The 271,688-nt window shown below is 40.1% G+C and overlaps 21 protein-coding genes, 1 long non-coding RNA gene and 4 other non-coding genes across 31 annotated transcripts; 12 read left to right on the plus strand and 14 right to left on the minus strand.

The window, feature by feature from the left end:
• The first annotated feature begins 16,011 nt into the window (after window positions 1-16,011).
• On the plus strand, window positions 16,012-22,898 carry LOC111668067 (aquaporin-3-like). Its single transcript, XM_023424005.2, has 5 exons — window positions 16,012-16,138; window positions 17,597-17,734; window positions 19,602-19,720; window positions 21,469-21,686; window positions 22,362-22,898. Exons 1-5 carry the CDS (start codon window positions 16,012-16,014, stop codon window positions 22,546-22,548), a joined length of 789 nt encoding a protein of 262 aa, XP_023279773.2. The 3' UTR covers window positions 22,549-22,898.
• Window positions 22,899-36,153: 13,255 nt separating this feature from the next.
• Window positions 36,154-40,163, plus strand: arid6 (AT-rich interaction domain 6). Its single transcript, XM_023424011.2, has 6 exons — window positions 36,154-36,271; window positions 36,941-37,097; window positions 37,487-37,539; window positions 37,860-37,957; window positions 38,053-38,209; window positions 38,526-40,163. Exons 1-6 carry the CDS (start codon window positions 36,257-36,259, stop codon window positions 39,870-39,872), a joined length of 1,827 nt encoding a protein of 608 aa, XP_023279779.1. The 5' UTR covers window positions 36,154-36,256; the 3' UTR covers window positions 39,873-40,163.
• Window positions 40,037-55,238, minus strand: LOC111668072 (rhotekin-like). The gene is made up of 12 exons (XM_023424012.2): window positions 55,047-55,238; window positions 54,560-54,606; window positions 54,436-54,489; window positions 54,156-54,273; window positions 53,743-53,988; window positions 53,548-53,642; window positions 53,151-53,257; window positions 52,932-53,060; window positions 51,244-51,409; window positions 47,105-47,203; window positions 45,916-46,003; window positions 40,037-43,027 (listed from the first exon to the last, which is right to left on the minus strand). Exons 1-12 carry the CDS (start codon window positions 55,205-55,207, stop codon window positions 43,021-43,023), a joined length of 1,317 nt encoding a protein of 438 aa, XP_023279780.2. The 5' UTR covers window positions 55,208-55,238; the 3' UTR covers window positions 40,037-43,020.
• Window positions 55,239-57,502: 2,264 nt separating this feature from the next.
• LOC111668070 (uncharacterized) lies at window positions 57,503-72,373 on the minus strand. Of its 3 annotated transcripts, none has more exons than XM_023424009.2 (29): window positions 72,146-72,373; window positions 70,542-70,750; window positions 69,806-70,454; window positions 69,560-69,663; window positions 69,332-69,397; window positions 68,998-69,159; window positions 68,659-68,792; window positions 68,445-68,539; window positions 68,260-68,314; window positions 68,022-68,156; window positions 67,655-67,897; window positions 67,427-67,490; window positions 67,130-67,331; window positions 66,944-67,053; window positions 66,386-66,779; window positions 66,073-66,207; window positions 65,576-65,612; window positions 65,359-65,472; window positions 61,932-65,256; window positions 61,655-61,776; window positions 61,288-61,544; window positions 60,741-60,804; window positions 60,491-60,644; window positions 60,260-60,395; window positions 60,133-60,166; window positions 59,934-60,032; window positions 59,557-59,842; window positions 58,848-59,127; window positions 57,503-58,733 (listed from the first exon to the last, which is right to left on the minus strand). In XM_023424009.2, the coding sequence occupies exons 2-29, from the start codon at window positions 70,742-70,744 to the stop codon at window positions 58,620-58,622; spliced, it is 7,773 nt and encodes a 2,590-aa protein (XP_023279777.1). In that variant the 5' UTR covers window positions 70,745-70,750; window positions 72,146-72,373; the 3' UTR covers window positions 57,503-58,619. The 3 variants fall into 3 exon arrangements, with proteins under 3 accessions (XP_023279777.1, XP_023279776.1, XP_023279778.1); XM_023424008.2 differs by having other exon boundaries at window positions 60,260-60,398; XM_023424010.2 differs by lacking the exon at window positions 66,073-66,207 and having other exon boundaries at window positions 60,260-60,398.
• Window positions 72,374-74,986: 2,613 nt separating this feature from the next.
• On the minus strand, window positions 74,987-79,203 carry dtwd2 (DTW motif tRNA-uridine aminocarboxypropyltransferase 2). The gene is made up of 6 exons (XM_023423974.1): window positions 78,993-79,203; window positions 78,681-78,771; window positions 77,564-77,658; window positions 77,268-77,466; window positions 76,554-76,682; window positions 74,987-75,444 (listed from the first exon to the last, which is right to left on the minus strand). The coding sequence occupies exons 1-6, from the start codon at window positions 79,154-79,156 to the stop codon at window positions 75,265-75,267; spliced, it is 858 nt and encodes a 285-aa protein (XP_023279742.1). The 5' UTR covers window positions 79,157-79,203; the 3' UTR covers window positions 74,987-75,264.
• Window positions 79,204-80,553: 1,350 nt separating this feature from the next.
• Window positions 80,554-86,391, minus strand: LOC111668056 (uncharacterized). Its single transcript, XM_023423990.2, has 2 exons — window positions 85,697-86,391; window positions 80,554-83,614 (listed from the first exon to the last, which is right to left on the minus strand). The coding sequence occupies exons 1-2, from the start codon at window positions 85,819-85,821 to the stop codon at window positions 81,340-81,342; spliced, it is 2,400 nt and encodes a 799-aa protein (XP_023279758.1). The 5' UTR covers window positions 85,822-86,391; the 3' UTR covers window positions 80,554-81,339.
• Window positions 86,392-89,264: 2,873 nt separating this feature from the next.
• Window positions 89,265-101,252, minus strand: miga2 (mitoguardin 2). Its single transcript, XM_023423999.2, has 16 exons — window positions 101,156-101,252; window positions 100,036-100,315; window positions 99,685-99,895; window positions 99,447-99,562; window positions 99,214-99,334; window positions 98,444-98,571; window positions 98,100-98,217; window positions 97,865-97,971; window positions 97,547-97,659; window positions 97,106-97,178; window positions 95,804-95,890; window positions 95,554-95,652; window positions 94,988-95,122; window positions 94,832-94,885; window positions 94,624-94,740; window positions 89,265-93,593 (listed from the first exon to the last, which is right to left on the minus strand). The coding sequence occupies exons 2-16, from the start codon at window positions 100,129-100,131 to the stop codon at window positions 93,393-93,395; spliced, it is 1,776 nt and encodes a 591-aa protein (XP_023279767.1). The 5' UTR covers window positions 100,132-100,315; window positions 101,156-101,252; the 3' UTR covers window positions 89,265-93,392.
• Window positions 101,253-102,258: 1,006 nt separating this feature from the next.
• Window positions 102,259-106,435, plus strand: st6galnac4 (ST6 (alpha-N-acetyl-neuraminyl-2,3-beta-galactosyl-1,3)-N-acetylgalactosaminide alpha-2,6-sialyltransferase 4). Its single transcript, XM_023423941.2, has 5 exons — window positions 102,259-102,677; window positions 102,790-102,936; window positions 103,409-103,818; window positions 104,207-104,314; window positions 104,440-106,435. The coding sequence occupies exons 1-5, from the start codon at window positions 102,666-102,668 to the stop codon at window positions 104,624-104,626; spliced, it is 864 nt and encodes a 287-aa protein (XP_023279709.1). The 5' UTR covers window positions 102,259-102,665; the 3' UTR covers window positions 104,627-106,435.
• Window positions 106,436-107,394: 959 nt separating this feature from the next.
• st6galnac6 (ST6 (alpha-N-acetyl-neuraminyl-2,3-beta-galactosyl-1,3)-N-acetylgalactosaminide alpha-2,6-sialyltransferase 6) lies at window positions 107,395-111,783 on the plus strand. 3 transcript variants are annotated; one of them, XM_023423994.2, is made up of 6 exons: window positions 107,395-107,477; window positions 107,899-107,977; window positions 108,786-108,980; window positions 109,664-110,076; window positions 110,213-110,320; window positions 110,417-111,783. In XM_023423994.2, the coding sequence occupies exons 2-6, from the start codon at window positions 107,954-107,956 to the stop codon at window positions 110,610-110,612; spliced, it is 936 nt and encodes a 311-aa protein (XP_023279762.1). In that variant the 5' UTR covers window positions 107,395-107,477; window positions 107,899-107,953; the 3' UTR covers window positions 110,613-111,783. The 3 variants fall into 3 exon arrangements, with proteins under 3 accessions (XP_023279762.1, XP_023279761.1, XP_023279763.1); XM_023423993.2 differs by having other exon boundaries at window positions 107,408-107,620; XM_023423995.2 differs by having other exon boundaries at window positions 107,408-107,589.
• A 1,299-nt stretch (window positions 111,784-113,082) lies between these two features.
• Window positions 113,083-117,282, minus strand: spout1 (SPOUT domain containing methyltransferase 1). Its single transcript, XM_023423991.2, has 12 exons — window positions 117,199-117,282; window positions 117,075-117,114; window positions 116,299-116,412; window positions 116,061-116,220; window positions 115,863-115,952; window positions 115,731-115,780; window positions 115,062-115,192; window positions 114,637-114,709; window positions 114,410-114,508; window positions 114,151-114,253; window positions 113,613-113,760; window positions 113,083-113,447 (listed from the first exon to the last, which is right to left on the minus strand). The coding sequence occupies exons 1-12, from the start codon at window positions 117,244-117,246 to the stop codon at window positions 113,361-113,363; spliced, it is 1,143 nt and encodes a 380-aa protein (XP_023279759.1). The 5' UTR covers window positions 117,247-117,282; the 3' UTR covers window positions 113,083-113,360.
• Window positions 117,283-117,574: 292 nt separating this feature from the next.
• LOC111668051 (kynurenine--oxoglutarate transaminase 1-like) lies at window positions 117,575-122,078 on the minus strand. The gene is given in 12 exon segments (XM_087178696.1): window positions 117,575-118,041; window positions 118,136-118,222; window positions 118,395-118,471; window positions 119,180-119,345; window positions 119,348-119,368; window positions 119,736-119,825; window positions 119,922-120,194; window positions 120,419-120,541; window positions 120,663-120,749; window positions 121,040-121,189; window positions 121,392-121,539; window positions 121,987-122,078. Coding segments are annotated over 12 exon segments (1,356 nt in total). The 5' UTR covers window positions 122,061-122,078; the 3' UTR covers window positions 117,575-117,981.
• A 722-nt stretch (window positions 122,079-122,800) lies between these two features.
• kyat1 (kynurenine aminotransferase 1) lies at window positions 122,801-127,187 on the minus strand. Its single transcript, XM_023424013.2, has 13 exons — window positions 126,889-127,187; window positions 126,747-126,805; window positions 126,046-126,193; window positions 125,734-125,883; window positions 125,352-125,438; window positions 125,100-125,222; window positions 124,762-124,882; window positions 124,583-124,659; window positions 124,410-124,499; window positions 123,818-124,004; window positions 123,622-123,698; window positions 123,372-123,458; window positions 122,801-123,266 (listed from the first exon to the last, which is right to left on the minus strand). The coding sequence occupies exons 1-13, from the start codon at window positions 126,958-126,960 to the stop codon at window positions 123,207-123,209; spliced, it is 1,338 nt and encodes a 445-aa protein (XP_023279781.1). The 5' UTR covers window positions 126,961-127,187; the 3' UTR covers window positions 122,801-123,206.
• An 834-nt stretch (window positions 127,188-128,021) lies between these two features.
• surf6 (surfeit 6) lies at window positions 128,022-130,694 on the minus strand. Its single transcript, XM_023423979.2, has 4 exons — window positions 130,464-130,694; window positions 129,756-129,968; window positions 129,556-129,638; window positions 128,022-128,903 (listed from the first exon to the last, which is right to left on the minus strand). Exons 1-4 carry the CDS (start codon window positions 130,552-130,554, stop codon window positions 128,208-128,210), a joined length of 1,083 nt encoding a protein of 360 aa, XP_023279747.1. The 5' UTR covers window positions 130,555-130,694; the 3' UTR covers window positions 128,022-128,207.
• Window positions 130,695-131,172: 478 nt separating this feature from the next.
• surf1 (SURF1 cytochrome c oxidase assembly factor) lies at window positions 131,173-134,422 on the plus strand. Its single transcript, XM_023423981.2, has 9 exons — window positions 131,173-131,346; window positions 131,475-131,541; window positions 132,225-132,352; window positions 132,459-132,541; window positions 133,127-133,318; window positions 133,432-133,504; window positions 133,697-133,859; window positions 133,989-134,070; window positions 134,176-134,422. Exons 1-9 carry the CDS (start codon window positions 131,284-131,286, stop codon window positions 134,240-134,242), a joined length of 918 nt encoding a protein of 305 aa, XP_023279749.1. The 5' UTR covers window positions 131,173-131,283; the 3' UTR covers window positions 134,243-134,422.
• A 602-nt stretch (window positions 134,423-135,024) lies between these two features.
• Window positions 135,025-139,659, minus strand: rpl7a (ribosomal protein L7a). Its single transcript, XM_087178694.1, has 9 exons — window positions 139,522-139,659; window positions 138,335-138,361; window positions 137,215-137,335; window positions 136,877-137,026; window positions 136,478-136,618; window positions 136,093-136,172; window positions 135,682-135,812; window positions 135,274-135,343; window positions 135,025-135,162 (listed from the first exon to the last, which is right to left on the minus strand). The coding sequence occupies exons 1-9, from the start codon at window positions 139,657-139,659 to the stop codon at window positions 135,058-135,060; spliced, it is 963 nt and encodes a 320-aa protein (XP_087034820.1). The 3' UTR covers window positions 135,025-135,057.
• LOC111668075 (small nucleolar RNA SNORD36) lies at window positions 135,953-136,028 on the minus strand. Its single transcript, XR_002761706.1, has one exon. It is a non-coding gene; the product is annotated as a small nucleolar RNA SNORD36 (small nucleolar RNA).
• Window positions 136,249-136,321, minus strand: LOC111668076 (small nucleolar RNA SNORD36). Its single transcript, XR_002761707.1, has one exon. It is a non-coding gene; the product is annotated as a small nucleolar RNA SNORD36 (small nucleolar RNA).
• LOC111668078 (small nucleolar RNA SNORD24) lies at window positions 136,707-136,777 on the minus strand. The gene has a single exon (XR_002761709.1). It is a non-coding gene; the product is annotated as a small nucleolar RNA SNORD24 (small nucleolar RNA).
• LOC111668077 (small nucleolar RNA SNORD24) lies at window positions 137,096-137,166 on the minus strand. The gene has a single exon (XR_002761708.1). It is a non-coding gene; the product is annotated as a small nucleolar RNA SNORD24 (small nucleolar RNA).
• On the plus strand, window positions 139,384-157,428 carry usp20 (ubiquitin specific peptidase 20). 2 transcript variants are annotated; one of them, XM_087178697.1, is made up of 24 exons: window positions 139,384-140,155; window positions 140,504-140,557; window positions 140,919-140,981; window positions 141,172-141,312; window positions 141,495-141,597; window positions 141,996-142,065; window positions 142,195-142,308; window positions 142,452-142,551; window positions 143,930-144,443; window positions 144,530-144,679; window positions 145,113-145,225; window positions 145,625-145,797; window positions 147,118-147,212; window positions 147,329-147,362; window positions 147,461-147,506; window positions 147,622-147,802; window positions 147,926-148,052; window positions 148,132-148,301; window positions 149,640-149,721; window positions 150,493-150,601; window positions 150,707-150,809; window positions 150,896-150,964; window positions 151,047-151,215; window positions 151,629-157,428. In XM_087178697.1, exons 1-23 carry the CDS (start codon window positions 140,078-140,080, stop codon window positions 151,202-151,204), a joined length of 2,847 nt encoding a protein of 948 aa, XP_087034823.1. In that variant the 5' UTR covers window positions 139,384-140,077; the 3' UTR covers window positions 151,205-151,215; window positions 151,629-157,428. The 2 variants fall into 2 exon arrangements, with proteins under 2 accessions (XP_087034823.1, XP_087034824.1); XM_087178698.1 differs by having other exon boundaries at window positions 142,452-142,530.
• A 701-nt stretch (window positions 157,429-158,129) lies between these two features.
• Window positions 158,130-161,431, plus strand: LOC147818092 (uncharacterized). Its single transcript, XR_015438329.1, has 2 exons — window positions 158,130-158,237; window positions 161,130-161,431. It is a non-coding gene; the product is annotated as an uncharacterized LOC147818092 (long non-coding RNA).
• Window positions 161,432-163,239: 1,808 nt separating this feature from the next.
• On the plus strand, window positions 163,240-166,364 carry ptges (prostaglandin E synthase). The gene is made up of 3 exons (XM_023423978.2): window positions 163,240-163,479; window positions 163,578-163,660; window positions 165,224-166,364. The coding sequence occupies exons 1-3, from the start codon at window positions 163,363-163,365 to the stop codon at window positions 165,471-165,473; spliced, it is 450 nt and encodes a 149-aa protein (XP_023279746.1). The 5' UTR covers window positions 163,240-163,362; the 3' UTR covers window positions 165,474-166,364.
• An 11,761-nt stretch (window positions 166,365-178,125) lies between these two features.
• Window positions 178,126-198,907, plus strand: map1b (microtubule-associated protein 1B). Its single transcript, XM_023423983.2, has 7 exons — window positions 178,126-178,564; window positions 180,810-180,911; window positions 188,951-189,033; window positions 189,912-190,052; window positions 190,425-195,609; window positions 195,712-195,950; window positions 196,577-198,907. Exons 1-7 carry the CDS (start codon window positions 178,381-178,383, stop codon window positions 196,730-196,732), a joined length of 6,090 nt encoding a protein of 2,029 aa, XP_023279751.1. The 5' UTR covers window positions 178,126-178,380; the 3' UTR covers window positions 196,733-198,907.
• Window positions 198,908-202,401: 3,494 nt separating this feature from the next.
• Window positions 202,402-205,595, plus strand: ptcd2 (pentatricopeptide repeat domain 2). Its single transcript, XM_023424002.2, has 10 exons — window positions 202,402-202,546; window positions 203,167-203,259; window positions 203,375-203,504; window positions 203,693-203,810; window positions 203,908-203,986; window positions 204,070-204,161; window positions 204,272-204,385; window positions 204,485-204,559; window positions 204,649-204,762; window positions 205,083-205,595. Exons 1-10 carry the CDS (start codon window positions 202,417-202,419, stop codon window positions 205,302-205,304), a joined length of 1,167 nt encoding a protein of 388 aa, XP_023279770.2. The 5' UTR covers window positions 202,402-202,416; the 3' UTR covers window positions 205,305-205,595.
• Window positions 205,596-206,428: 833 nt separating this feature from the next.
• cacfd1 (calcium channel flower domain containing 1) lies at window positions 206,429-214,126 on the plus strand. Its single transcript, XM_023423996.2, has 5 exons — window positions 206,429-207,042; window positions 209,162-209,234; window positions 210,537-210,662; window positions 210,892-210,999; window positions 211,474-214,126. Exons 1-5 carry the CDS (start codon window positions 206,934-206,936, stop codon window positions 211,562-211,564), a joined length of 507 nt encoding a protein of 168 aa, XP_023279764.1. The 5' UTR covers window positions 206,429-206,933; the 3' UTR covers window positions 211,565-214,126.
• A 4,165-nt stretch (window positions 214,127-218,291) lies between these two features.
• Window positions 218,292-266,382, plus strand: LOC111668033 (carboxyl-terminal PDZ ligand of neuronal nitric oxide synthase protein). The gene is made up of 11 exons (XM_023423943.2): window positions 218,292-218,816; window positions 219,853-219,924; window positions 241,265-241,357; window positions 241,530-241,588; window positions 243,006-243,114; window positions 244,455-244,596; window positions 246,558-246,730; window positions 250,113-250,274; window positions 251,471-251,675; window positions 253,343-253,664; window positions 264,175-266,382. Exons 1-11 carry the CDS (start codon window positions 218,712-218,714, stop codon window positions 264,737-264,739), a joined length of 2,007 nt encoding a protein of 668 aa, XP_023279711.1. The 5' UTR covers window positions 218,292-218,711; the 3' UTR covers window positions 264,740-266,382.
• The last annotated feature ends 5,306 nt before the right edge of the window (window positions 266,383-271,688 follow it).

A 271,688-nucleotide genomic window follows, 5' to 3' on the forward strand; every position in this document is an offset into this window, starting at 1 on the left:
CTCTCTCTCTCTCTCTCTCTCTCTCTCTCTCTCTCTCTCTCTCTCTCTCTCTCTCTCTCTCCAGTGTCAGAGCTGAAAGCTCTATTACACCCTGCTGGGCCTTATAATGTAATTTCTCACAAGGCAAAAGCTTATAATGTATCCTCATATTCGCTGAGGTCAGTTTAACACAATAGAGTTTTTCATTTGCACCCTTCTTCTGTTTGGTCGCAGTAATAGCTTCTGAAACTGTTCATGATGGAGCCACAGTGAAAGTATTTAATGCACAGGCATTGACTCTGGGTTATGGTCTTTATTCCAAATGCCAGATGAGGTTATGAAAGGTTATTCATAGCTTTTCTCCATTTTGATAAACAGACTACCCATAATTTACTTTTATCGATTGCTATTCACAAATATGATATTGTGATATTAAATGTCTTAAACACAAATGTATGGTATTTTTTTCAATTTATTATAATTTTGTTTTTCATTTTTGAAAATATATTGTTTTCATTTAGATTATTTCTTCCCCCCTTTTTAAATTTTTTTTTTCGTTTTCTAAATCTAGTGGAATCTTTCACTCTATTGTGTGCCTTTACTGAGACTCATTAAAGTCAACACCCAGATGTTGTTTTATATTATGGTAATAATGGCAATGTACTTGACTAACTGATTATTTCATTCAACCTCACCCTCTCCAACATTAACTTAAATCTTAACTTTAGCCGTAATTAAGTATTTTATTTGAAGCCTGTGCACTCTTTGATCTCCAGATATGCACATCATAAAACACAATTATATTCAAATACTATAGGCATTAACCTTTTGTGGGTTGGGTACAACATCCAAATAAATGTAGTTGGGGATGAACTCGTACTGTAATTTCAATCTGAGCTAAATTTGGGAAGTGCTGCTCCCAACACATTTTTGTTTCCATACTGTTTTCTATCATCTGCCCTGGGCATAAGCCTGCGACAGCGATGGCTGACAGTGATGGATTGACATGGACAGATTAAACACCAGCTGTCAGACAGTCTCCTTCCTCTGCAGAAGAGCATCTATCCGGTGTTCTGCCTCTCTGCCTCACTCGATTCCACAGGTTAGAAAGAATCAAACCTCTAAGTGACTTCAGTTAGTGCGCAGCCATGTTCAGACAGTGTTTGATCATTAGAAGGCAGACAGGGCTCTGACACTCAGAGACTTAGTAGTCTGGTAAAATTATTCAAATGGGGTTCAGAAACAGGTCACTCTCAGGCACCATGCCATTGGCGAAGAGTTGGACGTTCAAAGAGGAATCATGCGCTCAGTTCACCTACTGCACTTTCCCTATGCAAAAGTACTGGGTGAATGTTCTAGTAGCATAACATACAGACTGGAGTAGTGTGTGGTGCGCCCAAAGGGTTGTCTAAAGATAGGAGGCTATTAGAATTTAATCCACGACAAGCTGTGCTGTTATCAAAAAATAATGCACCATGCCAGGGCAGGGTTTGCATCCATTGTGTCATTTGAACCTTCTTTTTATCAGAAAAAACATAATCTATATTTTATTCCAGAATTTACGTTTACGATGAAAATGGAACTATTTAATGATGAATAAATACTGCGCTACTTGCTCAATGTGCAGACACAGTCTTTGTGAAATATTCCCAAGAAAATTCTAAAAGAATACAACAACCAATCCTCCAACCTGAACAACTATATAGGTCATTTTTTTCTGATACAACCCATAGGAGTTGTCTCTTGAAATAGCCCCCCTACAGCAGCAGGCGTACCAGACCTAAGCTGTCGGTTGGCCACTAGATGTTGATAACAAACATAACAGAACTATGGGTCATCATAACTTGCTGCACAAAACAAAACAAAAAAGATTGTTCTCTTAGAGACCAAATTTTTTCATGATTTTTTTTTTTTTTTGTATATCATTCAACCCTATTTTAGAGTTAGATGAGATGATTGATACAACTCTCTGTGATGAATATGAAGCTACAGCCACAAGTCGGCTATTTTAACTTAGCAAGAAGACTGAAAATAGGGGGAAACAGCTAGCCTAGGTCTGTCAAAAAAAAAGCACCTCAAAAAAAACACCTCACTAATTAACATGTCATACCTTCTTTGTTTTGTCCATTAAAAAAAGTCACTCAAAAACTTCTGCTAACTTGTAATTTTGTAAACCATCACATTATCTCCTATTATTTAAATAAGCTGGTTTCTGAAATGTGCGAGTTAGTTGTGATATGATTCAGAACTCAAGCACAATGTGTACGTACTGTGTATATTGTTCATGTTTCTCTGACGGTGGCCTTTTGTGGCAGTTTCCACTCGACCTAAAGACTTGACAATATCATCAGTAAAGTGTTGCACACCAGCCTATGAGGCATCGAAACCACAATCTCCCACAGAGAAAATGATAATACATGGCTTCAAGGCAGACTGGAGCAAATTCTGAAGATAATTCGTGATGCCTGCCAAGCAGCAAAACAATATGGCGGGACACTGCTAAGCATCACAATGACAGTGAGCCTTGCAAACAGCCAAACATTATTATATACAGTAGCTTCTCGACAGCTTAAAGAATGCTAAGCAATAAGCATTGTCTGCCAGGAGGCAAAGCTGCTGTGCAAGTGGCAGTCAGACAAGTGGTTCTTGATCCTTTTAGGCAGCAAAGTGGCTTGACGTGTCATTTTGTTGCCCAGTGCACTGCCCCAGCATGCTTTGCAGCCTGGAAATGTCGTGGCCATTATCTGGTTTTCTTTAAGCTGTGCAGAAGCTGTCTGCAGTTACACAGATCTCTGTGCAGCTGCAACAGTGACTTTCAGGGGCACAGGGTTTCTAGGAATTTTTAATGGTAGTATGATGATGTTAATCATAACAATTTTGTATAGTTTTTATTTTTAGAAAAACAAGACACTGTAAAATGTGTTTGTTGACTTACAGTAACACTGTTATGCCTCTCTTGCCCCTGCTCCTACTTCTTTATTCCATAGCTCTAATGGATTTAAATTCCAATCCAATTAATATCAATGTATTCATCCCCTCAGGGGTGATTAATAGGTAGACAAAGTTAAACATAAAAAGAATAGATGACTTTCTGCAGACAGAAAGGTTTATTGCAATTTGGGAAAAACATAAACCTTTAACATCACATCAGGATTAGCAACATGCTCAAAGTGATGCATATCCCGCATGTAGTGAATGGCCTCTGGTGTGATGTTTGACTGGAAGCAGTGGCGGCACCAGAGTATTTTTTCTGGTTAAATGACAGTGGGGCTAACCCATACATCGGTGAGGCTCAAATCAATGTCATAATTTCAATGTGAATGCATAGCCGATATAATAGCACCCCACCCCACAGCTAGAAACACACACACAGCGACAGACAGAGCCAGAGAGCATGAGACCAATAAAAGATCAGAATGGACCAATAAGGCAAACTTTGATAAACAGATCACCCAATTCAACCCCACACATTTCTCTAAGTTGTTCTGAAACTACATGTTGTCTACCCACACCACAACAGCCACAACAGAGTCAACACTATAGACCGTAAATAAAGATTGACGTTGCCTCTGTGACTTCACTCAGAGGTTTCTGAAGAGCAGTTTTGAAGCTCAGAGTGAACAATTTAAAGGAGTGAGTTCTATAAAAATTCACCCTAGAGTTGTCATGAAGGACGAAATTAGCCATAGGGACCAAAACTGTTTGGTACCAGGCTGTAAACATGGTCATTTCTTTTGTTTAGTTGGGCATTTTAACATGGGCGTCTATGGGGATTGTCTTAATTTTGGAGCCGGCCTCAAGCGGCCATTAGAGGAAGTGCAGTTTTTGGTACATCAATGTTAGCTTCATTTTTCAAACTGGAGGTTGCCTTGGTCAACACATCACCAACAAAACAAATATGCAAATTAAGCAAACAAGACCTCAGCGAGAGAGAGCGACAGAGAGAGAGAGAGAGAGAGAGAGAGAGACAACACACAAAACGCAATAACAAAGCCAGCACAGTTTCCATAAGTAATAAAAACTATATTCACTCACCATTGAAGTTTTCAAAGGAGTACAATCTGCCGGTTGTTGTTACTGGAGGCAAAAGTGTCAATGATGGGCTGGACATCCGAAGCCTTTATCTTCCGTTTGTTGATGGCCAACAGGGCCAAGTTGCAGTTTCGGGCATTACCGTTGCTGCTCCGTGGAAACTTCTTCATGCGACGGAAGCAGGAGAAACTGGCTTCCACGAAGCAGAGGTCCTAGGCAGGGTCAATGAAATACAGATGAGTCGGTATAAATCCATAAAAGCATCCCCGTACGATCTCATTAAAGCGATAAATGCACCCAAACATGTCGGCAAGCGAAACAAAAAGCTGCATCCATCTCAACCGAATATTCAAGCCAGCTGTATGTGTCAAACCAGGCAGCATTAAAAGATCCCTGCTGGTTACCTATTAGCCGTGAATGGTAATTTTTCCCGATTGGGCGCCGAGGTCCATCTCCAGATCGTTGGCTAATGTCAGTGGTAGCATTAGCATCATGGCTAGTGCCCGAGTTTACTGGCGGTGGCTGGCAGTGCTAGTTCCTTCCCTGCTCCTCCTGCTGCTGCTCCGTCTCCTCTTCCCCTGGCTTTTCCTCGTCTTCCTCCGCCTGAGCCAGGCAGGCGGGAAAAGCGGGGCCCGGGCGTTCCTCTTTCCCCGCCGGTGTCAATGACGTGTCGGACTCGGTAGTGACCGTGACTTTGTCCAAACGTCCACCAGTCGCGGCCGCTACCGGCATCTCTTCTTCCGTCCGATGGCGTTTGAAAATAAATTTATCCATGATACAATTTCAAAGCATGGTAACGCTAACTGAATACGACTATAGGCTAGCTCACTTGCTACAACAGCCAGATAGCTTCTAGCCTCTAGCGTACTCGTAAAGCGCGTCACAAGAGTGACGTACGAACGTCACGCATGACAGGTTCCCCACTGTCACTGATCCCAGGACAGTGACGGCCTACGTTGATTAATAATGGGGATGCTGGAGGTGAACCTAATGAACCATAGACGGAGCGAGGGGGCGACTTATGGGGCTCCAGCCCTGGATGTTTTCTCACTGGACCAGCAAATCAATGGAGCTCTATTAGTACTGTACTGGGGAATTAACCATTTATTTTATCATTTATTTTTTTACACTTTCATAGAATTGATTAAAACTGAGTGACACACATTGATATTGTGGACAATGGCAAACTGAGAAATAGAATTATTGAGCACAGAATATAGTTTAGTTTGCTCATGTTACGTTATTATTTGCTCAAAAATATTTTTTCTTCAAAATATAATTTCTGTGTTTGCAAAATGTATTTGTCTGTGCACAAAAAGTCCCACTGTGCACTCAGAAATGAGGCACCAAAATAACTCAACACTTTTACAATAATTACGATAAATGTATGCTTAGAATATAAACTACAATCATGGTTTCCCTTTACTGATATTCAGTTTGTGATATGCAAACGTTTGTGTTTGCCTATTTTACATTCAGGTCAGTAAATGTGACACTTTTCACATCAAGAAAGGAACATTTTCTAACCACCAAAGTAAATTCAAAGCCTCAGACGCTGACGAACTTACCTCCGGTACCAGGCAGTTGATTTCTTCGTGTAGACAGCATCTACAGCCTGGTGGACGCTTCAGCGTGTTTTGACCTCGGACTGTTCTCAGAGCCAGACATGGGCCAACTGCGACCTTCTTGCTTTTCCTCTTCCGTATTTAAAGCAAAGTTGGCGCCTTTCGGCCGAAATGCCCCTATATGCGCAGTCCATTAAAGCAGGCAGATGTGCGCACCTGTCACAGGTACGAAAGGTTTCTGCGTTTGTTTGTTCCCCAGTCTACTTTTCTGATGCTGTTATTCATATTACTCTGGCGAAGACTCGGCCCAGGTCTGGGCCCAGAGATCCGGCTGAAGTGCGGTCCGACTGGTTTGAGTCCAACAACCCACAACCAGGCCTGAAGCACGCCAAACGTGCCGGGCGGCAATTACTCTTCTGGCGGTGGGCCTCAAAGGCGTTTGTTAATTTCCTACTATATTCCCCACGCCAGCCCTTCCCTTAGATGCAGCATGGAATCAGACTACATAACATGTTGTTTAATTAAAAGACTCATTTACACAACACAAGAACTCCCATTCTCATGGACACAGAGTAAACCAGCATTAAGTCCACGAGCAGCGGCAAAAATCAATAAACAGGAGTGGTAAGTAAAGGTAAAATGCAAGTATAAGTCCAACAGCAGCTGTGCACGAAGTTCAAGCTATTAATAAATAATAATCACAATGTTTTTAAGCAAACAGTTCATTAATATGAAAGTAGTTTTGACTAGATGAAAGGCTTAAATGTCATATGTTATTCCTGGGCACAAGGAGAGTTAAGTCTGAATTATCTGTCCTAGAGCTAGAAATTGGAGAGAATCCATAGATTAACAGAAGGGGCACTGACTATGTGAAGAATCAACATATGTGTATTCCAGTAAAATATTGATTAAATATCAGAAGAAAAAATTTGAAACACTCATTTTAGTGTAAGAAATTACACAAATATTTTAAGGCCTCACAGCATCAGAGCCCCATTCATTGTTGCAGAGCAAACAGGGATGATATTGCACATTTAAAGGTTCTCCCTTCGTTTCTTACATTAGAGGAGAGTGCAGCGTGTTCACAAATATTCACCACAGGAATAATGTGAATCCTTAAAAAGGGTTGGATTCTCCTTTAAACACACAATCCATGATTATGATATAGTGCTCCATCCTCAAAGCATCTGGAAAAATAACAGGCTATAATTATGAATATTAAAGTCATTATAGAAGCCTATTTGGGACCATTAAGATGATCATGTAAACTTGAAAATGAAAATGTGATTCCATGGTAGCAATGTAATTTTTCACACGTGTTCTAGGATTATACTGGACTTTACTTGATGAATATGAGCAAAGCAGCAGAAGCAGTCAGCAGGACATTTCCTGGGACAGATGAGATGAGAGATTGAAAGAAGAAGAAAAGAGGAGGGAATGAGAACAGACTGATCAGGAGTAGATCAAATAAAATATTGTCTGATAATATTACAGTACATGTCCTTGTTGTTTATCCTATGATGCTATTCTTTAAAGAAATTTAATATCATTACAGTAAATGTTCTTCTGTTGGCTTAATATTCAGTTCAGAGTTGTGAAGACATTCACTTGGCCTTGTTGTGGTTCCATGTCTGCTCAGTTAGCACAGCACATATTATTATGGACTGGATTTAAATGTAGATTTGTCTTCTAAACATTAAATCCGCAAACTCTCCTCCAGCATAGTGTGACAAAAATAGGTGTCAAGATTAGTGATGCTGTCTATGCCAAGTTCATTCCCCACCTATGTCATGTAAATTCAAAATAGTCACATCAGACAATCTTTGCCTCTTTTTATGTGAAAATTGTCAAAATCTGTTGTGTTGTGGTTTCAGAATGATGGAGACAGAGAACAATTAGATTCAAAATATGATGCAGGCTCTGGATGATTTTTTTTCCAGGGCAACTTTTATGTTTTTCCCAAATGATGTAAAAATGGCTTGATACAGTAAACAGTGCATGTAGCTGCTGTGAATAGGGAAAAAAATCCCTGGGGGGAGCATGTCCCCTAAATATAGACTTAAGTTGGGGCTAAGCCCTGAAAGTTAACAATGTCTGGCTCCGCCCATGAACCCAGATCAGTGTAGTGTGATTCTGACAGTTGTCACTCCCTCATGCTGTTGCAACGTGGAGGTGCTGTTGGACGCCATACATTTCATGGTTGTTTTTCAGTGGGGCTAAGACAACTCAAGGTGGGGCTATAGCTCAACAAAGCCATACCCTGGCGCCACCCATGACTGGAAGTATTTGTTTGTTTATCCTTTTAGCCTTGTGGTTGTGGATGGTGACCAAATATGTCTTATTCATTTGTTTTTTGATCACATTCTGGGGGTTCCTATTATTCTGAACAAAACAAATACAATACAAGCTGTATGTAAAAGTTGTGATGATTCAGGAGCTTCTCTGAGTTCACGCTGCTCTGTATTCCTGCAAAGCAAAGCTGTGCTACTGCAGCATGTTTAAAATGCTACATGAATGTTTTTGTTTTATTACATGGACCATAATAAATCTGCTCCCATATAACTCTAACACGCTGAACAGGCTTTATATTTGTATGGCATATACGTCTTAGAGTTAATTATTTGTTTGCATTGCATTCAGCTGAATTGCAAATGATTATCTGCATGTTACATAAATAATATGCAGCATAAGGGAAAGTTGTAGGAATTAGTTGGTCACTTACTGCAGCACATGCTCTATATAAACTGGAGTTTTGTTTTATATGAGCCATGATAAAACACCAACACTAACCTTCATGTTCATTCCAAACATCATTACCTCTGACTGTTTCTGCCAGGCACCTATTAGTTAAATAAAAGAATACATAGTCATTATGTCTGACAGGCTGAAAGGATGACTGGGGAGTCTGTGAATGTGCTGCTTTCTTATCTTGCCTTTACATAAAACACTTAAATGAAATATTATTGTTGGTCCATTTAGAGCTTCATTATGAAGACTCTAGAAAGGCCAGGAAAGTGTTGATCACAAACCGCACTGAAGCACTGCGGAGTGAAATATAACTTCACTTCACAGAGAGAGTATAGACGACTCTCTGGTGGTTTTATTAGTCCATGCTGAAAGCTCAGGGAGTTTACGGCTCTGTATATGCATTACGTCTCAGCATTCATGTTTCTGCATACAGAATCAGCTGAGGAGGGTTTTTTTTCCCCTCCAGTTTTATTGCCTTTTGCTTCACAGTTTCCCTCACTGTCATATGAAAAACATGCATCTCCAAAACACCAACTTTTTTCATGGGCTAAGAAGTTTTTAGCTGTTAAAAAAGCAAGAGAATTCCACTTTAAAATTCATGGTTTCCTTGGATGGCAACTGCATTTCTTTCCTGTCTCTGTGGACCCTTTCTCCATTAACAAGATGGCAGCAAAGTTTAGAACGTGGTGAATGACAACTGCAAATTGCCACATCGTAGAGTTTAGACATCAGCTTTTCTCCATAAATGGTTTGTCAGCTAACCAACTGAAATCAAATTAACTGCAGATATGAATTCTTTTACAACAAAGGTTAAGTGCTGGCAAAAAAATAAACCAAATCTGGACCCATTTCTAGCTAATTGTATTGTATTGTTAAGTGTTTCAGTTTAACTATTTGTCTGCTCGTTTTTGCTGTTGTTTCTTTTTAGACCGTACATCTGTATATTCTTAGCTAATTATATGATGTTATCGATTGTTTTATTTGTTTTATTTTTGCTGTTGTTGTTGTTGTTGTTGTCTCTTCTTAGACTATACATCACAATCATTTTTTTCTGTATCGTACTACACTTTCATACATTTTTCTTTCTATTGTTTTTTTTGTTTTTTTGCCTGGCTATTTTATTTTAATTTTTATTTTATTTTATTTTATTTTTTTTTATAGACAACTCCCGAGAGGCAATTGATTTTGTTTTCTTTGGCCAGGTTCATTTTTCTAAAGTTTAGTTTTTTTATAAACCACTCCAGAGAGGCGAGTGATTCTTTTTTCCTGGGAAGAAATTAAAAAAAAAATGTATTAAAAAAGTTTTTTTGTTAACTATTATTGATTTACTTAACTTCTTTTTAGTTTTTCTTTATTTCTATTTCAAACCTTTCATTTTTTAAAAAAAATCTAAAAACAAACCTTGAGAGGCAAGTGAAAAAATATGATCCCATGAACCCATGATAAAAAAAAATTTTTTAAAAATCACATGCCTCTCAGGGCTTGTTTTCACAGATGAAAAAACAAAAACTTAGAAAAAGGAAAACGCTAAATAAATAAACGAAAACTAAAAAAAGTGAACTTGTCCTACTGGTCCTGTAACCACAGTCATACCTGCACCACATGTTGCTGGAGCTCTCATATGATAACACTAGAAGATACCTAACCATTGTCCCACTCACCACAGTAGAGATAATGCGCACTCTCGTTACAGTCCATCACCTTTTCCAGCCTTTTGCTCGATCATATTTTACCCTTGTGGGCTGCAGAGTTGCATTTTCTTTTCTTTTTTTCTTTCTTTTTTTTTTTTGAAATTCCATTAGAGTGTGACTGCAGCCTATATAGACATGGCTGATTGGTGATATTACCAGATACCTCTGTGTTTGAGATTCTGAGTGCCACACTAATATGACAGTAGGAATACTGATTAGCTCGATTCAGGGATGTAAGCTTGACATTGATGTTATGCTAATGCAGTGCCACTCTCCTGACCGTGTCCACACACACTGAGCACCTTCCAGCATTAGCCGTGAATTTTCATACGATCCACCGATAATGGAAACTCATTTTATTCAGAGGAAGCTGTGGAGTGCACGAGGCATAATCATGGCTATGTAAATAATAAGCTTATACCCATTCATCTTCGTCTCTTACCTTTTGTCTACTCTAACTCAACCACATAAACACGTAGCTGTCCCACTGAAGCACATTACATGTTCTTTTATAAATAACAATATACAACCTTTGATTTTTCAACACAGAACACAACATAATGCAATTTGAATCCAGCTCAGGAATATGAAATATAAAGCAGGAGTATGTGTGTTTAATTTTTGAAGTGCGAAGACGGGATTAACCCTGCACTGGCTGTGGTTGACAGTGGTGGGTCACTGGGGTAAGCGGAGCGAGCGTCTGTGTGATTTTTTATTTTCAAAATCAGTTTATCTTTCACGCATAAAGCTTGGGCTAAACAAACCCAGTGTTTTAGCGGAGGTGGCAGCCTGCTGGTTGGAGCATGCTGTGTCTTACATGTCCTGACGGAAGAAGGCGTGCATGTGTTTCTGTGTGTTTGTGAGTGAGCTGCAGCAAGAATTACACTTTTTTTTATATTTGATGTGAGAATGCAATTACTTTTAATGACTAGAACTATGTTATATATATTTGTTTGAGTTGTGTACTTTCTGAATGTGTGTGTGTGTGTGTGAGAACTTTGAGAAATCTGAGAAATTTTATTTATTGACTTTTTATTTTCTTATATTTAATTTTAAGCCACATACACTTTTTACACCTTGGTTGTTTTCAACTTTATATTTTAATCAAAGGCCCTTCCATGACGCCTCGTGTCCACTGTAGCGTCGACCAAATACTGACTTTAAACGTGAAACTGCTTTTTTTAGTGTTTTTAACGGTTTGATTTCCTGAATGACAGACACTGAAAAAATCCAAACTGAGAGAAGCTTACAGGAAAGACAACAACTCCCATGATCCCATGCTATTTCGTAATGTCACCCAACGCTGTCTTTGGTTCTTGTTTTGATTGAGAGACCCCCTAGTAGCAGAAGTTACATTCTGTGTGATTAAGGTGTATTTTTCATAATAAAAACACAACAATACCAAACATATTTAGATCTCATTATAATTGAATATCATCTTCTCCAACATATACTGCAGGTGTTGTGGCTCACTGAACTTCACCCAGGATATCATTTTGCTTTGATTCTTGTACCCTTGCACCTTTCTTCCTCAGCAAGGTGAGTCGACAACACAAAAATACACAAACAGCAAAAATAAAGGCAGCGGCCTCATGAGAGAATATTGTGAAAACAGTGGTGGAAAAAAAAAAGTCAGATAAATACTTAGATCAGTAAATTAAGCAGTATTTGAATGAATATGTTAATTGGGGTTATCACGGGGGGGTGTTTTCTGCATTGTGCCGAAACAGCAAGTCAGACCAATTTGAACAAATATCAGAGATAAACCATCACAGCCGTCTCCTCCGTCCGTTCCCATCGCACTAATACGCTGAACAAAGCAGGAGATGTGAGCGTCTTAATTACTCTCAGAGAATGATAACAGTTGCATTAGCCTGCTCGAAGAGTAGTATACACACACACACACACACACACACACACACCTTTGAGTAAACGCCTCTTTGTGTTTTTTTCTTGCTTCCCTCATAGATTGACACTCACAAGGTGATTTAGTAACTGAAGGTTCAACACTTCAGTTAAATTTAAACAAGTTAGTTGCAAGCTCAAGCTCTTCATCACTGGTCCACAGATAATCGGGATAGTGGCCGCTGGGTTAGTTTGTTTGTGGAAATTTGATTATGCACACTTTTATTCAGGAATATGTGAGCTCAACATAACCTACAATCATTAAAAGGACACTTAGCTTTGCACATTTTCGATGCATCAGCTGCAGCAGCAGCAGATGTATTGTCGTTTTTATTCCTCACATTCCTCCTGGCATCTACATTACAGAGTTTCTCTAATTATCACTACTGGTGCACAGTATTCAAACAGTAATCATATCTGGAAGAGACAGAATAGCTGTATCCTGTATACTTGAAAGTGAAACTCTATGGCTCAGCCTCATCGTGGCGCCTGTAACCTCATCCCATTGATCCGGAAGATTTGTGGAGGCTTAACTAAATTAAAGATTGTCCTAAACTGGCTACAGGCTTGTGTCAGTGGACTATAAAACACACAGTCACGCTCCACTGGCCCTGATGGATGCACACGTGTCACAGGATGGAGTAAAGATCCTACAAGGTTTTTTTTTGCAAACATTAGTTTGGCCACATGAAGCTTAGCTAAACCTCAGTCTGGAAGTCTGCCTTTCTAAGTCACAAGCATGTTTCTTCCTCTCGTCTTCATCCAATCACAACCTGACACGCTGGCCTTTAGCCAATCACCAAGCTGTCAAACTTGTTCTCTCTCTCTCTCTCTCTCTCTCTCTCTCTCTCTCTGCCGTCATTTCAGCACTGCAAAGAATCTGTGACCCACCTCAGTCGTGGATGCCTGACCATCTCTAATCAAACCATCCGATCAGAAGTTTCCCTCTCATGAAGTCTTATTCCTCTTGTTCACAATAAATTTCTCACACACTTTTGTTCTTCGTATTAGTCTCTCCTGGTTGAAATAACCTTTCTTATATTTCTCTTGCATGTTTTCATGTTGACTTTGGACAACAATAAAAAAAAATTAAAAAAACATTACTCTTTTTCAAAATGTATTCAATTTATTGGAATTCAGTCATGTTTTGAGGATGTTTTGCTGTCTAGTGTTTTGCACACTGTCAGACATGACAGACAAGCTGAAGGACACGAGGACACACAGCACCGTGAGATGCTCCCCTCAAAATAACAACACAATGTTGAACCCACACCGACTCTTAGTCTCTCAGTTAAGAGCCAACGTGGATCTGAACATTGTTAGGTAGCGAGGAATTAGTGCGTTTACACTGAAACACCACACAATAGCTCCAACAGTTGGACGAGCACAGGATCTATCAGTATCCATGGCGACTAGCTCTTCCCACTTACGGTGGAGGGTATTGTGTGCATCCCACAGTTTACCTGTTTATTTATACATGACCCCTTAATGTGGAGAGCCCTCCACAGCTGTGAGTGTGAAGTGCTGGTGAAGAGAGATCAATCTGGGAGAAAGCCTTTTGTCATCTCATGTCCCTCAGGATCAACTGCTTTGCTTGATAAATCTGCACGACTGTTTCTAAAAAGACTTACATTTTAATTGGGGTTGGGTATCATTTAAAAGTGGGGAAAGGGAGCTTGAAGCCCTGAGAGAAGAGGTTCCTAACCTGCGGGCCGGAGCCCACTGGTGGGCCGCAAAGGTATTGCAAGTGGGCCGACAAATCGTATGCAAAACAGTATAATTTCAGTGAAAAGATCTAATTATATTTTTTAAAAAAAATGAAAATTGAAGAAATGAAATGAATAATTTTAAATGTTTTACAGTGAAATGATCTCTGAAAGAGTCAAGAGACAGATGGTGACTCCCCCCTCATCAAACAAAAAAGAAAAATTGAGCCTCCTCTGCTTTCAGTTCAGTCCTGAATGTTCAATCTGTATCTTTATAATGAAAAGGCTCTGAGGAGGTATTATCTGGCCTCCATAATGTTATGAAGTTGGATGTGTGCCGCCAACAGAGGTTAGGAACCACTGTTCTGGAGCAAATGTGCAACTTCATAGCTTTATTTTCATATTTGGCAGTAGTGTGGAGAGATAAATGCTGAAAGTAAGTCAAATCAGAAGTTCAGAAGCCACAAAAACTCTGAGGCAGAGATGGGGCAGGCGGTCTGAAGGAGATCTTTTTTTTCTCACTAAGGGAGGGATCCTCAGGAGACCCCTAAAAGCTGATGCACAGCCCCCTGACACACATTCGTTATTAGACCACAGAGCCTACCTCAAGATAATCTTATTATAACAGCATCATGGGGAAACAAAAAGACATTTTGGAGAAGCTGGCAGGGATCTTTCAGATCCGACATGTGCTCCTCCGCCAGGCCCTGGCTGAATGCCTGGGAACCCTCATTCTGGTGGTGAGTACAGAGTATGTTTGCATTCATCTTGCAGGATGCTGAGAGGATCAGGTTGTTGGTGTAAAACAGAGAAAAGGCCAAATTACTGAATGTTTATTATGCTCAGAATAAAGTAGTTAGAATTTAATGCAGAGGATTACCTTCTGATTATTCAGATTATCCTCTGCTACCGTTAAATAATTGGAATGTATGCTGTGCTAGTGGATTATTTAGTTAATGGAGGAAATTAAATATTAACTAGTCATGTGAAATATTAATGAAAAGTGGGTTTTAGAAACCTGTATAATCTACACTTGAATCTACACCGAGAGCTGTGATTGGCTTGTTCTTGGTAGCCTATCAATGAAAGTTATCTAATTCACGTAGAACATACATACAATATGAAGCATATAGAGATATGATCAAAAGGAAATTGAAGTAGCACTGCTGAATGTGCCTGAGATAAATTAATTTATCCATCAATTAAAGATGATAGATGGTGAGCAATATAATTATTGTCTACAATTTATCGGCACATCATGATAAACGGCTAACGAGATGCAAGAGGTAATTTTCCCCACCAAGAACATATTCTAAAGTCTTTTCTGTTCAACATGAGTAAAGAGTAAAAGATCTTTTGAAAATGCCTCCAGGGATTCTGCATCCTCCTTGTCTAACATGTTTGTGTAGAGGAAGAGGTGAGGATGTTATCGTGTCTAGCAGAAGTTTTAGTCGTCTGATGACAAAGTAGGGAATAATTTGGGTTTTCTGTAAGGTTCTCTGGGTCTCCTCTTTAAGACTGATTTGATGTTCAAAGGCTGCTTTTACATTATGCTAAAAGGTAAAGAAACTTTAACTGCTGCTCCCCTCACATTAAATTTCTGCTCTCATAGATGAAACGCTGAATAATTTTAACTTTATCCGTAAGAGCTTTAAAGCTGAAGCCTCCTCCATCAATTATCCCCTGCATTCATTTTCTCCTAAATTACACACAGAGAGCCCTATTGTTTTATATCCATATTCTAATGATAGACTTCATACAATGTCTGTAGTCCCCACTGAAACCTGTTTCCACACATGAGGAAGCCACAAGATTCTCTCAAAATATTTTTAGCCAGTGCAAAACAACTTGGAATCCCTCTGTTTCTCATGGTGACCCACGGGCAACAAAAATATCAGGAGAGGTCGCCGACGGTGAAGCGCCAGGCCATTTGTTGTGCAGCTCCCCGGGTGTGACTGATCTGTTAATTCCGCAATACCTTTTGCTCCGCTGGCGGCCGGGCCCCCTCGGCGGTCAGAGCCGGCCTGCTGTGGAGGAGGGCTCCGCGGGTGGAGTCAGATTGCTGTCTGCATCAATAGTCCCACACAAAGCCCACCCATAACATACGCATGACCTCTGAGGTCACAGAGACACACCCTGGATAAGACAAAAAGCAAGACTCAGCTGGACACCTGACTCCAGGTCAGGCCACTGCAGGGCTTTATTATTCTCTTTGAAGTTTTTCTACCACTGTCTGTCCACAAAAATAACTTCATCTCCAGGTTGTTTCTTCAGTTGACAACATATTGTCAAGTCTGTGTTCAAAAGGCAGATGTAAAAAAGGTATATGTGGTCATTAAATGACTCCAGATTGTTTGTCTGAATTGATTTCTCTCTTCTATCCAGATGTTTGGTTGTGGTGCAGTGGCACAGCTGGTGCTAAGCCGAGGATCCCATGGCACATTCCTCTCTGTTAACTTTGCTTTTGGATTTGCTGCAACATTGGGCATCCTTGTGAGTGGACAGGTCTCAGGTGAGGATGTATTACTGTATATCAGTTTTCTTTAAAAAAAAATAATCTTTTCTTCTCTTTAACAGCTAATAAAACAAGCTGAATGTTGTTGTTTTTTTTTGTTTTTTTTACTAATTTTATGAGAATTGCATATAAACATGAAAATGTCACTGTGCATTTTACACAGCACTATCCCAAATCCATAGAGTGTAAATAAAGGATGGACGTAGCCTTTGTGGCGTCACCCATAAGTTTCTTACAAGCGGGTTTGAAGCTCAGAGTGAGCTGCTCTGCCGTCGCCATCTTGGCAGTGCCTGACTCTGCCTAACTACCGGCTAATCCAGCTGTGTGAAGCCAAAACTTTGGTGCATGACAGTTTGTGGCAAGCATACGCTCACCCGCCTGTCGTTCAAAGCAGCCACACCCTCAACTATGCATAATTTTTAATTTTAAGCCTTAATAAAATTTAAACGGGTAAGTTTAAATTCACCCCCGTACAATTGTCATGGAGAATGAAATTAGCTGTAGAGACCAAAACTGGGGTTTCTTTGTACCAGGCTGTAAAGTTTTTGTCAACAAAACATATCAGTTAACTTTGGAAAAGAAAGGAAACTCTTATTTTAATCAAGATAACCACAGTCATTTGCATCACTGGCACTTAGTGTTTCCGAAAGACTCAGCATTTTGACATCAGCTTTCAAAGGCAAAACGAGGTGTCATTATGACTGATAGCTTGAACTAAAGGTAAACTGGCAGTTATCTGAAGTGCAGTATTTACCACCGCCGCTGTGTTAGCCATAACGAATGACAGCTCGAGGCAGCAGGGATGCAGAAGAGGAAGCGATGGCCAAAAGAATGCAAAGTTGAAAGGAGACGCACACACACACACTCACAGCCACAGAAGGAGGGGACACTCACCCCTTAACTTGAAAACGACGTGGTCTGTAATTGAAAGGAAAGTGAGCGAGTCAATCCTCAATGCCGGTATCTTCTGTCAAAAGCAGCAACACTACAAAGGGTTCTGTAGTTCGCTCCTGCTCACTTCTTTATAATGAGGCTGTCCCCCCTCTAATACACATTGCAGCTGAGAAAATAAGCTCTTATAATTAGATAGCTCCTATCCTGACACGATTAAGATATGAATGCAAGTGCGACACCCACATGAGTGTGCCATCAGAGCAGCTCCTTCCCCCTTCAAGGTTAGAAAAAAAAGAATACTTTTCTGAATCTTTTCATCTTTCCAATTTAATTTGTGTCACAGAGACACTCCATCCTTATAGGACTTTACCGAGGCCGCAATTACTGAATAGCCTATATGGTACGCTCAGAACTCTGTCTACCTGAGAAAAAGGGGGCCCTACTGTACGCAGTGGAGATTAAACAGCCTCCATCTGTTTGGTTTCTCACTGTGAATAAGAAAGGATCTGATACATGTACAAAAAAAAGGACCATGGTTTCTATATTTTTTCTCATCTTCAGGTGGTCATCTGAACCCGGCGGTCACCTTCACACTGTGCTTACTGGGGAGAGAGCCTTGGAGGAAGTTCCCGTTGTTCTTCCTCTTCCAGACGCTCGGGGCCTTCCTGGGTGCAGCGATCGTATTTGGCATGTATTCCGGTACGTGAAACTGAAGAGGGAGTGTTAGTCTTTAACCAGCTGTGCGCCTCTTGTCCTTAAACAAATCAAAATTGTTGACAGGTGTCAGCGCACTCAGTAGTTTTATGCGGGGTCGTGGGATGGGACAAAAGCTGGATGGACCCCCGGGGAGCCAGAATACAGAACTGAACTTTCAAGAATACAGTAGCTTGATGGTGACATTTAAAGATTTACTTCATGTTGTAACTTCCTGCTTGACAGTTTGAACAAAGCCAAATGGTTGTTTGCTCTGAGCAAACACATCAGGGAACAAAGGAGCAACAAAAAAAAGCTTAAACTTAAACTTAAAAAAAACACCACAAGTCTCTGCTTTTTAGGAAAAGCAGAGGAACAAGACTGAGAGTCTACAGCCATGATAACAGCTCCGTGAGACGCATATCACAGACATACATCCTCTGGAAATTTGAAGATATAAGTTTATGACATGTATGAAATACACATAATGTATGTATATATGGTAAAATAAATACCTATGTGATGAATTTTTATACACTATATAATATCAACATTTACTCACAGGCTTTAAGGAAGGGTTTGGGATATATATTTATGTAACATATGTCTACAATGTGAGCACACATACATAAACATACATATTTGTACGGGCTAGACGTATGTCAATATATGAAATTGTTCAAATCTTTTTAATTTTATATGTAGATATATTACAGCAGTGCTCACTGTAGCTAAATGCTAATAACAGGATGCTAACACGCTCACAATTACAATGCTAACATTTGAACAGATACACTGTGTATTGTGTTAAACATTTTAGTTCAGCGTGTTACAGGGATTGACATCTTTCCATGAATGTCTGTACCAAGTTTCATGGCACCCTGTGAGTCCGAGGACATTTCAATCAGAACAACAAAATGTCAACCTCATGGTGGCGCTAGAGGAAAAACAAAAGATCGTCAAAGTCATTAGGATGCATCATCTGGGAACCATGAATGTTTCTACAAAATTTTATGTCCTTCCATCCAACAGTTGTTGAGATACTTCAGTCTCAAAGAGGGAGACCGACCTACAGAGCCATCCTTACCGCCATGCAGCTAGCATGGCTTCAAATCGACTGTGGTTATACCTTTATCAAGTTGTTCAGATTTTATTCTGAAAAACAACAGTGGAAGCCCATTGAGCTTATATAAGACTCCAGGTCCCATTTGCTTTTTTAGAAAGAGGGAAAAATACACTGTGAATCACATGACGACTGAAGAAAGTCGGGACTCATAGTGAAGCATATCTTTGGCTCTCTTTGGGGCATTGGGTTCATACATGAATTCATGGATTCCTGTTCGTATTGTGTCATGTGTGCAGTACTGTGCAGCTGTGTTATTTGTGTGACAAGCTAAGTATCACAGTTTGTACATGTTGTTTTGACCTCTGTATGCAGGAGCTGCCTGCATGCCTGTATAGCCATACCTCTCTATATGTTTGTGCATCCTTGGCTCCCATTCAGTGCTGACAGCAACTATGTGACCGAGCAGAGAGGAAGAAGAAGAAACGGAAACACTTAGTTTATTACTGTTTGCAGTAGCTGTCAAAAATAAACTTTATTAAAAGTTAAGAATATTTTTTGGGGCGTCGTGTAGCGCAGTGGTTTAAGCAGGCGCCCCATGTGTAGAGGCTACAGTCCTCGCTGCAGTTGGCCCCGGTTCGAATCCCGCATCGGACGGCCTTTCGCTGCATGTCATTCCCCCTCTCTCTGCCTCCCTGTTTCCTGTCACTCTCCACTGTGCTGTCCATTAAAGGCATAAAAGCCCAAAAAAATATACTTTAAAAAAAAAGTTAAGAATATTTTTTGATGATTTGCACAATGTTTCACCAGATGCATTATGGGACTTTGGCAAGGGGGAGTTGATTGTGGTGGGGAAGAATGCCACAGCTGGAATTTTTGCCACATATCCTTCCAAACACCTCACCCTGCTTAATGGAGTCTTTGATCAGGTAACAATGACTTGATTTTCTTTTTTAAGTATTTCACCTCTAAGAAGTGAAAATTTTTCTCTACACATCTAAAGCTTTCTGATTTCTTTAGACATCTAAACCTGAGCTTTAAACAAAAAAAGCAATCATAGACTTGAATTGATACTTGAGGTCACAATGGTGCACGTCAGGTTGAGCTGAACTGACTGCAGCACTGACTCAAGTAAAAGTTTAGTTTTCAAGCGGTGGATGAATGAAGAGCTTAGTCACGTCCTCTGAAGACAAAGTGCACTCAGACATCAGTGTGGAGGACTTTGCATTGCTTCACTCCTGGAGACCAAAGGTCTTATCAGTCAGAAGTACTCTGTGGAAAATCTGGCAATTCAGTAATGGTCTAATAGCCAATCACATCACTTCAGCTCCTCTCATCCTCTTTAACCTGTTAAAAGCAGCCGTTAAGTGTAATGAGCAGGTCAGTGCCACTATTCAAATGATCTCATCGCCTAAACTCTCAATCCCGTGGAGCAGCGTCGTGAGTGGGAACAAAAAGGAAGTTCAATGGTGTGTCGGAAGATAACGCGCATAATCCTGCTGCTGCAGCTGCTGCTGGCGACACATATGTATCTCAGAGAGAACTTACGTTTCTAAGACAGGCATGAGTGACATTTTTATTTCAGAGCCCACGAGGCAGGAAGTTGTTTGATAGGTGGTTTGAGCAGACAGAAGCAAAAGCCAGGGTGTTGATATTCCACATTGTCAGCTTGTACTGTGAGGGGCCTTTTGCCTGTGCAATTTGCCTGTATTTGTTACCGGCGCTACACCTGAGGGAAATCTGGACCGGCGGCAAGTGGAACAGAAGCTGAGGAACGCACCGTGAAGTCAACATACCAACTGTGTATGGGTAGAGAAAGCATGTTGCCCAGGCCAGAGCGTGTTCATTTCTGTACACAGTTTCATCTTAATACTAATTTACATCAAATAAAGAACACACTAACCAAACTTACAAAAGAATATTAGAATAGTTTCAGTTTTCAACAGGATGTCAAACTTCAAATTGTACTCTGGCAACAACCGTTAGCAGGTATACATTAACCGTGCTTAACGATCATCGGAAAACTCACTTACTAAACAGCTTATCTTCTCCTGACTGGTTTTGTTTTTCACTTTATCTTTGAGGAAAATTTCCAAGACCCCTGTTGTCACTGAAATGGGACTTCCTTTGTGCTGGTGTCGGCCATGCGGTCTCTCTCTTCTTGCAGCTCTGTTACATTATTTAGCAGTGCTGCCCCTGCTGGCTACTAGCTGCTGCAGCACTCGTATAGATCCTTGACATGTCGCAGCATGTGCAGTAATCTATAACATATCCATCCATATGCTGTGAAAGCTGACTGTTCAGCCGGGCTCTCCTTGAGCTGCCTCCGCTGTCCACTGATGCCGGGATACTTCAGTGGACAGTGGAAGTTATATGAAGTTCTAAGTTGTCTAAGATGTTTCTCAGTCTTTCTCAGTCTCAGAGTCTGTCAACTGTTTTAGAATAATTCCACTCTGAATATCACAAATTAAAAAAAAAGAAAAAAAGAAAAGGTGATTAAACCACACAGGAATCACAAGACAAATAAATGTGCAATATTGACGTGTGTGTGAGTATTTAACATCTTTTGATTGCTCATGCAACAGCAGAACTATTTTGTCTCTGATGAAAGAAATTAAGGATCATATCGAACTATTTAAAGTATGAATCGATTCACTGCACCTGCTCTCTGTCTCAGATTATTGGAACAGCTGCATTGATCGTGTGCATCCTGGCCATAGTTGATCCACACAACAACCCAGTCCCTCGAGGTCTGGAGGCCTTCACTGTCGGCTTTTTGGTGTTGGTCATCGGCCTGTCAATGGGCTTCAACTCCGGGTATGCTGTCAACCCAGCCAGGGACCTGGGACCGCGCATCTTCACGGCTCTTGCAGGCTGGGGTGGAGAGGTTTTCACGTGAGTAAAGCAATATTTTAGTCTGTTAAGGGATGTAATAAAGCTTGGATGTGATGATTTTTAGCATTTACCACCCTTCACCTGTCAGTTACCAGAGCCAATAATTCAAATGTGCTCAAAGTGGAGGGAGTCTGGGTGGAGCAGAGGAGGAGCTGGCTAACAGCAAGCCACCGTGGCTACGTTTGATGGGCTGAGACACGTCGATGAAAATAACCAGAACTTTTCTTTATGCCACAAAAATCTGTTTTCTCACAATTCCTACCAAACACCACATAAGAAATTAATGGTTTGAAAATTTTAAATAAAACCCAAAGCAAATATTACTGTATTACAAAATAGAATTACACATTTAGATATATTTTTGTCCTTCACAAACACAGCTCCCTCCAGAGCCGCAGAAGACATTATTTAACAGTTTTTAAAGGCTGATTAGCCTTGAAATGTTTCTTTAAACACGTTAAACCATATCATGATTTACATATTAGTATGTCACCTGCATTACTGACATGACTCACATGCTGTCAGACCTACAACACGGCATCTTTGCCACTTCTGACACGCACACAAATACTTTATTCAAGTCTGTAGTCAGTCAGTAAAATACATTGAATAGAGATTCTGAAACAACATCTTGCACCTTGTTTTTGTTTTTTTTCTTCAATTCTTCTCTTATAGTGCAAACAGCTACTGGTTCTTCGTGCCCATCTGTGCCCCCTTCTTGGGCGCAGTGGTGGGTGTGCTGATGTACCAGCTAATGATTGGACACCATTTAGAAGGAGAAGTGCAAGAGAAGCAGAAGGAAGAGGAGGAGGAGGAGGAAAGGTTCAAACTTTCCAACATGACAACCAATGAAGATGCATGAGCTCATCTCTTTTTTTAACAACGATGTTGCAGTTGGTAACATTCCTGCCTAACACCTATATCTTCTGACGTTTAGGATGTTTCACATATCGCTTTAATTAACATCACTTTTTGGAAAACACACATCAGCGATCACAGAGGCATCTCTGATGGCACCTCGTCATAGGCAGGAACTGTTTCTGAGGAAATGATGACACCTGCTTTTGAACTCATTTTCACTTAACTCTTGTGAGTTCTCTCATTTCTGCGTGAAGCACAAAACATTTTCTTTCATGTTTCGTTTCTGACAAAAGAATATCAGCTCAGAGAGGGAAAAAAAAAACACAGCTAAACAAAAAGGCAGTTTAAGTTGAAGAGGTATTTGAAAGGGGGACTTGTTTATTTCTGTCTAAGGCGGAGGAAACTTTCAAATCACCATCAAATCAAAAAGCATTCACATTCATTTTTATCCAGTCGAATTTCTTTCCATTTAAAAAGAAGCGTGAATGGCACTTTGGCAGGGCCCCTCAGCCGGACGCACACTTTTCTTCTTGCACAAACCCAAATACAGACGCATGTTGTAAATCAATAAAAGCATTGTTAAAGACGCTGTCGATAATGGCTGCATAAAAACTCAGATATTTGTGTCACATTCTTCAAAGTGTTGCAGCTTGTCTTCTTGTGTGCTCCCGTCACTTATAAACCCTGTTACAAGTATTGCTTGGTGTTTGCCCAATTAAAAAATTGGTTTGTAAAAAATGAATGTCTGCAGAAGTGTCTAATACTGTGACTTACAGTGAGCTTTGGCAATAATCACATGCATTTCTTTTTTATAGGGGAAACTGTTGCACAAAATCTACACAGATTCAGCACTATGCATACGCTACACAGAATTAATGCAAGGTAAATACAGTATAATGATTTAACCATAGGTTATGTCCTGAATAAAATTAAATATGTGCATCAAGTGCATCAAGCTTCATCAAGCTTAAAATCCCGCTCCTGAATTTTATTCCAGGACATTTTCAGATTCCCAGACCTGAAAGTGATGATTCAACAGTTCAGGAAAATATGCTTAGTCGTTATTTTGCCGAGACTTAGGCGAGAAGATCAATACCACTCCCATATCTGTTCATTAAATATGAAGCTGGAGCCAGGAGACTGTTAGCTTAGCCTAGCATTCAGACTCGAACCGGGGGGGTGGCGGGGGGCCCACCTATCAGAACCTGTCAAGCTCGTTCATTAACAATGTCGATCCTAGACGCTAGGGGGCTCCCAGTAAAGAAGCCCATTGTAGAAAACCTCATGCTACAATTTACAGATGTTCCCTGAATGCCTTACATGCATCTGATGGGTAGATGCTAGCTCTTACAGGGGTTTTGGGGGCAGCAGCAGTGCACTGTTTAATGTCTGTATGGGAGGTTTAAGGGGATTTATAGTTGTCATTGCAAAATGCGCCAATATGAGGGGCCATGGGGGGGGGGGGCTTTTCCCCTTAGGTCCCCGAGCATTTGCCTTGTTTGCGTCCCCTGACAGTGCGCCTCTGCTCATTAACACGTTGCATGTCGTTTGTTTAATGCAAACAAAAACCGAAGAGCAGAAACGACAGATTGTGTGTTTGGTTTATGTGTCGGACCGTTTATAGCAGCGCAGTGACTTCCTTGTTGTCACATTGAGTTTGCCAGGCAGCAGAGACTAAACAAGGATTAAACACATGCAAACACAGAATTACTGGTAAGTTGATTTCTTTAGTTTAGGACAGAGCTGGGTGTTTCCCCCCTGTTTCAAGTCTTTATGTTATGCTAAGCTAAGCTAACCTAAGCTAAGCTAACTATCTCCTTGCTCCAGCTTTGTATTTATCATATCTGCTCTACTGTCACCATTTCACCGCATCATGCCGTAATTGTTACAGAGCGAACTTTTCATGATCTTCACTATGTGTGGAAAATATGTAAATGTCCTACTTTGGCGCCCCTCGGTGGCGACATCAAAGAGGACACTGTGGCAGACGGCCTCGCCCCGCTCCCTCTCTCTCTTTCCCTCTGAGACACCCAGAATAAAAACAACACACCAGGACTTTCTTTTCATTTTACTACCTTCAGAAACTCTTTTTTACAGACAAAGATTTTAAAATAAAATCAATCTTTTTGATTTGGAACTTCAACAGTGCATACCTCTTCCAAACCCATTTGCTTCTCTAGTTTCCCAGCATGCTCCTGGCACACAAATGTTGCATGCTCTCTCTGGACCTAATTTAAAGATTGTTTCAGCTTGCAGATGGCATCTACTTACCTGTGTTTAATCATTTGTATCTTAAGGATGACTGTATCACTTCAATCAGACACGTCCTTAGAGAAAATGTTACAAAAATATGAAAAAGGTTGTTGCGTGTTCAAATGAAAAAACCTCAAGAATGTAGTTTTATTGGTTTGGTTTGTGAGCAGTAGCTTTCCTTAGAGAATCACTGACATGCAAATAGTGACATTTGCTACATTACATCCTCCAAACTGTTAATATGCCCCTTCTGGTTTTTAGAGCCTCAGGTGGTTATCGCTGTTTGAGATTCGATCTTGGTTTGAAAGGGCACTAAGGACAAAAAAAGGTCAGGGGTGTTTGCGCAAAATAACGCTCCCAGTACAATTTACAGAACAAAGCACAAACTCACACGTGCGCATCAGGATCATATCACTGAAGCAGTGTCTTTCACAGATGACCGTCAGTGCACAATTAGCATTATCGGAGAAGCAAAAGTATATTCTGCATCAAAATATCAGTAATGACATTTTTCGAGTCTGGAACAGAATATCAATCCGTCAGATCTTACAAAGGCTTAAACTTCAGAGACGGGTGTTTGACATTTGGAGTCTCTCTTTGGCATGACCTTTGCAAGCAGTTCACCAAACATATCTAGTGTCAATCTAACCATTTGCCTCTGAAATTATAATTTACCTTCCTGTTGACTTCCACAAGAGAAGCAGAGGAAGCAGCAGCAGCAGTTAAAGATGTCACAGCAAAAAAACAACAAAAACGAGATTCAACCATGTTTTCACAAGAAAAAGTTTACAAGGCATAACAAGGTCTGTTGATTTGAAACAGCAGCATAACTGCTTAGTTAAGCCAGATATGCTCTTCCATTTCCTATGCACTGGAGTCGGATGCTGGGGCAGGAAAAAAAGATGACAGAAATCCAAAATGTTATCTATGACCAGAAAATAAAATCAGCAACATGAACTGCCAGAGTAATAAGAACCCTCTCTATGGTTGACACGTTTGTTTGTTGCCTACCTCAGATAACTACCAACATATACAGGGCGCACTATGAAATATAAAGACAAACATGCACACGAACCGGTGGCAGGTTTTCAATTAAGATTAAACATGTGGAATATTATATGTCACATCCAGCCCTAATCTTAAATGTCATGTCTCACAGGCGTGTCAGTGCAGCAGAGAATGAGCAACATGAAAGCTTTAGCCACAGCTCCACCGTGTGGTGAAGTGATGAACTTGTGTTGTGTTTTTCTACGTCTCTCTTGACTAATTCAGTGCATGTGCTCAATTAAAACTAAACTGATATTTAGTCATGGTTTAACCAGTGTGTGGGACAAAGTTTATTTAAGTAAATTCTAATGAATTTGCCTGGCTCGAAGTTTAATTCATGTTCAGTCATGAGTAACGACAAAGTTATGCACACCCCCTCAGATATATCACTATCTAAACAAAAATCTGTCCTTCACTGTTACTTACCCTTGGAACAAATCACATTACAATCCGGGGCAACAGGTTCATCCAGCAACTGTCTGCACAGGTGTATACACAGACTTAATGACAAAAATGTGAAAATGAAAAGAAAATTTAAACAAAAAAGGGCTGATTGTCTTCACCTCACTGTAATTTCCCAGGTGCACTAAATGCCACCATCTCCACTGTCTTGCAATGCAACAGGGTTATCATGTTGCACGGACGGTGAAGGTTTCAATGTGAAGTGCTACACTATGGTTCTGTACTGAGATACTGCCACAGTAAACACATTAAATGCTCCAGGAAGCTTTGAGTTAAATGCATTCTAGGTGATTACCCTGATTATCACCTGCTGTGGTGGCGGTTTATGTGTAAGTCACAAGTCACTCTCAGCTGGTCAGTCTCTTCCTTTCTAAAAATGTCTAAAATCCACAAGTGCCACAGCCCGACACTGGCAGTATTACTGACAACATTACTAATGCTATCGGGTAAAAAAAACTCAGCAACATGTAGGTCCACATCTCAGTTCTCCATCCTTTACATCTCATCTTTATATCACAAGAATCTTTAAGTAGAAGATAAAAAGGTTCTTGGAGATTTTTTTTTTTGATGTTTTTGTTGTTTTGTTCTTCCTGTTAATTTATTTAAATTGTTCCGATTATTTTCATTTTCTTTTCAAGGCTGGACAAAGGAGGGAGAAGACCACACATGAGTTATAACTTAAAAATAAGTTAATTGCACACAACTGGAAAGGAAATTAATCTAAAGACGAACAAAACAAAGTGGATGCCAGAGTGGAGAGAGAGAGAGCCTGGCTGACTGCCAACAGTTTATATAGTGCAGCCAAACCAGGTGAGCTGAATCTCCCCGACGACCGGACTCCACCCATCAGGCTCCTGCAGCAAGAGGCCTGCTCACACGGGGTCATCGTCGTTTTGACATCATTTCATTGTCAGCGTTTTAATACCGACCCCAGGAAAAGTAGCTGTTGCCAAGTTTCCTATTTACTACTACTATTAGTAATATGGAGCAATGCTTGTAAAGGAGCGTCCGGATTTAGTTTTTCCTCATGCACCTGGGGATACACACGTTACACATATTTGTGCAATCAGAGTCATCGCAGGAGGGGTGCGAGGTCCTGTGCAAACTTTGAATGGGACGCTCTTATCATCCCTTTTACTGAGGCGTTGTCATTCTAGTTCAAGGTCAACTGTGGAGCACAATTTAGTAGATATGTATCGTGCAGAAATTTTTGCTGCATATCAGTGATTTATTACAAAACAACAGGTATAAGAGCACAAGTAACACAGTTTTTTTACAATTATGTTTTCAATTAGTGTGGTAGCAAAATGAGAAAATGTGTTCGCTTCAAATATTTTTATCATCTATAATTACAGGAAGCGTTTCAAAAATAAGTTTTTAGATGAATGAACTTGAAATTGAAGTTTAATTTACACCACTGACATTTATTCATTAGTAAAATCTTGTTTTTATTTGTGGATCATCATGCATTTGTGGCCTGTTCAGAGACTCATTCCTCTCCACAGAAATTCCCCTGTTGCATACTGCGTGTGCACCAGTGCCAAGACACTGTCACAACTATCCTTTGTCAACATCAGTCGCTCGTTCTTTGTTTTCATAAACCACTGAAACAACAGCCTCTTTGCAGGCCTGTTACACATATATCTGATTCTGTAAATGGCGCATGTGAATACCAATACCAACATAACATACCACACAGTGTTGTTCTATTTCTGTAGATTATATGGTACACTACACTCCTCTATCTGATAATGATGTCACCATGCTTGACTGTGGTTACGCTCCATTGTCCTGTCTGTACCCCACCCACACATGCAAGCCTGTCATTTTCTTCAGCCAGCGAAAAAGAACAAAACAATAAAAGACTGATTAGTAAGTGTGCAGCAGTAGTCCTTGTAAATGCTATGAATCTTTTCATAAACAAACAAGTCACAATAGTGAAATTGTGAATGTGAAAAATGTTTAATTGGCTCTATACTTGCATATTTGATAATAAAGTTTGAGCCTAACTAAAGCAGTGATTTGATTAATTCTCAAATTCCCTCAGACTATAAATAAAGTAATTAATCTACTGTTGGGACACGTGTTGCAGCTGATGATACTGATATTCTCATAAAGTGAGCTTAATTTTTGGCATGTTGTTTAAGGGTACAAAAAAAAAAAATCTAAAAAACCATTAGCTGAATTTTAATTTCTGTTTCAGCATATAAAGATGATTACGCTACATAAATGTATAATTGTTGTGACATGTTTCATTTGCATTGTTGGCCAGACTCCACCAACAGTCAGCTAAACAGGTAAAGCAAGCTTGCTATCAAGTGGTGAGATAGCCACGGCTAACGTTGCTAAAATTTATCCTCTATTTGTTGAATGTAATTGAAATAAAAAAAAAACCAAACAGCCATTTTGTGAATCAACTGTTATTCTATATAACTAAAAGAGGCTAGTTGCTAAATCCACTATGCTAGTGCTAATTAGCTTAGCAGAGTAGCAGTAACCACCATCGCAGCTTTTACAAATAGAGGAATTCATGTGATACATTGTCATTAAACTATATTTTAACGTATAAAATTGTAATTCATAATGGTTTCAATCTGAATATTGATAGTAGACGGACAGACACTAACAAAACAACTGTAAATGATCTAAATACTAGCTAGTCAAATGGAAAGGAAAGCTAAAAGAGCACATTTCATAACCATTAGCCAAAGGCAGAGTGCAGCACATTTTCAAGGTATGTCGGCTCTATGGCAATGATTTTTTGGAGGTAACATATTCAGCCTTAAAAAAGGGATGAAATGGAAATCCTTACAACCTCTCTATCTGAAAACTTAAAACACTTTTTTTTTTTTTTCAACTTCCCCCGCCTCTGTAGTGAAGGACAGTTATGTTGAGGAGAGATGAAAAGGAACTATTCCCACAGCTCGAAATATTAAAAGCACAGGATTTTAAGACGCCTGCATGTGAACATTATTAAAGCTGTCCAGATACATAATTATGTAATTTCTCTTTCCCTTCATGTGACAAATCCCAAAACTACTGTTCAGAAACACTGTGCTCCCCAATCGCAGTACAAAACATAATCAAAATAATTAAACAACGAGGCCCACGTCTGCTGAGGGACACTTACACCTTTTTTTTTTTTTTGTCCTGGTCACTGAAGCTTGTCATGGAGTTTCAGTGTATTGCAGAAGGAGCAGAAAGGAAGACCACACCCTTGGGTGAATCTCAAATCTTCCATTATGGGAGCAGCTCAGTTTCGTAGGCATCTGAATACGTGATCAGCAATCTGATGCATGAAAGGCAGAAATATATTTAAACACTTATAATACGTTTGAGCTGACAAACAAGGCAAGTAGGTCTATTTCAACACGTAATGCTAATTTGATTATGTTGCAGGACAAGGCGTACATCAATATAAAAGGACAGAAAGAGAAAACATGAATTTTGTTTTCATACAAAACAGTGATCCCTTTATTTACCTTTTTATTTTCCTTCAAAATCTCAAATGAAAAGTATTGCGAAAAAGGTCATAAGATTTTTTTTCCCACAAAGTAATTCCAAATGTCTATTTTGTTTGAAGTTGCCTTTTTCATCAGGAAATAAGAGTGTCATCAACAAATACCATTTGTCATTTATCAGCTGCACGATCTATGTGCTTTCGATCGCTCAGCACTGAACAAGCCTTCATTGTTCAACAGGTTCAACCGTGGAGAAAGAGCAAAGTTGAGGAACAGGAAGACAGTTACTGAGAGTTAGAGGAAAGCACTGAGAACATTAATCAGATAACATTTTAAAGACAAAGAAAAAAGTAATATAAGGCAAATTGTTTCTTATGTCTGAGGAAAAATGGCCCGTTGATGTGTGATACAAATCAAAAGTTATGAGCATATTGTCTCATTCAGTGAACATCGTTGTGTGAAGCTGATTTAAACCTAAAGATCCCTGTGTGCAGATGCATTCAGGCACACAATCACTGGCTATAGGACCAAAAAGGTGCAGTGGTATCCCTGAAAAAGGCTGTATAAGTCTATTTGACTTACTTACCACACGTGGCAACTCGGGGGTTCAAACCTTGTTGAACTCAACAGAAGGAAGCAGGTCAATCGCCCTGTACTGAAGCCGCGAGCAGCAAAAGGAAACAATAAAAGATTGGTAGGGGAACGTCACACCTCAAATAGTTTGTTTGGTATGTGAAACCACATATTGTGGGGTTGGGACACACATTTCCTGTTCCAGTTTATTTTGGATTAGGGAGCTTTGTATTCATAAAACATTGCGTATGGCTGAAAGCAAAAGTGTTTTCAGAGCTTTGAATAAAAAAAAGGAACGTTCAAGAGAGTCGAATGCTTTAACAAAATACGGAGACAAGACAAGACCATCATGAAGGACCATCAGCGAGGACTACTCACGTCTGATTGCCTTTAATCAAAGCTGACTGGTATTCCCCAATAATATCAAAGGCTCATGTTGGTGAATTTACACTCAGACATGGGAAGAATTTTTCTCACATGTATTCAAAAATATGTATTGCAATTACTTTTCAGCATTATTTATTTGTCAAAACTCACTTTAAATCGTTGATACTTCAGAGAACAGTAGTTGTGTATGGATGTTAACAAAACTTGGTGTGATACATCGAGGAGTTTGAGTGATCCTGCTAAAGCCCACTATTTGACATGGTGTTGATTGATGGCAGCCATGTTTTTGGACTGAACTTGCCCATTTGTAGTAAAATTGTGTAGTTCAGTCCCACGAGGCTGTGGGGGGGGGACACAGCAGAAACACCACGGGGTAAAAGCAGGTGCCCTAACAGTGTATTTCACATCATGCAAAGTAGCTTAAAACCCATTATGGTGGTCTATATTACCCGCGAGGCTTTGTGTTATTGAGTCGTAGATGTGAGTTGAATTTGGGGTCAATAAAGTTTCTCAGGATCTTGTGATCCTCCCACATCTGTCTCCCACAGGACAACTGAACTGATGCAACTCTGTGGTATGAAGACAGGTGTGCATGTGCATGTAACAGCTGTTTACATGATAGGATATTTGAATGTCAGCAATTACTTTCGTTACATTACCTGTCATAGCATGATAAAGATGCAGTCAATAAGCAACCTGCTCATTACCCAGTCTGCGTTAGCAGCTGTAAAACTACATTCTTCTCAGGGATGCTGTCGCCTTTTTGTGAGGCAGCTACTTCTGTGTTCCTGCAATAAGAACAATGCGGGAACTGTGTGATGAAGAGACGCCTCATGAGAAGTGATGAACTGCTCTTTCTAAAAATAATGCGCAAAGTTCACTTTCTGCTGTGTGATTCATCTGTTTTAGGATGAGATGTCTGTGTTTTTTATTATTTTTATTAATATTATTATTACATTTTTATCACAGCTGACTTCAGTGTTGTGTTTTTGTGTTTTATCACTGTGTGAAGAAAGAAAAAATATTAAGTGTAAACCTCCACTGAGCACCTGTGAAGCTAAATCTTAAAATAAATGTACCTAGGCTCACTCACATGTAATATTTATTCCAGTGATTCATGCACAGTTAAATAAACAGATTTCTGAACTCGATCCATGTGATTTAGACTTATCAGTGTTTGATCTCTTATGCACTCTTACAGGATTAAATTGCTGTTATTTGTTTTCTTTTTCTACTACTAATGCCAAGCTGAAATATGACATCAGAGTCTATTTTTTTCTCCTCTGGATCTTTATAAATAAACTCCTTATAAAACCAACTGCAACTATTATTCTCATACATTCCTTTGATGTCACAGACACACCTTCCCATCTAAAGTGTTTTGCATATGATCCCAGTATTAATTAAACAACAAAGAAAGCCATAATTGACATCATTACTGATAATTCATACCATTTCCATTCACTGTAAATTCTCACTGTAGACATGTGTCACAGCTGGAGAAGCACAGGTGCAACTAATATAATCAGTAGATGGATACATTGAACTCAGGTGTGTCAGCTGCAGGGATGCCATCACTAATGTAATTAGGTACACCTCTTCTTCTCCTGCTGTGACATGACAAGATGTCTCCACAATGGATGTAGTTTAACCTGGATTAATAATATTTATATATTAATTACTGGTTGGCTGCAGTACAGCATATTTTATTACACTTAAAGAAATGATTTAATGTATTTACACATTATGTGCATACATATCTCCCCGCTATACACATGTTAGCATCAGATAGAGATGGGGCAAATAGCAGAGCTTTCAATGTTGTTTCAATGAGCTTTATGTTTTTACAACAAAACAAATACATACCTATTTATAAATTTGTCGTGATTCTTTTGTTTCATCTGATAAGAAGTGTCATCTTACTCCCAGAAATTCCTCTTCAGCGAGTAAACCTGAAGGGTCATACTTGTGATTGCACAATGCACGTGATGACTCGGTGAGGAGATGAGGTATTGTAGTATCAAATTTTCGATTTTAGAAGGATTTAGCTGTCTCGTTTCAACGGACCGTGTGTATCATAGACACTGATGAAGAGAAATCCTGTCGGTTTCCACACAGCGCATGTGGATTTCATATCATGGTGGAAATATCACTGTTACTACATGATGTTAAAGGCCTGTTTTTTACTCAGCAAACTTACTCGAATTGAGGAACACAATTCAAGGACACATCTTCCTTTGCACTTGCTGCCAAGTAAATGTGTGTATTGTGATTCTGAAACAGACAGCAACCTCCCTTCCCTTTACTTTTGTATCTTATAGTCACAGAAAATGGCGGGTTTTTTTCGGCTGTCACTTGTAAGGATCTGACCGTGGCTGGATGTCTCTGTTGTGTTTTGGAGATGACCTCGGATTTTTCAATCAGAGAGAAACAATGCATAAATACGATGATGGTTTTCTTCAGACCAACCAGCAGCAGATATTTTCATAAATAACATATTTTACGATGAGGAAATAAAGTGGATTCCAACAATACTGTTGTTTGTCTTGTGTGTGGCCCAGTCAGAAGTGGTGTTCATCTGGTATGAAGAGGCTGTTCCAACTCTATGAAATGTGTGTGTTATGCTGCTCATACCCTCTGAATTACACTCCTTTGCTGAGGTCCGTCCTCTGACTGGCAGGTGTTTTACCTGCCAGGAGTGAGGTACTTCAGAGGAACTACTGCAGCATGTTACATCTGGTGTTTTTACCTGGGTGGGGCTGCAGGTGCAGAGGGTATATCTGCTCACATAATGTTGTTGTCAAGCTTTGGGCCAGAGGACTGATGCATTTACTCAGTAAACTGAATCAGAAAAGAAAAACACAGTTCATCTTGGTTATTTAATCTGACTGTCTCTTTTGTCACCAAGCAACAAAAATCTCTAAAACACAAAATCAACCTTGGATTTAAATGAACAAAAAACATTTCACCATAAATACTAACTATATAATCTTTTTATAAACATAATAAAATACTGTCTCAACCTGGTGTCATATTCTGTTTTTCTGCTTAATGTTTAAAAACCTTCTGCTTCAACACAATAAGGCATAAAGAAAAGTAGCAGCAGCCAATAATAATCTAGTACTGTATTTCTTCAAAGGGAGCAATAGACTGGCTAAAAGTCTCTGCTTCTCTAACAAAAAGATACAGTTATTTACAGCGCGAGAAATAAACAAGCACAGCTTCCCTGGTGTGATGTGTTAACCGCCATTTTTACACCCTTTTACCTGCATTAGCTGGAGGTGGGATCAACATTAGTGTGTGGCACGGCTGGGACGGCGGGAAAGAGAATTAAAAATAGTCTTATTTTGTGGTTAATTTGGCAGACAGTATGTTGTACGTCAAAGGTCCAGGTATTTCTAGGTGGGACTGTGACGATGGGCCATACCTCAGCACTGCCTGTACGGCTACAGCCTGACGAGCTGCATAATTAATGGGTGGAATTGAAGGTAATGACCAATAAAAACAGCCCTGTCATACACTGGACTTGCACCAGTGCCAAAAACATGTAAAGTAACTTCATCATATACTGCACAGGGCGGGGCTCAGTACATTGTGTATTCAAGGAAGGGTTCACAGCAGTTCACACAAAGGTTCAGGTGCCCATATGAACATGCTTGATGTCATCTTTCCTTGTGTTCATACGAAGAGATCTATACATTGTATTTCAAAAGACACGTCCACGGCAGTCAGGTGCCTATATCAAGATGACAACAGGTTTAACTTGCTGTAATCTTTCCTCCTCCTCATAGGGGCCTGGGTTTATCTGAAGATAATATGAGGCTTTCGCAATATGAATTCAACAAATCAAGCGAATATCTTCCAAAGCTTCTGCTTATCCAGGTCTGTTTCTTCTTTTACTTCTTCTCCCCACCTATAGTCTATTTTTTTTCTATAGGTCGGAATCCATTCATCTCTTCTCCCTTTATCTTCTGGACCTCTTTACCTTGACAGCAGCGACTCATGGAGCAGTTTCTTCCAAGCAGAAAGTCAAAACCAAACCACTTTTGAGTTCCTGTACATGCATCAGGATTCAACTTCTACCATATATTCATATTTTACGTATTATCCATGGGGAAATTACTGCGTTGCTGTGCTGTTTCAGTATGTGTACTGTTTGTAGGTGAAATCAAATTAGACAAATCTGAAAAACATCCATCATCACCACAGGAGCATTTCACAACATAATAATGCCAGTAATCCCGAGAGGAAGAGGATTAATTGACTTTTAAATTTCACCAACTCTCTTCCAACTGCCATGCCAGGTTTCTATATTTGTGCCCTTGTAACTTTAATACACTGAATACACAAACATCGCGTTGTGTTTTGATAAGGGCCCCGCCACACCCAGAGAACTACATCTGAACAATGCTGTCTGTCAGAGGAGAGACTTCAGGCTTCATCGTAGACAGGTGTCATATTCCTACAAAAACACACGCTTTGGCATCCAAGAATTCCTTCTCAGTGACCACATTCACTATTCAACAATAATTCAGCAGCAGTTCCTGTTTGGTATTAATTCTTTTCTGGTAGTGTTATAAAGCACCACCCTTGTTTATTTATTCTAATTTTTTTTTTACTTTAAACTGTTCTTTGTGTGACGCAGATTATTTGTTTTGAAAGATGCATTCAAACTAAAAGAATTAACTGGCTCTTATGCAATGTGTCCCAACCGCAAGGTCCAACGGGTGGATAGTGATCGAAAATCTCACATTCATGAGATGCACCTCTCTCGAGAGGCTAGAACCAACAAGTAGTTCCTGATAAGTGATGACTGAAAAAAATATTTTACATTTCAGAAAATGTTTTCTTTTCTTTTTTTTTAACACCAATACAACTGTAAATAAATGTTTGTAAAATAAAATCTGGACTACGTGGAAACTTGTTTTTCATCACTGATAATTTCCAAACCACAATTACCAAAAATGATGGGCCCTACCTTTGCATGGCATGTGCGACAGCATTATGATACAGAATCATAACACCCACACTCACATTTTCTATGCTGTTGTGTTTGCAGTGAAAAAAAATCTGCTGTTCATATTTGAAATCCATCTATTTATGAATGAACAGAGACTGATTCTATTCTATTGACCCTCATTCGTCCTTGTTTGTAAACCCCTAAACTATTCAAACAGACTTCCTGTTACTCGACACACAGTCCCACCGGTTTCCTTGTAATTCTGCCAATATCGTGTGGACCTTGTCAGTGCATCGCTTTTCTTTTCTCTCTCTTTTTTTTTTTTAAGGAACATGCTTGAGAGCAGGTCGAACTGGTTTGATGAATCTCAGCAGGAAGACGTTAGAGTGAACACCCCCCACCCCCACCCCACCTGTGTCAGGTGTGGGACTGACACGACGTTGATGACTGGCAGCAGTGATTCCTAGTCAGTCGTACTTCACTGGAGGGAACAGCAACGTACACAACAGAGTAGCTTGTTCTCTGATCACCAGGGCAATGAGATAATATGATCCATCCTTCTCTCAATGGAAACAACACAGGTGAGGAACCGTGTTTCTGATACGATCCAGAACATGGTGACATTTCCTTAAGTAGAATTTAAAGAAAAAATAACTATGGTGCCAGGATTCACTAGTCTCTGGTCACTTGCTGCTGTCGCTAGTTATTTTTGGGTAACATGCAGTTGACCTGCAGTAACTCTCTTGTAACTCTTATTGTTTTAATACGCACAAAAAGTAATAGCATAAAAATCAGGGAAGTGTTTGCTTAATGTCCTTATTAATATCATATTCACATCATTATAATCACGTGTTTAAAAAGCATGAATATGATTTATAATATAATATGATAAATGTATATATTCTAAGTCTAAGTGAGCATGTGTTTGTTGACATGTTACAGGGAGTATAAGATAATATAATACATTGACACCATCTCTGAGTCTCATATCAATGGGACATTGTCTTGTATAAACATGTGTATAATTTGATATATGGACGAAACCTGGACATGTTTGATGATCATCAGTCACGATGATGCATGGGACCTCAAAACAGTGAGGCATTGTTCCCGGAGCAGCTCAGGTTTAGAGTGTGTGTGTGTGTGTGTGTGTGTGTGTGTGTGTGTGTGTGTGTGTGTGTGTGTTTTGTGCAAGTGGGTCGTGTTATCACAGTTCTGTTACATGTGAACCTTCCCCGTCTGTCAACCAGGCACACGCGGACATGGCGCACGGAGAGACCCGAGAGGAGAGGGGCAAAGAGCTGGCAGAGGACGTCACGGAGGACCAGTTCCTTAAAGATCTCTACCTTTTCATGAGGAAGAGAGACACACCGATAGAGAGGATCCCGCACCTGGGCTTCAAACAAAGTACTTCTACTAAACAGTATTCATTTTTTATCACGTTTTAAAACACGAGTTCTGAGGTCGAACTGGTCTGAAGAAACACACACATAGCAAAAGATGTCATTCAGCATTCTTTACTAATAGACTTCAGTATTTAAGTCAAATAATTAATTAGTTCATTGACATTAAATAAATGCACATGCTATCTAATAATCAATTTGTCATTTAAATATTTTTAAATCCAAATTTTCTCTAATGGCAGATTTTCAAATGTGAGGATTTGTTGTGTTTCTTGTAAACTAAATATTCTTTGGCCTCAGTAATCGTGAAACCAGCAGATCCAAAGTTCCACTAACCCTAAATTCAACTTTTGAAGTGTATTTGATTGTGTGTATTTTTCCACTATTTTTCAGTTGATTTATTTGTGATGTTCAAGACCGTCAGAGACTTGGGTGGATACCACCAGGTAATCAAACATTTCGGATTTAAGTTTTACTATTACTATATTTATAACTTAACTTACTTATTAATTTATTTGTTTAATAAGTTATTATTTATAAGTAAGAGTGAACACTTCTTATATTTACATTTAATCACGTTTATACAAAGGTGACGTAGTGACGTGCATTGCAAATTAGCTTCGGCTGTAAATGCTGTGGGATTTGACATTGGTCCATGCTATGTATTTATTCCTGTACCAATAAACATGGAATAAAATAAATAATTGTCTTATAAATAATTCATAATTATGCAATTATAAGTAAATCATGTGCTGCACTCCTCCAGGTGACTGCTCAGCAGATGTGGAAGCAAGTTTACAACAGGCTTGGAGGAAACCCTCGAAGCACGAGCGCAGCCACGTGCACCCGCAGACACTACGAGAAGTGAGTTTTAACGATACGTTTTACATTAGTCAGGGCGAGACTGGACGGTTTGTTTCCTTAACGGTTTTAATTTCATCTATGCGTTACTCTTGCAGGCTGCTGCTGCCGTATGAATGCAATATGAAAGGCATATTAATGAGTGCCGTACCTCAACATCAGTCAAAGCACTTCCTCTACGCCGACTACAACAAAGAGGACAATGACGGCCAGAGACCAGCCAAACGCAAACTGTTATCGATACGGATGCACCAGGTTGGTTTTACTTTATACACAAGAAAAGCTGCACAGCACTTCTGCAGAAACACAAATGTGATTACAATTAAATAATAATAGATTTTTCAAATCTAGATTTATTTTTCTGAGCAACTTATTCTTGTAGAGTGCACTGAACAATAGATTTGCTTTCATGTCAAGAATTAGATAAGAAGATCAACGCTGCTCTCATGTCTGAATGGTAAACATGTAGCTGAAGCAGCAGCTTGTTAGCTTAGCAACAAAGCAAAGAGTTATTTGCCAAAATGTCAAACTATTCCTTCAGCCTCTGACCGAACACTCATCTTTCCAACAGAGCCCCAACAACCTCCAGTCAGATCCACATGGGAGCATCTTCCCTCAACCGCTCCACTACCCTCCCTACTACCCCCTGAGCCACAAAGTCCTGCCCCCGTACATCCCCGTCTCCTCCTCAGTGCTGACATCCCCCAGGCTTTCTGCCCCCGAGTCCAATTTCACTTTCCATACGCCTAACCTGAGCCCAACGGACAGGGTTAAGGAGCCGCTGGAGCACCTGCGCCACCTGGCAGAACAATACAAGACCTCATCTGGATTGGCGGAGCCCCTGAACCTTAGCGTTAAAGCACCAAGTCAGGAGACCAACAGAAGCCCCGTGTCATCCTTCGCTCCACCTTCATCCAGCAAGAACCCAAAGTTTTTGAACAAACCCTTCCCTCTGTACACCCCTCGTCGCCCAGAGGTGGTGAGAAGTGAAGGATGTGAGACGCAGGACGGTGAGGCAGACGCTGGAGTCACAGCGTATCCATATCCTGCGAAAGCAAGGGAGGCATATGTCATTGATGTCAAAGCCATAACAGCCTCAAGCAGCCCTGAGTATGACTCTGCTCCCACGCCGAGGACAGATGAAGGCGCCACAGCGACGGCACAAAAACCCAGCTCTCCAAAAACAGACTTTACAATCTGGCCAAAAGAGGAGAGGGAGGGCAGTCCAGAGGGAAGGGGGTTCAATCTCAGTCACATTCTGCCCAGCCTCCCTCAAGCCAACGGAGGCAAGATGGAAATCCAGATACCACTGTCCGTGCTTCACAGCTGGCTCAAGCTTTATGGGTCCTCAGCCACGATGCACGGAGCTAAGCAGCTACATGCCCTCCCTACTGAGGAAGAACAGTCTGGACAGAGGAACTGCTCCGACCCCACCAACCGGTCGATCCACACCAGTCCCCAACACTGGAGCCCGGCCGCTGAGGACCTACGGCTGAGGCACAGGGACGCGCCGAGCCCCACAGCAACCATCCAGACCAGTGGTAATCACCGCGACACGAGCCAAAATCATTTCACCAGCTACAAGCCTTCAGGTGGCATTCTGAAAAACGCATCCAGCCGGGACGTCTGTCCAGTTGACCAGCAGGATTTTATTAGGAATTACAGCTGCAAACCCCAAAGCTACTGGGATGCCTACGACACAGTGGCCCATGTGAAAACTGACTCTAGTCCCCTCACACTTCAGCAAGACTTTACAGCCACTAAGTCCTACTGTGAAGATGCACCCAGGGGAGGGAAGGAGAGGTCAGAGGTCGGACCCTCCTCTGTGCTAATGGTGAATTCCAGCTCCACGTCTCTGTTGCAGCTCACCACTGAAGAGGTGATGAAGCTGAAGAAAATCATCTCCAGCTCGTCGTGAAAGATCAGTTCATGAACACTGATGCTCCAACACCACATTAAAGCTTTTTCCTGTCCCACATCTTCTCTAAGTTCTGTAATATGTATATAATCAAAATGACAATGTATCAAATTAACAAGAAAATTATAATTTAATTGATAATAATAATCCACCAGAAGCAGAGCTTGATTTAAGTACAATGTGCCTTTTTATTACTTTTGTACAGAAATGTCTTAACTGTATATGTTAATGTACATTTTAAAGTTTTTATGCTAATTATAATGTAAATCTAAATAAATTCACATAAACAAATGAATGTTTCACGACTCTTTTGTCATCCTGTTGGCCTCACGTTATTACTACGTTATTACTACGTTATTACTAAGTGTTTTAACATGAATCCATTCAAACAGTTTATTACTTTTTGCCAAACTTTAAAAATTCATACATAGACGTGTCTCAAGCGTAACTGCCATTGCTTCATTTTCATGCCTTGAAACCAGTTGGTGGCCTGAAGCTATAATCAGTAAGAGGTGTGGTAAAGATTGTCAGAATGGCATCGTTATTTTATTAACACCACAATCTTCCAGTATAATTTTTGATAGGCTGTGCACACCTGTCTGTCAAGTTGCACCGGTTTGTTTTTTTTCCACTGGTTAAATAGCCAGTAAAAAATATTATATAACACTAGTAGTTTCCTCCATGCGGTAAATCACTGGCAAATATTCAGTCTCCTGAGGGAAGGGAGTGTGTGTTGTTTGTCTTAATAAGCACAGAGAATCCTTGGTTCTGAACGCTCAAATTCAAACCTGGTATCTGCCGCTTCTGGCCTTTATCATTTCATAGACTCACTGTGTGAAAGCACCGGAAAGTGTGTTAATTTGAAAAAAGACGACACGTCCATTGTGCTTCAGTAATCTTTGTGTTTTATTTGTTTTGTCATACCTGCGTGTGTGGAGCTTACATAAGCAGGCTGCTTTTATGTTGTTGTTGCTGTTATTGCTGTAATTAGCACTCGCAGATTCTCACAGATGTGTAATGTGAGGAATTTTTAGGTGTGACAAAAAACTTGGAGAACCGACACGCCCATTACTGTAACTGAAGACAGTGATTAGCTATTGGATGAAAAATTTAGTTATTAACAACACAAAGGAGTGATATCTCTTATGTTTAACCATTCTAAAAATATATTTAATTTGAATAGAACTTTAAACCAGAAGGACGATACTGACTAAACCATCAGCTTAGAAACTGATTCCACCGTCCCTTTGTTGTTTGCTTTGTTCACCTTGATACCGACTTTTTATTGCATTAGATGCATCATTGAAGTTTAAAAATGCTTGGGAAAAAAAATTGATACTGAAGATTTGAGAAATCCAGTATGAACATGTTAAGGCAAGAATTTTGCTGCTGTTCTGTGGCCAAGTTTCCTGATTCCCTGAGCTTTTGGTTTTCAACAGCAAGAAATACTTTTGTTTTGAGTTCCACAAGTCACAGAGACAGCTCAGTATATGCACCAGACCTTACACAATATGGCGCTTGCACGTTGTAGACCTACACATTTCCGAGCAAAGGTTGAATAGTCGGACATTGTTCTCATTTCATTGGCTCAAATTTAAGAATAATAATCAGAAAATTTAAGAAGCACTTGACACAGTATACAGTGGTGTGTGTGTTTATGGAGTTATCAGTCATTTTAAATAAATAAGACAATAAAAATGAGTACATAGTATTTTGAAAGTGTTCAAATCCCTTCAACTATTCCAGATTTATGATGTAAAAGATTAAAAAATGTTTCAATTTATTTGTTTTTTGCCATCAGTTTACACACGATAACTGAACCCAGGCAGCGTGTCGCTATTGGACTGAATCTGAACGAGCTGAAGATTCAGAAAATTAATCGAAACGAACCACCTTTGTTGTTAAAAGTCACTTATTGACTTTTAATTGCTCCGCCTTCCTTTATATTGCTGAGAGGTAGCTGTTTGTGTCAGGTAAAACTACAGGAAGCTACATATGATGTATGAAGTTGAAAGGCGTGGCTACAAGGTCCGTGCCCATCATTGTGTCGGGGGCGAACCCACTGCTGGATCCTGTGACGGGTGCTGCCAGTCTAAAGACTCAGCCAAAAGATACAAAGCAGGCCAAACTGCTTCTGTGGGTTCAGTGTCAGTATGACTGCCTGGCTGTCAAACTAAAAATTCATTAAAAATGCATTACCACACTATTAATTTGAATAAACCTTAAATAGCATCAGGAAACATTAAATACAAATGATATATAGCATTAGTCCCTGTATTGAATGACCTGCCAATCAATCTGAGAGTGATAGCAGGTTGATTCCCTGTGTGTGTGTATGTGTGTGTGTGTGTGTCTCATCATGGCACAATGTGGAGAAATCTACTGTAGCGGGAAGTACCACAGAGGTGGTTTTGGCACTTTGGCAGGTGCTTTTATCTGTCTCTTTCTCTTTCTGTCTGTCTCTCTGACTTTCTGTCTGTCTGTCTGTGGAAAGACTTTTGTTGCAATGACAGCGACTCAACAGAGCAAGATGCAGTCACCAAACTGTGCAGGTGTGTACTTGATGATGTTGATAGGTGAGGTCTGACCTATGGGCGCTGAGTATTCATGTAATCATCTAATAATAGTATAGTAACAAATGTGGGTTGGACAATCAACATGATGACGGGCGTCAATGGGCGTTGGGTGTCAATGTGTTGATTCGTTTCGGTTTGATTCGGTTTGATTATACACTTGAGACCAGAGGTGTGTTTGAAATTTTGTGAAAAATGTCCACATCAATGTACAGAATCATTATCATTGGTCACTTGGTAGATGTGTTGGTGTCTCTTTAAATGTCCAGTATTACTATACAATGGTGCAATTAGATTTTTCTGGATTTTACAATGAAAATTTACGTTGGGATTTCAGACTCACGCTATTCATTTTTCATTCCTTTTTCTACTAATATTACAGACTGGGTAAACAGTTAAGATTCATGGAGCAGAGCTAGAGGAATGAAAAATAACTGATGTTCCAGTAAGTTTGGATGTGTCCTCTGCAGATTTTCAAATAGCACCATTTATCATGTCCATGCTCGTTTTCTTGACCAGGCATGGTAACCACACAGACGAGCCTCTCACTCCTCCTTCCAACTGTGGCAGGGTCATCAATAACTGTGAAAAAAAAAAACATAAAAAAAAACAGAGAAATGTAGTGCAAGGTTATTCAAAAGATGCCGGTGCTTGCTTTATCGGTTGACATGTATTTCTGTTTTGGTGTCTAATGAGCTGTGTGAAATTATCTGCAAGACAAGGATATTGGCACTGGAAGTTTCTCTGAAACACGCACCACAATTAAAATTCCAGTTGACAACAAAACACTTCACATATTCTTGACATCTGAAACTATTCATGTGTGAAAACCACAACCTGAATTCGGAGGTTGCCAATTTCTAATCAGCGTATCGGCTGGTATGAGGATATAGTCCCTTTATGCATCAGAACATACTTCACACATTATTTGCCCGATCACTGTGACAAGGATGTGAGTACCTGGACAGGTATTTCACATCTAATACGTATTTTTAAATGTATCCCCAGTAAGCAAACTTATATAAAACAATGCAGTATTTTGGGTAAGGTGTGGGGTTTACACATTTTAGCATTTAGGCTAATCATCCATTGATGAACCAGTCATGTGGTACGATTACACTGCTCGCACTTTCAAAACCTCTCATTAGCAAAGCAATACCCAATTCACAAATGCTCTCGCTAATTATATTAAATGCATTTCAAGCATCATAGAGAAATTCATTGTTAGTAGTTTGTTTGTTTGTTTTTTAGAGATCGGAGATTACATCAAACTCTGAATGCATATCACTGACAGTTAGAAACTCAGCAGTGACTCATCTGCCTTTCTTTAAAGACAGAGCAAGAGGGTGGAGCGCTGGTGGAAAAACACTCGACTCAAACTATCAGCAACTATCAACAGATGAAGATACTGCTGACATCATACGATAAACATGTGAAGAGTGCGACACGGAAATATTTTTTTCAGATATTTTTCAGATTTAATTACGGCTAACAAGCAAATTCTTTTCAATATTGTTGAAGGCCATTCAAAACCACTGGATTTTAATCCAACATGTCCACTCGACATCCCCTTCCCCAGTCGTCCCATTTTCAGCCCTCTCTCCCTTGTTACCAGCGGAAATTGTACTATGCTTGAAACACATATTTTTATTAGAAGTTTGGGGGTGTGAACATTTCTCTGTCTGATGTCTGTGTCCCTGACGACTTCAAGACTGTCCGTCTCCAGCCTCTTCTTTAAAAAGCTGGCCTTGACTCCTCTGCCTGCAACTTCAGACAAGTTTCCGAGCTTCCTTTTACTGCCAAAATCTGTGAGAAAAGTCAGTCTCATCACAGCTTGTGAAAGTCCTGTCAGACAACAGTGTTGGAAAAAAAAAAAAAAAACTTTGCCTGATTATAGGAGAAAATCACAGCACAGAAACTGCAATTCTCAGAGTCTCAAACGACCTCTGGTTGAATGCAGATGCTGGAGACTGCTGCATTCTCATTTGACCAGACTTAAGTGCAGCTTCTCAAACAGAGAACTCTATAAAATTAGACTTCCTTGTCACATGCCCAGAAAACTGCACGCAGTAGATTAAGTTATGCACTGATGCCGTATTTAAAAAGGTCAAACCTATGGAGGAAAAAAAAAAAAAAAAAAAAAAAAAAAAAAAAAAAAAAAACCTGTAATAATAAGCTCATAGTGTCTTGTTTTCATCATCTGACATTTGATGCGTTTTATGTTTTAGAAAAAGGCAGCAGTTGTTTTACGTGCCGGTGCCTCGTCACGACTGGATCACTACACTGGCGTAAACCAGAGATCGACCAGCTGCAACTGGTGCAAAATGTCGCAGCAAAATGACACTAAAACCAGGAAAAGAGAAAACATTGCTCCACTTTTAGCATCACTACACTACACATATGGAAAATCACAGCACGTCAGCAGGTTTCTAGCTGGCATTTACCTGCTGTCCAACCTACTGCCATTTATAGTATAGTTATGCACACGGTATAGAGGGCTGATTCATTACTAGAATAATGAAGAAAAACAACATTTCCAACGTTACACAAAGGCAGCATTGTAAAAGCTGGAGCCAGTCTTCTTAGCTTGTTACTTCACATATATCAACTATCAAAAGTCTCCAGCACAACCTGTTCCTCTGGGACATCTTTTGACCATCGTCTGTACACAAACCATCACACCGCTGAACAATATCTGTAGCATTTCACAACCAGGTGCATTGTGTACGGACTTAAACTTGTAAGTTTGGGTGTTTGCCATCCTAAGAAGTCAAATTATCAGTGTTTGATGACATAGCCCACAAAGTATAAGAGGACCATTATGTGTTTGAGTCAAGGTGATATTTGTCTCGCTAAGCCATGATGTCATCTCTTAAGTCATGTGGCCTCACTGGGTGAAACTAAAGAATAGTTTGTGACCTGTGTCATAGTTCATTATTGCTTTCTCCATGATAACTGAATGAACAAGAAATTCAACCCTAATATATAATTACAACGATTGAATCATGCACAATATGCAAATCCTTTCACAGAGCAGTTCACACCTAATACAACTACTAATATAAAGCAGACTAAAACAGCATGCATTATGCATCATATTGCAAAAATATTCATTGTTATCTAAAGGATAATATGGGCAGGAAGTTGCTTCTTCACTCAACATTGTTTGTTTTTTTTTGTATCAGTGCAGGAGGGTGAAATTCCAACACACATTTTTGTTCCTCTAAACAAATCTGTCATTCCCATACTGTACAAGAGTCAGAAGCATGTCCTGTTTGGTGTTGCACAGCTTTTAATGCCAGCCTTGATGGGACTGCCACAACAAACCAGTAATTATGTATGGCACGATGAGCATTAGGAGCATTAGGAGCATGTATTAATTTCGCCCGGAAGATAATAAATCATGTTGCCCAAGCGTAAAAAGAAAATGTACTTGGTGAGAAGCGTGTGCTCTGTGACTGAAAGCTTACTTTTTCTTGTAGTAGGAGGAGAGCAAGGTGCGGATCTCTAAGGATAAGTCCGGAACCACTAAGCCCTCCCAGGGAGAGGAGGGTGTTACTGAAAAAAATAAAAATAAAAATAAGAGAAAGGAAAATCACAATACGGAAGACTTCGATTTACTGTTAAAACATATCAAGCTCTGGATCACATATTTGAAACATCTCCCTTTGTGACTGAAATTTTTGCTCGATGACGGGGGGGGGGGGGGGGGGGGGGATTTGGAGACAGATTCTTATTTCCTTATTTTCATCTCTTCCTTCTGAGAATTTCTGTCCCTCTTAATGGTTGGAATGTTCTTATAGAAAGAAAAATGTTATTCAAACAACACACCCACTTCTTAGGTGTTAACACGTTCGTTCTCCATGGTTGCTGCTTTAGAGTTTAGTAAGTATATTTTCTGATCAGCATGACAGATGGGTTTCTGTCTGCAGGTGTTAACGTCAACAGCGTCTGGCTTCTTGTCCTGGGACATTGTTGGGCAGTGTCATTTATCTCTTTTAGATCCTGAGATTTGCTCAAAACCTGTTTGTCCACTTTCAGGCCAGACTTCAGTGTTTCCGCAGCAGAAGACAAAGCCCACACAAAAGAGGCGACACATTTAATGTTTAGAGCGACAGGTGCTAGTTGACCATGGCATTCTGATATATCCATGGATAAGTAAATTCCCTCTTTCACATCATTATTGGTGTTTTCCAGCCCTCAGCTTTGCTGTTTAGATTCACTCTCACTGCACTAATAGAGACTTTTTTTTCAAAATCTCTAAAAATCTGCATTACATTGCTCACAGAGTTAGCAAATAGCTGGTGAGCATAGTGCAGCATTTAAACTAAAGACAGTAATAATATCACACGATTCAAATATAAAACATCCAAACAAATTAAAGTAAAATGTAAATTAAATTAAAAATTATTATAAAAATGTGTCTTTTAAAAAGTGAGATGAAATGAGGAAGGAGGAGGAAATGATCTCCTCTGGTAGGTCGTTTCAGAGTTCAGGGATCCTGCCAGCAAAGGCCCTGTCTCCTTTGGTTTTTAACCTAGACCTTGGGGTGGCCAGACGTGCACCACCAGAGGAGCTCAGACTAAACTTCAGGTAAAGTCCTTTAAGTCTTCATATGGTGAGTATATGATGCAGGTGTCACTCTGTGTGTTACACTACCTATTTCATGGTATAGTGATCCCTGCTTCGCTGCGATGGATTTCTTGGGGCTCGGCATTTCAATCTTCATGAGGTGATCGCAGCACTGCTTCCACTGGCCTGCAACAAATAGTATGAGCAGTGATTTTAAAGCAGAAGAACTGCGAAAAGTTTGTCAGCAATTAATGTACTGTCTGCTTCTGTCTCTCAATGAGCCGTCGAATTGTGAGATTCTCGTCAAACACGTCAAACCACATGCTATACCTTTCCAGGTATTCAAACATAACGCTTGACGACCTCATTATCATAGTAACTATTTGTGTTTGTCTTGTGCCAGCGTCTTTGAAGACAATTCGCAGCCCCGCACCTTAAATCTGACTGAGCCTTGAACTGTTTTTCTCGACTTCGCAAAGGAAAACTGTGAGCATGAGTGAGCGCTGCACGCAGACAGCTGGACATTTAATGAGCTGGACTCATTTAGTTAAGAATTGATTCAAATTAAGGAAGGACCGTGATGGGAAATGTATTGACTGTCGTGCAAGATAAGTGACCTTTGCAGGAGAATAACTGAAGAGTACATATACAAAGAATTAACCCCTGCATATTTTCATAAGACAGTTACTGCACTATTTTCAGCTCAATAGATTTGGTGACTTCAGTGAATATAATCAGTTTTAGTACCAATTTTCCTCTACTTTGGAGTTTGCAAAGATCATTTCTCTCCAAAGTAAAATGATAAGTGCAGAGACAAACACGTATTCACTTACAACAAAAATGATTGCAACAAAATTCAAATGATCCCCGTAAACACTCCCTTATCAAAGGTTTATTTTAATTCACTGAGGCATAAATAAGTTACAATAATAGCCCCGAGGTGCACAGTATTTAATTCATTTTGCATTGGCAGACTAAGAGACACACCCTTGTGGCAGGGACTTGAACAAGTAGAGGAAATTAATGAAAGAAATGCAAACTATCTACCCTCTCTTTGCCTCACTCACTCAGTCAAAAGGCTGGGGAGGGAGGCAACTGCAAAACTTAAAGCTGATTAAATAATTTGTTCCTCACTGATAAGATTAACTGTCAAAGGAAGCATGTAGAAGACAATTAGAAAAGTTAATGTATGTGCCTTTTGGATTCACTAACTTGTGCTTGTTTAACAACAACAGATCTGAAACCAGTGTCACACTAATTGTTTGATCAGGAAGTCTGCATGACAGTTACAAGGCACCGGGTGCACAGAGGTAGTCTGCATTTATATTTGTTATGTATATGAATAACACTGTCAGAGAGAACTGCAGTATTGAAGGAAATAAATGTGCTTTCTTTAAGCACTGATGAAGATGTGACCCCCTGCTCCCTCTGAGAATTATTCTCATTAACACACCCCTCTAAAAAAATAAATAAACTGACAAGTTTAAAATTCTATACCAAAGTAGTGGAGGAGGTCCCTGAGATGTTTGCATATTTAGGAGATGACAAGACTGTGTGATTTAATGTGGCAGGTTGACAATTTCCCTCAAGTTATTGTTATCTGTATAAAACTTTGGACACCTAAGACTAATTACCGTTGCACTGGGGCACTTGAGAATATAATGTCTCTTCCTCTGAGCCGATTTCCATAAATATGCACCGTGAGAAACACCCCTCTAATATTCTCATTCTCGAACTCAACATTTTCCCTTGTCGTTCACCTTTTTACCCTAAATCTTAAAAAGCCATGTCGACGTATCTGTTCCCACGGTGACCTTTTATTCAATTCAGCCGTGGCCACCAGCCAGGCGGATGATTGCTGCATGGTATTATCTGTGAACAGGCTGATGGTATGTGGTCCAATTAAAAACTATAATGGAGCTAGGGTTCAGGACGAGACATGCCTCAGTAGTGTCATTAATATCTCTGCAACTTAATTGATGTCTTTATCAATGTTTGGGATGCACGGTCAACAATCTGACTGTTTTGCATCACTCACATGAGCATCATTTTTGACAGTTGAACGCTACTTGCCCAGCGCCAAACGTCACACCTGTGAAGTTGGCGACAAGCTGGTGAACATAGTGGAGCATTAAACAGCTTAAGAGCCAGTGAGTACTGGAGTCATCAGGTGGAAAGAAACACAACTCCAACTGAAAGCTATGTCCATCACTGCTAGATAAATAATTTACCAACAAGTTCAGCACATCAACTAAAAAAAAAAGTGACAATACATCAGTGTTTTCGCAGCTCGTCTCTCTTTCCCTCAAGTGGCCAGAAATAAAAACAACAACATATTGCCTGCCAAACCCTAATTATTCCTACAGGCTGTGTTGTTGCAGTTCCAACAAATACAGTGTTGGGAAGCCAGAGAGGGATTATATCACTTACATGCTGAATAATTTCCTCAATATGCGCAGCTGCTTGTTACAACACCACCGTGATATTTTTGTTGGCTTGTTTTGTTTTTGTCTTTTGAGTTATAATGGGGCGGATTTAGCATTTTTCCACAAAATTTTACTGTTCTGCAACATGTGGTGGAAGAACTTTCATTAAATGAAACTACTGCCACTGGCTGTGTGACTCAAAGCCACCCTGTAACGTTTAGCTTTGTTACAATGTACAAAATTGGGAAACTCTGAAATGTCTGATTGTCATAAGGCGAGGCCGCACAAAATTGCCTCGGGCTGAAATGTCAAGATAACATTCGGGTGTCGTTATAATCAATGAAGACACCAATCCCCTTAACCTTTAATTTACTCTGTGTAGAACTGCTTTTTCTCTCCTACATCACAGGGGTGTCACATATTGTAATTTGTCTGTAAGCTCACCCTGGAGGCAGATAATAAATATTAGGTGTATATTCTGCAACACAATGGAGACATCAAAACACAATACCACAATACCATGCCACAAATGTAGGTTCATGTGACTGGAGAGAGAAGGGAGCGGTTGATAGATACATATTTCTTTCGTTTGGCACCCACCTGCAAAAAGATAATTACATTTTGTTCAGGACAGGTAGTACAGGCAGTTAAACATGGTCTCATTAAGACATGAGAAAAACAATTTCTCTCGGTTACTATACATAAAATGACATGAAAATGTCCCTGATGGCATGTCATTAAAGAATGCCGTCCTGCACGTATCAGCAGTTATATTTTGCATATATAGAGACTTGGCTGAGTTTCAGTTAAAGTCACTGAGATAACACTGTTGAGCTTTGTTTTCTGAAGACTTAGACAAATTAAGTTGAGATGTAAAGCGTGCAGCCGTTCCTGTTGTCATGGAATAGTTAAAGCCTTGTACGATAACTTGGCACAACAGTGAGAAAAGGTCACAATTTGAAACTGCAGTTTGTTGCACTTGCGATAACATCAGACGAGCGTGTGCAGATAAACAAACATGTAGAACAAGACACTGCCACTGGAACTTCTTCAGAATTCCAAACAGGCAATTTTGAAGAGTCAACATCACATGTTTGATTATGGAAAAGTCGATTACGGAGAGCGTTAAGGTGGCCTCATGCTTCGAGTATATTTCTTACGGGATACTGAAGCATCTGGTCAGTCCTGCTGTTTGTGTGAGAAACCACCAGTTTGGGCTGGACGAGAGGATTTACTCGTTAAAGTTGATTAGCTTTGCTTAGCATAAAATCTGGAAAGCAGGGAGATACAGCTAGCGTGTCTCAAAGGTTAAAAAAAACAAACAGCCTATATCCTTTACAGCAGAGTAACTCACACACATTATGTGCCTGACTGAAGCCAAACCAGTTTGTCTAATTTCAAATTCGGTGGAATAAGGGTGCAGCTGTGGATGAAGGTGGACATCCCTGTGTGTGTTTTAATGCAGATGTTGAACAGTACCACCTTAAAACTGTCTTGTAATTACAATAACACATTTGGAAGAACTAGTATGAACTAGTAGCATGAATGCTTCCTTGTATTAAAAAGGCAGCAGTTATAGTTTTGTAATTATCACTGCTTCTTTGGCCTGAGGCCTAAATTCACACATAATTTCATTGACAAAAAAAATGGGGCACACAAAACCACCTTGTAATTTTCACTTCAAACCCTGCCCTACTTAAATGTAGTTTAAGGCAGCTGGTACAGAAAAGGACGGTATATAGTATAAGTGCTCTCGGTTGTTAAGATAAAAAACATCTGTGTTGTTTATGCATGCCTCACTCATGTTAAAGACGTGCTGCCGGAGTGCGTCAGTCCAGCGCTGCGTGTCTTCAGGTATGTGCGTGGCGAGCGTGCAGGCTACATCCTGTCCTCGACACCGTGTGCTGATGTATATACTCTGGGGAGGGGGGAGGGCGTCTCCTTCAAAAGCACGAACGAGGGAATCCTGACAGAAAAACAACCAAAAAAACAAACAAACACACACATATGTATATAACCGCTTACATGTGTATTAACAAGTTACTCCAACAGATTCCACTGTAGTTTAACAGAAGCTCATAGTGAATCTGCTGCTGATAAAAAAAATAAACAAAACAATGTTTTAAAAATAAATAATCTGTGGGAATAGGTTTGAATGTGACCCTACTTCTTTTTACATTTTAACTGCTTCATATATCATCAGGTCATTTAACAAAATAAAATAAAAAGCGGGATGGTCCTCCTCAACCAACAGAAGGGAGTTGGCGTTGTATGTTATTCATCGTTCACTTGCACATTCACACGCTAAATGCATGATAGCGTGCATGTATGTGTTAGCAAGTTAGCAAGTGCTTAGCATTGTCAGTTGAACCACATGTTTCAACATGAGCTTGGAAGAACTAGTTTCAAACGCTCCCTACTCAAGACTTTACTCCAGAGAATTGTAATTTTCTGCATTTATGTATAAATTTGTCTTAAAATATCATCAGCTTTTCATCTAAGATAAAGTAATGAACAAACACAATGTATATTTAAACTAATAAACGCACAAACTGTTGTGCTGTTCTGGTCCATACTGAATCATTCAAACATCCACTGGTTGGAAAAGTATGCGAACCCCCTTGGCTACTGACATCAACAAAAAAAGCTCTGTAGTAAGAATGGTTTTAAATTCCTCCTGATCACTGTACATGTCTGATCAGCAGCTTTTACAGTAAGTGCTGATCCGACATGTACAGTGATCAGGAGGAATTTTCTTTGTTTGAAGCTATTGTTTCCAAAAGTGGCTTGACCAGTTTTGAAATCAAATTTAAGGGTTCACTTAATTTTTCCACCAGCATTGTGAACGTTCAATGGGTGTGTTCAATAAAAACAAAAAGATAATAATCATTATTGTGTCATTAACCACAGCACAAATTGATTGACTGTAATTGATCCTATTTTTTGTCACCAATTAATTCAGAACAAACAGTTCAACCCAAAGTGTTCACATGCTTTTACCTTGCCTCTTTAATTACTTTTCTTAATTGTGAAACTAAACGTGAGAAGTAACTAGTGACTATAACTGTGATGGATATCAAACCTTCAAGTAAAACACCAGAAACTGACTTTTAAACACAGCAGTCCATTCAGTGAACTCAGTGACTTTCCTCCATTGTATTTACACCATTGTTTTGTGTGTATTAAATCTAGAATAGAAACACCTCAAATGCAACTGAGTATCATTTAGTTTGGGGTTAAATCACTTTTTTGGACTCCTGTATAATACGTCTAACAGAGTGTAACAGAAATGAATCAGGTTTAAAGTGCATAAAAAAATCTTCCAATCTTCAGATGTTTCCACCATTACAACAGGCTTCCTCTCCTGGGGAATTTTTCATTAATTTACCTGTGCACTCCGGTGGCCTCGGCATGTTATTGTAATCAACATGGACAAAACCCTAAATGAATCCATCTCTTTATTCATGAGGCTTTGCTTTAGTACCAACCTTTCTGATGGGGACTGCAAGTAATGGCTTGTCCTCAGACTCCAGGTCCTCTTGACTCTGATAGCAGAGAAGACTTCGCCCCCTGAGGACGCCGAAGACGTTTCTCGAGCAATTAAGGTCCTCTCCGAGCTGAATGAGAGCAAGGAGTAAAGTAGTCCCGTGAATGATAATGTGATGAAATCACCACAATATGGGAAAATATATCAAAAATCTAGTCACCTTAACCTTGAGTTGACCACTCATGGCCGGCTGAACCATACACAGAGGTTGAGCAGCCAGGCGACAGCACATGTTGCCAAACAGAGGCAACCAGAAGGGACTGTCCTCTGGAAAACAAAAAGAGATGAAGCATTAGTTTTCAGGAGTAGAGGAGAGGAGATGAAGGAGACAAAAAGAGGAGAGGAGGAAGACAAATAGGAAAGGAAACAAGACAAATAGAGGAGAGGAGGAGATGAGATAAAAGGAGACAAGACAAGGAGAGGAGATGAGGAGGGGAAAGAAGAAAAGACAAGAAGAGAACAGGAGAGGGGACAAAAAAGTAAAAAAGACAAGTAGAGGAGACAAGAAGACAGGTGAGGACAGGAGAGAAGATAAAACGAGAGGATTTGTAACTCACCTGTTGCTGATAGCAACAAATCATGCGTCTTGAAACCTTCCTGTACGTGTTCGATTGTCAGTGTTGTGTGAGCCAGCAGGTTATACTTTGGCCCCCTTCAGACAGAAAGCATTGTGCAAAATCAATTTGACTGTTTTCTGAGCCATAAAATATTCCCCTTTTATTGTGTGTTTGAGGGAGAACCGTCATCCTCACAGTGTTGACAGATCAGGGCTTAAAGGCGGGGACACACTTCCAGGTCCAACATTTCCTCCACTGGAAACGGATCCACAAACAGCTGCTGACTCGAAGGCGGCTCGGATCTTTTTCCCGGAGGAGCATCCAAGAGATCCCCCAAGAAGACTCACTCTCCTGGGTCCTAGAGCCCCCGGGGAGAACTCCACGACCGCACAACTGCTGTACAGCTCAACACGAAGCTGAAACCCTGGACTCACCTCATTGCTGTTCAAACACACACACACACACACACACACACACACACACACACACACACACACACACACACACACACACATTCATTCATACATATATAAAATGTCTTTAAATTGGGAAAGGACAAAACTGAGTATCTAAAAAAAGAAAAAAGCCTTAAACAGAGATTGACGTACAATATTACAGTGTCTTCAAAACAGATGTCGGTTAAAGTCCTGTCCACCATCACCAGGTCGGTGTCGTAGATCTCTGTGCCACACTGGAGCAGGCAGAACACGGCGCAGCGATGCAGCTCTGCAAGCAAGAAACAAGAGTACAAACTGTAAAAAAAAGACTTTGCATTATGATCAGCGCTATCAAACTTATATTTTCACAGATTTTTTTCTCTTTTTTATCAATATTAAACTTAATGGAGACATTCGCATTTATCAGTCCTCTTCCACTCCTCTAACTCACCTCCTTTGTTTTTGAAGTACTCTGAGTCTTTCCACATGAGAGGGATTCGCAGGTCTACAGAGAGCAAAGACTAGTTAGGAGATATGATATAAATTTGTGGCAAGGTGTTTTTGTTGACACTCACCTGAAAGGGCCACTTTTCCCGCACATGACACCGTGTCTTCAGACGGCCTGCAGTTAAAGACGTAGGACATTTACCAACCGTCCATACAGGCAGTACAGTGCAACAGAACACTGATGCAGTCTCAACAAAACTCAACATTTTATCTTTCACAAAGATTAAAATCTGTATTGTATTTTGTTTAAATGTAAAGTTTCCACTGTTAGCCTACATGTGTAACTTCTGTGTGGATGTGTGTAATGTTACCTATAAATTAGAGACACAATAAACCAGGCAGCCCCTCACATCAGAGCATATATCTGTGTTGAATTAAAGAACTCGACAGTTGAAAAAAGCTTTATCGTCTATCCTGCAGTGGCTGGTAGCAGACAATGTCCACAAACACTTGACTTGCTTTTGCTGTTGTCGCTGTGTAACTTCACATCCCTCTCTGCTGCATCTATTATCTATTTATCCATACATATAAAATGCCCTTTGCACTCCACCTGACCTGCGTCCCACTCTCTGCAGGATTTGAGCTTTCCTCATCCTCTGGAGTTGGCTGAGCAAGGCCAGGATTCGGGCATTGCAGGTTCGCAGGCTCTTTGAGGCCTCCAGGGCCTGTTCTCTCTGGGAACAGGCAGCCAGGAGCTTACTGGCCCCCTCCCGCATTCGCACCTCCCTCTCAATCTGCTTCAGCACCTCTTTGTCCTGCCCAAGATAAATATGTGTGTGTGGAGGGGGGGAAGAAAAGAATATTATTTTAACCAAAACTGTCAATATTCACATTCTTTTGATCGAACAGAAAGGAAGACATACAGCTCAGGGTTTGGAGGATGGTAGTGAGAATTATTACGATTAATAAATCAGTCAAACTGTCAAAGCGTGAATAAGCTAAGCTAACAGCGTAGCCCTGGGTCCCGACTGAAATATTTCAACATCTATTGGATCGATTGGCGTCAAAATCTGAACAGACATTCATGTTCCCCATGACGTCTGTACTGACTTGTGACTTCCCCTGAATTTTCTTTCAGCACCACCACGAGGTTTCCATTTCTGGAAATGTTGTGACAACTATTGGACAGATTGCCGTGGAATTTAATATAAAGATTCATGTTCAGCTCAGGAAGAAAAAAAGAAAGAAGTAACCTTGCCCAATTATGGCTGGTGACCGAATACCTGCTAAACTAATTCCCATCAGCGTCAGCTTTACTTTGTGTTCAGTGCTTATTAGCATGCTAACACGTTAAACTGAGATAGTGAATGTGGTAAACATCATGCCTGCAGAACATCAGCGTATTAACAATGTTATCATGAGAATGTTAGCATTGTTAGCATTACTAGCATTTAGTCCAAAGCATTACTAGCCCCCCACCAGCTGATGATATACAGTAATAAACATGACTAACCAATGACATTAGGCGGTGGTCACTATTAATCAGCCTTATAACTTTCACACACCCTGCTGTTTCTGCGGGCACCAGCTTCAAACACACTGACTCAGGCCTTTCCCATGAGAACTCGACCCAGTGTTTACCACTCTGAGTTAAATTAGTGTGTCACATTAATCCCTGGATGGAGTCCAGCTGTCAGACACCAAAGACTGAACTGATTTCAGGTGACTTGGTTCGACCACAGAGCAGAGAGATGGTGTTAGCTTTTCTTTGCAGCTATATATTTTCTTATTCTTCAATGGATGAAAGAAAGACAGAGCAAGACTGTAAAAAGGAGCAGCGGGAAAACTATTCCACAGTCCATGTGCAGTGTTTGGAATTTCTTGGTAAGAGGTATTTATTGATAATCCACCTAGTAGCATGTTTCCTAATGAACTTTCCACAAGAGTGTAAAGTTGAGAGGGATGTTGCATTTATTATTTTACTATATGGACACTGTAACAGACATTGTAATGAAGATTGAAATCTTTATTTTTGTTGACAAGCTGTAAATAGCTAAAACATTTTAGTACACTGTGGTCCTGTGAATGACTTATACACTTCATATTATGACTTATGACATTAAACTTTCATATGTTGAGCACACCCTCAACATGATGAAATGTAAAAGAAAAAATCTTCACAATGGACATCATCATAAAGTCTTGTTTGTTGGTCAGTACCAGATATTTGGACACAGTCTTCTGAGGTTTACCGTGCACTAAGCCATAAAGTACATGTTAGGAGAAGTATAGCTTTAGGGATCAGAAGTTACATAATTCAGTCGTGTTTTCAGAGCCTAAGCCTTGTTGGTATGTTGTGATTTTGTTATGCACAGTTTCCAAATAATTACATAACTTTTATTTCACTCTACGGACTCAAAGTTAATTTGTTCTCCTTTTTTTCTTATAGTAAAAATGAATGGTGAGGGAGATTAACTATTGGTTATTTGTTATTAAATATGTTCTATTATTTATAAGATTAGTTTTTCCACAGAAACAGAGTATGCATTTAAATGGATTCTATTAATGAACCACGAGCACCGTTAAATATTAACATCCTTTTTTTTTTTTTGGACATGAAAAATGATTTACATTTAAAACTTAGAAAGGTCATATATCAGACCCGCCTTTAATCAAAATAAAACATTATAATCAAATTTTATCCATACTGTACCACAATACTTCCGTTAATCAGAAATGCAACTGTCACTAACCTGGTTCTCATTCATGTTGATTCTCCTCAGCGTCTCAGAGGTCTGCTCCGGTCGCTGTGCAGTCAGCAGGTGCAGTGCAGCGCAGTGAGTGGGCTGACTAATCCTACAGCTGACTACAAGAGTGTTATAGTGGACCTGCAGACAGAGCAGTTAGTTACTCAACAGAGAGATCAAAACAGTCTTAAGCCTCACTACAAGAGGTTGCAGCATGAGGGATTAGAGGAGTTTCAAACCTTATAGTCTTTTATTCCGGCAGCTCCATCACCCGCACTTGTGAATGCTTAAAACATACAGTGATTCTCACAAAACACACAGTACTTCAGTTTCTACAATTTATTAAATAGAAAGTACACAGGAGTGCTTCAAAAATAATTTTACATACAGCAAACAGCAATGTACCATTTTTAGCAACTGAGTCAGAGAGATGTGATTCCACTAATCTGTGAGGTCATGAGTTGCGGTATTGGAGATCGTGTACAGTCATCGTCGTGATAAAGACTGAATCCAGCGGTGGTGGAGCAAAACATTTTATTCAGATCATGGAGGAGATTTCAAATGTTTTACTTTAAACGAGTTAATGAAACATTTAAGGACACACATGATGTGTTTTTGTTTCAAGTATCAAACATAACAATCTGATTGCTGCATATCTGTACAAGGACATCTTGGTGTGTTCAACTGATCTACACTATATACAATATAACAAAATGTCTAGTTATTTTCCTTGAGTAACCTTTGACTACCTCTGCTCTCAACGGAGTGAATTTTAATAACATATTGATGCAATGTGACTAAATTATATTCTATATCTCATGTCGTTGTTTTATAAATGAAAAGCCAATTTTAAGACATAATTTTTTCATCAGAAACAAATTAAAAGAAAAATGTTGTTAGAATAAATTATTCAAAATTAGGAGAGAAATTCACAGAAGAGCCGTTGAAAAGGTAATATATTTAAATGTACGATTGTGCATGCTGTCGACTAATGTGGTTATGTTTTACTTCCTGACACTCATGTTGTGTTAAAACTGAATCAATATGGGAGGAAAAATAAAAACAAAATCCAGTTGGCAATGTACAATATTTACATAGTCACAGCTGGTTAATAAACAAATTAAGATCTGAGGCTTGAAAAGTGATGGGACTATTGGGAAAAAGCTGCCACCTCCTTCAGTCAAACTAGTGATTGACCAGTTCTTGTTATTAATGTGACAAACACATTTTCACTTTGACAAGCGCTCGTTAAAGTGAAAATGAAAATGTGTTTGTCAGAACAGGAAATTTTGCTTCACTTTATAACAACCGACAACAAAACAAAACAAAACAAAACAAAAAAAATTGCTTTTTTTTGTTATAAATTAACCTTTACAGAGAAAACTTCACACAACGAAAAATTGAGCCACTGGCAGATCTTACTCCACCTCGCTCTGGCTTTTTATCCCTCTTCCACCTCTGTAAAAATGTCGGTTAAGAAGTACTGAGACACACTGGTGGGCTCCTCCTCTGCAGAGCCGCTCTCCACGCAGTCACTTCCCTGGGAAGCTGAAACCTGCAACAAGGAAGAACAAAGGATCAGCTGTAATTAACTCCTTGTGTGTGTGTAAAAACTCTTTTAATTAAGACTCCTCTCCTGCCATCGCTGTAGCCTGCATGTCCTCCTTACCTCATCTGTGGACCGGGAAGTGCTAGGAGTTGAGTCTGAGCATAGTCGGTTGTGTTCAGGTGTCAGTTCAATATCCACCTCTGTTAGTGCTAATGAAGTGGTAGAGGGTGAGTGGGTGTCGTCTGGCAGCTGTGTCTGATTGGGTGTGGAAGCGAAATTGTGTGATGTTGAAGCTACAGGTGTCGCTGGAGTAGAGTGTTTTCTCGTTGTGCGAGGAGTTTTGACCTTAGGGCCCCTGGAAGCTGCGTCGCCTGGTGAAGGATCATTTAAAGGGGCAGCGCTGTTCGTGTCAGAGTGGAAAGAAAAGGAAATGTTTAGTTTTCTGCCAGGAAGTGGAAAATAAAAAAATGATAGTTTTTTCAGCCATGCTGCATTATCATGTTGTTCATTTCTTGTCTATCGTCACCATGAGGTCACACGTTTTATTTTGATAATGACAATCCCATCAGCCTCTACTGTGCTTGTGCAAATTAGCAAATGTTGCATGCTAAATCGCTAAAGTAAGAGTGAGCATTACCTGCTGACAATCATCAGTCATTGTAAGCATGTTAGCATGCAGATAGCAGTTAGCATTTAAGTACAGCCTCACAAAGCTGCTGGCAAGGCTGGAGGTTCCTTAGTTTTGTTTAAAAATGGGTTGATGGCAGTATGATTCAAGATGATGATAAAAGCACAGACCTTTCAATTATACTTCATTTCTTTTCCTCACCTATTCCCGACGCTGGTCGCCCTTGTCTTTGTAGTACGAGTTTGCGCTCCAGAGCTGCGATCCTCAGGGTCCTTCTCACCCGCCGGACCCTCCTTTTTAATGTTTACATGGTCACCGCTTCTTTTCTGTGGCTCAGCGTCAACCTCGTCATCTTGTTTTGCGGTTGCATCAGAGGTGTCCGGCTGCGTGGAAGCCCCGGGAAGTTCGGAGTCCCGGTCGGTGTTTGTAGCAAGGCTCTTGCCGGCGTGTTTCTTCCTTGTAGCATTGGGCTTAACCTGCAGTTTGGCTGGTTCAAAGAGAGACGGGTGTATGATGAAATAGATTTGTCCAGTTTACTGAGAGTGCATGTGATGAGCATGTGTTTATCCTTAGCATACCTCTTCTTCTAGTTAGTCTCTGCTTGGTGGGGGAGATTTCAGTCTCTTCATTTTTCTCTGCAGTCTCTGGTGATTCAGGTGGCTGGCACGTGGTACTCTCTGTTCCAAAAACACACCAAACCAACATCAACTATGAGTAATACAACATGAACCACTAATTTATATAATGTCTAACATATTAATAATGTAATCACTCTACCAGGTGGATCCACTGGATTCTCCGTGATCGAATCCTGGTGTGAGTTAAAAAAAAAAAGAAAACGTGTGACAAATACAGACATTTTATCGCACTGCAGATACAAGTGGTTCCTTACAACTTCACTCACTATATATGCAGCTGGGTCCGGCCCAGCATCTTTTACACCGACGTGGCCCACTTCACCACTCTCCTCCGTGCACATGAGCACAGGGACATCAGAGAGAGACCCCTCTCCCGCTGATGCCAAACTCTCTCCAGGAACACTGCTGAGGGGTGAAGGGGGTTGCAGAATCAGATACCAAACAAAATAAGCTCCATGCTCACCTGGATGACTAGCTGATAAAAGGCAGGCACAAACCTGCGGTGCTCTATCGATGCATCTGCTGCAGGAAGATAAGGGAGGGGCTCGGCTGCACTGTCCACCACCTGCCCTGATGAGCAGACTGGGATCTCAGTCAGTGAGAGGATGAAAAACGGTTCGTCTGGATCTGAAGGCACCTGCTCCGACAGCACTGAAGAGTGGGGACAAGAGAGGTTTTCACCAAAGTCATGGCGCATATACTGTGTGCAAACCACAGAGCTAATCATCTGATGTATGTTTGACTTACTCTCTGGAAATATGGTGAGACTTGGACGACTTTGGGTCCCCTCTATACTCAATGTTGATGTGCTCTAGGATTGAAAGAAAGAGAGAAAAACATTTCAGGATGAATCCTTGAATGTGGTAAGGGCTTCTTGACCACGGTTACACTCCATGCTTGTTCAAAGTTCTGTTAATCAGTGCAATGACTTTGTGTAGTGTTTCACTGGTACTTTACTGTAGAGCCGTGGTTCCCAACCTTTCTCGTCAGATGCAGCCCCACAGCCCCGTCAGATTAATTCAAGTACCCCTACCCCCATGAAACTACCTGTAATTATTTTAAACTGGATGTCGTTTACAACTATTAATCATATAAAAGTGGATGCTGTTAGCCTTCAATAATGCTTTCATGCAATTGTATCAACGCATTTATGTAATTACATTTCTACTAATTTCATATTTTCACATAACCACTGTCAACTGCAGAGGCACCCTTTGGAGTACAAGTATCTATACAATATAAAATTGATGATACATGATAAAGAAATTTTGTTCTGTGTTAATTAATATATTACCTGAGAAGAATGGTCCTGTGCTTGTGTCACACAACCCAGAGAGGATCCAGCATCATTTCTAGGGGAGTCATGCTGACTCAGTTGTTCAATGATTTCTGTTAAACAGCCCAGCAAGGACCCAGAATCATTTAGAGAGGACTCTTGGCTAATATGTGGTTCAACAGCTCCCTCTACTGGTTCCTGAATGTCAGGTTGGAGCTCACACACAGGTTCGTGAGAAACTGAAGCATGCACATCTTCTGAGTGACTACCAGAATCTGTGCAATTAGTAGAAGAAGAAGAAGAAGAACCATTAGTAGCAGTAATCCTCAAAAATCTGCTCAGCATTCATGGAGATACGGTAACTTTTATTTCAGGGGTGTCAGACCTGCTTCTGCTTGTGTTGTGCTCTGGACTTGTGGAGTTCCGCTGCTGGGTCCCAGGTTTGGTTTGGGTTTAATAAGCCTGCCTCTGGGAGTTTGAGGGGCTTTTGCATCTGCATCGTTAGCGCTTTAAGAGGGGAAATAAAAAGTTAAGAGAAACTTCTACTCATAATTCCTTTCAAACATAAGGTTGTAAATAAGACAACAGTATTTACATTGTCAATTTACTTTTAGAGGACAAAATGTTGACACAGACTCAGGAAAATATGACTCATGTCTTACGTCTGGGGAGATTGAGATTTGTCGTTTGATGTTTGATTAGTTTCCCTGGCTTCTGAATATTGTTGGGCTGCATCTTGACTTTTTACCTCAGAGTCACTCTCTGAACGTGGCTGAGGGCCACTTTCTTTTGGATCTGGTATGGAGGAAGCGCCAGCAGCCAATACAGGATTTATTTTTGACTCTGTGGAGCCCTCTTCAGAAGATTGAACGTCTGAAACTGCAGCTGGATCATCTGGTGGTTGGGTATTTGACTCTGAAACTCTAGTGGACACATCCCCACGTGAAGAAGGTCCAGCCTCAACCCCGTCATTATTTGACATTTTGTCCCCTGGGGAGTCCCTTTCAAAACTGGAATTCTCACTGCTTTTATTTTCAGGAACGGAGTCTGTCAACACTGACTGATTCTCAGCGACCAAAGATGCTGCCAGAGCATCATCAGAGGATGTATACTCATCATTTGTGCTTTCCAGTGTCCTCTCTGAATCCGAGCTGAGGTCTTTCTCTGCAAATTTCACTTCTGTTTGTGAATTGTCGACAGGTTGTTGTTCCGAAGTTACATGTGAAGAAGTGTCCGTATATTGTTGTTCAGAGGGTTTACTGATATTTTTTGGCTGCAATTTTGTCTGTGTAGTTCTGGTGGACGATCCTAAATTGGGTTTGACCTTGGGAAAGTGTCGTCTTCTTTGAGTTACAGCTGGTTTTGAACTCTCTGAGCTTGAGTTTAGTCCAACATCCGTCTTGTGTGCCACAGTTGAGGGCGATTCCTCTGCGGGTTTATCAGTCGTGCACAATTCCAACGATGGTACTGAAACTGAAGCAGTGTCAGTACTTTGACTTGGTTTTGTAGGAAGTGTGATACTGCAAATTGGCTGTTCTTCTACCGCTGCTATTGTACTGTCAGTTGATCCAGACTTTGAAATTGGGCTTGGGGGTCTCTCCACAAGCTGCATATGCGTCACAGGGTCTTTTGTGGTTTGAGGTTTAGACTGTGCAGTTCTTGCTGTTTGTGTTAGGTTTGGTTTGGGTTTGACTTTTTGAAATCGACCTTTCCTAGTCTGGCAAGTAGATGTGACTACACTCTCTGATTTCTGACTGACAGGTAAATCCTTTACAGGTGTAACACATGTAGCAGGTTGATCACTCCTCCATTGGACTGGGGCTGTGTCTTCCTCAACTTGAGATTCTCTGACGGCTGAGTCAGATGTCACCAGGTTATTACTACTCTCAGTCGTTTTACCGCAAGTTGTCCCTTTTTCATCTGTCGACTCAGAGGTTGACCCTGTGTCTCTACTACTGGGTTCAAAAAGGTCTTCAGAAAGGTTCTTGTTTTCTGAGGTGCTTTGATCTGATGTTGCTGTAACAGAGTACACCTGACCAACAAGTCCATCATCTGTCCTTCTCTCCTCAGTTGTAGACAGTTCTTGTGTGGGTGTAAGAGTAGAGCCCAAATCAAATGAAGCAGGACCAGTGCTTTGACTTGGGTTTTCAGGAGAGGTGTCACAAGTTGCTTCTGGTTCAACCTCAGGTATTGGTTTGTCAGGTACTTTGGAGACTGGAGTTGGGCTGGAGTCTTTCTCTAAAGGATCTTTTGCGGTTTGAGGTGTCGACCGAGCAGTTCTTGATGTCTTTGGTAGGTTTGGTTTAGGTTTGACTTTTTGCAGCCGACTCCTTCTGGACTGGCATGTAGATGTAGATGCGACTTCACTCTCCGATTTCTGACTGACAGGTAAATCCTCTACAGGTGTAACACATGTAGCAGGTTGAACACTGCTCTCTTGGACTGGGGTTGTGTCATGTCCAACCTCTGATTCTGTGACAGCTGAGTCGGATGTCACCAGGTTATTACTACTCTCAGTCGTTTCACCATGAGTTTTACTTTCTTCAAAAAGGTCTTCAGAAAGGTTCTGGTTTTCTGAGGTGCTCTGATCTGATGTTGCTGTAACAAAGTATACCTGACCAACAAGTCCATCATCTGTCCTACTCTCCTCAGTTGTAGACAGTTCATCTGTGGGTGTAAGAGTAGAGCCCAAGTCAAATGATGGTATACAAACTGATGCAGGACCAGTGCTTTGACTTGGGTTTTCAGGAGAGGTGTCACAAGTTGCTTCTGGTTCAACCTCAGGTATTGGTTTGTCAGGTACTTTGGAGACTGGAGTTGGGCTGGAGTCTTTCTCTAAAGGATCTTTTGTGGTTTGAGGTGTCAACCGAGCAGTTCTTGATGTCTTTGGTAGGTTTGGTTTAGGTTTGACTTTTTGCAGCCGACTCCTTCTGGACTGGCATGTAGATGTAGATGCGACTTCACTCTCCGATTTCTGACTGACAGGTACATCATCTACAGGTGTAACACATGTAACAGGTTGATCACTACTCTCTTGGACTGGGGCTGTGTCATGTCCAACCTCTGATTCTGTGAGAGCTGAGTCAGATGTCACCAGGTTATTACTACTCTCAGTCGTTTCACCATGAGTTTTACTTTCTTCAAAAAGGTCTTCAGAAAGGTTCTGGTTTTCTGAGGTGCTCTGATCTGATGTTGCTGTAACAAAGTATACCTGACCAACAAGTCCATCATCCGTCCTTCCCCCCTCAGTTGTAGACAGTTCATCTGTGGGTGTAAGAGTAGAGCCCAAGTCAAAGGATGGAGGACCAGTGCTTTGACTTGGGTTTTCAAGAGAGGTGTCACAAGTTGCTTCCAGTTCAACCCCTGTAATTGGTTTGTCATGGACTTTGGAGATTGGAGTTGGGTTGGCGTCTCTGCATTGACTCTGGTTTTCTGATGTTGTTGCACCTGACTCTACCTGACTGACGGTGTCACCTATTAACAACATTGGAGAATACTCTGGTGTCTTAGGGGCTGTTTCTTCAGGAGCTGATAGGGAGTCAGTGACTTGAATATTGGTTCCTTCTGTATTGCTGTCTTCAGCTATCTGTGCTGTTGACGTGTCTGGTGGGAATTTGGCTTGTGCGGTCCTTGAGGCTCGTCCAAGGTTAGGTTTAGGTTTCACCTTAGATAAGCGTCCTCTCCTGGTCTGTGGAGAATCTTTCTTTGAGCTCTCCGGACCTGACTGTAATTGAGGACTAGGGTCCATATCAGAAACAGTGCTCTGCTCGACACATATCTGATCACTGGTTTTAATAATGGAAAAATTATCCCCGTCTGTTGTGCTGTATTGTGGATCCACAGTAGCAACAGTCTCTGGTGTTTCTGTGACTCCATGACCAGACATAAGAGGAGTGGCACTGTTTTCCTCTTGCAGTGCAGCAGGCTTTGGTGCAGTTTCTTCTTCTAGGTGTTGTGTGGTTTCTATCACACTGACTGATGTTGTCCCTGCAATTTAACACAATGGCACATTTTAAAATTAGCATAATTTAATCTAAAACAAATGACAAAGAAGAACCAGAGAAATCTTGTTGCGTCTGTGTCTCTAACCTGTTATGTGATCTTGTGTGTCTAGTTGATTCTGTACTGACTGAGGCAGGTGAGTCAGGTTGCCAATGGTCAACAGGGTTTGAGCGGCCTCATTGTAGCTCTCGTCCTCCGACACTGAAACAAAAATACCACCCAAAAAAATGTATATTTGAATGAAATAAAAATCTCAAAATATGAGTAATCCACTGCAGCTGCTCATATGACCTCTCCGACATACCTTCTGTGTGTTCTGAAGAAAGGAAGTCTATAACATCCTGCAAGGGAAACAAATATATTTGAAGTAAAGGCTTCCCATATAAACCAGAAGTTGTGAAAAGATGCAATGTACATGGAAAACATATTACAATAGTCCAAGTTGCATTTCAGCTGATTACATCTGAACACACAGACCCAGCTCAGTAAAATATGAAATACCAAGGCTGCGTGCATCATTGTTCAAACTCAAATTTGTTGTTCTTTAATTAAAAACTGCAAAAAACTAAACTGAGCTGGGAATGAAGCCAATGTGATTGTGTGATCCAACCACAAACAAAACACATGCACAAAAACTGAAAAGAGGGAGACATCGTAAGAGAAGAATAAGATTATAAGATCTTATCAGTTTAGCTAAAACCAATACAGATCAGAGCTTTAAGATTAGATCTCAGAAATCATATCAAAATGTAACTGTAATTTAATTTCAGTGGTACTACAATTTAGACATAGGGCACTTACAACCAGCAGGTCCAATTGATGTTCACATGGTTCAGTTGTGCCTGTCTCATTTTGTGCCCGCTCGCAAGAGGCATCGGGGCAAAGTGCATCTTGGGAGATGCCCAACACATCAGGCATATTGGCCAAGATATCAAGCTACATGGGTGGGATGGAGGGGGGAGTCAGAATGGAGGGTGTGAATTATGGATTGCAAAAACCATGCACAAAGAAAAAAACGAATGCAAGAAAACGCATGTTATAAGAATTATGTGAAAAAATTAAAATAAAATTAATGGATGTTGTGCATCTGTGCAAGACATGATGTTTCTCATACCTCCTCCATAGTCTCTTCCACCTCTGAAATCACAGGCTGTGGGGAGCGCAGGCTGGCAGGCACGAACACAGGGGCAATGCTGTCCTTACTGGGGCTACATGCAGGGTGCTCCTCCTCCTCCTCAATCTCTTCATGATCCCGCTGCTTTTCATCCTCATCATCACTGTAATCTAACCGAGTGGCCCTGAGGGTCACTAGTTTGGGCTTTTTGGACTCTTGGGTTGATTTTTGTTTTGAAGATCTTCCCCTCTTGGCTGAGCATTTGGGTTTAGGCTTGGCAACAGAAGCAGTGGATCCCTCTGGTGAGCTGGGAGTGGGTTCAGTTGCAGAGGTGTGTGCATCTTCTTTGGCGGGGTAATTCAAGGGATTGATGGGTTTGGGCACTCTCCCATACCTACACAACACAATCACACAATAATGAGCCACTCATATCTTAACATATAATATCAAGTATTATATATATTATAAAGTCGTTTCTTTGGGAATTGGGAATGGGAATGGTTCTGGTTAAAATGTCAGAATGGGAGTCTTTCAATGAAGACATGAAATATTTTGTACCTGGTAGGTCTCGGATGTTGGACAGCGGCATCCTCTTCTTCAGAGGAAATGTCAGTATTGGCCGACTTCCTCTTATTGGCTTGTCTTGATGGTGATGAATCTTTATTCTCCTAAAAAGGTTTGCATAACTTTTAGTAAGGTTAAATAACAATGTGTAGAAAGATCTGTTGACTCTGAAATAATAACCTGTTCTTTAGAGGCTCCATCGCTCACACTCTCGTCCCCTTTGTCTGATGCAGTGTCTTTGGCCTTTGTGGAGGGTGGTGGGGCCTTTTTACCCCACTTCCTGCCCAAAGGCAGCAGTGGCTTTGGTGCTCTGCCTCGTGAGAGTTTAGCTGGCTTGATTGCGGTGTCCTTGGATGCATCCACACTGTCAGTCTTTTCAGACCTGATTATTAGGCAAAAACAGAGTATTTTAATTCTAACTTAAGATGCATAAATGTGCTTCCTTAACTTAAAAAAACATTTCGAAAGGTTCATTACATGTCTGGACTTGTACCGTCTTCGGGGAGCGCTGCCTCAGTGTGCTCAGGTGTGCAGGCCTCACCTGAGCATAAAAGACACAACATTAAGCTGCAAACAGCAATCAACCAGGGCAGAGCACACATGCAGAAACAGGGGTAACTCTTTTAAATCAGTTATTATTATTATATATTGGGTGAATCTACCACGGTTTCTAAGAATCAAGAACATTCTCATGAAGTAACGTACCTTGTTCACTGCTCTGTTCATCTGTTTTCTTTTTCTTCTCATTTGGCTCCTCGTTCATGGCAGCCTGTTTAGTCTTTCTTTTGCGTTGCCTCTTAGGCTTAGCAACAGGGGTTCCTCCTTCATTACAGAGATCCTCGTTCTCTTTCTCTCCCTCCTCCTCCTCATCCTCCAAGTCAGGGACTTCATTCTCATCTTCCTCATCTTCCTCCTCCACATCACTCAGTTTCTTTGCAGCTTTTTTACCTGCGGAAGGAACAAGAACACACACAAGGTTTTCTGAATCGAGACAAACTCGGACAGTAAGTTATGAAGAAGTAATACAACTCACTGAGTATTAGAGTTGATAAAAACATGGAAAGATAGTTACCCTTTGCCTTTCTCTTGTGCTTCTTGGGAGAGTTCTTCTCAGTGAGTTTCTTCAGTTTCTTCCTGTTTTTCTGAAACTCCAGAACTTTTTCTAGCAACTTAGAAAAATACTCTATGTCCAGCTTGCGCCTCTCTCCTACAAAACGATCGGTAGTAAGTAGATGTTACATCAAAATACACACAATACACAATTTAATGTCATATTTAACCAACTAAACAAAGTCCTAATAAATACTTACTGAAAGCTTTATCAATCCTCCAGGCGTTCTCTCGTTCTTCTTTTTTGAATTTGTTCTGGAAGTTTAAATCAGTGAAATTAACACAAACAGACATTTTTTTTATATATATCTACTGAGCAGTGAGATGATTCTTCATTATCACACATACATGAATATATATATATATATCTGTCGTCACCACTGACCTTTATCTCTGATCGAGCTCTGTGAGGAAACAGTTGACAAATCATGGAAAAGTCTGTCCCCACCATACTAATTGCCAGGAAGAACATGTCTGTCTCTGATGAAAACCAGCAAAAAAAAAAAAACAGACAAATTAAAACCAAATATATACAGGAACGCATCAGAGCAAAATGTGTGTTGTAAAGATATTGTAATTCAGAGTTTATGTCAACTCACCTTCACTGGACCAGGGTTTCGAATAGGTCCCTTTCCTGAAGCTCGAGTAAGTTGTAGTGGACCCACGCTCAAAGATAGGGTCTCGATCCTGTGCTGGGTTTGGTCCTTTCGCTCGCTGGACTTCCACCGTCAAGCTGAAGTAGAAAGGATATATTAAACTACCAATAATGTCCAACATCACAATAAGGTAGCAATGTTCATATTAATCCCATCTCTGGAGGACAGTTTGGATGCATTTGGAGACATTTTTAGTCAGAATATATAATAGACAATAATCGAACGAAGGGAAGCAGATAAACATGACAGAAAGCATTTTGTGGCCTATAAAAGTCCGCTGACCTCTCTTCATCAATGATCAGTGAGCCATCCTCTGCTACTTTGACCTGGGGAACCATGAGCGAATCATCCTGGTCCTCCTCCTCTGCCACCTCCTCTTCCTCCTCCCCCCTCGGGCTTGCCACTTTAGGGAGGTCTTCGGGTTCCTGCGCTCTCTCCGGAGACCTGCAGGGATTGCATTGCAAACATCAGGCAGAAAGAAAGGGTTTAGTGTGCAAGAACTACGGATATAAATAGGGAAAGTCAGAATGAAGCTAATAATGTATGTATCATTATGTACAATATCAATAAAACTTTAAATGAAAGAGATTGTAAAATGATGATGGAATAAACTTACTCTTCTCTTACTGGTGAAGGTGGAACCACAGTCTCATTCTCCTGAACCGACTCCTCTAAACTAGATCTGGAAAAATTGCAAATTACAGTCACATAAGACAAGGAACCATAAAAAACTAAAAAATTCTTGTCAAATAAGACCGATGAGAAATCAATAGAAAACATTATCTGTGGGAGGTAAGGGTTAATTGTTACACAAGCTTGACAAAATTGCCGACGAGACACTTACGTCATGGGGTTGGACAGTGGCAGGTAACGGATAAGGTCCCTCATGGTCATTTTGGCAGGATCTAAAGTATATTCCTTTGGACGTGTCTTAGCTTTCTTGAGTTTCTACAACATCAAATTATACCACTCCTTTAATTCAATGAATCAAAAATATATATCTAATAGTATACATTTAATCAATATGTTAATAAACTTAGAAAGGAGTGAGAGTGAGGATAAATATGCTCGCAGAATAATCTGAACTCACCTTTTCTTTGTGTCTCTCCTGTTTGAGCAACTCTCTGAGCTTTTGGGCCTTCGCCAGTCTCTGTAAGTCAGACGGGTCATTCAGGAGTCTACTCAAGGAGAACGCCGATGGTGACAGTGAAAGTCCGCTCTTTAATGACACGAGAGTCTTGGCCTTCTCCGATATTTCAACAGCTTCTTTGTCTGGTAGAGAGGGGGGTACTTTGTCAGATGGTCTGGGAGGAACGTCTTTTCCTCGAGTGCCTGACTTGCTTTCTAATTGTTTGCCGCTGTCTGTTGGCAGGTTGGTTTGTTCTGGTGATTCCTCAGCCTGAGGGACAGCTGAAGGTCCTGGGGAGTCAGACGGTATCGGGGTGGGTGGAGGTTGCACTTTGGGCTGCTTACTCTCTCCTGAAGGCCTTCGTCGTTTGGGGGACTGGAGTCCTTGAGGGACTGCTGCAGCACCAGTTTGGCTGGATGTTGTTGGCTTATCAAGGTGTGAGACGGGGACTTCAACGGGAGTTTCAGAGACCGCCTTGACAGGAGACTTTGGTGTCCGAGAAAGGACAGAGGTGCGCCCTGGGGCCACTTTGGGCTTGACAGAAAACCGCTTCCTTCTCTGGACTGCAGCTGAGGAGCTGGTACCTTCCCCGTTTTGGTCATTGCCATCTCTAAAAACAGTAGCAAGAGTAGTAAGAATAGTTGTTTTCTGTCATGCATAACATAAGTAGTAGTTTAAAAGCTGTGTAATTACTCACCCAGGGGCTGTAGGTTTTTCTGATGGAGTCACAACAGTCTTGGTATCTGTCACAGCAGGAGGAGGGCTGCTCTCACTGACGTCTCTGGGGGTCTCACTGGCCTCCTGATTTGCTGGAGGGGCTTCCTGAGGTGCTGCTGCTGCTGCTGTTCTCCCTGCCGTACTGACATTGGGCCGAAAACTAAATCTTGATCGGCGAAACATTTTGCCCTGAAAAAATACAGGAAGTCAAAGCTGCATCAATATTCCAACAGTAGAATCTGATACTCAGCTAAAAGTGAAGCATTAGTGACTATGAGCTTTACATAGAACAACTGACACATGTGCAGATTTTTCTCCGCCAGCAACTTTAATAGTTTAATTTAATCAGATACTGACTGTCAGTTACAATTTTTTTGACACAGAGTTTCAATGTGCAAAACTCTAAATGCAAAGAGCTAAACTAACCTTTAAACTCAAAATGCTGTCCTTACGTATGTTGCCTATCAAGTATCACTGCTCATTACTAAACTATCAAGTGATTATTGTGAAATATCGAGGTTAGGGTTTGGTGTCTTAAATGAAAATAAACTTTGTAGTTAATAAATTAATGAAAACCGATGACCTGAAGTGCTCTTGACTACATCATACACGCTTACAGTTTTACAGTATATTCTAATGACAGAATGAAAATAATCTTCTGCATTACAAATACTGACGTCTGCATTTTTTGGTTGCTATTTGTATTATCTAAAAGAAAATAACAAATGCAGTCTCTGGATGAGAATTAATTACAGATATTTACAGGCTTTTAAAAATAATGCCATGAATACCTTAAAGTACGGTAAAGAAAAACAAAAACAGAATCTAGTCATGGAGTTAATAATAATAACAATAATAATGATTAAGACAGATAGGGGTGGTCCAAGCATCTTGGAGAATTTGCCAGTTATTCTGTGCATTTAAGTTGTAGGCATGTAATCCCAGACTGACCCCATGATACTGACATCAGCGCTCCTCAAGACTATGGATAGATAGATAGATAGATAGATAGATAGATAGATATTTGGGGTCGTTTGCATGCTGCAGAATGAATCCCTGGTGCTATAAGAATCTAAACATCCCAAACACAGTAATGTAACTCCTGATATAGATATCAGGGGTCTTGAAAACATACCTAGGGAGATTTGCTAACCCCAACCTGTGTTGTTATTGTTGGACAGGAGGATGATAAAGCACCAGCATTTATACCAGGAATACGTTAATTTGTGTAATGTGCTATTGTGCACACCTCAGCAAGTGACGGGACTGACAGGACCGGTCGCGGTGACAGCCGGGAAGCCGTTAAGTCTGACCGTGAAACAAAAAACACAAGGAAATGTCGCCGGAAGTTTAACAACACAAAGGCACGTTATTCAAACGAGTGCAAGACGTAGAGAAAACGCCCCATGACACTAATGCAAGTCAAAAAGTACTCAAACATAACCACCAAACTCGCATGACACGACTTGGGCAATGCGAGTCGTCCAGAGTCGGACCGTCCCGTTGTTAATGTTGAGAAGCTGAAGCGGCTTCTGTTGTCGTTACGTTGCGTCTACGTGTGTTGTTTCGCTTGCAAAAACGTACCTGTTCAAGAATGTGTCGCCTGCTTGGAGAAACAAGCTTCCATTTATCGACGACGAGTGATAAATAGCGGACTCCATGCAACCATTAGTCCGCCATGTTTTTTTTTTGTTTTTTTTTGGTGACGCGTTATTTTCGTGAGAATGAAAGGGCTCATGGGAAATGTAGTCAGGTTGCAGCAAAGCGCTAGATGAGGCAAGATCACACAGTGAATAGGTAAGACTGGCCCTTAATTTCTGGAGGAATCTGAGCATTACCCCGGATGTTTTCCCAAAAGCCCCGAATCTTATATGAAGTTTATTATAAGATTATTTATAACTTCAGCTTGGTGTCATTTCCTGTCAGTTTCTCTGACTGGACCGGCAAATCAACGGAGCTCTATTAGTACTGTATTGGGGAATTAACCATTTATATTATCATTTACTTTTGGCAAGCTGGGCTAGCCATAAGGGGAAATGAGGGTATGGAGATAGATTTTGTCTCAATATTATTCTTTGAACTGATTGACAATCAGAGTAAATGTGTGATCTGTAAATATAAAACACCTTCTACAAAATACGAAAAACGCATTTGTAAACTCTCAAAAATGTCTTGCAAATATAAAACGGATCCACAAACAAACTTCACGAATAAAAAACTAATCTGTGAATACATTTGTAAATTAATTTACAAATAAATGAAAAGCATTAGTGAATATCTTCCCTAATATTTACAACTTTCAAACAAACATCTTTAAATCAATTAATTTTTTTCTCTACGCTTTTGGATTTGCAGTTTTCAGACAAACCTCCTGCCCGTCTGAACAAAAAGCGACTTGTATCAGAAAACTAGAAAATTCGTCCGTCCAAATATTCACCAGTTTATTCTGGGGCAGCAGAAGCAGTCAGCAGAACATATCCCGGGACAGATGAGATAGAGCTGAGAGAGTGAAAGAAGAATAAAAAGAGGAGGGAATGAGAACAGACTGATCAGCAGTAGATCAAATAAAATACTGTCTGATAATATTACAGTACATGACCATGTTGTTTATCCTATGATGCTATTCTTTAAAGAAATTTAATATCATTAGAGTAAATGTTCTTCTATAATATTCAGTTCAGAGTCGTGAAGATGTTTACTTGTCTTTGTTGTGGATCCATGTCTGCTCAGTTAGAGCAGCAAATATTATTATGGCCTGGATTTAAATGTAGATGTTGTCTTCTAAATATTAAATCTGTGAACTCTCCTCCAGCATAGTGTGACAAAAATAGGTGTCAACATTAGTGATGCTGTTTATGACAAAATCATTCTCCACCTATGTCATGTAAATTCAATTCAACTCATCTGCTCCTTCACATAGTTTTAAAGTGTGTATCAGTCATGAGCCGCTGCCCCAGTGACAAGACAAATGTGACAAGGAAGTGACGTCCTAACTGGAGACCCGCCTTGATGACATGTCTGACAGTTTGCGTTTTTCATTTTCATGTTGACCCCAAAATAGCTTGGTGACAAGTAAGTGAAAATGCAATAGATATTTTTTGCAAATTGCATTTAAATATTGTCCATTGTAGACCAGGTTCAGACTTTGAAAATGAAATGTCAAATGCGGTTTTTGTTTTCAAATTGTTGAAAAAAAAGAAGCATTTTCATTATCATTGTGACCTGAATATTGCTTGCCTATTTGCATAATTAGGTTAAATTGTTAACATTGCATTTTTATTTTCTAACTTGAATTAACATTTGAATATTGTCCACTGTGCAGCAGGGTATGACTTTGAAAATGAAATCTCAAACTGCTGGTCCTAAATTGCCCATACAAGTATGTGAAAATTAAAATGCAAATGGTTTTAATGCATTTTAATTTTTACTCAAATAACACACACATATGTGGAAAATTAAAATGCTATTGTGGAATTACATTATCATTTGAATATAGTCCCTTGTAGGCTTCCATAGTACTTAAGTACACATTAGAACTATTTAATTTTAAACATTTAGATTTAACATTATTACATATTCACTGTTAACAATTTCATATAACATCAACTATCTCAAATGAGAGGAAAGTGAGCTAGATATCGCATACATTTTGCTGTAGGGCATGTGTTTCATCTGTATTCAGGATGAAAGAGGGGAACTTACAGGACAGTGTCTGTTTGTGTCTCTTGACAGAACAAGGTGATTTGTTTCCTGGCACTAACAAGCTGGTGGCTGAACACTCAGGCTGGCAGGGTGACACTCGCTTGTGGCGGCTGTAGGAGCTGCCGCTTTTTCAAAACGTCAAGCTTGAGCGAATTTGAAATGACATTTCAGTTCATCCGAAAGAATTTGAATTCCCACCCAGATCCTCGCCATTTAAATGAATGACATTATTTAGTCATTTTCTTTCATTTTTTTTTTATCATTATTTTCATTCAATTTGTGTTCCAAGCAGGCAAGGACAACTCTTTAAGATTGTTTAAACTTTGAAACAGGTCAAACTAGAAGACATCTTGTGAAGGACCACACAAGAGGAACCCCTTCCTGGACTGACTTTTTGTTAAAATCAGCAGGCAAGAGAACTTAACAACTTAACAAACTAACTTTAAGACTTTTTTGTAATTTTGATGAAATGGGATTAAATGCCTTATTAAGGCTTTAACACCTGCAGATCTCTGATTATTGTATATTTGAAAGTGCTGAGCGAAATTAGGGACCTTATATACAGTATAATACAATTTTAAACAGAAAATCAGTTATTTTATATGTGTTTGGTAGTTTCATGTAAAATCACCTGGGTGTCATTGTTAGAAATTATTATTTTTTAGTCATTTATCAGGATTTAAAAAAATCTGTTTATTAAAAAAACAACAGTGAAATCAGCCCTTCCATGAAACCTGATTTATTGTCACACTATGACACTTCAACTACAGCTTTAATTTGTCATTAATTTCATTAAAATTAATAACAAATACATAAATTACACCTATCAGCTTCCAGCAATTATATTTATATATATATATATGTATAAAAAAAGAAACAAAATCCCAAGAAGTCCAATGGTTTCCATGCCTGCTGTTCCCCAATGCTGCTACAAGCTGATGCTACAGTCCTGTGCAGTGACAGAGATGAGTGGAGCCTCTTTTCTCTGCTCAGTCCCTCCTTCATCTTGGGCAGATGTTGTGGTCAGTGACGAGTTTCTCCATCCTTTTTATCTTGCGTTTGTTCTTGGGCATGGGTTTATCGTACATGCCGTTCTTCAGTAGATGCTCCTTGCTGTGATGAATCTGAGCACCGTGCTGCAGCTGGAAGGAGCACAGGGCTTTCAGGGGCCTGAGCAGAACCTGGACAAACAAAGGAAGAAGAAGGAGGGATGAAAAATACAAGAAATGTATTTATTTTCCATGGCAACCTCTGTGAGCCAGCAGATTCAGTTACAATAAGTATTTCATAATATGAGACTTCTCACATTTTTAAGTCTTCTCCAGTATCAAAATAGTCCACCATTTAATCCATGTGTTCAGTGCAAACAGGAACTTCTAATAGCTAATTCTGCATATTTTCAATGGTGCCAACTGGCCAAAATGTAAACAAATACAGGCCAAAAATAACAGGGCTCATGTTGAGTCTGACAATGGTACAGTAATGCAAAGCTAAATCAATAGCTTGTTCCCAGCCTCAAGGGATCACATAACAAATCTCAGGGACTGCAACAAGATTAAGAGGTGAAAAAGTATATTTCTCCAACATAAATTTGTTTTAATTTAAAAAAAATTTTAAGAGTTTGCTCTTATTTTGATTGAATATTTTTTACCTCCACAGGCCTCTAAAATGCACATAAATCAACTTAAAAAGGAAAAACTGTTCACAACTTCCACTACCTGTCCAATTTATTAAGGTAGACCTATGAAATCTAATGCAATCCAGTACAACAGCTCTGCCACATATTCTATGACCTTTATGAAGCTTCCAATGGCCAGTTTAAGTTAAGAAATTTCCAGGGGATGTTTATTCAACTGGTGTGGGGGTGTTGCACTGAACTGCTTTATCCTGAAATCATTCCCTCACCTATGATTTGTTATAAGGGTCCCCAGGGCCAGGAGCCAAACTGTAGACGTTGTGACTATGTGGTATGTGTTTTAATCATTTGTCTACCCTCAAATCAGAAACCCCTCTAAATATATTAAAGTCCAATTAAACACCACTGTAATCAACAATAAACATATAGCTAAATCAATATATCTGTCAATGAAAACTGCTCATTATCATCTTTGTAAAGGCAGAACTTACGGTTGATCTCATGTATTGGATTCCATTAGATTTTAGAGGTGTACCTAACAAAGTGGACACTGGCTGTATAAGTAATTCTATGTTCACTGTACAATCTGTGGGACAAACAAAAGCATGCGAGACACACACTCTCACAACGATCGTAACTGTTTCACCACATCACCTCTTGGATGTCGTCATTCTGCTCCAGGATGGACAGAGCGACAGCAGCACATTCCAGCGTGGACAGACAGATGTTGGAGGGCTGTGTGCGGATCACGTACTGACTGGACAGAGTCCTATTGAGCTGCACCTGGTCAACCAAAGCAGAAATCAGCAATAATGTAAGTGTGGTTTTCCCCACTCTGTTGGCAATGGCTTTTATGGATTTAAAGTTATAACCTATGCTATCAGCCTCATTGTTAACTGTTCCCTCTTCACCGCTAATGCAGACAGAACATCTCCTGCTGCTGCTGATGCTTCACATTAGAAGTCATTGCATCTGAGGCCACAAACAGCTCTGTTTGTGCCATCACAGTCTGCCGTTTTTGTCAGAGGCTCCATGTCCAACATTAGGTCTCTTCAACAAATAGGGTTTCATGCTACCAAATCTCTGAGCTACAAACATTGAGTCTGCCCTAAAACAAAAGCCAGAAGCAATGTGAATCATCTCAGAGAGTAAAATCCAAGATGTCAGTCCCCTCAGCCACTGAAGCTGTGACTGGCGTTCTCATCAAATAGTCCAGCGAGACACCACACATTACTCTGGAGGCTCAGGATTCAGCGTCTCATATTATAATTTACTGAGATATCACATTCACAGGACAAAAAACAAAACTTCCCATTCGTTTCACCTCTAACCTCATCCTCTTGATTATGACAACACGGTCAGACACACCTGTTTAGGGAGGTGGAACATGCTGTTTTTGAGGAACATGTTTTTAGCCTGGCTCCAGGTCCCATCTATGATGATGACGTTATGTTTTACAGTTCCTACTTCCTGGTATTTCACCAACTCCTCCAGGTTCTGGGAATTGGGGCCTGGGTACAAGATGAGTGTTCTGCTGTCCCGACACACCGCAGCCAGCTCTGGGTGCCTGATTGGAGAGGAGACGGAGATTAAAAAAAAACTAAATATATTTGAGTTGTGATATTAAGAAATCAGCAAATTAACAAAAAGAAAATACTCCTTACTTTTCCTCGTTGAATCTCCTTCCAATTATGACATTGCATTTTCCTTGTGGCAAACAAGCAGCGAGTAGAGGCACTGTGCGAAGTACTCTGCTCTCCTGAAAGCACAACAGGGGTTTGAGAAGTTGATTACAACCACAAGTCTCTCATGAAGATGCACTAGTGACTGTAATCAGCTGGCATGTTTGATTAACTGTGCATACAATAGAGTCTACCCAGGAAGGGCAAATTAAATGTTTATTTTTGAAGTGAAAACAACAAACATATTAAAATGAATTTTTCTTCAAGTCTTAATGCACAGTCACTTTTACTTCATGATCTTAAAAAAATAGAAAAATAAATAAAGCAGTAATTGTAACGTACTTTCAATACATCTTGTTGACAATACTTGCAGCCTTGTAATAGAATAATACTACCCCCAGGTTTCTGTGTCTTCATTACTTTACAACGACGACCTCACGGTCCCTCTACAAGATTTTGTGATTTAGGCTGATGAAACAAAACACAAATCTTGCCTAGGACAAGTGTAAATTTAAATTTTTCAAGTATCTACAAGACCAGGACCATAAGAATGGAGGATTGTCAAAGTTGCTATCGTACTTCAAGTGGTGCAAATTTCTTTTTCAACAGTTTACACACCTAACAATCAAATCGATTAATAAGGAAAATTATCTTCAGAGATACTGATAAATGAAAATAAATGTTGGTTGCAACCTTACAATACTCCTTGTGATGAATTAATACAATCTGATCCATGGTTTTCTGTGTGTTCGTTACATAACACACAGAATGCACACACATTATAACAAATATACACAGTATAGCCTAACACAATGACGATCTTAAAACTAGAATTTCACACACAACACCAGAACCACAAGACATGAAGAATGGAGGACTTTCATGGTAAGATATTGTACTTCAAATGGTGCAAATTTCAAACTAATCTGTAGTTAATCAAATCATGTAGACCCAAATGAAATGGGAGTAAGTCTGGGGCTTTGGGGGTGTTTCAACACTGTGATATTGCGACTTTTACTACAAAAAAAAAGAGTCTGAAATCTTCCTCCACCGGTGGTATTAAGCACGTACGACCATTTTTAAACCTCTAATAACTCACCTCTGCGGGATGCTGCACTACGTACAGACATGTGGAGACCTCCAGGGGTTGTGGTGGAAGAAAAGGACAGAGACACACCTTCTGAGGGCGACTACATGGGAGGAAAGTTGAAGACGTGAAGCTGTGATATCCCCGTTACTTCCCAGCCTATAGCCCTCTCTCTGTTTCAGCTGGCGTTGAGCTTTTCTGTAACGACATAAACCTGTTTCCCTCATTAAAGCACGCCAGGTTATTAGAAGAGCATCAAGGAAAGGAGGCAGCACTCTAAGTCGGCTAGCTATGTAGCATTAGCGTCACTTTAATTCAGCTCACCGGCACCGTAAACACGTCGGTCTTCTCTCGCCGACCTCGACCGGGAGGGCGGCCAGGTCTCCAAAAGCGTCGACGAGTCCGTCTTCCATGGAGGAGCTGTCGCAGGTTTCTGGTCCGTTTTCTTCAGGAGCGACTGAGGAGCAAAAACCGGGGACATTGTCCATTGCGGAGTTAGCAGAAGGCTAACTTATCCAAGTACTTTTAACACAGCGCCAACCAGGAAGTGCTGACACAGAAATAGACAAACTAGAGCGGCTGCTGCTGCTTCTTCTGCTGCTTCTTCTTCTGCTTCTTCTTCTGCTTCTTCTTCTGCTTCTTCTTCTGCTTCTTCTTCTGCTGCTGCTGCTGCTGCTGCTTCTTCTGCTTCTTCTTCTTCTTCTGCTTCTTCTTCTGCTGCTTCTTCTGCTGCTTCTTCTGCTTCTTCTTCTGCTTCTTCTTCTGCTTCTTCTTCTTCTTCTTCTTCTGCTTCTTCTTCTTCTTCTTCTTCTTCTTCTTCTTCCCTCTTCCTTCTTCTTTCTCTTCTTCTTCTTCTCTGGGGTTTAACGGCAGTTGGTCTCCATTATGTTGCATTACTCCCTTACTAGACAGGCTGAGAACCACAAATTGCAAATAATTAGGGTTCAGAACCCTTATATTTTATTACTTTAAGACTTAACTCAAATCAGTTTGAGCTGGAATGAGCTACAAACATGAAACTTGGCTCAGTAACTAGTAAATGATGTGTGCACACTTCCCAAGAAATATGAGCACAATCGGCCACACAGTGTCGCTGTAGTTAAGGCCCTAAAATGCAATTTTGTAGTCCTGTTGTCCCCATCTAATTTGAAATAATAGCACTTGAGTGAATGTGATTTCTAAAATTGCACTAATGCTTAATTTAGTTGGAGACAATTCATGGAAATACATATGTATATCAGCTGGGTCAATTGGCATATCCAATCTATTGAGTGTATTTCTAAGTCCTTGAGACTTGTTTTGGTGAGTTGCTGGTAAGTTATCAACTCACAGCTGCCACCTGTTGATGTGGAGGATAGAAGGTGTTTTCAAAAGGTTAGAAAATATGGACATATATATATATAAAATAGCTTATTACTTTGCCAAAACAAAATACCACTCTGCACTACACCTTTTACTTCTGTCTTATTTACACAATGTTTATGCAGGTATGTTTTAATATCTGTGAGTGTGTTTTCAGTGTTTAAGGCCACCCTCTGGATTCAGGCCTGGAAGCAGCGGTATCTGAAAATAATCCTTGACATAAACTTGCATTATTGACCACAAACATTGCAGTGTCCAGTCTGTTAAAAGTCCCCACTCAAAAACTCTGAGAAAACTGGACTTTTCTGTGATGTAGGAGACATCTTGTGTCCAGCAGTAAAACTTTGATTTGAAAAAGACAAATATTTAACTACAGTTCCTATTGATTGGGTGGAAAACATCTATTCCAGATCATTATCCAGTATTTGTGCTTGATGTTTGGTGTTGATAATGTGGAAACAGGTACACACAGTTAAAATATTTGTTTAATTTTGCATACATAACAGTCATGGTAGTCTTTGGATTAAATAAATGTACTTATTTATTTAAGTAGCCTATAGGTAATCAATCAGAAATAAAAGTGCACATTTGTGTGAATTATCACAATTTTTTTGACTGTTTACAAGTAGGTACATAGTACACAGACTTCTAGTTGGGTCGAGGTGTCAGGTTAACAGCAAGAGAGGCTTATTTATAGCTTAAGATCCGCCCTAACGTCACACAAACACATGCACTCTCCCCCCTTTTATTCACACTCGTAACCCAAACCTCTGCCTTCAAACACACCATGATTCATGCATTATTACCACCTGTCTACACTGAGGAGACTGGGTTAATGAGAAACAGAGGAACATATCATCCTCTGGATATTTCACTAGTTCTTAGTATTTTCATTATCAATTAATCTGCCAATTATATTATGATTAACATTAGAAAAATGTCCAGTTGTTTTGTTTTTCAGCAACCAAAAGTCCAAAGAAAACCTCCAAATATTCAGTTTACGATAATAAATGACAAAGAAAAGCAACAAATATCCTTTGACAGGCTGACATTTGCAAATATTTGGCAGCTCTAGATAAGTGTGAGTGTCTGTTTTGGATAAGACATTGATTATTGAATTCATGCAGCATGAGTACAACAGGGTTCAAATGATAAAAACTAGACAGAGACATAAATCTATATTTTACAGTCTTCTTATTGGAAGTTTTAAGACTTAACCTCAGTTGAATGCAGGGTAATTCTAATGTGATTTTAAAGACACATCAGCAAGGCACTTGACATCAAAATTATTGAAAATACTGTAGCTACTCTAAAGTATTATACACTGTACTTTGTCTTTAGCTGGTTCAGTTGGTAAGGGAGCTGGACTGTCTCCTTGTTTCTCCGGATTAACCTCTGTTTCTGCCGATTCTGATGATTTAATATTTACATCTTCTGATTCACTTTGTTTTGTAGCTGTTTCACTTCTTTCCTCTTCTTCTACTGTTTTAGCGTCTGTCTCCTCAGCTTCAGCTGGTTTTGTGTCTCTGGCTGTTATTTCATTGCTTTCTTTTACATTTTCCGTTTGTGGGGACTCGGCTTCTTTTGCAGCTAATGCGTCCTCGGAAACTTTGGAGGACGACTGCATCGTCTCTTCTCCATCTCCTTCGTCGGCAGTCTCTGCAGGTGACGCTGTCTCCTTCTCCTCCTCCCTCTGCTCCTTTCCACCAGCCTCTTCTTTTTCCTGTGTAATAAAATCAACTGGAGTCAGAGGTGTCAGGTCCAGACACACCTTAGAAGAGGATGTTGCTTTTCTTCTGGGAGGGGCAACTGGCTTTTGCATTTCCGAATCTTGTTCCCACAATATCTGATCTGAATGCACACTTATATCTTTCTTTTCCAGGATTGTTGGATGATCGTCTGTACTTCCCCAGTCTAATTCCTCTGATGGAAACTCAAAGCTTGAGATACTAAGTGGATCTACTGGGGTTTCAGGCACTTTTTCTACCTTTATGGAGACACTTTTCTTTGTCTTACTCTTCTTACTCTTTGTTGCTGACTGCGTTTTATCCTCTTCTGGTGATCGAGGGAAAGGCTCCACATCACATGGAGAGGAATTGGCACTGGACCTGAAGAAGTCTGTGATTTCCTCCTCCGAGTTTGGCACCTCACCTTTTTCAGGCTTTGACAGTGAATCGAAATCATACAAATCTTGAGGTAATGTCCGAAGACCTTGCTCTTGGCCTTTTTCTTTATCCCTTGCTTCCACATCCACCGTGGGCGTCTCATCTATCAGGACGTATTTCTCTAAATATCCCCTGGCCTCCCGGTCTGAATGCCTGCTGTGGAAGGACTTCTCAGAGGTCATACTTTCTGTATCCTCTTCTTTTTGTCGACTGCCGATTGCTTCCTCATACAGATCGGTGTAAAGGAAGGCCATGGCTTTGGGCTCTTCCAGCAAAATGGGGTCGATAATTTTAGGAGGTCCTTCAGGTAGAAAGATCGGAGTCAGGATGTCCTCTTGGCTTCCAAATAAAGTCGAGCCGCTTGGTTTTGAAGGGAGCCTCAAGGGCGCACCTTCACGCACTTCACCTTTAACCTCGGTGTCTAGACTTTTCATGGCGTAGTTGTCGGTACCACCGTAGAAGACTTCATCTAGAAGCTCGCTGTTGATTTCCTCTAGACTGACTGTGTCTGACCTGTCATTATCCACAGTTGTTGTGGTGGTGGCGTCCGTAGGCTGCACCAGGTTTTCGGTATCCTGGCTCCTGGCTGTATTTTCTGCCTCGGGTTCCACTTGTTCCTGTGCGATCACAGCAGGACTTCCTGGAGCCTGGGCATCGATCAGGGCGAACGCCTCAAAGTAGTCCACATTTCCAGTAGCTCCTCTGCCTGGAGGTCTGGCCACTGGCGCCCCTGGTGGATCCATTACATGCTTAATTTGTTCATCTGCAGCTACAACTGACAGCGTTGGAGCAATTGTTGAGATCCACAGCTCGTTATCATTGGTCTCCTCACTTGCTTTAGGAACGGGGCTCTCCACCAGATAAAATAAGTTGTCCACCATTTCTTTGCTCTCCTCTTCATCCACAGTAGCCAGTTTAGGAGGAACAACAATGTTGAGGATTTCAGAGCCTTCAGACACTAAGCTGAATAGCCGTTGTTCTTTATCTACCAGAGGCTCAGTTGGATCTTCTTCGTCTCCCTCTCTTTCAGGTTTCACATTTGGCTCTGAGAATCCTACTAATTCTGGCCTTCCTGAGATGTTCTCCGAGCTTTCTACGAGGACTTCTCGTTGTCTCCTCTGACTGGTTACCCGCTCTTTAGATTTTTTCCGTCTTGAAATAAGCTCCTCATCCATGACAAAGATTATCTTTCCTGCTGGAACAGACCCAGGTTTTGCAGACCTGAGTACAACCGGAGAGCTTAGATCTGCTGTTGAGTTTCCAGCCTCAGATCCCCATGGTGTGTTGCAGCGACTAGGAGTCGTCTCCCACGCGATCCCGCTGTCCTCGCCTTGCATAGTTACCATGGAGAAGCAGGAGTCCATCATCAGGCACTGCATCTTAGGTCGGACATCATCATTGTGGACAGCCTCACGTAAACTGAAAATAACACACAAACAATGTGGCAGTGAGATAAAACTACACAGATATTGTTCCCATGCATGAAAGATGTCAGTCAAAACATTTTTAGGCCATATCAATCATTTTGGAGAATCTAGTTTGTGGTGCTGTTGAAATGTATTGCATTATATGGGGAGCTGTTGTGTTTACTGTAAAACCTGATAAGTTAATTCAACCCAAACTTACTGAGGAAACCGATTGCCTTAAATGGTTTAAGTTAATTGCCTCAACAATTAAATTGAATTAAAGCTTACTTCATTTTTTTTTAATCGTGCACGGGCCCCCCAAAAAAATGTGATTTAGACACACCCACCGAAACAATCCAATATCCGTTTAAATGTCCGCTTCATGTAGAATATTTTCAGCTGTTTATCTTCCTGTGAAAACATCAATAGCTGAACTACTGTATTCCTACGCACAAGCACACCTACGGAGCCTCCACACAGCCACAGTGTGCCTTCATCTGATTCACAGTCAGTTGGCACTTTATCTAGCTAAAACTGACATGAGCTAGTTTAGCAGTTTGAGCTAGTTTTTAGGTTTATAGAGCCTCAGGGGAAGAGCAGTGATGCGTTTGTCGGTGTTTTCCTCTGGTATAGAAGAGGAGGAGGAAAGAGGAGGAGATTCACTTGAAGCCAACTTGCGTGCTTGTCACTGGTTTCAGGGGACTCTGACATGATATGTTTGGCCAGCCATCAGATGATTGTACGTTTCTATCAACCAGTTCCTTTGAAAACTTCCTGATCTCACCACTGGCCTTGATGTTTTCCAGTGTTTTTGCTGGCATGTGCTGCAGGTTCCTCTGGCTGGTGCAGTAACAATATATTTTGTGCAGACGATGATATGGATCTTGTTTGTGAAAACATCTTTAGGGGTGTCAGTGCTAACTGGTCTGTGTAAAACTCATGGCATTTTTAAAGGCTGATCAGCCTGATTTGTCGCTCAGATTAAAACATATCCATTTGTAAATATAACAGCTGTGGATTGTCTGTCTTCCACATTCAGCACTGTACATCTTGCTGTATTGAAGTAGAAAAGAGCATTACTGGTTGGACAGTTTGGTGCTTGATTCAAATCACATTCATAGTCATCTCATTTACAGCTAAAGTTAAAGCATCGAGAGATAGGTCCAAGTATTACAGGCTATCAACTAGAGAATATTATTTTAATTACTTGCACTCCGCACAGACAAACACAAATACTGCACAGGTAACACTTTAATACTTTGCAAATGGACTTTGTATGTGCTGTTGACACTTACAGAGTGTGAGAGGTTGAATATTAAGGGTCAAAGGGGTCAAAAAGACAAGACTATCAATACACATATTGTTCATTGTTTGGTAAATATACAGGATTCTATAAGACAACATTCATTTTTTGTACTGTTTCTACCATGGCATGTGGCCATAAAATAAGCTCTTGTTGTATCAGGCTTTTAGGAGCAATGTTGCAAATCAGTGATCGGATTTTTGTTAAATCTTTGAATAAATGTGAATGGGACCTTTTTTTTAAGTGTCTTTTATTAACTGACCAAAAACAGAAACAGATGTGAAAATATTTGCTGATTAATTTTGTGTGGATTGGCAAATCGATCAACTGATTATAGACAAGACTACAACTATCTTAAGTTGTTAAAAATGTAATTGTCATTTTTTTAACATGAAATTATTTGAGCAGATCCTAATGTTTTTGTAACTTGAAACAAAAACAAAAAGCAGAGTCATTTTTAGCAGCATTATTGATGTCAACTCTACAAATTGGAATTACTTAAAATGCTCCAAAAATGTAAGTACACTCAAAACAACTGAGTTTTGACTAAAGTCAAATTAGTGGAAATTAGTGACTCCAGTGTTTTTTTGAGTTTAGATTCATACTATTTTTATTAAGATGTGCTGTTAAGTTTTACAGTGTGTGAAATAGTTGCCTCTGAGCTATTTGTAAACAGAGTTCGCTCAACAACTACTGACATGAAAACTATAAAATAAACCTTATTATACAGAAAACCTTGACTCTGAGCTGCAGTCATATACGATATAGAGAATTACAGTTACTGATTTGCACCTGTTACGAAGGTTCTCCACATCATCGCTGGCATCAAGGTTTGGCTCAGTAATATCTTCAGGTGTCAGCACTCTCATCTCAGCGTCAGCCTCTGAATGTCCAAAGTCTTCTGTCACAGTATCCATTGTTGTAATATCTCGATGAATTTGCTTCAACCTCTTTCCACAACTCAGCGCTGCTCTGTTGATCACATTCTAAGCCAGTGTGCTCGAGTTGAGTTTTCATGCTCAGCGTAATCTTGAAATAGAAAACGAGTCTTCCAGTGTTTCACCTCAAGCATTTGCAACATGTATGGAGGTTAATTTGTCATCTGTTCACACTGAAGGCTGAACCCTTGCATTTGGTTTTTACAATAAAACAGGTTAATCTGGGTTAATTAGTCGTAGCCGATGACTAATTTTAACTGTAAGAAGTGCAGCAGCATGAAGTAAATGTCTTGTTCTAAATATAATTTTTTGCTGGCAACCGTATCCAGTGTCAAGAGGTTGTCTGTGAGACTGTCACAGGCAGAGAGTTGGTACACTTTGGTCTTTAGTTGTTCACAACTGATAAAATATCAAACAAATCCCTGATTAAGCATTAACAGTTGTCCCTGTAGAAAATAATACAGATAAATAACAAGCGTGAGCACCACCATCTCTACCTTTATTCCCCCTGAAAAACAAATACTTATGGGCTTATGTGCTACTTTCATTTTCAAGATTTCTGCATGTTTCATCTAAAAAAAAAAATCTGGTTTTCCAGACTCCTGAGCCACGAATCGATGAAAATGTCAACCTCACACCTGCTTGTGTCTGTCTTGCAGTGTGACAGGGATACTAGGCTGCATGGGAAATGAAAGACTAGAGGAGTTGGGGAGGGTTTAGTCAACAGGTTGTATCTGGGCACAAGTTGTCCTCACGTGCAAACCAGTCTGACAGACCGTCTGTAAATCAAAACCCTGCTCAATGGACGTGATGGACTTTGACTAATAAACATGCACTTTATTCTTAGACTTCAATTCAATTTGAATTAATTTTTAATATTATGTTGAATTAATTAGCTTAAAATACATAATCCTTAACAGTTAAAACATTTAAATCTGTGATGCATCTGTCTGTAATGTCATTCACTCATATTTCTGCTTTAGAATTTAGTTAAATGGTGGAATATAACTGAGTATTTACTTAAATACACTACAATTCAGAGAAATATATTGTACCTTTTACTCCACTAGATTTATTTGTCAGCTGGAGTTACCAGAAACGTCTAACATATACATTTTATATTAACAACATATGACATATATGAGCTTGTAGATTTAAAATTTAACTTTAAAATTCACATTGAATTTCAGTTTTGTTTCCCTTAAATCCACTTTGTTTGCAATTTTTTTTTTCAACTTCTCTTGCACATTTACTAAATTTGAGATCTTTACTGTAAAATCTCTTTATGCTAATTCCACAAATCCAAACTTTAATATTAATGTTCACTTTCTTGCCGTTTTGCTTCTATTTGAAACGTGCATGTGAGTCAGCCATATCAGCCACTGTCCAGAAGATGGCAATCATCAGTTGCACAGAATCTGTAGTTATACATCTATATTCATGATGTACCTGACTCCAAAATTGGACTCTGTGGCAGCTGATAGAGGAACAGACTGATGACTTTGGATGGAAAATTTGTCATGTTCATAATAAAAATAAACAGGCGTACAGAATCTCATTTCATGATCCTGTGTGGCTGATCAACAGTACCGATTCAATTTTGTCCTGTCATCAGGCAGACGGCCAGTGCCTGGCATATTTTGACAATAGATTCATGACTAGAATAACCAGAATGATTGAGTCATTACTTTAAAATATTACTACAATATATATCTCAGCCATATACAATGTCAAGAAAAATAAACACCTTTGGTCCACTTTGTTTAACAACTCCTCCCTGTCTCATGTTACTTGTCTAATAAGATTACATTAAAAGTGTGAGTAACGTAACGCTAACAGCGTTGTATAGCTTACACTCACATCACATCTGATTACAAGTGTGAACATTAAAATACTATTTTTTACCTAACCACCATCATTTACGAGTCAGTAAAAGGCTTATGATGCTACCTGACTAGCGTCTTCTTCATCTGTTGTCTTTCTCTTCTTAGAGAAGTATCTGAACAAGCTCATCTGAAAATGCAGTCAGTTAGCGTCACTGAGTTGGCTAATAAGTCCACCTTTTCTCCGGTAATTCGCTGCCTTATTCCTCACGACTACACTTCTCTGACTCTGACCTGGTGCCTGATCACTGGGCTGGGGATCCTGAAGATGCCAAGGAACAACGTGTCGTGCTCTCCACACCTGGTGTAAATTCAGGTCTCTTTTTGGCACACCTGAAGCGTTTCACAAAAAGACTGCTCAGGTAGGGCTGGGGTGATGGTTTGTGACCCAGCAGGAGCTGTAGCAGCAGAGAAAGTGGTTGTGAGGGTGGTGGGGAGAGGAGGGACAGAGGCTGAGCTGGTGGTTGAGGACTTCTTGGTCAGCAAATTGAAAGCCTGAAACAAACAATACAATTGAAATAAAGATTCACACTATACCACAAGTAAAACAGATGATATGTCACATAATAAAAACACTTGCCAGCTGTTGGAAGGCCGGTGGGAGTTGGGAGGACAGGTGCAGAGCAGAGACCAGAAGCTGTTTTATTTGTGTAAAAGCTTGTTCTGCTTCTTGTCCACTGAATGAGGTCTGATGCAGCTAGGGCCGTGTCATAGATTAGGGCTGACAATGGGGAGGTTATTATTGCATAATTGGCAATCCAACTCCTGCAAAAATTTATCATGCCCAGAAATGACATCATCTGGCGCTTGGTTTGAGGTTTGGGTGCTTGTAAAATAGCTGTTTTTCTCTCTTCATCTAAGTGGCGCCCCTCTGCTGATAGACAATAACCTAAATATTTTACTGTCTCTTTACAAAGCTGTAGTTTCTTTTTACTTACTTTATGTCCTTGTTCAGCTAGAAACTTTAGCAAAGCTAATGAGTCCTCTTGACATGCTTGTTTTGTGGTTGAGGCCAAAAGAATATCATCAACATATAACAAAATCTGGCTTCCTATTGGAGGTTGAAATTTTGCTAAATTTGCAGACATAATCTGAGAGAATATTGTTGGACTTTCACAATATCCCTGGGGAATGCAGTTATAAGTGTATCTTTTCATTTTGTAGGTAAATGCAAACCAAAACTGGCTGTCTTTATGAACGGGAATAGAGAAAAAAGCATGACTGATGTCACAGACAGTGAAATATTTATTTTCTGGTTTCAGCTCATTTAATAGTGTATGTGGATCTGGCACTGTTGGTGCCCTAGGTACCACAGCTTTATTCACTGCCTGTAGATCTTGTACCATCCTCCATCCAGTAGAGGGTGCTGATTTCTTAACAGGGAATAGTGGTGTGTTGTATGGAGAGTCAGGACATGATCATTCGATAGAATGCAAGTTTAAGACACTTCCGCATTGGCTTGATTTTCCAGACCCAGAGTCGACATCCATTTTTCTATACAGTCTATGGGTGGAACAAGAAATACAACGAACCATCATCTGTTGGGAAATAGCATAATAAACATATTGTTTAATAACAAAAAATAACATTTAATATGGAGAATCAAAATCGATTTACAGTTTGTGCTGGCATTGTAATTTAACAATAGAAAAGACAAAAGGCATGAATAGGACACTTGTAATGTACAGCAGTGACTTTCAAACAAACAAACAAAAAAAATGACATTCCATATTTTGGCCATCTGAAATCCTTGTAAAACTCTATAATCCATTAAATGTATGCTAAGAAGGAGAGTCCATGCCTGCATTTTGACTTTCAAATGATTATAAGTTCCTAAACACTTTCTTCAGTTTATTTCTAAATGGGATTTTTAAACCTAAAAATAACAATAACTAGGGCTGAGCCTGGTTCTAAATGTTGCAGGAATACATTGATCGATGCATTTACACTGTTAACATGCAAAGGCTGCTGGAGGAATAAATCTCTGATCATCTACTCTTGTTGCACGGAAAAAAGCAGACCAATCTTTTAAAGATCACAAGACTACATATCTTAATAACATGAGCATTTTTCCATAATTGCATTTTTACCTGCATGATACATACTGCTGATACTCTACAATAACAGGACTAAAACAAGTGAGGAAATGGTTTTTAAAGCAGTTCATCAGGGATTGGACCACACGCAGTCAAAAGTTAAAATTGGAGAACATTCAGCATGGAGACTAAATCAAAAACATATGACAGTAACCTGAATAAACACTTTCTATAATATAGTTTTCTGGGAAATATAGTTTTTTTACTATACAGCATGTATGTTCTATGTTATCAATAGTATGTCTGTTCTATGATGTAATAATTCAATAGTTTATATAAGAGTTGTGGGACATTCCTGTATCTTTCTGTTTTTCTAATAAAGTGCAAAATGCTTAAAAACACAAAGCTGCACATCTGCCAGAACAAGGAACTAAATTATTTTCTGTAAAGACTATTTACAGTTGGATGTTCTGGTCCATGTTTGACAGAAACAGAAATAACCCAATAATGCAGACTCTTGACACAGGTACTGCATTGCAGCATGTAAGAGCTCTGACTGTCAGAGGCGTGTTGCAACAAGAGCAGGATTCACATCAAGACCATTTTACATTTAAATGATTATGAATGACAAAAGAGCTGAATTCTCTTAATTTGTATGATAAACTATTCCCTAAGAACTATGAAACACAGAATGATCAGACAAGAAATCTTGTAGGTAACCACAAACATACACACTGTGCTTCTACTGCCATTTATAATGAATCTTTTTTTCCCATCATATTTCATTATGATAATTTAGTTTTTGACAGTTTCCTAAACAAAAATAAGCTACAGTTTGCATAACACAAATCTACCTTTACAGTAGTAGAGTTATCCATGTTAGGATCGCGGAGGAAAACTCTTATTAACTTGGCATCTTAGCGCCCCTTCAGTGTCTCTCTGCTCCAACAAGCTCACAGTATTGGGAAAACAAAGAGAACTCAGGGGTTATCTTCAGTGCACTTGTGTAAGTTTCAGTCTGACTGTACAATGCCGCTTCTTCATTACAGGTAGTCATGGAATCAGAAACAAAAACAACATCTTTGCTATGACTAATACTGTAGATGGCACTGTTTTACTCAGTCGGGTCAATTTTAAAATGGGTTTGGAGGAAAGCAAGCGACACATCGCAGTGTAAAGTGATGAAAGTGATGAAATGTGTTTCTGATCAATTATCACACTGAGGCTGACTTTTTTTTTTTTTTTTTTTTTACAAAGTCTCTGAGGGTGTTAGATTGTATTCACTGTCTGCACTTTGTTACAGCCGTGAGCATTGGCCTTTTGACACAGGAGGAAAAGCACAGGTGTAAATAATAAAATCAATGATAGCCGAGTTCAATTTAGCTGCTTCAGTTTCAGGGTCCTGGCGTTGTGCGTGCTGACTCGCTGTCACACTGTCATGCAACTGTGGAAGAATTACTCCTTTACTGAAATAAAAGTAGCAATACCACAATTTAAATGCAACATACAAAAACTAAAGTAAAATGTAAGTAAAAGTAGTGATTATGCAGGAAAAGGGCTCCTTTAATGGTTTTGTATTACACATACCCTTGATTATATTATATTATTATCACTGATCAGCAGTACTGATATTTTCTTAAAACAAGTAAAAAGGGAGTCTGTAACCAGGCAGAATGAGGCAGGTTGCTGCACAAAACATTAAAAATGAACCTGTTTTAAAAAATCCTTGAAACTGCATTGAAAATATGTTGGAATATTAGAGCACTGTTCGATTTCTTTCAAGAAAATAAGACTTAAAGGACTAAAATGATTTCATTAGAAGGACATTTTGTGCACTGAACAGTGAGTTATATTTCAGAGGCAGATCACAAGTTTCGGATTAAAATTTTCACACTGCCAAGTCACTAGTAAATACCTATAGCTGCCAAATAAATGTAGTGGAGTAAAAAAGTAGAAGTATGAAGTAGAATGAAAGGGAAAAAACTCAAATAAAATACAATTACCTCAAAGTTGTATTGAAGTACAATACTTGAGGAAATATATTAAGTAACCTTCGAAAATGTTATTGGTTAACACTTGTGCTTTTCCTTCTATGACAAATGTCTGTTGTGAAAAATAAGACCTATTGAGAAACGAGCAGATTTTCTTTCTAATCCACTAATTTATACTCATTTACAGCAAGTAACCCCCAAGAGTTGAATAACAATCACACTCACTGAGTACTTCTGTTCCAAACAACATTGACAACACAGATTTCATGTCCATGTAACTTACGTTTAGATACTTTTGCCTTTAACAATTTCACTATTTTATTTATTTTGTATTTGTTTGAATCAAACTAAAGTAATTGTACAAATTTGGCCCAAATATCTGAAGGCAATTCAAGTAGCTCAACCAATTAATAAACTGATTAACAGTAAGAATTTGAAAAACATAATGCATCACCTAATATTGATTTCACCTTACTCCCTGAGAGCAGACATTGTTCAAGATATCTGATTTCTGTTACACCCTCTAAACTGGCAATAATCCTATCAAAACAGACATTTTCATACTTTGTGTTATTTGCAGTTCTTTGCACCTCGGTGCCATTTAAAAATGGACTATATTCTTGTTATTTATCGCGAGGTAAAATCTGAGTGATCACTGTGGCTCAGAGAAAGTAAAACTCGACCATATGCACCTTAGCTGGATCACTGCTATGTCCACTCTGGCTGAGAAGACTATATGAGACGGACGGTGTGGGGTCGGGATATAGCTCAGGCATAATCTTATTTCTATATGATTAACATGTTAGCACCCTACACTAATTTTACATGATGTCTTTTTGCATTTAATACAGTCTCTTTGATATGTCACGTTAGCCTGCTTGATTAGACCAAACTGGAATAAATACTTCTTCAAATTAAAGAGGATTTACGTTTCATCAGTGAGGAGACAAATTCATTACGTCCTTTGTCACGCAGCATAAATCTTCAGCTGGCCAAGGTTGTCAGGAATTATCATGGATTTAACAAATATCCTTGCCCCTTTAATATAAAACATAAAATATCAACAGACTCACGCCATTTCTTTTCACATAATAATGAAGACTATGATATCCCCATCTGACTTCACCACTCGGATGAATGGAAGGTTACAATACAACCACTTGTCCTCTGAAGACACTCGCTCCATGTGGAGTAGTAGTGTAGAAGGCCCAGTCTTCGTGTGTTGGGAGCGCTTCTGTCAGGTGTGTTTTTAAGAAGTATCCTTGTCATCCAACAAGGCAGAGACGGGTCCTCACACGTCTGAGATTACACGACCACAGTAGGCATCGTCGATACACAACACAGCAGCGGATAACAAGGGAGAGGTAGAATCACATGATCCAGCCAGTCTCCCCCATTAGTACCAGTGATACTTTAGATCTAGTGAAAATATATCCTCTTACAGTAGTTGTGTTTGATGAACACAGATGAATGAATGATTAATTCTGGTTCACAGTATATCACGGGAGCACGATGCAATGCAGTCTTAATGCGGGTACAGAGTTAGTGTCGAGCTGTGACTCCTTGCCGTTCCCTACTGGTTAGCCCATTGCATTTGGCCTGCACAAGCCCCCATGAAGTCTTTAGTGACGCTAGTCATTTTAGTTGGGCCCTGAGGAGCCCTCCGTGTCTCTGGGCAGGGCACCGTTGAGCTCCAGAAGGCTATCAATTCCCAGATACCCCAGTAAAATCTCGCTCCGGCGGTGGGATAGGTTCAGGATGTCCTCAGCCAAGCACTGAGCAGAGGTGAAGCGGACCTTGTCATGATCAAACATATCCTTAAGGTACTGCACAATTTGTTGCTGCAGAGGAGAGGAGAGAAATGAATGACAGAAACTGATATACAGTATAACACAGTGAGTTTAACTTAGACTTTAAAGGTGTAGTCCACTGATTTTACACATGAAGGTTAGCTTGCTCTTTATGTTTAGTCCTACTCAGCCTGTGCAAACAGTTGTACAAGGTCTTAGTCACGTTTGAAAAAACTAACCCTAGTAATGTCATCAGGCTTATTTCATCTTGGCTTGGAGACTACAAATTTATTACAGAAAGCCTGGGTTACAAACTGGCAGTATGGAGTCTTAACACAGAGGAAGCCTGATGCCACATTCATGTCATATCCGAGTTATCAGAATTATAAGCAACTGAAATTTCTTTGTTCAAGATGATTAAACCTAAATGTACGTTATATTGCCAGTGCACAGTATTTTTAACCCTCGCTCAACTCTGTAATTGTACAACTGTTCTGAGCTGTCCTGTGACGTGAAAGCTGTAAACATGGGAATCTGTCTCATCTCAACCAACCATCCCATATGATGTGAAGAAAGATGCAAAAGATGCTATTGAGTTGCATTATGGGAAGTGGAGGATCCAGCACTGCTGAAGGTTGACCTCCACTTGGGATGTTCAGAGCAATCACTGATAGCTTATGCCTTTTCCACATGGCTTGTTTTACCATTAATGTATTAACTTATTATCATTATTCTTAACATTTCTAGTTTCAAATCAATATTAAATTGAATTTGCCCTGCCATAGTTTCACATCTGCATCCCCTGCATATAACCGATGCTTGCAACACCAATGACACACTCCGACTGACTGACTGCCATTGCTGTTTGTGTGTAAGTGCCGGGCTGTGATGAAACAGAGCGGAGGAGGTCGATAGACAGAACACGTCAGGGACAGTCAACAAAAAGGAGAGAGAAAGGAGCGAGAGAACTGCAAGCCTTAAACAGCTGTTTCCACAGGCCTTCCACTGTTGCTCTGCTCTGATAACTAAATGTAAATAATGAATGCTTTGTTTGTGATGACAACACACAACATGCTCTCACCTTGAAGATGGTGCAAACTTCACTTAGGTGCTGCCTGGGTCCCAAAAACCCAAACGCTAAAACTGGGCTCACATGTTCTGATATGGCGTAGAAGTGGGAGATAAAACCATCAGGAACCTATGGACAGTAAAGAAACAGCTGTCAAAACCAAAGATATTGTACTTTGAAACACTAAATGCAATCAGTTTTCAAACTGGCTCAAACTCACCATGAGCAGACGCCTCTTTGCTTTTAGGACAGACCAGCAAGCAGTCGCCAGAGCCTAACAGAAAAACACAGCTGTGTTATTGGGATACGTTACAACTCACTCATCAGTGGTATAATTATGGAGTTTGTGTGCGTGATCATGTGAGTGAAAATTAACCGTCTCTTTGAAGCTGTCAGAGAGCCAGCGATTCCTCAACACAGCCACCACAGAGGAGGGAGGGCTCTCCAGGTCCTCAAACGCATCCATCAGGATGAAGTCCAACACTACGTCGAAAAAGTTCATACACACCACCTGCAGAGGTCATGACGAGTGAGCCCCAACAGTGTGTTAAATATGACAGTGATCACATTTTCTCAAAGATTACATTCACTTTCCTACTATATTTAGAGATCTGATGTATACAGAGTGAACGAATCATTCATATAAAGATGGACTGTTGTAACCTGACCATTGGGCGCGCTTCAGTTTAATTCAGGGTAGTCACAGGGTTTCTCAGGTTCATGTAAACTGCCTGAGTATCCATGAATAAATCAATAAACACAGACGTTCCCAGCAATACTGTCAGCATGAAAAGTGAAATGGCATTTAGTCAGTCGTCTTAAAGACTGACCATGTTTTATCGCCTGATATATGCGACCCTGTGTGTTTGTTAAGGGGAGCATGCTGAAAAACAAAATGAAGAGGAGATTCAGTAACATGACGTGAATGACAGCATTACTCACCCCTCGGCCCTCCAGCTCCATCTTAGTGATGGGCCACGTTTCCTCTCTCTGAGTGTAAAGCAGCATGTCCTCGTAGCTCTCTAGGAAGGCTTTGGGACTCTGAGTTAAAGCAAAAAATAACAACAACAAAAAACACACAGGAACTAATTATTTAAAGCTGTGCAAATATGTCCACAGAAGCAGAACCTTGTCCTGTTTATCCAAATGACACAAGTTAACAACAGTGGATCCAAATGAGTATTTTTCTTACCTTGTTTGCCTTTACCATTAACCCTGTAATCATTTGCTTCCCGGTCTCCATGAAAAATGTGCGATGAGTTTCATCTAGCAACAGGACCTGAAAGGAAAAAACCTCATCAGTCTTTTTTCTACAGTGATTTCTGTAATAATATGGTCAAGTTATTTAGTAGGCACCTGATTTTGTCACAGTGCAGAATAATTTTCAAGCATAGACAACAAAGTGTCATGTTGTACGGAAAGCAAAGCAGAGTACGATTACTCTCATGTACCAAAAAGAGTCACACAAGCAGATAAACACAACAGATGTGAATGTTCCCTTCAGCTCCAGCTGTGCAAAAGTTGTGCAGAGAAACCCCTGTAGTATCATACATTTTTAAGTGTAAGGAACACCATGAGTCACCTCTCCTGACTGCAGCTGCTGTCTTCATCCTCACTAACCCAGTAGCTTTTGTCAGGATGTCGCCTAAGCAAAGAAACCTGACTCGCTGCCTGTTGCTCTTATGGCTGCACCTGCATCAAGGCAGCATATTTCTGTCTCAGGTTTGTGTGCTGTGTGTTTCTACTAGTGTCTCGATACACACACTGTATGAGGGCAGAGATGATGATTCCAGCAAAAAGAAAGAAAAGACAAAGAGATCCATCTTGATCCATGACCTGGTTCCACCTGAAGTACAATGCCTTCCTGAAATTCATTATGACAGATTTACCTAAAATAAACCTTTTTTTTTTTTTTACTTGCATCATATCTATTGTCTTACCTTGCTCTCACTGCACTGCAATATTTAGCAACTGCACTATGTGATTCAATGCTAACCATTTAGAAGATTGGCAATCATATGCAATTATTACAATTTATTTTAACCAAGACAGCCTTCCTGCCAGAGGACATCAGCCAAAAGAGCATGAAAATCTCTGAGCTGTATGAGCTTAATTTTGTTTTTTTTAGTTCTGTTCAGCTTAATTTACTTTCAGCTTCACAGCTCTCAAGTGTTTTTACAAGAGTTTACAACCCAGCTCATGTGATTTTCATTAAACGCCATCTGTCATCTTCTGACCACTAGTAGTGCTGTAGAGCAATGTTTGATGAACTAGCTCTTCTATTGTCTGCACAAAGATGTGCAGGTGATAACAGTTGGTTGTGTTGTAATGCACCATAAAAGTGGAGGAGAAGAAATTCCCAAGACAGTGTAAACAATGGAAGTTTTGAAACATAAAACAATGGCTTCAAAATCATAATATAAAACAGGGTGGGGGGTTATTATGCAAACAAAGAAAATGATCTATGATCTAAGTCTTATGAGCTGAAACAAACCTGGAATGCTTGTCTCACACAGTGAAGTTTGGCAAGGAAGTCTTGATCACCATAACATTCAAGTAATTCAGTCCTGGTAAAAAGAGACAGACATGAAAGTCAAAGTTGATATGGCGAACAGCTGCTTATTTACACATACAGCAGACACAGAGCAACATAAGCATTTATTCACTCTCCTTTTAGCTGCTAAATGCTCCACTATGTTTGCCAGCGAGTCACAAACCTTGTCTATCGTTTGGTGCACAGTAGGTTTATCAGAACTTTTTTTGTTCAATAGCTGCCTGCTACATCTGGAAATGATGCTGATGAGAGCAGCGAGGGTGAACCAAAACCAAAATAATGAGGTGATGTGCAAGTGTCACTAAGAGTGACTCCTTTGACATTGTGCATAGTCATCACAACTTTAAGTATTTAGGTGAAGACGCTGAATTTCACAGTTACCTCAGGGACCTATAGGCCACTTTGGCTTCCCGGACCTGAGACAAGGCTTCTTCATAAAGAGCTGCTGGCCTAAGTGGCTGGTAGACTTCTTCTAAAGCCATGGCATCAAACAGCTGCACAGACAAAACACAAAGACCTCATTACACAATCTACATATGTTATTTGCAGAAAAAGCAGCAGACATGATTGGATCTGCAAGACTCAAGAGTGTATTTGAATGTGTACTTGATACAAACACTAGAGGGGGCTAAGTCTGTGACTGCCCTAATGTAATCTGGTTTTCCATCAGTCCTTAGTGAACAGAGGAGAGGAACTCACCTCTGCAGCCGAGAAGAAGGAGTCGTCAGAGGTAACAGTAGTCACATCATCGTCTTGCAGTCTATGGAAACTCTCAACTTGAGGCAAGATAAGAGTTCCTTCACTCTCTAACAAAGGGACAACACAAACTGTGATATAAGAGATAAAACATATGCTCTCATGCTCTTCTCTTTGATTAATAAGATTTCTACCCTCTGTTAAAAAAGGTCACATAGAAGCTCAACAGAAGTCTCACCAAAGTCTGCCAGCACGCTGTCTGTCGGGATACTGCTGCCAAAATCCTCTTGTAGGTGGTATGCCCTGTGCAGCAGTGTCTCTAACTTCTCAGCAAACACTTTATTACGGGTTTCAACCTATAATCAAGAGGAAAAGCATTTAACAAGCCCAAAGTTACTTATTATGTAATAAAACTAAAAAATAAATCAAGGATTAACAATTATACTGCATTGGCACTGTATTGCCTACGACCAAACCAACAACATCTCACTTACAGTAGGTGAAATTCCACCACCATACTGAACTTGAACTGGAAAGTAAACCAGCCATAAACAGGGCTGGTAATTACTGTTTTATGGTTACCATGGGAAAGTCTCCACAAGTTGCCCCCTGCAGAGCGAGGCTGTTGTTGCTGGAGGTCGAGCGGGAGTGATGGCGAATATTCAGGGCCTGCTCCCACTTTCGCAGAGCCTCCTCAAACAGCTCCATCCCTAGCAAGAAAAAGAGCACTGAGACTTAACCAGACTGTCTACTTACGCACAGAACTGCAGCCACTGGTGTTCTTTCTTATTGGCTTTAGTGCTGGAGCAGATATTACTTTATCAAAAATACTGCTGCTTAATGCTGTTTAAGTGAAAAGTCCAGAGAATGACAGAATTCAAATAGTTCATGCAGGATGATCCTAATGTCCAACAACAGCACCCTGGGTCAACAAGTCCAGCATTCACCTGATTACATCCGATATTTCTTCATTTGTTCTACACTACAACAGTCACTACAGCATCAAATCAGCTGCCTTTACCTAACATGGGAAATACGGTATTATTATTATGGGTAGCTTGTACCTTAATTTGACCATAAAATGATAAAAAAAAAAGACATAGAAAAGTAACTTTTACATGATATAAGTCTTCAAAATCAACAGCAATGTGAATACTCTCCCTTTTACTCACTTTATTGACACCAAAACAGAGAGTTTTGTTTCATGACCCATGTTATTTCTGATTAAAAACTATTCAAGGCAAAGGAAAAGTAGAGCTCATCTTGTTGTTTCACACAATATACTTCATATTTCACACACAGCTTATGTCATTTTTTTTTTTATAAAATCCTGAATAGTAGTAAATACCTACCCATTAAATACAGATTCTCTGCATTAGCATCCTCTACTGCCCCTGACTCTTCCACCACAGGCTCTGCTTCCCAGGGGGTGGATGGATTGGCAGACTGATTGGGGGAGTTTGGTACCCGCATCTGTGCCAAAGACACAAAATAAATATAAAATATGAAAAATGATATGAAGAGGAATAAGAGAAAATGCACATAAACAAGACAAAAACTGAAAAGCTACGAGTATGAAACTAACTGATGCCAGGCTGTGTGAAGAACTTGAGTGTTTACTGGGAGCCAGCGAAGAAATTCCACTCATGGTGTCATTGCTCCTGGTGCTCGGACTCATCATCTGTCGTCCAGTAAATGGCCCTGTAAAGAAAAAAAATAAAAGCGTTCTCTTTTCTGGATTTATCTAAGTAGATGCTGAGACATGCTATAACCCACAAAGCAATGTCAGCACTTCAAAATTTCCAACATAAAGACATTCACACCTCTTTTCAACGAAGAGGGTCTTCCTGTCTTCATCAGCGCCTCAGGTATTCCCACTGTCTTCTGGCCCTCCTTCCCTTGTGTTGCCTGCTTCCTTTTTCTCCCCCGCCTTTTGAGCTGATGAGCGGTGAGAGCCAGAGCTACACTGCCCAGTGCTGTGGCAAAGAGCACCTTCTTCAAGTTTGGGGTGAGCTTTAGCTGAGAAAATATGGACTGAAAGGAGGAGAGGCAAACAAGCGCTGTCATCACAGACATCAATTTAGCTATTGTAACTTATTTTTCATTTCACAAGTCTGCAAAGGATGGTTCTGTATAAACATGCAAAACTTAACTGTAAATGCAAAGCGATTTACCTGCCCAAATGTGGAATAGAGAAAGACCGGTATCTCCGCTACAGTCATGGCCAAAGCCTGGGCGATGGACATCCCGTCTGCTCGTTTGACTGACATCTCAGAAATGGAAATGCCTTCAGGCCGCAATTCCCCAGAGCTCCCTCACATTCACCCTAAATGAAGTTTCCTCTCTGCTCTGAGATCAGCCAGCTCAGGGCTTGCTGATGAACCGTGTCTGTCCTCATTCACTCCTGACCTTGTGCTCCACACTAGTCCAGTGGGTGGATGCAGTTTTATTACCCTACAATAGATGAGACATTAGTTTTGGAAATTAACCGAGTGCACAGGCATCCTCTCTTTATAGCTGCATTAAACTGCACATGACAAAGACACAGCAACAATAGGTAGTACAAAAGTGCTGTTGATTCCAGGGCAAAATCCAAGCATAGAATTAACTTGCAAAGGTTCATGGTTTAGACTGGGAAGATCAAGCTCGCATTAACTGTTAAGCAGCAGCGCAACTTGACATCGTGCCAGCTAACTACCTATCTACACTGTCTGGTATGCAGCCAGTTATCCAGCCTGCCATCCAGCCTGCCTTACACCTACGCTACATGACAAACAGCAGGTGCGGTTTCAGCGTGACAGACTGGCTGACTTTTCATCTCTCTTTGGAGCTACACTGTCTAATTCAATAAAACATCGACTTATATGCAAAATGAGAATTCATTCAAAATTATTGATGATGCAGAAGCTGCTAGTTAACAGACTTGACTATAAAAAGGTGAATAGCGAGCTAGGCAGTTAGTCAAAGGTCGTGAGTCCACCCTGCCACCACTTTTTCAACTTTTACCTAAAATACAGAGTAGGTCTGAACTCAGTTTTCCAAATTGTTGTTATGAACAAGCCAAAATCAACACAAGCAAGCAGGAAACAACCATCACAGGCGAGCATGCTAACGTTAGCTGGCACACTTAGCTAGCCTAGCTCAGCCCGATCTGACACTTCACATCACAGCATCACCCGGTCAACCGGACACAAGCTGTAAGGCTTTGAACTGACACCTCAGAGGCGTCGGCAGCTCTGCTTACAGCACACCAGCGACACAACTAATAACATAATCCCTTACACAGGTACATACCGTGGGGCATCCAAGGCGGCAGTAGGGAAGGACGTTCCTGTGTCACAGTCAGTGAAAGCCGCACACTAGATTTTTGCTCGGAGGCGGTGCTTCGGAAACGCAGGGAAAGTGACACGACCATAAACCAATCAGATGCGGAGTACAGAAGATCAAATTCTTTTGTTGACCAATCGAATGACGGGTAGGAGAGACGAATACTTTTACAATCCAATCACGTTGTAGATCATAGAGCATCGTTCCCCGACGGACGAAAATCAGAAGGTAAAAGCTGTCAAAAAGTTTCCTGACGGTTCGTTTATGTATAAAACAGCCATTAAAATAACACTGAAGACATACAAATGAGTGATGTGTTGTTATAACAATGCTTTTGTGATCATAACTAAATAACGTTTCTTTATACACTCTACTGGCTTATTTTTTTTTTAAAACAGTGACTTCTGCAGTTTCGTATTGGGGAAATCGGGTTTTACGAGTGGTTCTGAAGGGAACATTACACTGGTGTTAAACCCGCTAGAATAACTACAAATGATTGTTTCCGGTTTGGGCATTCACTTTTCACAATAAAAGCGCAACAGATTAATCGCCAATGAACAACATATTTCCAGGTACTACCATCTTAAACATTACATAAGAGTTTTAGTCCTCGTTTTAGTTCAGATATATGAATGGGTGGATAACTAGATTGATCTATTTATCTCTTCCAAGAGTCATTTTATTTCAAATTCTTATTTTCATAATAAGAAGGATGAATAACATTTCATAACAGCTTTTATTTCATGACACATCTTATTTTTCATAGTGCATGAAATAGTACGAAACAAAACTTGTCATGAAATGCATTATGTAATAAAAGCAGACTTTTTGAATAAGGGCATTGTGAAATAAAATATCTATAATATTCAATAATATTTGGTTATTATGAATATGACCGGTGACATTCCATAGTAATAGCTTGAGTTATATTAATCTCTTCAGTTATTAAAAATGTTGGTTCATTTATATATTTTACAAGTTATAATATGATTTTTTTTCATAATACATACTTTTCTTTAATTGCATTTATTTAATATATTATTTAACTCTTTTGGGGTTCCACAATTAAGATGACACTTTTATTGTGAAAATCGGACCGGAAGTCATGTTCTAGATAGAGGAACATAAGTGCTGATTCAGGGCCTAGAATTCGTTAATAGGACACTGTGTCAACAAACCGGGTGAGATAACAGCAGACAAGTGAACAGATTTCATATGATAGTTAATTCAGACATGGTGTAGATAAGACATTGGACCTGTTGTGTGCCTGGGGATGAACACGAAAGTCACAAGGAAAAGGAAAGGATCTTGGATTTGAGAACACTCGCCAGAAGTGAGGAAAGGTTCCATCAAAAATGTAAATATGAATACTCCATGGCTAGGGTTGTCTCTCTCGCCGCTTCTGCCTCAAGTTAAAAGGCTGGAAAAATGAGTGCCGTCGGGCTCTCTGGAGCGGGGCTTTCCCACAGGCCTTGACATGAAATCCCTGGTAAGAACGAGCCGATTATTTAATGCAATGGGTGCATTCATATTAGATTAATATTTAGAACATGTTCGGGGGTGAACCCTTTAACTCTGAACGTCTTGGATTTACCACACAGATGCTCCGCTGGCTTTGCCTGGTCAGTCTGAGCCTTCCTCTGCTGTTATGGTTTGTGCATGTGATCACACGGGACGGTCCATCGCCTCCTGTGCAAAGCACCGGGCTAAGGGGCTACATGAGGATCAACCCCGGCAGGAAGGAGCAGGTGAGACTCAGGGCTTCACGACTCAGTCTGGGGTCACACAAATAAAACCCCCAGATGTTTGGTTCCAGATCAGAATGAGAATGGGAGGGGAAGAATGGAATAAACTGCCCAAATCCAAGTGTACAAAACTTGTAGAGACTTTCCCAAGAAGACTCAGAGCTTTAGTTGCTGCCAATGTGGCTTCTACAAAGTACTGAATAGAGTGTAAATACGTATGTAAATGAGAAATTTTAGTTTTATTTTGTCATTATGGGTAATTGAGTGTAGATTGAGGGACAAAAATTTATCCATTTGAAATTAAATCTACACCATAAAATGTGCAAAAGTGAAAGGGTCTGAATACTTTCTGATGCCACTATGAAGTGTATAATAAAGGGTTATTAATATAATTTATATTGTTATTGTTGTTGTTGTTGTTGCTGTGCACAAAGCACAACCTCAAACAGCTTTTCTATCATTTCTTTGTCAACAGTTTCTGAACATACACTGCAGCCACTGTGCCTTGGTCTCCAGCTCAGGTCAGATGCTCGGTGCCGCCGCTGGTGAAGAGATTGACAAGATTGGATGCGTTTTCCGGATGAACAATGCACCCACACAGGGATATGAGAAGGACGTTGGGAGCCGCACCAGTATCAGGGTTGTGTCTCACACCAGTGTGCCCCTGTTGGTAAAAAATGAGCACTACTACTTCCAGCAGTTGGCAGACACTACGTATGTGTTCTGGGGTCCTGACAGGAACATGAGGCAAGACGGGAAAGGACGCATATTTAACGCTCTCCTGAAAATAGCAAAGAAGTATCCAAAGGTCAGAATCTACGCCGTGACCAGAGAGAAGATTCAGTACTGTGACAGTGTGTTTCAGAATGAAACTGGAAAAAACAGGTACAGTTTGAGTTAATGTCCCAGGAGAACAAATGAAAGCTTTGACTGATGCACTATTTATTTAGTTTTCCATACACTTAAGTAAACCAACATAAGAGGTAAACATGACACTCTCCCTATTCAGCCTTATGAATTATTTATCTCTTCGAGCTCATTATGTGTTTTACCTAACATCCCTTCATAATAAAATCCATGAAACACAAAACACTTACAAATGCAAACATTACACATTTTAGTTATGAACCACACTATGGCTTGGGGTCGTTTACAATGAATATAGTGTATAGTTATATGTATAAACAATAATGATGTATTGTGCAGTTAATGACTGGTAGGAGTTTTATGCTTTTATTTTGGTAATGTAAGATGCTTGGTGTCTCTCATCCAGAATGAAGACGGGGGCATTTCTAAGCACTGGATTTTTCACAATGATTCTGGCAATAGATATGTGTGACACAATCCATGTCTATGGGATGATCGATGATAACTTCTGCAGGTGAGACATTTAAAATTAGTTTGTGATCTACACTTAAGCTCCATCTGTTTTTTTTTTTTGTTTTTTTTACAATTTAACATCCTATATACTCTTTCCCTACTTGTGGTATTTCCTCCTCCTGACAGCCGGGCCAATCACAGTGTTGTTCCTTACCACTACTATGAGCAAAACCGGATCAATGAGTGCAGGATGTACAAGGTCCACGAGCACACGCAACGCGGGGGCCATCGCTTCATCACCGAGAAGGCCATCTTTGCGAAATGGGCGACACGGCGTAAAATCGAGTTCAAACACCCCTCTTGGAGCCTCTGAGGAAAGAGATCCTGACGCCCAGAAGATGTTCCTTGGCTGTACAGTGGTATTCACTTTTTCTGGCTTCTGCTCTTCACTGCTGAAGATTTTAATGTTGCTGGAACTTCAAGCACATAATATGCTACTGACGGACTCCAGCTTTCATTTGGAATTTGACTTTTTTTTATCCACTATCAGCGATTTGATGCTGGCTCATAGTGGAAAAAATATCTATTACCATAGATATAAAATGATACATTTTATTTCTATGCTTAAGGAAATTGAATTTACCAGCATTTAAGTGGTAACAGGTTTTAATGTACCACCCTCAGTATTACTGAATATTTCTATATATCAGTGTAGATACTGATAAAACATAATAAGCCACTAAACTAGACACTAAACTAGTTTACACCAAAGCTTACACTTTTTTATTTTCTTTATACCTGTGCCTTTTGGCCTCATTTGGCCTCATTTTATTGTGCAATTCGGCTGGTGTAATTTAAAGCTACTATATGCACCTTTACTCTATGAGACAGAAAGTGTCCTGGAACTAATTATTATTTTCATTCGTGATAAACCTGGTGTTTATTTTCACAATTAATTCATTAATCTCTTCTCAAAAAAATGTTTTAAATAAATGCCCAGTGCTCAAGTTTCCATATTTAAATTACATTTAAATTACTTGTTTTATTCAACCACTGGTCCAAAACCCAAAGTTATTCAATCATAAAAGATTAAGAAAACCAGAAACAACCAGACCAATGGTGCATGAAAAATGACTTAAATGATGAATCAGTCCTCCAAAAAGGTTGTAATTATTCTTCTGTCTCATTGACAAATCCTTCCAGTCCCAGTATTGTTTTCCTTCCTGCCCATTTGGTCAGTAATTTTGCCTCAAAACATGACAATCCTTTAAATGATCTGCCTGCTTTGAAGCAGAGTCAAGATCAAAGCTGAAGTAAACCAGTGTCCATGGACAGTCTGCTATTTTATAAAGAAAAAACACTGATAATGTCAATCAAGTGTTGTTTGTGGCACATTTCATTTTTCTTTCCTCCAGTGTTTTTCGATGTTGTGGCTGCTCATATACCACACAAGCAACAAATGAACAAATGATCATGCTGGATACAAACGCAGATTCAGGCTATTACTTTATTCTTTATCAACTACTTACTGTTAGATACTGTAGCTTTAAGCTGTTTACTTGCCCTTACTACAACCCTAAGCAAAACAAAGGCTCATGTTAATGTCTGTTGTATGTTTCCATAAAGTCCTTTGTGCCATTTAACCTAAACAGTGTGGTATATGTGGCCCCAGTGATTTAACCTGGGTGATGGAGCCTTGTGTCATTGTTGTTGTTTCGGTCCATCATTTCATGTATGAAATACACACACACACACAAAACCACCTTCTCTCCTGAAGTATACATGATCATGTTTAAATCAGTCACACAGCAGACAGTATTAAACCGTAACTGCAGAGAGATCCACTGTCCACCACTTCCAGTTTTCTACTTTAAAGTTATTTACCCTTTATATTGTGCTGCCTGTTTACAATGAAAACCTTAGTGCTGCCTTTTCAGTTGCATAACACTTATTTTGTGACTAATTCCAAAGACTGTAATAGTATTTGCACTACTGCGCAAAACTACTGTGTCAAAGTATTTTAGTGCATCTAGATTTGTTTTAATTCAAATGTATTATTAATGACTTCTAGTAAGGATTTATGTAGTGAACTGTGCACAGTAAAAACTTGAATGTAAACTTGACCACTGGCCACTGCTAGTGTGAGATGTGAGTCAACGTTAATAAATGTGCTGTCAAAGAGGCTCTGCTTGTGTTTGTGTTTGTGTGTGTGTGTGTGTGTGTGTGTGTGTGTGTGTGTGTGTGTGTGTGTGTGTGTGTGTGTGTGTGTGTCAACTTGACCTTGTGTGAGACTATATAGAAAAACGATCTTTGTACCGGTCCCTGTTAGACCACTTAATTTGTGTGGATTGAGAGGCACAAGAAACACATGTTTTTGCTCATTGACATCCTCAAGCAGTGTGGCCGTGTGCTTCACACTCTGTCACTGAGTTTAAGCCACCAGAACGATATGTAAATTTGATATAAAAATGGTTAACCTACAGCTTTTCTGCAGCAGTTGGAAGTAAATTAAGCTTTGAAAGTTAATGCAAACAATTTCTACAGGTTCTCCTACTGCAGGAAGTAGAACTGTATATTGATACCAGAATGGTAGGTGAACTGGCTGGTGATTGGTTCATCCTACAGCAAGATAATGAGCAAAAACAGATTTACAAGAGGATGGCTTCACATGATGCAAGATCAGCACAGTGTCCAGACTTAAACCATATGGAGCTGGTTTGTTAGATAGATAGATGGATAGATAGCAGTAACAATAATAGTTAATAATAAACAATAAAAGTTCTAAGGTCTAGTCCAGGTCATGGGATGAACTGAGCAGAAAGTGAAAGCAAGGCAACCTTCTATTGCAACAAATTTGTGGGTCTTTTCCTTTCTGAACAATATTTGACTGAAACCTGTGGCTGTTGAATGAGTAAAAAAAATCTGATTAATTTAAGTTCATATAAAAAGATCCCATCAAATCTCCAGTTTTTTATTTGTTCCATGCAATTATACACAACTAGAAGTGCGTGAACTTCAATAACACGGAAAACATTTGCGCGCGCGCGCGCGCGCGCGCGCACACACACACACACATTTTTGATGAAACTTGATTAAACTGTCCAGCCCACATCATCACCATCGTCCTCTGCGCTGCAGCCACAGACGTGCTGATGACGTAACCGGAGCGGTGGTGCAGGAAGATGGGGGACGTGGGACGCCAAAACCGCAAAGGCCGTGAAACGGTAAAGCACCGGATTAACACAGCTGCCAGTTCTCACACTCCTGCATGCCACGGCAGTTAATATCTTAATCTGATCGGCGGGATATTGTGATTTTGGAGAATTGTGCGTAAAGGTGCGTCAACAGCGGACAACGAAAGTGTTGCGTAAGATGCATTTTTTTGGCCAAATAATAATTTTATTGCCTTGAATGTGTATGGCGTCGGTTTAATAGTATATAATATATACATAATAAATAAATGTATCCAGGCTGTGACACTGCAGATAGTATTTATCTTCTGTTTAACGGTACATTCCTCGCGTGTTGTTGACATATCGCTGTGATGCTGCTTATTTATAAACTGTACTGAATCCTGAGTGGAACATTTGCTGTAGCTAACCCGAGAAGAAGATTGGAGTCAGTATGTTTTTCTCTCTCTGTCAGGTATGATGACAAACAGTCCCAGCCAGTGTGTTGGTACACGGCCTGATCAAAAAGCATGGGGCTCAGGCTCAATGGCAAGGTAAGACAGACCGTGCAACGGGAGGGTGTGGTACTTAGACCCCTTGCCCTTCAGCATCATCATCTTTAGTGTTACTAGTACAAACAAAGACGATTACATCCATGCAGGTATTATTACTGTCATTATTGTTTACCAGTGGTGCAGCAAGTTGTAAAACCCTTAACTAACTAATTAAGTACTGATTAAGTACATTTACTCAAATACCTCAGTACAATTTTGGGATAGGCTACTTCTACTTCACAGCTACATTGTAGTGTAAAGCATTAATTACATGTTTATATTCTGCTACATCATAAATAGGGGGATTTAAAGCATTACCAGTTAATCTGCTGATTAATTTCTTCTTCTTGAGTAATTGTTGAGTTTGTAAAACGTCAGAAGACAGTAGTAAACGCCTGTCACAATTACCCAGAGCCCACAGTGGCATCTTCAGATTGCTTATTTTGTCCAACCAAAGTAAAAATGTCCAAATAAAACATTTAATGTCATTTCAGAATAAGAAAATAGACAAATTGTCACACTTGAGAAGCTGGAATCATGAGTTTTATGATTAATTAGTTACCAAAAGAGTTGCCAATCGTTTTTCTAACAGATTGTCTGATGGCTTCTGCTTTAATTTGATATAGGCTACTGTTAAGTAGAGTAAATCAATAACAATGCATCATATCTTATTCCCCTCTGACATATAGTGGATATATAAGTATAAATTGTCATAAAATAGAAATACAGACATAATTATAAAGTACAAGTAAATCACATTTGTATTTAAGTGAATTTACTAAATTACATTACACTGTTTACGCTGCAGGGCCAGCAGAGCCACAGAATGGTGATCTTCTTGGCCATCTTCATCCTTATGACACTCCTCTTCCTGTACGGCTCCAACAATGGCAACGATGCTGTCTACGCTCCCTTCCACGTGGCTACAAATCACCCTCTCAAGAACACAGACCTGAAGAAGTGGGGCGGGAAAGACGGTTATGTGCCATTTTATGGGAACAAGGTACTTAACAGTTTGCACACGAACTCACAAATGTTACAACTGAAACTCCAACAAGCTTTGATGGTGAGATAATCCACATACAGATTACTGTACTGGATGTTACTGTGAGTGAACATGCAGCAGAGGTGAAGTGTTTTGTTACTGCTTAACTAGGGCAAATTTGTATGTTGGTAAAAAAAGGGGAACTTGTAAGCCTTGTTTGTAAACCAGTACTGAGAACAAAGGAAGTGGGACACCAACAGAAGCTGAAGCTATACTTACTGTCAGTGAAAGGAAACAACCATCACATCAGTAAGCAATCGTCTGGCTGTTGTTGCAGTATCAGCTTGTCTTTATCATATCCGGCATTTTTTTGTGATTTTAAACTGAAAAGAAAATAACTGCAACTAATGATGAGCCTAGACACTTATAATCACAATCTGATGTTCAAAGCATCCATCCAAACACTACAACACACTAGTAGTGTTAATTAGTTTTAGCCTGTTAACTCAAGTATTTAACTCTGCGATCTAAACACGTCATCGAAATTTAGCTCTTAGAAAATGAATACAAAGTGTAGGATGAAAGTGAATCACTCAACCCCACTTACTCAATAATTTCCACTTCACTACTGAAGATGTTTTTTTTTTTTTTTCTGGAGAACTTTCACGTAAAAAAAGCTTTGCGTTGTCTTTTCTTCTCAGAGCATGACCCTGCACTGTCACAACTGTGCACTGGTGACGAGCTCCAGCCATGTCCTGGGGACTCAAGCAGGAGAAGAGATCGACCATACGGAGTGTGTGATTCGCATGAATGATGCCCCAACGTTGGGGTACGAGACAGATGTAGGGAGCCGGACTTCTCTCAGGGTTGTGGCCCACTCCAGTGTGTTCAGGGTGGTCCGAAGGCCTAATGAGTTCCTGCACCGCACGGACAACAACCCTGTGATTATCTTCTGGGGACCCCCGAACAAGATTGGGAAGGATGCCAAAGGAACTTTGTACAGACTGATCCAGAGAGTCAGCATGACCTACAGTAACTTCTCTTTTTTCAGTATCACATCAAGCAAGATGCGCAGGTTTGACAGTCTCTTTCATAAGGAGACCGGGCGGGATAGGTGAGTATGAAAGGAGGTTGTAAAATGTTAATCGCATCTTATCTTGTCTGTTTGCACAGTATTGAGTAAATGTCACTCTCATAACCTGTTTTTCCACTTGTTTTGTTTGTTGTTGTTGTTTTTTTTCAATGCACAGACAAAAATCCCATTCATGGTTGAGCACAGGCTGGTTCACAATGGTCATAGCCATTGAGATATGTGATAACATCAAAGTATATGGGATGGTTCCACCCAATCACTGCGGGTGAGTAAATCGACCCATTGGTTGCCACTTTATTACAAATCCCAGATGAACTGGCTGTCAAACCAAACAAGTAATAATATTAAACTCTTTTTCCAGGAAAAAACCCGGATCCAAGAAGATGCCCTATCACTACTACAAACCCAGGGGGGTTGATGAATGTGTAACATACATACAGAACGAGGGCAGCCGAAGAGGAAACCACCATCGCTTTATTACAGAGAAGCAGGTGTTTGCACGCTGGGCAAAGCAGTATAACATCACCTTCACTAATCCCAAATGGTCAAAAGACTGAAAACCTCAAAAGAGATCTCTCTGCACTCACAGAAGCCTGAGCCACTACTATGGACTGAATTTCATTGTTAACTTCCTCGATTGAGCCTTTAAATAGCCACATGATGAATGAGTTTTTGAAAAAAAAAAAAAAAAAAAACTATTGTTAGACCACATGACTGAGGAGAAGTATGGGAATGTTTTCCGTTGCAGAAGAATGCTGAAACTTATTTTTGAGAGCTTTCTGAAATACGCTGTGCACCTTCCACGTTGACATGTGGCAGCCGTCTGACAAGTGTTTTTGTAAATAGAAAAGAAAATGAATTTAAAAATGAATTTTTACATGTTTATATAGTTTTGTTATGTATTGAAAATGCACTCATGTTTCCCATGTTGAAGGGGGATATATCAGCAAGTATTCTAAACAGATATGTGACTAAGTGGCCAACAAAATACACTCTATATATCTCTTACTAGTCCATCATACATAGATTATATTCTATTGTAATTGCAGTGACATTCAGCAGATCACTAATTCTATCTATATAGCTTATGTCTTATAGGCAATGTGGCTGGGTACCATTTTTTTATGAAACCAGCTCCTGAATCGATACCAAAAAAGAACTTTCTTTACATCTTTAGCTTGAATATAAGCATTTCTACATATATTTAAAATATAAGCCAAACAAATCATTAAAACAGCATCTGTAGATTGACGAATGATTAAATCATTAAGTGATTTAAATCAGGAAATAGACTATTAATAAGCTAACACGACTAACAATCTGACCAAGGATTCAATATCTGCTTATGATTTTATGTTTTCATACTTGGTGCTACAGACACATTTCAGAAAGTATTATGGCTTTAAACCCAGCCACGTTAACAGATGTCAATATCATTTGATAACAATGAAACATAGGCACCTTCAGTTTGAGGGACTTCATCTGTGAGAAACAATTACACCGCTATTCATACATTAATTACTCATTTGTCAGACATATTCAGATTCCAGAAATTATGTGGTAAAAAATGTATTCTAGAGATGTAGACTGTACTTTTCTGTTCATTTCAAACATGAGGACATACCACTAATTTGATGATCGGTACTTCATAACATTTTTGCTGCCCTAGATGTTGACTTTAATGTTTTTGTTTCTGGGATTAGACTGAATTAGACTATGAACATAAAACTGTTGCCTCATAATTTAAACCTTTTTACTAGGGGTGTAACGATTCTCCGGATCCACGGTTCGGTTCAGACCTCCATTTTCTTTTTCTTTTGTGTTCTTTTTTTTTTTTTTTTTTTTTTGGGGGGGGGGGGGGAATAACCTAAATGTTCCACACTGCTGACTTGAATGTGTCTGGGAAGGGGGTCTGCCGGTGAATCCGTCTTCCAGTCTCACCACATGAGATCGTGGATGTTTCTGTTGCAGGATTGTTACACCCCTACGTTTTTTTGTTTTTTTTTTTTTTTTTTTTTTGGGGGGGGGGGGGGAATAACCTAAATGTTCCACACTGCTGACTTGAATGTGTCTGGGAAGGGGGTCTGCCGGTGAATCCGTCTTCCAGTCTCACCACATGAGATCGTGGATGTTTCTGTTGCAGGATTGTTACACCCCTACGTTTTTTTGTTTTTTTTTTCCTCAATGGCATTCCAGCGCATGCAGCTTCAGTTCAAATGCATCATGGTTGTGTTGTGTGTCAGTATGTTGCTTGTAGGACTGCACGATTAAGCTAAAAGTAAAACTGTGACTTTAATATAGAAACACGATGCCAAGAAGGGTGCAAGTTCTTCAACTATATTGCCTTTGCAAGGAATTAATCCGTTCTCATAGATATATCCATCTGCAGGAAAGGCTCTCCTCACGACGCACGCAATGTGCTTGATTTGTTGTTTACTTTCGATCTATTGGTCAGTGATGAACAGGAAAAAAAATATACATGAACTGCACTGACTGTTGTGCTACTTTATTGACATTAAATTGCCTGCTAAATTTATTGAGATATTAGCCTGAAAAACTGATCTGGAAACTGTATGTGAAGCCTCTCCACAGAAACACAAAGTCCTACAAATAAGCCGGTAGAATTCTGCAGGCCCAGACCAAACCTGGCATTAAAGTGAAATCTGTCCAGCTTCCTGAACTGAAAAATGAAATGCTAATGTAAAAGGAGTTGATGCATGCAGCATGCATTGCAACTGGAATGTGATTGCATCTAGAAGATGATCAGAGAGCTGTAAAGGCCTGCAGACCTGTAGAAACTTCCAACTTTCAGATGTTGCTAAAAGGCACATAGGTCACTGTCTCTTCATTAAAACTAAATGTGTTTGACCTTTTCACTCAGAAGCCTGAAGCTGACTCTGGTGCTTATTGATGAAAGTTCAGTGCCATTTGTTTGTCCATGCTGTTTGCCTGAACACTGTTTTTCATGAAATGCTCTGTACTGTTTAAAACCAATTATATGTTGAGAAAAAAAACAATACAAATCAGTAAAAACATGGGGATAGTTGTATATTTAAATATGTACAATTTGTTGGATCCTTTAGAAACAAAACTACAGAACAAGTAAATAACCCAGAGAGAAATGTGACAGGTATCTAGCATTGACAGAACTCAGTGCCCTGATGTGATGTGATATTTGAGATCGTGGCTGTTTTAAAGTATACAATGCTAAAAGGTCAAATTATTGAAAATGAACAACTTCACAGTAAATACCAGTTGCATGATAAAACGTCCATCAGCATGTCTTTGTTTACTTTCCTCCACCACTAATTCTTTAATGAAGTATTGGAAACATCTGAAAAGGCAGCTGTGATCTTCTCTCTCAGCCCTGCCATGGAAATTAAAATGGCCTCCTGTACAAAAGGGAAAGAGTAAATAATTAAATGACTAAACTGTCACACTCTGGTGAGCAGAACAGGCAAGCTGAAGCCAAAGTACAGCTTGTGAAGCATTTGCTTATGGTGCAAAGAGTGGACATGTAAACTTAAAGCTTAGTTTAGCAAATATATGCTCTTCACCTCTGTGCGAATCGTCCTGCTGCCCTGACCGGGGCATGTGTTGAGGTAAAGGTCAAATAAAGCGCTGGGGTCAGTCACATCCAGGTTTTGGTCAGCATCCACACTGGCCTCTAATCCCTGAAGACCTCCAAAAACGACCAGAAGATGCCTAAAAAGTGGAAGAAGTCAAGGTTAAATGAGGAAAACACAATTGTAAAATACCATTAATGATATAAAAAGACTAGGAGAATATAGCCATGCTAGCGGCTCTGTGAGCTGATGATGGCGCTAGAGGAAAAGTTAAGGGATTACCAAAGTTATTACAATTCATCCTGAGAGGGACGTGTGTCAGCAGATCACCAAAGTCAGTAGGATTCCTCATCACAAATGCCTCTACAAAATTTAATGACAATCCATCCGATAGTTGAGATATTTCAGTCTGGAACAATGTGGTGAACGACCCGACCAACACTGCCACCCCTAAAGCCACACTGCTACCACAGCTAATAAAAGCGCTCCGCCCGACTCCCCCTCCAGTCTTAACTGGCTCTGAACCTACTTGAATGGCGACATCGTGGATTGGTCCATGCTGCTGCCTCTCTCTGAGGTGCCGATAGTCAGATCGTATCCTTCTTTATATGGACTTTCTGTGAAAACTGCACCTGCATAAATAAAAACCAGCAGCAATAAGGATAAAGCAGTCAATGCAGGGCTCAAGTGTCATGCTGGATTCAGCTCTTCACCCTCCAAGACACTGCAAATTCATTTGAAGCGCATGTTTGAGTGATAGGAGTTTATTAAGAGAACGGGAAACCTACTGAGACAAGATGCCAGGCGGACGCTGTAACCCCAGTAGAGACCTCCTTCAGTCCTGGGCACATGAGGAGCCACCACCACACCTTGGTATATTTTGCTCTCTGAGGGTGATGGACAGACAAATGGACATAACACACTCAGTTGATGTGCAGCATCTTGAGCATAATGAGCACAGTAGAACTAAAGCCAGGAATCATCAAACAGGATACAGTGTGGTGGAAAACATTACCTTGATTCTGCGCCTTGTTGAGCTGAACTGTGACTCGAAGTCCAGACTGCAGCTGTTTATCGATACGAACATCCTGTGGGAGCAGATGGACATAGTTCAGTCTCGTATGCCAAATAGTCACTTAGAAAAAATAATCTGCAACAATTTGGACAGTTAATTATTTGTTTGGGTCATTTTTAAGCACAAATGGCAAAAATTCACTGGTTCCTGCCTCTTAATTGTGAATATTTTCTGCTTTTCTTTGTCTTCTATTACAGTAAATTTAATATATTCATTCAAAATATAAATCAATGAATCCAGAGAATACCTCGAAGATTAACTGCTGATGAAAATAGTCATTAGTTGCAGCGCTACAGTCTATATTCACATCTAAATGCCAACAGTCCACATCAGCAGATGGCAGTAACCTCTGAAGACATGCCCACCTTTCTCATCCCACAGTTGACTAATGAGCCTTTTCCTTGTTTGCTCGGTCTGTCGAGGATGATTCCTTCCCGGTATTCTGACTCCTCATCTATCCTCATGTGGTGAGGACTGTCTAAAGGGTTAAGCAAACCTGGTGGAAAAAAGGCCAGTGACTTGAGAAAAATTGTCTTCTGTTGCCTTCATTTTTAAGCCTGTTTATAGCCGATATTAAACTTTTACATAGATTTAGTATTCAAATAATTGTCAAATTGCACCCTCTGTATTCATATATACATTCACTACAGAAACAATTGTCTTTATGACTCTTCTGTAGGTAGAAACACAAATAACAAATAATAGGTTTGTTCTGATGTAGTAGTGTTCTTGTTGTCCTATGGGCATTATTTTACAGCAAATACAAGCCTACAACATATTGAGAAGATACACCAACAACAAAGAAAATGGCGGCTGAATTTACATAGATTTTCTCAGAGAAGGTAGTAAAACATAGATCAGGTTTTATTTCAAAGTAAACATACGTTCTGTAAGTCAGAGGTGATACTTTAAAACTGTCAAAACTCTGTGACTTGCACTGAAATGGTATCAATACATCAAATGTCATCATGTTCTTAAGTTTTCTACAGTATCAGATGTAAAAGTAATGTATGTGGAGGAAATTTGTAAATTACCTGCGTACTGTAAATCTTGATGTTTTGGGAAAAACCACTTGCGCAGGTACCTGGTGGAGAAGCAAAGATGTAACCCCAATCTGGTAACATTGGCTGCTATTGGTGGTCTGATTATAATATGCTCAAACTTACTGTGGACATTCAAGATACTGAAGTATTCTGGCAAGCTGAATACAGGCATGCCCTTTCTTCCCGACACCTTTAAATTCTCCTTCAACACTCCTGTGGGACAAAGTCACGAATCAGAAACTTTTTTTTTTTTTTTTTAATTTGCTTTGTGATAGTTTAAGGGTGTGGTAACCAATAAGTCGCACATCTGTATTTACTTACTTGACATCCTCCCCTTCTTCATCAAACACAACGATCTCATCAACACAGAACACGACACAGGCTCGAGCGATCTGTCCAGCCAGGTATGTACGAAGTTCAGTGGACTGAGCGTTGTCCAGGACAGAGCCTGGCAGGGCCACGCTCACCGTGTACGCCCGACCTACGAGATACAGATCACATGTTACAGCTGTTCCCTGTTTTACAGGCTGACAACGATATATGAAATGATGATAGTTACCTTTTTTGATGTTGCTTTGTTCAAGTTTTGCTTTCTCTGCGGCCTCTTGCTGTTTCTGATTGTCCAACTGTTTAATCAGCTTGGCCTCTTTCCTTTGCTTCTTGGTTTCCTTTACTGTTGTTGAGGAAGAGTCAGTGATGCCAATGAGCAAATTAGATGCTTCTAGAAAGACTGGTGTTGCAAATTGATGGTCTAAGGAAGTGGTTTAGAAACTTTTTTGGGGCTTGGGATCCCTTAAAACAAGACCAGATCTATTTGTGACCCCATGTTTGTTTTAGACTTGAAACAATTAGTCGGTTAGTTGATTGTCACTTTTCAAAAAAATATATGTACATAGTTCTGGTGTGTGAGTTGTGAGGACTTGTTGCTTTGGTCTTTGTCTTGTGTGATAGTAAACTGGATATATTTAGGTTTTGGACTGTGGGTCCGGCAAAACAAGCAAAGGGAAACCCTCATCTTGTCTTTACAATATCTTTCACCATGTCTGACATTTCACAGACCAAACGATTTGTCAAGAAAACGAGAAGTTGATTTGTACATGAAAAGAAATTCTACTTTAATCCTGTGGCCAAAACTTAATATGAAATACTTAGATGTTGGTGTTACTTTGAAATAATCTAAATCCATATATTCACTCTCGAACAAAGACACTTAAAAACTTTAATTTAGTGTTTGAGTTTATAAAAGAACGCGCTGTAACTTCACTATGAAAGCACCTTTGCTGACAGACATGCAGCTGAAAGCTATCAGCTACATGCAGCTGTGTTTTTACTCACTTTCTGCTTTTCTTTTCTTCCAGTCCACCCTCTCCTCGGGCTGTAAAAACACAGGGAACACGTTATAGGCGGCATGGAAAACAGAATAATGTTATTTTAATGATAAACACAAGAGTAATATTACCTGAGAGGACACTATTTTGGGTCTCTTCGCTGCTACACCGGTAGACATTTTTACACGCACCAACACGTGAAGTTTATTTACTTCCGGGTCGTCATCCCCCTTTCAGAATAAATGTCTGTTAGTCCTGCATACTCAAAGAAAAGGCCTGAGGTTTTATTAATTGAACAGCTGTATTGACCTATAAATACTTTTCTAAGGCCCAATATATATAATTTCCAACTTAAAAACAGGCAACGGGCATTTCTGCTGGAATCCAGATCAAATTCAACACTACAGACTTGGCTTACCTTAGATTTTATTTTATTTATGGTGATAATTTACTACTAAATGCACATAATAATAGTGTACAAGTGTAATAATAATACAACTGAAGGTGTGGATTTATAAAAATCTTTATTTAACTTTTACCTAGATACATGACAAAAACATCTACAATTACTAAGAAACAGAATATTGAAAAATATTTTATGTACACTTTGCTGCTGCTTGAAATCATTGCACAGAAACATTTATTTTGTTTATTTTGTCTGTTTTTCAAAACCCTGAGCGTTTCCACAATTATAGTTTGTGGAAAAACTGAAAGGCGAGCCTGTGATGGGGTACTTATATGTGGGGACCACACACACACACACACACACACACAAACACACACACACACACACACACACATATAAACTGAATATGACTCAATTTAACCCAGATATCCAAAATGAGTTTAACTAGGCTGTTGAAATCTTATTGGACAGAAAATGCATGACTATGTGCTCAACATCTTTGGCTAGTTTACTTTCTGGGGCTCCATTTTCTCAAGATGTCCTCTGCTGCATCCAGGGTGGAGTCCTCCTTTTAGACAAAATCAGTGAGTGAGAAGAACTGACAAAAAGCAACACAAGGTAGATTAGGTCAATTAGTTATGATGTAATGTAACTTTGTTTACCTTGACGAAACAGAACCGGATGTACTTGTCAAAGTCCTTTCTGTGCTCTGGACTGTAGAATGCAGAGACGGGGATCGTTGCTAACCCCTGCAGAACAAAAGCCAAATTACATAGAAAGAAGTTAATGACAATAAATAAAAACAGGCCATTCTAAATATATCAGCATACAACATAAATCATGCAACTCTTATAATATTGGTTTCATGTTATCATCTTTCATCAAATTCTATAAAATTTTCACTACATTTTCAGTTACTACCTTCTCTTTAATTAGCCATTTAACAAATCTGAAGTCATAGGGTTCATCATTACTGCTCTGGTCACTGAGGCCAATCTCTGTTAAAAAAGAAAGTTAAAGTTAGTCAGTAGTGTCTAGACACAAAGACAAAAAATGAGTCAAATTAGATGCCAAATAACCACAGAGATGGACAATGACCACAAAGAGACACAAAACAAGTAAATACAGACACAAAACAACCATAAATAGATGTGAATCGACTACAAAGAGATGCAAAACAGTTAAGTATAGATGCAAAACAGGCACAAACAGATGCAAAATGACCACATATAGAGTGTCTTTCGATCTGTGGATCTTGCTCTGTGGGGGATGGGGGGTCTTTTACATGTCTGTGGCCAGGGGCACATTGTCTCATAATTTGTCAATGGCTCTGATGTGTAATTGTATGCAGCTACAAACAAGATTGAATGAATTTTTTTAATCATACTGTTGCCTGTTGTGTTGAGTTCATTTAAAAAGGTCACATGCGGAGCAGGAAAAAATTATTTTGGCAGGATTTATCAAACAATACACAGAAAATGTTTGAAAACAATAATAGATGTAATCAGTTTTTCTTTTCTTAAAGTCTTTCAGGAAAAAACTGAAGTCAAATGTAAAGTTTTTAGTTGATGTAATTCAGTTTATCATGGAACCAACAACCACAGATCCCAGTGTAAACACACAGTCAGAGATCACAAACTAACAGAACTTCAACACCTGTATGCCAACATCACACCACTGGACACAGAACAATACGTGACGCTCACCGACAGAGGAGATGTCTGCGATCAGGAAATAACCTCCCTCCGGCATGATGGGCTGCAAACCCACACTCTCCAGACACGAGGCCAGCTTCTTCCTCTTGTGGTGCAGCATCGCAGGCAGCTGCTGGAAGTAGCTCTCTGGACTCCCAAACATCTGGTACTCTCTCTCTCAAAGCCGTGAGCCACTGCCTCCTGTTACGCACAGGGGAAGGATGAGAAGGCCGAAATGGGACACACAGGACTGAAGCAGTATCTTTTTTGCAGAAACAGATATGAAAATCATGATATGCATCTTCTGAATCTCACAGAGACAAAGAAAAAACCGTCCTAAATATCCTCTGTCCATTTCCATAGTTTGCCATGGTACATTAACTTCACAAAAACAATATAATGCTTACACTGAATAAAACATTCAAACCCCAGATTCCATGTTTTAGTGAGCTTTTGTGATACTGGACCAACTGGTCTATTACAACTCTGAATTAAAAACACTTGATTTCTTTCCTAGAAATCACAGAAAAACTTTACTTAAGATAGTTTAATACGTCCATATGTTTACCTGAGCAGCAGTTGCACAATCAAACACAGAGCTCTGATGCATGGCTTTAATATGTTTCATGATTTTGCCAGAGCTAATAGCCCAACCAACCTGAGGAAAACAAAATTTCATTAACAATAAAATGTCACTGTAACAGGTCGTAGTGAACCAAATGATGTGTCTTTGTTTCTCAGAAGATCTGTTTACCTTCCAGCCAGTAGCACTGAAGGTCTTTCCAGCGCTGCCGACAGTGACTGTGCGCTCCCACATGCCTGGAAGGCTGACTGTCAATGAGACCAAGCACAACGCTGTGAAATATAACCGCGCTACGATTCTGCTTAATTCTGGCTGTATCTCACCTATCTTCACATGTTTGGCTCCGTCGTAAGTCAGCCACTCATACACCTCGTCACTGATGCACAGCATGTCGTGTTTGATGCACAGATCAGCGATCACTTGCAGCTCTTCAGTCTTGTAAACCTGCGATAGAAGTGGATGTGCGACATGTTTATGTAAAATATCCAGTAAAACAACTACAATCTAAGTTTACAGTTTGACAAGTGGTTTTACAAATTAATTCAGTTTTCACACTGATTTCCTGAACAATTCAGCAAAATCTCTGAGCTCACCAAACCTTCCCTTTTAGCAAGGGGACAGGTTACCAACCTGCTTATTTTAAACTAAATAAAATGCCAAGTGCTGACCTTTCCTAATGGGTTGTTGGGAGTGTTGATAACAATGGCTTTTGTGTGTGGGGTGATTTTACTGGCCAGCTCCTCAGCAGAGAGAACCCAGTCTCCACTTGACAGGACGGTGCCACCAACTTTCTATAATTAACAAAAGAAAAGAGAAAAAAAATCCCTCGAGTTTGATGCATGAAGTTTAACAAAGACAAAAGGTGACAGAGGCTGTCAAAAGATTCTTTACAGCTCTTGTGTAAACACCCACCGGCCTCAGAGGCACATACACCGCCTTTCCTCCAGCCATCTTCACCATCGGCTGGTAACAGTCAAAGAACGGCTCGACAATTATGACCTGAGAGACAAATGTCTGTTGTTTGATTTTCTTCACTTTTTTGCCTTTACTTTGGCATGTCTGTGCGTAAATTGCGTCATTAAGAAATTAAATCTTGGAATAATTTAGGCTAAAAGATTTTGCCTTTGCCTTCAAAGAGTAAACCAAATTTCAGATAAATATATGAAATATAAACATGTCTCATCCCTGTTCTGCTAATAAATATGAAACAATTATTATATACAACATTACAATGTGGAAAGTTCATATGTCATGTTCATAAATCATTAACTTGTGTTAATTTCCCGTACCTCATCACCTTCATAAACCAGAGCCTGAAATGCACAGAAGAGAGCCTGATAAGCTCCCACTGTGACCAGGACGTCTTCAAGAGGATCGATCTCATGTCCCACAATCCTACTGAAGAATTTAGCCAGACTTTTTACAAGTGGGGGGTGGCCCTGAGGAAAATAAATAACATTAAGAAATGTCTTGACTGGCATTTCATCCATTTGCTCATTAAAACTTACTGACTGATATCGAACTTAATATGAACCATTGGATATGGTAATTTCCCAAGAGAATAGCAGGATTGTGTCTCCCTGACATTCACATCAAGATAAAACTGATAAAGATAAAAACCTCCTGTCTAACTACACTTACAAAAGCCCGGGTATACTGGTGCATTGCGGGTCCTCCGGCCACAGCTTTACAAAAAGCCTCCCGGATAAACGGAGGAGGGGAGAAGTCAGGAAATCCCTGTCCGAGGTTCACAGCTTTGTAGTCTGCTGCCAGTTGTGTGAATTCAACCCTGGTGGTGCAAAACAGCTGCTCAGAAAATGTATCTGTCATTATCACAATCACCTGTGAAAATTTAACAGTGGGGTACAAGAAGTACAAGAATAAATATTCTAATCAACAAAAAGCACCAAAAACTGAGCAAATATCATGCCTCCGAGCAATGACTACAACATGAGAAAAAGTGCACCGCTTCCTGACAGGCTCAACTCAGGGTGTGAAAAACTCAAGTTTAACAGGTACAAACGCCTAAAAGGCTTTCTCCATGGATGTATTCTAAGACCAGGCTCCTCAGGGAGATGCATCTTTATTCTTTCTGAATTAAAAATGAGTAAAAACACTGAATACTTCATATTCCACTGCAGGGATCGTCTGCTGTCACGAGGACTGAACTTTACAGCTGCCTATAAACTCTGTTCAGCTCAGGTGTCAAGAGTCCACCTGTGTTTTTATCACTTACCAAACATTTTTATCCACATCGTCTGTTCTGCGCGTGTCGAGTCGTCTTGACATGATCTGAAATGAAAAGCACATGTCAGTTACTGTGAAAGCTGCAACTATTACTGTTATATTACAGAAGCCTCTCTTCAGTCCAGCTGCTGTGCTCACCTTGTTGTGGTTTCTGGCTGAACTCTGACCAACCACAGTCTAAGTTGCCTCCACCTTCCTTCAAATGACCTTTCAACCTTTTTGAACCTTTATACCTTTTTTCCGCTCAATAATTCTTTATTGAATGAAATGTAGAATCATCAGATCTTAAAAATGTCAGGTTGAAATATCAACACACAAAGAAACAGTAAGAATTCTAAAATTCATTAATAGAATATAAAAAAAATAATAAAAAAAAACATAAGGTAATTAAAGACATTGAAAGCAACAATCATTTTCAGTCTTTGCAGCTTTATTAATTATTGGTGCAAGACTTTTGATGAATTAACTTCTGCATAGTTAATACCAGTAGAAACGGTCAGTGCACTGCTGACCTCAGGTTGCCGTCAACTAATTTATTAAATGATATGTGAAAATTTTATTTAGTCATATTGGTTAATCAAGCACCTTTACAAGCCCTCCTACTGAACCTGCTCCTCGGTATAGTGATGTGGGATTAGGTTGCTGCAATGCTAAGAAATTCAAATTTTAATCTCTAATCTATCTATAAATGAAACAACTCTTTGACCACATGTTTAAACTGCTGTTATGCAGACGACTGTAATATACACATTTCCCTTACAAGGAAAACATAGTGTCAATAAACAGATAAGAGTTACACTGAATAACAGAACATTTGGACTCTTTATTAAAACTTTTAGCTCAGTTTGATTCAGGACAAATATCTCAGCAGGTAAAATGTGTCACACAGGCAGAAGAACATCATTTATCTTAAAAATAAATCACTTCAACTTTCCATTAAAATAACAAAAAAATTATAGTTATAATATGGAAAAAATTTACTTTACAATCTTCAGCATACAATCATTGCACGGGATCATTAACAAAGATTTCTTTTTTGTGTTTTCACGATTGTAGAATTAGGACAGAAAGTGGATGATGTGTTTGTGTACTTTACAGTACAGAAACACTGAATATGGCTGAATATTTAACTAAGGAAGCAGACTAGGCCAGCTTGAATAACTTGGTGAAATTTGGATGGAGGAGTAGCCCTTCACATCATGGACGGCTTTACTGCCCGGGACTCCACTTTCTCAAGATGTCCTCTGCTGCGTCCAGCGTGGAGTCCTCCTGTGAGCACAGAAATAGTGCGTGAGAGAGGCTGACGAGGAGCAACAGAGTAAGACGGGAGAAGGTCTGGATTACTTTCATTTCAATGAATTAGGTTGAATTTACCTTGACGAAACAGAACCGGATGTATTTGTCAAACTCCTTCCCGTGCTCTGGACTGTAGAATGCAGAGACGGGGATCGTTGCTAAACCCTGCAGAGAAAAAGACAAATTATATAGTAAAGAGTCAGAAAAATTAGGATATGCTTAATACATCATCATACAGCAAAATTAAATGTTGCACAAAAACACTCATCCAATCACTTTTTCTTTTCTTTAACAGAAAACGCATCACGCAGTCGCTGTAAATCCTTACCTTCTCTTTAATTAGCCATTTAACAAATCTGAAATCATAAGGTTCATCCTTAGTGCTCGGGTCATTCAGATCCAGCTCTGGTAAAACAAGAAAGCTGAGGTGAATATTCTTTAGAGTAGAAGCAATAAACTGACATGATGATTTTAAGCAATGATGGATGCAACCAGTTCACATGTTGCACATGCTCATCACTCACTGACAGAGGAGATGTCTGCGATCAGGAAATAACCTCCCTCTGGCATGATGGGCTGCAAACCCACACTCTCCAGACACGAGGCCAGCTTCTTCCTCTTGTGGTGCAACATCGCAGGCAGCTGCTGGAAGTAGCTCTCTGGACTCCCAAACATCTGGTACTCTCTCTCAAAGCCGTGAGCCACTGCCTCCTGTTACACACAGGATGGGATGGTTCAGTGGAAACTCTGAGTGTCGCAGAAACTAACTTGCTCGCTGGCAGGTTTTCTTCAACAAACACTCGAGTTTCTCTCTGTTTTCTCCCTCCTCCCCTGAAGAAGCTGTTTGACACAGCGCTTCATTTCCTCACTCATACTGTCTGCTTCAAAGTGCAGATCATTCATTCAAACAAGTTTATGTTGGGAGAAGATTAAAATCCAGATTGGACATTAAGACCTCTCTTTACTAACATTATACCTCAGTTAGGATCAATCAGTGATCAGTGTGAGTTCAGACACAGAGACCTCTCACATTCAAATATTACACATGGTTGCCTCATCCTCAGCTCAGTGTGCAGGTTTTTATTGCAACAACAGTCTAAAATGTTGAAATGTTACCTGAGCAGCTGTTGCACAGTGGTAAACGCTGTTCTGATGGATGGTTTTCATGTGTTTGATGATATGTCCGGAGCTGATCGCCCAGCCAACCTGACAAGACAATACGAGCCATCAGAACAATGTGTAGTAAAGCAGATCACATGACCTTGTTGACCACAACATCTGTGCATTACCTTCCAGCCAGTAGCACTAAAGGTCTTTCCAGCGCTGCCAACAGTGATGGTTCGCTCCCACATGCCTGGAAGACTGGCTGTCAGCAACACAGCAAAAACAAAACAAAACAAGCGATAATTAATAATTTCGCTCTGTGATTTTAAGCATTTTGCTGAACTCTAGATTTACACTATCTCACCTATCTTCACGTGCTTGGCTCCGTCGTAAGTCAGCCACTCGTACACCTCGTCACTGATGCACAGCATGTCGTGTTTGATGCACAGATCAGCGATCACTTGCAGCTCTTCCGTCTTGTAAACCTGTAATATTGATATATATGTTCGCTGATGAGCAAGGCCACAGAAAAATCCCTCTGTTGAACATTTTGCACACAGCACAAGACTGCACAAAAACAGCCTCCACTTCACTTCACACAGATTCTATCTGTTGTTGTGCCAAATATGAGCACAACAAAGCTCTCCTCTCAGCAGACCGGGTGCATTACCCAAAGTTGAGAGCGAACAGTCAATACCTGACCTTTCCTAATGGGTTGTTGGGAGTGTTGATAACAATGGCTTTTGTGCGTGGAGTGATTTTACTGGCCAGCTCCTCAGCAGAGAGAACCCAGTCTCCACTTGACAGGACGGTGCCACCAACTTTCTATAATTAACAAAAGAAAAAGAGAAAAATACTTCAAGGTAAATGTAAAAATCATTGAAGACAAAGTTGAGATTGCTTAAAGAAGGTTCACAGCTCTTTTATATTTTTTGTCATGTGTAAACCACCCACCGGCCTCAGAGGCACATACACGGCCTTTCCTCCAGCCATCGTCACCATCGGCTGGTAACAGTCAAAGAACGGCTCGACAATTATGACCTGAAAGACAAATGTCTGTTGTTTGATTTTCTTCTTTCGAAAAATTAACCACATGTAAATTTACTACGTGTAGCACCTTTAAACACACTGTGTAATGGCATTATTTTTCTTCAATTCTTAGTATTTTTTAACCTGTGCTAAGAACCATGTAGAGGAGTTCTAACATGGAGTAAAACCACATGTACACTTTATTCAATTTTATGCAAATATCTTCTGAATTTGCTGCTTTTACGTTTTCCTAACTGCTGTTGGACTGTAGAACATTTTGATTCTGACTTGTGCTAATTTTCCGTACCTCATCACCTTCATCAACCAGAGCCTGAAATGTGCAGAAGAGAGCCTGATAAGCTCCAACTGTGACCAGGATGTCGTCAAGAGGATCGATCTCATGTCCCACAATCCTACTGAAGAATTTAGCCAGATTTTTTACAAGAAGCGGGTGGCCCTGAGGAAATGTGAAATCAACATTAAAACATGAGGTGTTGTTCTGCATCCATTTTTCCCTTTAATACCTGATAAAAATGACTGAAATCATTATAACATGAACTTAAAATAAGCTTATCTGACATTCATATACAAGTCTCCCCATGTGTGCAATTACACTTACAAAAGCTCGGGTATACTGGTGCATTGTGGGTCCACCACTCACAGCTTTACAAAAAGCCTCCTGAATAAATGGAGGAGGGGAGAAATCAGGAAATCCCTGTCCGAGGTTCACTGGTTTGTAGTCTGCTGCCAGTTGTGTGAATTCAACCCTGTTGGTGCAAAACAGCTGCTCAGAAAATGTATCTGTCAATATCACATATATATATATTTAACGTTTTGGAAATTAAAAAAAGAAGAAATAACAGCAGTATAAAATATCACTGGGAAACAAGCAAAACAGAGAATGATAAAATATAATCTGATTACTTGGTATTAAAAAGACCTATTTTTGTCTCTTGTTGCAGTTTGTGGGACTAATGCTGCCTTCAAGAAGAAAAGTGATATTTTTATAATTTAAAATGCTTACTAACCCGCGCTCTGTACCACCCCCATGCTCCACCAATCAGATGGTTATATTAAGGACTGGACACTTGAATGCAACATTAGAACTGCTGACGGACTCGACCTTAAGGGTAATAAATTACTAGAGAACAAGCACAACCTGTTCACTTGGAAATAAACAGTCTTGGCAAACACATGAAGTGGTTAATCTTCTGCCAGGAAACCATTAGCTTTTGGACTCAATTTAATCCCAGATATATATAACCTAAACAAACTCCTGGGTAAATTGGGTGTCAATCATGATGTAATATTATCACTTACCAAACGTTTTTATCGACCCCGTCTGTCCTGCGCGCATGAAGTCGTCTTGCCATGATTATCTGTGATGAAAGCAGCTCTTTTTAAAATTCGCCGTATGATGCAGTTGTAAAGTGTCTCTTCAGTGTTTCAAAGCTGTACTCACCTGGTGATGATTTCTGATTGAACTCTGACGAATTACAGTCAAACTAGCGGCCAGGTTCCTGATTATTCCCATCAATGGAAGATCATCCCGTGGGACAGGAGCGCACAGGTTTATATCACCGCAGAAGAATCCCCGCAGGACAGATGACGGTGTACTACAAATGTTTACAGACGTGTTGTTCAGTCCTGATGAGCAACACTCCTGAGGCCAGTAAGATGTTAACTAACGAGAGAAAGTGAGAGATGAGTCAGGTCCCGTGCCTCCCCTCCGACCTCCTTGTGTTTTCATTCCTACTTCCTGCCTGGTGGGCGGGGCGAGATATTAAAATTAGAAACAGCAACACTGGTAAACACGGACAAACACACACACGCACACAAACACGCACACAAACACACGCACACAAAACCAGCTCACACACTAACTAGTGTGATTATATAATAAATAATCAAATCACTGCTGTCATTTAAAGGAGCAGTTCTTCATCTTCGGAAAGAACTGTATTTGTTTTCATCGTCCATTTTTTAGTCCATTCTTCTTTTTGTGTTTTTTGCTTATTTTTTTTGTGTCTTTGTATCTCCATTTTCAGTTTTTTTTTGTAGTTGTTTAATTTCTGTAGTTGTCTTGTGTCTTTGTGGTAATTCTGTAACTCTTTGAAGTAATCTTTACTTTTTTGTGGTTTTATTAAATGTCTTTATTGTGCCTCTTTGTTTGGTGCTTGTTTGCAGTGGGTTCGTGTGTCTTGATTTGCCAACAATAAATGGTAAGTCACTTCAAACTGACGCTCTTGTCCCTGTGCTGGTAACTTTTTGTACTTTTACTTCACTATGATTATAACTGTAGGGTAAACTGTAAAGGTTGAGTATTTTTACGGTGTCTTATTGGTACTTTTACATAAGAAAATGAATTGAATACACTGGATTTTGTTAGCTTTGGACTGAGCCAGGCTAGCTGTTTCCAGTCTTTATACTAAGTTAATCAAGTTAACCAGTTGCTTGCTGTACGTTGACTTCATAGAACAGGGATGTGAATAAACGTATCCTGCAAAATATCAAACTATTCCTTCAAAAGACACAAACCTCGGTTTGATATGACAAACAGAAATCCAACAAATTCAACAGAAACTTTCATTCATCTTCTCCACAACAAAGGATAATATTTTATTGATCATAACACATATTATACCTTGACAAGAAAGAAGGTACAATATGTTAAACAGCTGTAGCGCTTTCATATCTTTTAATAAATCATACTGCCATAAAAAGATACTGATTTACTTTTTCAGACTTTGTGTATGTCTTATGATAAAACACCACAGACTCCTACACTGTAGCTTTTTTCAAGTCCTCAGGCAGCACTCTGCCTTTCTTCCGCGCCCTGTCCTTCTTCTTCTCTGTTTTGACTTGTTTGCGTCTCTGGATGTTCTTCCGCCTCTTGTCTTGCCGGTGCTGCATCTTCTCTAAGATGTTCTCGCTACGCTGGTCCCAGTTCTTCTTCCTCTGAGCGCGGCCCTTCTCCTTCTTCTTCAGCGAGGCACGCAGCATGTCCTCGTCGTCCTTGATTTTGATGCCCTCTGCTTTATAAAGCAGGTTGGTCCATTTCATCTTCTCCTCCATCTCACGGGCCTTCCCCTCGTCTTTCTCCCTCAGCTCTTCCAGCTTTGCTTTGCGAGCCTCCACGCGGGTGAGCAGCTGCTTGTAGTTCTTCCCCGTCAGCGGTGTTAACTGGCCCTTGATGCCCTGTTTCTTGCTCTTCTTTTTCTGCATTTCATTTAAATAACACTCATCTACCATCTCCACCTTGTTGAAGATAATAGCCGTTTTATTTCTTTTGTTTTCAGCAGGGGCAGGCTGTTCCTGCTCTTCCTGTTTTATCTCCGGCATCTGCTCCTCACCACTTTTTTCTTCTAGCTGCTTCATCCGAAACTCTTTCCTCTTCCTCTTCTTGCGTTCGCGTTCCAGCTTTCGTTTTGCTCGCTTGGCCTGGACGGCTTCTGATAATGTATCCTTTGGGGCTCCCTGATAAAAGACGTGCACAATCTGATTAGTGTCTAACAAACAATAAATCATGTATTTTTCTGTTTTATAATTCAGTCAGAAGTCAGTCATATTAAAAAAAAATTGCACCAACTCTAAACCTGACTGGATGGAGACGTGAACATGCACATAATCAATTAATGAATTCTGGCCAAAATCCCGACATCTTCTTATTAGTGTCTCAGGTGTATCAAATATCTGCTTTACCAACCAAGTCAAACCTTTGCAGCTGAGGCCTGTAACTGCACAAGAACAGTTATATTTCTGGAGCAAGCAAAAGAATAACTTATGGCCTTAGCTTCGAACTGACAATATGATAAAAACATCATTACTATGCTGCATATTATGCATTAAACATTTCCTTTACTGTGTTTGATGTTGCGTGTGATTGTACTTGTTTCTTCTCAGCATCAGAAAAAGAGCACAGTTTTAGAGGTAAACATTTTCCAACATTCAAATGGCACCTTTCAGCAAATATTGATTGTTCTGCTGGTTTTAAGAACACGGTTCCAATGGAGGAGACAGTGGGCGGAGTTTACCGCATCAGTGCAATTGACATAATGTTGTGTTGCTAATGGAGAGTATAATTCAACCTCCATGTGTCTCTCAGTCAGAGCTTTTAAAATGTGCATACCTGCCCTCTGGACTCTTCGATTTTTTCATGAAGCCTCTTGCGTAGAATATCTACTGTTGAGAAGTTGGACTGTGCATTAACTCCTTTAAAAAAAAAAGAGAGAGAATAAAATGTGACTGTAGGAAATGTAAATATAAAGTTACAACACACACAGATTAGAGCTTTAATGAACTTTGATGCAAATTGCTGAGTTTCTGCACCTTTCGGTGTCGGCGTTGCAGATCCATTTATGCTCTCAGCTTTGGAGCCTTTTGGTTTTGCTGTGACTGGGTTTTTCTGTGCTGCTGGAGAGAGTGAAGGCTTCTGTTGGGCTTTAGGTGTCTTCTCATTGGTGGCCCTTTCTTTGAAATGTTTCTTTTTACACTTTTTCTTCTTCTTTGGGGGACCGGTGTCACCTTTCCCCTTGAAGTGGGCTACACACAGAAAAAACAAACATGGAAAGATAAATGTTTTAAATGATAACATCTGATTAATTAAAAATGTCTGTCACAATTTCCTAGAGCTCAAGGCAATGTCCTAAAATGTCTTTTGTCACACCCGTCAATACCCCAATGATATCCATTTATGATATTAAACACATAAAAGCTTGAAGTTATTACATGTAAGAGGCAGAAAATTAAATGATTGACTGTGATAAATCAAAAAGGTTGCCGACTACTTTTCTGAAGAAGTTGTTAATTCATCAGCCCTATTTCTAATATTTGTGTCTTGAAAAAACACGATGTATCAGGAAACTGTTTTTACTTTTACAGTGTAGCGCCTCATTTGATCAGCTGCAGTAACAGCAAGTGATTTGATGACAGTTTTAGAAGCTTTTCTACATCAACAAACACATGATGTACACACTATTTTCTCATTTGCAGCACAGAAAAGACTTATTGTGATAATAGGGTGTAAATCAACCTTACCAAACGGTCTCTTCTTTGGCTCCTGGTCCCGTTGAGAAAACACTTTACTTGCGAGTTTCTGAATGTACGAGTCCTTGGAGGCGAGATCCATGTCAACAAATGAACCGAGCTGTCGGATTTAATCCAGTTAAAACACACACGTGAAGACAGGAGTTTTGCTGTTCAAAAAATATCAACACATTTCTATACACACGTGGGTCAAAAACAGCGGGGCGGAGCGTCAACGAACCGGAAGTAGTAACACCAGAAACAGTCCCCCTCTGAGCGGAAACATGTCAGTTACTCAACTGGCAATTTAGGATGGCAAATACATCTTGCACGTCTCCTCGTGCACTTACGGTACGGGTGCTGGAAGCGACCAAAATTGATGTGAACCGACTGAATGAAAAAAAAGTTTGTACACTCAGTCAAACGGTTATTAATGTGAATATTATTATGAACCAGAAAGTGCAGCTTCTGAAGAAAGAAAATTTTCCAAAAGGAAGTCAGCACTTAATTTACATTAAATTTCCTTAAAACATATTTAAAAGCAAACTGTTTGTCATTCAGGAGCCATTGCAAGGAAACCATGTAAGACTATTTACGTATATCATTATAATGTTTAAATAAATAATAACGGATTCATGGGGTAGGGATACTTTATTCACTCAGTCTGTATACATCCATTTTGGCTGATCCCAGCACTTGTACCGTAAATGCACGAGGAAACGCACAAGAAGATCCGGCTGTTAGCTCTTCATGGATTTAACCATCGTAGCTGGTCTGTAGTCAGTTGTCTCATACACTTTTACCGGCTGTTTCATTAATGTTTTGATACAGCATGGCCTCTCTGAAAATAGTGCTGGCTTATTCCAGCAGGGTTCTGTCAACACTGAAAAAACAGGCAAGTCCCATGGTGTAACTTTTCAGATCTGTGTCTTCGCGTCCCAAAGAAAGAGTTGTGTAAGTCTTTGTCATCGCTTCGCACGAACTGCAGGTTTTGACTTCAGTTTATTTTGTTTTTAATTGCAGACTAATTTCGTTTACATCAAGAGGACTTTCCTTCTGTCCAGAGTGCCTCTCTTCAGACGTGCAGACGGTAAATATGAGGCTATGCTTATTGGAAATTATGCTCAACACAATGACAACACTGGACACCAGCTTATTTGCACTTGTTTCTGAGAACAGATACAAAAATGCTTGGACCATTTGAAGGGATGTTAGCCTACATACACATTAAGTTTTGAAAATCAATGTGATAGTTCAGTTTTTTAATTTTTAATAAATTTGCAAAACTTAATAAAATTCTGTTTCCACTTTGTCATTATAGGCTATTGAGTGTAGATTGATGAGGGGACATGAGTTTAAAGCATAAGGTGGTAACATAACAACATGTGAAAAAATAAAGGGGGCTGAATACTTTTTGAATGCATTGTATGTAAATAGGGAGGACAAAACATTGGTAACAACACAGCATCCTCTTTAACTATTCATTGAATTTACACATTTCTGACAATGTCAACTGAAAGTGAACATTATAGACTTTGTAAAGGTGGAAGCTGTTGGTTTGAAATGCAATAGATTGTAAAGGTGAACTTGATAAAGTGGCCACTGAGAGTATATTAACAAAAATAAATGAAGATCTTGTAAAGATTTTCCTATTTGAGAACATATTTAAAATAAATGAAGCAGTGTTTCAGACTGAGCTCTACAAAATGAACAATACCTCATTATTAAGTGTAAACTTTGTCATGTGTGTAACTGTGTATTGTGAATTTCCAGGCAGGTTTGTCAACTTTGGGCGAAAGTCCAGCTCTACAGCAGTGGGAGCAGAGAAGGGAGAAGACTCTTTCCTCAAATGGTTCCTGCTGCTCATCCCTGCCACCACCTTTGGCCTTGGTACATGGCAGGTACATCTTATTTACTTTGGGCCATCACTTTGTTTTTGATAATGCTCGTGTATGTTTGGTTTTTTATTGTTCTTCAATGGACTCATATACTTCTGTTTCTGTGAAGGTGAAACGGCGTCAGTGGAAAATGCAGCTGATAGACGATCTGACAAAACTCACTAATGCAGAACCCATTCCTCTTCCTCTTGAGTAAGTACACAGTAGACCCCAGAGCTGCAACGATCAATGTATCAATCCACTGAAAAAAAATGAATCAACAATCTACTAATCTTTTGAGTATTATTCTCTGGTTCTTGTGCTCTAGGATATTTGATGGAAAATATTTTCTCTGTTTTTGGATGTTTTATACACCAAACGATTTGTAGATTAAAAGGGGAAAATAGTTGGCAGATTAATCAATAATGATAACAATCATTAGTTGAAGCCCCAACAGACACATGTAACATTCTCCTCACACACACTCTGGATCAAACAGCAGTTCATACTGACACTGACTGTTCACAGCAGTTCACTATATGCAGCTATAGCATCTCCTGCTTTATCAGAGACTGAAGCAGATGATGCACTTTACAAGAAACATGCAAGTTGTTTTTATAAGAAATCAAGTGCTATTGCTAAATATAAAGTATTCAGTAATTTGGTTTTATTATGGATTGACCTACTAAGGTCAAAATTTGAGTTTTATATGAGAAAATATTAGAGCAACCTGGAGCAATATACTCAATGTGGTTTTCAATGTGCAGAAAAATTGTCATTTATCTCCCTTGATCCTAGTCCTCAAGAGCTGAATAACCTCGAGTACAGGAGGGTGAGGGTGCGAGGACAGTACGACCACTCCCAGGAGCTGTATATTCTGCCCCGCTCCCCAGTGGACCCAGAGAAAGAGGCCAGAGAGGCAGGACAGCTGTCTTCAAGTGGAGAGACCGGCGCTAATGTCATCACCCCTTTCCACTGTACTGACCTCGGGTAACAAGCAAGATAAAACATCACTGGGTTAATCCTGTAATTGTAATAGTAACTGCATAGAGATCTTAACGCTATATTCAACTGTGACTGATCTCGGCTACGTTCACCGGCAGCATCACAATCCTGGTGAACAGAGGATACGTCCCAAGGCAGAAGATAAGACCAGAGACCAGGATGAAAGGACAGGTTTGTATTTCAGATGATGTGGTTTTTTTGGACATAACTGCAAACACATTTTATTCTTAATTCTAACTGATTGACACTGCTCATATGATGAGTGTAGTGTCAGTGTATTAGTGGTGCTGCGACTTAGTAATGTCTGTTTCTTTGTAGACTGTCTACATGTATTTAACACAGTGTAATGATGCGTCTGTGCAGGTGGAAGGTGAGGTGGAACTGGTCGGGGTCGTCAGGCTGACAGAGATTCGAAAACCCTTTGTTCCAAACAATGACGTGGAGAGAAACCGCTGGCATTATCGAGACCTGGAGGCCATGTCAAGTGTGACTGGAGCTGAGCCCGTCTTCATTGATGCCGACTTCGGTAAGGTCTCATTAACAACAAAGCCCATGATGCTCTTTGATTCAACTACATCATACAGTAGTCGGTTTCAGGTTAAATATTCAATATTTACCCTACCTTGTATAAATTAAATAAATGTGTCGCCTGCAGGGAGCACCATCCCTGGTGGACCAATAGGTGGACAAACCAGAGTCACACTGAGGAATGAGCACATGCAGTACATAGTTACATGGTGGGTGGATGCTTTACCTTTGCATTAACTACACTTGTCTGCTGTTATATACTGTAAATAACTCTGTAAATGTCCATTACTAAATTGATTTTTTCTTTTTAAAAGGTATGGCCTGTGTGCAGCAACTTCCTACATGTGGTATGCCAAGTTCATCAAGAGGATTAAAGTGTGACATGATTAAATGCAGTGAAATTACACATGGATACTGTGTGAAGTGTTGCATTGCAGGCCTGTGATGTAATTTGTACTTAATCAGCTCCAGCTCGCTGCATACATTCACTAACAAATATGTAAATAGTTGTGGATTATTCTCTTGAATCATGTATGCAAGAATAAATTAATATTAATTTAACTTTTGCATTCTTGTTTTTATACATGTTGCTAACTACTGTTCCATAAACTGAATGGGACCATGTAGATTTAAGCCAATTGGTCTAAAACCTAACAGACGAGAAACCTACAATATGTTGAGCTTGAGGTGCTACGTTCAATAAAATTCATCAGGATGTACCAGCTCAGATTCAGTCATTAGGTCACTGAACTGATTGACTCAAGTGTGATTTGATAACATTAATTTGAATGAATTCCCAGCTCTGCAGAAAAGGGTTTAAAGACTAATTGTCCCATTAGTTCAACATCTGATTGTTTTGTCAAGTTGGAAACCATCCAGCATAGTGCCTTGGCCACAAGTTGCTTTGTAAAATTTAATTTAGATAAACCCCATCAGTAGATTAACTGCCATTTTAGTCTGATCTGATCACTAACTGCTAAGGGATCAACTTACAACCCATAGACCACACCTGAGTATTGTTACATATTTACTTTTCATCCCAGTTTATATATAAATGCTTAAGTATATTTTCCCGACATGACTTGAAAATGAATAAACTACAGGTACAACTTGGTTCTGAAACACCATATATTTAGTTGTTACAATAAAAAACAAACGCACTATTAGGACATACAATTTTTTTTATTCCAAACAATTCAACCAAGCTTGGTTGCCAGTTCCTTGGCCTTAGCCTTCTCCAGCTTAGTGATGCGGGCTGTGGACTTGGGGCCCATAATGTTGCCTCCCCAGTGACGACGGATCTGAAACACAAAAGTTTAAAGAGGATTACAATGGTGCAATTTGGTCTTTAATAAGGGTAATTTATTTCAACTTGTGGAGATTCTACAGTTTGCCAAATAAAGAATGCTTACCTCCTCATATCTGTCATTGTAGTTGGTCTTGATGGCTTCCACAAGCTTGGCAAGTGCACCTTTGTCCTCACTAGGAAAGAAAGAAACATTACTGACCACTATTAAGAGATGGCACTGCTTTACTGATTCAATACTGAAGGACAATGCAGATAAATGTACTTGAATATTTATTGGTTTCAAAAAGAGCATAACTTTCCCATGTCCTAATCCTCCAATTTGGTGTTATGACCACTTTAATAATTCATCTTAACCTTTTGCTTACAGCATCATGGCTGAAGTTCCCTAATATGTATATCAGTGACAGAACAGTTTTAACCAGTCATACTAGGGGGCTACTAGTCAAGAAACTGGACAATTCTCATACTATGTAACTTGTGCAGCACGCATCTCAGTCATGTGCATACTTACGGGTTAATCTGTGTGAAGGCAACTGAAGTGCATGTCTTTCTGTGCACCAGTCTGCCCAGTCTAGCCTTGCCCTTGACAATGCAGTATGGGACACCCATCTTGCGGCACAGAGCTGGCAGGAAGACGACGAGCTACAGAAGCAGGAGAACCAGAGAAAATATTACTATTTCAGGAATGCATTTAAATCAAGACAATCTTAGAAAAACAAATACTTCAATCTGACCAAGAACTGTAAATATAGTAATCAAAACATGTTCTTGGGTTTATGGTCACTGCTCAGGGTTAAAAAGCTCGTATGTTTGATCAACACAGAGGATTCAGGTGAAGAAATTCAGACATCATTGCTAGTGACCACTTTCTACACTATAAAACAAGTTCCACTGCAGCCAAAATAATGTGCCACAAACTTACCTCAATTGGATCCACATCGTGGGCAATGATGACCAGCTGGGCCTTCTTGCTCTCCACCAGGGAGGTGACAGTGTTCACACCTGCGAGCAAGGGATAAATGAAACTTAAAATCTCCTCAGCAAACTCCATGCACGGAAATGATTTATTGTTTTGGCCAATGCTCAGGGTTAAAAAGCTCAATAACCATCAAGGTATGTTTCAGGTGAAGAAATTCAGGTCATCAGTGCATCAAGGCCAAGTTAGATAAAACTGCACTAGTAGTTTCATAGGACAGAAATCAGTACATAATGATAAACACCTAGGGTGTCCATTAACACAACCCAACAAAGGCAGCTTCATCTAAGATGAAGCTACTGTCTAAATGAAGGTTTGGTGGGAGCCTTACCTGCACGGAGGACAGGGGGCCTCTTGGTGGGGGTATCTCCCTTTCCAGCGGCCTTCTGCTCAGCGCGGGCCAGCAGCCTCTGCCTCTTCTCCTGCTTGGTCTCTGGCCTGTACTTGTGGGCCAGCTTGAACAGCTGTGTGGCTGAGAATGAAGAAAGCACATTACAATTCACATTCAAACACCTCAACTGCCTTCAAGTACTTAGATCCAAAAAAGTATTTCATGTAGCTGCATCAGTGATCTTGGTGGAAAATGTCAGCATTGCTGTTAAGATAGCAAATATTACTCACATCATTTGCAAAGCGACATTGGTATCGTTAAGGACCCCAATAAGTCATCTATGAAATACAGCATGACAAAACTAGCACCTAGACGCTACTCTTATTGCCAAAACCTTACCAGTCTGGCGGTCCAGAGCCTGGGTGAACTGGTTGATTGCAGGGGGAACCTTCAGACGCTTGTAGAGGATGGAGCGCTGCCTCTGCAGGCGGATATAACGAGGCCATTTCACAAAGCGTGTCAAATCACGCTTGGGCTGAATATCCTGGCCTGTGGTGAAAGACAAAAAATGTTAACTATCTGATATCAAAATGAGGAAGGTCTGTTTTTTAATGTATGTGCATCAGCGATCTTGGTGGGGTTGTCTTCAGTGTTCTTAAGATAGCAAATATTCGTTTACATCATCTGCACCATTACAATCCACAACTCTTGCAAAATGCCACCCAGGGGCTACTCACCGATGCCAAAGTTCTTTGGCCTCTTCTCGAACAGGGGGTTGACTACTTTCTTGGCCTCATGTTTCTTGGCCACAGAAGGGGCAGGTGCCACCTTCTTCCCCTTAGCCTTCTTTCCCTTAGGCTGTCAAAAAGAAAATGATGTTAGCACACGTTGAAAATAATTGAAAGTTCTGTAATAAAAATTATTTAAGACTCCACAAGTTAAAAGCCTATCTTATTATAACTGTGCCTTAAAGCTCAGATGACCATTACCAAGACAACACGTTTAATGCATTACCCATGTAAACTCATTAAACTCTAGGAATAAGACAAACATGTACATTTCACATAAATACTGCTTCCACTATCCCAAAACTCCAGCATGTGTGAACTTTGGCATCCATCACTTGGCATGCAAGTTAATCTCCTCCTAGTCAATTACTTTCTAAAAACTATTACCGAATTACACCACACAAGAGTTTGAAGAAACGTTGGTTTTCAACACTGTAAAGGCAAAAACTTAAGAGTGACGCTCAAACGCATTAGCGAATAATGCTAGTCCCACGCTGGTCGGTCTATGCTGCTGCGACAGATATGCCATACAAACCAGGCTAATAACGGCACAAGAACCTCAGCTGTTACCACTGTATTGGTGTTATTAACAAATAAAGACATTTGTCAAGTAGGAAGCTACCAAACACCACAAACGTGGCTCACACGCGAGCTATGGCTGCTAAGTATAACATCCCTACAAACAGAGGCAGTGCCCAGGCCCATTCACCGAACACTACCGGGTAAACCAACCGGACACACATTTATATCCTGCCAAGTAACGATGCGTGTAATGCTAAACTTCCAATAGCCATAATATTAAGTTTTGCTAACATGTAACCACAAACATAGTTCACATACATACGGGAAGTATATAATATTAAGAGTAAAACTGCTCCTGAAATCAAGCGTGTTCCCCCACGTTAGCTTTAGCTCCTTACAGGGGCTACTCGTACCGGTTACACTTGCATCGGTTTTACCAAGTTTTAACCAAAAATACAACAATATCGGCGCACAATATCGACATTATATCCACGAACAGACTTCACAGAACTTATATATACATTTTAAAATATAAAACGAGGCATACAGACAAAGATGCAAACAGATACAACAGCTTGGATTATTCCTCAGAAGAAGCGACTATGCACCCACCATGTCGGTTCAGGCAGAAAGGAAGACCGTTGGATTCTGGGTAGCGTAAATACCGCGAGGCTTGCAGCGTGGTTACGTGGCCTCTCGGACACCGATCTGGAGTCGGATTTCAAACCGGCTTGACTGCTCCAGCTTCGTAGTTTCAAAAATTCAGACACTGACTCAGGGTCAGTGTTACAATGCAAATACAAAGTCTTAACAAGCTTTTCTACGTCACATAATGGGACAGTAGAGATGTAAAAAAAAAAAAAATATTTATTGAAGGTGAACATTTACAAACACCAGGGCATAGAAACAACAACAATAAACACAAAATAATATACAAGGTACGTTGGATAGAAGGGGTAACTTAAATTATACGTATTAATATGATATTATATGATATGATATTAAATAATAGTAATCACTACATTGATCATATTTGGTTATTACTAACATAACAACCTAATTATAATATAATTGTCCCGAGGAAATATTAGAGTAGCATTTAATATATTTGAATTATGCCGAGACTATTTATATTTATCATATTTAGTCGCGCTATGGTTTCAATTAATTTTTCAGTAAGTTACTTACAACAGTTTGAAACTATTGGTACCAGAAAATCATTTCTCTGTGATGTTTATAATCAAATTTTGATTGTAATTTAACCATAATTTTGTTATTATGCATGTTAGCATATCCTGTCCGGTATGGCAATATATATAATATATAATGATATATATAATGTATACATAATAAAATAGTCTTTTGAGCTCTTGTTATAATCAATTTTTTTGTGTGTGCTGTAAATCTAAAATCCTTCAACCTGGTCATGTTGCATTTATCTCCGATTATTTCTCGGCAGGCTGCACAGATTTTAAACCTGGACAGATGTGATTGTGCACAGCTGTCCTTCGCACTGTGGCGTGGGGGAGCCATTTAACCGACGCACACTACGTCACTTCCGTAAACATCTATCTATCTATCTATCTATCTATCTATCTATCTATCTATCTATCTATCTATCTATCTATCTATCTATCTATCTATCTATCTATCTATCTATCTATCTATCTATCTATCAATCAAATAAGAAAGGAGGTTTCATATGTGAAAGGCGAGTGGATCAGTGGGTCTGACGTTGCCGTGTTGCCTCCTCCAGCTCTGCGTCGTGCCGCGCCGGGGCCGTGCTGTGGGTACGGGAGGGGGGAGTTGTTTGGGGATGGTGGGCCGGGGTATCGCGTCTCTCGGCTCGGCTCCTCTGTAGCTTGCTAGCATACGATCCGCATCCACTATGGATTGTTTACGAGAGGAATGAAAAATTAGCGCTTATCGCCGTGACAGCTGCTTCTTTTGTTAAATACGACTCATTCACAACAGCTGTTGGCATCGCTGCAGTGAGATGATTTCTGGGCTTTCGTTGGTAAACATAAGGCCTTTCACTTCGCAGATGTGTCAGATTCTGGGGGTAAATCTTGTGAGAAGATGTCTGAAACGATACTATAGATATCCAGCTTATGTTTGAGTTGTCAGTTAGCGATAACGTGCATGTGATTTCTATGGCTGCAGATCGTGTTTTCGTGTTGACATCACAAGGATAGCTTAGCTACATCACATTGTCATCTAGAATTACCACAGTATTGTTATTACTGCCTTGTCAAATTAGCAGACGTCCCCCTGAAGAAAGAGAGTAGCTATGGCTGAACAAGACATTTGTCCCCACCTGGACTCCATAGGACAGGTAACCAAAGAGGACCTCCTCCAGAAATCCAAGGTGGGTTTTCATTCATTTACAACAAAATGTTGTGCACAATGTCAATGCCATGGCACACACACCCCTTAAGGCTGTTGTATATGATATGATTGATGTAGCTGCCTTTTGTCCATCAGTCCTCACTGTCATAATTACCATATGAGCTGGAGTAAATGGAAGCTTTATTATGTTGTCTTTGTTTAAGATCCTATAATGACAAGCATCCTGGTGTGTGAGTGACCACAATGTGTGTGTGTGTGTGTGTGTGTGTGTGTGTGTGTGTGTGTGTGTGTGTGTGTGTGTGTGCACATACAGTTTAACCATCATGTTCTATTCTTTTCTATCCATGTTCCCCTCCTGTTGCTGCAGGGAACTTGCCAGTCCTGTGGAGCAGGTGGCCCAAACCTGTGGGCCTGTCTGCAGGTAAAGTCCAGTCCTTCTCTAAATGTTTTGAATTTTGGTCATTTGAAAGGTTATTTGTGGTTTGTCACATAAATGGCGACTACTGCAAATCATTTGAGATGAGAAAGCCAGGTGAATGCTTAATAATTAATAATGATGTAGGACATAAATGTAATTAGAAAATGCAACTGCTCAGGCAAGTGGGAGAGCAATTACAGCTATGATTTCATATTCTAAATGACGATTGACATTGTAGCGTTACATTTATTCATACATGACAACCGATATAGATAGACAATTCAGATATTATGTCTTTACAAGATAAAAAAGAGGATTCAAAAGCCATGACATCCAAATCTAATACAATGTTCCTTCTCTGTAGAATGATTGCCCATATGTTGGTTGCGGAGAGTCCTATTCTGATCACAGCACCCTGCATGCACAGGTAAAACCCTGCAAACACCTGCCAGCTTTTGTTCTGCTTGTCAATATGTCAAAGTAATCATTTCAAGAGTCCACTAAATGATTCTGTGTGTGTGTACGTGTGTGTGTGTGTGTGTGTGTGTGTATGTGCGTGTGTGTATGTGCGTGTATGTGCGTGTATGTGCGTGTGTGTATGTGCGTGCGTGTGATAGGCTAAGAAGCACAACCTGACCGTTAACCTGACAACGTTCAGGATCTGGTGTTATGTGTGTGAGCGGGAGGTGTTTCTGGAGCACAGGCCTGCCCTGGTGTCTGTACCTGCCGCTCCCCATCACTGTAAAGCTGCAGAGCAGGTACGACTTCAACACCCCAAGGTCACATCTCCTCATTGATTTCTGGCCCTTCCTGCTTGATGGATTTACATGGAAAAAAAAAACAAAAAAAAACTATAAGGGCAAGTGATGCTATTTCAAATCCACACAACCTGTTTCTTACTCACCCTCATATTTATAGTATCTCTTAATGATTTTCCTAGGAAGTGGCTCCTCAGCCAGTAGGTCACCCTCTGAAAGCAGTACCAATTGCTGTGGCAGAAGAAGAAGGTTCAGAGTCAGAGGAGGATGAGCTGAAACCCAGAGGTACACATTTCTTCTTTTAAACAACAGTCCACTTGAAGCCTCTCAACTCATCCCACTCATTTGTGATGTATTTGTTATTAACAGGACAAACAAATCTCAAGAAAAAACTCTTTAAGAATCACCTGCAAAAATCATTTCTCAGATTATTAAAACCGTTGGATTTCTATTAGGTCATAGCTGCCATATTTAATAGATTTATTGCTTTGAATCCTATAGTTACCTGCCCGTTTTCTTTTAATCCAGACTAGATGTGAATATCAACCCTTGGTGGTGTGTCCCCTCAGTTTGACTTGTTCTAAGAATCTGAGGTTAATCTCTACATTGCTCAGTTTGAACACTTTGCCACTCTCTGGGAAGATAGAAATCTACATGCCTCCTGTTTCTACTGTTGTTCGTAGGCTTGACAGGAATGAAAAATATTGGAAATTCTTGCTACATGAATGCAGCTCTTCAAGCCCTGTCCAACTGGTAAGGTCACTTCCTCTAATTATGTCTGGCCATTTATCAGAGGTGTGGGTCTTTTCTCTTTTTATGAATGTGTTATTGTTTAATAATCTCTATTAAATTGATGCATTTTTTCCTCTCTTTCCTCACCAGTCCTCCTCTGACTCAGTTCTTCCTGGACTGCAGTGGATTAGTGCGGACTGATAAGAAGCCTGCTCTCTGCAAGAGCTACCAGAAACTCATCTCAGAACTCTGGCATAAAAAACGGTAATAAATGCTTTAAATGTCAGAGCTAGAGCTAATCAGAGAGATCTTAACATTTTGCATTCAACTAGGTTGTTATCTGCTAATCAATCATGAATATGGGATTATCTTTAATATAACATCTCTCACGGCTGCTACCCTCTCAGGCCCAGCTATGTTGTCCCTACCAGTCTGTCTCATGGCATCAAACTAGTAAACCCCATGTTTCGTGGTTACGCTCAGCAGGTAGGGGCAAGCACCCAGCAGGTAACTACACCTGGCATCACTCAACAGCTTGACACTGTCTTGTCTTTTGTTTTTAAACCCTGTGTTCTCACACTATCCCTAAAATAATTTTAATTTTTTTTTTTTAATTAACAATTACATTTGTTCTTAATACCAAAAGGTCTGACTTGAGTTTTTGACTTTTTTGCATATTTGAATGGATGGCTGAATCAGTTTTGGGTGAATTTTTATTATTTTCTTTAAATCTTCAGAACCAGACAAAGTCATAGATGCCTTTATGTCTCTCTGGTGACGGCAGCATGAGAGGAGCTGAAGGAAAGGATTGATATAAATCTAATTTCTTTGTCATTAATGACATTACTGTCTTTATAATATCCTAAACTTCAATGTTTACTTATGTTAGTCCTGCCAACCCTCATAGAGAGGTTTAATAATGTATCTCCTCAAAGAATTTGTGTACTGTTGCAGAGAAGCAATTAGCTTAGCTTAGCTTAGCGTAAAGACTGGAAGCAGGGGAAAACAGCTATCCACAACTTGTCATTTTTTACACTCCAGTTTTTGTACAGATTGAACAAACATAGTATCAGGAGTTAATTAGTGAACTTTAAAGATGCTGGTCAGGAGATACTTTTACCTTTTAACATTTTTACCAAAGCCGGTTGCCCCTGTTTCCAGTCTTTAGACTTTGCTAAGCTAACCGTCTCCTCGCTGTAGCTTCATATTTGGCAAACAGATATAAAAGTGGTATCAATCGTTTCAACCACCTCTCTGCAAGGAAGGGAATAACTGTATTTCCCAAAACGTTGAATTATTTGTTTAAATTAAAGAGAGGCCACTTGATTCGATAGACACCCACCACCTGAGCTAAGACAGGCCTGACCAAGGCTAAGTAATATCTTTAAACTGTGTCAAACTGCTCATTCAGAATGCTATCATTTGACCTTGACTCTGGGTAAGTAAGAAAAATAGTAAAATGAACCCCAACACTGAATTATCCCTTGAAATACACAGATTTTTTAAAATATAATCCAGTTTTCATATGTGATTCAGGCAAAGTGCATGTTTTATCAGAAGTGTCTTCTCTGGTTTTGTTTGATTGTGATTGCAACAGAGTTGGAAGTGTAAAGAGGTTTTAGACAGTAATGGGTTTGTAGTGGGTGTATCACCTTGTATCACCTCTTACTAATGCACAAAATGCTTTGTTGTTACAGACAAGACAAACACCATTATTTACATATTTGTCTTTCCATCTCCTTGTTTTGAAATAGTCAAGTTTACAGACATTTATCTGTTACCCATTTACATAAATCCAACTTCTCTGCAAACTCCTGTCTCTGTGTATATATCCATATTATACATCCTCCATTTGACTTAATGCAATGTGCTTTTCTTGGTACAGGACACTCAGGAGTTCCTGCGCTGTCTGATGGACCAGCTACACGAGGAGCTGAAGGAGCCTCTGACAGAGTGCAGCATGAGCGGGGAGGGAAGTGACGGCGAGGAGAGAAGAGATGGTGACCGCTCCCCATCTGAGGATGAATTCCTGTCCTGCGACTCTGGCTCCAGCAGTGACAGAGGGGAGGGAGGAGGTGCGGGTGACGGCGAGCTGCTCGTGCAGGACGAGTGTGACGGGGTCAGGTCGCCGGCGGTGGGGATGGTGGGTGTCAGTCCCGGCGGGGTGATCTCGGAGAAGGAGAGGCTCAAGGAGCGAAGGGTGTCTGGCTCGTCCCTCCGCGGAGGCTCGCAAGAGATGGATGAGGACGCCGATGTGGACACAGCGGCTGAGGAGGAGGCTCCTGAGAGGGGAGAGGAAGAGGAGCTGACGCCAACTCCAAACACTGAAGTCCAAAACCAGGAGAACAACCAGACATCTAATCCTGTGCAAGGGCAAGGCCAGAGCAGCAGCACCTCAGGTATGAGTGCGATTATAAACCTACTTTCTCAGACACACATTTACAATGTGCCACGAATCATATTCATATGACAATCTCTTTTCTAGAGCCAGACAATGAAGCATCAATGACCCAGCCCCAGTCCACTCCCTGCAGTCCTGTGCGAACCCTTCAGGAGCTGCATCCCAAACTGTCCTCCAGTCCGCCTCGCTCCAGCCCGCTTCGCTCTGCAGGACCGGCCTACTCCTTCAAAAAAGGTGAGGAAAACGTCACGGGGGTTGATAGATGAACATCTGCCTTCAATACGCACATTTGTGCACAACGCCACACGAGTCTTGGAAAGGTCATAAAGTCAGACATGAGAGGTTTGTTGGAGTCACATCCACAAAGAATTTAAGGTGCGTTTTGAATTTGATGTCTGTCCCAGTCCCCCCTGTCTGCCTGTCGGTCGCTCTACCACTTTGGTCCAGACTAAAATATCTCAAAAAATGTTGGCACAGACATGAATGATTCCCAGAGGATATATCCTACTGATCCCCTGAATCTTCCACCAGCCACCATGAGGTTGAGATTGTGGTTTTGAACCTCTAGCCGGTGCACGTCAAATCCCCATCTCTCCACGTTCTCCATGTCAAACAATAACATTACGCTTCCCCTCTAAAATCCTCCTTGCTGTCACATGTCTTCCAGCTCAGCTGCTGCTCAGTGCCAGGAAGAAGAAACAATCTCACTATCGCAGTGTGATCTCCGACATCTTCGACGGCTCCATCCTCAGTCTGGTCCAGTGTTTAACCTGTGACAGGGTGAGCTGTGCTTCTCATGTTTAAACACCAGGGGAAGCTACTGACACATTCAGTCAGAAACCACGGTATATTACTTCATTAATAACATTATCTTCTTTGTGTGGTATTTAGAAGAAAATATCGTATGTGTAATTATTTCATTTCATTATTAAAAACACTTTAACGTGATTAGAATTAGAATAGAGTGAAAATCATTTTAGTTGTATCTTTCACATATGTGTGTATTATTTTTTTAAAACACGGATGCTCAGTGATTTATTAATCCAAAATCACTCATCCGCCACATGCTAATTTGTTTAGATTATAATTTGTTTGTTGCGCAACTATGTTACAGATGATATTCAGTTTTACTCCTGATTATGAAATGCTGTGCAAACAAATTCTCTGAATGTGTGACAGGTCTCTAATACAGTAGAAACCTTCCAAGACTTGTCCCTCCCTATTCCCGGTAAGGAGGACTTGGCCAAGCTCCACTCCTCGATCCATCAAAACCTTCCAGTCAAGACCGGCGTGTGCCCTGACACCTACGGCTCGCAGGGCTGGATCTCCTACATCATGGACTCCATACGCCGGTCAGTGGACCATGTTTAACTGTTACAGTCCAGGAAGACCTCAGTGTGCTCTCAAGAAAACACATGAATTCAGGAGAATCTAATTATGTACGAAAATGCTGATTTCATTGATGCTATTTAATCAGGCGAGTTAAGTTGACTTAACACTGATCTTAACACAGGTTCTGAACCGGTACAGAGTAGGGTTCTGACAGAGAAAACAGGCAAGTGGAATCTTGACTTACTCCTTGTAAGGTTGTCTGGTTGTGGAGACCACTGAAGCTGCCACAGATGATTCATATGAAGGCTTGTACATCAGGGCAACGCGTGTGTCCCTGATTTGCTTGCTGCATCTCTCCTGGATTCGGTAATGAAGGATATCATGTCAGATATCTTTTTGGAAATCAGCCTTCACTCTAATCTGGACTTGATCTAGTCTCTGCCTTGTGTTGTAAGGTGAAGCAGCATATTGTGCATGCCAGCACTTTGCTATTCAGAGGAAGTAGAGAGATGTCAGAACTGGTTGTCTTTTTTGCATCAACTTCCTTAAATACAGGAATAATTGTATTTTGTATTACCAGAGAAATGGATTCGATGTGCACATACCAGACCTGCATCAGGAAATGAAATGAAAAGCTGATTGTGTGTGATTCAGTGATGCAGTGACAGGGCCAGGATGACATCTGGGAGTCAGTCCAGGACTGATTGGTTGGAGAGATTATGTAGACTGAATGCTTGATCCAGATCTCCTGGACAAGATTTGAGTGCTGAGTCATCAGATGACCCGACAGGAGTGAGGCTGCATTTTTAAAAGCTTGAAGAGGCCTTTAATAGGAGAGTCGAAAGTGTAGTTATTGTCTGTGCAAGTGACATTTTCTGAGATACCTCTGATTTTCTAGGTGAACTGATTTCTAAGGAGAATCAGTTCCTTTACCTGCTGCATCTGCACATACCTGGACAATGTCACCTGCGTTTATCATCTTAGATAACACAACACAGATGCAGAAACAAGCGTTGGCATGCCATGTGCTCATATTCCAGCAGTTCCCGAATGTCAAAAGCATCATCATTGTAACAGTGCACACAATGTGGGCTGTTTATGAACATGGTCTTTAATGTCCACCTTGGACTTTATAGCTGCTCTAATCAATAATTTTATATTTACAATACATACAATGACTATGTGTAATGTGAAAGAAGTCGCTCTTATTGACGAACCTACAGAGAATTATTACCAGACCCATATGAATGTCAGTTTTGTCGGTATGATCACTGTCAGGATACAGACTGATGTGGCCCTGTGGCTGTGTGTTGTTGCAATGATTTCATCTGTGTGAACAGGTTCGTAGTCTCGTGTATCCCCAGTTGGTTTTGGGGGCCCATGGTAACGCTAGAGGACTGCCTCGCTGCCTTCTTTGCTGCAGATGAACTCAAAGGTAAACACCACTATAACGTGCTTTTCTCCCATAATATGTTGCTAATTTTTAAATGGTCCAGTGTAGATGAGGAAAATTTATGTCAGAATTTACACTTATGTTGTGTCTTTTCTCAGGGGACAACATGTACAGTTGTGAGAGATGTAAAAAGTGAGTGTGTAACATCAATCCACATTGAGACATTCATCTTAAACTCGGATATTTTTCCTTTTCATTTATTTATTTACACTGAATTTTGTTCTCTACAGGTTGAGAAATGGTGTCAAATATTGCAAAGTGCTTCGACTTCCAGAGGTACGAGGTGTTTTTCTTTCGTTCTTTTTAAATCAGATCTTTATCTTACTGCAGATGTTTTGCTTCGCTTGATCTGCCTCTTGACTGTTTTTTCTTTCCGCATTTTTGCGTGCAGATTTTGTGTATTCACCTCAAACGTTTCCGGCACGAGGTCATGTATTCGTTCAAGATTAGCAGCCACGTATCTTTCCCGTTGGAGGGCCTTGACATGCGACCTTTCCTGGCTAAAGAGAGTCCATCCCAAGTCACCACATATGATCTGCTGTCAGTCATCTGTCACCATGGCACTGCAGGAAGTATGAGTAGCCTCATTTCCTCCAGATAAGGGCATTTCAGATGTTACTTCTATCAGGGTTCATCAGAGGATAAGCAAATGTGTACCTTATATGCTTCTCTCTCTCACCCTTTTTCTGGTGCAGGTGGACACTACATAGCTTACTGTCAGAACGTTATCAATGGCCAGTGGTATGAGTTCGATGATCAGTATGTCACCGAAGTCCATGAGACGGTGGTGCAGAACGCAGAGGCCTATGTGCTGTTCTATAGGTGAGCATGTGAGGACCCTGAAGTGTCAAACATTCATCCTGAGTCTGATTTATGATTCATTTTTCTTGGGCTTACGCAGGAAAAGCAGTGAGGAGTCAGTGAGAGAGAGGCAGAAGGTGGTGGCTCTGGCCAATATGAAAGAGCCCAGCCTGCTGCAGTTTTACATCTCCAGAGAATGGCTCAACAAGTTCAACACCTTCGCCGAGCCAGGCCCCATCAGCAACCACACGTTTCTTTGTCAGCACGGAGGTGTGTGTGGTCTTTTTGTTTAAAATCTTAACTGTATGCTTTTTTGTCACAACAGTCCTGCCACTCCGCACTGAGAAAACAAATGCATTCTTCCTTAGAAGGAAACTATTAAGGTCAGTTTGCTCGTCACAGGGATGACTACTTATTTGTCATTAGTCAATTAGTTATTAGTCATTTTATTTTTCCTTGGAGGCCACAAATTTATGACCAAAAGCTTGTATCACCAACAATCATAAAGCAAGTTCTTGTAATCAGTTACTCACTCAAACATTAATTCATTTACTTAACAAATTATGCAATAGCAAATGAAAGGTGCCATGACACAACTGCTGAGTCTCTTCTCCTTGACATCACAGAATAGAAAACAAAGGAGATGTGTTTTAACAAGCAGTCCACCTACGATTAGGAAGTATTTACTTCTAGACATCCTACACCTCCTGCTCTTGAGCCAAGCTAATGTGTCCTGCAGCAGCCTGTCCTCTGAATGTCAAGAGTAGAAACTGACATCAGTCCTCCATCAACCCGAGTAAGAGAGGAAACAGTTCCACTCCCAAACTGTCGAGGTAATGGACTGTTAGTTGGGATAGTGTGTTATCTGATTCTAATTCATAACACTACTTATGACTGAAAAAAGTAGTCCCATAACACTATAAATGAAGGGTGTGGAGTTGGAAAGATGTGGGTTTGGAGATCCTTGTAAAAAGATAAGATTAAGTTGCATTGTGAAGTTTGCATTGTCCATTGTGTGGGAAATGTCGGATCCATTGTTTTTAGAACTTGACCCATATCAAGGATCTAAAAATCTTTTTTTTAGTCCGCCTCAAGTTGGTCCCCCAACTTTATGGAAATCCAATACTAAATCACTGAAGCACCGTTTTAAAAACAGCCTTAAAAAAATTGAAGCTTTCAAAAACAGTTTTAGCACAGAACAGTACATTTAAGTCACAGCTCCACAAATCCTGCTGTTATCTGAGCGGTGCTGAAGGGAGGCCGCTGGCATCTCTCGACGTTTCAGCTTCTAAGATGGATAATTGTTGTTCTCAAACCAAAAAACAAATCACAAATCTGTGTTATTCCCATAATATTCCAAATCAAAACGATTTCTTAATGGGATGTTTTTAAAGGATTTGTATTATAGTTGGCTGGTTTATATGTATTCATTAGAAAAACATGGCTTTGAGTTACAGGCTTTCGAGGGCGGCAGGGATGAGGGTGGGGATTCTGTGTAGGAGATGTAAAAAAAACTTTTGGCATTAGCATTCTGTCTGGTTTCCATTACGGGCTACAATAAGTCGTAGATTCATCCTTTAACGCTTGACATGTTTTATCTCTGTGCAGGGATCCCTCCTAACAAATACCACTACATAGACGACCTGGTTGTGATAGTTCCACAGAATGTGTGGGAGTACCTTTACAACAGGTAAACATGCAAAACACTACCATTTATGGGGAATGACAGAATGCCTGAAGGTGCTTAGTTCGAAAGTTGTATATTTGTACAAAACCAAACAACACATCTTAGTGTTGTTTGTCTTTTTCTGATTCATCAATTTTCCATTGCCTGAAATGAAGTTGTTCTGTGTAAGATTTGTCATTTCATATTTTACATTTGACTTTATTGCATTTATATAAAATAGAGAGAAACTTGGATGTTTGGAATAGCACATTCATTCTTTTTTTATTTATTTATTCATCCTTTGACCCACTTGTACACCATTGGTTACGTGTTCAAGTTCTCTGGTTGATGTGAAAAACCCTTTTGATCAACTTCCTCTTGATAATTCAGTTAGCTTGTGTGGGAGTTTGTCGTTGAATCGGATATCACCACCCCGATGCCACAGATTATGAGTGAACCAGTGTTAACAGAAAGGAAGCAATATCAACCACATTGTGTTTGCATTTAACAAATGATTTAAGATGCGTTTTGCTCAACGTGGATTCAAGTTCATTAACACTGTCCAATGGAGGCTCATAAATCTGCGTTCTCATCTTTTTTTCCCCAATATGTTGTGAACATGACTAAAAAACGGCAGTTGGAGAGCAACCAAGTAGGAGTATAGTAAATGTCAAAAAGTATAGATAGTCTATTTTAATGTGATTAATGTGATTGTTTGGATCCATCAATCACAGTTCTTTGAGTCAATCTGTCTTTATCTTGTTGTGCCTTTCTGTTAAATGTCTCTGTCCTCAGTTTTGGAGGCGGCCCTGCAGTCAACCACCTGTATATGTGTGCCATCTGCCAGGTGGAGATCGAAGCTCTGGCTAAACGCAGAAAGATGGAAATAGACACCTTCATCAAGGTAAAGGCCTGTATTCTGCAACGGTTCACCTGTGTGTAGATACAGTAGTCTTTTCGGCTCTGTGTTGGATATTGAATGAGCAGTTTTCTTTCCTCTTGTCTGTAGCTGAACAAAGAGTTTCAGGCTGAAGAGGCTCCAACAGTGATCCTGTGCATCAGCATGCAGTGGTTCAGAGAGTGGGAGAGCTTCGTGAAGGGCAAAGATAATGGTATGGAACAGCAGTAAGACAAATACAGCTGTGCATTTAAGTTGTTCATGTTGTGTTCAGTTGTTTGCTGTAATTTGTTTTCTCAGAGCCGCCTGGTCCCATCGACAACAGTAAAATTGGTGTCATGAAAGGAGGGCACATACAACTCAAGCAAGGTAAACATCAGCACCTGTTGAGAAGGATGTTAAGGTGGAAATGAAGAATACAGGCGGTCACTGAGTGTTTTCCCTCCTTCAGGTGCAGACTATGGCCAGATCTCAGAGGAGACATGGCAGTACTTATTGGGTATTTATGGCGGAGGCCCTGAGATTGCAGTGAGACAGACAGTGGCCCCGGCTGACCCCGACAGCCTTCATGGAGAGAGAAAAATCGAGGCAGAGACCAGAGCACTTTGAGATGAAGAGAGGTGGGAATCTTTTCTTACTGGAAAACACTGCTCAGTGGTTGTATAGTGTTCATTCACAGTAATCCCTCATAGGAACGTGCATCCCCCTGTGTATACACAGACTTGCATACAATAACGTATTTGAATATATTTTGGGTAATGTGTAACAATTTACGGGAAGCTGTGGTCTTGGAGCTTATCGCTGGTCTTGGAACGAGCATCATTTCCACCCACTTGGCTTACGTCAAACCACATGAGCTCATAAATTCCTTCTGGCCAGCAGAGAGCAAGATATCTACACATCTGGCCAAGAATAATGGACGACATACATCGAGCTAACAAACAGCTGTAAATTCGATCTTGATAGTTTGAGATGAGGGCCCATTAAGGGTCCATTTGTTCTCACCCTGTTTCTTAACTTTCATTACCCGCAGGTCTTCTGATTCCCTTTTCCACTTCTGCCCTCACAAGATGCTGAGGAATTTGCACCTTGGTGAAGAAGCCTCGTTGTGAGCACTTTGTAAATGTAGCAACATATTATGCCGAAGCTGTGTCGCAGGAAGCTGAAACGGTACTTAAATATCATGTAGTTTATTTATTGAATAACTCTGATCTTCAGTGTTAAGGTGTAAAAATAAGACGTTGTGTCACATCTCTGGAGCTGTTTTCGGTAGCTATGGTGTTTCAGTGGCTGCTGTAGTGACTAGGTGTCATGTACTGCTAAGCTGGCTGTGGCAGGCAGACGGCTGCTGGTGTCACGCAGCAGAAGGCTGAGGAGAGCAGAACTACAGTGTGATGTTTGGTTTTATGACTTTTCTTCTTCAATGGAAGCGACAACCAAGAAACATTAACAAACATTCTGTTGTATGCCTGTTTAGTAGTTACAAAGTTCAGACATCAAGTGAGAGATAAAACATAAATCATACTGTGGAACCTCCGACCTTAAGTACGCTTACACTGAGCCCTCAGGAATGGAAGACTTTTGTTGTTTAAGCCAGTGAAATGATTGGATGAATGAACAGCAGCAGGGTTGTTTCAAACCACAAAACATGCATGTGTGGGTTCTTTAAAAAACCATATTCAGGGTCAGCTTTAAAATGCATGCATCTACAACTCTTTTCTTTGGACCAGTGAGGACATTTCCCTGACAGAGTGAGATGCCATTTGTTTGCTCAGAGAATTCATGTGCTCAAAATTGACTCACTCCTATTCAGTTCTAGTGCCAGTACTATCCAGAAAACACTAAGCATACGGGCATGTACATGTAGATATGCGGGTATAATTTTAAACAGAATAGAGAAGTGGTACATTTCTGAAAAGACAAACTAATTTATGGTCATGCCAAGAGTGCAGGAGATATAGGAAGACGATTATGTATCTGGTGCAATAATGGTACATTTGCAAAGGAGTGATAAGAAAATCTTGTGCAACAAAATACCTTAGAGGCTTTTTTCTGATAATGGCTCACATAGTAAGTTTGTAATTCTTATGAAACATCACAGTGTGAAGAACCTCCATATAATCACTTCTTAGAAAACTGTAATTCCATATTGACCCATAATGCACTGTCTGTTCAAACCAAGAGAGGGCAGTATTAAATGAGATGATTTTTATTTTTCCACCATGTTACAATTTAACAAGAAAGAAATCATCTCAAATAATAACTAGCACAACATGCACAAAATCAGACCTGTTAAAGCAGTGAGGTCATTTATGATACTATTTCATTGATCAAATATATTCACTTATTTGTACATAATGCCATAACTGTACATGTTGGTTTGTCAGGTGATCAGAAAAATGAAGCTGTACCCTGTGGGAGGGATTGTGTACTAAGAGGCAATTATATTACAGTAAAAATATTTATGTGTCACTGTTGAAGATGCGTTTTAAGATTTTATTTTAAAAAAATCACCTGTCTTCACTAATTGTGGCACCGTGGTTTGTTTACTCAGATTAGATTCTGCAGTAAAGGTTGAAGAGTCACACAGGAAGTGATGACTCAAAATGGGCTCCTATCCACAGCGTTTTGCGTCAAGAAAAACTGATTCAAATCTTGCACTCATCTTGTCTCTTTTTATCTGTTTTATTTCAAACGGATTAGACTGGTAAGCAAATATGTTGTGCAATTGTACAGCATTTGAGACCGTTCATACAACACCGACTCATATTTAGTTAATTGCTGCAATTAAGTTTTAATCATCCATTAGAGATATTACATGTTGTTGTGTAGATTTTACTTTTCCGTGTGCTTTAATATAATAAATGTACTCATAAATACACAGCAATTTTGAAAGCCAAAACTAGGAAAAATTAGATTATTATTATTTTTCAGCTAAATTAATTTCTTTTCAAATATGACAATTAATTTATACTGTTTATAAAAATAAAAGATAGTATTTGATGAAAAATGATTAATTTATTGTCAATTTACATTCACTGACCTTGCGAGGCAGCTGGATTTCTCCCAAACAAGGTTGCGTGTCCCAAACCATCACATTCACTGTTTGATGGTAAAATCTCATAAGCCATATCACATAAAGTACCAATGCACAGTTAATAAATAGTTTTAAAATCTTTTTGATTAGCAGTCATTTTTAACTTAGAAATCATACTTATTTGACTGTCAGAGAAGAATGTCGATCAGTGGGAGATCTACTTGAATAAATAAGCTTCTCAGCTATTACCAGTCTAAACAGCCACAAGACAAGTTAATAAATACAAGTGAGTGACAGTGCAGCGCCTCCAAGTCTATTTATAAACAGATGAGAAGCAAAAACCTGTAGTTTTCAATGCCAAATATGCTGAACACATCTTTAGATGCCATGTAGTACTCACGTAAGGAAACATTAGTCCTTACATTTTGCTTTTTTCTACTGTTTTTTGCTATTTTTTTTTTTTAGCAGCAACATTAGAGCAATTCAATCTGAAACCTGAAATTTGAAGAATATGATAATATGATATCTGATTTTCCGCAATACAGTCATCCTATCTTGGAATACAGTGCCTTCAAGCCCTCACACACCCACAGTGCACCTGCACAGGTGTTTTTTTTTGTGGTTTTTTTTTTTTACATATTTTGCCTGATTTCGACTGTGTGGGCGTGTACAGACAACACTTGATTGACCGCTCCCTCACTTTACTGTTAGTATGGTAAAGTTACACCCTCTACGTTGTAACTGGTTCATGGTGTTTGTTGACCTCGTATAAATATATAAATATTCTTCAACCTAAGCACCGGTCAGCCACATGAAGTGAAAACACCTGTGTGGGTGTGCAGGGGCTGCAGTACATTTTCATCCACCTTGACTAAAGAAAGTACAGACATGCACTGCATTCACAAAAGAAAGAAAAATTTGTATCTTACTGATACCTGTATCTTACTCAATAACGAGTAATGGGTCTCGCAAATTGTGAGCAAAGGTTGAAGTGGTTCCACCTGATTTTGTCCTGTAATTATGAGGTAGTAAGTCATATTTATGATACACAGAAGTCATGATTTCAAGATAAGGTCGCCAAAATGTTTTTCTTATGCGAATGCAATGTACTTCTGTGAGAAAGGTCTATTTCACTCTGTGCCATTAAATCTCCCAGCTGTATTTCATTGTAAGATCAGTCCAAAAAGGTGACATTGATCAAGAAAATTGAACTCAATTACATGACACATGTAATGAACATGAACTCAGAGGGGTATTCAAATTGCCTGGTAATTTAAAGATGTGAAAGTTGTTGTTAAAGGAATTGTTTGACATTTTGGTAATTATACGCTTATTAGCTTTCTTCCCCAGAGTTAGATACCACTCTCATGTCTGTACGGTAAATATAAAAATCATTATGTCATAGAGATATGTAATTTGTTGGAAAAATAGCATGTTTAATTTGCAAGACCTGGAGAACAGGGATAAAAACCAATCTGAAGAAAAAAAATGTAACACCATACGAGCTAGTCGTGGTAATTAAGCTAGCTTAGCAAAGTAGCTGTAACTGCCGTTTCTGCAGTCTCTGACTAGTGACATTTCCTTAAATTACAAATGAAATACATTTCAAATGTATTTATATCAACATTAATTTACTCAACTAGCTGATGTAGAGAGAAGACACATTTTGTTTGTAGATACTGCTTTTCCCTTAAGCTTGTCCAAACATAGAGTGCAATGTCTAGTGTGCCTTCTCAGGTTTTATGCAAAGTCTGTGATAATAACTTATAACAAGCATAAAATAGTAAGTAAGGTCTTATAACTTATATGTGTTACACAGTTTGGCTTAAAGAGGCTTAACTTCAAACCCTTTTAGAAAAACTTGTTGAAAACTGTTTCTGTAGTTGCTGCTTTCTGCCTTTGCAAGGCTGCATACAGATATGAGAGTGGTATCAATCTTCTCATCTAACTCCCAAAATAATCTAAAAAATAATAAATTAAGATAAATTAAATAAAAATAATAAATAATCTGTTTCTTTTAGAGATTTAGATAAAAAAAAGCTCAGCCTCAAAATGAAGCATCAGAATTAGTTTATATTCTACATAGCTTCAGTGTTAGCTTATTCTCTTCCTCGTCTTCTATTTTGTGTCGTGAACAACTAAGAGATTCCAGGGCAAGCAAGATAGACTTGTGAAACATATTTAATCTGATAAAGTGCAACAGTTACAGACTGTCAGCAGATAATATAAGTGTAATTATCAGGAGAGCATCTTCAAGATCCCCCTGGCAATATATCCAACAAGGCAATCAGAGAGAGTAAACCGAAATGCCCAAAGGTTTTGTAATAGACTTTTGACCACAGATATTTTGACTTGTCATAGCACAAAAAGCACAGGTGTGGCTAATGCTACTAGCAATCGCTATATTAAATTTAACTGCCAGTGTAACTGAGCCATTTAACAGGACATCAGAAAACCTAAATGGAAGGAAGGCAGCCGTGGAGTTTGTAAGAAGTCGATTGCAGTTTTTGATTCTGTAAACCGTCTTTATGAACTAACGTCAGAAGCCAACATTGCAAATCGATTTCTGTGTTTTAGTGTTTGTCAACATTTCTTATTCTACCAGTTTTTTTAGCTACGTTTTTTTTTTTTTTTTTTTTTCCCTGAAGTTAAACCTGCAATAGTTGATATATTTTTCGTCTTCTCGGGCGCAGCGGAAACTGACATATCATCAACGTTAAAGTTGATATCACAAACCACTGCTTACACATCCAGCAGGTACAGAGCAACATTATCATTCATTTGGAGTTGTGTTTTCTGGCCATGTGGCGAATATAAGTGCAATATTAGCTCTCTTTTAGCTCTGTTTTTGGTCTCTACCAACTCACAGGGGAAATATCTGGCTCTGTAGCTGCTAAATGTTCAACTATGTTCACCAGTCAATTATTTCAGTTATATTATACCCTAAATCTGCAGTTGAGGCTCAAAGCTGCCATACCCACCTGAACTGCCCAGCACTAAAATGGATTAAAAGCTAAATGGACGCCGGCCACCATTAATATTAATTTTACCTGAAAATTTCCAGCTATGACATGTCAAACACCAGCCATGTCTATTAACTTTATTCCTTCCTATCTTCATCCATGTCTCCCTGTTTTGTTTGCTGATGTGTCCAAAGAGATTAATGATTTATTCATGTGTCTTTAACAGTTTTGTAGCATTAGTTTTTTTTCACACGTGTCCAGACTATATCTACAAGAGGTAATGTCAATAGGAATACTGTGGGTATATACTGTATGTGTGCTATGTTTAGATACCTTTTGGGGGAGTAAGTGCAATGACAAAAAAAAAAAAAAAAAAAAGACAAATCTTTGTGCAATCTTAGCTCTATTATCAAAGAGAACACGTAAGAGTTTGGACAGCTGACAGTTAAACAGGGGCAGTGCAGCTTCTTATATTGCAGTGTTAAGAAATGTCGAGTGGTAATTACTCATCCCCAGCTGTGAGTTTGTTTGCTTGTGTTACAGCACGTAGCTATGCGTGTGAGATTTTCATTTCACTGGAAAATACATTGCATTGCTGTGGTTGGTAAGAATTCATCAGTTATATCAGCCCGCACACAGCACAACAGGATTTCACTCGCTCATGTTTTCCCCTATATTTTACAGTGTGTGGCTGTTGTGGTCATGATAATGGTGATGCTTTGAAACACGGGAATTTAAGTGGTTGAACTCAATTCAATGGGATGTCTTAATGTCTGTATAACTGATGTAATTAATCATGACTGGTTGAATGATTAAAATTGCCTGGTCTTTGATCTCTATGTGTTTTTCTTTGCTATGATTAAAAAAAAAAAAAAACTCTAACTAGATCCAGGAAAAACAGATACTGACAACGGTTTTAAGATAAATATTTTAAACCACACTTGTTGGTTTACTTCAGTGGTCATTGGATGTTTATCTACTGTCTTGCTATGAGTCAGATGAGAAGCTCAATATGCTGTCATGTTTATTAAATATGAAGCTAGAGCCAGGAGACTGTTAACTGAGCACAAAGACTGGAAATGGGGGAAACAGTTTACCAGGTTCTGTCCAAAGGTAACATGTCCACTTGCTCACTAATTAACGCATTACATCGTTTTTTTTTTTTAATCTGTACAAAAAATGAAATGTAAAATTGTGTGTACTATTTTGGAAAAGCCAGACTGTTTCCCTCTTTCTAGTCTTTATGCTAAGCTTGCTTGCATATGCTATGCTTTAAAATAGGTGCATTATTAGACATGCCCAGATAAATAATATTTATGCAGATTTAATACTTTCCTTGATACTCTGACTTCAGCATCATCACTACTCATTTATAGTTTTGATCTAAAGGCAGCTATAAGGATGAGATGTTGTCTATTTGTTGTCCAATGAAGAAATATAGCTAACTATACTAATCTGAGAGAGAGGAAGCAACTCTTAAGTGAGCAGCTGTGATGTCATCTCGAGTCCCATACGTATGCTGAGCTGTATCCAGTCCAGACAGAAGCAGACCGAGAGGAAAAACACACGGGCTGCTGAGAGGATATGATGCACGTACTGAGCATTCTTGAAGACAGGAGAACAGACACACTGTACAATTCAGGTAAGAGCCAAAAATGAAAATGAACACTGTGCCGGGGGATTGACTTCCACATGTAGACACATACACACACACACACACACACACACACACACACACACATGTATCCGCAGCATGCATCCACAAAAGACACCGGCTTGTTTCTTGCACTGTGTGTGTGTGTCTGAGCTTGGATGCAAACACACAGCACTTACATGGTTATAGATTACCGACATGAAGGTTACAGTGAAGGCGGGATGCTTACTTTTTTACGCTGTGCAGGATGCATTTCAGAAGACACCAGATATATTGATGAATAATTGAATATCCCATAGCTGTAGTTTTATAGACTATTGAATATTAAATCAGCAGATAACAATACAGTGAGAATGCAGGACAGCAGGGGAGTGTGAGGCCGGCTCGAAGAGGTTCGCCCCTGCTGTGTCCATTCACTGGGATGTGATGGGTGTGGCAAGTAGCAGCAGACGACTTGTCCTTTCCACCCTCATCATTAAACTCATTCCATTCTTACATGTGCTTTACACGGTGAAGGTCAGATGACAGATTTAAGAGGCCAGGTTGAGAGCTGTATTAATTGACTGTAATAAATACCAATTATGCATGGAAATGTGTGTGCCAATATGAGAACGGCCTCTTCAGAAGGAGAAATTAGTTGCAGTGATTCCCTTGAAGGTTTGAAACTGTTTTAAAAATGCTGACTGATTGTACAGAACACACAACATCCACAGTTTGTTGTTCAACACATGGAATGTGAGTAGTAATGTAATCAGCTAAAATAACTCTTGTGGGAGTGATCTGTGTTTATTGCTAGAGCTGTCAGAACGAACTGAACTCTGCCTGGTGTACACATACATTTTTAATATCCCCAAATTATGACCACTTGAGTGGGTTCCCCCATTTTACCTCAGTTACTACTCGCCTGCCGTGTTCAGAAAGTTAAAATAGATGTTTGTCACAAGATGCGCAAATCAGTAACAGCTGATTCAGAAACCTCCTGTCGCGTGCTGACTAAAACCAGAATGAGAAAACACATAACACCTAAATCAAAGACATGTTTTCCGGTTTTGTTTTTTAAACCACTTAATGTCGGCAGCGCCCCTCTTGTCTGACTTGCTTGCTGTGGCTCGAGGAAGCTAAGAGAAGCTCAAAATGTTGCTGTCTTAAAATCTGCCTTGAATATTTTTTGGCCATTATTTATTTTATTTCCTCATTTATTTTTATTGTATTCATGTTTTAAAAAACATTGTTCTCTCTTATTCATTTTCCTTCATCTATTGTATTGTTTTTAATGTATTTCTATTAATTTAATGGTTCTATTCACATATTTTCTTAATTTCTATTTCAAGTTTGCATTCGTACTTTACATTTGTACTGTCTTATTATCAGCTTGTCAGTCACTTTTAAAGTAGACTGAACTTCACTTACTTGGATGAAAGCTGCTATACAAATAAAGTTTGATTGATTGACTGTGACAAGAAAACAACATTTTGTCCTTTAACTTGTTTTGAATAGTGACAGTGGAATCTGCCACTGACTTCCTATCTATTTCTTTCCACAGGCATGTATTATATATATATGTATCAAGCTGAAGAGAAGATGAATAACATGACACAGGAAGTGATTCATTAATCAAAGTGGTGTTGGCCACTGTAAACAGGTCCTGCGGGGATTCTGCAGCCAGCTAAACCTGAATCAAAGCGCTGCAGCATCGTCAGGGCAGCGAGTCACCAGATGAGTTTTCTCCTGGACTGAAAGAAGATTTGCTGGAGAGTCTAGTGCACACTGATTCAGCTCCTCTCTCTGTGAACTCTAGCTCAGCTGCTTTTGCAAAATCCAACCTCTGTAAATATTTACATGCCGTGTCTGGCAGCTCTGAGAGACGGAGAACACCCTGAGACAGACAAACTTTCTATGACTCCATGACCTTTTAACTCCAGATTACCCTCATCGGGCCCTACAGGCAGGGCTGGATGTAAGACTGCTGTGGTGTTTTGGTTTCTTTGAAAAAACAGGACAGAACTCGATCAGTTGCTGCCCTCTTTGTGCTGTTACCTCCCTTTCCCTGCTTGTCTATTTTATTTGCTGCAAGCCTTTGAAAAGAAAAAAAGAAAGGAAAATCCTGATAAACATATCGTAAGGAAACACTCACAGGCTTTGGCAAGGAATCAGTCAGTGTTTTACCCTACAGAATCAGACTGTAAAACTCTGAGATTTTCTTTCTGAACAAACATACAAAATAACAATTCCATGTTAAAATACATTTAGCCATTCCTATATTTATAGTAATAATAATAATAATAATAATAATAATAGTAATATCCTTTATTTATAACATACTTTTAAAGTCAAGTGAAAATACACAGTACCATAATAAAATACAATACATGCAGTGCAATGAGAAAAAATTATAACTTTTTTAATCTAACTAAAAGCCTGTTTATATTCAATAAATGATGCTCATACGTGTCAGTTTATTTGCATTTACATGAATGTTTGCAAAATAAAATGACCACATATCTATCTAACTTTTTCTCCTTCTACTTAGATATAGCTGGCAGATATATGGAAAGTATGTGGTCATGTTTTAACAATGTATGAAACAGCAACAACTGGTATGTACCGTGATAACCTGCAAATATATTCTAACAATATATTACAAATACAGTTGTTTGTTAAAGGTACATGTAAATATTAGATCTCAGTATATGTAAATATATTTCTGTGTCATAGGTGTCTTTATTAATGAAATGTTTCTTGCTTCCTGGTGAATTACATGGAGCGAGGATGACTGTGCATACTGACGTCCGTGTGAATGTGTAGAGTAACTGTGTGTATCTGTGTAATCTGTCTCCTGACCTGTTTGCACACACCATGGGCTGTGCCATGTGTTCCCAGCTGGTTGACATGTGGACTGTGAGAGTGAGCAGGACGGGCCGCAGGGCCATGGAGCTCACCGCGTACCCACAGATGCTCCAGGGAGGCTACCACAGAGTGACAGGCCTGCACTACATGTCCTCCTTCTCTGACGCTGAGGACTGCTGTGACGACACCAGCTCAGGCAGCTCGCTCACCTTGGACTGGCAAACTCAGGGGACTGATGGCTGACACTTGTCCAGGAGGAGTCTTCATACAAACATAAACAAGATGAAATACACAGGAAATGTGCAATAAATGTGTTGATTGGTGTTGAAGAGAAATAGGGTGTGAGTGATGTTGTTTTATCTTAAAATTAGATCAATCTTTTTGCAGGGTTTGTTTTTAGAAGAATGTCATTACCCTGATATCCAGTGGTGGAAGATATATTCAGATCTTTTATATAAGTAAAAGTAGCAATACAACAATGTGAAATGAATCTATTGCAAGTGAAGGTACTCAGGTAGTCAGTTTATAAAATCTGATTAATCGTTATATGCAACAAGATACTGTTTGTATTGATTAAAACTAGCTCCACCTCAACCTACAACATAAAATATGCTGCCTGCTGACAATAATATAATAAACATTATAATGTACCGTTATGAAAGATGAAATTTACCTGATAATACTTCTGTATTTTTACATAGGAAGGTAAAGGATCCGAAGACTTCCTCCAACTCTGTCCTTAAGTAAAAGTACGTAGGTTTCATCAGCAAAATGTACTGAAAAATGATAAAGTAGACATATTCGTTATGCAAACAAACAGCTTCTGTTACTGTAATATCATTATACATTATATTACTGGATTATTGTAACAGATCAATAATGTGGAAGTAGCATTTTACTGTTGTCATTGGTCGAGGATACTTGTAGTTTAATCTATAACAAATTACATGTTAAGTTTAAGAACAGTACTCATACTGTACCACTTAAAATGATGTCAGATTGTGGTGTTGAGCAAATAGGTTGCAGGATCGAGGCACCACTCGCACCTGAGCTGAGATAGATGAAAATGTTCCTTGTTTTCCACCCAGCCTCACAGCTTGTTTTGCCAGCAGCCAAAACACACACACCAAAATACGCAAATGATAAGACATGCTGGCTGGAAGTACAAAAGTTGGTCTTCGACTCATTAGAAGGAGATAAGTGGAGTTTTGTTTTATTGTTACTGGCATTACACACAGTTCATTAAAAAGATTTATTCGTTTATCGTTTTTTATGCACGCTTATAGTTGTTTGATTGACTTTCCAACAAGAAAGGTTACGACTCTTCACACGTACCTGGTTCAAGGACACCTGGGCCTGTACGATTAGGCGCTTAAGTACAGTTTTGAAGTTTATACTTTATTCAACTACTTTATGCTACTATACACTATATTTCAGAGGGAAATACTGTACCTGTTACTCCTACTATCGTCTATAATTTCTTGTAACTTTTCAGATTATGATTCTACACAGAAAACCAATGAGATTTTAAAATGACACCCTTCAATATGAAAAGTAGTTCAACTTTACTCCAGCTGTACATGCACAACAATAAAATGCTGCTCACATCAGGAACTAGAAGAGAGCATACCTCTGCCAAAGCCGAACAATCCTACACATCTGTGAGATCCAATGATTATCATCTGGATCTGCAACACACTGTACAAAATCAGAGCTCAACACTACAAATATTTGTATTTGTATTTTGATTTTTTTCCCAGAGATCAGAGAAATTGATTGAAAATATTAAAATGCACATCAACATCTCACAATGTTAAAAGTTCCAGGATCTGCCTCTTTAACTAAAAGTGAATGGGTTCTTCCGTGGTCCATGTCCCATCCCTCCACCAAGTTTTATGCAAATCGGTTCAGTACTTTTTGCGAAATCCTGCGGACAAACAGTCAGCTGAAAAAAACAATAATAACTAGAAAAATAGAAAGTCCATTATGGGAACTTTTACTTTGTTGCAATAGTGACTTTATGGCCACAGGGAACGAGTTTTTGACGCAGGCTACAAGGAATTTCTCAAGGCATCCCACTCACACTGCAGGATTCATGGAACATGAATGAAACATTTCCGCTTCTTGTGATTAACCTGAGTGGGTGGAGGCATCGCCGACAGTACAAAAAGATTTCCCCTCGGACTCACTCTCACTTTCAGCAGCTTGTGTGACGCAAACACCAACTCCTCTGTGCAACTCACTTCAGAGCATCGTTCAAACAGAGATGGCAGTCATGATAAGGAACGAGGTTTTCTCCTGTTTTGTTTTCTACGGCGTCCTGCTGGTGATAAAAATGTACATTATAGCGATAATAACGGGACAAGTGAGGCTCCGTAAAAAGGTGAGTCCGTGATTAATAAAGAATTAAGGACATCAGCAGTGACAGCAACATAATATTCACTGTTCACTGATGAAAAGTTTGTTTTTCTTTCCTGAAAGGCTTTTGCCAACCCTGAGGACGCGCTGAGACACGGAGGTTTACAGTATCACAGAGAGGATCCCTATGTGGAAAGATGCCGGAGGTGAGAGCAGAGGGCTTTTACTGTGAAAGAAATACTTATTTACTTATTTATAGATTATAATAATGAGAAAAAAACACAAACTGTTATTTTTTTGGCTACATTTGACTAGATTATTCAAACATTTGTTTAATCTAAATCTTAATAAATAAAAGTGGCAGTAATACTGTATGACGGCATCGAAAATGTTACTTAAGTATAAGTATCAGGAGCAAAATGTACTGACAGTAGACCTAAACAGTATGGTACTCACCACAGTATATCACTGGATTGTCATTGATGCAGTAAAACTTAACTACCATCTTTGGTTAGGGTATATTTTACATACTGTTTAGTGGCTTAATCCATAACAATGCTATCATTTTGTTATGAGTTCATCATATGTGAAACGTTAATTTGTAAAGTAGCTTAAAGGTTTCAAAGAAAGTGAACTAAAGAGTAAAATTGTAGTGGACTAAAAGTACAGTTGTTGGCATTAAATGAAAATACCCTAGTAAAGTGCATTACTTCAAATTTGTGCTTATGTTCAGTAAAAGTGCATAAATGTGCTTTGTTACTTTCCACCACTGATAGCATCAGAACGCCTGTTCACTTCTTTCCCTACCGTTTCTAGATTAGGATATTTCTATCATGAAAAGCTTGTGTTAAAAGGAAACAAGTTCATTCACACTGACTGTTCACTGGTTTTGTTGAAGCTTCTGGGATTTCTTTGGCTTTGGTTCATTTTACCAACATGCATGTGCCAAATTATAAAAATAATGAAAAGAAAAACAAATCTCACTTGGATATTTCTAGCAAATGTCAATTTCCCTGTAATTATAAAAGGACATTTTTTTTCTGAGTTAAATTTTTCCATTTTGATGCAGCTCTTTAGTCAGACCATGTATTTTCCTTCAGCCCATTGGCAGCCTGTGGTAATTTTGCTTAGTTTTGTTTTAACTTGTCATGATCCATGACAGTAGTGAGGAAAGCAGATATTTTTCTACTAGTAAAAACAGTAAATCTCAGTGGTGACTGAGTCATGCTACAACATTGTGTGCTAAAATAGTCTGCAAGTCTATTCAACTCTCCCATAATGTACTCTTTCTGCAAGATTTGTTAAGAGGGCAGATTGCCAGGATTAATGTTATCATAAAGTTGAATCCTGTGGGTGGAGAGGAAGCAGGAAATTCACATGGCTGTTAAGTAAAAAGCAAAATGAGTATGAATCAGTTGTTTAACACTCGCTCTTTGTTTTATTATGTATTTATTATTTACCACTCTGTGCCTGTATGCCTGTTGGGATTCCTTAGCTCTCCCTTCTCACTTAATGTTGTAAGGTATCTGTCTCCTCAACCCATCATGTCCACACGTCTGCTGTTGTATGATGCACGTGAGACTAGCAGACTGACTTAAAGTGATGAGTAATGTTTACTTAGACGTCCTGTCACCCTTCAGACGACCGGAATGTCTTATAGAGTGTCATCACTTCACTGAGTCACAACATTACAGGCTATGAGAAGCAGATGTGTGTGTCCGAGGTCAGACGCTGTACGTGAGTGTGACTGAATCTCCTCTCTCCGACAGAGCTCACATTAACGACATGGAGAACATCTTCCCCTTCCTCTTCCTTGGTGCCATCTACTCCCTGACTGGACCTTCGCTTCCTGTCGCCCGCCTCCACTTCCTCGTCTTCTTCCTGGGCCGCGTGCTGCACACCGTCGCCTACTTGTTGGCCCTTCGAGCGCCCACCCGCTCTCTGGCCTACACCGTAGCGCAGATACCGTGCGTCTCCATGGCTGTGCAGATTCTCATGGCAGTCGCGGCGTACGCCTAAATATCCAGAGATGAGGGACTGAAGTCTTCTGGCTCGTAAAGGTGTCTGTTACAATTTGCGACCTGTGTCAGAAAAAAAGCAAGAGGAAGATAGTGAGAAGCCTCCAGGGAGGGAGAGCGTGAGAGACAAGAATGTCAGTGGGAGTGCAATATACTGCCAAGGTGTGCGATTACACCGCCGCAGGGTGTTGTGAGAGTTTGTCAGTATTTTCTATTGTTTTATTTACAAATGTGACGATGTCTTAAAAGTTAATTGAAGTTGCCAATTTGTACTGTACTTTTACTGGTGTATTTAAAATGCAAATGAAGGTTGGACTTAGAAACTCACTGACTGACAGTTGTAGACATTTGCCTGGAGCCACGGGAACATTTTCCAGAACTGCACTGTACAGTATGTTAATGCCTGCCCCCTTTTTGTGTTTACACACAACACGGACCACCATTCATGTGGTGTTGTATCCACTGTGGTTTCCTGTGTGGATACTCCATCTGTTGTGTTAACATTTGTTTGCATGCTACCTTCAACAAAAGCATAAAGTGGATCCCGGCATGATGACTGATGATGTGTTATAAGATTTTAATACTGCTCCAGTGGAATATTTGTATATTTTTACTGTGAGAGTCAAAACTGTCTCTCAAGTTCCTAAGGAAGAAGAAAGAGGTTTTGGACTGAGAAATGAATCTTTACAACAACTTGCAGGGAAAAAAAGAACATAAAAAGCAGTGGAGTAGGTGTTCTGATGTCTAGTATTTAATTTTATCTGTGAAAACACATTTCAAAACCTTTTTTAAAGTATTGCAATAATAATTTATTCTTCAGTTTATTGTACATAGTGATGTTTTTGACTCACTGGACACACTTTTTGTAGGCAATAAAACAAACCACAACCAAGCTGTGCCATGCTGTACTTAATGGTTTCTCAATTCAGTGATTTATTCATGGGATCATTGTTGACTTTGCCTGCTTGTGCAAAGACAGCGTGTTCCAGTGTGAAGGGGAACGGGCCCCACTTTGTGTGTGAGAGTGAGACGATCCAGAAGTCTGCGGCAAAGCTCCAGCATTCCTTTACCTATTATGTAAGACCTTTCGACTGTGCTGTGTTCTCTGTTGTATCCTGTGGGGATTGATGGGGCTGGGGAACATTATAGACGTACTGAGAGACCTTAGGGGGCTCAGTCATGCATTCACACTGAACACGATTACAGTACGTATGGTGTGGTGTGTGTGTGTGTGTTAACCGGTTCAAATCACTTGCTGCGTTATGAGTGAAAGGTTCTGTTTTCCCATGTTTTACGTCATCTGTTGCTCAGTTCTTTCACTCTCTCCTGTTTGATTTGTATTTGGCGAGAAGAGATAATTTTCCAACATGATGTAATCCCAGTAATTCCATTTGCAGTGATTTTCCTACCAGTGATGACTGATGACTCAGCTTGAAATTACAAAGCAGGAATGTTTTGTGATTATAGTTTTTACCCTCTAAACAATAGAAATATAACAAGCCCATAGAGCATGGAAGGACTGGTAAATCCTTTGCTTTGAATGAATGAGCCTCGACACTATATATGATCTGGGTGAAACATAAAGCTATTAACATGCCAGAGAGAGGGGTGTGTCTTTCCTTTGTAAGCGTCAGTGGTGTGGTCGTCTCAACCTGCCTGTACCTTCAGGGGAAAATGGAAACGAGACACACGTCCTCTATCCTATTACTCCTCACGTTTCCTCTCTTTGCCACTCACTTTTTCACCCAGTGAACTCACAGGGAGCTGACTCGCACACACACACACACACACACACACACACACACACACACACACACACACACACAAATACACAAATCACAGACCGCAATCTAGTTGTAGAGTAACCGGAAATGTATGGCTACATGAAAATAACTTTTATTTCATGTCAGATCAGGCGATGACTCTTACAAAAGCTCAGTTTTGGTTGTTCCTGGCTGGTCCCTGTTAGGAGACCAGTTTATGTTGGGGTGGTCTTTTGTTCACAGGGTGCAGGGTCATCTGGCTCCTACAATAAGGAAACAGAGTGGTGAGAGCCAGAAATTTAACAAGCAATAAACTGGGACAAAGCACATTTTTTTGGTGGTTTCATCATAGTGCAATTATACCATTACTTAGCCCCACCTCGTGGCCACATGCAGACAGTATTGAAACAAACCTGTGGTTTGTGCAATTTTGACTTTCTGCAGGGACTACCTGTGGCTTTCTGCATAATCACACTCAAACTCCTCATTTTTTAATTTTTAAAAAAAATTATTATTATTTTTTTAATTACTGTAAATATTACAGAAGCAGACACAGAGAAATGAGTGGAAAATAGTGAAGTGAGTATAATTTTAGCCTTGAGAAATTCCTCCATCATGTCATGAACAGTTCAGTGATGAAAGGTTTGAGAATTTTTAAGATCTGTCAGAGGTGAGACTGAAACTCAGGAGCTTGGCATCAATTATCTTTCTGTCACACACAGACAATAAAGCTCCCAACCACAGAAAATGTGTTACTGAACAGAAAGCAATGAAACGGTCAGGTGAAAGAAAGAACTAAAAATAGCAAAAAGAGAAATCAGATGTACATAAAGACGATAAAACATACAAACTTCACCGGGTGAAGTAAGATGAGCTTTTCAATTTTCATTTTCATGTGGTCATAGAACGCCCACATGAGTATGTGAAAATGAAAATGCAAATTGTATTACTGCATTTTCTTTTTTAATTTTCTCTGCCTTGCTGGACTGATGAGCAGCAGGAGAACAGGTGTGCTACCTGGGCGGCTCACACAGGTGCCTTGAGTGTTTATTTGTTCTGTGTCCTGAGCTCCTTCTCTGTTCGCCCTTCACCTGAGCCGCTTCCCTCTATCATTTCACCGTTGTTCCTGAGTGTGTCGAGTGAGTTTATTTCATTGTATTCCCTCAGATCATGTTTATTTTGTTGTTAAGTAGTTCATGTAATCTCCTTTGTTAGTTCTCACATGATTATATATTTAGAGTGAGAATGTATTGATGTACTGATGTTGATTTAGAATTGTTTGTTGCTTCATTCAAGATAATATGGTATAATCTGTGTGTGCGCTTTCTTTCATTTGGAGATATATAAACACTCAACTGTAGCCACTCACACCTGACTGGCTGCAAGCAAAAGATTAAATACTTTGAAATGGAACCTGCTGACTGCTTCTCCTGCTTTTTCTCACATTCATAAAGTAAAAGTCCAGTGTAATCCTTGAACACGTACATGTGTGAAATATTACATTGCTATGATGGAATTACTTTCATTTTCAAGTTTACATGATTTTCTTAAAGTCCCCAATAGACTTCTATAATGACTTAAATATTTATAATTTTAGCCTGCACCAGATGCTTTGAGGATGGGACACTATATAATAACCATTTCTGTGCCCCAGAACAGATTTGTGAATATAATAATAACACTCAGCACTGTCCTCTAAAGTTAGAAACCAAAGGGAGAACCTTTACAATGTGCAAAATCATCAATGTTGCTCTGATGCTGTGTGGCCATAAAATGTTTGTGTAATTTCTTACTACAAAATGTAAGAGTAGAGTAGGAGAATGTAAGCTTTATATCCAATTAAAAATCTGAAGGAGACCTGTTAGGATGTACACTACACAGCTACTGTAGATTATGTGGTTAATGAGGTAACCTAGTGCCTCAAAGTAATATCAGCTATATACCTTCAGTGGCCTGACTGATGAAAGCAAGCCTTTGACTTTTTTTTCAGAACGACATTTGCAAGCAAGTCCATTCCTCCAGAGTATGTCTTTAGTAGCTCTTAATGTGGGGGGTTCATTTAAAAAGACTAATGCAATTTCTGCATTCCACATTTTCATTTGCAATTCAGTCTTTGAATTTATTTGATCAGCAAAGTGGTTAGAGAAAAATGTTCACTTCTTGATGCCTCATGTGAACAGTGCCAGCAAATGGACTGAACGATTACAATAAACTCAGTGGTAAAGAAATGACACCAGTTATCGCTTTACAGGTCGGATGTGTATGAAATGTGGTCTGTTTACAGTGCATCCCATCATCATCAGTGTTTAAAATCCAGCACCCTGCTTTCATCAGTCAACATATCTTTCCTCTATGCAGCTTTTTCAAACTTCTGCTGCCAGGATTTGAACATCTTACCTCACAAGTCATTGTCATCAGGCGGGCTTCCAATTGCCTTTGGAACTGATTGTTAAAATTTTATTTGATTACTTTTTTTTAACAAAACCATAAATCTTAGGCTTATAGCGAAACCGCACACCACTTTTATCTCCAAGAAAAGACAAATTATGTAAAAGCAAGACAGTCTACAGACTGATATTGGCGCTAGATGACAAGTCAGGGGATCACCAAGGTTACTGCAAATTCATCCTGTGGGTAATGTGAGTGTCTGTATCCAATCCATCAAAGTGTTGTTGAGACATTTCACTGAAACCACAAATGTGAAGAATCTTCGGTCGACAGGCTTCATCCTCTATGAATGTCAGTGCAGAATTTATTGCAGAGTCAGCAGGATTCATCCTGTGGGAAACATGGATGTCAGAGCAAAATTTCTCTACGATCCATCCAATAGTTGTTGCGATACCCAACATTACCGTCCACAGCCACCACTATATCTATCTGCCACTGCATCAAATTACAACTCACTAAAATGGAGTGAAATATTTTACAAGCACCTGCTGATGATGCGTTACTATGAGTCATGTATCTATGCTAAAAAATACACTTCAACAAAATGTTTCTTAAGAGAACATGGTAGTATTTACCTCAACAGGACAACCTTTGTCTCTGTCTCCATAATGACCACAAGAGGGAGCTATCAGTCTAACTATAGCAAAGCCTCTCCTGCACTGTCATCTGCAAGATGCTGAATAGCTGTCTCTTCTTCTAAACTAAAAACAAACAGGTGACATTAGGAAACATTACTCCCTGTTTTTTGCTGCATCATCTGAGAATTTCACTGTAATTTTGCACCACGCTTCACCGCTCCAATGCACATTTTTTTCCTACCATAGTTGTTAAACCTCTCTCCTTTTTATAACAAAAAAAAGAGCTAATGCCTCCTGGGATCGTTACCAAAAAGCAATTTAACCTCGCTACTGCCAATAATACCTTCCCTTTCTCAGTCTCAGCAGGAGATCACTTAGTAAAGTGTAGATTAGATTGTTAGGGAGGGAGGCTATTGACTTGGTCCCTCCTCCTCTGCGAGTGCCAGCCTAAAGAAATATGACAAGCTTTATGAATGACTAACAAAGAAAGGAAACAGGAAAGCTCCTTGTACCAAATGCAATGAATCTTAACAGAGCTGACAGAGAGATGTCTGCATGGTGAGAACAATCTGTTCTTTCATATGTGTTGCCTTTTTTAAAGCTTTAAATCAGCTTCCTTAACCTGGACATTTTCTACAGCCATGCTCCATGAGGACGTGCTTAAGCACAGTGGTGATTTGAGCTAAATGCTAATGTCAACAGCTCATAATGATTTAAATGTTGAGACATTTCACTCCACGGCCTCATCAAAGTAACTGGGATGCCTCTGCTGGGAACCATGAATGTCTGTTCCAAGTTTTGTGCCAATCGATTGGGTAGATGTTGAGATATTTCACTCGATCCAAAGAGTTTTGACCTTCTGGCGGCATTAATGGAAATGTCAGGGGATCATCAAAGTCATTTGGATTATCCTTCTGGGGAGCATGAATGTCTGTACAAAATTTCATGCCAATCCATCCAATAGTTGTTGAAATATTTTCATCTGGACCAAGGTAGTTGACCAACAAACATCCCTATACAGCCATGCCACTAGCAAGGTTACTAATCTTAAGTTAGGTGACTGGTTAGTCAGTCTAAAATAGGCAGCCATGTTCCATGCCCAGCAGTCGTCCAACTCAGACACAACAGGGTTCAGCTGGTTCAGACAGCCACACACATACACTCTTACATGAACACACACACCACTGCTGTGCACACGGTTAGCTTGTCTTTGTGTGTCGCATACAGGAAAACAGGTCAGACATTGTTATTTTCTGCCTGGCATTTTAAAAGAATTCGATGCCAGGACAGAACGCAGAATAGAATAATGTCCGACAGTCTCTGAAAGGTATGCCTCAGTTTTGATACATTAAATACTATATGTATATATATATATATATATACATATACATATATATATATACTGTATAGAGTGTCATAACTGAGCGTGTAAAACTCAGTGTGTGCTCATATGAACTGTGATTGATTGAACCCTGCCTCACTTCCCCTCTGCTTCCCCGTTTCTGTCTCTCTCAGTCAATTGTATGTCCAGACAACCACGCACTCTCTCTCTCTCACAGATACACACACACACACACACACACACACACACACACACACACACACACACACACACACACACACACACACACACACACACACACACACACACAAACTGGAGTGACACATTGGTGTTGTCAGCTCAGCAGGGTGCCAACTGGCCCAGAGAAATGCCACAGAGATACCAGGCAGGGAGGAGTGAGGGACTCCTCATGGATGGAGTGCAGTCTGTGCACCTGTGTGATAATATTTTGTCCTTGTTCTTGTTTCAAGACCTACATTCATAATTTTACAGCACAAACTGTAGAAAATCCGTTTTTTTTTCAGTTTCATTTTATCTTTTCAGAACACATTTACATGTTACATTTGTATTTCACAGAATTTTGCAGTGCAAGTACCAGTGTCTGTTTTCAGATTATAATTCACAGCCCCCCGCACCACATAAAGATCGACTGTTAAACAGAGGAACATGGATGTAGTGGAGGAGTCCATGTCAGTGGTAAGATACTGTTACTAAAGTAACGGTAGTACCACACTGTAGAAATACTCCATTACAAGTAAAAGTCCTGTATTAAAAATCTCAAGAAAAAGAACAGGATTATTTTCAGCAAAATACACTTTATCAAAAGCAGAAATACACATTCTACAGGAGAATGTCTTCTGTCAGAATTATATCATATTATTTAATAAATTATTTTATATTTAATCATCTTAATTTGCATTGTAACTATAGCTGAGTAGAATAACCAGTCAATTCACAATCGATCCAAGTATAAACTTAATTTCCTTCACTAAATAACAAAGAATTCACTTATTCATTAATGTGATATCTGTAATATAAAGAAGAATTGTGTACCGACCTTTCTCAAGGTGAACAGTTTTACTTGTCAAACACATGGCGTCTGTTGGCTGTGGCATGGCTGGTGGATGCTGGCCATCACATGGCTGACTGGTACACCTGAATAAAATTTTATTTCACCTGCTATGCTAAAGCTCTACAGTGATCTGTAGCAATTAAAGTGTATGACATATTTAATTTTGTAATTAATATAAAACTTAATTCTATAATAACCGTTATGCATATATGTGCTATTATGGACATAATGTGCCAACAGAGAAAAGATGTTTTACCCACAAGCCCCCCCTCACTCCTGAGCAGCACCATGGCAATAAGGTCTTAATTGTGGCCCCATGCCAAGTCAGGGCAGATGGTTGTCTCCGTGCCAACAAATAATGAACACAAACCCTTTCATATAACATGTTATTATGTTGCTTTACAGGTAGTTGACATAAATCTATTTGATTTAGGGATATCTTATATTCACAGCGAGAGTGAACAATACAAATATGCTAAAATAATGAGAATGTTTTAAAGACCGAAGATAGAATAAAATCATAAAACACTAAAACAACAGGAAGCATACAAATAATGAAATTTAAAATGAAGGAATGAATTAAAAATGAGTTTTTGGAAGTGAGGGGCATGAACTGAAAGGGCTCAGTGACCCCGAGTAACAAAGTGAGGGGTTGGAACTACCAGGAGACCCCTGCCTGACGATGTCAAGGTTGCACTGCTGTTCACGAGGCATTAACAATTCAAGTAGGTGCTTGACTGTGCAAACCTTTAAAACCTAGTAACAAAATCTTCAAATCAATTCTAAAACTAATGCTATCTGATTCCCCTGACTTTGCTCTTTTTGATGAGCGAGCTATTAACTGATGATACAGGCCGGAGCAAAGAGAATTACAGCAGTCAAAATGAGAGGAAATAAAAGCATGGACTACTGTCTCAAGACCTGTAAAAATAATTTAATATTATTAACTGTCCTCAGCTGACTGAAGCACAAGCAACAGTGGAAAGGTTTGTTGTCTTTCCTCACTGATTATGGGAATATTCCATACAGTCGCAGTCTTTACATTGTTTAATTCACTGTGATATAAATGAGACTACAGTGGGTGAGTCTACAATGGAAATCTTTTTTCTATATACAGGTATATATACTTTATATATATATGTCAAAAAAAAAGGAGAAAATAATGCTGCAGTCAGTCACAGTTCTTGCTGTCCCTACAAGGATATGTCTGTGGCCTCCATAATCCTGACATTTCTGAGGCTGTCAACAAATGCTCACCTTCTGGGTGTATGCATGTAGCCGCCACATGTACAATGCAACCCCTTAATGCAGAGGTATGAATCCAGTCTTGAAGACAGATTTGTAGTGCCACCATATTTGAGAGTTGTGTATAATCAGCATTGACATGAAAATGAATGCTATGTTTATGAAATTACTGAAAATTAAAGAGGACCTAAAATTGACCCTTGGGGGATGCCACAGGTGAGGCAGACAGACGTGAACCTCTGTCATAAAAGGTAGAAGAAAAACCAATCAAGCCAATCAAACCTATCTATCTATCCTCAATGCAAACCTGCTATTAAACTGTTGATTTAAATTCACTGTCAAATGTTGAACTCAAATCAAGCAGCATCAAAACAGAACAATAACCAGGGTCATCAGGAAGCAGTAAATCATTGATCACTTTGATGAGTGTGGGTTTCAATGCTATGAAAGGAGTAAACGCCACAGAAAGTAGTAGAAAAATCTACTGCAATATAACAACACACTTTGGTAAGTGTTCATATAATTTTGTCTAAAAGAATACTGTTGTCTGTATTTGTATATTTACATTTCTTTCCCCTTTGTTTCTTTACTGAATAAATCCCTTTGGCTTCCAGTCTCAGTCAGTGCATTATACAGTGTGTCAATTCTTTGTTGTTTTTTTATAGGTGACCTGAGGCATCCCAGGATTTGATGTTTTGTAAAACCCAGAAGGGTTTAAGGTTTTTGAATTATTAAAATCCTTCCATGTTCATTTTTGAACTGCCTGTCTACACACACACACAGACACATATGTGTCCAAACAAAATCCTTGCAGTCCTATCCATCAATCCTCAAAAATAAAACACACACACACACACACACACACACACACACACACACACACACACACACACACACACACACACATAGACACATACATGTCCATCTCATCCTTCTCTGAGTCTCTGAGACTTTTGGTTGCAGCCTGTTGTATTTTTAATGTCTTCCTTCTTTCCCAGCTGTGTATGATGAATGTTTGATACGACCTCCCATGGCCTTAGGAGAATATGACCGAGCCCAGCCCACCAGGCCACAAAGGCCCTGAAATATTCACATCGAGGAGCTGCTGAGTGGACCCCTGTTCCTGATAGCCTTTTTAAGTTAATAACCCACCTGCAGTGACCCCATCCATGAGCGTGAATCACATCAATGAGGCTTGCCAGAGGGAACTCCAGCACTAAAGTCAGGATGGTGTGTGTGTGTGTGTGTGTGTGTGTGTGTGTGTGTGTGTGTGTGTGCACGCGCATGCACATGTCCTTTTGTATCTATGAATCTTGTTCTGTCTCTGTCAAGGTTGTTCTTGCAGCAGTCGGACACAGCTCTCAAGTCTGTCTGCTTTCACTCAGGGAAAAGTTTCAGCTGCTAGATTATTTTCCTATTCTCCTTTTGTCCTATCTTTTTTGTCACAGGAGGCAGATACAAAAGTTTTACTTAGATAATAAAACAATAAAAAATTTAAGTAGACAAAGTCCAAAGGGTTGGGCTGAGGCAAGGCGGAAGTTGCAGGGTCTGATATGACAGCAGAATCAAAACATTAGAAACAACTGGACTGAATGAATGAAAGGATGAACGAGCAGACTGAAACTCAAACCCCAGTCACTTTAATATTCATATCATAAGAAAGAATGGCAAAATATTCACTGCCAACTATATTTAACATCTACACATACTAAACACACTCTATTTTCTTTGTAATAAAAATATGACAGACTGCAATCCTGTGATCTGTGTTCCTTTCATTTCCTATTCATTTGTAGTTGCCCATCCTTAACTACCCCCCCCCACCACCACCACCACCACCCGACTCCTCTTATCTGTTATTTATTTCGTATAGAAAATAGCTTCTTGTTTGATGGAGGCTTTTTCACAATCAAAGAGGGTTTTTTTTTAATGAATCTCTCAAATGTCCCTTTTAGACTGTGAGAGACCAACCTGAGTCGGATCAAAGATGGATACTGTGATCAGACATTCATATTTACATCCATTATTTCTATTTGTGAATGACACTGGTAATGTTAAAAGCCAAACACTTAATGCACTTGCGGGTAAATGAAAGCCAGAAACATCATGTGGGGACTATGCCTGGGACCATTTTGTGTGTGAGTGTATGACACTTGACAGAGGTATGACTACAGGAAAACTGAGGATGACAAAGTTCACAAGATTTACTATTGCAATGTTCTGAATTCCTCTTAAACTAAAAACAAATAAAATTAGATTAGATTAAATAAAGCTTTATATTTGGGCCTGTGGGTTTAAGGGGTTGACCATGAACTATACATCTTCGGTTCAAGTTCAGCCGAAATCATTCCCTAACATGGATATATAATATATGGCTGCAAGTCATTGTCATGGTTACAATAAGAAACATAGTTAAGCTTATGGGACAGTCATGGTACTTTGTCGTGGTTACAATAATAAAGTTAAGGTTGCTGACTGATCACGGATAAAAGAGACAATAATAACTATCAGTTTCCTGTGTGAATATCATGTATTTGCTGAACTTCCTCCTTTGCTCCCGTCATAATTACTACAGCAACTACAATTCGCCTAGCAATGAAACGTAACTGAAAGTTGTTGAACTATGGGCTCCTTAGGGGATAGTCTCAATTTCCTAATGCAACTTAATAGCATCTATAATGAGACCCTCCCTACACCCACCTCTTTTAGCAACGATATCGTTATTTCTTAAACCGATAACAAGTAAAATAAATTAATTTTAGATTGCGCTTTAGCTCTGATGCAGCCGCCTGTGTGTAATTTGCTGTTTCCACTCTGTGATCTGGAGCAATGCCCCGCCCACTGCACCATCTGATTGGTTACACGTCACGAGTTATAGCCTATCACGCTGAAGGCTGTTGTGTACACAGACGACCGTAGACTAGAGCAGCTGCGGTGAATGAGCAGAGCAGTTTGTCGAAGGTAAGAAAGCAGACATCAGTGAAGATGTAATAAACTTCACAATCCTCTTTACTGAAGTTACAACAACACCACACTCTGATTAACTAGTTCATCCGTTGATCCAAGACACACCGAGCAAGAGAGAGAGAGAGAAGCTATGGCTAACTGCTAAGCTAAAAATAACTAGCATGTGAATAGGATGTAAACAACTACTGAATTAGTGAAAATCGCCAAAAGGAGCATAGAGCTGTGAGAGCTGGAGCTGAACTAGTGTGAGTTTAAATGTACAGCAGTAAGGCATCCTTCATGAAGTTTATAATTTTAATTTTATTAAAATTGTTTTAGACAGTTGTTCAACTGTATGATCATTTTTGAGGAATTATTTTGTATATGGGAACAGCAGCAGACCAGAGAGGTAGAGGAGGCTGATGAGGAAACAGATGCATCTTTAGGGTTTTAGGTGAGGTTTTAAAATGGTAGTGTGATTAAATATACACTATTATGAATTAATTGTAGGCTAAATTCTGTAACTTACATTTAACGTAACCAAAGTCCACCTATATTGATGTTAATTTGTAAGTTATTATAACATGATAATCTCCTAAAGTTTCAGTCTTTGATTAGATACTGCATAGTTTTATTTATATATAAATACATTGCTGAATGTAAATTCAGATCTTATATGTTAATAAACCATTTTGTTGACAGCATTAAAAAGTCCTCTTTGTTTTGAAAGGGTGAGACCAAACCTACACCCTTGGTTGAAGTATATGTGAATGTAAATACAAAAAAATAAGTTACTATTCACTGGTTTCACATGCAAAATTAATCCATAAAAGTCATGCTTAAACTAAATTAACTGTCTCTCATCTGCTTTACTCCTTAAATCCTGTTCAGAGCCCCAAGCCTTGAGTTTCTGTTTCAGTCTTTGAGATGAAAACAAGAAACTGAGTAACCTGCATTAAAATCCAATTACGAAGCTTTCCATGAACATGTCCCACTCAGCTACAGCCCGCTTAACATCTTTAACACAGAATCAAGAACTAAGCTTTTTAAATCAAGACAAGATTTTTGAAGTGGGTGAAGTAGTTTTTAAAAACAGCTTGTACAGCAGCAATTAGTTGTGAATGAGCAGTATCTTCACATAAAAGCTGTTGCTGTCTGACTATAGCACAACGACTCATTTGTATTTGTAACAAGTAACTGATGAATATGTAGCTACAGTACAAAGCATCAAATCTCAGTGACTTCCGGAGGCGTTTGATTCGTTGCGGATGACATCAGCTGCGGAGTGAGTTTGCGAAAAAAAAAAAAAACACCCCGGCGCCCTCTTCTCTCCCCGGTTACTGAATATGACACAATGTCTGCTGATATAAAAAGCTAGGGCCACTCCTATCGAGGCTCCACTTGTATGTCTGGAGACCACTCCGGAGCTCTGCAACGAATAAAGGGAGGAGGCTGCTGTTGGATCCTGCCTGCTGTACACAGGGAGAGAGACAGAGAGAGACCGAGAGGAGAGGATGGCCACCCTCGTAGAATCTGCGGAAATGGAGACTTTAGGCGGCCAAAGCAACACCGGGGCATCTCCGACATCCTCCAGCCCCGCGCAGCACTTCAACGACAGCAAATTTTACCTGCTGGTGGTGATCGGGGAGATCATTACGGAGGATCACCTGAAGTGTGCCATTGCGGACATAGAGAAAGGTAAGATGGAGCTTTAGGAGGGGGGGGGTTGGGGTGTGAGTGTAGGCCACCGAGGACTGAACTTAACATCTTCGTAACAACTTGACCAGATGTATATCTTAGAAGTTCGTTGCATAGCTTTACAAGCCAATGCAGGCTGTTGATGCACCTGTTTGTCTGCTCAACTTTGCGCATGATTACGATTACGCAGATTTACGCATATTAATGAGCAATTAACAATTTTTGAACCTTTTTCATTGGCTAACTATCATAATTAGAAGAGATGTTGTTCATTATAGGACTGTTGAACAGCCCCTCCCAGTAACATGACCGTCAGCTGTCGCCAAATAGTCACACATCTTTTCACCCACAGGTGCCTTCCCTGTCACCCACCCACTTCCTTTAGGAGCAGTGAAGCTAATTATGAATGTTTTTTTTCTGTAGTTTTAATACAACTAGGCCAAATTGTTGTCGTCCACACACACACACACACACACACACACACACACACGTGTTCCAGGTCCTCTAATAAAGCTGACAACAATGATTCAGCATTGATTTCGGACTATGCGTCAACAATGCATCATATCGCATTTCTTTGGCTCCAGTGCAGCTGCGTTTTTCTCCCGCAGCACCTCTGCCAGGCTTTATTCAGGTGCGTCAGGCTTTTGTTTCAGGAGAGCGGAGGGTCCCACGCATTCATTCACGGCCACGAAGAGACAATAAGGTTATAGGTTTCTCACTGCTTGTGTTGTCGTGGGAGAAATTTAGTCACCAATGACAAGGCGGAACAAATACGCGCTCGGTGTTTGAGATTGTAATGATCATGATAACGGAACAATAACAGATACAGCCCCCGTCCATCCCGTGGGAACACGTCTCCATCATCATCATCATCATCCTGCATCCAGCTCTCTCATCCTACACCGGCTGGTGGGCGTGGCTCGGTCCGCACTGCGGTCCCTACGGAAAGCCACAAGGACCGATTTTCAAAGTGAGCAGGGCGTTTTTAGAAATGCTACAGCTGCTGTAGTGGCCTGCCTCCCTGGCTTGGATGCTCTGTTTGTGTGTGTGTGTGTGTGTGTGTGTGTTTGTGCGCGCGTGTGTGTATGTGTGTGTGTGTGAGAGAGAGAAAATAGGGGTGATGAGAATATGGCGCAGTTACAGTGTGGGTGTAAAATCAAATGAGTGTTTTTAAATATAGGCAGAAGGAATAAAGCTTAATTTTGCTTCACTCATAAAAACAAGCTTGAATAATGTGTGACACTTTGTTAAAGGTTAAAAATGCTTCTGTAGACGACAGACATATTGTTTATTTTTGTGTATCACTTCATTTGAGAATCGTCCACTATCTAGAGTCAGAGGCAACCTGTTAGAGCCACAGTCCACTTTATTTTCTTATTTCATTAACATTGTGGTTATTGTTTGGGCCCTATAACTGAGTCTAATGCTGAGGTTCAAAGTTTATTCTAGTCTCACCACAAGGTCCATTTAGTGGCTGTTCTGTTCTGTTCATGGCTTGAAAGTTGGGAATGAAAGCGTGTTCTATATTGTATACAAATTTTGTTTTGATTTTCTATTTTTGTTCATCAAATCTGTTTTGTATTATGATGTGTTATTATGCACGTGACACAATTGTCGTTCCTTCAGTGGCTTATTGATTGGACAAAGAAAAACAACATTTTATCATTGTCACCACTGTTAATCATTAGTGCCACACCCTTTGTTTCATGTTAACTATAGCAATACCCTGTTGAGTTGTGTGAAATAAAATCACCTTTCATGTCCAGTTTACCTCAGAGAACAACACTTAATTCTCTGTTTAGAGTTGTTTTCTCTCTGTTCCCACTTGATGTCATCACCTAACTTCGCAGAAGCCTTCATTAGGCCTCCAGTCTGTGTAATCAGGGAGAGAGGGTGATGCCACCATGACTCAGCTCAGTGGAGGCTACCAGTGCGTCTAGCCCATGGCAAAACACAAAAAGCACTATAGATATTTCCTATTATAGATTTTTTTCGCATGCCAAACCAGTAACAAGTCTATATGGAGGTAAAGGATCAGTGAAATTGATGTGTGGGTGAGGATGAGACTTTTCACATTTGTTAGACCTGTTGCCAGGTTCTCTGTGCAATGTCTACTGTGTGTATTGATTCATTTCCAGACAGCAGAGCTAACATGTTTTTCTTCACTGGTGTCTTCCTTCCTTTTTCTTCCTTTTTTAAAAAAATTTTCTTGTTGATTTTTGTGTGTTTGTTTACCTTGCAGGGATCCGCTCATGGGACACCAACCTTATTGACTGCAACCTGGACCAGGAACTCAAGCTGTTTGTCTCCAGACACTCAGCTCGTTTCTCTGCAGACGTCAGAGGTAAACTGGAAATAAAACACATTGCCTAAATAAGTTTCTAATAGCTTCAGTTGCATCCGAAACAGAACCTGAGAAACACTCTCTCCCAGTGATGGAAGAGGTATGCAGATCATTTACTTACTGTAAGTAAATTAAAACTGCAGCAGTGTAAAAATACTAGTCATGCATCCAAAATCTTACTTAAGTACAGTATTAATAACCACCGAAAGTACGCTAACCAGCTAGCCCCAGCCCATCTCGTCACTTTCTGGCGTATTATAGCCTCTTTTCTTGTAAATGCAATAATGGCACAAGCTCCTGTCGAGCAACAATCACCACCACCTGCTCCCGGCAAGAAACCACGTTTGTCGCCAGAGAAAAGTGACAAATAGCCCCTTTTAAAGTAACTTGATAAGAGGGAGTAGTGATTGATTGTCATTTTAAAAGCTGTGTATGTTTTATATGAAAAATAATTAGCAAAGTAAGCAAAGTAACCAGTGTCAGGAAAATGTCGTGGAGTAGAAGTATAAAGTAGCAGCAAACGGTAATTGTACTTTACTCAAGTAAATGTACTTAGTTACATTCCAGCGCTGCACTTCTCAGCAGCGTACACACTGTCATTTCACCGTCAGCTATAACTTCCCTGCAGTCTACTAAGCAGAGGGGTTTTATTACTTACCCCTCGATACACCCTCTCAGCATTTTGTTGCTCCTGCTTTTATTCCTGTATCGTTTGCAAGGTGAGGGAGTGGCTCCATAAAGGGGGAACAGATCCAGGGTGTCAGGACATGTGGTCTGTCAGTGGGCAGTATGGCCTTGACAGTCAGCAGCGGTGAAAGCTTCTGCTTGGCTCTGCTCCATATTGGATATGACCAGCAGGGCTTCATACTTCACAATAGATTGATGCGGCTGACATTTGGTGCTGCAGAGTAAATCAGCTAATTCATTTTAATCCAATAATATCCCTGTATCAAAATCTCATAATTGGCCTTACAGACATGAAATACTCTTTAGAGGGAGTTAAAACATTGTGATTTATCTGTGATAGCATTCAAAGGGACTCCAAATCCCCAATCCCTTTCATCCCACCTTGTTTGTGCCAATTTCCCATCCTCCATTATTCTCTCCCGTTCTTCCTCCTGTGTGCTGTTGCCTTGCAACCCACTACGAGATGCGCAGTTGATTTGGGAGTAATTAGCAGAGTAGAATCCCCAGTGGCAAGTGTCTGTCCGTGAAAATAAAGGAGGGAGGGGAACAGAGAGCGTGAGGGGATCAGAGAGGGTGAGGGGATCAGGGAGGGTGAGGGGAAAAGAAAGGATGAGGGAAAAGCAAACAAGGGAGGGAGCAACGATGATGGGGTAGGACAGAGGAAAGCATACAGTAGGTTATGAGGAAAAAATCGGGCGTAGATGGATGAGTGTTAAATAAAAAGCTGCAACATAGAGGAGAGAAAGAAATGCAGAAATAATGAAGACTAAGAGTCGATGCTGAATAACAATAAAACTCTCATATTTTCTCTTATAGTCATGCCTCAGGCTTTTTCCGAGTCTCCCTCTCAAGGGAAGGATTTTCATTGTCTTTTGAACTTTTAATACTTGAACGGCTTTATGGAAGTCTTCCTGCAAAACTAGAATATTTTCTTTGACAGTGTCGGCCTTTGATGTTCACAAAGGACAGTTACCTTGCACTGAGTCAGGATTGGTTCTGTACTATACATAAAAAATGCTGAATTATCTGTATATCACAGTGTGAAACACAAAATTAACAATTATTTACTTTTTTGCCAAGGGTTAGATAAGAAGACTGATACGGCCCTCATTTATGAACCTTAAATACGACGCTACAGCCAGCAGACAGTTAGCTTATCTTATTTTAGCTTAGTTTAGCTTAGCGAAGTGTAAACACCGGGAACAGGGAGAAACGGCTAGCCCGGTTCTGTCCAAAGGTAAAATACCTACCACCTGCCAGCACCTCTAAAGCTAAGTAACATTTGTGTTTAATACAGACAGAATACAGAAATAGAACTTGTACAAATGTGTACAAATCATATGTTGTTGTTATAGGCTGGAATAATAATAATAAGTAATAATAAAAGTCCTGTCAGAAATTTCAGGAATTCACTGCTCCCAGTGGAGAGGTAAGTAGATTTTGTTAACGCTTGATCCAGGCTAGCTGTGTCCCTCTGTTTTCAGCTTTTATGCTAAGCTAACAAGCTGCTGGTATCAATCTTCTCATCTAACTAAGAAAAAGCATATTTCCCAAAATGTGAAACTGTTCACACAAAATGTCAGTCAAACAATAACAGTGTTTTCCAGGATAAAGGTGGTGGATTAGCTGATCTGCTGACTTCATGTGAGGTATAATTTCAATTTTAGCTCAATAGAATTATATTTGTATGATGAGGTTAGGGCTCAGTGCTTACAGGAAAACACAAACCAGCGGGTGGTACTGCGGTGGAGGTGGACGAATGCAATTATCTGTCTGCTTGATAGATGACTTCCCATCCATCACACTATGATAGTACAGAGGAAGCCTGGATCCCACAGTGAGGAGGAGGAGGAGGAGAAGGGAGCAAAAAAAGGGGCCAGACAGGAGACCCCCAGTGTGTCCCTGATGGACATAGGTATCATATGTCCATCAGCGACACACTGTCTGCTTACACATAGATTTCCCAGCACTTTACATTCAGCGCTGACAGCACTGAAGCCTAAGAGGCAACTGGAGAGTTAAAAGGTGGTTTCTGAACCACAAAACCATTCAAGGCTCTCACTTATGAGATTGTTGAAGACAACACTGCAGCTTAAGATCAATAGTAATTAAGAATTGTGTTGTCTTTTGTGAATACATTTGTCAGAGATAAAGATCATCCTGATTCTCAACATGTTTCACAAATAAATGATGTCGATGACTGTAAATCAGCAGATTGATTGATCAGTCACGCATCAATCAAGCTGCATTTCCTCCTCGTATTCATAGCTGAAGGAATTGAGAAAGAAACAGACTGTAGGAAGACATTATCCTGTAGTGATTATTGCCCATCGTGTTGTCATTCAAAAGGAGTTTAAAGCCAAATGTTATTGATCGGCATCAATACTACGACACAGGTGATTGACTGTTCTGTGAGTCAGCAGACCTAATAGCAGTGCCAGTGCTCCATTATCTCCATGCCCAGACATGTTACGTATGCTAGTTCGCTTTTTAATCCAGTTGTGTGGGGACACGTGAGCGACTGACATTGAAAACTGTGCTCAGGGGGCCCCCATCTTTGCTGCTGAAAGTCACCGGGGTCAATTATTCTGTTGTGGTGGAAAAGGAAATGACAGGAAGGAGAAAGGTGCTGACACACACAAGGGGATCCACCTGAGGAGATAAAATTATAATCCTTATGTGTAAGGGATTTTCTTTCGTGCAAAAGGAAGGAGGTGCTGCATTTAGTTGTTCCACTGATCTATTTTTGGCGCGGTGCCAACCACATTGATGTTCCCCTGTGTGGTTCAGTCTGTGGCAGACAGCCTATACCAGTCTTGCACTTTCTATTCAGCCAGAAGGAGAATGCTCAGTGATGCATGTCACATTACCTCGCATCCCACTGAGACAGAGCTGCACTGGGCATTAAGGATTTTTATATCGATCAAGGTAATTGTCAGGGTCAAGCAAGCTCCAGTGCACAATCTGTCATCTTTTTTGACAAGTTAGCTTAGACACACAGCAATTTGTCAGGGTGATGGTGGTGGTGATGGTGGCTTCTTTGTGCTTCACCAGACCTTAATGTGTAAGGACCGGGCTGTATTTTCAGTTTCATCACATAAAAGGCCAGTAAGCAGGGCGTTACCCGCCGAAAGACACAAAGAAAAACAAGATCCTTTTCTATTACATTAGCAGTTACAAATATGGCTTGTGTACAGTGCCACAAGCAGGAAGAACAATAGACGTTCATGATTGATTCTTGTCTCATTTCACAGACCACTGAAAACTGTTTCCTCAGTCACATGTTCTCACAGGAGTTCTGGTCATCAGTTTAAGACTGCTGCCTCTTGAGAACAAAGCTCAGTGAGGCTGGTTTTCTCCCAGAGTCAACTGGGATTTTGACGATGCTGGTGTTAGACCGACACAAATTTCTGCTAAAACACTACAACTAATAAAGGGCACATGCAAAGGGAGCAGGCTGTTGTGAAGACCTATTGAAAATGTATCAAAAATCAATTCAAGGGCTGATAATTCAGTCTTATGACTTTATCAGGTAGAACACTTCTGGACTCTTTCAACCATCAATGCAAAGAAAGTTCACCTTAATTAGATTTTACAGTATTTTTTTCTTTAAATCAAAATGCTCAACAATCATGACACTGTCATTTCAGTCTAGAATAAGACCAAGAGTCTACAACCACGCTAGTGGCTTTTTGGCATTGTGCTAACAATTATATTGTTTACATACTGATGTTTAGCAGATATATATTTGCCATGTTCACCAATGTGTTAGCATGCGAAGATTTCCTAATTAGCACAAATAATTTACAGCTGAGGCCTATGGGAATGTCATTAGTTCTGCAGGTATTTGGGAAAAAAAGTATTGGGCTAGCTAAAATTTTGAACCGAATAGCTCTATAGAGGAAAAGTTGCTCCTGAGGGGAACATGAATTTCTGTACCAAATTTCATGGCAATCCATTCAAAGGGTGTTGAGATATTTCACTCGAAGTCATGGACTAAAGAGGAAAGGTCGGGGTGTTGCCGAAAACATTAGAATTGATCGTCGTTGAATAATGAATGCCTGTACAAACCTTTTTGGCAATCCATCAGGTAGATGTCAAGGTATTTCTCAAGGTTAGGCAAAACCTTCCCCTGCTGGTGGCAAGGTCAGAGGATGAAGGATGAAAAGGGCTTCATCCTCTGGGGATCATGAATGTCTTAACAGTTTCATAGCAGTCCATTCAATAGATGCAGTAAACCAAAAGCCAGGGGATTGCCAAAGTCATAAGGATTCGTCCTCTGGAACATGTCAGATTTTCAGTTTGCTCTGGAAACAAATGAAAGTATATCATTATTAGCCTTTAGTTTTTTTTTAGCTTATGTGTATTTATTTAATAGGAAAACAAGTAGACTCAGGCTAAACTGCTTTTAAACATAGAAATAAAAACATAAAATTTCGCGAACGTATACTTTAGGCAATAACTTGATTTGTCGGTGTGAGCTAAAAAATGTCAGCCACCACTTCATTACCTCAGGTGCCTGTTACATCTACAAGCGGTTCCTTAATATTTTAATCCAGTCACATTCACGTGTATGTTTGTGATATCTTGTTAAATTATGTGAATTAAACTTCAGAGTAATAAAAAACAGAGAAAAACAAACAAAAGATATTGAATTTATATGAAAGCTCAAAATTAAAGTCACACTAGGAATATTTTCCCTCCAGACAACTGACTCCATAAAACAAATGGATTGCAAATGGAAACTGCAATAGGGTTGGTAAGTGCCTGGGAAATAACTAAACCCAGAGTCATTATTTCTACCTTCACTGAATTCCCCAGATTATTAGAGACTAATAATCGTGTATCGTATGGAAGGAACTTCACTATTAACAGTGAATGAAAGAGTTTTCCATATGGAGTGACAGCCCTTTGGGAGGGAGTAGCAGTGTTAATGGATATGTGCTCCATGATGAGAATCCGCTATATGAAATATGTATGGAGGAGTCGGCCCAGCAGCCAGAAAACTGCTGCAGTATCATGTCTCTAGGGACGAGGCACACTCTGCCTTCAATAGTGTGTTTCTGAATTTGAAGCTTATATTCCAACACCTCACTGCCCTCTCAACATCACCGGGAACATATTCTCGTTTGTCTTATTGTCAGCATTGCTTTTGCTTCTTACCAGAGGAAATTGATCCACATTAACAAAATAAAAGCTGCCTTTTGTCAGTTGTCTTCTGAACAATTCATTGATTGTGTATTTAAAAAGAAATGAGATAACAAGGAGAAAAAACAAAGATCACAATCCATCTTTGTTTCTTCTCCTGGGGCTGAGTGAGTGAAGCCTGATGTGTTAGGGTGAATAATGATGCCAGGGATACCCTGTGTGTGGCTGGTCAGCTGGGCAAGAGGATAACCCCCTAATACACACAGAAAAACACACACTGTGGGATCAAAGCCATTATCATAATCAATCGTCCAAAGCCAGGAATGATTGATTATAAGCCTGTCACACTTCACTGTTCGCTTTCTGTGTATCACCTCTGTGTTATGAAGGAAAATGTTACTCAGCAACAGAGTAAACCACGTTTAGTCCACATTATACAGAAACTGAAAAAATATTGGGTCTGTATTGTTTGTCATCTCGCGGCAACTCAGTCAGAGAAGTCAAGTAGAAGGGGTAACGAATGATTAATTAGTTTATCATCTGAAAATGAATCTGCAACAATTGTAAAAAATAATTTTGAAATAATTTCAGTTTTAAGCAAAGCTTGTGAAAAATGTTCTGTTTTTCTTACAGTAAATTGGATATTTTTAGGCTTGAACTGTTGGTCAGACATTTTTTACTATTTGTAACATAATTGGTTAGAATTGGTCTGGTTGCACAGATCACAACTTTATTGTTTTGGTTCACTGTCACCGCTCTCATCAGCAGGCAGCTGTTCTTGCACAAAAGCTCTGATGAACCTGATAAACTGTACGCTATCTGCTCTGAACCAAACAGTAGACAGACACAGTTAGCGACTAGGTGAAGAGAGCGTTTTGCAGCTAAAGAGCCACATATTTCCCTCAGGAGTTGGTAGAGACCAAAACAGAACCATAAAGACAGCGAATATTGGTCTTACATTTGTCAGGTGGCCAGAAACAAGACTCAGCTGCATGTAGATGCTGCACCATATCTGCTGGATGCATAAACAAGCAACAGCTAACACATTCACTACAGCAAGTTATAATAATGTACAGCAAAGTTGTGATTTCTGGGATGTGTTCTTTAATAAATTTACAATGAGCTCACAAAGGAAACATATTGCTGTTGTTTGATTACACTACAAAAAATCGTATTACCCCAAATCCGGTGCCGTGGAGTTGCTAGACGACGTTTTAGAACAAAGGATGATGGAGGAGCAATTTAATCCTGAACAGCTTTTACTGCAGTGCAGCGGGAATCAGGGTATAAGGGGAAATCTCTAGAGATTTCATCCATCTTAGTGATAAAGAGCTCTACTCTACAGAGACCATTAACATTTACACAGCCATATTGGAACTGCCAGATCGTCCGTGTTTGATAAATTAGTTGATAAATTTGTCGAGTCCTGCCCCTCATAGGGGCCAGAGGAGTAGAGATTTATTTAAAGGACTTTGTGTAATCAGAGTTAATTTCATTATAGTGGAGGCTTAAAATTGTTGAAAGTCAGCATAATGATTTTTGATTTTCTCTGTGCTTTTTGTGGTTGAACTTCAATACAAAATAAAGGACAACAGTTTGTCCTAACTGACCAGAAAAGACTCAAATCTTATACATCTCTATGCATTATGTTTGCAGAGAGAGACCTGTTGTGGTTTTATGTTTACAAGCATATTTTGACAAATTTTCTCTAGTTAATATGGACCACGTGTATAACTGTCGATTATTTTAGAGTGTTTAGTCTATAAAATCTCACAAAGTACTGATTACTGCCCCTCACACTTCCCTGATCCCCAAGATGATGATGATAACTTAAATGTCTTTTTGTCCAAAACATTAAAATATTCAATTCGCTGTCCCATAAAATAAAGTAAAGCAGCAAATCCTTATACTAAGTAATTGTAATTGAGGTACTTTTGGCATTTTTGTGAGAAAAATAACATAAATATTTAAAAATTCTTGAAATAGTTGTTGATTAATTTTCTGCTGATAAACTAATTGATTAATCAACTAATCCTTTTAACTCTAAGAAGCACCTTTAATTTCTTGAGAGAAATACCATATCAACAATATAAGATACAGACATGAAATACAACACTTTGCCTTGTTATGACAGAATTATGTGAGTACAATCTTTTTTCTTTTTTTTTTAATAATTTGTAACTATTTTCTATTTTTTTCCGCAGGGCAGAGAATTCTTCACCATAAAAGTAATGTCCTGGAGACAGTGGTACTTATCAACCCTTCAGATGAAGCAGTCAGTACTGAGGTAAAATGAGCTATAATTGACAATCTATCATTTTGTTATAACCTCTTCTTCATTCTTTGTGTAACTTGGTATTTCATCTTCTATTCTCCTATTAAATGGATTCACAAATTGTATTTATAAAACAATTACAGCTTGAAAAGGACTATTATTCAGCCTTGACTGTCCACCATTTGTGGCCAATTATCCACTCTGGTAATATGCACTGCAGTTTGTTGCTGTTGGTTGGAATTTAAAAATAGGAGCAATCAGAACCTCAAGGGAAAAGACTAATGTCTCCTTCTCAGCCAGAATCTTACCCTTTGTTATTGCAGTAAAGCTTTTGAACATTTTGATGGGATGACAGAAATAGGGGGGTCAGGAGCACGGATGACACAAGATTTTCTCCAGTGTCACCGCTCCTTTTCAGTGTTGCCTCCACCCCCTGGCCATGTCTGCAGTCAAACTGTGCATTAATAATATCTCACAGCACAGCAGGATTGACCTGGCCAGCCGCCCAGAACAGCTGATGTTGCTGAAGTAGAAAAAAAAAAGACCAATGGAGAGACAGAGAGGCAGAAAGATAGAGGGATGACAGGAAACTTAGTAAAGGGGACAGCAAGAGAACACGTCAGCCAATTAGCTAATAGATTTGGGTAACATGAAACTGGTTATATTTCAAATACACTAAATCATTAAACTGATTGCTGCAGTAATGCTTTGTATTGCCTGTCTCTATACCCAGTAATATTATTATTGCATAGTATTCCTTCTCTTCTCTTGCAGTAAATAAATGACTAGTTTCTTTTTTTTTCCAAGGATCATCATTTCTTTCACTTTTCATCCATCTGCTTTTAACGCTATCATAGAAAACAATATTGTTTTCCTCTTTAAATTTCCAGGTTCGTTTGATGATCTCAGACACTGCCAGGCACAAGCTGCTGGTTCTCTCAGGGCAATGCTCTGAAAACACTGGGGAGCTGATTCTTCAGTCTGGATCCTTCTCGTTCTTCAATTTCATAGACATATTCACCGACCAAGAGGTGAGCAAATACGAGGAATATTTTGTAAGTACATGAGTGACCTATAACGTTGTAATATTAGTCTTTCCAAAGTTAAGATGCACATTTTCTTGTCATTAAAAAATAAAAAAAGCCTTGAGATTTTGCAATTTAGCTGTCTCACATCATAGATGAAAATATTCTATATTTTGGTTTGTACCTTTTTATAGCAATTTGACTAAATTCAAAAATGCATGGTAGTGATTCTCCCAAAAAGCAACCATTCTAGTATAACATAATAGACTAATAAGTATATACACATACTGAAGCTGTGATTGCAGAGCATTATTTATTTCATTTGACTGATTCCAGTATGTTAAAAATTAAAAGTCATTACATTTTTCTCATGCCTAGATTGGTGAATTGCTCAGCACCATTCACCCAGCAAATAAAGCCAACCTTACACTCTTCTGCCCTGAACAAGGCGACTGGAAAAACTCCAACCTGGACAAACACAACCTGCAGGACTTCATTAACATGAAACTAAACTCAACTCTCATTCTCCCTGAAATGGAGGGCCTCTCAGAGTTCACAGAGTATTTATCTGAATCAGTAGAGATCCCATCTCCTTTTGACATGTTAGAGCCACCAACCTCTGGTGGATTCCTCAAACTCTCCAAACCGTGCTGTTATATTTTCCCTGGTGGTCGCGGTGACTCTGCTCTTTTTGCCGTGAATGGCTTCAACATGCTCATTAACGGCGGCTCGGACAGGAGGTCATGCTTCTGGAAGCTGGTGAGGCATCTGGACCGGGTTGACTCCATCCTCCTGACCCACATCGGTGACGACAACCTGCCAGGCATCAATAGCATGCTGCAGAGGAAGATCGCAGAGCTTGAGGAGGAACAGTCACAGGGTTCGACGGCTAACAGTGACTGGGTGAAGAACATGATTTCTCCAGATATTGGCGTTGTGTTTGTGAATCTTCCTGAAAACCTGGATAACCCTGAACCTAATTACAGAGTGCGAAAGAATGTTGAGGAGGCAGCATTCACTCAGCAGTTCCTCACCAAGCTAAATCTGAGGATGGAGCCTTTGCAAAGGCCCGTGGGAAACACAATAGAACCGATCATACTTTTTCAGAAAATGGGCGTCGGGAAGCTTGAGATGTATGTGCTCAATCCATCAAAGAACAGCAAAGAGATGCAGCACTTTATGAAGCAGTGGACAGGTAGTGAAAAAGACACCACATCCATTCTGCTGCCAAATGGAAAAGAATCTGAGTTCCCTGTATCTTACCTGACTTCTATCTCTTCGCTCATTGTGTGGCATCCTGCAAATCCCTCTGATAAGGTTGTGCGCGTTCTCTTTCCAGGAAATGCAACCCAGCATCATATCTTTGAAGGTTTAGAAAAACTAAAGCACTTGGACTTCTTGAAGCTGCCAGTTGTCACTCAAAAAGCACTGTCTTCTAATATGCCATCAACACCAACACTAAAGCAAGCTAAGATGAAACACAGAACAGACAGCAGAGAGAGTCTAAAGTCTACCCCAAAGCCATCACCAAGCAAGAGCATAAGGAAGGAATCAAAGGAGGAAGCTCCAGAAAAGGCAAAGACAGATGCAGAATCTACTCATGAAAAAACACAAAAGACAGAGAAAAAAGAAAAGGTCCTGCTGAAAAAGGCAAAGGCACCTGAGAAAGAGTCGAAAGCAAAGTCAGAGCAAACTGAAACTCCAGAGAAAAAGAAGTCTGAAATAAAGCCCAAAGCTGAAAAGGAAAGGATTATGAAGAGGGAGACCAAAATGTCTATGGAAAAGAAAAGGGAGATTAAGAAAGAGGTAACAAAGAAAGATGACATACACAAACAAGAAAGTAAAAAAGATGAAAAAGTAAAGAAAGAGGAGCCAAAGAAAGTTATAAAAAGGGACATCAGAAGAGACTCACCCATGAAGGAGAAGAAGGAAGATAAGAAAGAGCTAAAGAGAGATGTCAAAAAGCCCTCTAAAGACATAAAAAAGGCCACTGAAGAAAGGAGTCTAGCACCAAAACCAAAGCCCCTGAAAAAAGACGATGCCTCAAAGAAAGATGCAGGAACACCATCAAAGTTAAAAGAGAAAGGTAAGCCAAAGGTTACAAAGAAAGAAACAAAGGTGGATAGTGGCAAACTTGCAGCTAGTGTTGCTGCTGCTGTTGTAGATGATCCAGAAGCAGAAAGAGCTCTGATGTCTTCACCAGAGGATCTCACCAAAGACTTTGAGGAGCTCAAAGCTGAAGAGCTGGTGGAGGATGATGCGACGGTGCAACAAAATCAGGAAGAGGCTGTGATGATCCACAGTGAGGAAATAATGCAGACCAAAGAGTCACCTGAGGCATTAGAGTCAGTGGACGAGGGTATAACCACAACAGAGGCTGAAGGAGACAGTGGAATGACCCCTGATGAACAAGTTCTTAAGGGAAAACTCAATGGAAGTGTAATTGAGAAGTTTGAAGATGAGGGTACTGTAATGGAGGAGGCATCAGAGGGAGGAGATTATGAAGAGAAGGGAGAGACGGAGGAAGTTTATGAACCACAGAGAATGGAATCAGATAAAGACAAGCTTACTCCAAGTGAAGATGAACACCTAGACAGACATGATGAAATCAAACCAGAGGACAGTGTTGAAGTCGTAGACAATGTAACCAATAAAAATGTAGAAGATCAGCTCAGAAGTGAAAGGCAAACAGAGAAACAGAGTCTGTTTGTGTCAGCCTCACCCAAAGTGTCCTCACCTGTTTCTCCAGCTGCATCTATCCATGACGAAATGCTCCCTGTTGGCTTTGAGACCTCCACAGCCTCTGACGATGAGAACCGAGATGAAGCCCCTGAAGATTACACTGTCACCTCTGGCTACACTCAGTCGACGATGGAGATCTCCAGTGTGCCTACTCCCATGGATGAGATGTTGACTCCAAGGGACATTATGAGTGACGAAATCACCAATGATGAGACTGAATCTCCTCCACAAGATGGCGACAGGTTTGAGACATCAGCAGCTGGGGAGTATGATAGGAAGAAGCTTTCTCCACTTCAGGATATGCCAGTATCGGATCATTCGCAGAGTGAAGCCACAGAAGGCCAGGACTACACCCACTCCGCTTCCACCATATCTCCACCTTCATCACTAGAAGAAGATAAATTCTGTAAGGACTTTCCACCTTCAGGGAAAGCTGAAGGGTTTGACACAGCTCAAGAGTCTTCTGAGAAGTACAGTGCAGACTCAGCTATACTCAGTTTAACCTCCACGACGTCACCTCTTATTCGTTCTCCCTCAGTGGATCGCAAGGATATGTTTGATTCTCCATCAATTTTTGCAGCTCCAATAGAACTGTCCACTACACTGGCAGGGTCCACCAGAGAAAGAGCGGATTCTTCCATCAGCCCAGATGACAAGACACTGGAAGGAGCTAACTCCCCTCAGTCCTCTGGTCACACACCTTACTATCAGTCACCAGTAGATGAAAAAGCAGCAAGTCTACCACCTGCATCAGAAGACAAAGAACAGGGTCCACTAATTGTGGAGGTCACAAGTGATAAAGAGGATTCCTCCAACAGAGTTACCCCGGAGCCTGATGAGCCAGAACAAGAAAGGAGTTCCCCTGTAGACAGGGTAATGTCTCCTCCAAAAAGCCCACCTCCAGCTGAAGCTGATTCGCCAACAGTCCCCAAGTCCCCCTTTGATATAGATCAGAAGAAATCTGGAGAATACAGCCAGTCAGTCTTGTCGTCAGCGCCAATGACCAAACTTGAATCAGACACCAATCCTTTCACAGCTTTCAAAGAAGAGAGTAAAATGTCCATTTCAGAGGGTACCACATCAGACAAGTCAGGAACCCCTCTGGAGGAAGTGGTAGCAGAAGACACATTTTCACATTTAGCTTCAGCATCCACTGCCTCCTTGGCCACCAGCTCTTTGCCAGAGCCAACCACTGACTCTCCTTCCCTACATGCTGAGGTAGGCTCTCCTCACTCAACTGAAGTGGATGACTCGCTGTCTGTCTCTGTGGTTCAGACCCCGACCACCTTCCATGAGGCCGAGGGATCTCCATCCAAGGAAGATAGCCCCAGGCCCATGTCTATCTCCCCAGACATCTCACCAAAGTCAAAAAGCAGAATACAGATGCAGGACACAAAATCCCCAGAGCACTCTACCATGTCAATAGAGTTTGGCCAGGAGTCCCCTGACCACTCCTTAGCCCTGGACTTTAGTAAGCAGTCTCCAGAGCACCCATCTGTGGGAGGCAGCTCACGTGCTACGGAGAATGGCCCAACTGAGGTTGACTACAGCCCCTCAGATGGAACAGATGTAAGACCATCTGGAGAGCCTGGATCCACAGTGGAGAAGCCTTTGCTTTTTGAAGAGACTGATTCAGCCCGTGCCACTTCTGCAACCCCATCAGATACATCCCAGTCCACACCCTCTGTTACAACCCCATGCCAAATGACAGACATTCCACATGTGGCTGAGCAGTCAGAAAAGTCTCCAGTCACCCCTAAGGCATCCTCTCTCACCCACTCTCCACATTCCAGTGAGCCATCCCCAGTGCTAGGAAGTCCCCCGGGTAAAGACAGCACCAGCCCAATTTCGCCATCTGCAGAGAGCATTTCTAATAAATTTGACACACAGCAGAAATACGACAAGTCACCCTCACCTCCCAAAGCTGCTTCCCCATCATCTTCTTTTGCCTTCACAAAAGAGGAGAAACCTTCCCCACCAAAGGAGACTAATCCCTTTAAATGTGTGGATTCTACATTAGAGGCAAAATCCCCTGTGAGCCCCAAAATTCCCTCCCCATCATATCTACCTCTCTCCTCTGATCTGTATAATTGCAATTCTGCCTGTGGCTCAAGGGACCCAGAATCAACAAAGAGGAGCCCCTCTGCTCCATCTAAGACAGATGTTGACCTCTGCTTAGTCACTTCATGTGAGTACCGTCACCCCAAGACAGAACTTTCGCCATCTTTCATCAACCCTAACCCTCTAGAGTACTTCATTAATGAAGAGAATGCCTTGGGTGAAGAGAAACCTCTGGCCAAGTCAGGAGGAGGACCCCCACCTCCAGGAGGTAAGCTTCCCACCAAGCAATGTGAGGAGACCCCACCCACATCCATCAGTGAGTCTGCCCCCTCGCAGACAGATTCAGATGTTCCACCAGGAACAGAGGAGTGCCCCTCCATTACAGCAGATGCTAACATTGACTCTGAGGACGACTCTGAGACCTTGCCCACTGACAGAACCCTGACCTACAGGCATCCAGATCCTCCTCCAGTGGCTTTCAGGGACTCTGCTCCACCCTCAGGCCACCACGATGTCTGCATGGTGGACCCAGAAGCCCTCAAGGCTGAGGAAAACCTCCACAATGCTAACACAGATGGAGGAGAAAAGGCCAAGAAGAAAAAACTCTCCAAAAAGTCATCATCACCAGCCAGGAAGACAGGTCTATCAAAAGTCAAGGACACAAAGACTGCCTCTCCAAAGAAGAGTGTTGGAGAGGGGAAAGATGCCAAAAATGCAACAAATACAACAGCGTCCAGAGGTGTGAAAAGTGCCACATCAGGTAAGTACAATGTACTCATTGTCATCACATATATATCATTTTATTACTCTATATATTTTTGTGAACTTCTCTGAAAAAAATGTATATTTTTGCCTCTTTCAGGTACTGGCAGTGGAAAGGCATCAGGTGGGGCATCTGTGCCCAACTGTCCTCCCATGTACATGGATTTGGTTTACATCCCCAATCACTGCAGTGCCAAGAATGTGGATGCTGAGTTCTTTAAGCGGGTGCGCTCCTCTTACTATGTGGTCAGTGGCAATGATCAGACAGCTCAGGAGCCCAGTAGGGTTGTCCTTGATGCTCTGCTGGAAGGAAAGGCCCAGTGGGGAAACAATATGCAGGTATGTTTCGAGCATTAATATTGCAGCTATACAACATGAAATAATGTGACACTGTAAATGTACACAGAGCTCCATATGCATTTGGATCTTTGGCCACCAGGGTTATTTGTTTTGCTTAACATGAAGAAAGTGAAGTGACAATTTTAAGCTTCATTTTGAGATTTTTAGTCCTTTTTGTTAATGCTTTAATTATATTATAAATTAATATCTTAATTTGCATGTGGCCAAAAGGGTTTGGATGTATAAAGGTTATATTCAATAGATTAATTAGTTATATCTACATACCTCATACCAGCCTCAAATTATGTTACTATTATCAATCTAACAGACCTTCATAAATAACTTTCAGTGCTTCAATTTCTGTTAAAACCCTGCAAGTAATAGGCCAACTACCAAGCCCTGCATGCAAACATCAAACACGTAAGGTCATTTATCAGTCAAATCTTCACAGCTAAAAAGGTCATGTTCATTTATTTATATTCAAGATGCCACTGCCATTTAATGTGATGTGATTTAACATTATATGCCACGTAACCTGATCGTGATGTATAAGGGAAAAAGAAGCAGAAAGATCATTTTTGGTTGAGTGCTTGAGTTCAGAAAACCTCCCTCCTCTTTAATGTCAGGTCACTCTGATTCCAACCCATGACACTGATGTGATGCGGGAGTGGTACCAGGAGACCCACGACAAGCAGCAGGAGCTGAACATCATGGTCCTAGCCAGCAGCAGCACTGTCGTCATGCAGGACGAGTCCTTCCCGGCTTGTAAGATAGAGATGTAGGCCAGTTCTGCAAGAGATCTGTGAATCTGGAGGCCTAGTGACTGATAATGAGATGGATCATTATTTGTAGAGGAAAACAAATCCATGTAGCATAAAACCTAAGCAGACACTTAAACACTTACATACTATAATGATACTAAACCCTAAATAATGAATGTCTGCAATGAGGACTGACACTAACAGAAGGACAGTGTATTCTTTATAAAGTAAATACATCGTTGACATCCTTATGGTGTTATCTGATTTTTAGGCATAAATGAATTGTAGTAGGAGGAAATTAGAAACCAGCCTAGCTATGATTGTCCAACTATACCAACTCTAGCACAGCTCAAGTAATGATGTGGAACGAAACATCCCTGCCTATGGTATATTCTTAAGCAATGGCTGTTATCCACACCAAAGGATAAACAATATGTTTTCTGTTATTGCCTTAGGGAGTCAAAATGAATGTATAAGAACTGGTGCAACTAGCAGAAGAGTAGGCAAACTCTACACACCGGAGGGAATCCATAAAAGGACTGTTAAATGGTTACATAGTTGAATGATGGTAAATATAAATGAACTTGAAGGGATACTCAACACTGATTAGCATTAATATGATGTCTGACTTCATATTCATCACCGGCGAGACAGAGTGCCCCTACCATTGTGAAACTGTTTCATATGTTTTTTAGTTGGCTGGGTTTTATTTGATTTAAAGTGGGTGTTTTTCTTCTTTTGTCTGGTTTATGTTGCTGCTGATGTATGAAAATTAATTTATTATGTTAAATTATTGAACGTGATTGGTCAGATCGCCTTTTACACTGTGCAACAAAAAGTTGCCTCAGAACTCTCTCCCCTTGCCTTTGTCACATCTGTAAAATCGTATCATTTTCCACAATGTTACTGCTTGTTAGAGGCCTGCCTTTTATTTCTGTTTTATTTACAGATTTTAAGTTCTTTCAGAAAGAGAAATCTTAGATCTTATTTCTATTACCTGTTTTTTATGTAATCATTGAGCTATGGGGGGAGCTAGCCTTTTCCCAATGTAAAGCTGGTGAAGCAGGATATTTTCATAAACCTTAAAATGTCTTGTTTTTCTAAAGCATTGTACTATAATTATAAATAGCTTCATGGCTGATGGAATGGTTGAAAGACGTGCATGAGTTATGATATATTAGGATTTTTTTTTCTTCTTTTCATGGGGATTTTGCTCAGACTTGCATTAGTAACAACAGGGCTATATCAGCTAAATAAATACATGTGAGGAGCATTTTATGATTTCTGCAAGTTGTGCCATGACATTGTATATTACAGTAACTCAAGCAGTCGCCTATGGCACTGTCTAACTGTAAAACTGATTTTCAGGTTGATGTGAGCATTTAGGGGAGGATGAAAACTTCTTGTGACATTAAGAGTTTCTCCTCGTTAGCCAGGATGAAAAGGAAGCAGCTTCCATGAGAGGCAAAGCCTTGAGAGGGGCAGCACACAGAGATGAGAGTGAGAGTGACTCGTGTGTTTTAGATGAAAGTATGTAAAACAAAAACTAGACACTTTAAACACAAACATGACACATACCAAACTAACAGTACAGAGGCCATAGACTATCTTTGACGGGCCAGCCTCTGAAGAAATATTTAACAAATCGATGCACGATGATTACAGACTTTGCTACTTTGGGTTATAAAATCAACTCACCAAACTCACCAGATGTTTCTGAAATTATGTCAGGTGTTCATGATACCACTATACACCACTTCTCCTGCAGGGGAACCTCAAACCAACAACATGACCATACTGTCAAGCAACAGCAAACCTACAAATTCTGAAGTGACATTTCTCTTGACCTGACATTTCTCTTTTCTCTGTCTTCTTTCTCTACACTTCCTCTATTCTCTCTCTCTCTGTCTAGTTATCTCTGCCTTTTTCTCCTCATCTTTCTCTTGGGAGGACTTTAATAATGTTTGTCTGCAGCTGTGTGGTATATTTGTCTTGTGATCATGCATCCTCTCTGCCCTTTTTCCCAAACTCATATATAACCTATAGCAATTAGTTTCAAGTGAGTATTCCTTAGTGCTTTCTGATGTTTGTGTGCAATATTTCCTCTATCCATATGGCGAATCTGAAGTAAGAGGAACTACTACTTAAGAACAAACATTCAAAAACAACCACAATAAAATCTGTTGTGAAAAATAAGGATTTGTGTCTGTCTTTTCTAAACTATTTATAGAGCCAAGTTGTGTTATTATATACTATATTATAAAGGCAGTGTGCTATTTCTCACAAGGTTATATTTAGACATAGTCATATTGAGGAAAATACCATTATTTTTACAAGCTAACAGATAGCGAGATAGAGATGTTTCAGTCTGTACTTAATTGTTTGACTAACTGACCTGACTGACATTGCCATCTATAGATCCACACTGTCAGCGTTTAATAGACTCAACGTTTCTCTTCTTGTCTCATCTATCCGTTGAGTAGTATTATTGTGAACTATACTATACACAGTACAAACATTATATGGCCTGTGTGTGCTAATTACAAACAGACATCCCAAACTGGGTACAAATAAAATCGGCAGTGGCTGCCAAGTTAATGTCATATGCTCACAGATGATTGGCTGTAAGTTATAATGTGGCCAAGGAAGGAAGTTGTTTTTTTTTACGAGTGTCCCTGAGAGCCAGACAGGATAGACAGGGTTTGCACAGGGTCTAGGTTTGCACATAGAGACATGGTGTGGACAGAGACGATGAAAAGTACTGAAAAATCAAACTACAATGGTAGTAAAATGGTACAGTGCAGTTTAACTAAGTTTCTTGAATAATTTGTCTTCTGCATTGCATCCCAGCTATTTAAAAGTGGTGGGCGGCCACAACCCATCGCCTGTGGAACAACTCATTAATACGAATATTATAATAACGCTGAACACGCAGTTGGTTGGTGTTGTGGGTACCAGGAGGAAACACCTGCAATAGCATAGTATATAAACCGGCTGCAGTCAGCACGAGCTTGAGCCCAGGACCATGGCGTAAAGCAGCGGTGCTGAGCTACTATGATTACTTCTAATTCAAAGGAAAAGCAATCAAAAAATACAAAATGAATAAAATATATACAGCTCATAACAAATTGAAAGATCTAAAAAATATATAAGGAGATCTAGAATATGAAATATGTCAAAAGGATGTGAGAAAAATAATAATTTCGAGCATATTTAGTTCCTCCAGTATGCAGTCAACTGACGGGTGCCTCAGATCAGACGCCCCAGGGACACGGACTGAGAATGAACAGAGCAGAGTAGGATAAGAGGACATGTCTCCACGTTTCAGCATCCTTTTGTTGTACAGCGGGGGGGCCACGAGTCCACACATTTAATGCCTCTCAGCAAGTGAACACTCAGCTGGTGAACTAGACTCTGAGAGCCGTTGCAGCGAATATAGTAGTATTAGTACGACAAAAGCTTTTATATTTTCTTCCATATAGTATTACATTATTATTCACAAGTTATGCAAATGAGAAAGCATCCCTACTATTTATCCAAACCCAACATGCAGCTGCAGGCGTTTTATTTATGATTTAGTAGGAAATCAGACTCTGAGTAAATAGGCATGCATATAAATGTACATCATAAGTCTTTCAAAAGATGGAAGCCAACCTATTTAATTGTCTTTCAAGGACAGTGCCTTTATAACTGCGGCACACAGGCTGACACTGTAATCAGTACCAGCAGTTTTTTTTTCTGTGCCAAAACTGTTTCAGCAGGAACATTTATTAATGATGATGGGACACCCCAGGCACTTTCCAAAACTAAAAGGAAGGGCATGCAGGGATAAATCAAAGAAGATGTAAGAGCTACTATCTGTTGGCAGAACCTGGCTGTTTGTCAAGGGAAATTGGGTATGAGTGCTAAAATAGACCACCTACAAATGGTATTGAATTATCTTAGCAACCTTATGCAAGCTGCCACCACACTAAACTCTCAACCTGTAGCTATAGATGCGCAATATGTATGAGAAAAACTGTTTCTAAATTCATGCAAGCATACATATGCAGAGAGAGAGAGAGAGAGAGAGAGAGAGAGAGAGAGAGAGAGAGAGAAACCCTCAGAGACACATATACCTTGCAGGATACCATAAATTATCCAAGGCCCCGTGTCTGATTGGCTGAGCAAGCAATCTCAGCTGGATGGGCTGAGATCTTGTTGCCAAGGCAACAGTGGGGGATCCTCCCTGTCCCAGCCCTATTTTCTTTCTGCAAGATTTTCTATCTAAGGAGTTCATTTAAGAAGCGTCTTAATCATTGCAATGAATTTTTTACAACTTACCTACACAGTCTGTAGTGGTAACTCACATCTTACTATTAAATCCTGTGCGAAGAAGATTTGATGATGAACTTGACACATGCACACTGTACGTTCGTGTTCACAAACTTGCACTTTCATGTACATAGCGTGTGTATTGTGTATATTGTATTTATTGGTGTATATTTGGTGTATTTTTTATGTATATTTCCATAGATGTTTATTCCATAGATATTTATTTTCTGCTGTGGTGAGTGAATTTCCCAGTTGTGGGATTAATAAAGTTAATCTAATCTAATCTAATAAATTGTATTTATGATGAAGACATTATTTTTTTTCTATCAAAATTGTAACACAGTAAAACAAAACATTAAGTGCATTTAAATTAATATAAAAATGTTTTTAATATAAAGTGGAATTTCAAGTCCAGCAGCACTCTTTTCTAAGGATTTAAGTCCTTGGTTATGTAATGCTGTGTAGGTCAGTGGGTACACAAACTAGTGGCAGGGTTTATTATTTGTAAATAAAATCACATCTGTTAAAAAAAAAACAACAAAAAAAAAACAGTAACAGAGTTGAAACAATTAGTCAACTGAGCAATTAGTCGAATTAATCAACAAATACTCTAGTAATCAAGTAGAATAGTTTCAGCCATTTTTAAAACCAAAACACCAAACTTTTGCTGTTTTTCAAATGTGAGGATTTGATGCTTTTCTTATTATCTATTTAACTGAATATCTTCTGCTTTTTAACAATTGGTTGGATAAACCAAGAAAATGTAATACATGAGAAATTATGGGTACTTTTAACAGTTTTGTGAGATTTTATTAACAAATGAGTATTTGAATAATCAAGAACATTATATGTAGCGAGTGTGTATACAGAACCTGCCGTCTCCCTCACATTCATAACAACCGTATTACTGAGGGCCTCCTCTCAGTTTCTTCGTCCTTCTCCTTCCCAACACTGAGTGAAAAAACACCACACCAGCCATGTTTAAAGCACAGTGCAACAGCACCACCGGCAGGCTGAAAGAGAAACCACTTTGTAGTTCTGTGGCAGTCTGAAATAAAATAAAATGCTTATCACGAAAGCTTAGAAAACATGAATCACAAAAATCAGCACAGCTTCGTGTAACTGAGTGGAAAACAAATGACGATAAAGATGTAGAATTAAAACGAGTTGTACTACTGTACCGGATTACTAGTCGCTGCCATGTTGGATTATACCATTTAGAAACTGCGTATCACAAATTTCAAAATAAACAGCTATATAGACGGTCTTGCTCTAATTGAATGGGTATATGGTGAAAGTACATTTTAAAATTTGATTGATTATTCTGGGAGGCAATTTGTGTTTTAAACCTGTACAATATGTTCAAAAGCATCCCCTTTGTTTTCATTGCGATGGTACAGTCAGTGGACACTATGGCGCTGGGCAGATTTGGTAAATGTTGTCGGTCATTACCCTATTATCCATGTAAAGGAGTATTTTTAGGTGTTTTACAGCCAGGATGGATTGAAAGCTGTACAGGAGGTAAGACGAACAAAACTCCTTAACATGTGTCCTGTCTGAAACACAGGGGTCCGCTAAAACCGGCTGGTTTTAAAGGCAGAGAGAAGCTACATTAGCAGCTTGTAATGAACACACATGCGTACAAAGGTATTTTAACGTTACATTAAAAGTATAAAAATGGAATAATAGTTACCTGGCTGCAAATTGCTTTAACAGTGCATACAGGTGTGTTGACCTCTCATCAAAATCACCCAAACCTAGGTTTACCTGGGTTTTTATTTGCAGAGTTTGCGACAGCTGTATGATGAACATTTTGAACAACTGTTATAAGAAACCAATCAGTACTGTAGTGCTGAAATGATAAACTGATTAATCATTAGTCAATTGACAGAAAATTGATAGGCCTGAAGTCTATTAATGATCAATCATTTGTCTGTTTTTAGAGGTAAAACTTGCTTTTAACAGACTTTAAATGTCAATAATTTCTTGTTGTCCTACTTTTCTATGATGGTAAGGTCCGTATTGGGGGTTTGACATTGGACCATGTTACCTTGGGATTCAGGGAATAATAGTAATTGTCAGACCCCCTGATAATGAAAATAATTTTTGATTACTGGCATCTGAATAACTTGTCTCTGCAGCGAAGAGGCATCTGTTGTCAGAGGATGTTATCAAACTTCATGACTTTCAGCAAAGGAAACTGGCTGTGGCTCACCTCGTCACTGGATCGAAAGGTGAAGTAATTGTTCTCACTGGCACTAAGCTGCAATAAATTGTTTCATGTCATACATGCACACATGCGTTATACGTGATACACAAAGATTGATGTTTTTACCTTATTTTTTACAGGAAATTGTATTGAGCTAATCAGCGAAAAACTACGAAGGAATGAGCTGATACTGAGAGATGAGCTGAAGCTTCTCCTTCACCTGTGCCAGTCTGCTGATGACATGGTGATAGCCAGAGATGTCATCTATAGGTACAGTACATCCTTTATAGACAGTTTTGTACCACACAAACAAGCTGTGCAAGACCTTTTGACTTTCACGCAGATTCGAATGAAGGAAATAAGATTATACCCATTACAAGGAGCAAAAAAAAAGAATGTCTTCAATGTATCAAGTATCTTAATTCTGTATAAATGATCTAATTATTTGCTCTCACTAGGTATCACGCAGAGAACCGAAACTTGGCATATGGAGAGTTTAAATTTGGTCCTCTCTTCATGAGACTGTGCTATGAGCTGGGTCTGGAGGACATGGCAGCTGCCACACTTACAGATGTGGTAAATTTTTACATCAGTCACTACTCTGGCTATTGACAAAGTTGTGTTAAATATATATATATATGAATATGCCATTTTCTCTCACTTGTTTGAACAGAGAATGAGAGGGTTTTTCAATGACGCAACGTCCTTTAACATCGCCATAGACATGTTATTCACAAAAGGCTCTTATGAAAGTAAGTGACAGATTAACTTTCTAATTTTTTTCTTTTAAATTATTGTCACATTTTTATAATATTCCAAATGTTGGCTGTTGCAGATGCTCTGGAAGTACTAAGAACAATGAGGAACCAAGGTGTACCGTTCAACAAAGACACACACACACTGGCAGCTGGTACCTGCTATAAACTGGTAACATTTAAATTATTTAATCTATAATTTTATTAAAAGGGGAGTTCATCTCTTCAGATGTATCAGGTGTTTATTGTGAGTTGAGGTTTTTATGTTTTTATGTTGGTCAGAACACAACAGACTCCTACAAGATCTGTATTGCCCTGATAGAGGAGGGACAGACCAAAGGGCAATTCATCCCCAGACATGCTTACTGCTTTGCTGTAGCATTAGCACTTAGGCAGGTAAGTTATATCTTTTTCTATTCCCTTCATTCATTTAAAATGATGTGGAGAATATTTCACTGTCATCAATAATCAGTTTTTTCTTTCCTTTTTTTCCAGAATGACATTGAAAAAGCTCAGTCATTGTATTCACACATTATGAGCACAGACAGCAGATTATGCCAAAATTTAAAAGTAAGGGTGCATCATGTAACTATATTATACTACATATACATTATTGCGGTTATTGTTCATTTATTAATTTGTTTTTAACTGTGATTTAGATTGTAATACTAGTGATGTCAGGAGCAGTGAGAGAGGCCATTTCCACCCTGTCTGCAGCCGTGTTGCCTAAAAGCCCCCTTTTTGTGAAGAAGCCCGAGTTTTCACAGGACGTGGTGAGTCAAACACCTGACCGTTTGCTCAGTGGCACAGAGGCTACTTATACTTAAAAGATAAGTCAAACAATTAGGGAATAGCAACAGATGCAGTAATTAAATGCATAATTTGTGCTTGCTTCCTGGCAGAGGGGTTTTTTGAAAAATGTCTATACAGTTTATTCTTTGAACAGAATGATGTAAAGCCTGAGGGACCTTTACTCAGTTTGTTGTGATCAGGAAATGTCACTTGAAATAGTTAATACAAGCTACAGAGATTGATGTTGATGTAAATTATTCTAAAAACCGAACTCATTGGTCTCTCGTAACCGCTTTCACAGGTGAATTTATTGCGCTTGCGGAGTGAGTGTGGACCACACATGATGGAAATGGAGCGGACAGTGACTCGGCTTGAACAAGCCGGTCAGGTGACTCAGCAGACCCTCGACGGCATGCTGTGCCACACACCCAGAGGGAAGAGGAAACTAGCGCCAATACTGGAGGAGAGGAGGCTCAGCCGAAGGACTATGAGGCCCCTACAGTCCACTCTGCTGTCTGAATGATGAAGCCTGCCTTAAGTGTTGGAGCTGGTCACTTAAATACACACAGATGACTGTCACGATTATCTACTTCTCCTTAAACACAGACATAGTCATCCCCCTGCAGACTGGGCTTCCTATCCAACATTTGACGAAAGAGGTCACAGTTCAAGTTTATGCAGAAGGCACTTAAAATGAAAAAAACCTTGTAAATTGGTATTGCATTTCCTTGTAAAAATCTCATGCGGATAACATAAGTGATTGGGAAGAATGTGTTGTGTGATTAAAGATGAATTGGATATTTAATAATGAAAATATATTCTTTGTTTTGCTTTGATGTGCAGGGATGTGAGTGAAATTATGTTTATTTTGCCATCTTTAATACTTTTTACCCATTCAGTCCTAAGTTGACAACCATTGCTATTTTTGATTTATCCAATTCACAATGTAACATCTGACCACTAGCAGCCACCAGTTTGTGCCTCTTTCACATTTGAGTCACAGATGCACACAGTTGCAGCTCCAGAAAACAGGCTAAAAATCCTTTGTGCAGTAGACAATATGGACAAATTTTTTGGACTATATGGTTAGAAGAGTCTGGAAGGATTCTGGAAGTACCTTCATATAGAAATGTTGCATTAGGATAGTAGATAAAAGCAAAACTGGTAGTGAAGGGAATAAGTCAAAAGCTTTTTTTTTTTTTTTTTACCAAGCATTGAAAGTTGAAGAAGTATAGAGCTTTTTATATTAACATTTTTACATTTTAAATGAATAATAATATCAAATGATACATTCAGATCAAATGTAATTTGTCACTTTCTACTTTCAGGACAGTGGTAAGTGTTGTCAGACAACCTTAGCCGGTTATGTATATTTTAAAAAAGTCGTTGCTTAGCTCTGTGACTCAGATGTAATGCAATGCATAAAGGCATAAAGTAGGGTTATAGTTTACACTGAGGCTTAGACTGGCACATCATAATTTGCATTAATAGGAAAATATTAAAACCAGAAAAAAATGCAGCTGCTAGGCTTTCATCTGTACACAGCGATAAGCACAAATGTGTAGAAAAATATTCATGGCAACCCCACACATTTGCAGCGCCAACACATGTAAACAAACCATGACGCAGATGAAATCCCTCCCACAATGCACCGCTTACATCTGCTGAGCAACCAGGGAGGGGAACAACTGAGCGGCTACGTGGACCTAAACAAATAGGAGGGGAAAGTGTATAGTTATAAATCAGTAGAAATAGTCTTGAAGATAGTTTTTTGTTCATTTACAAGACTGCTAAAGAGTTAAGGCCGAATGCAGCGGTGATATCGGCTCCTAGCGGCAGCTGGTGGCTGTGCTATTTAGCATCAGCTAGCCCGTTAGCTGGCGCTGACTGACGGGGGAAGCCGTCTGAAAAGCTGCTGGTAACATCAGGCAGCTGGCCCCAACAGGAAAAGATAAAGGAACGAAACGATTAAAATATACTTAAAAGTTGATATTACCTCTTGTATTACTGAAAGGGACTCCTGTGTCGTAATAAGCAAGTAAGCAGTTAGTTTGTCGAGACAGGCTAACTTAGCTATTGTTGGGTGGTCTCAGGCTGACATCTGTAAATACTGGCTTTGGGTGGCTTTAGCTAACACAGCTAGAAAAGCACAATGAGCTCCGAGGAGACTGCAGCGTCCACTAAAGCCACCCCGGAGGATGATGGCATGACATGGTGGTACCGATGGCTCTGCAAAATAGCTGGAGTTTTGGGAGGAATATGTAAGTAATTTATTTTGTCATTTGATATGTGAAATAATGATACACATGCCATACATGTATAATGAATACAACCATTGAGTGTGCCGAGATCCAGTTTGTTTATGCTGTTTTCTGTGATAAGCAGGTAAATCTATTTTCTTGTCAGCATACTTGATAGTGTTTGTTTGGACTCCATAGCTCTGCATTAATATAAGGGTCAGAGCAGAGACAGGACAGAAAGGGCATCAGATTTCTATTTTGAAAATAAACATGTTTTTGATTGTGTATATGTCTCATTACATTTGCACAGCTAAGCTAGACAAAAGCTTTGTCACAGCCTATTGTCCCCATCACTGCAGCAGCTACTACTGGGCACCGCCTGTTTGCCTGGCTTGGTCATGCCAGAACAATTTGTTATTCCAAAATTAACTTAATGATATGAACACACTGCATCCACAGCAGGTGCTTTGACTCCTTTCCTCGGGAGTTCATGAGACAGAAGTGATTAACTGCTGGTTTTGCAGTTTTCCGGCAGCATTGCAGCCCTCCCTCTATCCTTCTCTCCTTCACAGTGACACCAGAGTCACAGCGTCTGTATCACATTAACCAGCTGGGGCACTGCATATTCAATGGGATCTGTATTATTAAGGAGGCTGGATGGTCTAAAGGAGCAGGATATGCTACGTAGTTCTTCCACTGCTTGTGACACTGTGGGCTTGTCTGTCCTGACATCAGGCTTATTTCCCTTCTATTCTCACTCTTGAGTTGCAGCCAGACAATGTAGTGAAGTATGGCGTTGACTCTCAAATACTAAAGATGATACTGGTCTGGAGAACATTTATGGACATGTTTTTGTTGTTTCATGATGGTATACTGACTGAACAATTAATGCGTTAATCAGGGAAAAAAATGCAGATTAATAGAAACCATATTAAACTGTATCGTTTAACTGAAGATTCTGCATTTGAAAGCGATTATTTCAGTCACTTTCTACCTGAGGCTTGTGTTGCCAGAACAAAGCATTTATTTGCAAACACACACTCAGAGCTAGGGGTAACTTTCAGCAGTTATCCCAAAAAAGCCGACATGTCCTCATTTGTGTTCTTATACTCAAAATTAGCCAAACATGCAACAGTAGATACATGTCACATTTTGTGTGGTTGATTGGTTTATGTTATTGTGAATACAAATGATGATTGTTTAGTTTTATATCTCTAGGACTGACGTCATTGGTTGATTTACTGCTGATGTGTTAATTAATTTAGCTAACACACTTCTACAACGTGTGATTTTGCATGAATTTGCATGAATTTCACACAACCCATGAACACACCACCAGTGGTCTTCTTATCAATTAACTTGTGCCTTTTTAATATAGCTGCAGCTCATCTCATATTGCAGTATACACATATTTCGGACAATGGATTGTCAGATGCTGCATATTAAGTAAAATTAGTGATAAAAATTTCAACACAAGTCATAGTCATTGCAAATGTTGTAAATACCAAGAATTACCCCAAATTATCATGAGAGGAATCTGTCTGAAGCAAATTATCTCGTACATGGAAAATGTTGCCTGCTTTGATTTTGACACAGTGGTAATTAGTGTTTCAGATTTGATATGGGTAATTAATTTTCAGGCCAAGCATGTTTCATAATAGCTTTTACATCTAGATGAGATTGCAGATTCCATAATTTTGTTCTATGTTTTTCAGGTGTTTTCACAGTGCCTTTTATATAAAGCCATGTAAAGACAGTGATGTGCTGCTCTTGAAAGACATTTCTATGTTTGTTATTGTTTGTTATTTCTTTGCATTAACATACTGTACATCCTCCAGATGTTATGTATTGCTGATTTTCTTGTGTTGATTATAGTGTACAGGCATTAACTAACCAAATATATACCATATGCAGGAAATCTTAGTATGTAGTTATGGTGATTGAACTGGATCTCTTGGCAGCCTCATCCATAATTTTAAGATCTATTCTCCCCTCTTAGATATTTCATAAATAAAATGCCAATAGACAAATAGATAGTTAACTTTATTAATCCCACAGGGATACTGCAGTGTTTGCAGTACTAATATTTGCTGTATAACAGGCCTAATGCTTTGTCTTTTGTTTCGTCCCAATCATGCAGCCTGTGCCATTGCAGGAGTGTGGAACTGTGTCACTGTGAACCCTTTAAACATTGCTGCTGGAGTGTGGATGGTGTAAGTCTTTAACACTATTATACTTTCTTTAATGTAGCATGCATAGATTAGCTCATTCACGTTCCATTAGCCCAGATGTTTAATACGCTGCAAGTACACAGGAGAAAAAACAATAGACACACTATACAACCACTTTATTTAGACAATAGAAGCTGCTCTATTTTACCAAGTCTTTGTTCATTTATGTAACCTCAGGTCCATGTTGATGTCAGAATAGGGTTACACAATGAAAGTGTTGTCTTAGGCAACCTGATGATTATTTAATCTAATGAATATTTGTGTGCAATTTGTATGCTGGTTCTAGTTAAGTTTTATTAAACACAAACTGAAAGACATATCAAACTATCATAAACATGATTGATCCAACAGAGCTTTTACTGTGCAGATGTCCAGTTTTTGTAATGATGCACTTGTGTTACTTGTTCATTTACATTCCTTTATTTGTATGTACAGTATTATTTTTCGTCGATAGTAAGCACAAGTCTCGTGTAGCCGTGTAGCCACACCTAGAGTACAGCTCAAATGATGGAGTTAGAGAAAACGTCTTGGCGTGAACGTGTTGTGCCTGTGTCTGGATTTAAAATATGAATTTTGGTATATGCCATTAAAGAAAAAAAAAGAGACAGATGGTTTGTTTTTCTTCCCTGCCAGTTTTGCCAGTTATCCTCATTACACCTGATCACACCAGACTCACTTTTGACACCCTGGGAATGGCCATGATCAACAAGCCTCTTCCACTATTAGTGACATTGTTTTTTTACACAATCCAGTTAATTGAGAAAATAATCACCAGGCCGATCAATAATGAAAATCTTAGGGCCTTTACAGTTACTCCAGAAATAATATTTTGCTAAACATCAGGGATGAGAATGTCATGAACAAACACTGTTTCTTTGTCTTATGTGAAAGTGAACTGAATATGTTTTGGTTTAAAACAGTTAATCAGACAAAACAAGAGATTTGTAGATGTCATTTTGGGCTTTTGGAACTATTACTCTCAAACAGTTAATCAAGAATACAATTGATAATTGAATTAATTGATAATTAAAATAATTGTTAGTTTCAGCTCTCTGTAGAAACTTTCTTGCTGTTTCTTTGACAGTAAATGTGAGCATGAGCGCAACAGCCCGTGTTGTTACCTTGCCTAATGACTTTAACAGCATAATGGTTCTTCTCTAACCGTCTGCTGTGGTTAAATTCCTCCAGACCTCCATCAATTTGAGCCACAGCTGCACAGTATTTGAGAAGGAAGTGCACAGGATGATTCTTTGCTGTGTGTCTGTCCTTTCCTCCTGTTTCAAGGTTGACTGCCTTCGCGTTGTTCTTATGCGAAGTCCCGTTCTGTTGCCAGTTCATAGAGTTTGCTAATGCAGTAGCAGCCCGCGCAGACAAACTCAAACCCTGGCAGAAAGCCATCTTCTACTGTGGGTGAGAACAACTATGCATTGTACATGTTTATGTCATTGGAGACTGTACTGCACTAAATGAAAAATAAAATTTTCGTGGAATGTGAATTTCTGATAGTTATAAACATTGCATAAGCTATCTGACAAACTTTTGGGAATGTGGATGTTTTATCTACAGCATGGACTTCATATGATTTTCTGACGTTTGTTTTTGTCTCTTCTTGGCCGTCTCCTCGGTTGCTAATTTTCAGGATGGCTCTGTTTCCTGTGTTCTTGAGTTTCTCCTTTACAACCTTGTTTGGGAATGCCATCGCCTTTGCTACAGGAGTTCTGTATGGCCTTGCGTCGTTAGGCAAAAAGTAAGATGTCTGGTTTTAGTTAGTAACATATTATGACATATCAAAGTACTTAAAAAGCAACAGAAAGAAAGCATCAGCTATTTTATATAATTTATTTTCAGTATCTATTTGAGCACTTTTAATGATTCATTTTGTAATTACTTTTATCTCTCGATGTCTCACTCATAAAACACTCTTCTAAAATGATTTATTTAACAGGCTCTCATATTAAATGCAGTGTGCCACATTATAATCAGTTAATAAGATTTTTATTTAATGCGTGGAAGTTCTAACAACTCTAATGAGCCTCTTAATTCATGCAAATTAACTTTTGACAAGGTCAGCCCTGTAATAACCTTGCAATTAACATTGTCACCCTCTCCTGTTTACACCTGCTTTTTCTTTGTTACTGCTCACCTCTCCCTCCTCATTACTTTTTTATTACCATCCTTCTTTCGCATCTTGTCTTCTTTCCTCTCTCTCTCTCTGTCTCAGGGGAGACGCAGTGACTTATGCCAGACTGCAGCACCAGAAACAGGGCGACGAAGAGAGAATGGCAGGAACGACAAACGGCGCTCCAGAGTGAGGCATCTGCCTTCCCACCCTCCTCCTCCTCCTCCCCCTCCTCCTCTCTTTTCTTCAGCTCCATCCATCCTACCTCTTCCTCCATCCTCCTTCCTTCACTAACCTTTCTGTCACTACATAACAATGGTATTGAGTTTATTTATTTACTTCAATTGCTGAATTCCCGTTGTCCTGACCTAATAGTATCCAAACAGATTGATGTTGGGTTCAGTCCATTATTTGATACCTGGTGTGTAAATGCGGCCTCTCCTTGACTTGATACCGTTGATTTAAAGTTTTTTTTTTATCTTCTTATGGGTTGTATTTATTATTTGTTTCCCTTCTTTCTTGCTACTGTTGGTTGTAAACCCTTTTTGACGGAAAAATGTGAGGTACATCTTTGTAGCCCAAGAGCCTTTCAGGAAATCTGAACACAAATTAATGTGATTGTAAAATGTACATATTTGACTTCAGGTTATTTCTATTACTGTGAGGCTGTGATTCAGAGTTGTCTGACTTAGAGAGTGCAGCGGGTTAGGATAAGTCAAACAATCCACAGGGTTCAGACTTATGCTGTGTGTCATTTTTGGCAGCACATCCCAAATATTGATAAGTTTGGAAACTTAATTTAGTCCCAGGTACTACTGGTTGAAACGCAGGGTTCAACCCTGATTTCATCAAAAGGTTCATTGTCCCCTGGGACTGTTCCTTTGGTGGGAACTACTGAATAGAAGAGAAAATCTTTCCATTTTGGATTTAAAAGTCAATTGAGGTAACAGTGAAGACTACTACAAGAAAAGTTCTATTTCCATTTATGATTGGGGTCTTTTCAAACCTAACTTACTGCAGATAAAGCAGCCACTGGAACAATATCCCTGTGTATTTGTTGTTATTCTTAATAATGTGAAGAGGACTTGATTACCAGTTGTGTTGGGAAACTGCCTGATTTTTTTAATCAGTCAGACTGACTATTACAAAACTGATTTGTAAATAATGACCTAAAGTGCTACCTTAAGTGTTTGTTTCCCTGACAGCCACACACAGTTTGTGTTGATTGGTATATATTTGTGACAATAGTTTTTGCCTGGAAATACACCAGTAGGGCAATTTCATGTGTTAAATGTTGATGAAGAGCAACAATTAGATTTTTATGACCTTTGATGGATAATGGGTTTTAGTAGACAAGGCTGTGTATATCACACAATCATAGAGCATTGGCTGATTGAAGAATTTCCTCTGAGTTTAATTATTGTGAGTTTCAGTCACACCCACTCTCAGAGCTTAGAGGTTACTTTCATCTAATAAGACGTGTCGAGCTTCCCGAAAGATCTTTGTGAAATCTCCACCCTATGTGCCTGAGGTGCATCATACAAATGACAAGTCTGAAGTAAGAATGTGTGATTTTGGTGTGAGGGTATTACGCTCACTGTGTACATGCAACTCTGAACTGCAGCCTGAATGCATTTATAAACATACAGAGGCATTAGGGATGTTTTTAACCATGGGGAATGTATTTGGTAGACGCAAAGAGAAAGAAAGATGAGTTTTAGTTTTGTTTTATGCTTTGATATGTTCTTTTTTTCATTTGTTTTAAACTCACTTAAAGCTCCAGCACTAAACTTTTTGTAGCATGGATAAAGGGGGAATTTCATTCGAAGCTTTCGGTGCATGGGTCCGCTTGTTTACGTACGGTTCCTCATGTTCAAGCAGCCGGCGGCCAAGTTGTGGCTGCAGATGTTGTGGTACGTTATGTACTGAAAAATTGGAATGTGCGTGTGTTTTATTTGCTTTCCTTTTTTAAAATATCAGTTACTGAATATTTTCTGTGTTTATTATGAGTCTTAATTAGTACATTATTCTACCAAAACCCATTAAATTTTAATGAGGGGAAGTGTCTTGATTCAGGGACTAATTGGTCTGTATCCCACACAATCGTCAGAGCCACGGCTTGCCTTTGTCACTCAAATGAGGTATGCAGTGGGTCAGCAATATACGGTTTGTGTTTGTGTTGTTTGTTGCCTTGCCTTGCCTCCGTTGTGTCATTGGTAATGAGGATGCTTTGGGAATAACTGTTTACACGTACCCCTTACAGCTGTTTCTATCCTACATCTGTTACTGGTTGCCCAGTGACTGGGTGGATTATTCACACATTACCACCAGCTCTCAGGTATCACACTTAATCAATGCACAGCGTTCAGATACAGTTAATAAAGTAGTGTATGCAAAGATCATAGATATACGGTAACTAGCATCAGCATGACTATGAAATTACTACACCAGAGCCAGTGGGAAGGTTCACAACGTTCACAAGCAGTGCTCACTACACAAACACTACACACACACACCAGCGATATGCTACAGTCTGACACTACACTGCTTTACTCGTCCAAAGCTATCCATCCATCCACCCATCCATGTTTTATTCAATCCAGTCACATGCGTCCAGATCTCATGAATCGACTGCTTCTACATCTGCAGGTGTTGTGTGTGTCCTCTGCTGTAAGGGATATGTGTACAACGTGTGTCGTGATGTGAATCCTGATCCTGTTATGAATTAGTGAATTAAACAAACTTGCTACTACGATCATGGTGTTGGCTTCCTATGTTCTGAATATAGGAATATGCAAACGATGTTGTTGCTGCTACTGGACAAAGATGTCTCCTGCTTCACTGAGTAGTCTATTCTCAGTGCATGTGAGGTTTATACAGGACAACACTTTGCTTCCAGTACGATGTAACACATCAATCATAGGTTTAAGGTGAGCACACAGAAAGGAGATGAATGATAACATCCTTCTAGAGTCAAATTCTGCACAAACAACAAGCAAAGCTCATTTTAATGATGTCGCTTTTAAAACCAATGCACCTGTGATTTCTTCACTGTCTTGTCTTGCTTTGAAAACTCGCACATCAAAGTGATGACCTCTTTTTATAGTTTATAAATGCAGCTTGTTGCCATTCAACCCACTGTGACCCGCAGTGTTTGTAATTGCCATGAAGCTGCTTCAGAGGAGCTCCTTTATAAATAGTGTCTTCCCTCTCTACATGAAACAGCGCTTGTGACACGAATGCCACTTGAAACCAGACCTGTGATTACCTGAACTGGATTTCTGTTGCACCAAAATTTCCTTGAGGATTCAAATAAAACATTTCATTAATTTTGCTTTCTACATTTTTTTCCCCCCTCTCCAGCATGTAAAGCTGCCATGGAGCTGTGCATTATGGTCTGAGACGACCACTAAAAAAAACATGGAATTAAAGTAATTCCTTTATTTTTGCCATGCATTAATGAGGAATAACACCCAATACCTGTTTGGGGCTGCGTGGTGTGCTCGTTTATTCACGGAAGATCTTCACTGTGAGTCAATAACCACTCAGAGAAAAACCATACCACATATTATCTGGAACAAATCACCTACACAGCATACAGAAATGCCAAATTCTTTTGAGTTGAGTGAATCATTTCACAAATATGGGTACCTTCACAATCTTCTTAAAGGTTTATACTTCTTGGTGTCAAGAATATTCTTTCATTTTATTGATGATCAAAGAGCGACATCTGAAAGAGGATTTCAGGTCATGAGAGATGAAGAATTCTTCATAGAATAATCTCATCACAGGCATACAGGCCTCGGATTTTGTTTATATACTGTATTTGCATCCTTTTGTTTTTTGTTTGTTTAGAGAATTTAGATGTGAAGCGCGGTTCATGCTTTTAGTGATGAAAAGAAGTATAAATCAATCTGATGTGACATTTTCCCCCAAGATACATTGTGGCATAAAAATAACCCTCTAACTCACTAAGGAAATAATAATATATCTTTTATGGTTTTAAATAGTCAGCAATCATTCACAGATATTACTTGATATAATGTTTTTTTATATAAATATCTGAATCATGTTACAGTATGTATTGTAATCCTGTCTGATAATTATTACTCACCATGTCTACTGGACTACAGGTGTTCTTGAAAATGTCTCCAGATGTTTTCTTTGACTCATCACAGGCTGCTGCCTTTCTGTGGTTTTTCTTCATAGCAGCTGTGAACTATCTAATTTCACCGCAGTAGAGATAAATGTGACATAACGCTGATACGAAAAGATAGAAATCTCTTGCTCGGCATTGCTAATAGATAAATGACAACCAGTCTCTTATCATTAGTCATGTCTGGCATCATAAATCGAAGCTGCAGTCGGGAGTAAATCCTCCTCGTGTATCAGTGGTGTGAAATGCAGAAAACTGAATACCAAGCTTTCGTTTGGACAATACTGTATTCAACATTATTTCCAGATGTTCTTGGCTATCTTGCCTTCTGAGGTGGTTTCTGGTATCCATTGATCGGTCATGTGACTTATAGATCACCAGAGACACTTAACCTTCAAAACAATATGAAAATGAAAATTTACAAAGAAGTCAAAAGGTTCTTTGCCAAATACAATCTTTCATCTTCTGAACCCATCAGTGTACAAAATCAAATCTCACCTTTTATCTTAATGTTTATTCCTACCCCAAGCTAAATTCAAAGTCAGTGCGGTTGACCTTAAAGGAACAGTTCGACATTTTAGGGAAAAAGCTTATTTGTATTCTGGGACTTGGCAACCTGGCAGCTGCTCAGAGCCAAGAAATAGTCCAGCATATAACCGCCCATGAAACAGCAAATTATTCTTTTTACCCTTTGAGTTTTTGTATTGATAAAAGCTACAAGACATACCATGTTAATCAGCTCATCTAACTCTCCATCACAAAACAAATAAGTATACAGTATATCCCACAAATCCCAAAACAGTTTCTTTAAAAATATCCTATTAATCCTAAAAGACATCCTGTTCTTTGAGCAGAAATATTATCCAGTGGACTACAAAAACATCTTTAGGTTCTTCACTGAACCCTCTCAGGCTTTAAACTCCCTATTTAGAAATCCAGAATACCTCTTACTTAAAGAGCCTGTAACTGAGAGAAGAGGCAGTGTGATTCTTCTCCATGAAATGTGCTGTAACTGGATAGATATCTCATTAACACATTGTTCTCACATTCTGCTCTTTGTTTGAGTTTGCTTAGGTTTCTCCTGCACATTCTTTTACACATGAACATTATAACAAATAAATGCCTCCTCTCTTTTATGATGATGGCTGTAGTTTGTTACATTGCATGCAAATCAGATCAGTGTTAAACCAATTAATGATGACTACCTCTCACAGTTTAATTAAACCTGTATTATGTCACCATTATTCCCCGGTAAAGCATACTATTTTTTTTATCTTAATATCTTGACCTTTGAGTGTAGATTAGTGGGATTTAGTTGTGGCACTTGACTTTCCTTTTTTCACATTAATACATTTTTCAAGGATTAGTCTGATATATATATCTGCTGCCTCTAAAGTGCAAGAGATTCAAGTTCAGACAAAGACTTTTTTATATATGTATACTACAGCACATCTGGAAACAAGGTAAAAATGGCTTTTTAATTGCAGTAATTCATAAGCAACCAACAGAGGGCGCCATGGCATTATCTCAATAATAGGTCTTAGTTTTAATTAAGTGTTTAACCTTTCTTTTAATTGGTTATATAATGTATTATTATGACTCCTAGTAGGACAAAGGGAGAACACTCTTTATGGGAAATAAACCTGTGATGCTCCACTTATTATTGGCCTGCATATGCTAGTTTAATGTTAGTACCATCAAGTACAGTGGCAGCAATAATATGTCAACAACCCTGCAGGACGCTGAGCATCATGGGAGTCAAAATCATTTCGACTTTATCACCAACAAACAGCCATTTATTGTCTGAACAGAGATGCCATTTTGCAGTAATCAAATCCATTTCTCATGCAGGTAAAAATGCCTGTGTAGTGACTGCACTCTTGTTATCTGCTAAGAGACTCATTATATTGTGTGGTAAAACTCCAAGGACGAGGTGTGATGAATCTTAGCCATTTGATCAGCAACCTGACTCTGCAGTGCAGTTTCAAAGAGCAAAATACACCTTGAAAGATGTCTAACACAGCGAGAAAGATAACTCAAAGCTCAAGGCCAACAGCAGAATCACTGCATAGACCGATAAAAAATAACAAAGACTAGATGTGAAAATAAAAAAAAAAGGTTGTTTTATTCAAGTAATGGCACGTGACATGACCATACATTCATCTATTTAGACATTTCTGAAGACAGACAATGGTACAAGAAGTACTCTGATTACACTCATTTACAGTACCTAAATAAAAACAGCAACACTACAGAGGAAAAACACTCAATTACAAGTAAAAATCCTGCCTTTAAAAAAATGACTTATGTAAGTGCGACAAACAAAATGTGTCAAAAGTATTCATTTGGCAGAGTGTTATATTGTTAATATAATATTATATCAATAGATCCACTAGATCTTTATTATTGCTTCAACTTGTGTTGTAGCTGGCCATGGTGGAGTCAGTTTATATATAGGCCTTTTTTGAGCAATGTACAGGCACTTAAGTAAACTAAGTGAGTACTTTTATCTTATTTACTGCTTTATTTTCTGTAGCATTTCTCCCTCTTTGATAATCCAACTTCAATTCCCTGGAATAAGTGTGTCAGGTTTTCATGGGGGGGGGGGGCGACGACTAACTTGTCCGTTGGCTTTCCTCCCAGCTCCCGGTTGCATCATGCCTGGGAACTTTTGCTCCAATGAGAGACTTGCTTTGTGCTTTGTGGAGAGAGAGAGAGAGAGAGAGAGAGAGAGAGAGAGAGAGAGAGAGAGAGAGAGAGAGACGGGTGCAGCGTTGCCATCAACAGGACTGGATTAAAAAAAAAAAAACCCCACAGCGAGGAGCAAGGAGGGAACATCACCTGCAGATAAACGCCGCTTCTTTACGCTGGATTTCCCCTGTGGCTTTGGGAACAGGCATCCCCCACGTTGCTGCGTCTTTACGAGACGCCTGTCTGAGAACATATCTGAGAACATTTATTGTCACGGGGAGAGGAAGAGAGGGCGCCCAAATCTGTCCCTCTTGAGGACGGGACCTTTGAAGCTCAAAGCAACAACAATGGACTGCGTTTCCAGAGGGAACTCACTCCTGGAGCCGCGCGGTGCACACAACTGGGATTGTAGCGTTTCTGCCCCGGTCGACATTTACCTGTTTACTTGTTGAACAGTGTTTTACTGTGTCGGGAGTTTTAGTTGGAGCCCGTGATGCCGGCAAGGAACAGGTACAACCTGGTGGACGATGTGGCGGACTCGAGGGTGCCGCTGCACAATGAGGAGGCTTATCAACATGGGATTTATTTCCAAGCCAAGGTGAGATGAAAATAGTTTCCCCTCTTATTTTGATACTGTTTAACCAAACAGTCCATTCATCGTTGGATTGTATTGTGTTGTTGTGCGGCGGAATGGCAGGTGCACTGTTCCCTTTCAGCTGGGATCCATCATGAAGTTTGAACACATGGCAGTGTCCTTAAACACACTCACACACACTCACACACACATATACATGCTGTATTAAAGAATTTTAGTTTATTTACACAATGTTTAACTGCAACATATACAAACACAACATTTGCATTTTATTTCTGGTATAATCACTAAACACTGACTGTCCTTAGTTTTGATGCTCAAAATTGAACCGAGCTGAGTGTATTTTCAGGTTTCCCTCAGATATTGAATTATTAACCTCTTAGGGAAGCAGCTAGACCATATTAAGTTTTTAGTGACCTTATTCAAAGGCTACAACTACTGTTTTCATTATTTTATTCTCATTATCTTAACACAATTACAAATGGACATGTTTCCATATCAGAAAGGGACACAGGCCTACTGTAATGTCTGTAAGAACCAATAAATGTCAGTAGTTTTACTCAAACAAGTAACTGACCATCAGAATATTTTGCTGATCAACTTTCGGTCACTGGACTAATAGTTTCAGCTCTGATTCACACACATCCGTATGTAACTTTATTAATTCATGTTTAGCTATTAATTCATGTTAGAGGTTGATCAGGAAACAGAAAGCACAGACATAGAAAGGGAGTGTTACTGGTCCAAAGTTCAGTCACAAGGCTGCTTGTATCTTTATATCTTGTATCTTGCTGCAGCCTCATTCAAGGACTCCTGGTTGTCCCTGGTAGCCGCTGTTTATGCAGTGGCACTTCACTGAATGCAATTGGAAAGAGATCTGTCACAGTGCTATGTGAGAGTAGCTGAGGAATTTACGCAGTAGTGATTGATTTAATTCATGACACCACTGAGTTTGACATATGTGATTATGGAAGATTAATTATGCAGCTGGTGTGTGTTGGACAATCAACAATCTGATGTTCTTGATTGTTCACCACAGTACGTGGGGAGTCTTGATGTGCCCAGGCCCAACAGTCGGATGGAGATCGTGGCAGCCATGAGGAGAATCAGGGTAAGATGAAAACACATGTCAAGTGTATTTAAAACCAGACACACACACACACACACACACACACACACACACACACACACACACACACTCATCTTCAGTCCAACGGTGATTTTTCCCTGACAGAAGACAGAAACTATCTTTACAATAACACAGTAATCATACACAATAATACAAAGAGTGTGCTGCTGTCAGAGGAAATTTGTTTTCAGCATGTAGTGACGCATGTACTGGCTGGACAACAGATCACGACTTCTGACGTGAGCAAGTGAAGCAGGGACTAATTTTGTAGAAAGAAAAAAAAAAAAAAAAAGCAATAAGAGAGAGGTGGATTGTGTGGCTTTCTTTGCTGAATAGTAAACTGCCCTTTCTTAATATGATGGTGAGAGTTGAAGGGCACAGTGTGTGTACGAGCTATTGCTGCCTTTCATGAAATTCAGTCTGTGGCTGATTATTGCTGTGCTCTATTTACCTGATAGTTAAATAGCTTAATTTAGTTTTCTCACTTTCATTGTTATTCATATCATAGTTGGGCTCAGTGTGTGTGTGTGTTTTTTTTTTTTTTTTTTTTTTTTTTTTTTCCATAAAGCCATATCAGTGGTGTTTCTATGGGGATCATGTAATCATTTTTCCCTCTCATTGTCCCAGCAGGCCAGCGTTTTTCTCCAGAAGCTAACACAGAGCTGTATCAGACAGCCAGGGTGGTTCTGTAATCCAAGTGTGACTCACTAGACTAACTTGGTTCAGACATGACAAGGCTCTTATCCCTGGCTGAGTGAATATGCAGAGAGGAAATGTGTGATTTCATTTTTAGACACTAAAAAGCCATAATGTGCATTTATCCTCTGAAAAATGCAGGACTTTCGGGGGCACAACATTCAAACTTTTTCACCATTTTGGGGAATCCTCATCCTCCCAGGCTTTCTGTCTTGCTCTCTTACTTTGTTTTGGCTTCTGTAATGTTACAGAGTGGGTTTGTAGGTGACTGCTGTGTTGCTTTAAGTGTGAGACTGTGTGTGTTAAAAATCAGAGGAACCCCAGTGTTGGAGATATTTTAGGCTAACTAAAGCCATCCACATAAGTAGGTCTATAGAGCAGAGCCAGACTGTGTATGAGTGTATCTGTGTGAACGGGCTGAGTGTGCCGGGAGTGATTCCCAAAATGACAAATCGATAAACTTGTAAAGTAAACATGATCATTAGGGTAATACACTGCAGGCGGAGGCAGGGCATAAAACAGGAGCAGGTATCGGCAGGCAGGGAAGATGCTGTTTATTGCTTCAAGAAAAAAAAAACAAATCTAGTTGACCTAGTTGTTTTTATCTATTTATCTTTGTATCTATTTAGATGATATTCCTATTTAAAAATAAACACAGTGCTGATTAGTATTTATTTATGTTATTTATGAGCGTGTGCTTTCATGTGGATGCGTATGTGTTGTGTTTGTGTATCTCTGTATGTTAAGTTCCCTTGAGGTAACTCTTAGCCTATTGTATAGAATATCTTTGCTTTTGAATGGCTAATGAAGGAAGCAGGATGCTGCTTCATAGAGTCCCCAGTGACAAATGTAAACAGGAGGCTGGCTGCAAGGAAACTCCGATCTAAAAAAAAAAAATCCTCTGATTTATTAATTTGTCATGTGTGTTTAATGTAATCTGTGCTGACAGTGACTGGAGAGATGTTACTATTGATAGCCTTGTGGTATTACATTGACCGGGGGATGACTCTGGCTTAGTTTTTACTGTGTCATGCCATCTTTGCAGTTTAGGCTTAAAAGCAAGTGTCTAACTTTTGCTCAGCAGTGACCCCTGTGGACACAAGTAGCAATTGCGAGATAATGGAAAAATGAATTTCCATTCATTCTTTAAGGTGGTTTTGAGTTACCTGCATCAGTATGGCATCCTGGTGGTGGAGTTTAAAGGAGCTATTTGTAAGTTTTGCTACTGCTACATAGCCATAGCACGCTAACCAGCTAGCCCCAGCTGTCTTGTCACTTTCCGATAGCAACTCATTGTAGCCTCCAATCTGCCCTGAAGACATAGCGCTGCTCTGAGGGCGTATTATAACCTCTTGTCTTGTAATGCAACAGTGGCCGAAGCTCTTGTAGAGTACACAAACACATGCACGCTCCCACAAACACAGTTGACATGTCCAATGCTAGCAGGCTTACAGCTAACGTTTGTACATTAGCTGTTTGGGGTGAATAAACAGTGCAATGGGTCAAATGAATGTCATGAGTCCAAAATTCACTTAAGATGTGATGGAAGGTGGAATTTTTTTTTTCGGACAGAGTCAGGCTCACTGTTTAAACCCTGCTTTTAGTCTCTATGCTTTATGCTAAGCTAATTGAACCATCTCCTGGTCCTGGCTGTATGTTCACATTTAATGGAGAGTCATTTAATGAGAGTGGTATTGATCGTTTCATTTAACACTGGGAAAGGAAGGGAGAAGCATATTTAACTACTACTTTAACATCAAAAAAACCCATTTCATTTTATGAGGATTTTAATGGAACCACGAGCAGGAAAAAGAAAACATGTCTTCTAGTGAGGTTCGGTCTGTATAGACCTCACTTTATTTGTGACCAAAGACCATTAAAATATTCATCTATTCCACTCTAAAATATGGTGTAAGAGTAGCAAAAGTCATAAAGTCAGTGAACTGTCATAATATCTGTCTACAAGCTGCTACCTAAACGCAGCTAACATTAAGCTCCTATTCATGTCAGACCAAGACTGTAGCTGCAGAGCCACGCAGTGTGTTGAACCGACACAATTAGAGGAAGTTTTTTCTTCCCTCCAAAAGCTACATGGTCTTCCTTTTTAAAATGACGTGGACTTGCCAATGCACCTACTGCCTCTGGTTTTCAACACATGGGAAGGTAAAGACTGTATCTCTGTGCCAACCACTTCTTCTTTGGGTGAACCGTCTCACACTGTGCCACGCTGTGTGAATGCAAACACATGAGCGTTTTAGAGGGCAAGCGCGCGTGTTTAGGACCGGTTGCCAAGTCAAATGTAATTAGCTTTGTGTAGATGAATATTGACTGGCCTTCCTTTCCCCTCATCTCTTCTCACAAAGGCAAAGGCTTTGTCTTTAATTTAAAAGCGCAAGCCTTTAGCCGAGGGACTGTGCAGCGACTCTGTGGAGTTGGGAGTGATTAAAGAGAGCGAGGAAGGAACTGATGGCAGTGGGAGAAAGACTGCAGTGGGAGGAAGTCCTGGAATTGAGAGGGGTTGCGTGGTGGCTGGCAGAGCCGTGGTCGTTTCATCTCCCTTGGCTAATCTCTTTAGTCTCAGTCGATGTGAGAAAACAGGGGGAGAGGAGAGAGGGCGAGCAGACGACACAGCCTGATCATCTCTGAGCAAACAGTAAATCTGGGTTTGACAGAGCAGAGGAGCTGTGCTGGTTGAGTCAAGTCTTCAGCCGTTTGACAAACACACACACCTGCCATTCCCACAGTGACAACGTGAAAAGACACAATTTTGTATCCTGTGGATCTTTTCAGAGTAGTTTTTTGTTAAACCTTCTCCCATTATGGCTGACTGGTCCTACTGTGTTGGTTTATAAGAATTTGTTCCATTCAGTTTGACCAGTGGCATAGAAACCACCCCAGTGGTGTGCAAGTGCATTCACACATGTATGAATGTGTGTGTGGTTTTGTGTGTGTGGTTGTGTGTGTGTGTGTGCGCATATGAGAGAGAGAGAGAAAGAGCTCCAGTACTTCATAATAGCGAGACCCTTTGCATTTTAACAGCCTCCTCAATCGATTAACGAAGCTGAATGACAGAGGCTGGTGTTGCTGCATCCACATGGAGAGATTTGGTGTAGTCATCCACGGCTCACTGCCTCAGAAAAGGAAGTGTCTATACACTGGAGTTTCCTTGGGAAGCAAACACGCACTGTTTACAGGAGGCCACTGTCTCGCTACAAAAGGAACCAAGTTGAAGGCTATTCTCTCGCCCTCACCTCCGTCTATGTTTCTGCCATCCCTCTCTCTCTCTCTTACTTCCTCATTTCCAACCCTCCCTCCCTCCACCGCTGTTTTCTTTCCATCCCCTCACTCTCCTCCTTCCAAAATAGACTGTCTCGATTTAGCCCATCTCTGGCTATCTACTCAGTGCTGACAGGAATAGATTTTTAGACTGAGGGCAGGCTATGCATGCTTCTCTTTGAATTTTGATTGGCTCTAATGGGATTTTAAGCTTCCCCCACATGTCCGTCAGGATGCAGCCTCCTCCCTCAGACTGCCAAGAGTCTCCTTGGAAATTACATGCCTGCTTTCTCTCTGCATTTGTCTGGTGTCTGTCTGGAACATCTCGTGAGGAGGAGATCTCTGTCTGCCGTGCGAGAGAGAAGCAAACCTTATGTTCTTTGGTCCCTATCATTTCAGTGTGGGCCCAGTGAGTCTTCTGAGAGCTCACTGAACTGATATGACTCAGTCAGGAGCAGATGTTTGGCTGCTGACAGGGATGTAGTGAGATAATAGGCACTCTGGACCCGTCGGAGAGTGCAACAGAATTTTTACATGACTTTAGTTTTACTTTGTGTGCTTTTGGGTCGCTTTGCTTTAGACTCTCAAACTTTTAAGGCAATGAGAGTTACATAATTATAAGTAAGAAGATTCTGGCACAAAAATATTGGAATCGCATCTGTCAACAAAAACCCCAATACTGCCAAATCATCAAGCATGATTAAAGCTCCAGTGCTGCAAATGTGTGTTCATTATTAACCATCTTGTTTCTCTTCTCTATGCTCATGTGGCCACCTGTCACTAAGTCATTCAACGCTGAGGCTGCAGTCAGCTGATTTGGCAGCTGCCAAAATACACAACTTCCACCAGAGAAACAAAGACATGTGATTTCACTTCCCTTATTATCTGTCTTCTTGTTTTCTCTGTCTTTCACTTCATTCTTGATGGTCAGACTTTTTATCTAAGGTAAATGCTTACCCAGGCCTGAAGGGTGCGGGACACACAAATACACACTGATTAGTGATAACATCACATGCAGCATGAACACGGATGTGTGTAAAGCGCAGAGGAGGCACTTCCCTCTCAGCCTAAAACCAAAGTCAGATTGAATAGGTGATGATTAAACAATAAACCGTGCATGACTGATCAGGAGTCAGAACCAAACACAAACAATTCTTAAATATCAGTGAATCACAATTTTGCACAACAATTACACACCCTGCATGTCCCAGAAAAAAAGAAATGAGAGCACAGCTTAATTCTGGGAATGGGGGGCGGTTGGTTGGGTGTTGTTTTGTGTGCAACCCTAACCCAACATGTGTGAATGTGGGATCTGCTGTATTTAGGGAAGCATGACACATAATAGGGGGCATTGTTTTCACTTTGTATTCATGCTAGCTTAATGGCAGATGCACAAGAACACAGTACGTGACCTATATGTGTACTGGATTAGATGTGATCTCAGCTTTGAAAGAGTGCACTTACCCTTTGTTTATCAGGCCCCAGAGAAAAGGGGGGGGGGGGGGGGGGGGGTCCCAATTTTCTTGATGAACACACATTTCAAAATAAGTCCCAATCCATGATCAGTGTTTAAAAGTATATTTCTGCATGATCTGCTCTGTTAAGGTCCGGTCAATCTGGAAAATGGCATGTTGAAATTCATCTGAAATCAATTCCATGGTTACAGAAAGTTGGTGACAAGAACATAGTAGCACTAATGAGTCTGAGTAGCTGCACAAGCACGATGCTCTTATTTTCTCTTCAGTATCTCGTTTCATTTAATAAGGAGTTTCATTATGGAGCAGAAAAAAACTCTGAGCTAATGAGCTTGCTAGGTGGCTGTTTACTAACTGACAGTTTGCAAGTGAGTATTTGTGGAGCCTTCAACAATAGAGGTTAGATAAATGTGAATGGTGCAACACGGCTAATAAGCTACAATAGCTTCTTCAAATTTGTGGCTCAGAGTTTACCAAAGTTGAAGTGGCTTTAAAAAACACACAAGCAAATCCATTGTAATTAATTGATTTTGCCATTTTAAACATACAAAACAGTGCTTGCTATCTTATGGCCTTTTAATGAGAGTCAAGAGTCTGGCAAAAAGGTGTTCCCAGGTTGGAGAGTTGATGTCGCATCTCTGTGGTGACAAGCTAGGAGCTGACCTCTCAGATTTGTTGTTGACATAGAAAAAGGAAGCGAGTTTTACAAAGTCTGCAAACAGGCCTTATCTTCTTATCATTGGTCATTTTTAAAGAGCCTGAAATACTCAGCACTGTCATGATCTCTAGCTTCCTCCTCCATTTTTATCAATCGGTATCTATCTTAATTAGTTTACTGATGGGTCAATAGGGCAGCAATACATCGAGCTGGTAGTGAATTTTGAGAAAGTCCTCTGTGGGAGCACAAGGCAAAAACTACTTCAAACAGTTTGATACAACTAGAAATAGGTCCTTACAGTTTGAATATTCATTTATTTTTCCTACAGTTTGAATATTTTTGAATAAAAGTGGCAGCCCTGCTGTACACTTGAGTCCATGTTTGTCTGTGTGGCGTGTTGGCTGGATAAATATACTGAGGGGACAGCAGGTCTTTGCTCACATGGATGGACGGACAGGTGGTGGATGGCCCCTGCTTCCACTACCAGCATCATGTCGCACGCATACACAAACACACAGGCTTCTGCTTTCATCATCTGCCCTAAAGCTATACCAGGTCTTTCAGTACCACAATTAGTCAAGTCTTGTGTACACTGACCTTCCCACGTTCACCCAAAGCGACCCCCATCCTAAGACATTTTATAAAGACATGAACTCAATCCTGCTGCAGAGCCTGAGGGCGCATTTTCTTCATACACACTGCCTGACGAATGCTCTCTGCAGCCTCCGCACGCAGAGTTGATAGCTGTGGCTTTTTGGTTTTCTGTGTCCATCGGATAGATGAAAATAGAGTGTGTGATTTGTAGTATTTCCAGATTCAAAGATCAACTAAAATAACACGGATTCTATTAGACTCATATGACTCATACGCAGCTCTGATGGAAAAAGTCAGATAGGACCTTAAAGTTCAAATGTCACATAAATTGATTAGTTTACATTTTCAACCAGTTACACAAAGGAAGTGTTATTTATTTTTACTCTATTTTGGGGGTATTGCAATATGTCAGCAAGTCCAAGCTTACAGTTCCATTACAGTGCAAATGTCCCTGTGGAGCTCATAGCCAGAAACTCATATGAACAGTCCTAACAATCAGCCTGCCACCACTGCCACTGCCTGCTGCAAAGCCTGCTGTCGCTAATCTCAAGTACAAACACAGCTAAAGTCAACAGACCCGGAGCTGGACATGTGTGTGTATGTGTGTGTGGTTGTACTGGGTGGGTATTGTGTGTGTGTGTGTGTGTGTGTGTGTTCATGGGTGTGCGTGTGTGTGTTGGTGGGTGTATGCCTGCACCTGTACATCTGCAGTCACGTGAGCTCATTTGCATCAGGATGCTTTTATGTCCTTGTGTCTGCACAGGTGACTGTATGAGAGTTGTATAGGCTGAAATGTCCTGTGCATGAACAGAGGTTGGACAAAATAACGGGAACACCCTGCTGTAGCGGGCAGTCCACACCAACACCGGATTCTGATGTAATTAATCAAGTGAAGCGTACTCCTGATCTGAATGTTAGACGGGGAACTTCACTTGCTACAGATCAGCTTCCCTTGTACTTCATTATAAAATACCATAAAATTACCTAATTATACAAGTTTCCATACAAGTTTACTCCAGCTTATTTAAATCATTTAGATTTGCCAGTTTACTGCGATATATTTGCTTATTTTCTTCTTAGCTGCAAGATTTGTTATTCTATTCAATTCTATTCTATTCTATTCTATTCTAGCTCTAGGAGTGGCAGTGTTGGTCAGTTGTTCAGTCCACCACTTCAGTCCAGACTGAAATATCTCGACAGCCATGAATTGGATTACCATGGCATTTTCTATAGACATTCATGGTCCCCAGCAGAGGAATCCAACTGGTAGCACACAGGGAAGTACATGGTGTATATAGCGTTATCTATATATCCAGAGCTTACACACAAGGTTCAGGTGTTTTTATTCATAAATCCTACATTTTCATCAGAAGCTCATTCTCCGCATGACTTAAAATAAACATGTGTCAGGTTTGTAAGTTGTGCTGCTCTGCCTGGGAGCATTCTTTCTTAGCATGAGTAGGCAGATAAAATGGGCCTATTGTATTACGGTATCGTTTGTTGGATAATGATTGAGGAAAGTGCTGCAGGCTTTCGAGCTGGCAGATAGGCTGCCCTACTTCTAAATGTGATTTGGAGTTGTGTGTGTGTGTGTTTGTGTGTGTATATGTGTCTGCGTGTATGCGTTCATCTCATCTTGTTCCAGCGTGCTACGTAGAAAGCCTCAAGGTCTCGTTCTCCTGCTCCTATCGTTCAACCTCCCCTCACTCCGATTCTCTTTTCATTTCACTACCTTGATGTCTATTTGATCGGAAGCTACATTTACGCTGTGTTCTTCCTCTGTGTTGGTTTAAACATGCAGGAAGCATTTGGGGTTAAAAAAAGCTTAAAAACTGAAGTTGTGAAATTGCTGTTGACGACCTGGTGTCAACACCTCCATTACCTGCACCACATTTCTGTAGCTCCTGCATCTTCCCACTGGAATAATTTAATACGCTTCATATTTTCCAAATACGGAGACAGCGAAAGCATGTCATATGAAAACTAATGCTGCCTTCAGACCCACACAGCGACAAAGACTGGCAGCGGCCTATCTGAATTGGTCAACATTAGACAGCTGACCGCCCTCCTGATCTGGCTTGGGCGTGTGTTAACTTTAGTTGGAATGGGAATCAAATTACATATGTGAAGGTCTCTGAGTCCATGCAGCTACAGCCGGGTAGATTGGCTCAGCACAAAGACTGAAAACAGGGAAAATAATCAGTGATCAAATCTTGATTAATCATTTCAGTAGCATTTTCAAGTATTGAAATAGATGACAAGTATTTTCAGATTTCAGCCTCTCAAAAGACAAGATTGACTTCGTTTTCTTTGTTAAATATAATTGTAAGCTGTACTTCTGGTGGTTTTGGACTTCTCGTTGAATAAATGTTTTTTCAGTTTTTTGATGTTTCATTTATTAAATGATTAGTCGATTAAGCAAAAAACAGTTTACAGATGAATCGATAATGAGAATAATCATTAGTTGCAGCCCAACAGAACATGTAAATATTGACTATTGAATAAATACCATAAATTACACCTTTGTTTGAACTGAAACTGGCCATTATAACATGACACGGAAATACTGTATGAGAGAACAGATAACACGCTGTCATATTTAGTAATATATTCTTTATGTATACGTAGAGTCCTGTTATTTACTATATTTAGATATGTTTTTATGATGCTTTGTATTTGTCGCTTCTGTAGGAGACAGTTCATATAGTGAATATATGAACACTCCTTTACACTGGGTAGATTTCCACTATACATTCTACATCTATAGTCTTTCTGTTGTCAAGAAAACCCTCATGTTATCCGCTGAGTGTGACTGATGTGTGGATGCTGGCGGGATAGCGTTTTGTATTTTAGTCAGTCGGGGCACAGTGGTTGCTCCCTGTTATACGCTAATTGGATAAATGATGTGAGCAAACGGCTGCTGCTCATCCTGGCGACTGTGAACTGCTTCAACACTGGCATCCACACAGCCACTAACAAGACAGCGTATTCTCTGCTGCCCAGCTGACAGGACTAATGTGACTGTCGCTCAGATTAACAACATCTCCGTCTCCCTGCCTGTCAAACTCTGTCCGTTTATCGTCTGTCTGTCACTCAGACAGCGTAGATTTTTAACAGATAAATGAAATCAAAGCTATATGTTCAGTTATTGATCAAACAGAAAAAGAACAGGGCTTTTTCACGCCGTGTGATTTTAGTTTTAGTATTGTTTATATAACACTCTTCTCTGCAGTGAAAGTTTGAGAAACTGTTTTGCTGCATTCATTGTTATCTTCACTAGCATCAACCCATCAGGGCAGAGACTCTGAATGGATAATGAGGGAGGAGACAGCCCATAAGCCGTCTAATCGTATGCACTGGAGGCATTAGCATATTTTTAGAGCAGAATCTCAATTTCCCAAACTTTGTACTTTTTTCATGTTTTCTTGAGCTTCCTTTGAATAATTTGATCCCAATTGGATTTCAGTGTACTCTCTGCCTTTTACTGGTTTCTCACTTTCTGTCAGTTTGTGTTTGGGGGCTGTGGTAAAGCCCGAGCTCCTCAGATCTCTTCTCATATCTCTCTCTGTCATTGTGTCTGTTTCCCTGTTGCCTCACCTTTGGGTACATCAAACAAGAACAGGAGCGTGGCGTGACTTCCCAACATTATCCTGGCTCCATTATCCCGGCCAGAAGTATTACTGAACTGACCTTCCCTCACACTTACAGTGGATATGAGACCATGAGGTTTATATTTGGAGTTTTGATTGAAAAGTCTCTATTGATTGCCATGAAATTTAGTACACATTCATATCTCCCATATTCCCCACAGGATAAATCCTAATAACTCCGGCGATCCCATATATTTTCAGCTCCCTCATTCTGTCATTTGTGTAATAAAATTCAAACTCTGACAAAACTAATGAGATTCCCATCAGCCTCGGCTTTACTTTGTGTTGCTTATTTGCATTTAGCCCACTTTGCCTCACAGAGCTGCTCGCATGCATGTAGACTCTTATTAGTCTTGTTTCTGGACATTATCACAGAAATAGTAGCGTGATCATCTTGGTTATCTTGGTCACACTGCATACTCAGCACTGCTTATCTCCAGAACATCAACTTTTTTAATTCTGCGCAAAAGACATTAAGTGTTCCTGAGCCATTTGATTACATCTAATTGGCTCTGGTGGTGTACTCACAGAGTCTCACTGAGGACCACAAACGAAGACACTAAATAAGCTTGTTGATTAATTTCATTAAATGAATGTAGGCCAGATCTAAGCCACTTGATTCACTGCAGATGCAGATGTTTGGTGGATTGTTCTGTGATCTGAGCACCTCTCCTCGGTGTGTCAGTCAGGGAGGAGAGAAGTGTGACATCGTTCAGCGCCATGTGTTGGTGGCACACTTTGCCCAACCTTGTTGTTGTTGGTGTCGTGGGCTACATGACGACCTGTCTCAGTCCCCTCAGACATTGGGTTTAAGCCACTCGTGATTGAGCTTTATGAAAGCTCTCACACACTCTTAAAGCCTCTTCCACGGGGCTTTTTGGGGCATGTTTGCATGTAAAGCACAGATGGCGCCCCTGATTCACACCCCACCTTTACCCCCCTAAAACAGCTTTAACATGCAGTTAAACATTTGGCTTCAAACCTGACATCGTTTTATTAAATGGTTCATCACCTAATTATTGTTGCTTTTGTTGTTTCTCCCTCCCCCGGTTTCCTTTCATCGTGTCCCTCCATCACACCAGCTGTAGGCTCCCCAGTGTCCTGTCCATTCACATTTGTGTTTTGTATTTGCCTGATGGCAGACTTGTAGAGCTTACAGTGTGGCAACAGAAATGTGTGCCAATATTTACGTCAATTACATGCTCAAGCCAGTCCTAACAGATTCTAGGTTATCATCAATCCCTTTTTTTTTTTTTTTTTAAATGGTTAATCATCTACTGTATGTTTCTAGTTTATTTTCCTGTAGCAATTCTAACAGATTTGGAAAGTGTTATGATCTTTGGAGTAGTGTAAGGCAGCAATAGATTGATCTGTCCGTTGTTATCTTGATTGTTTAGTCTGTGAAATGTCAAAAAGATTGTGAAAAATATCCACCGTGCTTCCCCAGAGTGGACAGTGACGTCCTCAAATGTCTTGTTTCATCTGACCGGCAGTTCAAAACCCAAAGATATTTAGTTCAGAATGATATATCACAGCTAATCCTCACACTGTTGAAGCTGCAGCCAGAGGAGTTTTGGAGTTTTTATTTGAAAAATGACTGAAATAGTTTATGCTTTCTTTATAAATGGCAGTTAAACGTCCCCTTAAACTCATTTACGTTCAAACTGCAGAATCTGCTGCTGCACTAACTTAAGGTCATCATGTTGACCATATAGTAACATAAGCCTACAGTTTATGGATGTAGATCGGTGATGGGTGCCCCCCCCCCTGCACTTGGTGGTAAGGGGATTTTAGGGCCGGAGAACTGAAAAACGTTCGTCCCAGTAATCCTATTACTGTGACTGCTGATTTTCCAGACTGCTGCACTGGACAGAACCTCAATCAGCGTCTTCATATCACCGTGGTCCCTGTGTTGACCTCTGGCTGCTCTCTGGCCTCAGCCCACCAGCCTCTCTGTATCTAGACACACAGTTTGCTCTCAGGTTTGACAGATGTGTGAAAAATATGCACCAGTCTAGACGCGCTTACCGAGGCTAAAAGGACTTCTTTATTGTAATATATACTGTTGGCTGACTTAATCCTGAGTGATGCCCAGACAGCCTCACTTGTTGAGCCAGTGAAGCACTTTATGAATAATATGCATCTATTTACAAGCCCTCTAAAGCAGCAGCGTGCATCACTGATGCAGACTACAGCTGGCAGGTGAGATTATCCATCACTTGCCTGGCGTTAAAGTGGAAATTGGTCATGTTGGGTGGAAAGAAATAATTGCTGTCGTTCGTAGGGCTGCAGCTAATGATTCATTTATTTTGTTGATTAATAAAAAAACAAAACGAAATAAACAGAAGAAAAAATAAAGATATTCAATTTACTAACAAAGTAAAAGCCTCAAATCCTCACATTTAATAAGAAGCTGGAGCCATCATATGTTTAATATATTTGTCAAAAAAATAGCTGCAATGATTACTTGATTATCAGATCATTGTACCTCTGTCAATCAACTGACTCAGCTCTAGTCATTTGTGTAAACAGACAGTGTCTTTGTGTCTTTTTGACATAAACACTTGTTAAAAAAATTCATATCATAAGATTTAGCTATTTACATGATCACTCCACTTTTCCCTGAGTCTGAAAAATACATAATCTATGAATATGCTAATACTGGAAGCTAAAACATCCGAGTGAAGAAACAATAAGGAAAATGCGTTTTTGGGTGGAAAGAGACTTTAACCTATGTTAGGATCTAGGGGGCGTCCTAATTACTGCCTGATAATTAGCTGCACAATCCATGATTATCAAATCTGTCAGGTCCTGAAACCACCAGTCCAAAATCCTCGTACTTGACCGCAGTACCACAGGTGTTCACGTGAGCCCCTCTTGCCACGACCACACCAACACTGACGGCGGGGTCACTCGTGACTCAGATTTGAATTTAAAGGAGACACTGCCACCGTCTCTTAATGCAGGAACTTGGAAGGGGATTATGCTGATGATTTCTGTGTCAGACAGTCTGCCGACTGCAGGTGTGGGTGTAGTTCTGCTTTCCCCCATCCCTCCAGAAGTGAAGACATGCCTGATTGATTCTTCTTTTTTTAAAACATGTCGAAGCCCATCTGAGTTTAAAAAAAATCTGAGAAACAGATGAGATTCTTACTCACTGCTGCGTCACGTTGGATTTGGGTTTTTGTAAGTTATGAAATAATGTAAATAACATCCTGGATTGCTGCTGCCCCTGCAGCCCGTGTCATTGAAAGTGAGTCTTGGCATGCTCAGGTTGTTCCTTTTTGTATTTCCTCCGTGTCCCATGTGACTAACCTTGAGTAGCCGCCGTCAGCGCTCTGGGACTGGCTGTCCTTTCATTGCGCCTGTCAGCGAGTCACTCAGGCGTGGGTCCATTCTCACTGCAAAGGCGCAGACACTTGAGGAGTGCCTGCCTGGGCCCGCACCGGGGCTTAGCTGCTTCCTCTGACAGGCCTGCTTCAAGTGCAGCTGACTCCTCTCCAGAGGTACGGGTTGACTCATCCCGCATCACGCTCACCGTTTTCAGCCGTGGCAGGTATTCTTCCTGACCTTGCTGCTTTAATTTGAGATGGAAGGACATTGAGATGATCAATGGAGTGTGCCACATGGTTTGTTGTAATGACTGCACAGAGTTTGGGAGCTTTCATTCTTTACCTGCTGTGCAGACAAACCGTATTAACGCAGGCCACGATTGATCAATTCTGTCCGTCAGCCACTATAAACACCCTTGCAGTGTAAGTAATGAAAGTCATTTATCTAGAAAAGTAACAGCTGTAGCTCCCAGATGGAGCTGGTGCAGTGTCAGTGCCAGCTGTGGTTGTTTATCTGTCTACAAGAATTTTATCACTAAAATCAAGAATTAACGTGTTGGAAAAAAGACAAGGAAATATGAAAGCTGAACAGAAACAAATCAAAGCCATTCCAAACTCTTGTTTGAAAAATCTTTACTTCATAAATAAAGCCCCAGTAATCCTATGCTCTTGCAGTAAATTCCAGTGAGTGTAACCCTGCTGTCATCGAGAAGCCCCCTTTTGAGCAGGATGTTTCCTGTTAGCACTCTCCCTCCCGCAGGACCAGACTGCTGCTGCTCACTGGAGGCTGCCAAAAGACTGGAGCCCCTGGGTCCAATCCATGATATCTGCACTCAGGCGGAAGCCACTCACGGAGGCACACACAGGCACCAGCAAGCACGCGCACACACACACATACACACACGCACGCACACACACACACTTTCTTTTTTATTTCATTTGCCTATCTAGCTGCCTTATCATATTATTTCTCTTTTTCACACATACAATAACACGGCCAGCGTGCACAAACACAAACTCCCCTTCGTTTCTGATGTAGGCCAAGGTCGTCGTCCGTGGGGACTGTCGAAGTAATTGCTTCCTCATACATACTCCTGCTGACTAATGATGAGACGTGCCAGTTCACTCTGGAGGTTTGGGCCCTTCCACAGTCACGGGAGTCACTCCGTCCTCCTGGTTTGGCCACGAGGCTCAGAGGCCTTGTCTGAAAATACCACTCACAGGGAGAGAGACTAGTTGAGCAGCAGTGATTAAAGCACCATGTCCTTGATTGATTGCCAAAACATGTGATTTCCTTCTCAAAAAAAAATATAATTAATAAATAAATAAATAAATTCGCTAATTTCATTTCAAATTGTTTCCTGCTTTCTCTGATTTCCAAGAAGTCTTCTTTCACATTAAATGCCAGGCTGTTTGGCAGCTGTTGTGTTTCTCAGCTCAGCTCTGCTCCCAACAGTCATCTCTTTGTGTCCTGAATTGAGGGAAAAAGCAGTGAAATTCCTTGGGACTCCCCAAATCCTGGGAATTGTAATGAAGGGGTTGCTAGGTTGCGATCTATAGGGCCTATTGTGGACTCCTGTATGGATTCAATGGTACTACAGGGAGCATCAATGACCCACAATGCACCCCCGCATTCCTCTGCTTTTCAGGTTTGTTGAAGTGGCGTGGGGGGTTACCCATGATTTCTTATTCCATGATTTGGTTTGCAAAACCTAAATCCATGCTCATTTATTGACTCTAAAAATATCCACTAACAGCAAAGGGAAAACAAATTCTCCCTTTCCAGCTTTGCTGTTGAAATCTCTCTGAAGTCAAACTTTCAAGCTGGAACCAAACAGCACTGACTATAGGAATCAGTGTCCTTTCATTAAAGGGCTGTTGACAGGAGGCAGGAGATTGATTTTTTTTTTTTTACAGTATCTGCAGTACAGGCACTTCCACGTAATGACTGACTGACTCTAGGAAAGAGGAGTCCCTCATGTCCTCTGGGACGTCCTCTACAGTCTCCTCTGAGACTTTATGCTTTATGTGTGAGTGGATCGTGACGAATTGTAATGTATTGTAATCGTACTCATAATCATACCCGTGTGAATACACTGAAAGTGGTTAATAATAGTTTCTAACTTTGGATCTGGAGTATATCGATTTCTTCGAAAGTGGGTGTTTAGAATTCAAAATGTCTGTCTCCCAATGGTAACAAAGCACCGCTCTTTACATTTAAAAGCATCAGAGGTGACGGCTAGGGTTAACAGCTATCTGAGCTTTGTCCAAAGATAAAACCCTCTAAAAGCTTACAAACCACATCTTGTCATTTTTACATTTCGGTCTCTGTATGGATTGAGTAAAAATCAGTGAGCATTAGCGCTGCTAGTCCGGCGGATGTACAGACGGAAAGACCCAAGGCTAATTGGAAAATCAACGGTTCAATTCCTGGTTCTTCCTGTCCGCACATTGAAGTGTCCTTGGACAACATACTGGACCCCAAATTGACCCCAATGTAACATTGGTGTGTGTGTGTGTGTGTGTGTGTGTGTGTGTGTGTGTGTGTGTGTGTAAAAAGCAGTGTACGTGTAGAGAAGAAGTCCTGTATGAGTGTGTGTGTGTGAATGTGGCTTGCAGCTATTAGATTGGAAGTGGAGTAATGAAACATAATGAGTAATGGGTTTCCTTGATACTGAATGAAGCTTTACTTCAGGACTGTGATGATGTAAAGTTCAGTTAATATTGCTCATCCAGTGAGGGAAGATTAAGCCATTTTCAGTGTGTCTCATTTTGTACAATTTGACTAATAATTATATGTAGCGGTAAATAGACAAAGGAGCTTAAAGCAGCTGATTTAGCAGCTGTCACCCTCCGCTCTTGATGACTTTCAGTTATTAAATAGTGATCGTAGTTGGCTTTGCTCATAGTTTGTTATTCATGCCACAAAAAGAAGCTGCTCTGAAACTGTCACAGTAAATTCTATTGTCTTGGCTTGCTCAGAGATTACAAATAAAAAAGTAAATGACCTCTTTTCTCCTCCAGTTTTGATCTTGTAATATATTTGTTGCTGTTTTAAGTTGATAACACTGGGATCAAATATCCTACTGAGATCCAGCTTTCCCTTTCCTCTTTTTGTGCACATAGCAACAGCCATCACTATTCTGCCTGACGCTTTCATTATACATTGCAGAGAGGGACGCTGACTGAAATTTGTTACGCTGTCTGGGAAGACTGATGAGTCTGATGGCTGAAATGCACAAATCCAAACAGAGAGATTTGAAATAAATGCTAGCAGTCTGTTTGCTTGGAGCTGGAACATTGCTGTAGCACTGCATCGCTCACCGGCGGCATTAGAGACGTAGTTCTAAGGTTTTAAGACAAATCTTCGCAGAGAGCATCTTAGAACTTAAATCCTGTGTCCTTTTGCATGTCTGTTCAATCCACATATTAGTCATACACTTTTCATTACAACTCATGCATTATTCCTAAAGTCTGTCTTCCTAAATTTCTCAAACATAATTCAGAGAGTTTCAGAGTCTGTAACAGCGGAGTAAAGTAAACTAAGCTCCGCAACGGGAATATTTTCATACTTTGCTGAAAGTTTTCTAACCTGACATACTGAGGCTTAGGGGAAACTTATGTCATGAGCTTTTAATTGTTTGTTCCACTGTTGATACCAGAAAACCCATAACAATGCAAGTGCATTAAAAGCCTGAATATTTCAAAAACACTTTGCACTTAAGCAGAGAAAATATAAAAATTTCATACTTTGGATGCAAAATCCCATTTTGCCTCAACAGAATACTGGCATGAACTGTGAATTATAAAAGAGCTGTGTGTAAGTGTTTTGACACTGATGTGCTAGTAAAGGTAGTTGGTTTGTTGGTCATATACTGCATGGACAGTGTGTTTGTTTCTTCTCACCCACTCTGGCTGTATAGCTAAGTTTGTTAGCATTAGCTTGCCAACTAAAATGCTTTGGTTGTTGTTAAAAGAGTCTGTAGACATTGATGCTTCAGCAGTTATTTTACACATACATCCACTTACTCATGTAGTTTTGTGGTAAATGTTAACTAACTAAAAAGGCTGGTGCTCATTATGTTTAGCTACCAGTAGTAAGCTAGCCAGTCACACAGTGTCACAGTACTTATAGATATGGTGAGCTCCCATTTTTTTGGTAAAAACATTTTCGCAAAATTGGGTAGAAATTTGGATGGCAACTGCACCACTGAGAGATAAAGTAAATATTTAAAATCAAATGAATAAAGTTTTGATTTTTTAACTTATTGGAGGTAAAGGAAGAAAATAAAAAATCTTTTCTTTTTTAACCAACTGATTTGAGGTTAAAGGATGGGAATGTATAAAGCTTTACATTGTTTCTAAACTTAAACTTTAATTTGTTTATTGCTAATTAATGCATTCAGTTATATTGCTGTCTCTTCTTATCGCCTTTTACTTCCTTTGATCACTTTCAGAGCTCCACGTCTGGCAGCTCGATGCCCAAAATCATTATTCTGCTCAGTGGCATTTCTTTGAGTTGTTCCATCTGATTATTCACACCAGAGAAAATACTGTATTCTCAATAACAGTAGATTTTTACACCAGGTTCAAAAGCATTCTACAATAGAAATAAATGAGCCTCAGCACCTGGTTTTTGGTTTCACACTTGGACACTTTCCTTTCATCTCAACTCCGTAATACTTCACTTTGCAGCATGAACACTTCTCCATTCCTCCTCTTAAAACCCTGGCTAGCGTTTCTCTCCATCTCTGCGGTGTGCTTCCTCCTCTCCCTGTCTAAACCTATTCTCTTTTTAATCAGCTCTCTCGGGATTCCGTTCTGTATAATTAGAGACCAAAACTTTAATCACCATGGATCCAGGGCAGGGAGAGCAGGGCATTTCAAATAGACACAAGCAGAAAAATGTGCATGAAAGAAAGTGTGGAAACGTATACAAAAATTGCTTCATTTAAGTCATGACATTTATTTACTGTCAGTCTGTACACACAGTCTGTCTGCACACATTCGCAGACAGTGGGGACATATCCTAGGTTCACACAGAGGACAAATGAAAACTATCTGCTAATCATCTCTGGTAGGCCGTGACTTGTTCGTAATGCTCAGCTAATTGTTCCATGGCAGCATTGTGTAGCTGGATTAAAAGGTCACAGTTTGCAGGAGGTCCTTATATAACAACAGCTCCTCACCTCCTCTCCTTCTGTCTCCTCGTATCTGCTCACCTCTCCTCCCATCTTCTCTCTCTTCTAACTTTTCAGTCCTCTTATCCTTTGCCTTGTCTCCATGCTGGCATTCATTTTGCCCTTTAACACGTCATTCTCACCTCTCCTCCCTTTACTTATTGTTCTGGCTCGAGTGGAGACCATTCACTTTTGCTGCATATTAACATTTTGGCAGAATGTGGTAAACATCAGACTAGACATTTGTTATTTTCTGGGACACTGCCAGCTCCAGAAGGAAATGCTGCAAACTTTCTCTGCAGGAGATTTTGGAAAAAAAGTGAACTTGTCTGAACTTTTACTGGTTACCTCAATGGGGAACATGGACATGGGCCAATGAGCTTTGGGTGCAGGTGTAGGGAGGTGGAGAGACTTTACTGTTCTTATGGTGTAGTTTCAGCAGCAGCAGGCAGCTGCCAGAGAAAAGGTCTAAAAACTCACTGTCCACTTCCTGCTCAGCACCATCAGAGACAGTTGGCCGACGAACATGGTGGAGTATTTAGCAGAGACTAAAAACAAAAGAGTTTTAAAAACAGTGAGTATTGGATTTACATTTACCAAGTGGACAGAAAAATGACTCCAAATACACGACAATGCTTCTCTTTAATTGCTTGATTTGTAAATAAGCAACTGTCTGCTAACAAGTTAGCCGTATCAACATAAAAGGTGATAATAAGGTCAATGTTATGTCCACAACTTGTTTCTTGTGCCTCGAGGCAAAAAAAAAAGAAGAAAACTTGGAGTAGTAAACCATTTTGGGAAATATGCTTTTTCACTTGTCTTGCCAAGAGTGAGATGAGAGGATTGATCCCACTCTCACATCTCTGCACTAAATATGAATCTACAGTCAGGAGGCCATTAGCTGACAGTCACACTGTAGGCCTTGATAGCCGTTGAGTAACGAGAGCTGAACGCTGCTTCATGTTTGAAAGTGACGCTGACTTGAGTCGACGGGCCAGACTTGTTAAGTTCCTCAGCAGAGAGCTTGGCCAGCTGACGGGGTGGAAACGTGTTAGTCACTCAGTGCAGACACAGCTGTTCTGAACCACCAAACAGAAGGGAGGCAAACCCATATCCTGGGCTTCTTACTGAAATGTTGTTGATTAATTTAGCTGGTGTAGTGTCTCTTCTGTGTCCCTGAGAAGCAGAGACGTGGTTCAGCTGCAGGCTACATGATAATTTCCTGTCACTTTCAGTTTATAACATGATACTTGATACAGACCTGGGAATCTTGACCAATTACATTCAATACTGTCTTTGTCATCCAATTTTCCTAGTGTCCTTCCTCTCATCAGAGAGCTATAGAAAAGTTGTTTTTTTTTTTTTTAGTTGTCTTGGCTACAGCAGACTTTGTCAGAGTTGTTATTGTGAGCTGCCCGGCTATTAAAGATGCTGATATATTAAAGTGCACTGCAGATCATGTTTTAATGCTGACAGATTGTTCCCATTTATGGCCTTAATTCTGTCAGCATGCCAACTGTGCTCAGTACATATACTCAGGTCACTCACTGCAACAAAGAGGCGGAGTAGTGCAAGTGAGTGAGTGAGTGTGTGTGTGTGTGTGTAGTGTGACTGTATGTCTGAGAACGTTCTTAATCATAGAGGTAAAACAATCAGTTAATTCACTGATTAGTTGATTAACAGAAAATTAATCTGCAAGAATTTATAATTGATGAATATTCTCACAATTTTTCGAGGAAATTTGCTGGTTCCAGCCGCTCCAGTGTTACGTTTCTCGCTTTTCGTTGTCTTATATGATGGTAAAAGGTGTGTGTTTGCAATATTGATCTTGGGCAATGGGAGCTTGTGATCAATAATGAAAATAATTATTAGTTGCCGCCCTAGTATGATGTGAATCAAAAGGTGTTTTACTGTGGTGAAAGAAGTGGTTTTTCAGGTCTTGTGAGATTATGACTCTTGGTGCCTTTTTGTTCAGTTCTGTGTAATCAGCTGCAACGAAAATGGTTTTAATGAAACCTTTTTTAGCTTTTGACTTATTTCATATTGAAAGATAAAATACTTTTAATGTGTAATGGTTATCATAGCTCGATTATACTGGATTTGTGAAACTGTTACCAATATCAATATTTGAGAGTTTAAAAAATCCAAATAACTATTAGCCGATAGTTATTTAACATTAACACATATTATACATATATTTTTTATTATTATTATATTTTTCAAATTATGACCAAGGTGCATAAAAGTGCATAATAATATTTTACAGGATATTTTACAGTGTTAAAATGAACTTGTCAGTGCTCTCTGGTGGACAAATTATGTACTGTAATTTGTTGGCCCAAAACTCAACTAGTATAGCTGAAATAAGCCGATATCAGCCAATATATTGGCCTGACCAATTTATCTGTCTACCTCTAATACTAATATTTTGATGTACTGTTTTTTTTATCTGCTTTCTCAGTATGAATTCAAGGCCAAGAACATCAAGAAGAAGAAGGTCAGCATTGTGGTGTCTGTGGACGGGGTCAAGGTGATGCTGAGGAAGAAGCAGAAGGTAACTCACTAGTGATGAACAAAGAAGAGAAATGATAATTCTCTCCACTGGATTCAATGTTTCAGCTTTAAAGTTGACCAGTTTTTGCATATTGATAATGATAAATATATAACTTCTTTTGATATGAGACATTTTATCATTGCTTAAGAGTGATTGTCTGTTTCATACGCAGAGGAAAGAATGGACATGGGATGAGAGCAAGATGCTAATAATGCATGATCCCATATACAGGTTAGTCACACCTCAGTTACTGTGTTCATACTGTATGACAATATAACATCTCACCATCTTTGCAGCTTCCTTTATGGACCCAGGGGATTAAACTGTCTGATGTTCAGTCGAGTCTGGTCTTTGCACTTAGCATGTTGTTGTTAGCTCTAACCAAAGTAATTACTGTGAGTGGACAGAAGATGTTATAGTGGAAATTATGTTCTCAAACTCTGAGATTGCTTCATATTTCTAGCCCATCGCATGTACTTAACCATACAGGACTAATGTGCTTGAATGTACTATGCACGCCAAATGCAGTTACATTCATAAAACAGCATAATGAATAATCTATAGCTGGTGCATGTAGATGGTAAAGCATATGTTCGTATACTAGCACATCATTTTTTTCAGAGAGGCTTTCTGATCTCAGATAGTATTTGTATTTGGTTTGTTGAGACCGAGTGAACGACGAAGTTTCAGTTGGTTTGACAAATATCTCAGCACGTCGGCCTAAAGACCGATCTACTCTGTGGCAACGGAGCCTGACAACTCATCATCTTCGTGCCTGTGAGGCTGTCACTCACTGCTTAACAACTCACAGCAATTAAACTGTAAAGTGTGAAGATAATAGTAGCAGTCAGGTGCTGAGTAGATATTAAAGTGTGATTTGTGGTACAGAGAACTGTGAAATAATGTATTTTTTTTACTTCATGAATGTCAGTTTTTTTTATGGCTAATAAGCCTCTTCATGAAAATGGAAATCTCAGAGTTGGAAAGCTGTTGGCAGCCACTTTAAAGTGTCTTAACATTAAACATCTAAGTGTGTGCACTTAGACATTTGTGTGTGTGTGTGTGTGTGTGTGTGTGTTTGTAAATTATGTATACGTCTGTGGGAGGATCTCAAGCCACACCTCATCACACAACTGCATGTGTTAATTTATCCTTGCATGTGTTTCTGTGTGTGTGTGTGTGTGTGTGGGGGGGGGGGTTCTGCAGTGAGGATATATAGTACTCTCTCTACCATGTGACTTTCAGTAGTAGATGGTAATAATTAGTTTGGCTGGTTCGTACTGGAGATGTTTTATAGCAGTGGATCTGCAGATGGAGATGCGGCTCTGACCCTTTGCTCTGCCTCTACTGCAGAATATGGCGCTGCTCGGTTGTCAGCGGGGACAGAACCAGTCAGGACAGCATATTTTTACAGTATAAGACACAAAGAGTATAGAGTAGTGTAGAAGCATGTATTTGTATAAAGCATTATACAATAAATATTCCCCCTTACATTTGATTTATATCTGCATTAGGTCAGTTCTTTCTCCCTGATTTTTAATACAGTTATGAGGATATTAACGGTGGAGAAAGTGGTGGATCATGTAAAATCTTGAACATTTTCAGGTTTGTGTAACTTGTATTCAGTATTTAAATTGGCTGTTTCCAGGATTTTCTACGTGTCTCATGACTCCCAGGACTTGAAGATCTTCAGCTACATCGCAAGAGATGGCTCCAGTAACTCCTTCAGATGTAACGTCTTTAAATCAAAGAAGAAGGTACAGCAAAAGTCCACGCATACACCTACTGCCTCTGATTAACATGGTGTATCCGGATTGTTTAATCTGTACAAGTGCAAAAGTTTTGTTTTTTACTGAGGGTTAGGTGCTATTACTGTTTTTTGGCCGACAGCAGTGACTTCCTGGAGTCTCTCTATGTTCAGTCAGAACACTAGCTGCATTTTAGAAGGGCTGCGATTGGATATAAAGTCAGTGGAAAGATGGGAATGACAAAAGGCGAAAATTCACTTTGCTTTGCTCATTTTTGAAGCAAGGCCAGCTGTTTCCAATGTTTGCTAAACTAAGATTACCATTTCCTGGCTGTAGCTCCATATTTATTATGCAAACAGGATGTGGTATCAATCTCTCAGGTCGAAATGTCAGACTATTCCTTTAACTTCAAACCACAGATCAGTTTAAGTAACTGAAAAGGAAACCAACATTCAGCTGTCATAGAGGAAGAGGAGATACCGGTTTTACCAACTACAGCAGCATCTTTATTCTGAGGCTTTAATCTGAGGCAGCCGTGAGACATAATGTTATATTTCAAGTAACGCTCTTGCTTTTTCTCAACTGGAAAAATCTGTGCACTTCCCCCTCTTTCCACCAAATTTGCTGCTGTCATTTCTTATTGATGTAAATCTGCAAGCTGAGTACAGTAAGTGTTATTATGGCACATACAGCATGCAGACTTCAATGTGATGCATTTCAGTTTTCTGTGTCCAGCTACCTGTGACTGAGGGTTGTTTGTATTCTGTGCCCTCCACTCTTATCTTTTATTCAGCAATTAATTTCCTGATTTTTGTCAGCTGAATTATTCGAGTTTGGTTTTGAAGTTGATCTTAAACTCACTTTCTGGTGGCTTAGTTATTATCTGGTGGCTTAGCACTGCAGATCCATGGCTTGCACTGAATGCAAAGCAGATGCACTTGAGGACAAGGATTACAGCTGCATATTTCAGACAAGCATCTCTTTATACCTTTCCTGAGTCGAGGCTGTTTTCATGTGTCTTGCTGCAGTTGTTGCAGGTCACTGCCGCCTTGGCTCCGAGGTCTGGTATTATCAGTCAGCTGTAATGAGAATTGTCCTGCAGAGGTGATATTATTAGTCTCTGAACCCGCAGGTATTCAACCGTGTGCCAAAGACGACTGAGAGTGTGCATGCTCCTAAAGACAGGAGCTGGTGATTTCACTGATTAGCTCATGTTAAAGCGGACGGGAGGGGCTGGGGTGTTTGGTGGAGTGTAAAGTTGCATACTGTATGTTTGTTTTTTTGAATACTCTGAAACATTCACCTTTTCCCATTTTATCTCAATCTCTCCCTCTCCCTGCCCCTGTCAGACGCAGGCCATGCGTATTGTGCGGACCATCGGTCAGGCCTTTGAGGTGTGCCATAAGCTCAGTCTGCAGCATGCCGAGCAGGATGCAGACGGACAGGCAGATGGAGAGAGTGATAAGTCCACAGAGGAGCCCAGCAGTAACGGTGAGGCCCACCTGAAATGATTTACCGTTTTCTACTATTCAAACGTTTGTTTTACAAATCTATAGAGAGACAAATACACATTTTGGATTATTATGTGATGGATTTTCATGAATATAACATAAAATAAGCCACAAATAAGTATTAAAATATATTTAAAAAAACAGTATTTGAAGCTAGCAATAAAATCCTGAATCCAGTGAGCTGATACTGGGGTTTTGTTTACAGCTAACTTACTGAGAGCCAGAGTCTGTTAAGTACAGTTTCATGTCTGTGTAGCTATGTGCAACACCTGCTGCTTGTCTGAGCCTTCCACCTGTTCAGTAATAAACCTCAGTCAACAGCCGTTACTAAGACAAACAAAAGGAACCCAGCACAAAACTAAGATTAAATTCCTTCACGCAAAAGTTCTCTCTGTTAAAAGATATTTTCTGGATTCTTTTTCAGTGAAACTATTTACCTCATGAAGCCAACTATGTTATTAGATAATCAAAGCTGGACAAAGTGAAACCTCGGCCCGCAGGATATCACATAAATGAAGGTGCTGAGATACATAAGTGTGATGTGAAGAGTTTTTAAAACTTTCAAATGAAAGAAACATAAGCATGAAAACTGTGCTTTGAACATTTACTTTGACTAACAGTATCAACAATTCTTCTTAAATGTTAAATAAGTTGACTGTAAGTGATTAGCGTTATCGCACAAGAACAGTAATGCAACCGTTCTTCTCAGAGAAGTGTGCTTCTACTTTTTACCTTTGGCATCTGGTCTCAACAGCGTTATTGTGGAAAACGTGGAGTTTATGAGCCTTGATCGTTCTTTCTCATCACATGAGAACCATGTTTCTCCTGGCTAAAGCTCTAAAGCTTGACCTTTCCACTTGTTTAGTTTGATTACACGCCTCTTTATGGGCGAAACGGAAACCATCAAACCTCACTGGCTCATTGAATTACCACAGTGATCAAACAGAAACAACACGGACGTCTGGTTACACTGGAATTTAACGTCAAACTACTCTGGATTTACAGTAAGTGTTCTCTAAAAACGGCCTTGTAATCACATGGGATGGAGAGTAGCGATGGGAAAGATTCCTGTGATTACAACTTCCATGTCACTGGACAACAGGAGAGGGTGGCTGCCAGTGTTAGCAGTAATGATTGTAATTAGCACAGTGAATGAATAGTTGTCTGGCAGTGAGCTGGAGTTGTGTGACAGGCGGGGTGGATCACGAGTGGGTAAAATACTGTGTGAGCTCAAAATAGCATTAATTTAAGGTTTAGTTATACAAATTAAAACTCATTTGTTATTGTACCAAGTTGGATATATCAGAGTATTAAATTCCACAAACTGTGTGTGCCATGTAAACTATATTTTATAGTATAATTTGTATTCAAATAACATGTACATAGCATGGTATAATACAAATTTTCCCTCAGGAAATTCACATTGCAAGTTTATTTCTAATAATAACCTGGATGTCATTCTTAATTAAAGTGGCTCTCCTGGATAGTTAATTGACTTGCACTTTGTGGTGTGAACTTTGTTTCTGAAAAATCGTCCTATTCAACGTCTATATTGCAATACTGAAGTACCCTTGAGAGTGTTAGCCTATTCTGAGCACTCCTAACCAGGAGTAAAACACTGCACAAATACAGGATGCGTTTGACATTTTGGGAAATTGGATTATTCACTTTCTTGCCAAGAGTTAGACGAGAGGATCAATAGCACTAAATATGAAGCGATTGCCAGGAGCTGGGTGAGTTAGCTTAGCCTGGCCAGCTGCTGACGATAGCTTCATAATTAGCGAATAGATATCTGAGAGGTATCAATCCTCTTATCAGACAGGCAAAAGCCAATTTCCTAAAATGTCAGACTTTTTCCTTTTAATCCAAAAGAGAACTAAATTAAAACCTGACGGGTGATGGCAATGTTTTGCTCAAATGTCTTTGTGTTTCCCTCTACAGGCCGTAAACTGACGGGAGCAGAGCGAGGGGACGAGGAGGAGGACGGCAACCACGGAGGAAGACGAGGAGGAGAAGATCCGTCAGCTGGCACTTCTCTGTGTGAAAAGGCAGTCAGTGAAATTCTGCAGAGTCTGGCTGAACTGAATGTGGTCAAACCTGGACAGACCATAATAGTAAGAAACTGTTAGAACACACACACACACACACACAGAGGTTTTTAAGTCAAACTGATGTCTGACATCTGAGAGTTGCTATCCACTGTAAACTATGAACAATTACACTTATTGATTTTTTTCAGTAAACCCATGTAGCATTCATTGGTTGTATATTGGCATTTGCTGATCACTAGTGGTATTGCACTTGTATTCCACCAGGACTGTTTCCTAACAGCAGGTGCTGCTGGAAAGTGGTAGGTCAGTGTCAGACTGTCACACCAGTACCACCCCCTGATGCACACGGTCTCCAAAGCACTTCTGTTAAAGCATACAATCCCCTTTACTGTGGCACTATTTCTTGTCACGGTCGCTAGATCAGCTAAGCCTTAGAACAGCAAAATGCATTTGTAGGGAGAGCTCGCATTCACGATCTCACCTCATAAACACCACATTCATGTGACAGTTTCTTTTCATTGCAGCTGCAGCCAAGGTCCCTCTTTATTACTGACCCCCAGCAGAGGGGGCGAGGGAGCAGCAGCATCCACGTTTTAACGATCACTGGCTTCTTCGCTCCAGACTGCTTCTGTCTTCGTAGCTACAGGAGTCTGCTCTGCTCTGCTCTCTTGATTCATTACTTTGGCTTGAGTGTGTGTTTTGATGCTATTATCAGGGAATAGTGCTGCCAAATGGCTCATTGAGCTATGAAAGTACAGTATAGTGCTTTGTCATCTACTGCAGTAGCTGACCAGATCATTGACTGCAGCTCTCCATGACTAATCATAGCTCCAAGTTGGCAGCAGATACTGCAGGTGTGAAATGACCTGGTCACTCTTGCATGTGGGGGGAAAAAAATGCCAATTTTTTTGTTTCACTGTGTTCAATCATTTTGAAGTTAAGAAGTGACGATTATCTTTCACTGATAGTTTGACAGTGACCGGATAAAAAAGATGCAAACATGCAGGCTTTAGTGTGTCATGATATGTTCCTTTGGATTTGTTACCAGAGCGGGTGTGGTAGACACTGCTGTTATCGTGCTGCTAAAAGAGAGAGAGAGAGAGAGAGAGAGAGAGGAATTGGGGAACCTGAATATTCCTGCTTGGCTGTGAAAAGGGGGGACACCTAATCCCAAAAAACCCAGTCACTTCCCTTTGATTTCTGAGAAACGCCACTATAATCCCAAGAGGAGTTTGCGAACATCTGCTCCACGGAGATAAGCGAGGAGTGAGGGAAGGAGGAAGAGAGAGAGAGAGAGAAGGGAATAAAGAGATGGAGGAAGGAAGACTGGTCGAAATATACATACTACACGAGATGCTGGTCGTATCGGTGGTTACGAACATTCAACACGAGGGTAGACGAAATAACAGGAACACTTCAGAGACTATCTGACGTGCAGGATCGACCGCAGTTTGTAGGAATGCGAATAATAACATCTGCAAGTCCTGAAGAGAATCTAAACGCACTGAATTCAGTTACTTCAAAAAAAAAGTCTGAAATTTCATTTACAAATATCTGGATGTATTTTTCCTTTCAAAATAACATTAGTCATAACTTGTTTTTGTCTGTGGTTGTTTCCTGTCAGGAGATGTTACACATGTTTAAACTACTTGTGCGACAGTGGTTTGTGCTGCAGGAGGCTGTTCAATCCTTTTCTCTGGAGTTTGAGTCAGTACCATCTGATCTGTAGCAAACACACAGATTCTGTAGCTAGGAAGCTCCTTCACTCATAATAAGCACGAGTCAATGAATTGATTAATTTTAATACTGAAGTACTTACAAAATGTTATATACATATCGGTAAATTCACACACTCACTCTCTACTGCTTCATCATTCTTTGACCAGTGTGACCATTTAACGGGTATTAAATCACATTCTGTGCACCATTAAAACCACTTGAAATGATGTAAAACAAAAAGGCAGCACATTCCCATATTTTTGAAGGTGAAACCTGATGATTAATTGATAAGCAAAGTTGTTGTCAAATAACGTGCTACTTTAACCACACCCCAGCCTGTTAAGTATTTATAAGAAGTAGGTTATATAAAGATATTACAAATGATTCATAACACTATAGTATAGTTGTGGGTAGATATGAGGACAAATACTTACTACTGAACAGTATTTTTCAACTGCTATATCTCCTGCTGTCTGAAGACATATTTTATATTGTTACAGCTGTTTTATATTATCTTGTCATTCATCTGGTTATATCAGCATCTAATTATGGAGGAGTCATAGCTCTTGACAAATAACACTTAAATCTGCTTTTAAGTACAAGCTACCAGAAAAAAAAGATTTTCTAAAAACTTAAACTTTTTCAGTTTATCCAAATTACATTCTTATTTATGGAAGCTGCAGATCAAATGAACCGAGGTAACCACGCCGTCTCAGATGCACTTGAAGTTGAATGTGCCGTACTTTACAGTGTGCTACTTCGCCCTCTAGTGCTTCTATGAAGAAGTTACAACATAGTGTGTCCTGTTGTACCAATTTCGCATGACAGCAGTAGCAATTTGTGTGATTATTGAGGCCTGAATTTTTAATGTGTTTGTGTGCGGCTTAAACATGCTTTCACACTGAAACCACACACACACATTTTGTCATAGGTCACTTTTGGGGACATTATAGAGACTTCCATTCATTTCCTGGAAACTCACCCTAACCACTACTTGCCTTACCCTAATCTAAACCATAACCACTGACCCAAAAACCAGCTGTTTCAGATTAACAGGTCTGTAGTCTGAAATTTGTCCCCTAAAGGAGCCTATGACAGACACACACATACACACCCGCACACAAAATCCATCTCTTTTGGTCAGTGCTGACATCCCTGGAGACAGAAACACACAATTACTCCATCCGCACTGTTTGAGATAGAGAGAGGGAGAGGGAAAGAGAGGTTGAAATGAACAAGCTGCTTAGGGAACGTCCTATTTCTTCAGGACACATTTGTGCTTCCAAAGATCATCTGGAAAATCATCTAAAAAATCCACAGAGGAAGGAGATTGAGAGAGAGATAAAAGGAGACAGGGAATGAGTATGCATGGTATGGTAATGAGCTTAGAGATTATTCCAGTTCTGGTGAGGAGTTACAGTAAGGGGCTCCAGGGGCCTCCGGATCAGTGGGTCATAGTCCTGGTCTCTGGGACTCAGAGTACTGGGTGGCTTCTATCCTACTGGTTTGTTAATTGCATTTGTCTGGTGTCTGAGATCTATAAATAGCTCCTTATATAGACAGTATGATATGGCCAGGATGAAAAACTGGCAGCACTGTGGGCTCTGAATTCGATGTCAGCGAGTCATACTCATCATTTCAGCTTAAAGTACGTTGTTTTTACTTTATCCCTCCATCGGTAACATGCCTTTTTTTTTTTTTTCTGGGTGTGTTTTTCTGTGGTCAGGATTTTGATAGAAGGTCCCTCTTCACCGTGACATCCCAAGGCATTACTCCCAGCAGCCCTTGCTCTCCATCTCTCACTCCACTGGCATCACAGCACTACCTGCAGCTTCTCCAGCAGCAGCTCCAGCAGCAGCAGCAACACACACAGGTGGCCGTCGCTCAGGTAAGTAGCAGACTTTGACAGTCACACTCACTGTAGAGGTTGTCTGAAACGAAGCAGTAGATGAAAACAGGGCTGCAACTAACAATTATTTTAAAAAAAAATGACTGAAACGATTCATTCATTACTACAATAGTTATAGTTATCGACTATCGTGAATCGACTAACACTTCTATTCACTTTTTCCACACTTTCATCAATGACATTAGCATTTCCAAAAACATCCTTGCTGTTTTAATTTCAAATCAATATTCTCTCTGTCGAGAGGGCATCAACAGAATGAATATTAAATAATGAAAATTTTTAATTTTCATCTACATGGAGTGTGGTGTAAAATGAAACTGGAATTATTTCATCCTCTGGATTTGTAATACTTTCTCCCATGAGGGCCACACACACACACACACACACACACACACACACACACACACACACACACACACACACACACACACTGGCACAATGTTTGCTGCAGACTTATCATGATATTGACATTTATTCCACTGATGTATCCCCAGAATGCAAAATACCCATGGTGCACTTTTACTTTGCTTGAGGACAATACACACACAGGGATAACCGTCTGGAAAATGCTTCGTCTTAATTTAGCACAATGGAGGCAAACAGAGTCGATCTTCATCTTGGTGACTCTGTTAAATATCAGTCAGGTATTCACAATGAAATCCCTTTTAAGATGTGTGACTCTCATGGAACCACCTGGTACTGTATGTCTTTTACTAATGATGCCCCACTAGGGGGCGGCACCAACACAGTTGTGTAAAAATAGATGGTGCAGCATTAGAAAAACACAACATGTGCTGAAATTTAAAATGCGCAAATATTTGTAACAAAGCATCTCAAGAGATTTGCAGAGCCTCCTATTTACAACATCTGAGCAACTGCGAGACGAATGCATATTTACTTTAGTATTTCATGTCTGATTGCATCGCTTTATCAAAATCAACCTCAGTCAAAGATGAACCTAAATTCCATTAGTTTGACTCTGTGTAAGGATTATAGATATGTGCGGGATTATGAACCTGATTTCATTCAGTATTGTAGATCAAAAACTCAAGAGTAATTGAGGCTGAAAAAAAAACTATTCAAACAAATATTTTAATGGATATTGCATCTAGGTTTTCAAATCTAATCAGAAATGTTCAAACAAACATACCCTGCCCTTTGTTTTTCCACTACAGGTGCAGCTGCTGAAGGATCAAATGGCAGCTGAGACCGCTGCCCGGATGGAGGCTCAGGCCCGCGTCCACCAGCTACTGCTGCAGAACAGGGACTTGCTGCAGCATCTGGCCCTGCTCGTGCAGCAGCTGAAAGAGCTGGAGGCCCGTTCCCCAAAAACAACACAACCAGGGCAGCTACACCAGGAGCCTCAAGCTAATGGACACAGTAAGTTACTGGAGAGGTGACTAAAGTAGGAACAGTGTAATCCCTCAGACAAACTCATGTCCCCTGTTGGTTTGGGGATGATGTGGACAGTCATGACACAAACCGTGATCCCTCGCCGGCTTCCTGCCGGCAAACACCGTCAGTTGTGTTTGATGGAGCAGAAGCAGAGCTGCCAGGGACTGAAGGCGAGTGCTTTTCTTTTAAGTGAACATTTCACTTTTATCTGTATTGAGGCGAAAAAACACACTGTCCTTCAGGTGTGAGTTAAGGCAGTTTAAAGCATTTATTAAAGCATCAAAATCTCACTGAGAACTGATGCAAAGCCCCCGAGTGAGGAGGAGATGGAAATACTTAGAAGAATTAGTGCCAAAACATGTTTTCAGGTCAGTTTTGAGAAGATTTTTAAATTTTTAAATTTCCATGAACAAATACCATTTTCTGTTTTCATAAAGCCAATTTCAGATATTTCAAATGTTTCATGTTTCATACTTAATTTGTGGAAAACAAGTTGCATGCTCTGTGAGCATATTGTATTAACTAAGACTAAGCGTCTGCAGGCAAGTTAGTGACTCTGTGGCTGCACTAACAAACAGAAGTGATTGGAGCAACATGTGAACAGATTTCAGTTTAGCAATTTGACCTGATGATGGCACTAAATGAAAAGTCAGGGGATTATTTAAATAATTACATTCCATTCAAAGAGGAACATGAATGCCTGCACCAGATTTCCATCCAATAGTTGAGTCACTTAAAATAACAAATGTGAACCTGATAATGGCGCTGGAGGAAAAGTCTGGGGATCACCAAAGTCATCAGGGCAAATCCTCTGGGGACCATGAATGTTTCCACCTGCATGAATGATAAAAATATATGTTAAAATGTGTTCACAACTGCATTTGTGTCAATTACAGAAAACTGGATTATTGATCTGACTTGGTCACGTTTGTTTTTTTTATATAAGCCTGAAAATTAAAAATGGAGAGCCATGCATCGCAGCTACATTGTACATCGCCCCTCAATGTAAAACAATGTGTGTGAATTTATCTTTACATGCAATAACATCTCTACACTAAATGAGTAACACATTATGTAATCACAGCGGATCTAAAAACCACATTCTGTCAGCATTATTACAGTCACACACTTCTCAGTGAGAATTTTGATTGTGTTGACTGTTATTTTTTGCACACACACACACGCACACACACACACATACACATACACAAACTTTGTCCCAATGGAAGATTTTATGGGGGAGGGATGTATTCACACCAGTTAAAAGAACGGTCTGTCCTGCCAAAATAATAATGAATAACTACACACACACACACACACACACACACACACACACACACACACACATACACACACACTGGGCAGAGCTGTGTGAGTTTGTGTACATAATAAATGTGTTTTTACATGTGTGTGTTTGTGTGTATGTTTTAAAACTGACACATATTTCATGCATGCATTAATCATGTTAGCCCTGCTAATCTTGCTAATCTCAGAAATGGCTGGCCTAAGTGCCGCCACTGGCAGTGAACTGCTCCAGTCTGTGATGAGAGTGGCAGAGATTTAAAAAAACAAAAAACAAAGTGGTTTCTTCTTTATCTTGTTTTTCATTGAGACATTTATTAATTTAACTTTTATTTATTGATCTGTTCCAGATGGTGAACAGTCATCCGTTTCTACATTAGCGAAGCCTCTGTCTCTAAATCTGAAGAATCACTACAGCCAGACCCTGGACCAGCTCATCACCTCCACGCCCTCATGGGTGCTCCAGACCTCGCCCCTCTCCCCGACCCAGGTGGACTGCGCCGAGTCCTACCTCAACCTGCTCAACCTGGAGAACAGCAGCAAACCAGCTGCGTCAGTCAACGGAGACCTGGACTCCTTCATTAGGGCCAATGGGACGGTGGACAACAAGGAGGGGTCCTGCAATGAGATCGTCCCGTTTACATCGAGAAACTCCGCCATCATGGACGAAAAGTAAGACGGCTGTCCTCAAGTTGATTACACAGAGAGAAAACAATGTAATAACCCGAACCCTGGACCAACACATAGATGTAACATATCAGTCCACTGGCAGTGGTAGTGTAAGCATCATTATACAGTGACACCATCATACATTAAAGGAATAGTTTGACATCTTTAGAAACATGTTACTCACTTTTTGGTCCGTGTATCCACAGGCTTTCAACACAGGGCAAATGTCAGTTCATCAATGGATAGAGACGAGCGACACTGTTGCTGAAAGACTCATTGTGTGCATTGTGTCACTCATGTTTTTATTTTCTGTCTTTACATCTATTTGGGAGATAATCATGCTCCAGGGTTTGGAACGACAGGCTGCATTATATTATAGTGAGTGAGTTAGGTAGCTCTGGGTTACAACTTCCGCCCTGTTTTTTAAGCCTATATTTGTTTACACTCTGGGAAATTAGTATCATTAAAAGTATGCTGAATCCACTAACAGTTGTTTCTGTTTGCATACTCACCATAGATGTACGGATAACTATCACTGGATTACTTTGAATACTGATGCAAACTTGATTATTCTCAGGCAAGTTCTGGAGTTATAAAGAGCGTCTATTTTTAACATGATTTCTAAGCAAGATATATGGATGTTTATTGACGATGGACATTGGAGATAATGTCACGCTTGAGAATTGAAAGTCACACAGAATCATAAAAATATGTGTGTATCATGTCTGTGTGTTCAGATTTGACCGTTATGCCTCCGAAAACGAGAATGAATCTTGGCACAAATTGCAGGTGCTTGGAGCTTCAAAGTGCCTTGATTGCCTCCATGAGATGTTACTGTTGTGTGTAGAACGCCTGCATGCACCTGTCCCTTTAGCTTCACCAAACATCTTTGCCCGACACCCCCCACAACTCTCCCCAAGTGTGAAAGCTTTAAGCTGCTGGCTAATTCCCACAGACTTCAGTCTTTGTGCTTTACTAAGCTAAGTGCTTGCTGGCTATGTCTTCATGTTTAAGATGCGCGAGAGTGATATCAATCTAATGACTCTCTCCCCAAAATTTCGAACTAGTCCTTTAATGTGCAGACACACTCCTAATGTGCTAGCAGTCAGTTTGTGTTTGAGGTAACCAGGCTACACAGTGACAGACGCAGCCTGTAGCTTTTAGCGTTATTAGTGGAGAACAGCTCAACTCAGCAGAAGCAGCCTCCAGCTAATGAAAGTGTGACTGTAATCAGGGGATTACAGAACGGGGGGGGGGGTGCTGGTGCTGGGGTTAGACAAACAAAGAGCGGATCAGGTTTGAGGTGGAAAAGAGGGAATCGGAGAGAATGAGATTTAAAAGAAACACAGAAACTCCATCAGCTTTAACTGCGTCCCAGTGTTTCTATTCCATGAAATAACTCATTTTGAGAAGTCATTAAAGCAAGTCTCAAGAGGGTAGAAACTGTAAATGGAATCATTTTCTTTTGGAGTACTTTATAATGAATGTGTTTTGCTTTTCAGGGATGTTTGAGGTTCTTTTCTCTCACATTTTATGTTACCAAGTGCTTTCTCTACTGTACTTTCGACTTAATGCCTGAATACTTTGGCGTGCAGCTCAGTGATAAACAAGCAACCCTTACCTTGAATGTATATATGTAGCCACAGCATGTAATTACATTTTAATGAGCTTTTTAATGAGCTGTTAATCTCCTTAAAGCCATCACAAAGAACAGCTATGGTAAAACACTACATGCAGGATAAACTTTTCAGTCCTTTCTTTTTTTTTTTTTTTTATCTCCCTCCTTCTCTCGCTCATTCTCACACTAAATTTGTCTCTCCTCTCGCTGTTTTCTCTCTCTGAAAGCTATCCGCAGTCAACTCTCCAAGGAGAGCTGATTTCAAAACAGACAAGGAGAAAAATAAGGAGTTGGAATTGACTCAGTGGTGTAGTGTGTATTTGGCGTGCTTGTATTTTGTATGTCTGCTTTGTTTGTGTGTGTTTGAGTGTGTGTGTGTGTATGTGTGTGTGTCAGTCTGCAACTTAGCCAGCCTCACATCCTGTGGTTTCCTGTAGCACAGACTCCCAGCCAATCCCAGCTCCCATCCCTTCACAACCTGAAACCCTACCCGGCTACATATGTCAGAATACATTTTTTTGTGTGGTGGGGGGATAAAAAGAAAGACAAAAGGGAACTTCAGATCTCTTCCAAAGAGAGACGTCTTGTTACTGTACATTTCCATCTGAACATTAGTTTCATCTGGGAGTGTTTTGTGTGCCAAGCTGACCCCCCCTCCCCCTTTTTCCCTTTATTTGTAATTATGTAACAGCCAGCATCTCTTTTCTGTCTGCTACTTTTCCTCCTGCGCTCCTTTTGTCCAAGCACATTTTCTATTTTCTGTCTCAGTAGCTTAGAAATACACCACCAGTATGTTTTATGCTCTTTCTCTTAAGTGACTTTCCCCCCTCTCTCTGCCATCCTCTTCCTCCTTTATTGGCTTTTGTTTGCCTCCTCTCCTTAGTGACATCATCTTTGTATAAATAGTAATCATAAAGTTTTATGCTGGGGCTTTCTACACAAATCGCGATATAAAAATACAAAAAAATTCAGGTCATGCTGCACAGGAAAACACTGATATTCATCTTCCAGCTGCAAAGAATACGAAAACAACTGTGACTTTTCTGTGCGCAGAGTTGCTAGTGTTATGAGACTCAACTAGATCTTTTAAGCTCACTAAAGCATAGGAAAAAATGAGAGTTGGAGAAATGGAAACTCCAGCTCCATTGTGTTATTTTGTTTCCCCCTGCCAAACTCCTTTACATTACCTTTGGCGCAGTCAAACCCCTGCGCCCGCCCTCCCCCTCCACATGGCAAATTTTATTGCTTCCATTTGCTTTTGTTTTCTGGATTTCCCCAGCGAATCAATGTTTACAGCCTGAGTGGCCGTATTTTATGTTCTGCGAACAAGCAGACAGATAGCCTACGCTACTGCCATCCTCTGCCCCACCCACCCTCCAACCCCAGGTGCAGTGCTGGTCATGCACAGCGATGGAATCCGTTCACTTCACATTATTAGTGCGATTTAGCTTTATAGTTTTACATCACACAAGCATTATCACCCAACATGGACCATTGCCATGTGTGCATGCCAGCTGGCCCACTCACTCCAATACTATATCATCACTGCACATGGTATGTTGGCATTTTACCGACTACACTATATCTAACCGTGTAGTGAGTCACGCTTTACGCAACAAGCAGGAAAACCAAAGTAGGATCAAAACAGGATGTTATAGTAGACTAAAAAACACCCTCTGTGGGCATAAAACTGAACCGTGTTATTTGAGATTTTTTTTTTTTTTTGAGTCATCAGCCTCTGGAAGTGACACATGAGAACGAGGCTAAGAGTCTACAGCCATGCTAGCAGCTCTGTGAGGCAGCACTTAGGCACAGCAGTGCTTTGACCTAAACCCTTGTGTCACAATGCTAACATGCTGATGCTCCTTATAGGGTCGTGGGGTGGGGGGCTGGAGCCAATCCCAGCTGACATCAGGTGAGGGCGGGGTACACCCTGGACAGGTCACTGGTCTGTCACAGGGTTTGTTAGCATGAAAACAGCTGAGACTAATGAGGATGTCATAGGTAGTCATCATTGATCTAATGATGGTGTTAGAATAAAAAAAAGTCTTGGGATCACCAAAGCTGTTACAATTCATCCTGAGAAGAAAATGAACAAATGTGTGTAGTGAATTTCATGGCGTCCATCCAATAGTGGTACAGATATACAGTCAAAACCATGAATGTCAACCTCATGGGTGAAGCTAGATGTAAAGTCAGGGGTCACCAAAGTCATCATCTTCATCATCTGGGAAAGATTTCTCTGCAACTCCTCCGATAGTTGTTGAGATGTTTCAGTCTGGCTAAAAACTGCAGCGTGCCCACACACCCCAGAAACAGACACATATGGTGGCCAGCTTATATGTATTATTCACAAGTGAGTCATGTTTTCCTCTGGCATGCTATAGACTGCACTCTCTGACACTCTTTCTCTATGTCAGTATTGTATGTTGCATAATCACATTTCCTGACCTATCTCGCGATCTTCTCTTCCTCTTCTAGCTTTCTTTTTTTTTTGTTCTCCCTCTTCATCATTAACATCATCGTTCGTGTGCCAGAGCTGCACCAGCAGCATTGCCGGCCAGTAATTTGATTGCAGCAATGTGATGGGACTGTAATGGATGATGTTGCCAAGCATTTGGGTGGAGCTGGTTCTGTCAGCTGGATTTACACACTGCTACATGTCGCTGTTCAGAGATAGAAGCTGACGTTTTTAAGAGGTTTGCGGCAGGATTTATCTGCTGTCAGACTCATATCGGGCTGAATGTGATACCTGGTGGAACGTCGGCCTGTCAGTCACTGACAAATGTTTGACTGGGGCTCTGTCAGGCAGGGTGGCTCTTTCAAATCCAGTTGTTTGAATTGAACTGAATTTTGCAGACACTCACGTTCATCCTCCTACATGCTTAAACATCCCACATGGACGTGTTACACACACTCATTGGGTGTTGTGTGTTAATTCCCTTGCAAAAGCAAGGTGCTTTTACAAAGGCCCAGTGTCCCTTCTCCTGCTTGTTCTCTCAGTTGCTTTGTGTCTCTGACTTTCTGTCTCAAAGGCTTAAGTAGCCATAAAAGATTTTCCAGGTAAGACTTCTTTTCAGAGACATGACTAAATAGGAAGATAAAGATGTTTTACTGATTCTTTTTGTCTCCACCTGCTAATCTGCAGAGCTCATTTTGGTTTGTTTTTCAAGTAAGAAAGTGTTGCTATTTTTCATGCTATTCTCTTGATTGCCTGCTTTGTTCCTGTTAATTGAATGGTGAAGTAAGTAAGCGTGCTGTGCTTATGAGTCATATGTACTGCAGACGCCACAGGGAGTTTGTCTGAACCTCTGAAACACTTTTGCTGCTTTAGTCTCTGTATTGATTTTCAGTTTTGCATTGAATTAGCCCAGGAATGAACTAGTATCGGCCTGACACATGCACATGTGTATATTTAGTCATGTATTCCTTCATTATGCTCTTTTTATCGTACTGACATTTCCCAAAGGATAGATACGATTTAAGGATATGATGCTTCCTGTCAGCAACAGTTGTCCACTCACATTAGTGCAATATAAACATTTAGTTCCAACCGGTTGAGGCAGATGGCCGCCCACCCTGAGTCCGGCTCTGCTCGAGGATTCAGCTTCTTAAAAGGAAGTTTTTCCTCGCCACTGTCGCCAAGTGCTTGCTGGTTAATGGTGGGAATTGTTGTGTCTCTGTAATCACTGTTATAAAGAGTATGGTCCGAACTGCTTTATTTGGAAAGTGCCTTGAGATAACTTCTGTTGTGATTTGGCACTAAATAAATAAAAATGACTTGACTTGTGAAGTCAAGTCATTTTTATCTACATAGCCCAAAATCAAGAAAATTACAAAATTGCCTCAGAGAGCTTCATAATCTCCACACCTGTTCTGCTCCCATCTAGGGGAATAGAAACTTAACATAAAAGTACAAGGACATACAATAACATACATCAACTACAACACTATCCCTAATCCTTCAGTTTTGAGAAGGAAGTCTTCCAGAGCAGACAGACATGCAGTGTTGTGTGTACAGAGTAGGCTGAGGAAGGTATATATTTAGTGTAATAAGTGAAGGAGTTTCAGGCAACCCACCACAGGGAACATTTATATTTAGATGTGACGAACATCTCTCAGTGATATTGCAACTGAAAGCTGAGACAGTTTTGACTGTTTTGCATAGATTGAGCGTTTAGGTGTTTGCGGGAATCTCCAGCTTCTGAGACTTGACAATTAGCAGTGACCAGCTGTGCAATGATTTGCTTCCGCGTGTTGCTAGACATTAAAACATTGAAGACAAAAAAGGATAATGTGAATTTTGTAAACTTTGCTGTTTGCAGTCAATGTCCTCGTCCACTATAAACTCCAAAGATCTTTTTGAACCACTGAGATTTCGACAACACTTGGTCTTTTTCTTACTATTGCCAATCTTCAAGTCTAAGATGTCAGACTTTCCTGTAAGCACCACCAATGAAGAGCTGTGACATATTCTGTCTCAAGAAATTTCAGGTTTCTACAAGTGGATTTTAAAGGCTACTGAAATAGTTGAAAACCAGTGGCTGCCTGAAAAGTGGGAAATCAATATAAAATGTTCTAATAGGCTTTGGAAAATGGTCAGCTTTAACATTGTTGTTTGTAGAAAAATGATGACAAATTGGTTTAGTCTAGGTGTTGCTTTCAGCCCACTCCTCTCAGTATTCCCAGGTTGGATCTATCTTTTTGGATACTACCATTGGGAGTGCCTAGTTGTAAATGTTCAGTAGTGGCTTTAAAGCTCCCTTACCCACTGTAGCTCCCTGATCCTCTGTAGTCTAACTGTTGCCTCTCTTTGGTACAGGTGTGAGGACCCGCTCCTGCTCATCCTCTTCCTCATCTAACCATCCCTCATTTTCCAAACAAACAAACTGAGCCCCCAGAATAACCCCCAACCAGCAGCAGCCCCCTTAAACCCCCAGCTCATGCCTTCCATTGCCCCTACCCCCATCCTTCTCCCTCTCATCGTTTGCTACAACCTGCCTCTCCCTAGGAGCCTGGGGAGCTCTCTGCCACTGCCTAAGCCCCCCTTCCTCTCCTCATCCTCTTCCTCTTCTCCTCTCTGCCCCTTCTCCTCCCTCTATGTGAGTATTACTCATGACAACCAGCATGCAGAACCGGTGTCTATGGCACAAGCATGGGAGTAGGCATGTGGTGGATGAACAGTGTGGGTGTAAGCTGGCTCATGTGTGGGTCTCACCAGTGATTTCTCTGCTAATGACTACATAATTACCTTTACATGCGGATGTGGTTTTGCAAATTCAGAACCACATTAGCATTGAGGTAATCGGTGAATCACACATGTCTTGTGCACGGTAGCACTGTCTGTTTTTTCCACACTTTGCTGGACTATGAGCGCTTGTTTTGCCTCTCGCACTTTAGTCAGAGTAGCAGAAATATTTTTGTCAAGATTTTTTTATTGTTTTTGTCAGTGAAGGTTCATCATGAACAGTAAAACTGTCAGAGCAGCAGCAGGAGGGAAGTACGTCTTGATGTACCTGTCTTTCGCTCACTGTGTCACGGTGGTGTTTGTACTTGTCATGTGCATGTTTTGGTTTACTGGATCTTACCAAATCACCATCTTCCAGATGGAGGATATGATAAGCCAAGCCTCAGGCATACAGCATCAGAGGTCTCACATGTTGTATTGCTTCATGTTTGACCAGAAGCCAGTAGAAGAGCAGCATAAGCAAATAAACCCATTTGATTCTGTCGGTGGCAATAGTTCACAAAAATAGCATTTAAATAAATAAAAACTTATTGGAAAATGATTTATTCACAAGCAGAAAAAAAAATAAACCAGAAAGACAAACTATTACCAAATGAGGATCATGTAAAGAGGATAATGTGAATTTTTTGGCTTTGTACATGACAAATGTTGCTTTGCAGCAGCTTATTCTCTGATGTCAGAGCTTTCCACCCACACTTAAACGCACCACTTTAGAAGACATAAAATAATCAGTTTTCATCTGCATTACCACGAAATAATAATCTTACCTTAAAAACAAAAACCCAATGATTTTCTCGCTGTGGCGGATTACCTAAAGTCTCTGCATTTTTATTTCACGTTGAACTGAAAGCAGCGGCTGCCAAAATGCTTGGAATATTGTAGATATTCTTCTCCAGCAGTCATATGCAATAATATAAGTAAATGAGAGCTGTAGTAAATGACCTGACTTGAACAAGCTCCCAATAATCTCCTTTAGTTGGAGAGCTTAAGTCCCACACTCGCGGTATAATAAGCACTGGAAGATTTGAGGACTGTGGGCCATATCATTGTCAGAAGTGTGATCCCAGGCCTTAGCTGGTCTTCCGCCCTGTGCACCTAAAAGAGGAATATTCTGCAAAAATATGTTTAAGGAGGAATTAACTCTGCTTTGTCAGAGGAGTGGAATTTTTAAAGTTCTGTGGACTGTAAACAACATAAAATCACCAAAGCAAGTAATCTAATACTTTATGGCTCATACACGAAGAAAACCAAATTTAGCTCTTAAAGCTCCAAATAACATTGCTGTTCTTGGTCTTTGCAACGGAGAGGCTACAAATATTGATCTCCAAAATTGCACAAATATGGTATGAATTATTGAAATAAGTGGATGGAATTGACATTTATGCCAATTCATCTGTCCTTGTTTGTTTTGTAGTTGTGTGAGACAGAATTTCCAAATTACTGGAAAAGCGAGGCTAAAGGAAAACAACCAGTTGCTGAGATGCATGGCAGGTAGGCTGAATGAGACTAGAGCAAGATGAATGGAGAGACAAAGACAGAATAATAAATAGAGAGGTAGAAAAATGGAAAGTAAAAACAGAGGAGAGAGAGATGGGGCAGTGAGGCGGAGACATTGTGACAGACAAGAGGAGTTGCTGACTTGAAGTTATGATAATGAGTCTGGGAAGGAAAGAAAGCAGCCTGCGTCTTGATCTGGATGCAAATTAATCTCCACATCCTGGGAAAGCACACATGCAAAAATAACATGAGACCACAGCAGAGTCAAACTTTAAAACTGTGCCGTTTGTGTGTATAAACCACAAAGACACTGTTACCCCGGGGGAAGTATTAAGGAAGTATTAAAGTGTTCAAGGGGTTTCATTTGGCTTCAGAAGAGCTATGTTGGCTATTATAATTTCCTCAAGTCAAAAATAATTTAGTTTCTTCCTCATACCTTTAAGCTCCTTTTACCTTTATACTCTCACCCACTGGTTTGATGGGCAGTTTCATCTATGCCATGGCGCGCTCAGGAGTCCAGCTGTTTTCCCTACTTATATGGTGCCACTCATGTTTCTTATAGTTATTAATTATATCAGATCAAAGCCTCCTTGAATCCTCACACTTGGCAGCATGACCAGGCCTTATATGCATTGGACTGTATTTGCTCAGGTTTAGCTACAGTGGCCATCCCAACTGGCTTCTTAGGCAATAACCAGATAAACTGTATCTTTGCTAGCAGCTAACTAGATAGCCAGCTAAAAACTGAAATCCAATTATTCTTTCATAAAATATTTGGACAGCTGAACACACAGAAAATCTTTAATATCTTCTTTTTGTAGTTTCGTACTTTCCACAGCAGACATGTTAAATTTAAAAACATGACCAAGTTTCTGCAGCCATGCTAGCAGCTCTTTGAGACTTGTCATAGTCCATTGAGCTAAATGCTAATGCCGGCATGCTAGCATGCTCACAATGATAACGCTAACATTATATGTTTAGCACGTTCACCATCTTGGTTTAGAATTTTAGCATGCTAAAGTTTGCTAATTACTGCCAAACAGCTGAAAATGAATAGGATTAGTGTTGCAGATATTTGGTCTTTAACTCAAAGCTTCAGATACATTTACATTTTGCTCTGACGATAGACTTTTCTAGATGTAAAATCATGGGAACACCACATTTATTACAATTTATACGTATGGACACATGAAGGGCTGTTTCATTGTGTCATGGTGGGGGTAGAGAATAAAGTCAGGGGATTACCAAGTCAGTAGGGTTCATCCTCTAGGCAGCATGGGTGTGTGTTATAACTAATGATACCGCTTATGCCATTGGAGTCAGTGGAGTTCTTGCCTTGACTTTTCCCTCGCAGTGCTCTGTGTGCTCCTCCATTTGTTAGAATAGGACACAGCAGATAATTATGGTTTCCCTGCTCCATTACAACAAGCCTGTCATTACTATAGTTGTTAACACCATCCTCGTACAGAAGCAGAGACAGTAAATATATCAGCAAGTCACATAAGTTCATTACTAAGACCAGGATTCAACCACAGGCCAGATTTCACAGGGGAATGAAGTTAGCAGCCACCAGTATAATGTATATGGGAGGAGTCAGGGAGGAAGTGAAGCTTGTTAGCAAGTGTGTGTCAGGACTCATTTTCCAAGAGAATGACTGTGATTGTGTGTGGTTGTGCGCACTGGAGCTTGTCGTGGCATTATTGTGGTAACATCAGGGAGACTGCAGTGTAGCTATTTCTGGTGTGTATGTTCGAGTGAAGGGAGGGGAAAGCCTGCAGCTCTTTCCTCGCTTCCTTACCCCTCAACTCTTTTTTGCTTTGGCTCTCTTTCTGCCCCTGTCCCTGTGTTTTCTCAGCATGAGAGCTGCGGGATGTAGATAAGTCCCTAGACAGCTGAAACAACAGGGAGCCAGAGAGAAAGAGAGAGTTACTGTCTTGTCTAGTAACAGCTTACGTCACAGTATGCTCAGGTTAATGGCGTATAATGTGACTGATTGAGAGGAAAAGTGGCTTAAGGCTTATTTTCGTACTCCTTGGAACAAAGAAATGATGCTGAATCTGAGTTAGCAAATGGATCCACTGAGAAATTCTCAGCATGTTAACCTTTTTGTCAGACTTCACTAACCAGCGCGTCTGTTCTCTTACTTGCAGGTACAAACAGACAATCCCCAAACTTGACCCTCCTCCACCCTCCCTGAACCGTAAGCGGGCGAGCAGGACCTTGTCTCCAGGGTCAGAAGTCACAGCTGTGCCCATGCCTGGAGAGGTCACCGCTAATGATGCGACCCCCAGCCGCAGCAGCAGCCTCTCATTCCCCGATATCACCCCCAGCTCCCTGTCATCCGCCGATTTCCACTCCCTCAGCAACGGCGAGAGCAGCTCCTGTTCGGCCAGCGAGGACTCGGGGGTCCGCTCCGAGACCAAGTCCCTGCTGTTGCCCCTGCGTGACGACGACGACCTGTTCGGAGACCGCGGGACCTTTTTAACAGCCTCCAGCGGCTGTGACAGTCCCCTGGAAGAGAGGAGTGAAGCAGTTCTCTCTCCCTCTGAGTCGTATCCTGCTGAGCCCCCCAACCTCGCCCCGCAGTCGGACACCTATGAGCACCCACTGCCCTTTTCATCTCCTGTGAATGATACCTGCCTCCACATCAGTTTTTCTGAGGATGAGCTGCTGGAGAGTAGCCAGGAAGATCCTAGTGTCCCACAGCGGAGTTAGGAGGATAGGCTGGTATCACCTTGGAGACCTTTCACTATGTTCTTCAATCAGCTTTTAATGCAATACTTAACTGTCAGACCCTCCTACGTTTGCACTGGGCTCCATTTCAGGACCTTTATAATTATTCTGTCCACTTGTGACACAGTCCAGACATAGCATTGCCAGTAACTGAAAAATAATCTATTGTATAAATTATTAGCCAATGGACAGATTTAGTATTTTTGTAATGAAATTAATGATCTAATTTACTTTTTAGTGACTAGAATGTTAAGCAGAATACATGTAGCAGCTCTTGCACTGTTAAAGTCACACATCATTTACTGTAAGCCAATGAGGGGACACATTTTATTTTTGCTAGTAGTCAACTTTAAAACATTATTTTGTATGATGCTTCGCTGTGGTGCAAACTGTTGTGGAAATGCCATTTTCTGCAGATTTCACAGAGCAAATGTTGGTGATGTTGGGAAGAGCCTCGCCTTCTGAAAATCCCCTGAGTGGATGATGGGTAGAAAGAAAAGAATAAGAAAGTCAGTAAAGGGGAAAGGGCAGGATAGAAGTGAGCAGATGTAGTCGTGTTTTGGTTTATGCACATCCACATGTGGCTGTGTAGTAGGGTATTATATTATCAGAGTTGAGTGGGTTAGAGAATGTTTTGTGCTACTTGTATTTTGGGTTTTTTAGACTAAAAGGTCTTAAAGCAGTGCTGGAAAAATTAGCCGCATAGCTAAAGGGAATTTGTGTTCTGTATTGTATTGATTCTGTATGTAGCATGGTTGCAGTCCTTCAAAACAAAGGGATTATTGCATTGAATGAAAGCAAACCCTCGGTGAGCTAACGGCCTTGAAAGCTTTGGATTGCACCTGTCTGAGCGGGGAGTGTGTCACCGAGGACTCTGGGAAAATGTAACGGGCATTTTTCACTACTTTTGGATTTTATAGACCAACCGATCAATTGGTTAATCAAGAAAATAATTAGCAGATTAATAATCAAAGCTAGTCGTTAGATGTAGTCCTAAATCAATATATGTTTATGCAAACACAACATATCATTAAACAGCCGCCATTGTTCTTAAGTGCTGAAAACGTACGGAAATGAGATGAATAGAGCTGGAACGATTAATTGATTAATCAATTGACAGAAATAATTTAAACAGAAGTAGAAGAAGAACTCAAATGTAAATATTTGATAATATATGTTTTTCATATATTTAGTAAACTGAATATGTTTCGGTTTTGAACTGACATTTTATAGAAGAAGTGATAAATCAACAAGGAAAATAACAAGCAGATGAAACTGACAGTGAAAATAGTTAGTTTTTGCCCTGGAGCTGAACATGTAGATGTTCAAATTCCCATTTTTATTTTACATTAATGTGGCAAGAATGTACTGCGTCGTTCATAGTGTTTTATTCAATGAAGCGCACTGTTGTAACCTATGAGAGGTAGAAGTGACAATAAACGGACGAGAGAGGAAAAGCAGCTGCGGTGTGAGGGGGGGGGGGGGGGGTAAAGGGGCAGGTGTAAAATGCTCACAAACCTTTTTACACCCAGAGACGAGGCTTTTCTCAACATCACGTGTGGCAGGGAGCTATAACAGCAATAACACATGGAAGAAAAAAACAATAAAGAGGAAAAGTTGAAGAAGCACTTACCTGTGTTTTTTTTTTGTTTGTTTTGTTTTTTAAACCCAGACTGTGTTTGTAATCTGTCTGTGTTTGCTTTACTCCTGAAATTGCATGTATTTTACCCGCTGGCTTCTTTGTTGATGTAACTCTTCAGTGTGAGTTGCCGTCACTGCAGCACAGTAAACATTTTTATCCACTCAGTGGGTTGAATGCACTCAGGGAAGATCTGGCTTCAAAAAACGATTGGATTCAAACCACAGAGTAACAATGCAGCCATAGACCTATTAAAAAAAAGTAACGCTGTTCACTTCATCTTTTTGGTTTGAATGGGAACAGGAATGTCTGTCTGCTCTTCTCTTCTGCCCCTTTTTCTCGCTGCATTAATTACGTCTCACATTTTCCATTAACAATTCATGTCTCTCAAACTCTTTCCCACATGCGTAACACTTTCAGGGCTCTTTGAGACTTTTCTGTCACCTTCTCGTAGTTGTTCTGCTCGCGGCGAGTCTTTTGACAGTGAGCTGTTTCTTCTCTGTTTTCTTCAAGCCTACAAAGCTCGTCTCTGCGGTGTGCACTGTCGCCGCCATGCAGGAACAGGTGACTGACAGGCTTAATGTGCTCAGGGTGTCGGTGGGGTGCAGTAATGAGAATGGAGCCCAATAGGAAATCCTTCAGCTCTAAGGTGTTAGGGCTGTTATTTCCCCTGCACCGCTCTGATCTCAGGAGTGCAAACACCACGTCTGGTACACTCTAAACAACAGAATTGGTGAAATGTGTGGTTTGTTTTATTTGTGGCACAGGAGCCCATTTCTCCCCGTATGCCTTCATGTCCTCCTTCAACTTGGAATTCCCCAGATGAATAATCAATAATGCATGATGTCGGTGTGGCTCAGGATAGCAGAAGCTTCTCCCTCCTCTTCCTCTTTGTCTCCAGAGAGGTGGCCTCAATCTGAGGAGGCCTCCTCTCTGAGGTGGCCTCTGTTCAATACCAGACAGCATCTGATCTGCGATCAATCCAACATACCTGTAAAGAGTCAGATCTCAGCTTGATACCGACTGTTAACCTCTGTGGGTTTATATAGCTGCTTAAAAGCAGATGGCGATCGTCCTTCATGTGCCCATTAATGCTGCTGAAAAGTCATTGGTCTTTGTATAGACAGGAGAGAGCCCGGCAGTGATCAAAGCTCTGTGTGTGAAGCCGGCGATCACAGACACAGCGATGAACTCATACACATGTCTGCCCATTATAACAGCTGCCAGTGGAAGAGATATGACGGGAGATTTGGCTTTCTTCTTACTTTTAGAAAATGCCTGAGTACTCAAGTCTAATTATGATATTGACATCATGGTAGAGATGTGACATTTCTCCAAGGCAAAAAATCCCAAAAAAGATGGATCACCTTTTCCCCCTATAGATGTATAAAATCATTTATATAGGATTACTCATTATGGACCAAAAGTGTACAGTACAAGACAAAACTCAATAATACATCTTAAACATACTGTTTAGTTGATAATCTGCACTGGTAATCTAGGATCTACCTGACCTGTAACAGAAACCAGTTCCAAAATCTTATCGGGTACACACTCACAAAAAAAAAAGAAAAGAAAAAGAGAGGTATCTTCTCATTAATAAGGGCGTCTGAGTGTTGATCATCTTTCATTTAAATGCAAATTTGTAATATTTCACTCGAGCCCAAATCAGTCTGAGACATAATTATTATTACGTAACATATCTGCTATTTCTTTCAGTACCAAGAAAATTCATGGAATCAGGCAACCAGGACTCGCCTGCAGAGGAAGAGAGGAGCACAGAAGCTGTGACGTGGAGAAAATGACATAACTGATAGAAAGGTTGTAATACCTTCATGTTTTACAGTTAAATAACTAGTATAATTGGTTAAGGAAGCTTAACCAATTATACTAGTTATTTTTTGGCTAGTTTTTTTGGCAGTTTGTTTAGATTTAACTGCTTCGTTTGGTTATGTGGAATAACAAACTGAATTACCACAATGATGGTTCATCAAATTATTTATTCCTTTATTGTGAAATGCAGCTTTAGCTGAGACTAGGGCAGGTACTTTACTCTTGATAAGGGTTTTTGAAGATTACTACATCAGAGTTCAGTACCGTTTGGTTTTAAGATTCATTTTGTATAGTTACTGAACATTTTACAGGCTGTTTTCATGGGAATGATACATTTCTGTGGCATTATAATTATTTGATGTGGTAAAACATGTTAAAAAGTCAGATTCTTAACTTACTGTTGGCCAAATTTAATCAGTTGTGTGTAGGTAAAATATATTGGGGAGGGAAAAATGTTTGTAAATCTTCCAGTTTTTCTTGGCAGCTAAAAGAGTTAGGTCTCATATTTTTTATCTTTTTTGGACCTTATATCTGTGCAGCTCAAGACTCCAGCAAGTAAATAACAGGAGAGTACTGATCCTGAATTATTCACTTCTGTCCAGAAGGAGTTGTCTGCCAGGCTGTGACACAGCGTCTAGATTAAAGTACCCACAATCATGCCTGCAGAGGCTGGGTCCATTTTTTAAAAGTCTGCAGTTCCTCCATATTCTCCCTCACTTTGCAGAGGTGAGAGAAACCCTTAAAGTCTTGCTGCCATTGGGCCTGAGTCTGGCTTTTTTTTTTCTTAATAGTTATAATCACAGATTAATGGAGAAAGTCAACACCCTGAATGAAACCAAATGTATTCCAGACAACAGTAAGAATATTAATTTCTCATATGTTAAACCCAACAGAAATAGTTCAAAGCATCAGTCATAGTGGAGCATACCTCTGCAGCCCTGCCCAGCCAGAGTCTTCCCTCACTTTGCCATGGCTTTATTTGGAGGACAGACATTTCAGATATGTAAACATTGGTTCCAGGCAGACGGATGGAGCTGGGAATATGAGGAAACAGCGGTGGGACTTTGGAGACCTGCAGCAGCCAGCTAGAACATGACTGTCACTGAGTTGCTACGCCTTTCCATTTGCTTTTCTTTTTTAAACTCTTAGACGGTAAAAAACGTCTTACAACCTCTTGTTTTCTTTTAGGACAGGAGAATTATGTATTTGGAGTAGTTAATGTTGCACTCACTCTTTCTCATATTGTCACTAAAAAGCACACCAAAACACACAATCGCAGGCCAGTCGTGGGCTTCTAGCTGAATTATAGGTTAGACAGGTGAGAGGTGAGACAGGCATGAGGTGTTGTTTCGGGTGGCTGTGTTGCTTGTAGAGCCTGTGAGGCATCTCTGTGTGAGGGCTTTAGGTGAGGGATATCTGGAATCAGGCCCTGGAGGACACACAATCACCCCCAGGTTCAAACCATTTCCTTTCCGCAGAAATATTTTCCTCTGATGTCAAGAAGAGAAGTATTACCCTGGGTATCCCACCCACTACCTGTACATCCATCCCCAAAAGGTCAGCCACAGTCTGAAAGCCAAGCAGCTCTTGTTTGCACTGGGCTCTTTTGCAAAGCTAAATATAGCTATAGACCAAGACTGGAAAGTGATGTTTGATTTTTTTTTTTTTTAGCCAATAGGGGTTGTCCAAAGAAAGAAACACTACCTCAGTATGTTCAGCTAGCTCTGCAGGATATATTGCTTCAGAGCTGCTGCTTGGCCACTTCACTGTTTGGCTTTTGATAGGTTGAAGTGAAGGCCAGAGAGAGACAGTAGGTGGGGTGGGTGGGGGTTAAGCTTGTGATATTCCTGTTTGCTCCCATAAGTCCAGCTTTAGTACGTTGATATAAATAACATGTTACATTGAAGAACTCAGTCTGCTTAATTAATCTCACTCTTGACATAATTGTTTGACAAATTGCACTTTCCTGCCAAGAGTTAGATGAGAAGATCGATACCACTCTCACGTCTGTCATTCTGCCTCCAGGAAACAACCTTATGTTCACACTCTAAAGTCCAACATGACACACGCTTTCACCTTCTCCCACCAGCGGCTTTTATCTGTCACCAAACTAACTGCAAGTCATATCAACCAAAGTATTACAACCTCAAATAGTGTTACAGAGTCATTTGAGTAACGTGTGACAAAGTTTAACTGAAGAGACTGTTCAGTGCTTGTCTCAGTTTGGCTGCTGCTGATACCAGCTCTTGTACACACTCGCTGCCCTTACCTTGCTAACCTGTGGATATTACTCCTGATTCCTGCCGCCTGTGGACTTTAGAGAGACGCTGCTGCACTTTGGTTGATAATTACACAACTGTTTGTGCCTGGAGTCGTTCTGTGTACAAATTATTTTATCATCTCCAGGTTTTCTGTTATTTCTTTTTTTCTGCTGCTGTTGAGTTGGTAGTGTTTGTGTATTTACTGTGAAAAAAATACACAGGTAGCATCAACACAATTATCACAGAGACGTTAAACAGTTCTTGAATTATATATATATATATATATATATAATGTATTTATAATGTGGATTAAACCAACAAAATATGATAAAGACGTAACCTTTTGTCATCTAACTCTAACTCTCAATTTCTCAGCAAAAGGAGTAGATACTGGTAATGCATGTTCAGAAAATTAGAAAATACACACAACAACAATGAACACACAAACACAGACTGTAGTTGTAGGGCAACATTGGATAATAAAGTGTAGTAAATCAGGGTGAAGTCTTGATGGGATATGAGGACAAATGTAATGTTCAGATGAAAACTTCACTGAGAATTATTGCACTTTGATTGTGTGAACGACAATGTAAACATCATTTTGTTGAAAGCAAAATATCCAGAGGGATTCTCAAGAATATGATAATTGATGGTTTTGCACAGAAAGTAAGGAATATGGAATTACAGCATAATATTTTCTCTGGCAGCTCTGGCTGAAAAGCGCTGTGGTTTCTCCCAGCTGCTGCAGGCGATGGGACAGCAGCCTCACATCTCCTCGCAGAAGATCAGAGGGAAGGGGGGAGGAGCAGGGAAGATTACTGCATGTTATGGAGGAGTTAACATGGGGTCGGAGGTTTGGCACCCTTTGGTCTTTGTGAGCATGGATGTGGCGTGGTGCAGAATAGTAATGTTAGTGTTTTTGTTGAATGTGTGTTTGAAAGCCTAGAGCTGCCCGGGGGGATTTAATGTCTGTGTCATTAGAGAAAGCACATACTGTACTATACTGTAGCTCCAAGGGAGTTTGTGCATCTCTGATTATTTTTTGTCTGTGTTTTCACAACCTTTTAACCTTAACCAGGGTACAGGAGGATTATGACAGATGGAAACTCTTGGACTTTAATTAATCCTCTCACTTCAAAACATGAGAGGAAAAAAAACTCTCTCACCCAGTAACTTGCTCTAACTTGATTAAAAAAAA

Source organism: Seriola lalandi, unplaced genomic scaffold (assembly GCF_002814215.2).
Source record: "Seriola lalandi dorsalis isolate HSWRI2012SDOR001 ecotype SW California unplaced genomic scaffold, Sedor1 jcf7180002054695, whole genome shotgun sequence".
In the NCBI taxonomy this organism is placed as follows: Eukaryota; Metazoa; Chordata; class Actinopteri; order Carangiformes; family Carangidae; genus Seriola; species Seriola lalandi.

What these genes read in the sequence shown, in the direction of transcription:
- surf1 (XM_023423981.2), top strand. Translation starts at nt 131,284, where the DNA reads ATGGCCTCTCTGAAAATAGTGCTGGCTTATTCCAGCAGGGTTCTGTCA. An exon ending in TGTCAACACTGAAAAAACAG is followed by an intron (nt 131,347 to 131,474) that starts GCAAGTCCCATG and finishes TTTTAATTGCAG; the next exon opens with ACTAATTTCGTTTACATCAA. An exon ending in TTCCACTGTACTGACCTCGG is followed by an intron (nt 133,319 to 133,431) that starts GTAACAAGCAAG and finishes GTTCACCGGCAG; the next exon opens with CATCACAATCCTGGTGAACA.
- LOC111668072 (XM_023424012.2), bottom strand. Translation starts at nt 55,207, where the DNA reads ATGCGGGAGGGGGCCAGTAAGCTCCTGGCTGCCTGTTCCCAGAGAGAA. An exon ending in TTTGAAGACACTGTAATATT is followed by an intron (nt 53,989 to 54,155) that starts GTACGTCAATCT and finishes GTGTTTGAACAG; the next exon opens with CAATGAGGTGAGTCCAGGGT. An exon ending in ATCACTATACCATGAAATAG is followed by an intron (nt 46,004 to 47,104) that starts GTAGTGTAACAC and finishes TATTTTTTTCAG; the next exon opens with TAACACCCTCCTCTCCCTGG.
- kyat1 (XM_023424013.2), bottom strand. Translation starts at nt 126,960, where the DNA reads ATGGGAATAATCAGGAACCTGGCCGCTAGTTTGACTGTAATTCGTCAG. An exon ending in CAATCAGAAATCATCACCAG is followed by an intron (nt 126,806 to 126,888) that starts GTGAGTACAGCT and finishes CTTTCATCACAG; the next exon opens with ATAATCATGGCAAGACGACT. An exon ending in CGCAGACATCTCCTCTGTCA is followed by an intron (nt 123,699 to 123,817) that starts GTGAGTGATGAG and finishes TTGTTTTACCAG; the next exon opens with AGCTGGATCTGAATGACCCG.
- LOC111668033 (XM_023423943.2), top strand. Translation starts at nt 218,712, where the DNA reads ATGCCGGCAAGGAACAGGTACAACCTGGTGGACGATGTGGCGGACTCG. An exon ending in CAGCCATGAGGAGAATCAGG is followed by an intron (nt 219,925 to 241,264) that starts GTAAGATGAAAA and finishes CTGCTTTCTCAG; the next exon opens with TATGAATTCAAGGCCAAGAA. An exon ending in TCCGCCATCATGGACGAAAA is followed by an intron (nt 253,665 to 264,174) that starts GTAAGACGGCTG and finishes TCTTACTTGCAG; the next exon opens with GTACAAACAGACAATCCCCA.
- LOC111668067 (XM_023424005.2), top strand. Translation starts at nt 16,012, where the DNA reads ATGTTTGGTTGTGGTGCAGTGGCACAGCTGGTGCTAAGCCGAGGATCC. An exon ending in TGTGAGTGGACAGGTCTCAG is followed by an intron (nt 16,139 to 17,596) that starts GTGAGGATGTAT and finishes TCTCATCTTCAG; the next exon opens with GTGGTCATCTGAACCCGGCG. An exon ending in CGTATTTGGCATGTATTCCG is followed by an intron (nt 17,735 to 19,601) that starts GTACGTGAAACT and finishes ATGTTTCACCAG; the next exon opens with ATGCATTATGGGACTTTGGC.
- miga2 (XM_023423999.2), bottom strand. Translation starts at nt 100,131, where the DNA reads ATGTCAGTCAAACGAGCAGACGGGATGTCCATCGCCCAGGCTTTGGCC. An exon ending in TGGAGCTGGAGGGCCGAGGG is followed by an intron (nt 95,123 to 95,553) that starts GTGAGTAATGCT and finishes TGACCTCTGCAG; the next exon opens with GTGGTGTGTATGAACTTTTT. An exon ending in CTGACAGCTTCAAAGAGACG is followed by an intron (nt 94,886 to 94,987) that starts GTTAATTTTCAC and finishes TTTTTCTGTTAG; the next exon opens with GCTCTGGCGACTGCTTGCTG.
- st6galnac6 (XM_023423994.2), top strand. Translation starts at nt 107,954, where the DNA reads ATGGGGCTCAGGCTCAATGGCAAG. An exon ending in TGCCATTTTATGGGAACAAG is followed by an intron (nt 108,981 to 109,663) that starts GTACTTAACAGT and finishes TTTTCTTCTCAG; the next exon opens with AGCATGACCCTGCACTGTCA. An exon ending in GTTCCACCCAATCACTGCGG is followed by an intron (nt 110,321 to 110,416) that starts GTGAGTAAATCG and finishes CTCTTTTTCCAG; the next exon opens with GAAAAAACCCGGATCCAAGA.
- arid6 (XM_023424011.2), top strand. An exon ending in GCACCTGGGCTTCAAACAAA is followed by an intron (nt 37,098 to 37,486) that starts GTACTTCTACTA and finishes ACTATTTTTCAG; the next exon opens with TTGATTTATTTGTGATGTTC. An exon ending in ACTTGGGTGGATACCACCAG is followed by an intron (nt 37,540 to 37,859) that starts GTAATCAAACAT and finishes GCACTCCTCCAG; the next exon opens with GTGACTGCTCAGCAGATGTG.
- ptcd2 (XM_023424002.2), top strand. Translation starts at nt 202,417, where the DNA reads ATGGTACAGTCAGTGGACACTATGGCGCTGGGCAGATTTGGTAAATGT. An exon ending in TAGCATTAGCACTTAGGCAG is followed by an intron (nt 204,386 to 204,484) that starts GTAAGTTATATC and finishes CTTTTTTTCCAG; the next exon opens with AATGACATTGAAAAAGCTCA. An exon ending in CCGAGTTTTCACAGGACGTG is followed by an intron (nt 204,763 to 205,082) that starts GTGAGTCAAACA and finishes CCGCTTTCACAG; the next exon opens with GTGAATTTATTGCGCTTGCG.
- spout1 (XM_023423991.2), bottom strand. Translation starts at nt 117,246, where the DNA reads ATGTCTACCGGTGTAGCAGCGAAGAGACCCAAAATAGTGTCCTCTCAG. An exon ending in GAAGAAAAGAAAAGCAGAAA is followed by an intron (nt 116,413 to 117,074) that starts GTGAGTAAAAAC and finishes CCTCAACAACAG; the next exon opens with TAAAGGAAACCAAGAAGCAA. An exon ending in TCAAGATTTACAGTACGCAG is followed by an intron (nt 115,193 to 115,730) that starts GTAATTTACAAA and finishes TTTTTCCACCAG; the next exon opens with GTTTGCTTAACCCTTTAGAC.
- ptges (XM_023423978.2), top strand. Translation starts at nt 163,363, where the DNA reads ATGGCAGTCATGATAAGGAACGAGGTTTTCTCCTGTTTTGTTTTCTAC. An exon ending in AAGTGAGGCTCCGTAAAAAG is followed by an intron (nt 163,480 to 163,577) that starts GTGAGTCCGTGA and finishes CTTTCCTGAAAG; the next exon opens with GCTTTTGCCAACCCTGAGGA. An exon ending in TATGTGGAAAGATGCCGGAG is followed by an intron (nt 163,661 to 165,223) that starts GTGAGAGCAGAG and finishes TCTCTCCGACAG; the next exon opens with AGCTCACATTAACGACATGG.
- st6galnac4 (XM_023423941.2), top strand. An exon ending in ACCCCGGCAGGAAGGAGCAG is followed by an intron (nt 102,937 to 103,408) that starts GTGAGACTCAGG and finishes CTTTGTCAACAG; the next exon opens with TTTCTGAACATACACTGCAG. An exon ending in ATCGATGATAACTTCTGCAG is followed by an intron (nt 104,315 to 104,439) that starts GTGAGACATTTA and finishes TCCTCCTGACAG; the next exon opens with CCGGGCCAATCACAGTGTTG.
- usp20 (XM_087178697.1), top strand. Translation starts at nt 140,078, where the DNA reads ATGGCTGAACAAGACATTTGTCCCCACCTGGACTCCATAGGACAGGTA. An exon ending in GAACTCTGGCATAAAAAACG is followed by an intron (nt 142,309 to 142,451) that starts GTAATAAATGCT and finishes CTACCCTCTCAG; the next exon opens with GCCCAGCTATGTTGTCCCTA. An exon ending in ATCATGGACTCCATACGCCG is followed by an intron (nt 145,798 to 147,117) that starts GTCAGTGGACCA and finishes CTGTGTGAACAG; the next exon opens with GTTCGTAGTCTCGTGTATCC.
- map1b (XM_023423983.2), top strand. Translation starts at nt 178,381, where the DNA reads ATGGCCACCCTCGTAGAATCTGCGGAAATGGAGACTTTAGGCGGCCAA. An exon ending in ATGAAGCAGTCAGTACTGAG is followed by an intron (nt 189,034 to 189,911) that starts GTAAAATGAGCT and finishes TTAAATTTCCAG; the next exon opens with GTTCGTTTGATGATCTCAGA. An exon ending in TGTGAAAAGTGCCACATCAG is followed by an intron (nt 195,610 to 195,711) that starts GTAAGTACAATG and finishes TGCCTCTTTCAG; the next exon opens with GTACTGGCAGTGGAAAGGCA.
- LOC111668056 (XM_023423990.2), bottom strand. Translation starts at nt 85,821, where the DNA reads ATGGATACTGTGACAGAAGACTTTGGACATTCAGAGGCTGACGCTGAG. An exon ending in GTGGAGAACCTTCGTAACAG is followed by an intron (nt 83,615 to 85,696) that starts GTGCAAATCAGT and finishes TGTTATTTTCAG; the next exon opens with TTTACGTGAGGCTGTCCACA.
- cacfd1 (XM_023423996.2), top strand. Translation starts at nt 206,934, where the DNA reads ATGAGCTCCGAGGAGACTGCAGCGTCCACTAAAGCCACCCCGGAGGAT. An exon ending in TGGAGTTTTGGGAGGAATAT is followed by an intron (nt 207,043 to 209,161) that starts GTAAGTAATTTA and finishes CCAATCATGCAG; the next exon opens with CCTGTGCCATTGCAGGAGTG. An exon ending in GCTGCTGGAGTGTGGATGGT is followed by an intron (nt 209,235 to 210,536) that starts GTAAGTCTTTAA and finishes TCCTGTTTCAAG; the next exon opens with GTTGACTGCCTTCGCGTTGT.
- rpl7a (XM_087178694.1), bottom strand. Translation starts at nt 139,659, where the DNA reads ATGCTAGCAAGCTACAGAGGAGCCGAGCCGAGAGACGCGATACCCCGG. An exon ending in ATCTGTTTGCATCTTTGTCT is followed by an intron (nt 137,336 to 138,334) that starts GTATGCCTCGTT and finishes TCTTTTTGACAG; the next exon opens with CCTAAGGGAAAGAAGGCTAA. An exon ending in ACGATGTGGATCCAATTGAG is followed by an intron (nt 135,813 to 136,092) that starts GTAAGTTTGTGG and finishes CTGCTTCTGTAG; the next exon opens with CTCGTCGTCTTCCTGCCAGC.
- LOC111668070 (XM_023424008.2), bottom strand. Translation starts at nt 70,744, where the DNA reads ATGTTTCGCCGATCAAGATTTAGTTTTCGGCCCAATGTCAGTACGGCA. An exon ending in AAATCTCAATCTCCCCAGAC is followed by an intron (nt 61,777 to 61,931) that starts GTAAGACATGAG and finishes CCCCTCTTAAAG; the next exon opens with CGCTAACGATGCAGATGCAA. An exon ending in GAATCCAGTGGATCCACCTG is followed by an intron (nt 60,033 to 60,132) that starts GTAGAGTGATTA and finishes TTTTTGGAACAG; the next exon opens with AGAGTACCACGTGCCAGCCA.
- dtwd2 (XM_023423974.1), bottom strand. Translation starts at nt 79,156, where the DNA reads ATGGACAATGTCCCCGGTTTTTGCTCCTCAGTCGCTCCTGAAGAAAAC. An exon ending in TAGTGCAGCATCCCGCAGAG is followed by an intron (nt 77,659 to 78,680) that starts GTGAGTTATTAG and finishes TTGTGCTTTCAG; the next exon opens with GAGAGCAGAGTACTTCGCAC. An exon ending in AGGAGATTCAACGAGGAAAA is followed by an intron (nt 77,467 to 77,563) that starts GTAAGGAGTATT and finishes CTCTCCAATCAG; the next exon opens with GCACCCAGAGCTGGCTGCGG.
- surf6 (XM_023423979.2), bottom strand. Translation starts at nt 130,554, where the DNA reads ATGGATCTCGCCTCCAAGGACTCGTACATTCAGAAACTCGCAAGTAAA. An exon ending in GCCAAAGAAGAGACCGTTTG is followed by an intron (nt 129,969 to 130,463) that starts GTAAGGTTGATT and finishes TTCTGTGTGTAG; the next exon opens with CCCACTTCAAGGGGAAAGGT. An exon ending in TCGAAGAGTCCAGAGGGCAG is followed by an intron (nt 128,904 to 129,555) that starts GTATGCACATTT and finishes GTCTTTTATCAG; the next exon opens with GGAGCCCCAAAGGATACATT.